Consider the following 285,595-nt stretch of genomic DNA (forward strand, 5'->3'; position numbering starts at 1 on the left):
GTGTGGTTATGTGCTGTGCTAGTATAAAACTGTAAAATAAGAAAAATTCAGTCTCCATTATAGTGTATAAGGCCTCTTTATAATAATATAATATGTAATGCCTATTATCTTTTTTCTATATTTACAGTGTCTCTGCATTAGACTCATAGTGCAAACAGGAAGGAAGCTGTTTTATTATTTTGAGTGGCATTTTACATTGTCCCATAGAACCCCAGTATTAGTATTAATTACTTTTTTTTTTTTTTTGGAGATAGAGTCTTGCTCTGTTGCCCAGGCTGTAGTGCAGTGGTGCGATCTCAGCTCACTGCAACTTCCATCTTCTGGATTCAAGCGATTCTCTTGCCTCAGCCTCCCGAGTAGCTGGGACCACAGGTGCCTGCTGCCACACCTGGCTAATTTTTTGTATTTTAGTAGAGATGGGGTTTCACCATGTTGCCTAGGCTGGTCTTGAACTTCCAAGCTTAGGCAATTTGCCTGCCTCAGACTCCAAGTGCTAGGATTACAGGCGTGAGCCACCGCGCCCGGTCTAATTAAATACTTTCTACTGAACAAAAGTTATTTAGATTCCTACCTCATATCTTGCACCAAAAAAAAATTTTAAAGACAAATGTAGCAAAGTAAATGGAAAAAATAGAAACCATAAAAATACAAGAAGAAAACTGTAAGTAGTTTTCTAATCTTGGAGTTTGGATAACTTCTTGAAGCATAGAACAGGAGGCAGGAATATGTAAGAAAATACTGATTTGAGTACTTTTACAAAAATTTAAAACTGCACATTTGATATTTAATAACATTCAAGATTTGAGTTTTAACCTTTGTTCAATAGTTGTGGCTTTTTGTTTTTCTTTTTCGTTTTGAGACAGAGTCTCATTCTGTTGTCCAGGCTGGAGTGCAGTGGTTCCATTGTGGCTCACTGCAGTAGACTTGAAAACTTTGGTTCAAGTGATCCTCCCACCTCAGCTCCCCACTAGTAGCTTGGATGGGTTCTTGCTATGTTGCCCAGACTGGTCTCGAACTCCTGACCTCAGGTGATCTTCCTGCCTCTGTCTCCCAAAGTACTAGGATTATAGGCCTGAGCCACTGCGCCTGGCCTGCTCAACAGGGTTTTGATGGCAATTAAATGGATTGGAAGGTTAACTAGGTGGCAGGAGAGCAAATTTTATGTTATTGTGCACCTGCTATGATTATGTCATTCGTGTCTAAAAGTTGAAGGACTTACCTCAAAGCAGCTTTTGATAAACTTTCAATTTCTAGCTTACTTCTGGAATTTCTGCTAACATACTAATTGTTACCTTTTTTTCCTTTAACACTTATGCCATTTAGCCCTTATAACAATCTCACAAGGTATTATCTTTATGTTTAAGGAACACCAGGGTTCAGAAAACCTAGGTATTTTGTCTAAGGCCACACAGCTAGTATGTGCCCACAGAGTGCCTGTGTCAAGCACATGGAGATGCTGAGAGCTTGAGAAAGACCCACCAAAGCTTATAATGCCAACCTCACAATCTTCAATCAACACGAGAGTCCCTGAATCCCACATGCACATCTGCACCATCAAAATACTGGGATGCCACCTGTTCACCTTCTTAACTAAGAAAATGAATTAAAGGGCACAGTGAAAATGTATTATACAGTTCTATGTGCCAGGACTGTGCTAAGCACATTACATTAATTATTTTATTCAGTCTTCTCCAGAGCCCTACTTAGTAGGGCTTTTGTTGTTTTTGAGACAGGGTCTCACTCTGTCACCCAGGCTGGAATGCAGTGGGGCAATTTCAGCTTACGGTAGCCTCAACTCCTTGGGCTCAAGTGATCCTCCCACATCAGTCTTCAGAGTAGCAGGGACTACAGGCGCGTGGCACCATGCCCGGCTAACTTTTGCACATTTTGTAGAGCTGGGGTTTCACCACGTTGACCAGGCTGGTCTTGAACACTTGAGCTCAAGGAATCTGCCAGCCTCAGTCTCCCAAAGTGCTGGGATTACAGGCATGCAACACCTCGCCTGGGGCCGGAAGTAGGTATTCTAAGCTGCAATTTACAAGATAGGAAAACTGAGGCTGTCAGAGGTTAAGTAACCTGCCCCAAAGTGCCTTAGTTGAAGGAGCAATACTTCCAGAGTATTTTTTTTTTCCATTAAGTTTGGCAGTTACAGGAGTGTTAGACACTCTTATATTCAGTTAAAAATATTTTAATTAAATATCTACACAATGACTTCGCATAACATTGATTTTTGGTTGCTACCACACATTTTCATAACCAAGCACCCTTTGGTACAAGTTAAGTGGCTAGTCCACCTTAAGTCTTTTTTATAGCAGGGATTGGCAAAATGACAGCCCGTGGGCCCCATCCAGCTCACTGCCTGGTTTTGTGAAGTCCCCAAACTGGGAATGTGGTGTTTTTTTTTCCTTTAATTTTTTTTTAATGACTGAAAAAAATCAAAATAATATTATTTCATGACACGTGAAAAGTACGTTACATCCAAATGTCAAGGCCTATAAATACAAATTTTATTAGAACATAGCCAGACTCATTCATTTACATGTTGTTGTATAGATGCTTTTGGATTATAACAGCATAGAGTGGAGACCTTGTGACAGGGACTGTATGGTGTGCAAAATCTACGATATTTACTATGTGGGCTTTTACAGAAAAAGTTTCCTAACTCCAGTTCTATAGCATGATACAATTTGAGGTTCTGGATTTTTTTCTATGAAATTCCAAAAAATTTTTTTACCTTTTCCCAGAAAGAACACCAGAGCAGTCTTCCTATGAAAAAATGTTGATAGCCTGGGATGATCTGAAATCACACCATTAAGTTATAGTTCCGTGACTAGCTAGCGGATCCAGCTTGAAAGACCCCCTCCCTCATTTTAAATACATTACAGTTAGCTCTAGATGGTAAAGCTGGCTCTTACTACCCACCTGTCCTCCCGTTATTCATCTTGACTGCGTTATGGGTTTAGTTTCACAACATTATATGAGTTCATCCAGGCTTCTTGAATCATTTATAGGAATTTTCATTTTCACTCTCAAACTCTTACACTTTCTCTGCTGTGAATTTTTTTTAACATAAAGCTCAGACTACTAAATGGCCTACACATGTACCATAAAGTCCGTATTTTATTTTTTTTAAATCAGAATTTTTAAAAATTGCTTTTTCTTGAGAAACTAAACTTAATTTTGCAGGTCACAAAAGTAAAAAAATACCTTCATATCCAATGATCTCAAAGCACCTCTGGTGAAAATACATAACAAGGTAAAGAACGCCTGTTTTTAAATACTGTTTCTTGAAGGAAATATTATTTAATGGAAAAGATGTGACTAGTAAAGTCCAAGGCTATTTCTGGTTCTGCGAATGACTCACTTTGACTTTGGGCAAATCATCTCCCCACTGTTGCTCTTTATCTGCAAAAACTGGACTTCATGCCTATGGGAGTTGCATGGCTAATCAATGCCTGGAAAATGCGTAGTGGCAGATGCTACAAAAGTGCTGAGCCTTAAAAACAAAACCACCCCCACCCCCCCATTTGTATTCAGTTGAGGTTGGGGTTTATTGTTATTTAACATGCGAAGGCCAACACTATGTTAAGTCCAGCGTGCTGCACAGAACAGATAATATCACTGTCCAGTAGGGATTTTTTTTTTAATCTACGATTTTTACTTTTAAAAAATTTACTGTGGTTGGGGGTTTAGAATCCGGTAATACATCCATGCAAAAACGTTAAGCTTCAAGTTGAAAACTATCGATTCGAAAATCTAAATAAACCCCCTCCAAAAAAAAAAAAAAAAAGGGGCCCTCCCCCGCCCCACCAAGAAATCTCTCAAAACAAGAATTCTTCTGATGTTTTTCTCCTCCCTGCAGTTCTCCATGTTACAGTCCTTGGAGGTAGAATAGGCATAAAATACTTTCACTAATAAAATATGACAAACCGCCGGATTATACGTGGCCGATTCCCAGTGATTGCCCTGCTACACAAAGCAGAAAAGTAAATGCCATCATCCCCCTTAGAACAAAAGAACTTAGGAATAAAAAACATGGAGAGGGGGGAGAAAGCAGCAATAAATAAAGGTGAGCGAAGGCCCCCGTCCCCCGCCCCTCCCGGGAGCGAGTGCTGGACTAAGTACTGCTAATAAAGTGGTTCAAGGGTAGTTATTTGGAAAGGGGGCGGGGTGGCGAGGGGAGGGAGCGGGCGAGCGGCGGCCGGGGATTGCATGTTGCATTCGACTTGAGGTTGCATCTTTCTCCTGTTGCCTGGACCACGCTCCCCCATTGCAGTGCTTCCCCATCGCTTCTCCTCGCTCCTGCCCCTCACGGCTTCCCCCCACCCCCTTCAAACTGCTGTTGCACTGGAGGGAGTTGGGGCCGCTCCGGAGCCTCTTTGCAGCTCCCGCCGGCGGGAGGGGGGAGTTGGGCTCGGGCCGCGGAGTTGGGGGGGCCGCCGCGGGCTCCGGCCTCGCCTCGGCTGCGGCTGCACGGGAGCCGAGCTGCGGCGCTGCACGGGCCCGGGATTGCGGCGGCCCCGGAGTTTGGCCGCCTTCGCCGCCGCTCGGTGCTCGGCCCCATCACGGCCGCCGCCGCCGCTGCACTGGAGTTTGGCTGCCGCTGCCCTACTTCACTCTAGTTTAGTTTCACTCACTTTACATCCGGGTTTTTTCCCTAGGCAATGGGCGCCGCAGCACACCCCGTTCCTTAGGCAAAGTGAAATAAATTCGCCGCACCGACACGTCAAGTAGTCCGCCCGCCCGAGCGCCGCCGCGGGCCCCCGTCGCCCCCCCTGCCGCCGCCCCACTGCCCCCGGTGGGGGGACCCGAGCGTCCCGGGAGCCGCGGGCCGAGGCGCGGGGGCCCGGGCCGGCCGCCGTACCACTCCGCCCGGCGGCCCCCTCCCTCCCCGCCGCGGCCCGCTCTCCCCCGGCGCCTCCTCTCCCCTCGCCCTCGTCCCCGCTTTCCCAGCCCCAGTCCCTCTCGCCCGGCTCTCGGGAGCGGCGGGGGCGCGCACGGCGGCGGCGGCGGCGGGCCGGCGGGGCCGCGCGGCGGGCTCCCGCGCGGGCGAGTGTGTCTGGGCCTGGGCGGAGGGATCCCCGGGCTGAGGCGGCGGAGGTGCTGCGGCCCGGGGCCGGGTGGTGAATGGGCTGGTGGTGCTCGCTGCTGCTGCTGAGAGGAGGAGGAGGATGAAGAGTTGGGCTTGTTTGTCTCCCACAGTTTCTCTCCTGCTGCTCTGATTCCCCCCTCCCGATTCCGGCCCGGGGCCTGTGTGTGTCCCTCCTGGAGGAGGAGGAGGATCCAGTTCCTCCCCCCAACCCCCTCCTCCCCACCCCCCCTTGCCTGGGGAAGAGGAGGAAAGAAACAGCCCAGAGAGAGAGAGAGAGAGAGTGAGTGAGAGAGAGAGGAGAGGAGAGGAGAGGAGGAGGAGGAGGAGGGAGAAGGGAACAACCTACCATCTTAACACACTAATATCTAAAAAGTGCGAGAGGCCCAGAGCAGCAGCAGAAGCAGCAGCAGCAGCTCCAGCTTCTTCCCTCCCTCCCCATGAAGAAGAGTTCCCTCCTCCTCCTCCTCCTGCTTCTCCTGCTCAGAGTTCCTGCCTCCAGCTGCCAGGGGGGACAGCCAGCCAGCAGCAGGAGGGTGCAGTATCCCAGCTTTTCCATTCTCTCTTCTCCTCACTCTCCTCTCTCTCTTTTTTTCTGGAGTAGCTCTATTTCCCCTCCCTCCCCCTTCCCCCTCTGCCTCTCTCTTCTCTCCCTCTGTCTTGTCGCTGGTGTTTGTCTCTGGGAGGATCAGGGGCTGCCTGCTTGGAGTTTGTTGTGGGGGGAGGTAGGGGGAGGGGAGGGGTGTGTGGGAGGGAGGAAGGAAAGGGGGGTGTTCTCGTCAGGACCCCTCAGTCAACTTGAGATTTGAGCAATAACTTCCCCTTCGGGGCGCCCCCCTGCGTGCCCTTCCCATACCTCCCCCCCCGAAAAAAAAGACAATGGGAAAACCTTGGCTCCCCCCCTCCTCCCCTCTGCCCTCCACCCCTCCCCAGGATAAATTGGAAGTAAGTTTATGAGCAGCCTCGGGAGCCTGGGCGCAGAGTGCAGGGCCGGAGCGGGTGACAGAGGCGGCGTGCCGGGGGCGGCGGGGAGGGGGCGTCACATTGTCCCGGCGGGGGGCCGGCCGGGGGCTGCGGGCGGGGGCGGGGGGCACGGAGCTTCGCCCGCCCCCCTAGGCTGTCCTTCGGCCCGGGGAGGGTAGCTGGGGCTCCTCCATCCCCCCCACCCCACCCCGGGATGCTGTCGGGGGGAAGTTTTTATTATGATTATTTATTTAATTAAAAAAAATTTTTTTTTGGAAAACCATCTTGTTTGGTGACTGAGGGATCTGGTTTAAAAAAAAAAAAGCTGCGGCTGCTGACGCTGCCGGGCCCGAGTGTGTGTGTTTGTGTATGTGTGTGTGAGAGTGTGAGTGTGTTGGTGCATTTGTCTTGGGTGGCCGGAGCAGCGTTGGGGAAATTCCGCTTATTCTTCTTCTTCTGCAACTTGTTATTCCGGAGAGTCTGCCTGCACCCCTCACCCCGGGGCCGGCCCTCTCGCATTCGCCCCCGCCGCCGGCGGCTGCGGGGCGCCCCCGGGACCCCGAGCGGGCCGGGGCGGACAGGCCGCTCCGAGAGGGGCCGCGGCCGCCCCTCCCCCGCCCGCGCCCCCGCCGGGGGGAGGGGCGCGCGGAGTGGGACTCTTTCCGTTTGGTCCAGCCCCGTCGTGCACGCAGTTCCCAACACTTCTCGTCATCCTCTCTTTGGTCTCTTTATTCTGCTGAGCGGTGCTGTTAGGATTTCTTTTTTTTTTCCCCCTGACCACGTTCGCGATGGTGGGTAGCAGCAAGGTGGCCCTGGTAGGGGAGGGGTTGGTATCGAGATTGGGCACCGGGGGAGAACGCCTTCTTTCAACTTTGTCTGTGGCTTGCACCCCCGGAGAAGGCCACAGGCCGGTTGTGGGGTGCAGATGTGCCGAGAGTGATTTCTAAGTAGTTGAGTTGTTGTGATGAGGGTACGACTGCTAATGGTCGGTAGGTTTTGTTTTCATTGGTGAATCTGGTGTCATCATATTCCGGTCATATGTTGAAATATTCTTTGTTTAGGTCTGGAAGTAGAGGATCTCACTCTGCACGTCCACATTGTGTTGTTTTTAGAATGATGTCTCTGGGAGTATGGATTTCTAGAATTTGAAATCTGAGTGAAGGTCCGGGCATGTGTGGGCCTCATCACCTGGCCTTGACAGTGAACTTTGTGGCTGTGTTTCGGATTTCAAAGATTTGCCCCATAGCTGAGGAACGAGTTGTGCATTTTTGCTAATAGTCGGTGTCAGGAATGTAGATGCTTGAGCTGGGGAAGTTAGAGAGGGAAGAACGTTTATATATAAATAATGGATAGTTGAATATTAGAATCAGATTAATTGGGGCTGATGAAAGTTTTGTTTTTTTTTTTTTTTTAAAGCAGTTGTGCACTATGGGAAGGAAGTCTTTTCACAGGTTCACTTGATAGGGATTCTTTAAGGTGAGGGTTTGGAATTATCTCCTTTTTGAGAGGATTCTCACCAACATCTGTAGCTTTATTGACGGCCTGGTAAGGGTACTGAAACTGGGGCTAAACCATGTAAGCATACTTTTCAGTGTTTATGATAGTTGTTTACATCTGGTGTTCACTCTAAGCAATAGAAATAAATAGGTCAGCTTTGCTTTTGGTCTTTGAAGACTGGCCCCCTCCTTCCTTTTTTAAGTTTCACAATTTACTTGGTTTACAGCATTGTTGGAAACTGTTACTACATTTTTACTGGAAATACTATTATTCATTTTAATTTTGGTAAGTTCCTTCTTATTCTCTTCTTCTTCACTTGTTTATGGAGTCTGTGTTGTGGGCTTAAAACTAGTTTATTTTAGGGGGTCATTAAAAATGTCTGAAAAATACGTTTTCAAATCCCAGTACCTATCTTTTCATAGAAAAGAGGAAATTTTGTGTGCAGTTATGCTAATGCTTATAAAAAAATGTCTGTACTTAAAATGTTTGTAGATGTACAACTATCCTTAAGTGAAGAGCATAGTAATAGTGCACAAAGTTCTCAAAACACAAACATCTGGCTAACATGTTACAAATATTCCAGGGGCTTTTTTGTTTTTTTTTGTTAACATCAGACTTTTGCTTTTGGTAACGTAATGGTATTTGCAGTTTGACTGGCATTGCTTGGCTGCCCATAATAAAGTTTTCTGCTTGGGTGCTATTGAAGACTTTTTAACTTAGTTTTTAGACAATTTTGCAGGCTGTATTTAAGCATGTTTTATTTTGGACTCAGGCAAGTCTTTGTGGAACTGGAGTAGTAATAGATGAAAAAGACACCTACCTGGGCTAAATTGTATTTTTAGAAGGTATAAGTGATGGATGGGGCCTATTTCTTTTAGCTTTGAAGGGTCCATCCTTTTTCCTATTCAGTCGTCTGGAAGGAGCTGCCTCTGTAATACTCTTCTTCTGCTTACATGAAGATCTCTAAATGCTATCCAGCAGGAGGTGCTACAGCAAGATAAAGGAAATTTGTGAATTTTGAGGGTCTTGTTACTTACTACAGCTCTACTTAGCTTCAGCTAAGCAGCAGGATTAACACCTTAAAGTTCCAGAAAGATTTTGAGTAAGTCCGTTTAAAAAATTCCATTCATAAATTATGTTTGCTACTTGAAACTGAAGTCTTTGACTATACAAAGTAGATGTGTGATTGTGGATAGCTTAAGGATTCTGGGCCTAGGTACAGAGCACTGTTTAGAATTATTTTATTTGGAAGGGGAATTAGTCTTGTGTTGATGAGTGGGGTGTTGAGCACGTATTTTAAAAAAGTATTTCTAATTGTTATAAACAAAAGTAGTTGGTATGATTTAGGGCTTTAAGTCTTGTTATCCCTATAATAATACAAATAGGATATAGAGTAGTTGAGATTTTGGAAAGGGGGATAGTGTGTGGAAAAAAATTTAGACTTCTTGTAGTTTTTTCCCCTCGGATTTACGGACTATGATTCTAATATAGATCAGTTTTTAGGCACTCAGCTTTATAAATACGTATGGTTGATGTACTTAAGTTAGCCTGCAAAGACTGAGATTCTTGAACTGTAAATCAAGTTCTATCAGTGGTAGGTCATTGCTGATATAACAATAACTGCATAAGGATGAATATAGCTACTTTAACAGTTTCATAGCATTTATAGCGCATGGTCCTTTGAAACTCTGTTAGTGTTAGGTGAATTGATTATTACTGGAAATATCATGCCACTGTGGTTGCTTGTAAAGTTTTGTGTCAAAATTTTAAAAATTTGGGGATGCTAGAAACTTGATAAATCTGCTTTGAATTTTGTCTATTTTGTAGGCAAAATACTGTTTTCTCAGTAAGACCAAATGAGATAATACATATAAAAGTTCTTCGTAAGTGGTAAAAAAGCATGCGGATATTAAGTTGTTGAGATAGGTAACTAATTAATACATGGACAGAAGCTTCTGTCTTAAAATGCTAACTTTTTCCATATCAGTTGAGAAAGTAATACATTTAAAGTGCACTGGGCACTGTAAGTTTTTTTGTTTTTTAAGACAGAGTCTCGGTCTGTTGCTCAGGCTGGAGTGCAATGGCATGATCTCTGCTCATGGCAACCTCTGCCTCCCAGGTTCAAGTGATTCTCCTGCCTCTCAGCCTCCTGAGTAGCTGTGATTACAGGTGTCTGCCACTACGCCCGGCTAAGTTTTGTATTTTGAGTAGAGACGGGGTCTCACCATGTTAGTCACGCTGGTCTTGAGCTCCTGACCTCAGGTGATCCACCTGCCTCAGCCTCCCAAAGTGCTGGGATTATAGGCATGAGCCACTGCGCCCAGCCTAAATTTGTGTTTTTAAATACTGCTGTGGTTACCAAAAATGTCTTTGTTATAGTTTTGAAGCTGCTTTTGAAAAAATGCTGCCTTGTCACTTTCCCATAATATATGTAAAAAAAAAAAAAAAAAAAAAGAAGTCATTTTCCCTTTTGAAGATCCTGTGAATTGTATGTCCCCTGTTACAGTTTTTCTTCATTTCTCCATTGATGTGATGTGATAGTAGTTGATTTTAGTGAGTGTGTAAGTTCCCTGATTCTTCTATAGACTCTTATTAACACAGAGTAACAGATGTCATGGTTAAAGTTTTGAATGTTTTGACTGACTCCGCTAACTTTCTGAAAAATTCTTACTGCCTAAAGCTTTCAAGCTTGTTTCACAGTGAAAAAGATGTATATCTGTATGTGTTAGTATTAGGTATATGTGGCTATATCATTTTTTTTTCTATTTTAGAAGGATGCACGAGGAAATGACTACTCAAATCTAGAGGAGTGCACTGAAATATTTTTGTGTAAAAATAACCCAAAAATTTAAAGCCTGGAGTTTCAGCTCTCTTATAAACTGTGCTCACAAATTTGGAATATAAACATTTTAAAGTAAAATATAGATAATTAAGGACCCTGTGTTTGTGAGCTCATCAAAAGGTATATAGTATCTTAAATTTTAGAAGTGACTGTTCTTTTGAAATTGCCCCCTTTAGAAAGTAAATATAGAAACTTGCTTCTGTGAAGGGTGAGAAAAACACTTAACTGTTTAGATAAAATGAAACCTCTCAGGGTGTTATTAACTTTTTCATCCTACAGACAGTGAATAGTAAAGCTCTTTGTGAAGACATACTGAAGTTAAGGTTATATTAATGTGCTTTTAAATTTTGTATTCTTAGTATTTTATTGCTGAAGGCTTTTGTATTTAATTACTATTCAAAGAGAGAAGGGAAGGAATTAAAGTTTTAGGTCTCTGACCTTTGGTGAAATTCTTCTATATTTATATCTATAACTGATTTCTTGAAACATGTTTGAATTTTCATATTATTTTGTGCTGGGAAATGTTAATGATTTATGTTGACTTCTCAGAAACTTTTGTACATGGGCTTTTTTTGTAGGCCTAATAATTCTTCAGAAGCATAGAAATACGTTTTGATCACATTAATTTTCTCAGGTGTATATTTTTGCTGCTTTGCAATTTTTTAAAAAAGAGATAATATGTTGACACTGCATTAAATTTATTGTAGATAATTATTTCTTAAATAGCGTATGTTTTCTACTTTGGATGTTTGTGTGTATATGTAGCCATACTATTTTGTAGGCTTTCGTGTAATTCTTATATGTGTGTTAAATTTTTGAATAGTTATCTTTTGTGAAAATGTTGAAGTAGACTTTTATGAATAACTTTTCTATTACTTGTCCATCAATTCAGTCTTAATATTACGGTGAACTCTTCCCTTTTAGAAATTATATGTGAGGTTCAGCTATCCTTTGGACTCTTCTAAAGCAACTTTCTCACACTAGACTTGTGTCGCAATTTGAATACTCCTCCACTTCTCCCTTCTAGTACCCTGCAAGTCTCTCCCCTCTCCCTGCCTTAAAATAAATAAATAAATAAAAAAGACTTTGGTGAAAATTTCTCAGTTGAAGGCAACTATTCTTTTCTATACTTTGGAATCAGTTACAGAAATGTTTTCTGCTTTTTTAAGTAGTCAAGAAAGTGAACCAGTATGGAGGAGATAGGAAGGGGATGAGGCCTAACAAGTTGATGATCTAGGTTTTATTTTGACTCTGTTTGTGGGCCTAGGGGGAAAAAATAACTTAAACACAGAAGCCAAAAAGATGGGTTTTGTTTTATTGTTTTGGCTGCATTGAGAATACAAACTGTCAGTACTTGAGGAGAAGGAGCAGCAGAAAGGAATTGATTTTTTTTTTCTGCTGCAGATCCAAGTATTGTTAACCATGTGCATCTCCAAAGCGACATACTTACAAATCAAACAGTAGTTGATTCTTTCACTCAATTAACAGTCAGAACCCTAAATTGTGTGTATGTTTTTTTAAATTTTAAATAAGTACCCCAAACTTTGGGGTAATGACAATAATTTCCTGATAAAAGTGGGTGATAGTAACCATGGCAACTGCTATCTCTGGCCTTATGGACAATATGTTGTATTGATGAAGCTTCAAATCCTTTATAGTAGCCCGTCACTTTTATGGTGAAATGTAGTAGCATGTGTTGCAGATGATTTTTAGCTGGATTGCGTTAAATTTGTGTGCCAGCTTATCTTTCCTTGTTAGGAATTTCTTGGACTATATTCCAAAACATGTTTGTGAAGGTGCTGTTGCCTGAAAATAACCCACCACCTGTGTTAGGCCTCCTGATGCAGATTGCACTTAGTTCTTTCCCAGCCTCCTTCCACAGTCTTGCAGAAAATAGGAGGGTGTGTAGCAACTGTATATATGTAAATTCCAGCTCAAACCTATCAGCTTGTGTTTGGACGTATTACTGATAGCTTAAAAAAATCTTTTGTGTTTTCAGAAGAGGTCAGTGGATGAGAGAAGTGGGCTTGTAGTTGAATACTGTTTTTCTTTCTAGAAGTGTGTGTGTGTGTGTGTGTGTGTGTGTGTGTAGGGAATTAGAGGTGAGGAATGGAGGGCATAAATACTGAGTAAGGACTTGACAAAAGTAGAACTTCAGTATTTTTTGTTTGTTTTTGTGATGGTGTGTGTACATATTACTATAAAAATTATTTCCTGTTGGGCGATATTAGAATATGGGAAATGTTTGCTTCTGAGAATTTTCTTCAAGAAAAATTATTTATAAAATATATCTTGAATAATTGTTAAAAGGCAACCTGTTAAAGCAATTAAGCTTTTTTTTTTTTTGAAATGGAGTCTCACACTGTCACCAGGCTGGAGTGTAGTGGCATGATCTCAGCTCACTGCAACCTCTACCTCCCAGGTTCAAGTGATTCTCCTGCCTCAGCTTCCCGAGTAGCTGGGACTACAGGCGCACGCCACCACACCCAGCTAATTTTTGTATTTTTAGTAGAGAGGGTTTCACCATGTTGGCCAGGATGGTCTCGCTCTCTTGACCTTGTAATCCGCCAGCCTCAGCCTCCTGAAGTGTTGGGATTACAAGCGTGAACCATCGTGACCAGCCAAAACAATTAAACTTTTTTGTGAGGGAGGATTAGAGAGTGTTAAAATGGATCCATTCAAACTTTAAAAAACTGTTTCAAAAATTATATTTTTATTACATCAAGTCTTTTTGCTTTTTAAGCATTTTTTCTTTGCTTCTCCTACGTAAGATTTTTCTAATGTGAAAATGTTGATCTAAATATTGATACTTTTTCCAGTATGTGCTAGAGAAACTGTGTGCCACAGCAGAGAATATACAAATTTGATCTAAATTTGATTAGACCCTGATAATAAGATACAGTCAAATTGTGCTAGATAGTTCAGACTTTCTTGAAACTTGCTGTGATAACGTGGTTTACTTACTACAAGTCCCAGTATGCATTGCAGTTTTTGCTTAACTTCAGATTGGAGCACTGCATTCTGGGACCTGTAGTTGATTTAAACAGTACGGAAAACCCTTCCCTCTTGTCTACTCCATTTTATACACAGCTTCCCAGGCCTCTAAGAACTTTCTGCTAAGTAGTTTGATTACTAATATTACGATTATTATACTGCTCAAATTCTAAAGTGAGTCTTCAGAAACAACCTAGTGTTTTAGTTTACCTTAGATTAGTTGGTTGTATTTTTTATCAGATACTATAAGGTTTACACACAAAATAATATATTGAAAACTTAACTTAGCAGATGTAAATTATTTTTATGCATGTGGTGATACAAGTCTCTTTATAATTATGGCATCATTGATTGCTAGTGTGGGCATGAGAAGCCTCTTATTATCAAGACTGATATATATGCTGTTCCTTTTTTTTTTTTTTTTAATGGGGATAGTTATTCCGTAAGGTTGGATGGAAGGTTTTTTGTGCCAGTATTTAATTTCAGAGTTCTGTGGTTCTTCTGTAATAACTGTCAACATCTTGAATATCAGTACTCTTTAACTGGAATTCCTGAAAATAAATGTGGTTTTAGTGTAAATTTAGTACTTGAAGAGGTAGTCTGAGGCAGAGAAAGAGGTGAGATGTCTTTAATAATTTGTTTATATTTTTATTTGAAAAATTTAAATTTTTTTTGAGGATTCTACTTTAATTTTGTTAACTAATATCAGAGGGTTGTTGCAGGGATTAATTGTTAAAATCTATGACAGTGCCTAGCACAGAGCTTGGCACATAATAAGGGCTCAGTAAATGTTTAGAATTAGCAGCAGCAGCAGCAGCAGCAGCAGTAGTAGTAGTAGTAGTAGTAGTAGTTACTGTTATTTTAAAAAATAGCACGCTTCACATTTTTTTCCTCTCTTTTTACAATATAATTTGATCAGAAGCCCAGGCTGTTCTAAGACCTTGAGATTCTTGGCTTATGGTAATGATGTGGCAAATTCCTGAGAATGTTTTTGCGGTGTGTAAGATGTCCTTGCACCTCAGTTTCTCCCTAAGTGATGTAGGCCTCCAAAAGGACTATCACACCAGCAGCTGAATATTTTGACTGGTATTCAGCTCTGCCGGTCTAGTACTCATTGCATCTATACCACAAGCCTTTGGTTGACTTCAGAAAGTTCAAAAGATAATGAAAATTTATTTGTTTACAATGTTTGCACTGGTAGAATATCCAAACTAGTTGATTAAGGAAAATAAGATGCTGCAAAATGCCCCTTGTGTTACAGTGTATGTAACCTTGGAAAAATTCTGTTGTGTTTAGAAGCATGTACCAATCTATCACTGTAATTCACAATATTACAGGATTGATGTATTGGAGGCCAGTAAGCAGCCCCAGAAAGAAAGTGTAGTTTCAAAAAATCTTAAATCTTTACGTTAATTTTCTCTTTTAGGACACTGACTTCTTTTAGGCTCTTGAACTTGTAGGATAGTTTTATTTGCATGGCTGGTCCCTTCTGGCTGTTTTTTTTTTTGGAATGCCTGAGGATATTGGAAAATGTAAGCAAAGCGTAAGCTGCAATGTATATGTCTTAGTTTGAATGTATGCAGAAGCAGGGCAGTGCTTTTCTTACTTGCTTAGCCAGTATCTTCTTCCAACTTTTTCTCTTGCGAGGAGTTCTTAGAATATTGTTGCTGAGGGCTACCATGTTTATTTAAGAAAACTCTGCCTTTAGTTTTATTTATTTATTTATTTATTTATTTATTTGAGATGGAGTCTTGCTCTGTTGCCCAGGCTGGATATGGAGTGCAGTGGCACGGTATTGGCTCACTGCAACCTCTGCCTCCCAGGTTCAAGCAATTCTCATGCCTCAACCTCTCAAGCAACTGGAATTACAGGCATGCACCACCATGCCTGGCTAATTGTTGTATTTTTAGTAAAGACGGGGTGTCACCATGTTGGCCAGGCTGGTCTCTAACTCTTGGCCTCAAGTTATCTGCCCACCTCGGCCTCCCAAAGTGCTGGGATTACAGGAGTGAGCCACCACGCCCAGCCCAAGTAATATTTTTTAAAGTATTTGTTTATATAGCAGACCAATCCACTGTAATAATACTAGCCTCCACCTGACATAGTTGTGATTTAAAATTTGTTAATATGGCCAGGCATGGTGGCTCAGCGCCTGTAATCCCAGCTCTTTGGTAGGCTGAGGCAGGTGGATTACCTGAGGTCAAGAGTTTGAGACCAGCCTGGCCAACATGGCAAAACCCCATCTCTACTAAAAATAGAAAATTAGCTGGGCATGGAGGCAGGCGCCTGTAATCCCAGCCACTCGGGAGGCTGAGGCAGGAGAATCGCTTGAACCCGTAAGGTGGAGGTTGCGGTGAGCTGAGATTGTGCCATTGCACTCCAGCCTGGGAGACAGAGCAACACTACATCTCAAAAAAAAAAAAAAAAAAAAAAAAAAAAGTTAATATGTAGATTAGACATTAAATAGATTCTTTAGATGTGTCCAAAATGTATGGGATCTGGTCTGATATGCTTCTACTTTGTAAGCTGTTTTATTTATATTACATCAATTTGTCTTTTCAAGACCTAATATTAAAATGAAATAAATTCAGCAGTTACAAAGGAGTTAATACAAAGGGTTAAATATAAGGAGAAAAATAGTCCCTGGTGTTAATGGGCCAATACAGAAAATATTAGGTTTGGAGGAATTCTCATTCCATATTTTTATCATTATGGTACCCATGTGATTACTGAAATGCTAAAGTTGGAAATCAGGAGAGGAAATAAGGAGAGTAAAACTGGGCAACCATGTGGATTCAGTGTAGAGACCTTTGACACACCTAAATTATTGAGCAGTTTTCTTTTTTAATGAAATGTCCCAGTCAGTATAAAGGAATGTGATGTTGCGATGATGTCAGAAGACTTGGCCTTAAGTATACTCCTGTCACTTAGTTGTACACTCTTGGGAAATTCATCCTTGCTGGGCTTTAGTGGTAAAATGGGGATAATAATAAGGGCCTGCTTCACTATGATATTAAAAGGATTAGATAAGATAATACTCGTGAATGTACTTTATATTACTAAAGTATATGTAAATTGAATTTTTAATCAGCAGTAAGGGGCTGGGTTTTAAGATATTTGTCTATATCATGTTAATAATATTAATATTATACAATTTTAAATAATGAGTCAGAACCAAAAAATTAGTGATCCACCCTGCTCCCAATAGACCAGTTCTTTTTTTTTTGACACGGAGTCTTGCCCTGTTGCCCAGGCTGGAGTGCGGGGGGGCCATCTCGGCTCACTGCAACCACTGCCTTCTAAGTTCAAGTGATTCTCCTTCCTCAGCCTTCCCGAGTATCTGGGACTACAGGCATGTGCCACTACACACGGCTCATTTTTGTATTTTCAGTAGAGACAGGGTTTCACCATGTTGGCTAGACTGGTCTCTAACTCCTGATCTCAAGTGATCCACCTGCCTCAGCTTCCCAAAGTGCTGAGATTATAGGCCTGAACCACCGCGCCTGGCCCAATAGACAAGTTCTTGACATGTGTTTACGTGTGTGTTTATGGTGTAGTTCTTAACAACATACACATTGATACATATGTGTGTATATTATAAGTATCATAAATGTGCTGGTATGTTGTCATGGGAATGAAAAATTTTAACTATGAACTTTAGTGTTTTAAAAATTTTATTTTATTAACTATACAAATTTTATGTGTTAATATACAAACTTACAAAAATATATTTATTTGTGTTTGGAGAAGTGACATACACACATTTTGGAGAAATGACATAGATTTTAAATGTTTGACAGGTTGTGAACGGTTTTTGTACGTTAGGTTTATCTGTTGTCATCAATAATATGGAGTGTTTATTATGTATAGTGCTAAGCCTTTTTCCACATAGGATCTCATTTAGTTTTAATCCTCACAGCAATATTCTGAGGATTTACTATTATTATCCTACCTCCATTTTACAAATGAAGGAGTAGAGGTTTCCCTGAGATCACATAGGTAACAAATGATACAACCTGGATTCAAGCCCAGGTTTGATTCCTGAGCCCTTGCTCTTAAATGTCCAAAATGCTGTGCTAAACTATGTAATTCCCATGGAAACCTAGAAATGAATTACTAAAGAAGTTTTCAATTTACTGAAATGGCCACAGCTACGATGTATCATTTTGAGGCTATTTCCTGTTGATTTTGGTTGGGTTAGGTTGAATAGTTTGAAAGTAGTAAACATTGGAATGGGATGGAAATGAAGACATTTGGGACAGTGCCTGCTTTGTTCATCCTTGTATATCCATTGCCAAGCATAGTGTGTAGCATGGGGTGGGGTCTAATACCTGTTTCTTCAAAGTTTGGAAGTTGGGCACTTTATAAAGCACAGTGTAAGTTAGTTTAATACATTTTTAATAGGTGCAAATGGTTTACATTCACTATTTCAGTCAGTCCTTACATAACTATCAACGTTTTAGAGTGTTAGATAAGTGTCCTTTCAAGAAATACAAAAACTGTGCATGTAAGTTAGAAAGTCATTCTAGCAATATAGATATGTATAAAGTAGAAAATTAGTCATTCCGTTCCCATCCTACTTTTAAACTTTTTCTGTGCATTTACATATGTATTTTATATATATACACATACATATACACACACACACACAATTTTTAAAGAAGTTTAATTATACCATAATACTCTTTCAAAGTTTACTTTTTTCCAGGTGACTATTTAAAAAACTTGTTTATTTTTGAAAATAGGGCTCATGTGGGAAGTGGGAGTAAGGTTGGAGGAAGAGAGGTGGGTAAGATTTATACATTAAGATTCCAAACCTAATACCCTAGATTGATTATACCTCAGGCTTTAGGAAATGGTCATTGTTATTTTTAAAACTTAAAAAAAAAATCAATTTGAAATGACAACATTGTTTTCTGTCCTGTATAAGTAATTTAAGAGGCATCATTTCTGAATTAAATTATTCTAGTTTGTTCTGGTAGCTACTTATAAAGAGAGAAATTGTGTTTTCAGATAACATTTTAAAAAAACTGGTAGTCTCTCTTCTTGGTTGTTAGGACACATTTACTTCACGTTTACAAAGTAAAGTAGGTAAGAATTTGGGCAAACCTGTAAACAAGAAAAAAGAAAAAATGTAAAATAGGATTTTAAAACCAAGATAATACATGTAATATTTTAATTAATAGAAACTCAGACTAGTACAACTTAATCAGCATAAAGATACCCTGCATAGGAATTAGTCCTGGTCCTCACAACTTCATGTGAGTAGTGTGGGCTGACCTCATCCCCATCACCTATCCCTACTCACTCAACCACTACCGAATGCTATGCTGATAACTCAGGACTTTTTAAAGCAGTTAAAGAAAAAAAAGTAAGTTATTTGAGTGCTGTTCATTTTTTCTGGCATTATATTTAGAAATACATACTAAAGGCCTTATAATCTACATTAAATAAAACTCTTTTGATTCCAGCTTTGAGAGTTTTAACTTGTTGCTAAGATTATTAGTCATAATTCACCTTCGTAATTTTTAAATTAAAAAATGTTATTACACAGGTAATAAAAAGGTTTTCATTATAGAAGTTTTTTAAAAAGCCTTTCTAATCCTAGAATACACTCCTTGCATCTAAGGTGCTTTATGCTTTTTTAGATCCATGAAGTGCTGAAGCCTTGCCTTAAAATTCTAAGAACTGGACCTTGTAGAATGTAGCAGTTTATTGAAACTATAGAGTAGTCAGCGTTTTTTACAAGCCAAGTTTAGTTTTTCTCATTGGTAGCATTCACAAATGTGCTTTTCCTTTTGAGTGGCACAGACCATGCCCTACAGAGTGTTTTATTCTCGTTCATTATAGTCTAATAGTGTACAGAGGGCTCAATTAATGTTATGGATGGTGAAACTAAGAGACAAGAATTTGACTAAGTTAGTGGTAGAGCCTAGTTTTCCTTTTTTATTCTAGACTCAGTCATCTTGACCAGTAGTCGCTAAACTTTAAAAAATTATGGTTACCAGTTAAATGTGTGATAGTCTAAACTAGTGTTTTATGTATGTTATCAAGCATACAGGAAAGTTGAATTTTTTAAAAGGATGAGATTTTAAAATATAAGTTGTAATAATTTCTTCCCAGTGGCTCCCTTCCTCAGGGTACCCACACCCACTTGGAGACGAGTGCTGAAGATAGGCCATTCTTCTTGCAGAAGAGGCAGCCGTGGGGACAGCTGGAGGACAGTTGGTAAAAGGTGTGGGACTTTTAAGTTGGAGTGATCTTTTGCAGCTTTTTAATTTTAAAGAAACAGCCTTTCTTTCTGTGAAAGGCTGAAAGATTGAAAGTATAGGCCTGGAGAGAGGTGAGCTTTAAAAGACAGAAATATAAACCTTACTTGTTTTCCTCAGAGTTGACCAAAAGGGAAAGGGCTGCCTGCCCTGATAGCTTCTACTCCCATTGAGATGGCAGTGCCTTTTTCTGTTGTTAGGCAGTTTATAGAACGCAGGATAGCTTGGTAAGCGTCTTCTCTGTGCCTGATGTGACGTAACATTGTAGAGTATGCAGCATGCATGTTAAGTACAAGTGGTTGTGTTTGGCTTGTTGCTGCAGCATTTTTGAAGATGTCTTAAAAAGCAATTATCAGTGGATGGAGTTGGATATGTGCAAGTTATTGAAATCATCATTTCTTCAAGACCAAACTTTGTAACTTGAATTATTCTATTTAGTATTTGTTTACTTCCCCCAACCCCCAACACCTCAGAGCAGAATTCTTTTTCTGAAAGGAACAGATGCCGTTAACTTATCAGGACTTGATACTAAAAAGCCTACAAAAATCTTTGTGCTGTTTATTTTCTTTATTTAATCTATATGCAAAACATATTGTAATTATTGCTGTGAGAGAGTTTTAAGCTGATGGTTCCCCCCCACCCTTTTGTGCTCAGGGGAGATAGATTAGGAATGCCAAATTGACAACTTGGTATAAAGAAATAATGACCATTGAAATAAAACAGGAGTTCAAATAAAAAGCAAATCAGATACAAATGTAGAATGAAAATATCTTTTAGTAAAATGTTAGCATGCTGTACTTGGAACAGATGCCACATTAATTCAAAAGAGAGCCCAGAAAATGTGGCAACTTTACGATGTCAATGGAGGGAGCTGCAGTAGTTCCTGTTTTCATTGTGTCAGGTTCTCAGTACCTTTAGGTCCAGTCCTGTTTCTTATATTTATTTTCTGTGTGTTACATGTTAATATACAGATATTAAATCCATGCCTAATACTTTTATTTGTGTAATTAAATACATTGTCATGCTATTAGATATTAGTATAAAAAGCCCAATAACTTATACTGCAACAGTCAAACGTTTTTTGTTTTAAATACGCCTATCAAGATATTCGGAATCTGAAGCAAAAATTCTTTGCATCTTTCAAGGCACATTTATGATAAGAAGGTAGTCTAAGAATTGAGTCAAAGAGGCCTACTGCTTTTTAAATGTAAAATTTGGACAAGTTACAAAATTATGAGAATTTTGCTTTTTTCTCATTTAAATTTGTAGTTATCATTGGACATTTGTTATGATTTTTAAGTAGCTTAGACTCATTCATTCCTTTTATATGTGTGTGTGTGTTTTTTTATGGTGTTTGGGAAGAAGAAGGGGTGATGGAAGTGTACTGTACACACTGGGATATTTTCAGAGTGACATTCATTTTATAGAAGATTGCACAGGGACGTCTCTGAATTGCCCATTTCTTGCAGTTCCTGGTTAGTGTGGGTCTGAGTGTGGAGAAAGGTGGGCTGGGGGCTCTTAACCAGATTTACAGTGTGCTACTTCCTGAGTCGTGCAATGATCTAATCATCAGGGGCATATCCTGTGTGCCTGTAAAGACGTCTGGCTTACATGCTTAGAAAAGCACTACTAGTTTTCTCTCAGTGAAGCTTACAATTTAGTAATTTGGTGAAAAGGTTAAAAGTTTTGTTTTCGTGTAATTCAAGTGAAGGGGAGTTTATAGCGTGTTGGTAGAGCACAGAGGTTAAGATGTTGGTGCAGGAGCCACTTTGCATGGGCCCAAATCCTAGCTTTGCCATGTATTAGCTCAGACTGTGTCCAAATGACTTCCTGCTCTGTGCCTCTGCCTCAGTTTCTTCACCTGTAAAATTTGAATAAAATGAAGTGGTTATGAGGAATAAGTGAATTAATGTATAAACTAGTAGAAGTGCCTGACACATAGTAAATACTAAATACATGGTACTTAAGCTTAGTTTTCTGCTCCTTTCTTCTCTTCTCAAGGATTCAGACAAGTGTTAGGATAAGAGCCTGAGCTTTGGCATCTGACCCCAGTATTTGAATCTCAGTATAACCACTTAAAGTTTAATGTTTGACCTTGGGCTAATTATTTAAGCTCACTCCAATAAAGAGGTATCACATACATACTGCATACCACTGTGCTGGTCACTGGGACTTCAGTTTCTCCATCTGTGATATAGAGACGGTAATACCAACCTCTTAGGGTTCTTGTGATGATAAAATGAGGAAATCTTGAGACACTCGATCGTGATAGCTGCTCTTATCATTATTATTGTTATTATTACAGTCCCACTAAAAGTTTATGGGAAAAGAGTAAATACAGAACAATTTAGCTGGAGAGGTTTTTTCCTCCCTTGAAATGCATGGTGAGAAACAGTGTGGATGATAAAAGTGTTATCTAATGAGTTCTTATTTTTGAATACCTCTGGGAAAAAATAGAAAATACATGGGAATATGTCAGTTTTAACAGAGCCTGCTAAATATTTTAGGGGATTTAATGTTTATTAAAGCCCATAGTGATATAAGCTTTTCTTTTTTTTTCTCAACAGCTGGTGAGACCAGCACCAAGATATTGATGTAGTTTATCGTAGGTCTCTTAGAATCAAGTCTGTAGTAGACTAGGCATTATAACTCTAAAGTCTTAAATAATAGCTGGGCAGTCCACTGGGTCTTGACAAATTGTGTGTATTTAACCCTTGAAAACTCATGCTTGGGTGTAACAACTAATGGAAACAATTGTAGAACTTCAGAGATATAAAAGTGGCATACAAATGCTTTCTAATAATGATGGGCACAGTTTATTTGCTTTTTGATTTTGGGCATTTTGCCTTTGTGAATTTTCCTCTCGTTTGGTGCCTGATGTTTTCTTATGGTAATTGTTATTTTCTTTCTATATTTAATTGTCATAAGCTACCTATATTGAGCCTAGAAACTGAGCCTGAGAACAAGTTGATTATGAGAAAAGGTACAATGATCTCCTCAGATTTGAGGGGTTTTGGGGTAAATAATTGAGTTAATATATCCATTAGAATGTATGTATGTATCTCTCTTATAAGTGAAACCAGTAATTGAGGTAAGGGGAAAGATCATTAAGTGTAAAATATAATTAACTTTATTCATTCACTACTGATTAGGATCTGAACGTTTTTGGTCTTTGATCCTTGATATGTTTTTTTCTGTGATTCAACAAAAGTATTTGTAATAGCTTACCAAAACATTCTGAATATGGTATATGTTACCCTTAGCAAGAATTTAAGTTAAAGTAGCATAATGGCTCCTATTAACTTTTTGTTCTCACTAACCCAGCTGTACCGTTTGATAAAGGTCTAGTAGGTGAATAGGTGTATTTACTATAGGTGAATTGGTGTATATTTTATTTTGTCCCTGTTCCTAAAACATTGTATCTGCTTTTTAAGGAGAAATTACAACCAGTTTTTTAAAAAATAAAGTGTTGTACTTTGACTCAATAAGTATTTTTAAAACTAAGCAATTTTATAGTGGGTTGTATAGTTTTCTTTCAGTTAAATAATTGTAATCTTATTTTGCAATAGAGTGGCCAGTAAGTAAAGCATTATAGTTTTAAAATTAGCATAGCAAATATATAGTATTAAGTTTTCTTTACTTTAGCTCTTTGCAGAATCTGTAAAAGTTGCTTCACTTGGTTGAAGTTGAATGGAATTGTGGAAAGTTTAGAAGTATATTTTATTTTGATAAATATGTGTTAGAAAGAGATTCTACAAGCGTTTTGGGGGTTGAGTTAAAGAATTATACAATTTTGAAGATCAGTTTGTCCCTGCTTAGTTTGTAAAAAGTGGTGCTGTATGTGACGGGGGTGCAGTCCCATTTCAGCTCTGCCGGACCCTGTCCAGCCGGTGGTGCTCCTGTGTAGAGATGTCGCCGATGATTGCCCAGACTCCCTCTGTTGCCTGTCCTCTCCCCCTTCTCTGCTTCCTCTCTCGATGGTCTCTTCTCCGTCCCCTGCCTGTTGTTCATCCTTCCCTTCAAACCACCACTGTTTTATTTCTATTTCTCTTAAAAACAAAACACCATTGTAATTATTAGTTTTTAAACAGGGAGATACTGAGCTATTATCAAAACCTTAAGCTTTAACAGTTTGTGGGGACACCCCCTACTTTGGGCCCTCAGCTGGAATTTGGAGAATAGATAGCTTAAAATCACTTGTACAGTAACTGAATATTTGTAAAATACTTTATATCTGAACTAAGGAAGAGAATAGAAAAATACCTTTTTACCTCAGAAATTGCTGTATTTTCTGGTTGTGGGTGAGATAGAGGCAAAGTTGAGGAAGAGGTAGGCATGTTACTTAACTAAAATAAGCATTAATTTATTAGATTGCTCTCTAGTCTCATGGACCTAATTAGAGAATAAAATGGAAATTTTGGTGTTGTGAATTGCTAAAATATTTTGATTTATTAATTGAGAAGACTGCTTTCTTGATTTGTAAATACAAAATATGATGATGATGCCTTATTGTATATTGATCTTTTACATTTCGTTGGTTGATAGTTGAAAAGGAGCAGACCCTTTCCTTTTTAGATTTCTCCTAGTGAGTTTAAATTGTTAACGTAATTGTTTGGTAAGAAAAGTAAAACTTGGAAATTAATTACGGTTACATGTTGAGTTAATGTCTATGCTGGATTTAAAATCAGTAGCTTCTGGTCGGGTGTGGTGGCTCATGCCTGTAATCCCAGCACTTTAGGAGGCTGAGGCTGCTGTATCACTTGAGCTCAGGAGTTTGAGACCAGCATAGGGATGGGCGTGGTGGCTCGCGCCTGTAATCCCAGCTTTTTGGGAGGCCGAGGCGGGTGGATCATGAGGTCAGGAGTTTGAGAACATCATGGCCAACATGGTGAAACCCTGTCTCTACTAAAAGTACAAAAATTAGCTGGGCATGGTGGCACATGCCTGTAATCCCAGCTACTCAGGAGGCTGAGGCAGGAGAATCGCTTGAACCCAGGAGTCGGAGGTTGTAGTGAGCTGAGATCGCGCCACTGCTTCCAGCCTGGCGACAGAGCGAGACTCCGTCTTAAAAAAAAAAAAAAAAAACAAAGAGAGAGACCAGCACGGGCAACATGGCAAACCCCTGTCTCTACAAAAAATATGAAAATTAGCCTAATGTGGTGACATGTGCCTGTAGTCCCAGCTATTAGGGAATCTGAGCTGGGTGGATTGATTGAGCCTGGTAGGTCGAGGCTGCGATTGTGCCATGCCATTGAACTCCAGCCTGGGCAACAGAGCAAAACACTGTCTCAGTCAGTCAATCAGTTCAGTAGCTTCTAAGATCTATACCAGGCATTTCATCTATTATTTAATTATACATAGACAAAAACATTTGAGACAAGAGCCTTAACTTTATAGGATTTTAAATAACTTCTTATTATGGAAATTTAAAAACTTTTATAAAAATAGAGTGAATAATATAACGAACCCCAGGAACCTATTCCCTAACTTTAACAATTACCAGCATTTTGCCAATCTTTATCTATAATGTGTAAAACATAACAGAAAAGTAACTTTGTATTTTCAAAACATGCACTACAGTTAAGTACATTGGTATACTCAAAGGAAAAATGTGTTTGAGAATGTTCTTTCCATACATTGTTAGTTTAATACTGGTAATCTCTTTTAGGATAATATTTTCATTTTTCTTTTAACTTACTGAAGAGGTCTGAGCCACCGCTAACTTAATGAAGAACCATGCCTGCTGGAAAGATTCTAGCTTCTCTTACCCCTTCTGCTTTTAGAAGTTCTGAGATTATTAGTTTTGAGCTTGTGTTCTTAGGAGCTGCATTTTATTTTATGTACACTTGCCTATCTGTGACGGTTGTACGGACCATCATTTCTTAGCATAAGCAGGACAATATGTAAGTCAGCTTAAAGTTGCAGGTCACAAGTCTTGTTCCACACTTCCTTCTTGTACATATTCTATTTCTATTTAACGCGAATGTATGTATTGGTTAAGGAATGCTTGTTTTACTTATAAAATGGTTTGTTGAGGAGGGACTTTTGATTACCTGCTATCTTTAGACGTGGTAACAGTGGTTAGAAACTTGTTACGTGCTCCCTTGTTTGCTCTTCTTTGCACTGTAAGTTGTACATATGCCTGCAGTTGTGGGGTGTGTTCATTAGGAGTCACTACAAGGTAATGGTAGCCTTATTTCTGAATTTATTTGGTTGCATTAGTTTAAATTAGACCCATAGGTGTAATTATTCCACCCCAATGCATGGGGAAGCATAGTCAGTGGAAGTTGTGCATCTAAACCCCTGTGCATTGAAAATGTGTCTTTAATGTTATGATGTTATTTGACATCTACCATTTAGTGCAAGGAGTATACTTATTTAACAGGACCTTTAATAAGTTCCCTCTACACCAAAGATATATTTTCAAAAAATTATACTTAAGAAGACTTTGTAGTATTCCCCAGAAGAGTTCATCTATAGCAGTAAAATCTTTCTAAAATAAAACTTATTCTTTTAACCGGTATTCATTTAAGTGGGTTTCTCTGTACTTGGTTTCCATGGAAATAGCGAATAGCTAACGTTATTTATAAGGTGGAAGTAAAATAGGGTGCCTAATGGGACCCCATGCTGCTCTGATGAAGAGACTTAGGAAAAAAATCCATGCTCGTGGGATTTTTTTTTTTTTTTTTAAACAAGGTTAATGGAAGCCCTGATTTCAGTCTTCTGTAACAGAACATATTTTTGGTTTTAAAGGCTAGCATTAATATCAAGCAAACAACTTCTTTTTGAGGTCTGTATTGCTTTCACTTTCAAGTTTTAGGACCACTTACTTATCAGCATGATTGAGGCTTTATGTTTCAGACTCCTGTTTCTTTGTGGTTTTTGTTTCAAAAGTTAAAATTCCCAGTGTATTGTAGCTGTTTCCGCTTCTCATTGACATTTCAAAGTACTGATTAAAAAGATAAATGTTCATTAAGGATAGCAGTGGTGAGAGAGGATCAATATGTTGGACTATGAAGATTTTTAAAAAAATGTAAATTGTATGGAACCATTTTTAGTTTTTAGGCCTAAAGTCAGGGTTCTTTTTTATTTGTGTTGTGGAGCTAAACCTGTATAGTCAGAGAGAAGAGATTCTAATTTTCTTTCAGGCTAGAAACAGGGAAAATCTTAATTTCTCTTTCCTTTTTAAAAAATGGATTGTTGCCAAAACCTTTTAACTGAAATAAATGTTAATTCTTTTAGTGCTTGAAATGTGGATTTGGAATAAACCTTGGCTTTTTTCTCACTTCTTCGGTAAGGCCTACTCTGAGTTTTGTAGGCCTGCAGCAAAGCCTTGCGTTTTTTAAGCCCCTTCAAGTGAAAGAGTATCATTCCCTTTGTGTTTGTGTTTGTGTTTAGGGTGTGTGTGTGTGTGTGTGTGTGTGTGTGTGTGTGTGTCTAATTTTTCTATAGCCTGAAAGGCACCTGCTCATTTTCCAGCCTAGTGAGTACAGCAGTGCCATATTGAGAAGTGAGGCAGGATGGAACACAATAAGGTGCTATAATTTTTATTTAGTTAGTTTTGCTCGTCCTCGGTAGCTTGTGATCATTGTCCATTTATCTGGAAGTACTCTTGATTATTCTTGGCTATCAATGCAGCAGGAGTTTTCTTCTGTGTTTAAAGCAAGGACTGTAGTATACTGAGGGCTCCTTCAGGGCAGGACTTGAGTTTTGTTTTGTGTGTATGTGTTTCTCTGGATAAGCTTCTGGCTATAGATGGGTTTACTGTGCTTTAATTTTTTAAAATTTGGTTGTTTTAATCTTGTTGAATTTATTTTTGTGTGAGATATTTTTCTCTAGCAATTCACTAGTTTCTTCTATGTACGTTGATGCTGTTTTATAAAATTTTCTTAATGTGTTAATTGTTCTTTTAGTTTAGCTTTTTCTTGTTTATTTTTAAAATCTGGTATCTAGCACTGACCTTTCTTAGTGACTTTTATTTGAATTATCTTTGTGCTTTAGAGACATAGGAATTTGGGTCTATTATCCCATTTCTGAGTGAACAACTCCCAGTAGTTACAGTTAGTGCAATAGAAAGGGTTCTCACAGATGCAGTGCTGGGCATTGATCCTCCTCCTTGGTGCTTATGGTTTACACCCAGAACTCCCATTAGTGTTAATAGGAGGCACTTCCTTAAATCCCTGTACACCAAAGTAAGCTCGAACTCTTTTATAATGCCTTATAGATACCTGAGTTGTTTTTTTGTTGTTAATGACAAGAAGTTTAGTCCTGAGGTTAACTGATTATTAAGATAGAGTTTGAGTTGTCTTGGGATATGGAGTGATTTAGTAAGTCTGATCTATAATTAAGAAGTTTTCGTTATGATGATTAGGCTCAGTAAACAGCTTTGTGAGAGCTGTGGAGGCTTGTGAATACGAATTTTTATACTTTATAGAGTGAGGAAGCAAGATTTCTTCTTTCCATTTATTTCTGCTATTTCTTCTCAACCATAAAAAATGGGTCTAACAGTTTTTGTATATAAGAGGACTTAGAAAAATTGTTCTGTTTTTTAATTTTACTTAAAAGCCTTCCTGTAATTGCCCTCTGGCCTCAAAGTCTTTTATTAGCTAGTATGGCTCACATTTTTCAAGCATATAGAAGTTAATATGCACTGTTTTAGAACTTAGGCACTATAACCATTGGTCAAGTAATAAATAATCAGTGTTTACTACACCTATCTGTGATTTGTGGATTTTTATTGCTATCATTTATTTATGTACAGTTTAATGGAAAGATTCCTAGATTGAGAGCAATTAATCTGGCTTTTAGGCTGAGCTTTGCCTATCATTATCTTTGTAGATATTAGCTAGTCATCTGGACTTCTTGGACCTCTGTTCCTCCGTGAAATGAAGTTACGGATCTGGCCCTCTGAGGTGTCCATTCTAGTTTGAGGCTGTTTGAGGGCCTACTTTCCTAGGTACTGAAGGAAGTAGAGTACAGTAAGGCAGGCAGTGGTTTCTAATCCTGGCTCCCTATTAGAATCTTTTGGGGAAACTTAAATACAGATCTATGGGTTCTAAATAAGGCATAATATATTCAATATCTTTAAGGGTAGGGCCTGTGGATCTGTATTTTTTGAAGTTTTATGTGTTATCCTGATCTAGTATTGAGAACTACTTGTACAAGGTATTCTATTCTTTTGTGTATGTGTATGTGTGTTCTAGTTAGGGAGATGTCATGTGGGTTAGATTAAAATGTGAGGCAGTATGTGGTTAAATTTAAAAATGAATGAGAAAGATGATAAACACTTCAGGAGTTTAAACAAAGGAAGAATTGGGAAGTAGGATGGTTTGAGCAGATCTCTGTTAATCAGCGAGTCTTTATCTGGACCCTAGTGTGTGGGTACGATTTGGATAGTTAGAGAGAGGGTAAAAAGGTATTATTCTTGATATAAGGAAGAGCATAAGTAAAAGTTGGGGAGCAGAATAATTCTGATTATAGTTTTAGTCTTTATTTTAGTTTTCTTTTGCTCCTGAAACTGCTGTAGATTTCCTCAGTAATTTAAGGGAGTGAGCGAGCCATGAAGGTATTTGGAGAAAAAGAGCGTTCCAGAGCCCCAAGAAGGGAACTTGCCTGGAGGGTCTGAAGTAAGGAAAAGCGGCCAGTGTTGCTGGAATGGATTGAGCAATAGGGAGATGGGACGGCTTAGAATGGCAGAGGCCCAAATCACTTAGTGCCTGTGGGCCATTGAAAGGAACTTCATCTTTTCTCGGTGTATGATGGGAAGCCATTGGAGGGTTTTGAGCAGAGGAGTAACAAGATCTGTCTTGGATTTTGAAAAGCTTACTCTGACTCGCGAGAGAATATACCTTAGTGGGGCTAGGGTAGAACTGGGGAGGCCAGTTAGGAGGCTGTTGTAATTATCTAGGTGAAAGGTGAAGGTGACTTGGACCAGGGAGGTGGTAGGAGAGTTGAGACAAGTGATCATGGTGGATGTATTTTGAAGGTAGAGGCACATAGTTGGCTGTTGGAGTAGATGTGGAGTGTGGAAAACGAAGAGTCTTAAGATGACTTTTAGGATTTTTTCTTCTGAGGGGGTGGAGTTACCATTTATTGAGATGGGAATGACTCTGAGGAGGAAGTTAGGGGAGAGGTAGTCAGGAGTTTAGTTTTGGATGTGTTGAGCTTGAGATACCTATTTGACCAGTGTTGAGTGGGCAGTTGGGTATATGAGTTTGGAATTCAGGGAAGGATGTGTGCTGGAGGTAAACATTGGGAATTGCCAGTGCGTAGATCCTTCTATAGCCATGAGACTGTGTGAGATCACCTAAGGGGAAGAGTTCCAAGAACTGAGTCCTGGGACAGTTCCACATTTTGAGGTATTGGAGGCAAGGAGGAACGAGCAAAAGAAACCAAGGAGAGTAGCCAGATTGATGAGGAAGAAAATCAAGAGAGGATGATCTCCTGGAAGTCAAGAGAAAAAAAATTCCAGGAGGAAGACATGATCAATGGGCCAAAAGATACTGGTCAAGGAAGTGAAGACTGTTTTCTGTTGGATTTAACAACTGTTAAATCATTGGTGATCTTCACAAGAATGGAGGGAGGCAAAGGCCCTAATGGGTTGTGTTCTGTAGAGAATGGGAGGAGAGGAATTAGAGCGAGGGAGTATGGTTAACTCTTTTAGGGAGTTTTGCTATAAATGTGAGCCCAGACAGGGACGATAACTAGAGAAGGATATGGAGTCAAGGGAGGGTTTTTTTTTTTTTTTAAATTATTATTTTCTAAGATAGAAGGAACAAAATGATCCAGTAATGATGAGGGGAAGATCGATGCTCCATGAGAGTAAAGGGAGAAGAACTAGAGGAATGTCCAGGAGAGGGTAAGAGAGGTGGGGACAAGAGGGATGGTTTTTAAGATGTTGGGGCCCCAAGGACTAAACTGATCAAATGGGATTCTGCCTTTTCTTCTAACCACTTATCTGCATTTACATTTATTTCAAACTTACTTGCTTTCTGTTGGAAGTTAGGAAGGGCGGATAAAAAACAGTAAAGCCAGTGGTATATAAAACTCAGTTTGGGGGCCTCTATCAGTTTGGTATAGTAGGGGAAGAGAAGAGATTGAATCTTCTGGGTAAGGTGACATTTTAAAGTATCTTTGAATGACAATTATCTGTGCTATTCTAGTCCCTTATCAAAATTTATGATTGAGCACAGGCTATAAACTTAATTATTTGAAATTTGTAGTAGGGTGAATTAAATTTTAGCCTAATTTAAAACATGAGCTAGTATTAAACTTTTTCTCTGCAAGTTTTGTTTGTTTGATACAGATTCTTCATATGCAAGGGTTTCAGATATTTTACAAAAGGTATTTAAATAATTATTAATCACTTTAGATTTATTTATAATATTTAAAATATTATAACCATATCAGAAATCGGATGATTTGTTTCTTTACCAGCTCTAATTAGAGCAGTTACCTTTGAAGTTCTGGAGAGGTAAACAATCTTCAGTTTTTGTATGACATTATATTAGCAAGATAATATAACACCTCTAAAAGCACAAATACTTTCATTTACTCTAACTTAGGTGTTTTGGATATATTTTTCAAGAACAAATCTATCTTTTAAAAATTTAAGCAAATATGATTAAAATTTTGAAGTACCTTAGTTAGAAGCGTGAAATGTATGTGAAAAACAAACTAAGTGGCTTTTAACCAGCTTAACATGAAGAAATCAAACTTGAATTTCAAACATAAATATGTTTTACATATGGATAGTGTAAAAAGCACAAATGTGTGTATAGATGTTGCTTTTTGCTGCTGAGTCTTCTTAAATTATAGAAATAAAATATTTGCTTTTCTTTTTTTTTGTCAATTTCCAAATGGTAGTCAATTAATATGCAATGTTAAGAAGAAAGACTTTGGGATTTCTCATGTGCACAGTGTTTAAGAATTATTAGTCTAAAAATAATTTCTTCTTTTTGGGTATGTGAACCTCATTGTGAAACCAGTGAAAGCCATGGACCCTCTTCCAAGAAAACTGTACCTCTGCTGATATGTATAGAATTTAGCATATAGTATGAAGGAGTTGACAGACCCCTCTGAAGCCCATTCATGGGGATCCCTTAGGTTTAAAGGATTTCATGGGTTTTTTTTTCTTTTTTTGGGGGGGAGGATGGAGACTCACTCTGTCACCAGGCAGGAGTGTAGTGTGTGTAGTGGTGCGATCTCAGTTCATTACAATCTCTGCCTCCCAGGTTCAAGGGATTCTCCTGCCTCAGCCTCCCAAGTAGCTGGGATTACAGGTGCACGCCACCATACCCAGCTCATTTTTTTTTTTTTTTTTTTTTTTTTGTAGTTTTAGTAGCGACTTCTACTAAATAATTATTATTCACCATGTTGGCCAGGATGGTCTCGATCTCCTGACCTTGTGATCTGCCCGCTTTGGCCTCCCAAAGTGCTGGGATTACAGGCATGAGCCCCTGTGCCCGGCCAGGATTTCATGTTTTAAGACTTGCCCTAGATGGCTTACTTATGTGATTTTCCTTTAAAACTTTATGTGCAGACTTTTCCAAAAATATTTTGCTAGTGTTTATTGTAGTTTGTTTTTTAGAAGAGTAACTGCTGCAGCGGGTTAAGAAAAAGTAAGGTCTAGTGGAAAATGAGCTCAGCCAAGGAATCTCGAGCCCGTAAGCTCTTCTCCAGCTTCACTATCAGCTAGCTGAGTGACCTTTGGGGAAATCACTTAACTTCTCCAGCTTTGATTTTCTATGCGATTTCTGCAGTCCCTACAAGTAGTCTTATGAGCAGTTTGATGACATCATGATTTCAGGATATCATGGCAAAATTCTTTATCAGTTTAGGATTGGCCCTGCTACTCATTTTTGGGGAAAATGCCTTGGAGATAAGGTATATGTACATTGTGCTGTCTTTTGTTGGATATGCCTTTTCAGCAGCATTTATTAATACTTTCTCAAATGCTCTATAAGTTAAAATCCCAGTCCCATCCTCATCACTTTGAATTTCAACATGTTTTATATATTCTGGGTATAAGCCTGTGTTGATTATATATACTATAATTATCACCTCCAGTTCTGTGGTTTACCTTTTCACTTTCTTAATGGTGTTTTTTTGATGAACAGAGGTTCTTAATTTTAATTTTGTCCAATTTATCAGTCTTTTCCTTTTTATTATATTTTAAAGTGGTAATATTTTACTTCCTAATCAACAAGGTGGATGAAAACAATTCCAGAAAGTCATTCATTTAACAAATAATGCTGCTAGAAATCGATGCATAAGAAATTATCGCCAGCCTGAAGGAGCTAACATGAAAGCCCTAATAGGGAAGATAAGCCCTCAACAGACAGCTTAAGTGTCTATTTAGTCAATTCATTGATTTAACAAACATTTATTGAGCATTTACTATGTGCCTGCTACTGTTTCAGGCAACCTTTTGAGTGGCACAGAATCCTATAGATATCAGTAGTGTTAAGAATCCACTTTTTAATAGCTGCATTGTTCTACAGATTGTTGCATGATTTCTCTTTTGGTTGGGAGTCATCCTAACCTTTGTGATTAAAATTGTTATTTGCATGGGCCTGAGAAATTTAAAAAGGACAGCTGCTAAAGAAAAGGCAGAATAGAATAGCACATTACTTTCTTTTGGAAATGAATGCTAACTGTATGAACCGGGGCCCTTTCAAATAATTTTATTGTATGTTTGGTATAACTGTACATGGTTAAACAAAGATTTACAATCTGAGAAACATGAAGCTCTTTTGAAATATTCCCTGAGGAAATGAGACACTATTGGGGTAATACCAGTCAACAAACACCATATTTAAGGCAAAAGGAAGACATGTAGTTTTAGAGCATAGCATAGTGGAGTTTAAATAATTAAATATTAAAATATTAAGGGAAAAGTTTTAATTTTTGTTTTCCTAATATTGGATTGGGATCCCAAAACGTAAATTTTCTTTCTGGCTTTATCACTGATTAGATATGTGGCGTGGAAACAAATAGCTTTTGCGTATGTGGTTTACAATTTAAAGTGGTAAGACGTGGCCAGGCACGGTGGCTCACACCTGTAATCCCAGCACTTTGGGAGGTTGAGGTGGGGAGGATTGCTCGAGCCCAGGGGTTTGATACCAGCTTGGGCAACATAGTGAGGCCTGACTCTACAAAAAAATAAAGTAATAGCCAGGCATGGTGGCACACTTGTAGTCCCAGCTATTCAGGAGGCTGAGGTGGGAGGATTGCTTGAGGCTGGGAGGTTGAGGCTGCAGTGAGCTGTGACTGTGCCACTGCACTCGAGCCTGGACAACAGAGTAAGACTCTGTCTCAAAAAAGAAAAAGGTGAGACACATCTAAGAATGTGAAGAAAAGTTTAGTTAAAATTCTGACTATATATTATAATAAAATGCTGTGATTTTAAAGCCTTACATAAGGCAAGTACATTTCAAGATTAATTGAAGAAAATGCCTTTTATGAGGACCAAACTAAGAACTAGTGATGTTAGCTTAATTTGTTAATGTAAAACAACTGATAGTAGAGGTCACTTGTTGGGGATGAAGGAGTATTTGTATGTTATTTAAGTGAGGTGCATTTCATTTCTATATGTCTCTTACGAAAGGAAAATTATCAACTACTTACTTTTCCTTGTCTTGAAAAAGTATGGAAAAGTAGCGATTTAACTGCCCTTGAGTTCTTTCTTTGCTTTGTAAAAGTTACCTATTGCTTCTCTTTTTTTCTTTTGGGTTTTAAAACTTTGGAAACTTGTATGTGTTTTGTTTTTTTCTTCTTAAAATCAGAAATCTTTGAGTCTTCAACTTTTAATGACATGTCATAAATATGTGTGTGTTGTCTAATTCCATTTTCCCGTTCTTCTGTTATAGGGGGCTAGATTGCTGAAGGAGAGCCAGTTTCCCCAAAATTGGTAAGTACTTTCACTAGGTGGACATAGTATGCCTGATCCTGATGCTAGCTGGATAAGAATTCAAATATTGTGATTTTTTTTTTTTTTGCACAAAAGCTCTCTCCCAGAAATAGGGCTTTGCTGTTTGCACTAAGTGGAAATGAACTGTCTAATTTCATGTAGCTATATTTCAAATGCATTTGTGTTTCTGCTAATACAACTAAGCCTGCATGTTCCACCATTTGATAACCTGTTAAAATGTAAAAGTCCCGTTTTTCCAAAAATGTCCTTAATGCAATGGTTCGGGTTGAGAATTCAAAAGTCAAGAAATTCAAAAGTTCAGATTCCTAGCCAGGCCCAATGGTGTGTGCCTATAGCCCCAGTTACTCAGGAAGCTGAGGCAGGAGGATGGCTTGAGCCAGTTCAAGTTCAGCTTGGGCAACAAAACAAGACCCTCATCTCTTAAAAAAAAAGAAGATTAAGATTCCTGTAGTGTTTTATGTTACTTAATATGCTGTTATATTTGATGGCCTTAGTATATGTGCAAAATGACTTAGGTTAATTTAACTGTGGAAACTTGACTTTGAAATTTGGGACTAGTGTTTATTTACATTCTTAAACTTAATATTGGATTAGTTAGCCTCATATCTGATAGTAAATTTTTAGCGTGTGTTGTTTTATATAATTCTTCAAAAGGAAAAAGAAAAAGAGAGAGAGAAATGTAATCATGTGGGGCATATAGGCGAACACTTTTTCCTAATATCTACTTTGATAGATTTTTTTAATGGCTGTTCATCACTCTTGAACATTTCTTTGAACGCACAGGGCAATCTAGTGACTAATCATCAAACAAATATTAACTTTATTAGGAGAGTATGTATTATGAAAAAAATTAAACTCAAATAAGATAGCTGGAATAGGGTAGTCACCTAATGCAAGACTACTACTTTTTAAAAAAAATTTTAAATCCTCTCTCTCAAATAGTAATTAACTTGGTGGGTAGAGTAGATATAGCAGATATTTGGCCAAGGTTTCCTTTTGATAGTTTATGGTGCTTGTGGTGTCTCTCTTCCTTTTGGGGACTGGGATTTGAACATGTTTCGTGGAGGCACTTGAACTAGTTAATCCTTGCATTTACTACCTTTTTATTCTACTAGCCTTTCTCTCATTAAACCTTTTAAAATAAATAATCAAGATCCTATAGCTCTTTACTTTGACATGGGATAGAATTTTAGAGAAGGGACCTTAACCCATTTATACCGGAGATTGCAGATTTTTTTGTGAAAATCAGACCTTGGCGATGACCTTGAGCAGTAGGATATAAATAACTCCCACAAGCTTAGTGTTCCAATAATGGAACACTAGGTATAAATGAGTTAAGGACCTTCTCCAATATTTTACCTTGTGTGGCAGTTTCTTCTAGATCCCTGACAGGTTGTTATTCAGGTACATATTGAATACCACATTTTTTAAAAATGTAGCTCATCTTCTATAATGTATTCTGAGGAATTCTACTCCCACAGAAAATAAGTATTATTGAGGTGGGGTGGGGGTGGGAAAAGGGTTCTGTGGTCAAATAATTTGGGAAATGCTGCATTAAACAAAGTTAAACAGGTTTCTTTACTGCAGGACTTCTCAGAACCTTTAATATGCTAATGTGCATTGTGAATCTCCAAGAGGGGGATATGATATGCAGCATTCTTGAATACTTCTAATGACAGGGAGCCCACTACCTCATAAGGTAACCCATTCCTTTTTTGTACAACTCTTATCCTTAGTTCTTCCTTTTTCTTATATTGATCTGAAGTCTATCTCCCATAACTTCCACTTCTATTAAGTATTTATTGGTTATGCTGAGACTACCACACCCACTTGTGTTATCCTTTGTGTGGTATGTATTTGTAAGATTCTGGCCAGGCTTGTCTGGACAGTTTTTTAAAAATAGTCATTAAATATTAATAACCTTCTGGTAAATGTGACAACTAGTTCTAAAACCTTGGCCTCATTGTCACTATGCTCTCACACCCTACTCCCCAGCCTCCTCCATTTTCAATATCTGTGTATTTTAAAATTTACTTACTTTTCCTTTTGTTGGATGTGGTTGGGATAATTTAGTAGACATGCTTAATTTTCGTCAAGAAAGTTAGGAAATAGAAGAATGTGTGTATGCAGACAGCCTGGACCCCAGGAAGCAGAGGTAGAAACTGTATATTGGGCTGAGCACTGATGATGGTAGGGAGGGGTCCAGGACACTACATAGACTTGTGCAGGAGGGTGCTATGGGGAACCCCAGCCTGGCCCAAGGCACCGTAATAGCCTGCACATTGCAGTGGAGGTATGACCTGTGTAGAGATTCCTTTTTTAAAAAGTGAGGACCTGCCCCCAACCCCCTCCAAAACAAATAGAGATGAGAAAGATACTTTATACTCACATACATTCAGGTATTTAGGTATCATAAATGTAATGATATGTATGCATATATATTTTTTGATTTAATTTAATAGGAAACAACATTATTAAATATAATTTAATAGTATGGAAATATCCAACAAGCTAAGGAGGTATTTGTCAACAGCTGTCATACTGGGATTTGAACATAGTAACCTTACCAGATTCAGAGGGTTCACCTCTAAAATCAGGGTTGCCAAGCGCTTTGTGCAGTAGTATTTTCTGTTCACTTGTGTAGTGTCATAAAAGAAACACCGTGACGAAAATAAATCAAGATGTGTTGAAAATTTGCTAAATGATAAGAAAATAGACAATATATTGTGTTTTTTAATGTTGTCATTTATATTGATTCATGTTAGTAAATGTTAATGTTTTCATAAATAGTATTAGAATAATTTTATTTATTTATTTATTTTTTGAGACGGAGTCTCACTCTGTTGCCCAGGCTGGAGTACAGTGGCGCGATCTCCGCTCACTGCAAGCTCCGCTGCCTCCCGAGTTCACGCCATTCTCCTGCCTCAGCCTCCTGAGAAGCTGTGACTACAGGCGTCCACCACCACGCCCGGCTAATTTTTTTTGTATTTTTAGTAGAGACGGGGTTTCATCATGTTCGCCAGGAGGGTCTCGATCTCCTGACCTTGTGATCCGCCGGCCTTGGCCTCCCAAAGTGTTGGGATTACAGGCGTGAGCCACCGCGCCCGGCCAAGAATTTTTTTATTTTTAGCATTCATGGTAATTTTAGCACTACTGCTAATAAAGATATTATTTTATCTCCCTACGTGTTAGATACATAGTAAGAAGTAAGTATTTTGTACAAATTGAAACCTGATATTCAGATATTAAGCATGGGACAAGAAGTAAAGATACATAGATCTGTCAAGACCTTCTACTTTTTCCTATGTAAGAAAATGAATTAAACTTAAACATTGTGTCTGAGAATATAGATAAAAAGCAGAGGAGTTTCACATCAAATAAATGCATGGTATAGAGAACATGGAGTTGTCCTTTTTAGGGACAGTTTGGGGGCACACTGGCATGGACTTATTGTTAAAGAAATGTTGGTTGATGAGTCAAGTTTTGATTGGAAAAATGTTTCTGTCAAGTCAGTAACATCCAAATCGGAGTTATAGCTTTCCTACGAGTTATTAGAATCATAATAAAATACCTGCAGGTCACATACCTTCAAGCAGAAGTATACCCAGAGAAATAGTTAGAAGAACCTCCACAGAGAATTTGAGAACATAAAAGGCTACAGTCTTCTAGATATATACTATGTAGAGAAGTTTTATTAAAAGTTCTGTATAGAGAAAAGAATTAAGTGTTTTAAAACCGTCATAAAACTTTACAGTTGGCAAAAGGCTTTTCATATAATTTTGCCTTATTTAAACCACAGCAGTCTTATGAAGTAGGTGATATTGTTTCCATTTTCCTGATTTACAAGCAAACAAACAAACCCCGAGGATGAGAGTAGTCACACAGTGAGTAAGTAGAATTAGCGTTTTTTGGTTTTTGGGGTGGTGAATGTGCTTTCCATATATCATGACTGACCTTTTTAGTGGGATTTGATTATCGTTTTTGTTTGGTTTGTGTGTTTGATTTTATGTCTTTTTTTGTTGTTGTTGTTGTTATTGGAAGGTTAGAGGCCATTAGGTATCAGAATGGTTTGACGTGTACAGTTTGGAAGATTGCATATGCTAGTATTTTGGGCTAGGCAAGTGGCCTTGCTGATAGTGACTTGTAGAACTATTGGATGGTTAGAGTCATTCATTATGCTGGAATACAGTGTGTTACCGTCTTACGAGTCTGATGGTATTCACCTTGCAGCAACTGATTTATTATTTATAACTTGTTAGAATTGGTCAAAATATGTTAAATCATCTTTTACAAATGTAGCAAATAATTCTTTTGATGCTATAAACTGCCTCCCAGTGGTGTTCAGATGATGACTGCATGAGATGTCCAAGACCTCAAAATATTTTTTCAGCTGGGTGTAGTGGCTCACACCTGTAATCCCATACTTTGGGAGGCTGAAGGTGGATGGATCACTTTAGCCCAGGAACTCAAGACCAGCCCGGGCAACATGGCGAAACCCTGTCACTATAAAAAAATACAAAAATCAGCCAGGTGTGGTGGGGCACACCTGTAGTCACAGCTACTCAAGAGGCTGAGAGGCAGGAGGATCACTTGAGCCCAGCAAGTTGAGGCTGCAGTGAGCTGTGATCGCACCACTACACTTCAGCCTGGGTGACACAGTGAGACCCTGTCTCAGGAAAAAAATTTCTTCAAAAGATTCAGCATGTATTCGTAACCAGCCTGGGCAACATATGAGACCTCTTCTCTACAAGAAAAAATAAAATTAAAAAAACAAGATTCAACTTGTACCTGCCTTTTTTTTGTAAACTATAGATACATGTCTATAATTTCTTTCTGCACAGACCAATCTCTTAAAATTACTATCCAGAAAGAGACCTTTCTGAAGAAAAGAAAAAGAATTTCAAATGAATCTTCTAATCCTTCATATGTTTTTCTACAACTAGTCCTAACTTTTTTAACCCTTCAGTTTTATTTTGAAATAAAATGAGTAATTGGCATTCAGAGTCCTTGCTGAATAAAACTTCATGCCTTTGTGTATCTCTAAGAAGCAGACAACAATCTGATGGAGAAAGTAAAAGCCATCAGCTCCTCATTAACTTGAGTTGCAGGCTTATTATTGTGCGAGGCACTCTTTGACATTTACAGTCTTCAGGTTAAACCCTGGTTTTAACTTTTTCTTTTCCTGAGCATTTTGTTTGATAGTATAACATTTTCTGATGCTTTATCTACAAATCCTTGGTTAATGTTTTCTTGTTTAAAAAAATGTGCATATTTTTTATGGAAAATTTTGAAAATATCAATACCCTAAAAAGAAGAAAGTAAATAATTGTCAGTGCTCCTACCTAGAGATAACCATCAGCAAATTATAAAGTGGCACTTTATAAATTCTAGACAGCTCAGAGTATTATTATTTTATAGGTCTTCAGTTTAATAGACAAAACATATAATCTTAATTATATTTCTGTGTCTTAATTGATGATGGAAGTTCTTCATGTTTCTTGGTCATTCTTATTTCTTCTGTAAATTGTTTTTTCATAGATTTTTGTTATCAATTTGTGAGGGCCCTAAATATATAAACTATATTAGCCCTTTGTCATGTATAATGTGAGTTCTTCATGTTTTAACCTGCCGTTCATTTCCAGAGTTTATGTAAATTGAGTTGAACTGTGGTTTTATGTTACTACCAGTAGAATGAAGTATGAATATTTGAAAAATACCCCTTCAACTTCAAAGTGATTCTTGACAGAAATTATAAGGAATCATTTTGGACACATTTTCTGGTAGAGCCTTGTAAAAATTAAAACCAAGTGTTGTTTTCAAGAAGAACTGTAATATATAAGTCAAGAATTTGAGTAGGGAGATTATTTTGGTATTTAAAGTGGCTGTGTAGTTTTAACTTTAGTATTGCAGTTAGAGTAAGCTTACATGATAACAAAAATCTTGGTCTTAGTGACTTAATGATTCTGATACTTACTGACTGATTGGTTATCATTCCAAATATTTTAAAAGATGGTAGCTAAAACTACCCAGATTTGTTCACCACAGTATGTCTCCCTTTCTAAATTATTAATATCTCCCCTAAATATACTGCCTTTTAAAATGTTTTGGTTAACATTATCATTCTACAGTAAACTTTTCCTGTCGTTTGCAAATGTGAATTTAAAGGAATTTTGCATTTTTGGAATTTATTCTTTCTTAGGTTTGAGTATTTTGATGTTGTATAATCTAGTATATAAGCCCTAAGAGAGAGATTTCTGATGTTTTATGCCTAATGAGAATAAGCAAATATAATGAAAACTCATATTCACAGGAATATATTCCCTAATGATTCCATTATAACTCTGTTAAAAGAGTTTTCAAAGGGCTCTTAGAAAACTTAGGTTGAATATAGACTTTACCCATAGGTAAATAATATTTAGAAGTATGAAGATCATGAATCTTATTGTATTGGTTTAAAGAGTAGTGGTTCCTCTCACTTTCTGATTGTTCTCTTCCCCAGTTTATATGAATGCTAAAAAGCAGCTCTAGCTACAAGTTTTATAGGTGCAAAGAAGAAAAGAAATTTGAAGTAAAATTTAAATTTATTCAGGCAAAAACAGACTTTTGCTTTGGCAGAGTACTAAAATAATGTCTAAGGCCACATTCAAGAATGGAAAAAAAATAATAAAGGATAAATTAGCCATTGAAATAATTTAAATTAGAGTAGTGATGATTGGAGGAGGATAGGAAGGTCAAGCTGGGTGTCACATGAACAGATTTAGACTTTTGACATTATCTCCACTTGCTATATGTATAGTCAAAGAGATGACTGGCAAGCTTGAAAGATGATTTTCATTGTAAAGCTGGATGTGTGTTCCATTACTAGACTACCTCATGTTACATACACACGATAGATAGATTTTAAAATATCCACATCATAACTTTGTGATAGCACAGTTATATTGCATTGTATTTGTCTGTGTTGAGTATTAATTTGTTAAATGTAAATGTTTAAGTTATACCAGAATTTCCCCATTTTGAGTTTCTCTATTTTTTATGTAGAGTGAGAACCCATCCAAATGAAACTACCCTGGCATTCTTTAACCTCTGAGAAACCCCGAACTCTCCAGTCCACTCTGTGTGAAGTTTAAAAATGTATGATACTGTTGTTATATGTCTCTTTCTGAGGACAGTGTGTCCTGAATGGTTATAGTCTCATTGAAGGCAGAAGTGGTCTTATTCAGCTCTGTATCCTCAGTATGTAGTGATTAATACAGTGCTGAGCATGTAGTGGGTGCTTAGATGTTTCCATGACCAGATTAAACCCTTTTTTTGTTTTTCATTTCTTAGTTATTTGAAGTGTTCTTTAGAGGAATACTTGAAGAATTGTTTTGGGGAAAAAAAGTCTCTTTGGGAAATTTCTTGCCCTGCGTTAGAGAATCAGATATTTTTTTACTAACATAATTTATTTGACATAAATATTATATTTGTTTCAAATGTAATGATCCAAAACATTTTACGATCTTTACAGCTGCAGTGAGAAGAGGAGTTTGTTACTTTAAACAGAGGCTGAAGAAACTATAGAATTAGCAGAGAAAGTGGAGAAGGTAGAGGATGGAGTTGCAGACTCTACAGGAGGCTCTTAAAGTGGAAATTCAGGTTCACCAGGTACGTTGTATTATTGGCTTCTCCCACATTGTTGTTAAGATTAGTAAACAAGCCCATCTCTGGTGTTTAGTACGGTTTTTAATAATCTTTAAGACAATTTTGTCCAAGAGTCATGTCGTTTGCCTTTTATCACTACTCAGCAAAGTCATAGATACTACTTTTAAGAACTTAAAGTATTCCTGACTTCCTTTCTAGAGAAAAGCACTGAAAAGATTTTTTTCATACACCAAAGGTGTTAACAAAAAAGAAAGAAATCTTTTTTCTGCTTTTTGGTTCATCTGAAGGACTTTATTCATGTGATTTAACTTGCATGTTTTAAATAACAACATGTCTAACTCAACTACCATATGTACTAAAGTTTTTACAGATCATATGACTCAGCTTTATGCGTTGATTCCAATCTTCCTTAAAGAAAATGTGATTATCTTCACAGATGTTTAAATTTCAGATTTTACAATTCTTATATTTTACCTCAGATACCCAGACTAAACAAACATTTAAAGTAACTATAAAAATGTATATATAAATAAAATATATTTTAAATACATTTGTAAAACAATATATTTTATGTATATAATAGTAAAATATTAAAATACTAAATATAATTTATATATGAATATATAAAAGTAAAAATATACATAACTATAATCAAGACAAAAAGCTATCTTTAAATAATTACATTTAAAATTTGTTATGTAAACAGAGTACCATTGTTTTATATCTTTCTAGACTTTAGCTGGACATCAGGCTGAAGACACACATACACATGCATGTATCTAATCCTTGGTACTCAAAAGTGATAAAGGATGATGCATTGACTGCTTTTGAATTTGTAACAATTGGGGATATGGGAGTGCAGAGAATGATAAGTAAAACTACTTTTTAAAGGTGTTTGTTCTTAGGTATAGTTTCCTTTGTTTATCTGAGTAGTCTAAGGTAACATTAACTTTTGAAATCATTGGGAGAATATCTTGGGCCTTTGATAACTACTAGATTTGCACATTGCTCAGAATTAGTGTAGGTGAGAACTTAAAGGAAGCTTCAAAAGCACCTGTTCAGAAATCCCTGCTGCTGCTCCGGATCTCGTTAAACTCTTGTTCCGCTGCGGAGTTGGCCCTGTGCACGTGGGCTTCTTTAAGTAGGCAATAAGCTGTGTACTTTTTTTTTTTTTTTTAACTTTGCTTCTGGTACTGACTGAGGAGAGCAGAAATTTGTTACAAAAACAAGCTTGTCTTTTTCTGAGTGAAACTAGTTTAACATAGAGGTGTGTTGAATACCCAGTTTGGCTGAATGGCAAGTGATAAAAATTAAACTCACATTTGGTGCAAAGCTAACATCATCATAGAATGAATTTTGGGAGTACAGTAGTCAATCTGAAATTTATATGGATCAAGGATAATTTTATGATGTTGTGTGTGATTTTTGGAGTTTTTCCTCCTCTAAAGAAGTATTGAGATGGCAAAGTTAACATTCTGCTTTAGTTCCTCCTCGCAAGATATGAGCAAGTCTCCCAAATAATCCTTTCTTGAAAGGCTCATGACCTAAATTAATTGAAGTTAATTACTAAATATTTTGTTTCATATTCTGAATTCAAGCATACCAATTTTATAAACATCGCAATTATGAAAATACTTAATATTTATTATTCTGTTTTAAATCTAATTAAAATTTTAAATTTACATTTGTTGACTCAAAAGGGATATAGTTCCTAAAGTTATTCTAAACACTCTCTTACTATTCATATTAACTGTCAGCTTTGAGCATAAAATTAATAGCTTTTATATTCATCCTTTATTTATACAACATTTTGTTTGTGTGATAATAAACATTTATTTCTATGCCAATAATATTTTAACAGAGAAAGCATATATTTCACTCCAGTTATATCTGTAATACTTTACTATTTTTGGAAAAATAGTTTATATGGTGTCACCTACACAATCATTGATCATGACAAGTTGAGGCATGCTAGAAATGACATCAAGGTAGGGGCGTTGGTTACTAGGCTGAGACCAAAGCCAGAACATACATTTGACTAAATATTGGGACAAAAGCCACCCTTGGTTGCATTTCTAGCTAGGGAATGAGATTAGGGCTGAAATTGAGCTTACTGGATAGAAAATATGTTCTGAAACTACCTGGTATTGCTGTAGTTAAAGTATATTTTTGTTCTTTGTGCTTTTGTTACGAATGGGAGATAGTTACGAAAGTAGCAATGTACACATAGCTGATGTTCAATAAATATTTAAGTAATAATGTCCTGTGATGGACATCTCATCTTTTTGGGGAAATTGTCTTTTCTCCTCCTCCTTTCTTTGACCTTATTTAGTTTTGATGGAAATCACATTTAAATTTTCAGGGTATTTACTCTATATGAAAAGGAAAATAGTATAAAACAGAGGTTAGCAAATTTTTTTGAAAGGGGACACATAGTAAAATATTTCTGGCTTTGCGGGTAATTTATGGTCTGTCACAACTACTATGCTCTGCAGTTGCACGTACAGAACAGCCACGGACAATATATAAATGAATGAATATGACTTTTTTCCATAAAACTTTATTTGCAAAAACAATGGCGGGCCAGATTTGGCCTATGGGTTTTTCTGCTTACCTTTGGCATAAAGTATATCCTCAAGAAATATTGCCACATTCTTGTGGAAAGTAACTTAACTTTGTTAACATGATGTCGGCTTAAAGTTACTAGGGATTTGGATGGTCCAGTAAGTTGCCCAGCTTGTCCGGTCCTACCCCTGATTGTCTAAAATGCAGTTTAACTGCTTATAGATAGAAAAGTTGGCTTATTTATTTCCTTTAGAGGTGAAGACTTCATGTGGTTATCAGTGAATTTTTAAATTCCAGTGTCTGGAAGAAAACCTTTTTCAGCTCAACCCTCTGGTAACCAAATCAAAAAGGAAAATCAAGAGCTTTTTTCATTGATGAGTGTGGCTAGCATTAATGTAAAAATGTATATGTATAAAACCTTGTGTTTCAATTCCCTTAAACTCTTGGAATATGTATTGTTTCTGTTTTGTAGATCAAGACTAGGATATAGAAGAGCTACTACCATTAAATATGAAGTAGAATATAGTGACACATACCTTATGTATTTGGAGGTCACATGGTTGGCAACCTCAGTTATCTAAAACGTGTCTTAGCACCAGGGAGAAAGACTTGACCAATTAGAATAAATGTCTGAAGTGATACACTAAAGATTATACATTTTACTAAAGGAGGATTTCTTAGATTATTACAACCTATTGCCTCGTCTTAAAATTAGTCCAGTGAGTGTACCACACAGCAGGTCTGAAACAGCAAATTTGAGCTGGATTTCAGGTTGTTAGAATAGTAGCAAGAGCTGGACATGGTGGCTTATGCCTGTAATCTCAGCTACTCAGGAGGCTGAGGTGGGAGGATCGCTTGAGGTCAGGATTTCGAGATCAGCTTGGATAACATAGTGAGACCTCATCTCTTAAAAATATTTGAAAAATAAAAATTAACCAAGCCTGATAGTTCAAACCTATAATCCAAGCTACTTGTGAGACTGAGGCAGAAGGATCGCATGAAGTCAGGATTTCGAGACCAGCCTGCATTACACAGCGAGACCTCATCTCTTAAAAATATTTTAAAAAACCAAAAAACAAAAACCAGACCTGGATATGTTGATGCACATCTGTAGTCCCAACTACTTAGGAAGATAAGGTGGGAAGATTGCTAGAGCCCAGGAGTTGGAGGCTGCATTGATCTGTGATTGTGCCACTGCACTGCAGCCTCGGTGACAGAATGAGATCCCATCTTTAAAAAAAAAAAAAATGTTCTGGCTGACTACTTGACGTTAAGGAGTGGACTGGAAAACTACAGTGTGGATTTAAGAACTTTAAAACATTGTAGTTTGGGACCTTTTTTGTAAGGACCCTATTGTTTATAGTTTAGTATATTAATATAATCATTCCTCTAAGTATCAATAAAAGCTTGATTTAAAAAATTTTTTTTCTTCTTTTTAAGAAGTTAGGGTGGGTGTGGTGGCTCACACCTTAATCTCAGCACTTTGGGAGGCTGAGGAGGGAGGATTCATTGAGACTAGGAGTTTAAGACCAGCCTGGGCAACATAACAAGACCCTGTCTCTACAAAAAATTTAAAAATTAGCCAGGTGTGCTGGTGTGCACCTGGGGTCCTAGCTATTCGGGAGGCTGAGGTGGAAGGATCACTTAAGCCCAGGAGGTTAAGGCTGCAGCGAGCCGTGATCACACCACTGTACTCCAGCCTAGGTGACAGAGGAAGACCCTGTCTCAAAAAAAAAAAAAAAAAAAAAGGTAGTAGTTAGATAAATATATAGTATATTTTTAGAAAGGTTTTATTTTACAACTAAACAATTTAAAAGTGCCTTGTCACCAAAAGAGAGTCACCAAAAGAGAGTGACAAATTTTTCCATTACATGAAAAATTGACTTGGGTAATAGCTTATTCCCAGTTACTTTAGGACTTCTGATGCTCCTTTATCCTTCAGATTCTTCTGTCTATGGTTATTGTTACCTTTGGGCAGCAATGATTTTAAAAGTTGGGTTAGGTCAAAAGACATTCATTTTTCTTTCTTTCTTTGTTATTTGTTTGGGCTTCTGTTTTCCCTAGCAAAGATCTTTTCCATTCAGTATTGGGTAGCACTCTCTTTCCCAGAGGAATCGAGTTAGATAGAATTTTGTATTGTTCCTGCACTTCCTTGTTCTCAAATACTGAGTATCACTGCCCCACTGAACTTGTCCTCCCCTGCACCTAACTCCTTCTTGAGAGAAGACTGTGGCAAAGTCACATGGGACACTACACTCCTTCAGTGGTAAGAACCAAATCAATAGACCTGCCAAATCTGTACTTTGCTCTGTATGTAACAGGCCGGTTTTGTGTGGGGCCAGCTTCTTTCCAGGCCTTGTTTGGGACTCCAGACATTGACAGCATTTGAAAGGGATGTTTGGCTTTTGGAGCATCCAGCTTGTTTAAATTCCTTTCGGAAGCCATTGTCACCCATCTCTGTCCAGATTTAAAAATCAGGCACTTTTTCATTTCAAATATAAAGTGGTGGTTTGATTTTTTTATTGAAGGAAGTGTCTCCTGAGCCTATTACATGCATCACAGAAGGTTTTAGTCTGTTCTGATTGTGGTGTTGCTCATTGTTTTGTGTTAACTTAAAATCCTAGATTTTTTGGTCCAAACCTGATTAGCCATAGGGAGTTAATATGTAAGACTAATGGCTCTTTTTCTCTCTTTATTACCAGAAACTGGTTGCTCAGATGAAGCAGGATCCACAGGTAAACTACTATTTTTATTCATGTAATTGTTAAATTTAAAAATAATTTAAAATAAAATCACCATAAAATACTTAAATATAGATGGTACTTAACTTTTAAGAATTACTTCATTTCTAATAGCAATTATTTTTAATACATTTATCTTCAGGTTTTAAGAGTTTAGAAAAATTCATTCTATTTTAATATAGCTATTATTTCATTTTTGTTACTATTATTTTGGTTTTATATTAATTGGTTTGAGTATTTTGGAGAAAAATATTGAGTTAATACTCATCATATAGCTTAAATTCATTTCCATAAACCCACTTATTCAAAATCAGAGTGTTTGAGGCTTTCTGTCGTAATATTGGTGATCATGTAACAGAATTGTCTTAACCTGAAGAATCTGAGGTGGGCAGGACAGTAACTTGTTGGACAGCATTGTGGGTGATCTCATTGGGGAAGCCTTATGTCAAATACACTAATAAAAAAGTCCACATGGAGTAAACCAAATTCAATAGACGGGGAGGATGTGTTCCCTAACCCTGACAGAAGACCAAGCAGGGTAAATTGAAATAATTGTATGTGAGACAAATCAAGTAAAAGCAGTCTCTCATTAGGGTGGTGTTCAGTCTGCTAGTAGGCTGTCCTGCTACATTAAGCATTTGAAAACTTTAATTTTGGAATTTTTTGCCTACTTTAGTAAAAGGCAATCATGCTCAGTGTATCTCATCTAAAATAGTATTCTTTTTTTGATTCCTAGAATTTTAGAACTGAGAAAATGCCCTGGTAGTCAGTGTGTTAATTTGAATGATGTAGTGTTAAGGCAGTTGCAGTACTGACAGCTTTTCAGATCTAGGCTAAAATAACAAATGTACTTTGCTAAATAAGGGAGAGGGCAAGTGGAGAAAAACCTCTTATCTTTGTTGATAATGCTGTAAAGCATGTAGTGTATGCATACTTATAACCTCCATTTTCCTACTTTTGTGTGATTAGTGGAGCTTTGGGTTTTCTGTTAATGGATACTTTCTATAAAGAATAAGAATATTTTAGTGGCAGGTACTCTTAGAGTATAAGATGCTCAAATATAAAACTTTCTGTAATTTAAAACAGTTGCAGAGGAGCTGCTCCTGTTTCGGTGAGAGGAGCCTATATTTAGGATCTGTGCATTAGGTGATGGTATTATGGCTACAGTGTAATGCATGACAGATTTGATTGGCTGAATGCTTCAGGTTGCTTCATCATTTGTAATACAGTATGCATAGTCTTCCTGCTACTATTCTGTTAACAAATGAACTATCTTTCTCACAGATATTTTTTCTTTCCAATCAGAATGCTGACTTAAAGAAACAGCTTCATGAACTCCAAGCCAAAATCACAGCTTTGAGTGAGAAACAGGTAGGGGAAAAGGGGAGGGGGGCATATTTTTAACATTGTGTTCTAAAGATATGTCTGCTCGAGGCTTCTAAGAGAACTGCTATTTTTCCTCATGTGTGAAAATAAGTGTGGGCAGCCAGACTTGGTTTTAATTTTGTTTGAGCTCTGTTTATCTATTTTTATTTTTGGTTGAAATCAGTCTCTAGAGTATCCCATGGGTATATGTTACTGGCAAATACCTAAAAGCAATGTGGCAGGCTGCCGTTAACTGTGTTAATTAAACTCCATAGTTTACCCATAGGGGATGGGGTAAAGGCAGTTAGTGAGAATAGGTGATAGAGAATCTTGTAGGTGCTGCATGTACCTTGTTACCTGTCTTAAAGCCTTGAGCTGACATTTAACTTACTGTGGAGAGAATTTTCTTGTAAGTAGATTGCTCTAAATGTAGGTCTCCCATTCTAAGTATGGTCATGCCTTTATGTTAATCTCTATTAGATATTGACCTACTATTACGTGAAAAAACTTATTAGACGTATTCTATATAGGGCAGGGCAGGAGAAGAACATCTTGGTTTTTTCCAAGGACACCAGGAAAATATTCTTTGGAATTTTTTGTATGATGACCTCCACTTTACCAGTTCAGGCAGTGCCTGCCACCAGGTGGAGTGTGGCAAATGATAGAGTTATAAGTAGATGTTTATGGTAATCCCATGAAGCATTTGTTTTCTTGTTTCTTCCCCACCGCTCTCCCTCTGGTTAGAAAGAGTGGTTTTCTGTCTTGGAGGAGGTGAATGTGTTAATCAAAAGAATAAGGTGATTTGCAGTTGATATTTCATGCCAGTGACATTTTATTGAAGATTTTTGACTAAATAGTTCTAAATAACTGATTTTTATGTGTTATTTGGTGTTATTTAGTGAAATAATAACAATGAGAATAATTTATTCCTGGAGATTTTTTATTGTGTTTCTATTGTGGTTTCATTTAACTGAGGGGAGAAATAAACTTTGAGAACTATGTGGAAGAGATATGAATCATTAATGTTTCAGAATAGAATCATCTTCCAAGCTGAGTGAACAACTGCTTTATATTCTTCCCTCCTATTCTTATGCGTCCCCATCTTGTCTTCTCCACAGACAGGAGGTATTTTAGATTAGGGAATTGCCAAACTAAAATTGGGAGGAGGTGGGATGGTGGAGAACAATTTGTAAGAAAAAATATAAACAGAGTTGGTTAGTATGTATTTGGCTATGAATGTGATTCAGTTCTCTAAAGTCAACATGATGTGTGTTAGTGAAAGTGTTCTAGCTTTAGAATTCTGTTAGTGCTGAGCCTCCTTATAGTTTCAGGGTTAGTTTGACAAGACGCCAATGAATGAGTCACATTTGCTGAAAAATTCACGTGTTCCAGCAGGGAAAGAAGGTGAGAACTGATTAGTGGAGTAGGGGTTGGGGGATGCTATTGCAAAGTTAAGGTAACTTAAGACTACATTTGGGGAAAGTGGGACAATTTTTAGAAATTTACATCTACTCGAAATTTTTGTTTGTGAGAACTGACATAGATTTGGTTTATTCTGTAACTTTTTATTCTTTAATCTTTTTTCTGTTAGGGACCTTACTGAATAGAAAATTGCAACTATCTATGTTAAGACATTTCATCAAGTGGCAAGCTCTAATTGTTCTCTGAACTAAGTTTGCATTTCAGAAACTGGAATTTTAAAAAATGTCTAACATCAGGAAAACTTTAGGTATACAAAGTAAATAAAACTAGAATTAGAAACTGAAATCCAGTCCTGCAATTTTTATATTTCCTTAACTGTTAAAACAACTTTCTTGATGGAACAGAAAAATACCACTTTTAGGTAGGCTAATACTTAAAGGAAGCACAGCTGTAAAGTTCAAAAGCTCATCCCTCCTCAGACTTACTTTCAACATGTGATATTACTGTTTAGTTTAGAATAGTTTTATTGGCCAGGCATGGTGGCTCATGCCTGTAATCCCAGCACTTCGGGAGGCCAAGGCGGGCGGACTTCCTGAGGTCAGAGGTTCGAGACCAGCCTGGCCAATGTGGTAAAACCCCGTCTCTACTAAAAATACAAAAATTAACTGGGGGTAGTGGTGCACACCAGTAGTCCCAGCTACTTGGGAGGCTGAGACAGGAGAATTGCTTGAACCCGGGAAGCAGAGGTGGCAGTGAGCCAAGACCGTGCCACTGCACTCCAGCCTGGGTGACAGAGCGAGATGCTGTCTCAAAAAAATAAAAGTTTTATTTTAGAACAGTTTCCTAATGCTATGTGCCCTTTTTCTCCCCCCCCCTCAAAAGAGCCACTTATCCTCTGGCAGAACCTAACCAATTTTCCTTCCACTTTAATAACTAAAATCTGAATTACCTTATCCATATGACTAATATTTTAACATTAATTTTTTTGTTAGAAAAATTTTAAATACAGAAAAGTTTGGAGAATAATGGCATATTTCGCACTTAACTCTTTGTCGTATTTGCTTCCATTCTTTTTCTTTGTGCATTTTTCTGTAATAATTTTTTCAATATTTATTAGAAAACTTTGATTATACAAATAATGGACTCATATATTCTCTTCTTTTGTTTTATTAAAAGTTGCATCTGACCTCCAAAGTCATGAGCAAAAAAAAAAGAGAAAGACCATTGCAGATAGTCACTATTTCTTGCAGTAGACACTAGTTCTTATTCACTGTTGCCACTTCAATCTTTGATACTTACTCAGTTTCTTCCTTAAAACTATGTAATTGTATGCTCCATTTGGGAAAATACAGCCTTTAGTGAGCATCCTTCATGGCTAAAACTCAGTGAATTTCACTGAATTCTTGGTTGGAAGGTTCTAGTGCTTTAAAACTGTAACTTGAGATTTCTGAAAGAAACTCTGGCAGATTTCTAAGTCAGCTTCTTGACCTGCAGGGCTTCAATTTGTGGCGGACAGTTTTAACTCAGAAAATCCCTGACTTGATTGGCTAAATAAATTATATGTTATATAGCCATTAAGATCATGGTTTTGGAAAGTATTTTAATGATACAGGAATGTGCTCTGAAATAATAAGTGAGAGAGTATACACAACTTTATGTGCATTACAGTCCCATTTTTATGTTTATTTTGTGTATATATGTATGTGGGTGTGTAAATATACGTAAAAACAGTGTCAGTATAAGATATTGGAAGGTGGTTAAGTTTACAGGTGATTTATTTTTTCTGTATACTCTTATGTATATTTTCTAAATGCTCCACAATAAATATGTTTCACTTTTAGAATCATAAATAGACGAGAAATATGATGTAAAAAATTTTTTAACATCAAGCTCTTGTCTGTTTCAGGCATAGTTCACATTTTAAAATCTAATGACATTCTTCTCATGGTATTAAATACATGAACCACTTTAGTCAGAGAATCCAACTTTTTTTTTTTTTTTTGAGACAGGGTCTTGCTCTGTCACCCAGGCTGGAGGGCAGTGTCGCAATCTTGGCTCACTGTAAGCTCCGCCTCCTGGGTTCATGCCATTCTCCCACCTCAGTCTGCCAAGTAGCTGGGACTACAGGTGCCCGCCACCACACCTGGGCAATTTTTTGTATTTTTAGTAGAGACCGGGTTTCACTGTGTTAGCCATGATGGTCTAGATCTCCTGACCTTGTGATCCGCCCACCTCGGCCTCCCAAAGTGCTGGGATTACAGGTGTGAAGTAATGCTGAAGTATGGAAGCAACTATTAATTTCTTTAACAGGATTCACTGTCATGCTCACTCCCCACACCCTTATTTTTTTATAGGCATATATGGTCTTTTAGGGAGATATTCCAATATGGAGCCAAAGTGCTTAGTTGCTCTAGTTCTTTGCTTTCATTTTAATTCCTTATGGAGGCAATCTTAACATCCCAAAGTTTGTTGCTTGTTACTGTGGTGCTTCAGGGTTAAGCCTTCGTGGTTGCAGCTTTGGTTTCCCCCGCCTGAACAGTTTGCTGTCCTGTCTCCTTTTACCTGGTGGCCTCCTGATGAGGTTTCATGTCATAGCTTAAATGTCACTTCCTCAGAGGAGCTATCCCTGACACTCCTTCCTCTAGTCAAAATCAACTGTTTCTGTTATCTCTCATTGAACCATACTTTCCCTTCATAGTTATTCTAGTTAGGATTATGTTCAGTTGTGAATGACTGAAAACCCAAAATGAAAATGATGTAAACAGAGAAAACTTAATTTCTCTCTCATCTAAAAGTTCTGTAGGTGCCCCTAGGGCTAGGCCTGTGAAGAGTGGTTGCATGGTGTCAGGGAACCCAGGTTCCTCCTATTCTGTTGCTCTGCCATTCTCAGCATGCAGCTTTCACATCATAGTCCAAAATAGCTGCTCCATCTGGTAAGAAGGGGGAGAAGCAACAAAGAGCAAGCCCTTTATTTTTTAAGGATGTTTTCTAGAGGTTGCATGCACCACTTCCAGTTAGATCCCATGGGCCTGAACTTAGTCATATGGCCCCCGCTAGGAGCAAGGAAGTCTGGAAAATGTAGGTAGTTTATTGCCTGTGGTCGTGGCCAGATAAAATTCAAGGACTATTACTGAGTAAGAATTGGGAAATAAATACTGGGAATAATTAGCATTTTCTATTACAGTAGCATATCTGTATCTGTAGCATTACTGTTTTTTAAATATCTATCTTCCTCATTAGATTGTTAGTTTCAGGAAGGCGGGGAACATGTTTGTTTTATTTGCTTTTTTATTCCTAGTATAATATTTAGTATAATATTTAACATAGAATGATATTAACACAGAAGAGGCACTTATATTCTTTAAATGTATTATTTTATCCACCCGATCTTTTGCTCTGCTTATATCGTAATTTTTTTATAGAATGGTGTGTCTTGCTTTTTATGCTTTTTAAACCTAACTTATGAAAATCTTCTCAGATTTTTGAGTGTTCTTTGAGAGTATGATTTTTAACAGCTTTAAATATTAGTATAATTGGCTATATCATGATTTTTAAAACTATTCTTCTCTTGATGATAGGGTATTTCCAGTTTTTTTGCTATTATCAATATTGCTCTGATAGATATACCCTTCTATATGAATGCGTGTTTCTCTCTGATTGTCTTAGGAGAAATTCCTAGATGGGTGATGACTGCGTGTGTTGGTCACCTATTACCCTAACAATTCTGCATCAGAAACTAGTGTTTTGTTGAGTGGCTTTCAGCACTGCCAGTACTTATACCTAACTGGTCAAAGATTTGATTATCTCTTTAAGAAAAATAAGCTTGATGAAGTAGCTTACACTTTAATAATGTGCCATATTGTTATAGGGCATTTTACCTAAGTGTTTATTTTCACACTGGGTCTGTAGGTCATCTGGGGTTCTCCTGATCTAGGCTGTACTTGGCCAGGCACCTCTGCTTCAGTTTGTGGGCTGGCTGAACTTGTCTTCAGGCTGCAAGTTTGGTTAAGTCTACTCTAAATGTGTTCATTCTGAGGCCTTGCATGAAGGGATAGCAGCTACCTGGGGCGTATTCATTTCGTAGTTTACCTAAGAGCACAGGAAGCAGGCCAAACTACTAAAATACATTTTAAGACTCTGCTGGCATCAGGTTTGTTAACATCTCATTAGCCAAAAGAAGCCACATGGCCAAGCCTTGCAAAGTTATATGACAAAGGGTGTTGTGAATGTATAATTTTAAAACAGAGAGGATATGGAAATTGAAAACAATAATTCATCTACTGCACTTGGTCTAAAGGTATAAAAAAAAGCTTTTGCTACATCAAAAAAAAAAAAATTTTAACCAAATATCTCCAAATAACCCCCAGAAAAGGCTGTTTCACATTAATAGCATATATTGAGAATAAGTGATTTTCCCCAGGAGATACTATCTGTCACAGGGGAAAAAAGCACTCTGCTAATTTGGAAGATATACTGATTTGTATTTGATGCTTATCAGGAAGTATATTTTTCAAAGAATTTGCCATTTGTCCATGGCACAAATCTATTACAGTATTCCATAGAATTATCTTTTGGTTTTAAATTTTGTTATTCTTTCACACCTTCTTCTATTTCTTTTTACTCCTTTTTAGACAGATACACCCTTCTGTAGTCTTTGATTTTTTCTGCAAGTTTGCTTCTCTGACTCTGTTTAAAAATTACAGTCACCTGGCTGGGTGCGGTGGCTCACAGCTGTAATCTCAGCACTTTGGGAGGCCGAGGTAAGCGGATCACCTGAGGTCAGGAGTTTGAGACCAGCCTGGCCAACATGGCGAAACCCTGTCTCTACTAAAAATACAAAAATTAGTCGGGTGTGGTGGTGAGCGCCTGTAGTCCCAGCTACTCAGGAGGCTGAGGCAGAAGAATTGCTTGAACCTGGGAGGCAGAGGCTGCAGGGAGCCAAGATGGTGCCACTGCACTCCAGTCTGGGCAACAGAGCGAGACTCATCTCAAAAAATATATATATATATAGTCACCATTTCTTACAGATCTCTTCAACATAATACTGGATGAAATACTTTTCTGGGTTTAGTAAGTTCATCTTGCCATTTATGGAATCATTCTCAATTTTAAGTTTGAATATATTTTAATACGAGATTCTGAAACTTTTGGGAAAGAAGTTTCTGTCCCTCCTATTACTAGTTATGTTTCTGATGCATGGAACAACATAATTTAAGCTAATTAGGTAACTGAAACAAAGGACTGGGTAGGGATGGGGGAACCAGAAGTTTGATTCTATTCCTGACTCTGTAATAGACTTGTTGATAGATTTTCATTGTTGAATAACTTAATATGTCTTTTTCCATATTTGCGGAATGTTTGGATTATGCACTGAGGAGTTAATGCATGTGTATCCATTGAGTGCATGGAATTCTTTTGTAGGTGAGTTCTATTTAAAAGGAAATTATTGGCTGTAGTCATGGTGGTTAACTTCATCTCATATGTAACACTTTCATCTTACATGTAAAGTACTACTTTTCTAAGAAGCTTAGAACATTTCACATTTAACTCAATGACAAGTGTGTCATTGTAATACATAAACTGAGATGTGGACTTTGTGACTTAACCATTATCGTATAATTTATCAGTATCAGATTCAATATTAGAATCCAGATTGCTGTACTCTTCATTCAGTTTTATTTAGTAACTCTGTAAAGCTTTATCTATCAAATATTTTTTTGAAATAGGACGTTAGGCAAAATGATTATTTTGCCTTTAGGCCTCATTACCTTGGAGTCAAATAAGTAAGTTAGATCCTATAGTCCTAGTGTTTGTTACCTGATACATGACTATTTCCAGCCTCTAATACCAGTTACCATAAAATGTTATCCTCCGTGCCTCACAGCCAAACTAGTGTGATTGGCTCATCACATTGGAATTTAAAATTGTTGTCTTAGAAATCTTTTCACTGTGATGGAAACCTGACTTTATCCAGAGCTTAGGAATTTCCTAAGATTTAGTCTAGTTCATCCCTCCTGTGTAATATTTATGTGAAGCCATTGGTCCAATTGTTTGTTGAGTTTATTGCCACTTGTGTACATCAAAGGACATCAGCTCCTCCTTTTCATCAAATACAGGAAATGTAATATTTCAGATTTCTGCTGGTGAAATCCTGTTGGCTTATATTCAGCCAAGATGAGATGAAGGAAAGGCTCAGAAATAACTGGCTACAAGTATGAAAGTTCTGCAGATCGAGAGGTTGTATGTATGTGATGTGACCGTGGTTCCCAGTGCTGTATTATCTCCTCTCCTTTTTACCTGTCTTCTTGGAGTGTGATTGTCTCTGTTGCTGCTAGTTTTACCTAAGTGGTGAAAGATTTGACTATCTCTTTAAGAAAGAGATACTTGATTGAGTAACTTATACTTTAGTAACGTGCCACATTATTATAGGGCATTTTATCTGAGTATGGCAGAGGAAATCAAGTCAGTTGATGACTTATTACAGATACATCAATCTGTTTGCTGAGTTAAGGCAGAGCAATCTTCATGTGAGTTTATCCTAGTAACTTATTTTTGGTGCTGGCAAACTGAATGACTTTTAAAATTCAAATTGAATTTCTTAGCCCTTGTCATCAGGTGTTATATATCTTGACACTGGGCTACTAGAAAATACTGACTGGAATCTACTGTATTTTTTTTTTTCCACTTTGCTCATCTGTTGCTTAGCTGAGAGCAGTTGCTTCAAGCTATGAAAATAAAATCAAAGGCCAAGTTTGTGGAATGTTTTTCAAGCCTGTGGTATCTGCCTTTTTTTTTCTTTTGCATAGAACATATCTGTATTTCAGAATGTTTAGGGACTCTTCCACTCTTTAGAGAACGTTAATTTTTGAATGATAGGCAGTGTGAATAACAAATGCTTTTTAGGAGCCAATACAACTGACACCACCTCTCTACTATATCATGTGCTTTCAAATAATGTGCTTATATGTATATGTGCTTTCAAATAATCCATTCCCCCGTATTTATTCCCTTTTCTCTAGGATGTGTGCTTTCCAGACTTCTTTATCATTCCGAGAGTCTGATTCATCTGTCTTATTCCACATGTGTTTATTGCGAGTTTACTCTGGTGAAAGGCATGATACTAGGCCCTTGGAGGATGCAGAGAATGAAAATCTTGCAGTGTCACTTCCATGTGACTGGTTATGACCTACAAGGCATTCAAGCTCATTAGCATTGGTACCTCTAACAGCTCATTCTCATACATACCCCATAAATTCCCTGCTGTCACCTTTACTTGCTGGGCTCTCTCAAGACTGTGCCTTCTTCACACATCCTCTTCTCTATACCTGGAATTTTCTTACCTCTTTACCTGGTTAATTCCTACATATACTTTGAAGACTCAGCTTAAGCAAGATCCTCTACAAGCTTTTCTTGACTTCTTTCTACCTTCCGAGCAGAGTTAGACACTCCTCTTCTGTGTACTCATGGTACTTGGTACTTGTGCCTACTTTATTTGGCACTCATTGTGGTACTTATTTGCACTCATCGAGTTGTATTGTAATTGCTTGTAAGATCCTCACAGGCAAGGACTGTGTCTTGCTCACGTTTGTACCCCTCAAGTCTAGAATGGTAGATTAGCAGCAAGTGTTTTTGAATGTTATTAATTCATTATGCCCTCAGAAAGCTAGTAAGGTGGCCAAAGATGTCCATACCAAGGGTTCACCATCAAAAGAAAATTCCCATTTAAATGGTCCAATTCAGTTTTGTGGAGGGGGTGGAATATTCTCATTATTATTTCCTACTTCAGTGTTTTGGGAGAATTCAGTGCCATTATTAACTCTATTCCAATTTAGAGCAGCTTTATCTTAGTTTCAGAAAAGGACAGTTTTTATTAAGTGAAGTTGTATAAACTAGTAAACGAATCTGGGGCCACCAGTTTGAAAACTTGATACATCTAGAAACAAGTCTCTTCTGCAGTGTTGCTACATCGCTTACCTCAGAAAACCCTTCATTTTCTCCCCCATGCCTGCCTCCCCATGAATCCATACATACCTTATCCTCTAGACTTTTCAGATACTTGTTATGCTGTGTTGTTTCTTCAACCTGGGATGTTTTTACCTGTCTTTGCATAGTGCAAACCTAGGGTCACTTTATACCTTTCTTCTGGCAGACCCACTTACAGGACCGTATAGTACAGAAATCACCACAAAAGAAAATTTGAAAACAAATGTGATTGAATCAAGGTGCATTAGTAAGTAATACATAAGGTGCATTAGTAAGTAATACATTAGCTATATATGCATATTATAGAATAATATGTAGCTGTTAAAAAAGAATGAGGTGCTTAACTGAATGGAAAGATGAGTAGAAAGTAAAAACAAAGCAAATTGTAAAACAGACATACAGTATAATTCAATATTAGTTTAAAATACAAAATACTAAAAAACTGTGTTTGTATTTATGCATTCATGGTCATTTATACTTGAAAATGCATGGGAAAAGGTCTAGATTATCTAGAATTATTTACACAGAACCATTCACAGTGATTGCTTCTAAGAAGTGAGGTTCAAGAGAGGTGGCCAAGAAAGCTGACACTTTTAACTTTATATATGCTTTTTAAATTTAAATTTATTTATTTTTATTTTGTTTGTTTATTATTTTTAGAGGCAAGGTCTTGCTCTGTCGCCTAAGCTGGAGTGCAGTGATACAATCATAGCTCACTGGGGTCTTGAACTCCTGGGCTCAAGTAATCCTACCACCTGAGCCTCCCGAGTGGCTGGGGCTACAGGCATGCACCGTCATGCCTGGCTAATTTATTTTTATGTTTTTAGAAACAGGTTCTCATTTTGTTGCCCAGCCTGGTCTTGAATTCCTGGCAAGTGATTCTTCTGACTCAGCCTCCCAAGTAACTGGGATTATAGGTTCAAACCACAATGACTGGCTGAATTTATTTTTTATAAGGAACGCATATTAATTTTTTAAAACTGTTGAGTTATAACATAAATAGACATCTAATATATATTTATATGTATGCACATATGGCTCAAATATATTATTACACACTGAAACCACTAGGTAACTAATACCTGTATCAGTAATCAGAATATCACTATCACGACAGAAATCCCTTTGTCCTCCCCCAGTTCACTACCTCCTCTGCCAGAGGAAATACCTTTGTTACTTCTAACATGGACTAATTTTGCCTATGTATCAAATAAAATAGAGCCTACTTCTTTCTGTCTGGCTTATTTTGTTCAGCATGTTTATGAGACTACATCCCTTTCTTTTGAAGTTTAAAAAAACTTTTTACTTTGAAATAATTACAGATTCACAGGAAGTTGTCTTTTAAAATTTTAAATCACTAAAGAAAAAAAGTTTGTCATCTCTTGGATGTGTCCACCCTAACATCTCATGGCATACATAGTCAGGTGCTTTCTCTTTTGTGAGCCAGGAGCTCCTTGCTCTGTGACTTTTGTGTATCTCTTACCACATATCTTTAACTATTTGTTTGTGTGTCATTTCTTCCTCTCTAGATTGTAAGCCTCTGTGAACTGCAATCCCTTCACCCTTATACACCTGCTTTATACCCTAGTGCTTCACACACAGTGGCACCTAAACCATTTTTGTTCAAGAAAAGGAGTAAATTCTAGTCGTGGCTGTGCTAGTCACTGACAGACTTTGTGTCCATTGAATTTCTCTGAGCTGATTTCCTCAACTGTAATATAGACGTTATAATTGTATCTCTACAGATGCTTTTAGCTGTATGTAACAGAAAGCCCAACTAAAAGTGGCTACGGTAGTAAGTGGATTTATTGATTCAAATAAGGAGAATTTGCTAGAATTGCTCAGTTCAGCAGCTCAGCAACACTATCAGGACCCATATTCTGGTCATCTTTCTGCACTGCCACACTCAGCATGTCAGCAAGCACTGCTCCTTGTCACAGGATGGCTGCTGTGGCCCCAGGCTTTACATCTTCACACATGAACATCCTGGGGCAACAAACGACCATTTCTTATTAAATATCTCTTTTTATGATTATGGAAAATAATTAGAAGCCTCTCAACAGAACTTGGCATCTCATTGACCACAGTTCTGTCATTTGCCAATGCCTAGTTCCTGGCAAGAAGGAGTCCAAGATTGATTTATGTCCTGGAGCTGGAGATTTTCTTCTCAAGCATTTGGAAGCTAGATACCTAAAATTGTTTTTTGTTATCAGGGAAGAGAAAGGGTGGAGAATAATGGATATTGAAGAAAGTTAACAATGTCTGTCCCTGTAACACTTTTCTTTACTAATGTAAATTAAGGATAATGTATATCTAAAGATATATGCATGCTGAAATACCATGAAGTTACAATATATCATTAGTGCTTGATACTGGCTCTGTGGATTATTTTAGAAAAGTCTCCCTTTGCCGCCCTAGCCAGCAGCCTGCTTTAGGGCAAGGAGTACAGAAACAATTTTACTCTTTGCCAAAGTAATACATTATTAGAAGGGTAAATCTATTACAGAAAATAATGTAATTTATTTCAAATGTGAATTATAAATTGTTTTTTAATTTTTTGATATTTAAAAATTATCTATAAATTATCATTATTGTCGTTGATATTAATATAGCGTTTTGGATTTTTCCTTTTTAAAATGTCGAATATGTTAAATGACAGACCAAATCATATATTCCTTCACTTCTTTTTTTCCCCCAACAGATTGGGGTGAAGAACCAGACGGGAAAAAGAAGTTTACTCTTTAACTGTTATCTTTTTATGGTAGCTGGTTAGATGAGAGGCTGTCCTGCAAAATTATGTTTTCAGAAGATGTTTCTAAAAGTTGATTTACTCCAAGTTTAGGAAGCAAGTATTTGTGTGAATACTCAGCAGGGTTTAGCTAACCTGTCTCATCCTAACTCTATCTGAAAAGGAGAGAGGGATTCTTAGTTTCTGTCAGTGAAGCACCAAACACCTTCGCTCTGAGAAATGAGGCCCTAGAAATTTTCAACTAATGTGTTCAGTTGTCACTCTTTCTCCTACTCCCACCTCCATTGCCGTTTAAAAAACCTCTCCCACTTTGCCTAAACAAATCATATCATTTTGACCAAGAAGAATGCTAAAGATAGAGATCAGTTCTGAACTTAATTTTCCCTATGAGCAGTAAATGATTATTACTCATCTGGTTTTATCTAGTGCTTCTGTCGTGTAATATAGGAATTGGGGAAAAAATTAACAACTCCTTTCTTGTGGAGTGAAGAAGCACAAATGAACTTACCCTGAAAAGTTCTGTTACCTGAAGGAAAATAATTGAGTGAAATTGGGGGAGTGTGTTAATCAACAGAATTTGAAATTCGTTTTTCTGAGTATGTGATTTTATTTATTAGAGATTCTAGAAGTTTGCCTTGAATTTGAGACAAATTCACATATGATTTTGAGTTAATCCACCAGTGCCTTTTAATTGTAACATTTATAAACATCTGTCATAGAGACTGATTTCTGCTTATCCTATGATGTGGGTTCATCAGATAAAACAGTATTTGCAGGTTATCAAAAGTGCTGCCCCTTAGCTTCATCAGCTCCTGCTAATAGCTGATAAAATTATATATAACTCTTTAAATTTCTAGTATTCCTTTTTACAGCTTCCCTTCCCCTAGCTCTTACTTGCTCAATTATATACTTTATGGGTAAAGTGGTTTTAGCTATTACTTCAGAGTATCCTTCTGAAGAGAAATTGATTAGTTCTCCAAAAATGGAAAGACTAGTATGATTCTCTAGGGCAGGGATTGGTAAAATTATGACTTGAACATGGGCCAAATCTGTCCTGCCACCTGTATAGTTATTAGAACACAATCACACTCTTTCCATTTACATATTCTCCATGACTGACTGCTTTCGTGCCACAATGGCAGAGTTAAATAGTCTTAACAAAGACAGTATGGCCTTACAGTAGTTACTATCTGGTTATTTTTAGAAAGTTTACCAATCTTACTCTAGAGAAATTTAACCAGAAAGGCACTCAACTTAGAGATATTAGGCACCATATAACAGCCTTGGGCAGGAGTGAGTGCTACACTGTATATAGACTATATGTATACTGAAAACAGGATATATGGTGTATATGGAATAGTAAGAGCTCCTTCTCTCATAAACATGCCAGCTCCCCAGAGAATTCAATTAATTTTGAATACCTCATTTTTTTAGCCACTTTTATTTTTTATTCTCTTTGTCTCTATTCCTCTCCCCACCTCTCTCTTATAGGTTTATTGAGGCATAATTAATGTAAAAAATGATACACCTTGAAAGAGTCTAATTTTTGATGGTGCGAAACCATCATCATGATCAAGATGAGCATATGCATCACCTCTGAAGTGTTCTTGGTCGTCTCATTCATCCTTCTCTCAATCCAGTCCCCAGGCAAACACTGGTCTGCTTTTTGTAACCCAGTTTTTAGCTGTTACAAATAACATTAATTTGAGCATTCATGTCCAAGTCTTTGTGTGGAGATCTGCTTTCATTTCTCTTCAATAAATGCCTTAGTATGTCTGGGTTGTATAGTAGGTATGTTTTTAACTTTTTAAGAAACTGCCAATATGTTTTCCAAAGTGGTTGTACTATTTTACATTCCTTCTAGTAGTGTATGAGAGTTCTAGCTGCTCCACATTCTTAGCACTTCAATCTTAAATATGAACATAGCCAAGAATCACTGGATATTTAAGGGAAGCCACTAATGTGCAAGTCAGAGCAGGCCAAGAGAATTGGAAGGGACAGTAAAAGAAGATATTGCATCAGTGAAACAAGGAGAGGATGCTAGAAATAAAGGAACAATTAGAAAACAAGAACAATTCTTGATTAACAAAAAAAAAAAAAGGTTGGAAAACAAAATTGGAGCTGTCTCTCAGTAAATAGATGGAAGAGACAAGGAGGGGGATAGACAGCAGAATAGAGAAAAATTTTAATAGGGTCACCCAGAAAGTCTCATGCCTGGCTAATAAAAGTTCTGAGACAAGGGAACAGAGAAAATGGAGAAAAGAAAACCATCCAATAACTAATACAAGGAAATGTCCCACAACCGAAGGGCATATAATTCCAGATTAATAGAATCCACTGAGTGCCTAAAACAGTGAATGAAAAAAACCTCATACCAAGACACAACATGGTGAAACTTTAGCAAAACAAGAATAAAAGATCCTAAAAGCTTCCTCAGAGGGGGGGAAAAAAAAACAGTTGCGAACAGGAATTGGGAATCAGATGGCATCAGACTTCTCAGCAACAACAAAGAAAGTTAGCAGTCATTGGAATGATGCTTTACAAATTCTGAAAAGTAGTGATTTCCAGTGTAGAATTCTGTACCCAACCCATCTCTTGATCAAGTCTGGGGATAGAATAGACATTTTAAGATATGCAGGGTCACAAAACTTACCTCCCATACATCTTTTTTGAGGGAGCTATTGGAGGAAGTTCTCCATCAAACAAGAAAGTGAACCAATAAAGATGAAGGCATTGATTCCGAAAACAGGGATTTCAGTATCAAAGAAAATCCCATTTGATGAAGGGAAAAACTTAATAATTGTTGTACAACAGGTTTAGAAAACAGCCGGTTTAGTTTGGACAGGAGGATGGAAGACTTAGGAGAAACAAAGCTAAGAAAGTGGACCAATATAACATACAATGTGTTTTGAGCCATTATTGAGAGATATGTTATAGTTTCTTTGGAAAGTATGGGAAAGAATTAATTGTAGAATTATAGAAAACCAAATGAATGACAAAGCAAGTCAATTTTAAGTTCCAGGAATAGCAAAATGTTGTATAAGAAGTATAGGTGTCTCACCAATTAATTAATGTTATTTATATAACAATACAGGCCTTAAATATGGATTTAATCATTAAAATGGCCATGCTATCCAAAGCAATCTACAGATTCAATGCTATTCCTATTAAATGACCATTAAGGTTCTTCACAGAACTAGAGAAAACTGTTTTAAGATTCATATGGGATCAAAACGGAACCTGAATAGCCAAGGCAATTCTTAGCCAAAAGAACAAAGCTGGTGGAGGCATCATGCTAACCGACTTCAAACTATACTACAGGGTCACAGTGACCAAAACAGCATGGTACTGGTACAGAAACAGCATAGACTAATAGAACAGAATACAGAACCCAGAAATAAGACTGCACACCTACAGCTACCTGATCTTCGACAAACCTGACAAAAACAAGCAATGGGGATGGAATTCCCTATTCAGTAAGTGGTGCTGGGATTGCTGGCTAGCCATATGCAGAAAATTAAAACTGTAGCCCTTCCTTATATCATATACAAAAATAAACTCAAGGTAGATTAAAGACTTAAATGTAAAACCCAAAACTATAAAAGCCCTGGTAGGTAACCTCAGCAATACCATTCAGAACATAAGCATTGGCACAGATTTCACGATGAAGATGCCAAAAGCAATTGGGCAAAAATTGACAAATGGGATCCAAATAAACTAAAGAGCTTCTGCACAGCAAAAGAAACTATCAACAGAGTAAACAGCCTACAGAATGGGAGAAAATGTTTGCACACTGTGCATCTGACAAAGGTCTAATATCCAGCATCTATATGTAACTTAAACAAATTTACAAGAAAAAAAACAACCCCATTACAAAGTGGGCAAAGGACATGAACAGACACTTTTGAAAAGGAGACACGCATGTGGCCAACAATCATATGAAAAAAAGCTCAACATCACTGATCTTTAGAGAAGTGCACATCAGAACCACAATGAATGGTTCCATCTGCTTAGAAATAGTCTCTTTTAATATCAATGAATTCTTAAGTAAAAAATATTACTTTATATAGTATAACATAATTTTATATGAGTATGTGCTAAGATTACAACTTGTGGTTTCTTGCCTTTTTTTCTTTCTTAGAGCTGTAGGAGGAGACTAGAATATTGGCAGTAGGAGTTGAAGTCCATCATTTCTTTAAACATTTGTTTTTCAAAAGTTTATAAAAGTAATTCATGGTTGGGGTGTAGTGGCTTACACCTGTAATCTCAGCATTTTGGTAGGCCGAGATGGGAGGATTGCTTGAGGCCAGGAGTTTGAGACCAGCCAGGCCAACGTGGCAAGACCCCATCCATGTTTTTAAAAAGTCATGCATATTTATTTGGCAAATTCAGTAAAGAGAGAAATCTAATTTAACTGTGATCCTACTTCCATGTTTTAGATCCTTTGAGTCTTTTTTTCTGTTCCATAAATTTATATTAAAAAATAAAATGGGCTGGGTGCGGTGGCTCACACCTGTAATCCCAGCACTTTGGGAGGCCGAGGCGAGTGGATCACCTGAGGTCAGGAGTTTGAGACCAGGCTGACCAACGTGGGCAAAACCCTGTCTCTGCTAAAAATACAAAAAAAAAATTAGCTGGGCGTGGTGGTGGGTGCCTGTAATCCCAGCTACTTGGGAGGCTGAGGCAGGAGAATTGCTTGAATCCAGGAGGCAGAAGTTGCAGTGAGCCGAGTTTGAGCCACTGCACTCCAGCCTGGGCGACAGAGCGAGACTCTGTCTCAAATAAATAAATACTACAATGGAGGCTGGGTACAATGGCTTATGCCTGTCATCCCAGCACTTTGGGAGGCGGAGGCAGGAGGATCCTTTTGAGGCCAGTTTGAGACTAGCCTAGGCACCATGGCAACATCCCATCTCTACACAAAATAAAAAATGTTAGCCAGGTGTGGTGGCATGTGTGTAGTCCCAGCTACTTGGGAAGCTGAGTCAGGAGGATTGCTTGAACCCAGGAATTCGAGGTTACAGTGAGCTACGATCATACCACTGCACTCCAGTCTTGGCGACAGTGGAACCCTGTCTTTTAAAAAATAAATAAATAAAATTGAGATTGGTGTTATACTTATTATTTTAGAAATACTTACTTTGTCTATATCTTGAGCATTTCTTTACATTCTTAATTATTCTTCAGGAATAATAGTTTTTAGTGGCTTGATAGTATCCTATCATTTGGGTAGGGTATCATATATACAGAGTTTATTTAATCAGTTCACTATTTTTAGACATTTAAATTATTCACAGTTTTTTACTGTTATATGCCTAGCTTTGCAGTGTACATTCTTGGACACAAATATTTGTACATAATTTTGATTATTTCCTAGAAGTAAAAAAAAAATCAGATACGAAATAAATAAATAGATGCTTCTACACATCTTTGTGAAGACTTCTTCGGTATGTTTAGTAGAATCTAACTCCAACTAGCTTAATTTTGAAGGGGAATTATTGGAACTGTATTAGGGCACCTTGGGTGACCCTGGGGCAGTTTTAGGGGCTGGAACTGGAGTCTCTGTCTCTTGTGTCTCTTCGTCTTTCTTTGCATCTGCTTCATTTCCGCTGTCAAGAGATTGACTTTCTCAGCTTTTCCTGTATTCGTAGCAGGCAAAAGGCTCTGGTCACTGTGAAGTTCCCATGTTTGTATCGTCCCCATTCTAGACACTATCCCAGACCCACTGGCTTGTTCTCATTCCAGATTTTGGAAAGAGAATGTAATAAGCCTGCTTTGAGCCAGGGGACCATGTTACTAGTACAGACATGGCTAGATCAGAGAGCCCATCTCAGAGAAAAGAGTTCTGAGTTAGGCAGATAGCCTAAAAAGTTTCTGAAGCCTTTTATGTTACCTAATTGCTCTCTAGAAAGACTGTGCATGTTTAGGGTCAGTCATTTTATTAAAGGAGAAGTTATTTAACATGCTGGATGGAATTCCTACCTTGAATCTAATGAAAAGTTTTAATCCTCAATTCATTTGGCAAATAATTATCGGGCACTTCCTATGTGCCAGGTACCTTTCTAGATGCTGAGAATATATCAGTCCCACAAGACTAAGTTCGTGCCTGTCCTTTTTAGTCAGCTGTTAGAAGGTGAGTTTCCTTTGAATTGCCCTTCAAAATATCCTTTCAAAGTCTTAATCAGATTTCATTTTACCAACAACATGACACAGTTAAGCCTGGTGTAAAGAGGAAACACCTATAATGTTTCCTCTGTTGGATACCATTCATTTTTTCTAAGTAAATGATTGGAAGTTGTGAGGTTATGATACTTGACATCTAAGAATGTTAACAGTTTAACCTTTCTCCTCCTCTTACCCCCATGATAGGGCAGCAGTAGAGTGTAGGGAGGTGTTCAGGCTATGACTTTCTAGTTTCTGTTTTCTGCAGGTTTAAGTGAGATCCTTCACATTTAACAAGGCTTTGTTAAAGGTGAGATGTTAGGGACTAGAGTTCTCCAGGTTGGAAACTTAACTGACAGAAAAACCTTTGCAAAGTAGGAAAACAGGTATGTTTTGAATTTCTACCAAAAACAAATTAGACTTTTTTTTTAAATTTGTGCCTGTCAGGTTAGTAGTTAAGTCACTCACTGACAAAGTTGAAAATAGTCTGTGTGAGACTGGAGTTTTAGAGGAAAAATTCCCTTAAGCACCATATTTTTACACTTGGCTCCTCTGAGTCGGCTCTCATATAGAAAATTTATGATGCATTTATGCCAAGGTTAGTGTGGAGTGCCTTCTCATGAGACCCGATCTCAGTTTCATAGGTCCTCCTTCAAGTGAGCTAGGGTAAGTTCTAGAACAGCCTGGTGCCTTTTGCACTTGTGAGACCTCTTGCTGCTGGAGTTAGGGTTTTAGGTGATTTTACTTATTTCAGCCTGAGTCATATAGATGACATTTTAAAAGAGATACCAATTCTCTTTTTTCCTCTATTTGAAAAGCAAAACATGGAGAACAGAAAGTACAGTTTTTCCCTTTATAGGTCAAGACATTTCATTCGTTTTGCAGTTTCTAAACCAGCCTGGGTTCATTGGGAAAATAAAGCCCTAATGCGCTTGGCACCTAATACACTCCTGTGCATCTAGATTGATAATTGAGAAAATAGTCACTGAAATATTTGTGTTTTTTGGTTTAAATGAGGAATCCTGGCTGAGGAAGGCTGATGGGAAACCCTCTCCCATAAAACTTATAGACATGCAAAGATTATAGCTGAGTTGAGTGTACATTGATAGGGTAACTGCTTATGTAGTTCTAAGATGGAAAATAAAAAGGTCTTAAGCATTACTGGACATGACCACTGGACATGACCCAGTAAAAACCGTTCTGCTCTTAGTTTCCTTAGGCACAAAATGAGCTTGGGGGAAAAAAAACTCCCAATTGTAGTTTTTATATAAACCAAAACAGATGAATGTCAATAATATTTTTTGTGTGCTAACATTTTAATTTTTTCAGCACTTACTATAGCCATCTTGACTTTTTTTTTTTTTTTTTTTACTGTATTTAAAGCAAAAAAATCAGTTATCTTTAAGCTGAGGTACTTGATTAGTTTTTTGTTTTTTTTTTTATTTTTTTTTATTTTTTGGAGACGGAGTCTCGCTCTGTCGCCCAGGCTGGAGTGCAGTGGCGCAATCTCGCCTCACTGCAAGCTCCACCTTCCGGGTTCACGCCATTCTCCTGCTTCAGCCTCCCAAGTAGCTGGGACTACAGGTGCCCGCCACCACGCCCGGCTAATTTTGTGTATTTTTAGTAAAGACGGGGTTTCATCGTGTTAGCCAGGATGGTCTTGATCTCCTGACCTCGTGATCCGCCCACCTCGGCCTCCCAAAGTGCTGGGATTACAGGCATGAGCCACTGCGCCCGGCCGATTAGTTTTTAAAATAGATAAACAAAAAGCACCTCAGCCCACTGTTTGTGCTTATAAATAATGTAATTGTTTTATGGAACTGAGTCCTGGGGAGGAGGACAGCATAAGGATTGTTGGCTAAAAGTGTCAGAGTTTTCAGGAAGCACAAGGATTCTATAGCTAATCTGAAAGTTTCCCTTTCTAAGGGTCTTTTAAGCAGCAGCAAATGCAAAATAAATCTACATTGTATTTCTGCAACTAAATCCTGATTCATTGATTGGGAGAGCCTTTATTGGTGAAGTAAACATACAGGTAAAACAGAGTTTCATGGGCCATAAAAATGACACTGTCTCTCTTGAACAAGTTCAGATTTCTTGATATTAACAGAAACTGTTAATTTCTCCTGTCTCCATTCTCCCCGTTTTAGAAAGACTTTTACAAGGACCTATTTTTTAAAAGTCCAGTTTCTCTTTTTAAAATCTTGACTGTGATATTAGCTCACGCTAATTTGAGAACTATCAGGGTTTACAGTTCTTAAAGTAAAAGTTTTCCTTTTGTCCATCACCTCCATATTTAACCTAGGACATAATTGGAGTTATCTTTTTCATAGAAACTGACCCACACAGCCCAAGCCAGTGAAAATGCAAAGCCTGTTTTGCTCTCTGAATCCCCTGCCGGGTATCCCATGGAATAAGATTGGAGTTATTGACTGTCTTGAGAAAGACTTAATGAAAACAAAATTGCTAAATTGCTACCTAACTTAAAAAAATGTAAATAGTTCTGTTTTCTCTGTATAAGATGAGATTCAAAACTGGAGGCATTAAATTACATAAAGGGTATTTTGTTACTTTAAGATAGGAAACAGAGAAGCAATAACTTTATTTAAAAAAAAAACAGGTTACATGGAAAACTTCTCATTGAGAAGGTATTGCATGAGCTATAAAGAAGCAAAAATATTTTAAATGTCAAGACTTTCAATAAAAGGTGCATTAAAGAGCCTCCTGGTGGCAGCAGTTCTTTGTTGCCAGTGTCCTCATTTGAGACACCTGCCAAATGGGAACTGATTCTGAATTAGCAAAACAAAACTATTCAATTTGCCATATCCTTTTAACGCCAAGTAAAATAATGTGTTGAGCGTTTAAAAATTCTGATTTTAGGCTTAGATCGTGTTATATTTTCAATGAATCCCCTGCTATGTAACTTAAAAATGCCTTAAAGGTAAATCAGGGAGTCTGCATGTAAATTGTTGGGCGTCTATATTAAGAGATTCCATGACTCCTTCTGCCTCTGTGCCTGACAGTCCTTTGATGATGTAATGTATAGACTTGGTAATTTTGTTGGATCTCAGTTCAGATGACCTACTAGTAAAGGGATGAATTGACTGCTCTAGGGAATTGGAAAGGTCAATGGAAAGAAACCTGTGGCTAGCATTTGTGTAACAGTAAAAGCTCTGTGGAGAGCAAAGTCTCAACTGACTCACTGGTTTAATTGTCACGCCTCATTCTGAATGCCGGTTCTAGTGGGTTACTGTGTACTCTATACTTTTCCCATCAGTTGTAGACCAGTTATCAAGAGTGAGTTGTGTTTGTTTCCAGACTTGATTCTGCCATTTGTTCTTGTTATTGTAATTTAATTAACCATTATTAAACCAATGAGTTTTAAAAAACCAAGTTGTTTCCATGAAATCTATAATTTAATGCTTTGGAAATGATAAAAAAAAATACTAAAAATTTGCTGCTGTTATATTTGGGTAAGAGAACTATAACAGAAAGGGGTAAATTATTAATGTCCAGAAGGATTCTACATTCAGATTGCTTCAGAGTATCTTAAGTTCTCGCCATAATTTAAAAGTCCAAAATGGAAATGGTGGAGGATGCACTATAGTTATGGTTTATGAAAGACAGACATTTTGGCACTCTAACCTGTAGATCCATATAAACAGAAAGTCTGGTCCTATATTACAAGATTACCAAATGAAGGTTCATTTAAACTAAAATAAAATGCTTAGGTATGCTTATCAAATTTTTGTGATTTCCTGCTTTGTATGACTTTTTTTCCTTATCTGATCAACTGCTGGTCCTAATCATTACTGGTTAAGAGAGCTTCTATTGTATTGCTTCAGGGTACTAGACCTGAAAGGTAATCTTTCAGCATTTAATTCATTCATTCACAAATATTTATGGAGTATCTATTATTTGGAGGCATTCCACTCAGCCTCAGTGATGAACAAGGCTGAAAAAGCTTCTCTTCTTAAGGAACTTACCTTCTGGTGGCATATTAGTGAGAGTATAGTGATTTGAATAGTAATGATTTTTCTCAACAGTTGTAGAGTAATAAGATCTAGTCTTTGATTTGAAGGCCAGTGCCACATCTTCTTGTAAACTGCTGGTTCTCAACCCTAGCTTGTACCCTAATAAAATGAAAAGCTTTTGAAAAATCCTGCATACGGGACTGCACCTTAGACCAGTTGAATCAGAATCTTTGAGAATGGCACCCAGGCATACAAAGATGTGTAGGAGTAGGTAAGTGGATTTTAGTTAAAGTTGTTTAATATTGCCCAAACTGAATTGGATAACCCCAAGCCAATTTGACATAGCATTTTTATTCCTGAATCATCTGGGGGCAAATCTGTATGTTGTTAGTTTGTCAGAGTTAATGATTTGTTTGTTTAAATCTTGCTAGAGAAGAAACTTTATGTAATATAATTTTCAAGGGTTACTATCATACTAATACTCTGACTTTCAGCTTTTCCTTTTAGAAAAACATTTTTTAAAATGAGTTGATTGAAATTCTTTTTTGACTATAGTTAGAGGAATACAACTTTTACCAGCGTATTTTAGTTTTCAGAAACATTTTAGTGGGTCAGAAGCCTCAAGAAAAGCATCATATATTTTATTTGCTTAAAATATTAATGTTCAACTTTCTTCCTCCACTGCCATGATGATGCTTGTGAAAAAGCTTGTGGCGAAGGGGGGCAAAATAAGCAAGATCTGAATGGAATCGTGGATGCTGCCAATTTTTAGCAGGTTCTCCAAGAGAAAGTGAATGGAAAAGCTTGGAATCTCGTTGGAGGGGTTGTAACCATCACATGCAGCAAGAGCAAGGCCACTGTAACTTTTGAGGTGCCTTTTTCCAAAAGGTTTTTGAAATATATCACAAAAAAATCCTTGAAGAAGAATAATTTATGTGATTGATTGCACATAGTTGCTAACAGCAAATGGAGTTACAAATTATGTTACTTCCAGATTAACCAGGTAGAAGAACAGGAGGAAGATGAGGATTGAAACTCATTTATCTGGAATATTTTATATGAGTCATTGAATAAGATGGGGAACAAAAAAAATTAATGTTCAGCCTATATGAAACACTGATTAAGGTTAGAACTCCATGCTGAGGCATGGGGTTCTTTTTACCAGTCATAGTATATATGTAATTATATATATAATGAAGAAAGAATAATTGATGTCAAAGATACTGATAACATCTTAAAATAAAATATCCTCTTAAGAATGATTTCATTTATACTTAATCTTTAGGTCCAGCAACTTTGGAGGTTGAAAGTATAGCACATTTATGATTTTTCTTCCTAGCTCTTACAAAATATTAGTTGTACATTTCTTGCTTTTATTTACACACTTATATCAAAAGAGGACTAGAAGTTAGTACCCTTTACTTTTAGGTATTTGTTTCACTAGTAGTTCTTTCATATTGATATTTTGTAAATCAGTTACATATATTATAAAAAGTGTTTTATTCTGCTATCCATGAGAGATGTGATCTAGTGTTCTGTGAAACCAAACATTTATCAGGACACTAAATCAACTTCCAAAATACACATTACATTTGATTATGAATTTTGAATTGAAAATGTAGTCCTAATCATTCAGTTCTGCCTTTAGAATAATAATGCTTTGGGAGCGGGTACATTACTCGAGGCCCTTAGATTTTCACCTTGTTGTGTAGAAGTAGCTTCTTTTCATCCCTGATTTGCCTTCATGTGAGAATTATTCTTCTACTTCATCTTGTAGCACATGTGTATCTGCATGGGCATCATACACACGCACATGCCCCTTAAAGATGGAACTGTTAAATTTCCGTTTCTGTGATCCCTTTGCTTATTCATCATGGTAAGCCTGGTAATGCCGAGACCAGCTCGGTCGGGGAGACCCTAACCCAGCAGCGCTAGAGGAATTAAAGACACACACACAGAAATAGAGAGGTGTAAAGTGGGCAATCGGGGTCTCACAGCCTTCAGAGCTGAGAACCCCAATAGAGATTTACCACCACGTATTTAATAACAGCAAGCCAGTCATTAGCATTGTTTCTGTAGATATTAGATTAACTAAAAGTATCCCTTATGGGAAACGAGATTAACTAAAAGTATCCCTTATGGGAAATGAAGGGATGGGCTGAAATAAAGGGATGGGTTTGGCTAGTTATCTGCAGCAGGAGCATGTCCTTAAGGCACAGATCGCTCATGCTATTGTTTGTGGTTTAAGAACGCCTTTAAGCAGTTTTCTGCCCTAGGTGGGCCAGGTGTTCCTTGCCCTCATCCGGGTAAACCCACAACCTTCCGGCGCGGGTGTTATGGCCATCAATAGTATGTCACAGAGATTTTGTTTATGGCCAGTTTTGGGGCCAGTTTACGGCCAGATTTTGGGGGGACTGTTCCCAACATGGTAAGATGGCTTGGTCAAAGATGTCCAAGAAGGTGGAAAAGCCTTGCTAACTGGAAGTAAAAGGGAAAATATTTAAAGATTTACTAGGCGATTAACTGCTTTGATAAAGATTTCATCAGGGCACATGGTGAAAAACTGATAGAAATAGAATATTTTCTTACCAGCACTAGCAGCTAGGAGCAATTTAGCTCCATGACTATCTTACTTCTTCTATCCCTACCTTTTGTTTTAGTTAAAATATTGTTGGCTCCTGTGTAGTACTTAGCAGTTTTCAATTCTGTAAAGTAAACATGTTTTTGTTTTTTTTTTCTTATCGGAGCTCAGAAAACTGATAGGCAGTGAGGTTGAATGGCTAGTACAAAGGTATTCGGTAGGTGTATGAGTGAAGACTCTTCTGCTTTCCAGTGATAGAAACTCAATTCAATGTTGTTGAAGGAAAAGAGATTTATTGGTATATATAACTAGTAAGTTCAGGGATATAGCTGCTTTCGGGCATGGATGGATTTAGGACCTTTAGGACACTTTCTCCCTCTTTTGGCTTCATTTGCTTACAGGCTGCCCTGTACTGGCAGAGGTTACCTCTGGCAGCTCTAGGTTTACAACCTGCCATTTAATCACTCCAATGAAGAGGTAAGTTTTTTTGTTTGTTTGTTTTTTCCTGGAAGTACCAGCATAGAGCATGGGCATGATTTTTAGGTCCATTTTCAAATCAGTCATCCTTTTGTGGCTGGGGAACTGGAGTCCCCTCATTGTTTGGGCCTGGGTCACGTGCTACTCCTGGATCATCTCAACCTTGACTATTGACTATTCCATTGACTGTTTTCATAGGAGTAAACTTTGGGAGGCTACCTTATATTTGGAATTCTACTAGTAGTTTGAAAAACATATGGGGGAAAGGAAGCTTGATAGAAAAGCTATTTTTGGATATTTTAAATGTTCCGACCGTTGCAAGAAGCTCCTGGTTTCTGTACAGAAGAATTTTTGTCCCAGTTTACCTTTTCTTCTTCTGCGTGTTTCCCCATCCACTATCACCTTTCTTTCTAATCTTAGCTTAAGTCCATTCCTTCATCCAATCCTTTGTCTTCCTCTAATGTCTTCCTCCATGGGAGCAGAGACCAGTTTCCTCACTCCTGTGAGTTGAGACATGATGACCATTCTCTTCCTTCAAGGGAAGTACTACAGAATGGAATTGCACATTGGCATACTTAAAAACAGCTGGTTAAATGAGAATTCCGTTTTCTCTGTGTAGACAAGAAGCTTTGTGTTTCTGAAGACCAAAGTCAGAGTACTCTGTTTCAGGTTTCCTTAGGCAGCTTCAACCCATGTGTCTCTCGAGGCCCCAGAAGGAGTCTAGACACTGGAAATGAAGGCCTAGTAAACTCTTTTGTGCCCAAGATGGTATGAGAATGGAGGCGGGAGGTAACGCTAAATGCTCTGGTTTTCATTCTGGCTGTCACAAGAATAAAAATGACCTAACTGTATTTTGGGCCCCCAGGCAGCACTGAAATGACATGCCACCTGCTGACCTAATCCATTTCATTTCTGGTACTAGGATAGCCAAAGCAATTTGCTCAATTTGCAATTGACTATTTACTCTTTAAAGCAGCGATGATTAGATCTAGCGTAAGAAACCACATACTTTATTTATCAAGAATTAAAACTTGAAAGGTGGAAAGTTATCCTTTTTGGAAGAAGCCATTTAAATGTGGTGTATTTTACCTCAGAGAGACTAACTATGCTTTTAGAAAGCTACTTTTTGCTGCTGTTTCCCAGGAAGGAGTACAATCTGCTGATGAGATTTAAGATAACAGAAGTGTTTCTCAGCAGCAGCTGAATGGGACAGAGAACTCAGAGACTGCTATATTTATCTTTAGGTAAATTTTTGCAATTTACTAGAAAAAAATCCGTGTAGCATGCAAGCAGATTAACTCATGTTAATCCAGCAGCTGCTTCTCTGGCAAATAGTAGAGAGGGGTGTATGTCATAGCTGTAGTCCTGCATACACACTCAGGTGCTGGACATACTTCTTTTGTCTCGATGCCAAGAGCCGCATAGGCTGATGTGTTCCTGTTTCCTCAATTTTAATTTTTAAAAATCTTATTAATTCCAATTCTTTCTCTTCACCATTAAATTGAAGTAATTAAAAATTGTAAATTATAGTTTCAGGAGCTTGGACTATGCTCTTGAACATTGTACTTAATAGTTTCATGTATAGTACTGCAATTGATGAATTAAAATTATGGAAGTACCTACTTCATTCCCCTCCCAGAGATGCTTATGTCAGTAAGTAACATGCTGGCAGAATTAAGGTGTCTGCTTCCAGTTCAGCCCTCTTTTATTTCTTGTTGCTTTTTGTGATTCGGCAGCTATGGCATTTGCCTCCCTGCATGGGCCTCTCAGAAGCCAGCTCTCCTGCTCTCCCCAACATGCTCACAGTCAGCAGAACAGGGAAATCACACTGATCAGCACACCACTCAGTTGATCAAAGTAAGCCGGCCACTTTTCTTCAACAAGACCCAGCGGTATTAGTCCCCACGCCTTCTCCTGCCGTGAGCAAGGCCACTGGAACGCTGCTGGCAACATTAGTCTGTGTGTAAAAAAGCTGCTTATGTTCCCTTTACCATAGCTTTGGCCTAGGCCAAGTTAAGGGGGGAAAATAGGAGGCAAATGTCCCGACAGCTAGTATCTCTTCTTTTTAAAACTTGGCGTGAAGCATTTCCTTTCAGTGGCAATCCCTAGTGGCAATCGCTAACTCTGCTGGGGAAAGACTTGCTAATTTTCTTTTAATTGCATAAGAGCAGAGCATTACAGCAAATTGAACATGTGGTGACTACATGAAATATATGATAGAATATGGTCTTACTTTGAGCTAATCACAGGTCTGACAAATATACAAAATTAAAATAAGCCACATTTTTTAGTACTTAATCTCTTGATTCTGTTGCTTTTTATTGTTTGCTGGAGAGTCTTATGTTGTTTTGTAGGGAACCTATGGTTCTCAGTGCTAATTTGTTGGATATAGACAGCAGTTTGCTATTCGTGACTAATGGGTGCATAATTCCCTTCCTTGTAAACAATTGGCATTTCAGTACAGTTTACAATATGGAATGTGGAGGGGACCCCCTGAGTAGGACAGTGGCTGCTCTTTGTCACTTGCAGCTGTGTTTGCAAGGGAGCATGCTGGCAACCAGCAAGGAGAGTGCTGTGACAGGTGGGAAGAGCAAAACCAGAAATATGCTTCTCCTTTCTCCTATCCTCTTTCTATCCCTCCTTCCCCCCCACACCCTCTTCTACCTGACCTTCTGTTTTTCTTCTCTTCCCCTTTTAGAAGCCATCTGTTTCCCTCTACCAGTTCTATTTGGCTTGCAGATGCCACTGTACAGGAATACACTGTGTTGAAGCTAGCCTATGCTTGACCTACTGAACGTATGTATTTGGGCTGGGTTCAACCTAATGGATCAAAGGGAATGGTGAGGGCATAAAAAATTTCATAACTTTTACACAGCAATTATGGAGACTCAAAAGGACAACATACCTTACTATCAGGATTTCAGAAATGATAGAGGACTTTTTAAAGCCTGGCTCTGACAGTTCTGTGTTACTTTCTCTTAGAGATGGGAACAACATTAGTTTGTGTGTAAAAAGCTGTTTATATTGCCTTGGCCTGGACCAGGCCTAGGTCTGGTCAGTAACACAAGCTGTCATTCTGCAGAGCTAGTTTAGCTATTCCCTAACAGACAGCTAGTTACTGCAGAGCTAGTTTAGCTATTCCCTAACAGACAGCTAGTTACTGCAGAGCTAGTTTAGCTATTCCCTAACAGACAGCTAGTTACTACAGAGCTAGTTTAGCTATTCCCTAACAGACAGCTAGCTAATAGTCTGCCTTCTATGGTCTACCTTCAATTATCTATTCCTCAGACATTACTGGTGGGAATGTAAAATGGTACAGCCAGTTGAAAAACAGTCTGGTAGTTTCTCAAAATATTAAACATAGACTTACCATGTGGCTGAGCAGTTATTCCTAGGTATATATATTTCCAGGTATAGATCCTAAAGAAATGTGAAAACATACATTCAAACAAAAAAACTTTTTTTTTTTTTTTTTTTTTTTTTGAGATGGAGTCTTGCTCTGTCGCCCAGGCTGGAGTGCAGTGGCACCATCTTGGCTCCCTGCAGCCTCTGCCTCCCGGGTTCAAGCAATTCCCCTGCCTCAGCCTCCCAAGTAGCTGGGATTACAGGCGTATGCCACCATGCCCTGCTAATTTTTGTATTTTTAGTAGAGATGGGGTTTTACCATGTTGGCCAGGCTGGTCTCAAACTCCTGACCTCAGGTGACCCACCTGCCTCAACCTCCAAAAGTGCTGGGATTACAAGTGTGAGCCACCATGCCCAGCCCTCAAACAAAAATTTCTACATGGATGTTCATAGTATTATTCATGGCACCCAAAAAGTGGAAACAACCCATCAACTGATGGATAGTTAAATAAAGTGTGGTATATCCATGCAGTGGAATATTATTTGACAGTAAAAAGGAATGAAGTACTACATGTAGAATGATACATGCTACAACATGGATGAATCTTGAAAACATTATGCTAAGTAAAAGAAGCCAATCACAAAAGGCCTCATACTGTATGATTCTGTTTGTAAGAAATGTTTAGAATATGCACCTCCCTAGAGACAGAAAGTCAATTAATGGTTGCCCAGGGCTGGGGGAATTGTGGATATGTGTGAGTGGTTGGGGAATGGGGAGTGACTGCTAATGTCACAGGGTTCCTTTTAGGGCAGTGACGATGTTCTGAAATTAATTCTGGGGTTGTACAACTGTGGATATGTTAAAAGCCATTGAATTCTACACTTCAAGCAGATGAATTGTGTGATACATGAATTGTATCTCAATACATCTGTTTTAAAAAAGTATTACATATTTCATTTGGTCTCAGGGCACTGAAATGTCTTTTAATTCAAAGTTATACTGGCTAGGAGAACCCATATTTTCAATAAAGGATACCAGCCTAATAATGGTAATAACTTATTTGCATAGTGTGCCGTTGTTTACCCAGAGTTTTCACATGCTTTATGTAATTTGATCCCCACTGGACCTCACCATGCAGATGAAATTGACACAAAGAAAAAGTGACTTCTCTTAAGCTTACACAACCAAGAATTGGTAGAACAAGTATTTAATCTCAGGCTTTCTGGTTGTTAGTCACTGCCTTCTTGTCAGAACAATGTCAGAACATTGCAGAGAAATAATAATATCTTCCAGACTCTTAATTATGCTTTAACCCTTTCAGTTCTTGAATGTGACTAGAAAAGTCATTCACCTTCTCTGTCTTGCTTTCCTTACGTGAAAAATGGAGATAATAATGCTTCCTAACTAAAAGTCATTTACCTTCTTGACTTGGTTTCTTTATCCAGAAGAACAAACCAGGAATATTTCCTATCTCTTGGGCACATAATGAAGACTAACTAATAAAAAACAATTATAAAATACCTTACCAGTCTATAAAAATGCTTCATAATAAACCATCAAGGAGTATTGTTTTTCCCTTTCTTTCATGTTTTCAACTCCAGCAATGTATAATAGTAACCACTTATGTCACTTGTCGCTAAGGAGTTCAAAGCATTTTACAGACACTATCAAATTAACCCTCCCTACATCCCTATGAGTTACATAGGGAACTGGTATCAAAAGAGCTAGAGCAAAGTAACCTGCCTGAAGCCTTTATCTCAGGCTGGGTCTATACTGTACCAATTGCTCATTAATTTCTCCGTAGTGACATTTGTTTGGTCAACTACATTTATTTTCTAAAAGTTTGTTACTTGTTAAACATGAGAAAAATGTTTAAATAGCCTTCCTGAATCACTTTAAATTAGCTTAAAGTTTATCAGAGGTAAAGCTGTTTATTTTGACCTGCCCATGTCATCCTCAATCTAGACTAGCAAACAGCTCAAACTTCTGAATATACACTTTTGACTCGAACTTTCATCATGGGGAGCAGTGACAACTGTGTGTCTTGCTGCGTGGATGGGAGAAATCCTTGATAAGGATTTGGAAACTATTCTCGTTTGTCCAGACACTCTTCACAGAGCGAAGGCAGGCTTCTTTCTATGTTGTTGGGTTTTATAGTGTGTTTACATGTAGAAAGCTCATTTGCCATCTGCATTACCACCTAGATCTTCACCACTGCCATCATCATTTAATATTATTTTTGTCTTGTGGCGTAATACCATTACCAACCCTTTTGACAGAGAAGATATATGAGGGAAATATATGCGCAAAATGATTAGAAAGGCCTCTGTGAGATTGCCTTAGAATGGCTTCTAATAACCATTAGAAAAGCAGACTGAAGCCTGACCCAAACAATGGAAAACATTAAATCCTGGTGTTTCTCTTGCCCTGTGTGAAGAGAAGCTCTGGTTTGTTGTTGAGGCTATCCTGGCAAGGTTTTTCGGTTTGGGTTTGGTTTGTTTTGGTTTTTGGTTTCTCTTTTGCCATATTGATCTCTCATTTTGCTTGATGGGGAAATACTTTTTTTGCCTCCAGAAGTGGATTTCCCTTGCATATTAGCCTTGTTGGTGTGCTGCCCCATAGGAGGATGGCCCCAGTGCTATTGGCACTGTCCTGTGTACAGTTAATTAAACCTCCTGCTGTGGACCTGGATTTCTGCTGCTGCTGTTCACTGATGTGTGTGAATTGAGTGAAGCACATGTGCATAAGCTCAGGGACACTCATGAAAACAAACCCTGAAAATAGCAAAAGATGGAGTCAGGGCAAAGCCTTCAGCTTTCAAATAAGCTTGGTAATCTGGCTAGCTGAATGCCAGAGCTCACAAAGCTGAGAATTACATTTCTGAAGATAAGACAGACTCTTTTTGTGTTTTTATCTTTTCTTCCCAAAATGTATTGAGTTTTAATATGGTACTTTATCTCTGTAAGCAAGAAAACAGAGCCCGTTGTGAACTCTTGGGCTATTGAGTCCAACCCAGTGAGGAGTTTATCCTCATTTTTCTGGTGACCACATCTCAAGGTAAACCATGAGCAGAGTCTTACTAGGACACCTGGCTGCCATGGTCTCATAAAGGGGTCTTGGAGCAGAAGGGGGTTAAGAAACTCACAGAAGGCAAGAGTAGGGCTTCCAAAAAGTCTAGTAACCTATGTGTTTTAGAGAACAGATAGTGATTTCCTTTGAAGTTAGACCCCTTCTCTTTTTCATTTAACTAAATATTCCAAGAGAGAATCTTGATTTCTAACCATTCTTTTTTTGACTACGTTGTAGTGCTTTGAGTCCTTGTGATTCTGTTTACTAGGATATAAAATGCTAATTTTAGAAGCTCTAAATAAATTTTTTCCAATTCCTAGCTTGCTTACTTGGGTAAAATATAGCAAGTGATTAGATTGGAGTAATAGTAGTGTCCTAAAAACATATCAGCCACTGAATCAGACAACCTCTCTATTCTTTCTCTACCTTTCCCAACTCCCCTCAGCAAGTTTTGACTATGTATTTTTATATGAAATTCATCAGCCAGGAAGTATATTTTTAGCCTCTCCTTTGTGTTAATACCTGGTGTAATAATGTGTGCTAATGCTTATGATCTTTCATAGGGAAAAAGAAATAAACACACATGGTAGACCAGGACAGTACATAGTGAAGAGTTAGCATGTGGTATAGATAATGAGAAGAGAGAAAGCAGGAACAGCTTGGGAACCCAATTGGGACTTTGCTCCAGAAACAGAAAGAATGGAGGCATTCTGAGTCAGGGGAGTCACACAAGCTAAGGCAGCGATATAGGAATGAACACAAAACACAGATAAGAACTTTGCTATATGTGTAACACTTTTCATAAAAAGTGTTGGGCCACAATCAAAAATAGGATTAAGTAGTTATGACAGGACCTGGTACTAGAAGGCCTTATATGACCATACTGTGCTTGCCTAGAACTACACTTGCTTTGAAAGCTTTGATCAGTTCCTATCTTTTGAATGGAATACTTTAGCATTTGAAGGGTAAAATGAGCTTATATTGGAGGAAATAAGGTTTCATTGGCCTGTCTGCTTTTTGTGTGTGTGTGTTTTGCTAAGGCAGTATATTCAGAGAATTAAATCAGTTCTTTATCTTGTAGAAGGGAGTCAGGTATGTAGTTAAGAAAGCAGATTTTTTTCATTAAAAGGAATTTTATTTCATAATTGTGAAATTTTGGCCTGTTTGCTTAGAAATGAGAATGTTTGTGAGTGAAAGCACAGGTTTAATGTTTAATGTTTAAAAGAGTTTGGATAACTGTTACAGAAGCAAAATGGATTTATAACATTGCTTCATAATCTGGGTTACCTGAAAGAATAAGAGAAGTGCTGCATATCCCTGTGTGAAGGTTACACAGGTTGCTACTTGAAATGCTGCTTGTTTGGAAAATAAGATATGAAATCCAAATGGGGGTGAAAAGGGGAGGGGAAAAAGTAGTACTGGGATCACTGGAAGTGTAAAGATTGGGAGTTTCTGTTGTAAGTTTTCATTCTAGATTTGAGTAGGTCAGCTGACCCTCAAATTTCTAAATACTTCATTTACCTCGCATGAATTTTCTTTTTTTTTTTTCTGCTCATTTAAGGTGCATTTGGTTTAATAATGTATTCTCAATAAAGCCAAAAGGTACCTCTAGCTGTACTATAGAACAGCGTTTGAATAGTAGTTTGATTTATCTTCCAGTTTGTTTTCCTGTATCTTGTGTTAATAGTTGCTATTATTTATCTCATTTAAACAGTAGTGCTTAGGTTGAAACTTGATTCTAGTCAGTTTTATTATGATGAGTTTACCATCTTTTCAAATGTAGTACTCCTGTAATGCGTTGTTACTCTATGATGAAGGTAAAAACAAATTTACAGCTGTTAACCACAATCTTAACCTTTCCTCGGTTTGCTTGATTTACTACAAATTAAATTCTACTATGCTTGATATAAATCATTAAGTATATAATTTGAAGCAGTTGCTGTGATCCATCTTTTACTGTTTTCTGCACTCACATCCAAATGTAGAACTTCAAGTCCGAAAAACAGTGAAATGATTAGAAAACTGCCCTTCTGGAGTCCTAAGTGAGCATTTATTTCAATTTGGGTATATGACATTGGGGTCCTCTCAGCTCTGAGTGGGAGATGCAGACATTGCATTCAGGATGAAATGTTTGCTTCTTGACTTGTCTGCCTGATTTAAATATTCATACTTCACCAGAAGGAAAAAGCTGCTGACTTCTAAAAGTGGGTCAGTTTTGTTTTTTTTTTAATGGTCCTTTTGGCACTTTGTAACATGTTAATACTGCCTTAGAGATGGAGAACAGTTTGGCAGAGAGCATCTTTATCACTTCAGGGGCCAAAGCTTCACTAGGCCAGTGGAAAGAGAGGCATTGCAGATATTAATAACTAATAAGACTGTGATATCGGCTTTATTTGCCACTCTGTTTGCTTTTCTAGATATAGAATGTAGTATGTTAACCAGAAAGGATTAATTTGAGGAAAACTTTGTATTGATAAAGGTGATGATGTAAGTAAACAGCAGTAACCTGTATCTTCAGATGCATGGTGTTTCTGAACAAATTCCACAGTTACATAAATTTGTTTTATTTTTCTATTTGGACATGATAACTTTCAAAAGAAGTCCTTGGATAGAATGGGATCATTGATAGGTTGTCAGTCTTATTCCCACATCATTTATTTCTGCTTAATTATTATTTAAAGTGTACTTTACATTGATTGAATTTCTTACATCTAAGGGACCCAAATGGCATTTAAACATGAATGCCATCTTTTTATCCTCACAAAATTAAAATTTCAAGTACCTTCTATCAAAAGGAGGGGTAGGACAGTAGGATGAGAAAGGAAGGAGAGTTAGAGTAATAATAGGAATTCTGGATGGAGAGAGATCTGGAGATCCTGATTACCACATGTATTAGTTTATTCAGGCTGCTGTAACAAAATACCTTAGACTGGATCATTTATAAATAACAGAAATTTATTGCTTACAACTCTGGAGGCTGTGATGTCCATGTTCAAGGCATCAGCAGATTTTGTGAGGGCCTGCTGTCTGCTTCATAGATAGCACCTTCTTGCTGTGAGGACATAGCAAGAAGGTGCTATCTATGGCAGAAGGGGAAAAACAAGCTTTCGTAGGCCTCTTTTATAAGGACACTAATCCCATTCATTAAGGAGGGCCCTCGTGACCTAATGGCCTCCTAAAGACCTCACCTCTTAATACAGTTGCACTGGGAATTAGATTTCAACATATGCATTTTGAGTGGACGCTAACATTCAGATCCCAGCACCATGTCCTAGTCATAAGACACGGATGAGATTGAGAGAGTTCAGGTTGCTTGTTTAGGAGGCATGTTATACATTTCACCAATCTCTTTCTTTAGTTTTCTAGGACTTATAAAAACCATTCAGTGATTTTAGTCCAGTTTCATAACGTGTACCTGGCCCGTCCTGTACCTCAGCGTGGAACAGCTCAAGTGGTGATGAAGTTTCCGGAGTTACACTATCAGACATACTAATATGGCTGCTTCTAGGATCTTCTGGTTTACTGTGAGATTCTAGCTCCCAGTTTACAATGGCCAAATACCTGTCCAGTAGTCTTAAAGTTTGGTTCAAGTATTCGTAAAAATATGGAATATGCGGCCGGGCACGGTGGCTCACGCCTGTAATCCCAGCACTTTGGGAGGCCGAGGCGGGCGGATCACAAGGTCAGGAGATCGAGACCACGGTGAAACCCTGTCTCTACTAAAAATACAAAAAATTAGCCGGGCGCGGTGGCGGGCACCTGTAGTCCCAGCTACTCAGGAGGCTGAGGCAGGAGAATGGCGTAAACCCAGGAGGCGGAGCTTGCAGTGAGCCGAGATCGCGCCACTGCACTCCAGCCTGGGCGACAGAGCGAGACTCTGTCTCAAAAAACAAAACAAAACAAACAAACAAACAAAAAAAAGGAATATGCCCTATTGAGGAATATATTTTGTCATGTGGCTTTCCCACAGGCCCCAAGATGTGCTTGCTTTTTATAAAAAATATTTATTATATTAAGTTGCCTGGCACCCTAAAAAATAACCGGTATAATATTGAACTGGTGCTTCTGAGGAATTATTTATTCAGCTCCCTATAGACAGTGGTTGTGTTCCAGAAGATGTTTTGTGAATCTCAAATCATGTTAAGTATAGTAGGGAAATTGCCATTTTTAACACTTAAGCAGACATACAGGATTTTAAAAATACAAGAGATGAATCCTGTCCCCAGGATCTCATAGTGTAAAATTTTGAGGAATTCTGGGCTCTGTCTTTACTATAAGACACAAGATCCTTTTGTAATAGAAACGGCTACTAGTGTAGTATTTAAGGGTTAAGTGTAATAATGTCATCTGGCATACTTTCAGATGGTTCATGGGAGAAGAAAGATGTATGACAGTTCAGGGGGCGTGGAAGGATATATAGGTATCTGATTTATCAAAGGGATCACTATACTATTCTTTGAACTTTTACGTATGTTTGAAATTTTACAAAATAAAAAGTCTTAAAAATAAATGTTTTCTTTATTTTAAATGTGGGTTTTCATGTATGGAGTATGCTTATAAAGAAACAAATTGGGTAGGACCTGTACCTTTGGAATCCTGACGTATATACATCACTTAATAAATCACACTGCCCCAGAAAGAAGCAGGTAATTTTGGCCTGGCTGTAATTGAAACCAAGATAAAGAGACTTCTGACTTTCAGATTACCCCTTGGTTTCCCAATATACATTTGACTCAGATGACTAAAAAATAATCCGTTTTCATTGTCTTTAGTAGTGTGCAACAAAAAATGTTATTGCTCGAAAGAAGTACGCACAATGCCCAAATCATGGTTGACATAGTAATTTCCTTGAACATCCTAAATGTTTCTAAGATCTCATTTGTTAATGACTTATCTTTCCCACTCTCCTTACTTTTTATCTTTTCTAGCGACATATTACTGTATATTCTAAAAAGCGTTTGTGTATTGGGAAAATTCAGTTATAAAAAAAGGTGACTATTTCCGCTTCTGTATTTGAAACTGTGGTGGTGGGCTATGGGGAAAGAGAGAATAAGAAGGTGGATTTTTATACATGTTTAAAAAGAGAGAAAGAAGTCCATGCATCTAGTGCTTGCCTTATTATATTCACCATGAAAAGTCAGTGAGGGCGACCTATTTACTGTACAGGCGTGTTCAAATCTAGTGCATTGACAAAGGATGGGGCCAACCTGGGAAACTCTTACTCTGGCTAGAGATCAAGAACCTTAATTGTATGTTCCTCTGTGTGTGTGTGTGTGTGTGTGTGTGTGTGTATGTGTCATCTTCCTGTCATTGTAGTTCTAACTAAGGGTGAAATAGATTTATATTTAACCAAAGAGGAAAGGGGAAGCTATTCCTGGGCTTTTGCTATTTAAATAATCAATTCATGAGAAAAAATCAGTGTTATAAGAAAAAAATTGCAGTGGTATTTCAGTTTGAACATACACAGAATCCTCTGCTCTCCAACATGGTATGCAGTTTCACGTAAGATGCTTCAGGATGGAATTGTGAGCAAGGGTTTGTTACCAGCAGGACCTTTTAATACAGTCCTTCAGCGCACACTGTTATTTTTAGTGCACTAGATTGTATTAGTTGCTAAACCCTAATTTTCTAATGTACCACAATAATGAGTAATCCACTATTTTACTCTCAGAGTCATTTTACATTGTACAAGGGCTACAGTACCCCAAGCCCTCACCCCTCCCCTCTTTTTAAATATCACTATTCAGACATTTTCTCTTCTACTTATAATTAGATTGCTAAGTTATTTTGGAATTAAAGAATACTAAAAAAAACTTTTATTGTCTGTGCCAAATAGTATTTTTCTTTGTTTATAACTACCAGTAGTATCATCACTGTAGTGCAGGTATTTCCTTCCAGCACCTCCCCATTTTGCCTCCATCTTTCCTCTGTTCTCCACTGAGGTGGGATCATTATGTTTAATGAAACTCTGTTTCTTACATGACTTGTATTATGTTCTACCCACTAAAGTATAAGAGTAGAGTGAAAAGTCACTTGGGATTACTGCTAGAGGTTGTTCAGAAGAAACCACATCTAGTAACCCTGTTATATCTGGCATAGTTCATACTCAGAAGCCAGCACAAAAAGACTTGGAAGGTTGCATTCTTCTACTGGAACATTTTCAGTTACATGTGCTTTAGGCTTATAAAAGGCCTAATCTCTTTTTCCCAAAAAGTGCTGTTTGTATCAAATAAGAATAAACTCATTTGAGAGTTTTTAAAAATAGATGTATTACTTGGAAGTCTTGGGAAGATGCAGAAAGCTAAACAGATTGATAAGTACTCAGTATTTTTCATTCATGCAGATATTTTTAATCTTAGGGAAATTTTAAAATTATTTCCTCTGACTTTAGTCAAGGACTCTAGAAAGCTGCAGATTGTGCAGTTTTGACTGAGATCCTGATAGTGATCTGTAATTTTAGTTTGTTCTTTATAATATTGACCTTTTGTCTTTACTACTGAGAAGGGTGGAGTGCAATATCAAACTTAATTCAGTCTTTGTAGATCTAAAATTGAGCCTATGCCTCTCCTGCTTTTTAAGATATTGTTGATTCATAGGAGGAATATGACTGTTAGGGTATAGAATTCTTCATGCTGACACCTGCAAGCTTCCTGAGAATTAATATTATAATAAAGATCGTGGTTAGCTACTTCCTTCAAGGTGGGCCCTGTACTGACTGTTCTCAGGCTTCCCCATATATTCACTATGCCTGGGACAAAGGCTTTTGGACTTTTTGCAGCCACACATATATTGATTTAGCTAAACATTTATTTGTAACTATAAGCAGACAAGAAAAAATTACCAGTTCTATGAAGAGAATCAGCAGATTGAAAGTGGGGAATGAAGCTGAGTAATCGAAACAAATTCTCTACCCTACCTATACTGAAACAGCAAATGCACAAAAACAGGAGATAACTTTTTAAATGTTTCATTAGTATTCTCAGTAAGATCTGAGATCATATTATTTCATCAGTAAAACAAAAATAGGCTATTCTCATTACCTTCAGAATAAAAGTCAAGTCTTCAGAGTTGTCTGTCAGACCCCACAACCCATCCTTTTTCCCTACTGTTATTCAGCCCACTCACTCTGCTCCAGTAATTTTGGGCTCCTTGCTGTTCTCTGTTCATGTCAAGCCTGCTCCCACCTTGGGTCTTTATAACACTGTTTTCTCTGCTTGGAAAGCTCTTTGATAATGCTGTGGTTTGAATGTGTCCTCCAAGTTTCATGCGTTGGAAATTTAATCCCCAATGTGGCAGCATTGAAAGATGGGGCCTTTAGAGGTTATTGGATCATGAGGGCTCTCTCCTCAGGAATGGATTAATCAATCCATGGATTCATGGGTTATCATGGGAGTGGAACTAGTGGCTTTATAAGAAGAGGAAGGGAGACCTGAGCAAGTATGCTAGCATGCTTAGCCACCTCGCCATGTGATGATACCCTGTGCTGCCTTGAGACTTTGCAGAGAGTCCTCATGAGCAAGAAGGCTCTCACCAGATATGGCCCCTCCACCTTGGACTTCTCAGCTTCCGTACCTGTAAGAAATAAATTCCTTTTCTTTATAAATTACCTAGCTTCATGTCTTACGTCATAAACAATAGTAAACTAATAATCACACAACTGACTCCTTTACCTCCTTCAAGAGCCTAGAACGGTATGTAGCACATGAGGTGCTCAATAAATAGTTCTTGAAAGAATGAACTAGGCCAGGCGCGGTGGCACACGCCTCTAATTCCAGCACTTTGGGAGGCCGAGGCGGGCAGATCACCTGAGGTCAGGAGTTCAGAACCAGCCTGGCCAACATGGTGAAACCCCGTATCTACTAAAAATACAAAAATTAGCCGGGTGTGGTGGTGCATGCCTATAATCTCAGCTACTCGGGAGGCCGAGGCAGGAGAATCGCTTGAAACTGGGAGGCAGAGGTTGCAGTGAGCTGAGTTTGTGCCACTGCACTCCAGCCTGAGTGACAAAAAAAAGCAAAACTCCATCTAAAAAAAGAGAGAGAGAGAGAGAGAGAAATAGAAGTATACAAGTGAACTCAAGAGAGGGAGGCAGATAAAATGGACTCTGCAAGAAGGTGAATTAGCAAATTAGAAGAAACTTAAGAAATTCTATAATAAAGCAAGTGTCAAAGAGATGGAAATATCGTAGAGAAAATAAACATGGAGACTAGATTTAAGATATTTAAAATTTTATAATAGGAGCTTCAAAAGAAAAGTGATCCTAAAAGGAATTTCAGAAGAAAAAATTTCTGAGCTGAAAAAGCCTCAGATCTTGAGATAAAGCTCTTACTAAGCATCAAGCAAGATAATTTGGAGAAAAAAAAAAAGATTCATCCTGTTGCTAAAATTTTCAAGTATTGTTCAAGTTCTCAAGCAAAGAGAAGAAAATCCCATAAACTTCTCAATAATAAACAGCAACCACCAAAAAAGTTACTTATAAAAGGATAAGAATCAGATAAGCACTGTTGTTTTTTTTTTTGTTTTTTCTTGTTTTTTTTTTTTTTTTTTTTTTTTTGAGACAGAGTTTCACTCTTGTTGCCCAGGCTGGAGTGCGCTGGCACGATCTCGGCTCACCGCAACAGAGGCGGCTCCCAGGTTCAAGCAATTCTCCTGCCTCAGCCTCCCAAGTAGCTGGGATTACAGGCATGCGCCATCACACCCGGCTAATTTTGTATTTTTAGTAGAGACGAGATTTCTCCATGTTGACCAGGCTGGTGTCTAACTCCCAACCTCAGGTGATCTGCCTGCCTTGGCCTCCCAAAGTGCTGGGATCACAGGCGTGAGCCACCGCTCCTGGCTGAGCTCTCCATTTTTTATCAATAGGTCTGAATGGTAGGAGATAATGGAATTTCATAGAGTTCTGAGGGTACAGGATTGTGACACTAGAATTTTATACTTAGGAAAGGCAAAGAAAGATATATTTGGACTCACAAAATATACTACAAACATAGCCTTTCTGAAAAATTTTTGATAGGGATGTGACTGAATTAGTCAAAATTAAAGAATCAGTAAAATAAACAAAACCAAAAAATGATTATTTGAAAAGATCAACAAAATTAACAAACTATTAGCTATACCAACCAAGGGAAAAAAGATTATTATTCTGGATATTCTAGCTAGTTCAATAACATAGGGCAAGAAAATGCAAAATACTGGCCAGGTGCAGTGGCTTTTGCCTATAATCCCATCACTTTGGGAAGCTGAGGTGAGAGGATTGCCTGAGACCAGGAGTTCAAGACCAGCCTGGACAACATAACAAGACCCTCATCTCTACAAAAACAAATTTTTTAAAACATAAAAAATGCTATTGGAACAACAGATATATATCATCATTATTTGCAGATGATCTGATTGTCTACCTAGAGAAACCAGGAAAATCAATGACTTATTACAAATAGTAACAGTAAGGTGTCCATATACAAGGTAAAATCAAAACCAAGAACTTTCCTTTATGTCACCAGTACCCTGTGAGGAAATAACAGTGGAAAAAAATAGTCTAGTCAAAAAAGCAAGAAACCTTTTAAAAGCTAGAAATAAAACTTCACAAGAAATGTGAAGAAATGTGTATAGCTATACCTTTACTCTTACTTAGGGACATAAAAGAGTTTAAATAAATGAAGATCATTCGTACCTTCTTTCTAAATGGGGAGATTGAACATTTTAAGGAAGTTAATTCTCCCGAAATCTGTAAATTTAATTCTCTTCAAAATTCCAGTGAATGTTTTGGGGAATTTGACAGATTGAGTCTAAAGTTCACCCAGATGTAGCCAAGGAAACTTTGAAAAAGAATTAAGGACAATGTTACATTTCTAGCCCAGCTGCCCACTGAACAACTTCACTTCTGTGTCATACTGGCATCTTAAACTCAGGATGTCCTGAACTGTACTCATTATTTTCTCTCCAGTGTTTTCAGTTATGTTCCTTATGACTGTAAAATTTCTCACAGTCTACTACAATAAAAAAGTCAGAATCTTAAACATCAATGGTGATTCTGAAAGCCTTCCTTGATTCTTCCCTTTCTCTCATCTCTGAAATTCAGTCATCATGTTCCGCCAGTCTTCTTCTTAGATATCTTTTTAAATCTATCTTCTTTCCATAAGCACTACTTTAGCCCATGCCATTATTATCTCTTGCCTGGCTTATTTAAAGAGTTTCTTTTTGAATCTTCTTGCTTCCAGCCTTCTTCCCTTCTCTTTACTGTAGCTAGAGTGAATCTTCAAAAATGCAAATTTAAATGGTTGCTTAAAACCTCTCTTGTGTCTTCTCTTTGCTCTTAGGACCAAGTCCAAAATCTTAACATGGCTCGCAAATTTGTATGATACATACCTACTTTCTCCAACCTCTCTTATCTCTCTCTCTCTTCAAACTCTAGACATTTTTGAACTTCTCTCACAACTAAATGGACCCTAGTTTTTCTGTGTCTTTGAACTTACTGGTCTCCCTTCTGAGACACTGTTCCCCTCCCCACCTTGGTGAGCTCATACACATCCTTCAAGTCTCAGTGTAAAACCACTTCTTCCTAGAGGCCTTCTCTGACCTTTAGATTAGGTTAGGTCCACCTGTTGGATGTTTACCCTGGTGTACCTTATTCCCTTTATCCTAACACTCGTTATATTTTATCATAATGATTTGTCTTTCTTTGCTTCTAGGTTTTAAACTCAGTGAGAGTCAGGACTCCACCTGCTTATTCAAGGGAATATTCTCTGTGGCTAACACAATGTAGTGTACCAAATAAGTACATTAAGTGAATGAAGTAACTGACAGAATCAAAACATACTAGAAGGTGATAGTCAGTGAGCAGTATGATGCTGGCAAGGAACAAACAGATTAGCAGAGCAAAACAACTTAAAAATAAAACATTCATATAAATTGGAATTTAATATAATAGAGATAATAGTTCAGATCAGTACAGAAAGATGGATTTTTTTCAGGAAATGGTATAAGAACAATTGGCTGTCCACTTCAGGAAAAAATATCAAGTGATGCTCCTAGTCAGGACTATTTTGATTGCAAATTACGCATTCAGCTCAAACTAGCTAAAGCCAAAAAGAGAGCAGACGTATTGGGAGGATGTTAAGGTATCGTAGAAAGGAGGGAATGGGGGAAGAGTATTCCCTCAGGAATGCAAGAAGCATCAAACCTCTTCAGTTCTCATAGACTAGTTACTCTTTCATTTATATCTTATGTTCTCCACTTCATTTTTACCTACGGTAGACTAACTCTGTGTGGTAGAGAATGTAGCCTTTAGCAGTTTTCAAGTTTTGTCACCTTTTGAAGAAAAGTGTTCTCTGGCATGTTGAAAATACTTGAAGAAGTACTTTGATTTGTGTGGCCAGAGTCACATGCCCACTATCCCCTTGTAGGGCTCAGACCAATCACTGTATCCCGGGAAACTGGGTCATGTAAGACTTCTTACACATATGACATATTGGTTTCTGCAGGTGCATCTGTCTCAGTGTGTGGTTTGGGGGAAGGATGAACATGAAAAGAAAGCCTCCCCAGGAAAGGAGGCGGGTAGCACAGCCATAGATAGCCACTGGGAGACCTGTCATGAGCTGGATAGTCACCGTAATTTTTGTCTGCTGTTACCTCTGTTTTACATCATACTAAAAAACAAATTTAAAGTGGATTAGAGATTTAATACATAAAATTATAAAAATACTAAAAGAAAACAGGTTTTTTGTTCTTTTTATCTTGGAGTGTGGAAGACCTTCCTTAGCATGATAAGAAGACCAGAAACCATACAGGAAAGGACCTAATAATGTAAGAAGATAAAAGAGAGGAGAAACTTTATTTAAGGCAAAGGCGGTAAAAACAAAATTGCAAAAACAGCAATAAAAAATTCAAGAAAGATATTTTTAACACATATGTGACAAAGGGTTATTAGTATATATATAAAGAGTTCTTATAAATCTAAAGTATGAGCCTTCCAAGGGAAAATATGCAATGGCGGGGGGGGGCACTAATATTAAGGCAACTCGCAGAAGAAGTAAAAAACTGTGTATGTCACAGAGAAGGAAACATCAGAGGACAGTAAATATGTGAAAGATGATTAGTTTTATTAGTAATGAGGAAAATGAGATTTAAAACCACAGTGAGATATCATTTTACTTCTGACAGATTGGCAAAAATTAAAATATCCAACAATTATTGGCAAGGATAGAGCAGCAAGAAACGTTATACACTGCTGAATGGAATATAAAATTGTTCAACAACTTTGGAAAACAATTTTTGATTTTCTAGCAAATTTGAAGATGTGTATACTTTATGACCCACCAGTTCTCCTCCTAGATATATACTCTAGAGCAGCACTGTCCAATAGAAATGTAACAGAAAACACATATGTAATTAAAAGATTTCTAGCAACCACATTACAAAAAAGTAAACAGAGTTCTAATCAATTTTAACTATTTGAAATCTGGTGTTTATATTTTACACTTGCAGCACATCTCAGTTTGGGGTAGCCATATTTCAAGTGCTCAATAGCCATACATGGCTAGTACGTAGATAGCATGTTGGACAATGCAGCTCTGAAGACACTCTTACAGACATACAGAAGGACTTGCATGAGAATATTTGTAACAGCCTTGTTAATAATAACAGAAAATGGGCTGAGCACAGTGGCTCACGCCTGTAGTCCCAGCACTTTGGGAGGCTGAGGCTGGTGGAGTGCTTGAGCCCAGGAATTCAAGACCAGCCTGGGCAACATGGCGAAACCCATCTCTACCACAGATACAAAAATTAGCCAGGTGTGGCAGTGCACACCTGTGGTCCCAGCTGCTTAGGAGGCTGAGGTGGAAGGATCTCTTAAGCCTGGGAGGCAGAGGCTGCAGTGAGCCGTGATTGCACCACTGCACTCCAACCTAGGCAACAGAGTGAGACTGTGCCTCAACAGCAATAATAATACTAACAACAATAATACTAACAACAACAGGAAATGAAATCAGTCCAAATATCCTGTGACTGGATAAATTATGGGACACTCCTACAGTGGAATACCATACTGTAGTTTTTAAAAATGAATGAACTGCAGGTATATGTATAACATGGAGAATTTCATAAGACTTGGGAAAAAATACAAGTCACAGAATATATAAAAACTAATAAAACATTATATATGGACACTTATATAAGTGGTAAAGTTAGAAAGAAAAAATTCAGAATAGTGACTACCTTTTGGGCAGAAGGAGAGGGATGCAATTAGAGGCTCTTAGGGATTCCGAGATACCAAAACTAGCCTGTTTATTAGAGATTATATGTACATGTATGCATACATTCATATATATGTACATGTGTATACATGTATATGTACATATATGTACATGTATGCATACACATTCATATGTACATTCACACATGCACTTACACTCTTGTATGCATCATTAACCATATTAAAATCACTGATGGCCAATAAATATGAAGAGATGTTCAGTTTCATTAATCAGAATTATGTTAGAACAATAATGAAATTTTTTTGCTCATGAAACTGATAAATTTTAAGGGTATCAAGTCTGTACTTGATAGACAAACAGGCAGTCCTTAGTCTACTGATGAAAGTATACAGCCTTTTTGGACAGTAGTTTTGGAGTAGGAATCTACATTTTAAATTAGGCTACCCTTTAACCCAGCAGCATGATTTCTAAGAATTTATTCTCAGGAAGGATTCAGATAAGTGAATAAAGATACATTTATAAGGATGTTCATTACAGTTTTTTTTAAAATAATAGTGGAGAATTGAAAAAACATTTGGTGTATTTATGAGTGTACTTGTTAAGAAAAGGAAGTAGACGATACTGATTTTCACATGGAAATGTATTCATGACACATTATTAAATAAACAAAGGACATGGTAGCACACTATGCAGTATATGATCCCAAATTGTTATATAAAATCAGAAAAACATTAGAAACAAACAACAGAACTTATTTCTGGGTTGGAGAGGAGATTACATGATATTTTAATTTCTTGAAAAAAATTAAATGAAATTGTATTACATATATAAATAGGAAGATATGATATTTTTGCTTTTTTATGAGATTGGCATCATTTTGTGTAGCAGGGTGATCCTAAGGACACTGGACATTGCTCTAGACTATCTAAATCAAACTCTGGTGTGTCTCCTTTTGAGAAATTTGTAGAGATTCAAACAGTTTTCTTTTTAAAGCAGCACTTAAGAGTTGGGCTTTGACTGTGATCTAAGTTATCAGCTAATAAAGCTATGGCTTTCATGTCAGTGTAGAAGAGAACAAAAAGATGTGCATTGGGGAAAATTGGATAACTCTGTGACCCGATCCAATCCAGTTCCTTGTACCTGATAATGCTTCTGCTAACTTTAATCAAGCATTTATGTCTCAGCCCATTTCCATAGCCTCTGAGTGAGTGTCACCCCTGAGTACTTACAGATTCTTCCAGCTTTTGAGTATAGTGTTAGTAAAGTCTCTGGAAAAAAATTATTGAGTTCTTTTCCAGACACTATTAGACCTAACAGACAAAGCCAGAGGAAAAAAGAATCTCAGCCAAACCCTTTTGATTTGACCTGCCTTGGAGCACCTGTTAATCTAAAGAGAAATGAACCCACTAACTAAACAATGTAAAATATGTAACTGCCTTATTATGCATGTTTATTACCAACTTTTAAGAAAAATAATGACTTTGTATGGACTGCATGAACAATTAGGTTAAATCCTGCCAGACCTTCACCTCATGGGTCCTGTGTACTATCTTTGGGTTCCTGTTTCCAGGCTCCAGCTCCCATTACCTTCCCTTCCTACTCTGGGCCCCTCCAACAGTAATAGTCTGTGATTCTTTGTTGTTATTTATCCAAGGAAGTGACATAATCAATCTGAGCTACGTTTTCTTGCTGTTAATCTGGCAGTGCTATATGGAAAGGAAGAAATGGGGTGTGGGAGTATAGTTAGAATTATATTATTGTGGCTTAAGGCTAAGGAAACAATTTCTGACACTGGTAAGGGACGAGGTATGGAGAGGAGAGGTTGGAAGGTACATTATTGCAGAGCAGTCGGCAGGATTAGGCATTATTTGGAACTGGGCCACAAGGTAGAGGAAGAAAGAATGAGAGGTGATTCTGAGGCTTTGAGCTTGGGTGGCTAAAAATGTATGGCACTGGAACACAGCTTTACTATGTGATCCCTTGTCATACATGAATTTCCTGTAAAAGTTCGCTCACTGGTATAGGCTCTAGCTTCTTAACAGCTCCGCATTATTTGCATTTTAGGACATTTATTTATTTGTGAACAAATATTGATGGATGCTACTGTTTTAAAATCAGCAATTTCTCTGGTCAGTCCCCTCCACTTCCCCCAAAAAGTAGAAATTGCTCCTGGAAACACACACACGCACGTGTGCGCGCGCGCACACACACACACATACACACACTATGTGGTTTAGAAGAAATGATCTTCACCTTCTTAAAATTACAAATTAAAAAAAAAACAGAAGTAAATATAGTTGAGTGGGAACATAAAATATTTGAATGCAAATTTGAGATTTAGTGAAAATTGGTTTTATTATGTTTATGATGCACTTGTTTAAAAGACACAAGTATGTGTTTTAGGATTAAAGGTTCTTTTTTAATTTTGTGTTCAAGGTGGTGTAAAAGTTAAATTTTAGTAACATTCAGAGAACAGACTAATGAAAAGTAGCTTATTTATACACTTCAGACTGAAAAAGAATGCTTTCCTTGTCTCTTTTTGGATTTTTTTAAAATACTGGTATTGAAATCTGATTATTAGCCCCCATTGGTTCAAAGAAGAATCTCTTGATCATAATATTAGAAGACAAATGGTAAAAACCTGGGCAAATCATTTGGTAAGAATAAAAGATCATACAGGATCGTCTTGTTATGAAAGAAGCATTCTTGATTGGAGCAAGAGAACTTATGGAGAGAAAAAATAATTTTATATTGTCTTGACACCCTTTTAAAGAAATCAGAATAGAAACTAAAAATGTACCTTGATATTATTCTCTGGATAAGCTCTTTACAGAGGCTAGGATTCTAAACCTGCAGTAGCTTTTAATGTATTAGCAAGATATTCTCCAGATAGAGTCAGCAGTTTGCTCTATTGTTTAGCGTTGATTTTTTGTCCAAAGACTGTAATGAATAACAACCTACTGTATTAGTTGTATATATCAGGGCTCTTTTCTTGTACAGAGCTTAGTACACTTCAGTTTTGAAAATAAATTTAAGTGAGGAGGATATTTATCAAATCAAGTTATAGAGACTATCCAAATAATGTCTTTAATTTTAAAACACTTTCATAAGTACAAAAGTATTTTACCTACCAATTAGGGATTCACATTCTTATCTTCTTCTGTGCCTTTGTTATTATTTTTACTGTATAACTGCAGTATAGGTAAGGTGGAGTAAAGTTGAAATACTTTTAACTAAAAGCACTCTAATGGACATTTGTTATTTTTAAGCTAGGTGCATTATTGGAAATGACATGAAATTTATTGCTAGGTTTTTAGTTTGTACATATCTAAGAAAATATAGTTTATGAAGACAGTGTTTTTTGTTTTTGTTTTTGAGACAGGCTGGAGTGCAGTGGCGTGATCTTGGCTCACCGCAACCTTTGCCTCCTGGGTTCAAGTGATTCTCCTGCCTCAGCCTCCCAAGTAGCTGGGATTACAGGCATGCACTACCATGCCCAGCTAATTTTTGTATTTTTAGTAGAGACAGGGTTTCACCATGTTGCCTAGGCTGGTCTTGAACTCCTGGTCTCAAGTGATCTGCCCATCTTGGCCTCCCCACGTATTAGTATTACAGGCGTGAGCCACTGCGCCTAGCCAGTGAAGAATTTTTTAACCCTTAAACTCAAAAGGGAATATAGAATAAAAACAAGTCTGTTTTCAGAACAGTTATTTAGTTGGGCCTCTAGAATAAAATAAAATATTGTTTTGGGAACCTATTAGGTGAGAAAAAATTCAGTAAGTAATTGTTAGACTTTGTGAAAGTCAGTATCTTGTAGAATTAATCAGTGAAAGAGCATTTCCACATTAAATGCAAAAAATTGACCAAAGATTATGAGACAAGAAGTTATTGTTGACTTCTTGAGTTAACCCCTTAATTCCCCCAAGGTTTAGCTTATCATGACAGATACCACTCTTTTGCAAGCTACATTTTGTTTTGAAAAGGTAATGGTCAGATTAATAAACCATGATTGCATCCATATTAGACTTGTGGTACAGGCCGGGCGCGGTGGCTCAAGCCTGTAATCCCAGCACTTTGGGAGGCCGAGGCGGGCGGATCACAAGGTCAGGAGATCGAGACCACAGTGAAACCCCGTCGCTACTAAAAATACAAAAAAATTAGCCGGGCGCGGTGGCGGGCGCCTGTAGTCCTAGCTACTCAGGAGGCTGAGGCAGGAGAATGGCGTGAACCCAGGAGGCGGAGCTTGCAGTGAGCCGAGATCGTGCCACTGCACTCCAGCCTGGGCAACAGCGTGAGACTCCATCTCAAAAATAAATAAATAAATAAATAAATAGACTTGTGGTACAATTTGTAGATCCAATAGGAATGAAAGTGGATCTAACAGTCTGTAGTCAGCTTGTGTTCATATAGTCCTTTGGGGCATAGTAATACATATTGAAGCAAATAAAAAATTAGAAATGCCTTAAAAGGCAAGCTTTTAAAGTATAAAGTAATATTTTAGCATATAAACTTAAAAGTGAGAATTACAACAGAATCAGGAAGTCTTAGAGTTTCAGGAGGGAAAAACTTTTTTTCCCTTAAAATGCAGTAGATTGTATACTTATTATTTTAATTATGAAAGTAATATGTTTTGATCATAAAACCTTCAGCCAGTTCAGCAAAGTGAGAATTGCCTGTAAACTTAACACTCAACTATTAACATTTTGATGTACAAAATTATTATTTTTATAGAAATTAATGTGAGATTGTTTCAAAAGAACCATGACTTTAAAAGTTCAGGGACAGCCCTGAGTGCATGTACTTGAAAATTGAAATAATTTTGCATCCTGACACCAAACTCTTTGGAATGTTGAAGTTTTTGGGATAGGAATACGAATGTAGTTTTTGCACAACTTTTTCAATTCCTTTTCTGTTGTATCCCCTCAAGCCCATCCTTCAAAAAACAAAAAATTGTCCCCAAAGATTTCCAGCTCAAGCATTTAGAGAATTAGCAGCTGTAGTAAATGTTACCCTGTTTGTATTATTAGGCAGAAGTGAAATGAATTCCTTACTGACAAAGAAAATGGTAGGTGCCGGCTGCTTCCCTTTGGCGTGAGATAGGCTATGTCATGGATAGGGAGTGACAGTTCTGAGATGTTCAAATAAGAATTCTGTATGTACTTACTACAAAATAAAGTAAAATATTGGCTTAAGTATTTTTCCAGTGTGAATTATATGCTGAAAACAGGATAAAAAGAAGATATGAATCATTCTTTAACAGGTATCCCCTGAATACTGATTCCTGGGACAGTAGCTTTTCCATACGGGAACAATAGGTGTCTTCTCATAGCTCCGTGTGTTAGTCCTTATGTGATGGAAAGTGAATAGAGAGAATGTCTTTAGCACTTGGGTATTTTAAAGATCTTAAGCAGTACATTTAGTTGATTGGCTTGCTTCATTCTTGAAAGAGTTGTGTGCATTAAAGACTTAATCAAATTGCATTGTATTTTGTGTGTTTCCTGTGCAGGCATCTGCATTCAGGTGTAGGTAGTACTGTTTTCCCAGCCCAGAAAGGACAGGGTGCTCAGTTGCCTTTATAAAGGCAATTTCTTGGTTGACTGCGATTGAGTGCAGAATTATAATACTGAGTGCTTAATTTATAACAGAAAAATGCAGAAGTGCAAACCTGTTAAACCCCTTATACATGTATAAATAAGGTAAACAATGGCAGATTAGCATGGAATATTGTTTGATGTGAATAATCTTAAAAACAAATTTCCTTGGCCTGTGCATGTTGTACCTGTTAACACGGAGAAAACTTGTAGAAATCAGTGCATCATCTTTGAAATATAATAAAATCAGGGAGAAAAAGCAGAGTGATGTGAGACAGCTGCTGCTTGGATTGGCAGCCTATTTATAATCTGGGAGGCTCGTTGCTAGATTGCTGTGCTGTGTGCTGTGCTCTCACACATCAGATAGGAATGATGATTTGCGTGCGTGTGTGTGTTCCTGCTCTCAGACTTCTAATTTTTCAGAAAGGATTCCTTTTCCTACATAAAAATGGAGCATGCTAGCAAAAGCAGATTTTCTGTGTTCCAAACACTCAACAGTCTCTCCAGTGGACCTCTGGGCATTTTTCAATGCTGGGAGAAGACCTTTGCTGGGCCAGGCATTTAAAGATGTAAGGCCTTCTCAGCATTCTTCGTGATGCTGGCTCTGCTGAGTGAGTGAGTCATGTGGGACAGAATGTCGCATTTCAGTACCTTTTGGCTATCTGTGCACGTTAGACAATAACGATTGCCAAGCCAACGTGTCTCAGGTTTTTTAATTACGGATTTAAATGCCCACAGGAGCTCTGCTCATATGTTAATTCCACTGTTTGACTTTAAAGGACTTTTTTTTTTTTTTTTTGCATTTTCTAATTCAGATTATAAAAGGCAGTCAACCATTCAATGTGGAAACAGTTTACCACATAAACTTGTTTGAGGGGCAAACAGGGTAGAGAAGAGGTAGCTGAAGCTTTTCTACAAGGGAAAAAGCCTCAATGCTCTCCCTTAGGTTTATTTTAAAGGGCCAAAAAGAGGTATATTAATAAAAATAACCTTGACACCTGTTTATGCAAAGGATCATAAAGCATTGGAATGATATTCTAAGTCCTATGCATTGTCAGCTTTCCTGTACCTTGTGCATGATATCTACATCATGGATTTTCTGCAACTCAATATTCCATCTTGGGCAGTTTCCCCCTAAGGCACATTTTACTACAAAACATATCCCATGCCACTGAGCTGGGGTGTTTTCAGAGCACTCTAATGGAATTTTAATTTTAAAACTTAGTCAAAACATAATTTTATAGATATATCTATCCCCAAAGGACTGAAAATTTTAAAGCCAAATATACGAAGTTTTGGATATTTTAGTATTTTGGTTTAACCTTAGCCCAGGTCTCTCACCTAAGTACGAATAATCAGAAAGCCAACTTCCTCTGATGCCAGGATATATTTAGATAACTTGGCAGGATCTGAGACTTTCTTTTACTTAAAGGACATTCTTGGGACATTGTCAAAATCCGCATAAAGTCTGGAGATAATAGTATTGTATCAGTGTTGATTTTCTGATTTTTCCCCTCAACATTTTATTTTGAAATATTTTCACCTACAATAAAAGTGTGAAAGCACTTTACAATGGGCTGTGAGCAGTCACAGTCCATCACCTATGCTTGCTCCATCACATATCTGCCCATGAATCTGTCTTATGTAAAGTCATATTATGCCTATGACTTGCAAATGATTCTGGAGAAAAATTGTGTGTTTGTGGAGAGAGAGTAAGAGAGGAGAATAAAACAAATGTGGTGAAGATAACATTTGTGGGGAATTTGGGTGAAAGGTATATAGGAATTTTCTGTGCCATTACAACTTTTCTGTAACCCTGAAATTGTGTCAAAGTGAGATTTTTTTTTAAAAATGAGATTATAAGAGCATAATCAAATTGGAATTTTCTTAGGATACCAGAGAATCATTTCTTCTCAGGTAAAGGTTTTTTTTTTTTTTGTGTGTGTGTGTGTGTGTGTGTAGTACAGAACTATACATGATTAAGAGAATGATCAGACCAGGAATATGACATCTCTGCTGACCTAATCTATTATCATGGAAAGTCTGGAATTGGTGCTAAAGCAGGAAGAAAGGGGATATCTACTTCATCAGAAAGTATTTGAATTTGACCTGAAAACTAACTGAAATGTTCACTTTCCTATTGGTCATATGGCGTGAAAGGGACATAGTAAGTTTGAGAAAAGAAGAAATTCAATGGGAATAGGACAGAAGAAGACTCCACCTCTTCCTGTCTGTGGTATACAATCATACTGTGTTGGGAAATGGAGAGGAGTTTTTTTGTTTCTTTGATTGTTTTTAATCTGTAGACATATGCCCCAGAGAAAATTCTTTTCCTTCAACATATTCCTGTCACTGTTATCTCTTTCAGAGAAAGCTCCTTGTGGATAGGCAGTGTGTGTTTATTTTCATAAAGTTTATAGAACACCATTACGCAGCTGGCTGATAGTGTTAATGACAAGATTAAGAAGCAAGATGGAACAACATAGCGTAATGCTGATCTTGAGTAGCTTCCTGTGAGAAATTATTTATTGGAAGGGATGTTCAATAATAAGGGATGATGGCTTTATAGACTAGTCTAGAACTAGGAGTCACTATGGTAGAGAAAAGGGAAATGAAGGGATCATCAGGATGGCAGGTTTATTCTTAAAGAAGTCCCTAAGTCTTTTTTTTTTTTTTTTTTGAGATGGAGTCTCACTTGGTTCCCCAGGCTGGAGTGCAGTGGTACAATCTTGGCTCACTACAACCTTTGCCTCCTGGGTTCAAGCTATTCTTCTGCCTCAGCCTCCTGAGAAACTGGGATTACAGGCGTGTGTGACCACGCCCGGCTTATTTTTTGTATTTTTAGTAGAGATGGGGTTTCACCATTTTGGCCAGGTTGGTCTTGAATTCCTGACCTCAAGTGATCCACCCTCCTCGGCCTCCCAAAGTCCTGGAATTACAGGCATGAGCCACCGTGCCAGGCCCAAAAGTCAAGTCTTAAACAAGTAATTAAAGTATAGAAGAAAAAATAAAGAGAATCTAAACTAGATGGCTACATCAGAGAGAAACTTAATATTACGTGAAAAGCAATTAAAAGCGTTGTTTTAATGGAAGAAAAGTGATGTTGCTTAATAAGCAGAAAGCACTTTCATGGGAGAAAGGAGGCTACTAACAAGAAAAAGAGAAGGACGGAAGAAAGAGATGTAGGGAGAGAGGGAGGGAAAGTTTTGATAGCCTAGACATGTAAGTGGGAGAAATAGGAAAGTCAAAGAAGGTAATAATTTAATGGAAGGTAGACTTATGCCTGGATCAGGTCCTGATGGGAAGGAGGAAAAAGAAAGAGGACCAGCAACTCAGCCCAATACATAAAATCATTAAGCTGGGAGATATCCCCAGACACCACCGTGTCCTTTCCTTGCTTTCGTAATCAATTGCAACTAATCCAGTATTTCCCAAACTGTGTTCCTTAGAATATCAGTGTTCCCACATGTTATAGGTTGCTATGTGCTCTATGCCATTCAGTGATTCTTTTTGTTTGTTTGTTTGTTTTTGAGACGATGTCTTGCCCTGTCGCCCAGGATGGAGTGCAGTGATACGATCTTGGCTCAGTGCAACCTCCGCCTCCCGGGTTCAAGCAATTTTCCTGCCTCAGCCTCCTGAGTAGCTGGGATTGTAGACACCCACCATCACACCTGGCTAATTTTTGTGTTTTTAGTAGAAACAGGGTTTCACCATGTTGGCCAGGCTGGTCTTAACTCCTGACCTCAGGTGATCTGCCTACCTTGGCCTCCAAAAGTGCTGGGATTACAGGCGTGAGCCACCGCGCCTGGCCTCCATTCAGTGATTCTTAACACACATTAGCAACTGAGGATAAGAATCCATTAGTAAAAATCTATTTAAGTGTGTTTAACTTGGTATTTGGTAAACTTACTACCCTCTTTTTCAGGAACACACCTTTTCATATCTCAGGGGATACCAGTATTCCATATGACACAGTTTAGGAATACTGACCTAACCGTTTGTAGAAAGAGAGCAGTCTTCTTTCTTAATTTCTTCACCTGATTTTGGAAATGGGTTTTGGCACTTCCCAAATGTTAGTCTGTTTCTGACATGTTACCTAAATCCTTTCTGCTCATGACCTCTTGCTCTGGGCAAAAAAGCCCTGTGCAAGACAGACTCACAAAATGTTCAAAATCGAAGGGACCTGAGTAATTAGCCATCAGCTGTCTCTCTGCCAGACCCGGCCTGCCTTATAGAAGGCTAAGAAACCATTGCTTACACTTAAACTGCATCCTTTCATAAGTCCCTGGCTTCTTTCACAGACCAAATAATACAAAGTCCTTTAACTTTTCCTCTCTCTTTTTTTCTAATTATTTTTGTTCCTTTTCCAGATTGTCCACATATCACTCAAGGTCTGAGACCTTAGCCTAAATATACTGTAATAGAAAATAACAAGGCCGGGCACGGTGGCTCATACCCATAATCTCAGCACTTTGGGAGGCCAAGGCAGGCAGATCACCTGAGATCAGGAGTTCAAGACCAGCCTGGCCAAGATAGTGAAACCTTATCTGTACTAAAAGTCCAAAAATTACCCAAGTGTGGTGGCGCACACTTGTAATCCCAGCTACTCAGGAGGTGGAGGTTGCAGTGAGCCAAGATCACACCACTGCACTCCAGCCTGGGTGACAGACCAAGGCTCCATCTCAAAAAAAAAAAAAGAAACTAATAGTATGTGGGCCGGGCACAGTGGCTCATGCCCGTAATTCCAACTGCTTAACTACTTGGGAGGCTGAGGTAGGAGAATCACTTCAGCCCAGAGGTTAGAGACCAGCCTGGGCAATGTAGTAAGACCTTGTCTCTAAAACAAAATGTTAAAGTACACTGTCATGGTGGCATGTGCCTGTAGTCCCAGCTGCTTGGGAGACTGAGGCCGGAGGATTGCTTGAGCCCAGGAGTTTGAGGCTGCAGTTAGCCATGATCATGCCACTGCACCCTAGCCTAGGTGACTAAGGGAGACCCTGTCTTTTTGTTTCTTTTTCTTTTTTTTTAAGAGACAGGGTCTCACTCTGTTGCCCAGGCTGGAGTGCAGTGATGGGATCACAGCTCACTGCAGCCTCAACCTCCCGGGCTAAAGTGATCCTCCTACCTCAGCCTCTCGAGTAACCGGGACTACAGGTGTGAGCCACCATGCCTGGCTAATTTTTAAATTTTTTGTAGAGATGGAGATCTCGCTATTTTGCCCAGGCTGGTCTTGAACTCATGATCTGAAGTGATCCTCCCACCTTGGCCTCCCAAAGTGCTGGAATTACAGGAATGAGCCACCACAACCAGCTCCTGTCTCTTAAATAAAAAAAGAAAGAAACAGAATGTGGTTTTGTTCTATAACAGAAAAATAACTATATGATTAATTTTTAGTTCTTTTATGTTATTCTCTTGTTCCTTTCTTTACAGCATTTGTGTCTCTTTAAAGAAAATATTGCTAACTTAGTTATCTCTGCTTCACTAGAACACTGCACACACACAGATCTTTTCCTTTCCTACTAGTGTGATGCCTGTATTTTCTGTTCCCATGGTGGTTTTTTCCTTTCCAAAGTGAATTATTCTGCCCTTCCTCAGGAATTCCTGAAATGTGAATTCAAAGAAGATAAGTGACCAGGCATGGTGGCTCATACCTATAATAATCCCAGCACTTTGGGATGCTGAGGTGGAAGGATCACTTAAAGCCAGGAGTTCAAGGCCAGCCTGGGCAACAAAGTGGGACCTTCTCTCTACAAAAAAATAAAATAACATAAAAATTAGCTGGGCATAGTGGCGTGTGCCTATAGTCCCAGCGACTTGAGAGGCTGAGGCAGGAGGATCGCTTGAGCCCGAGAGTTCAAGACAGTGAGCTGTGATCATGCCCCTGTACTCCAGACTGGATGACAGAGCGAGACCATCTCTGAACACACACACACACACACACATACTCTAGACTGGATGACAGAGCGAGACCCTGTCTCTGAACACACACACACACACACACACACACACACACTCCAGACTGGATGACAGAGTGAGACCATCTCTGAACACACACACACACACACACACACACACACACACACACTCTCTAGACTGGATGACAGAGCGAGACCCTGTCTCTGAACACACACACACACACACACACACACACACACACACACACTCCAGACTGGATGACAGAGTGAGACCATCTCTGAACACACACACACACACACACACACACACACTCTCTAGACTGGATGACAGAGCGAGACCCTGTCTCTGAACACACACACACACACACACACACACACACACACACACACACTCTAGACTGGATGACAGAGCGAGACCCTGTCTCTGAACACACCACACACACACACTCACACACTCCAGACTGGATGACAGAGTGAGACCATCTCTGAACACACACACACACACACACACACATACTCTAGACTGGATGACAGAGCGAGACCCTGTCTCTGAACACACACACACACACTCACACACTCCAGACTGGATGACAGAGTGAGACCATCTCTGAACACACACACACACTCACTCCCACACTCCAGACTAGATGACAGAGCGAGACCCTGTCTCTGAACACACACACACACACACACACACGCAGGCACGCACGTGTGCGATAAGGGTCTCTTTAATTGCTTTCTGTGGCATCTTTGGTGGTGCTTGGCCCAGGATGAATACTGTTTCTAGATTGACAATACTAATGGAGGTATGGTGTATACTTGTTAATAGTTTAAAATGTGATGATGTTATTTTAGAAGTCTAACGGCCAGGCACAGTGGCTCATCCCTGTAATCCCAGCACTTTGGAAGGCAGGAGGATCGCTTGAGACCATGAGTTCAGGACCAACCTGGGCAACAGAGTGACACTCCCATCTCTACAAAAAATAAAAAAAAATAGCCAGGCATGGTGGCTTGCACCTGTAGTTCCAGCTGCTTGGGAAGCTGAGGTGCGAAGATCACTTGAGCTTGGAAGGTCAAGGCTGCAGTGAGCTGTGATGCTGCCACTGCACTCCCATCTGAGTGGTAGAGCAAGACTTTCTCTTTCTCTCTCTCGTTTTTGGTTTTTTTTAAGAATCTATCTAATGGTCCCTTCCATATTCAGATACTCCTCAGTGTATGATGGAGTTATGGTCCAAGAAACCCATCATGCATTGAAACTATCGTAAGTGGAAAATGCACTTTTGACTTAGGATATTTTCAGTTTACAATGGATTTTCAGATGGAATTATCGGGACATAATGCCATCATAAGTTAGTTGAGAAGCTTACTGAATAATGCATATTGTTTTGGTACCACTGTAAATCAAACCACTGTAAGTTGGGGACTGTCTGTATTTGAAATGCTTAGTTTAAGAATAATGTTTTTCAACCATAACTATCATGGCTTTATAGGACATCAGCATTCAAAACAGGTTGTTTTTGAATCTGGAGTCAGTACAGTTGTTGCAGGCCCCAAAAGGTAACTTAAAATACAGAGAACTGTGGGTCATGTTCATATTTGAGAAATTTCATAACTTTTAGAGCTAAATAGGACCAAAGAGGATAATATTTTATATTCTAGATCATCAGATGGTGTTAGACACAAGGGAAGCAGAAAAAGTGAAAGTGGGAGCTAGTTGTATCCAGGGCCTGCTTTAAAAGATACAGCAGTAATCCACAAGCCTGGTAAGCACTTCCACCCGCTGCATATGTACACGTGCTTCCCTCCTGCTGCTGCGCAAAGACCCATCGAACAGTGTCAGATCAGGCGCTCCTGGTCCTTGGTGGCAGTTCTAATGAAAAATTGGTTTGCTGCAGGATACTAGCAGCCACTTCAGGGAATTCTAGTGTTGTCCCCAAACATGTCATAGGATCTTACTCTGCAGATGTGTGAATGAAATGCCATGTCTGAGAATGTCAACAGGGAACAAAGGAAGACATTAGGAAATGACACCACTGATGCCACAAAGTAGGGAACAAATCCAAGAAATCCAAGAAAAAGTAATCATATTCCCAGCCTGATTACTTTTGAGTGGCAGAATTGCCCATTTATCCTGGTCATTAACCAGGATAAATAAAATGGAGTGGTGAGAAACCTGCCTTCACAATAGTATCTTTGTTTTTCGTAGTTGGCCTAAGTTCCCATCATTCAGGTCTCTTCATAATGATGGCTAAAAAAAAGAGTCAAAATGTAGAAAATAGCAAAATGCCCTTAAAGGAACACAATTCGAAATGAGATGACATGATGGTTAAGATTATTAGGAACCTGAAAGTTAAGCACATTGACTTTCCTGCTTCTTATGGTTGTGTGGTCCTTTTCTACCTAGGAGGTGTAACTCACAGATATAATATGTCTTACTTGCTTCTGTATTTCAATGTTGTGTTATCATTTTTAGAGCAGAGCTGCTGTTTAACTGTCAAGCAGAAATATAAAAACAAAGGAACCAGTCAAATCTAACCAGAGACTAATGGGACTAAATTTCATTGCTAAGATTGGAATGCTGTCTGATTGCTTAAGTTAATATAAAAGTAAAGCATTTGGATCTTGGAAAAATTGGTTACAGGCAAATAGAGTGCAATTTATAGCATCAGAAAGAACACAGTACTCCATAATATCCACTCCAGAACATGTTCAGGAGTATGGTAGAGTGTGTTTAACTAAATTCCTCTGATCCCTGCTTTTAGCCAGCCTTGCCTGGATTGGCCATATCTTAGGGCTGTGTGGACCTGATTCATTCCCACTTAGTTTATAAAAGGCCATCTTACTTTTTGTCATGGTGTGCATGCTTACCAACAAAAGTTAGCTTTCTGGGTTAGTTCTCAAGTGAAAAAAGTTAAGATGATTCATTTGACATGATACTTAATTTTGATGTGACTTTATTTGGAACTCAGATCCCAAGCTAATCAAAAAGTACCATTAAAAGCGACATTCTTTTCCCCTATCTTCTAGAAAGCATTAAAAAGCAGTTTCTTCTTTTTCTCTTTAGAGAAGATAAAGCAAAAAACCAATAACTGAGAAATTAACAGTCACAAAAGTTTGCAAATGCAGTCTGTGAGTTTCAAAGTCTCCAAATTTAAAAAAAAAAAAAAAAAAAATAGATTAGGCTTCCAGAATGAGAAAGGCTTATTTTCTTCCCCCTTTCTTTTTCTTGCCTTATTTTGACCAAATGAGTTTGTCTTTAAACACAGTTTTAGCATCTTACATGATGTGTGTGCTCTTGCTGCTTACGGTTTGATACATTGATTTTGTCATACAAAGTCTTGCATTGGATTGCATTACTCTGAGATGTTATTTTAGAAATTGGTGATGTGCATCTGTGAGAGCGTGTCATGGTATGCAGTAAGCAGTGCCATTAAGTGAGTTATCACCATCTGCTCCTACCTACAGTTATTCTCGGTACAACATCATCATTTTTTCTACAGCCATCAACTGCTGTCTCCATTTTCTTGACTTAAAAAAAAATGTGCTGTCCATGTCAGGATTTTGTTCATATTTACCAAATTTTCTTTTGCCAAGTCATGTGACATACATACCTGTATGGAATCTCTTCCATATGTAATTGAGTCAAATAGGTCAGTGGGATTTAAAAGGCAATTAAATGGACACATAAATTATGCACAGACAGCTATTTTAGGATAGCTGTTTTCTCTGAATTGATGAGAGATGAAGTCTTTAGACAAATTTCTTTCAGTTTTAAGGAGATTCTTTTGTTTTTCCCCTATAGATTTTTCCCAACTGGCCAAATACACCCGAGGCTAAATGTTAATACTATACTGTACATTCTCCTGAAGATGGTGCTGAGCTTGAGCCCAGACCTTCACGATGAACAGCTAACAGATCATTGGGCATTCTGGGGAGGTACATTTTGATGCTTTTATAAGGAAGCTTTTGAAGCATAGGACACATTTTTTAACCCCTACAGCTAGTTAGAGTAATGAATTTAACCAAAAGAATAAATTTTCATTTTGTGTACATTGAAAAGGCAAAGTAATAAGAGCAATTTGGGTAGCTAATTACACTGTGCTTTGCTATATGATAGCCTTTTCTGTGGAACTTTGGTTTATTTCTAGGGGAAAGATTAGTTTTTCCTATCAGTCTATATATTTATAAAGAATAGTTTTTAGGGACAAAATAATTTACGTTTGATTTACATAATCTTTGTTAATTTTGTAGAAATTTGGAAGAAAATATTATAGTGAGTAAAGATAATGATTTCTTTTCTAGTTTGGTTTTTTTGAGGAGATGGGGGAGGTGGGTTTTTTTGGTTTTTTTTTTGTTTTTTTTTCCCCCCCTTAAGAGTAAATCCTGAAGTGTTACTTATAAATGGGGAGCTCTTCCTTGTCAGGAGTTTCAGCTTACCAAATAACTTCCTGATATACCACCACAGAAAGAATCTTATCAGTCCACATACCCAAAGCAAGAAAACATCCAAGTAGTATTTGCAAAAGTAGTTTACAGTCTTATTAGCTTTCAATATACTTTAATATCTCCTACTTCTTTAGTCATTCTGAGTGCTAAAAAACAAATCTCATTTTTTCCTTTGCTAGAACTATGAGAAAATAGCAAATATGCCCTTTAAAAATTAATAGATGTAGGCCGGGCCAGGTGGCTCATGCTTGTAATCCCAGCACTTTGGGAGGCCAAGGCGAGCGGATCACCTGAGGTCGGGAGTTCGAGACCAGACTGACCAACATGGAGAAACCCCGTCTCTGCTAAAAATACAAAAATTAGCTGGGCATGGTGGCGCATGCCTGTAATCCCAGCAACTCGGGAGACTGAGGCAGGAGAATCACTGGAACCTGGGAGGCGGAGGTTTCAGTGAGCCAAAATCATGCCACTGCACTCCAGCCTGGGCGACAGAGTGAGACTCCATCTCAAAAAAAAAAAAAACAAAACATTCCAGGTTAAACATTTTTAGTAAGAATACTACCTTGTGACTTCATCACATCAGGGCACATCATGTTGATTTGCCCCAGAATTACTGATATAAATTTTGATCATTGGTTGAGGTCGTGTCTGTTTAGTTAATTTTTAAGTGCTGTAGGTCTGCATTCTAGATGATAGAATCATATAATGATTTAGTTCAGTTTAACAAACATTTGTGAGGACTGCCAAGCTCCAGGTGATGGGCTATAAAATCAGCAAGACCTAGTTCTCCCCATGTTCTCAAGGTGCTGGCAGTGTAGTAGAGGAGACTAACATAAACGACAAATTGCAGTGTAAAATAGATTATGTCATGTACCATTTTAAAGTTATACATGGGTGCTCTTTGAAAATAGAGAAGGGAGATATTAATCCTGAGTAGGGGGTTAGGGAAGTGTTTGTGTAAGGAATGGTTTTTGATCTGGGTCTTCTAGAATGGGTAAGGTTTGGACAGGTGGGAAAGGTGTTGCATGAGAGAGGGAATAATTTAAGCAAAAGTACAGAGGCAGGAAAAAGCATTTTGAGTTCTGGAAATAGCAGATAATTCATAGTGGTTAAAGGAATGGATATAATGGGAGGTGAAGTATAGTTGTTAAGGGCCTTAAATGCCTTACCTAGGAGTTTAGGGAGAAGACACTGGGAAATTTTAAGTCAAGAAATGACATGGTGATATCCCTTTCTGAGAAAGATTGTTCTGCTAGCAAAAGGATCTACAGTCACACAAAGACATTTAGGTCAACGATAGACCACATATGTGATGCTGGTCCCATAAGATTATAGTGAAGCTAAAAATTTTCTGTTGCCTAGTAGCCATCGTTATCTACTTGGTAGCATAATACATTACTCATGTTTGTGGTGATGCTGGTGTAAACCTGTGTTGCCAGTCATGTAAAAACTATAGCACATACAATTATGTACAGTACATATTTGATAATAAATGACTATGTTACCAGTTTATGTATTTACTTTTTATCATTACTGTAGAATATACTCCTTCTGCATAGATACATAGATACATAGATAACTGTAAAACAGCAATAGCCTCGGGCAGGTCCTTCAGGAAGTATTTCAGACGAAGGCATTGTTATCATAGAAGATGACAGCTCCATGGATGTTGTTGTCCCTGAAGACCTTCCAATGAGATAAGGTATAGAGGTAAAAGTAATGTTGATGATTGTGACCCTGTATAGGCCTAGGCTAATGTGTGTGTTTGTGTCTTTGTTTTTAATTAAAATGTTAAAAACTTTAAAATATTTAAATATTTAAAAATGGAAAACAATGCATAAGGATAAAAAAAGTATTTTTATACAACTGTACAATGTGTTTTAAGCTGTTATTACAAAGAGTCAAAAAGTTTAAAAATTAAACTTTATAAAGAACAAAAATTACACTAAGCTAAGATTAATTTGTTATTGAAGAAGTAAATTTTTAAAATCTCAACCTGTAAAACCTAGAAGAAAACCTTAGAAATACTTTTCTGGAAATTGGCCTAGGCAAAGAATTTATGGCCAAGTCCTCAAAAGTAATTGTAACAAAAACAAAAATTGACATTTGGGACCTAATTAAAGAGCTTCTGCATAGCAAAAGAAGTATCAACAGGGCAAGCAGATAGCCTACAGAATGGGAGAAAATATTTGCAGACTATGTACCCAACAAAAGTTTAATATCCAGAATCTATAAGGAACTTAAATCAACAACAAAAAATAAATAACCCCGCCGGGCGTGGTGGCTCAAGCCTGTAATCCCAGCATTTTGGGAGGCCGAGATGGGCGGATCACGAGGTCAGGAGATAGAGACCATCCTGGCTAACACGGTGAAACCCCGTCTCTACTAAAAAAAAAAATACAAAAAACTAGCCAGGCGTGGTGGTGGGCGCCTGTAGTCCCAGCTACTCGGGAGGCTGAGGCAGGAGAATGGCGTAAACCCGGGAGGCGGAGCTTGCAGTGAGCTGAGATCGGGCCACTGCACTCCAGCCCAGGCCACAGAGCAAGACTCCGTCTCAAAAAAAATAAAATAAAATAAAATAAATAAATAACCCCATTAAAAAGTGGGCAAACAACATGAACAGACACTTTTGAAAGGAGATATGCAAGCAGCCAACAAACATATGAAAAAATGCTCAACATTACTAATCATCAGAGAAGTGCAAATCAAAAGCACAATGATACCACTTTACACCAGTCAGAATAACTATTATTAAAAAGTCAAAAAGTAACAGATGTCAGAGAGGCTGTGGAGAAAAGGGAACATATATACTGTTGGTGGGAATGTAAATTAGTTCAGCCTCAGCCATTTGGAGATTTCTGAAAGAACTAAAAAATAAAGCTACCATTTGACCCAGCAATCCCATTACTGGATATATACCCAAAGGAAAATACCTCATTCTACCAAAAAGACACTTACACTTGTATGTTCATTGCCACACTATTCACAATAGCAAAGACATGGAATCAACCTAAGTGTCCATCAACAGTGGATTGGATAAAGAAAATGTGGTGCATATACACTGGAATATTACACAGCCATATAAAAGAACAAAATAATATCCTTTGTAGCAACATGGCTGCAGCTGGAGGCCGTTATCCTAGGGGAATTAATGCAGAAACAGAAAATTGAATATTGTATGTTCTCATTTATAAGTGGGAGTTAAACATTGGGTACACTTGGACATAGAGATGGGAACAGTAAACACTAGGGACTCCAAAAGTGAGTAGGGAAGGATGGGAGCAAGGGCTGAAAAACTTCCTATTGGGTACTGTGTTCCCCATGTGGGTGACAGGATCAATAGAAGCCCAAACCTCAGCATTATGAAATATGCTGTTGTAAGAAACCTGCACATGTACCCCCTGAATCTAAAATAAATAATTATAATAATAATGTTTTTCAAAGAAATTAAAATTAGCATAGCCTAACTATACAGTATTATAAAGTCTAGAGTAGTATATAGTAATGTGTTAGGCTTTCACCTTCACTAACCACTCACTCACTGACTCACCCAGTACAACTTCCAGTCCTGCAAGCTGGTTTACCATTTTTCATATTTCATAGCGTATTTTTACTATAGTTTTTCCATTTTTAGATATATTTAGATACACAAATACTTACCATTGTTACCTATGGTATTCCGTACAGTAACATGCTCCTAGGTTTGTAGCTGATGAGCAATAGGCTATTACCATATAGCCTAGGTGTGTAGTAGGCTGTACCATCTAAGTTTGTTTAAGTACATGGTGTGATGTTCACACAGCAATGAAATGACCTAAGGATGCATTTCTCAGGACGTATCCCTGTTGTTAAGCAACACATGACTGTATCTACTTTAGATGGGGAGAGATCAGTTAGGAAGACATTACACAGCACTCCTCCGCTTACCTGCAGTTTCCATTTCTGTGGCTTCAGTTACCCATGGTCAGCTGAGGCCCAAAAAAATTTCATCACTACTCTTTGGCTTTGGGGCCATTTATTAAGTGAAATAAGGGTTACTTGAACACAGCACTGTGATACTGCCACAGTTGATCTGATAATCGAGATAGCTACTGAGTGACCAGCGGCAATGTGGGTGGTAAGGGGTGGGACGGAGAGATTTCATCAGGCTACTCTAAGCATGCAGTTTAAAACTTACGGATTATTTTTCTGGAATTTTCTATTCACAGTGCCTATGCCATTCATCTCACATTATTATAGTATATTCTTATAATCTGTATTATTGTGAGATATTGTTAATCTCTTACCCATCAATCCCATTACTGGGTATATACTAATACCCAGTTTAACTGGGTTTAAATAAGTTTAACTTACAGATTAAACTTTATCATAGGTGTGAATGTATAGGAAAAAACTTAGTATATATGGGGTTTGGTACTATCTGCAGTTTCAGGCATCCACTGCGGGTCTTGGAACATATCCCCCAAGGATAAGGGGGACTGACGGTAAAATTTCCCACTATGAGGACTGAAGTACAGCAGCAGGACAGAAGTACAAGACAGTGCCAAGACTAATTAGATGGAAAGAGTTGGGGGAATGTGATGAAGTAAACATGCTTGGAAATCCCAGCATGAACTCTTAGGGTATCATTAAGATAGGAAACTGCAAGACAGGGAAGACAATGAGTTTGGTCTTAAGCAGGCCAGATTTGAGTTGTTGGTGGGATATTAAGATAGAAATGTTTATCATACAATTAGAAATGTGGGTGTAGGGTTGCAGGAGAGGCCAGCGCTGGAGATACAGAGTTACTGACTTCCACGATCTTCTAGGCATTTTATATTGATATGTTACCTCATTTAATCTTCACAGTCCTTTGAGGTAGTTACTTTTATCTCCATTTAAGAGGTGAGTAAACAGAGACTGCTGGGAGTTAACTTGCATAAGACCAAATAGCTAGTAATGAGGGCCAGAATTCTGTCCAAGGTGTGTGGTCCTTCACTGTTTGTGAAGGAGATAATTGCTTCATTGAGATTGAACTTTGTTATCCAGAAACTTGAAAAGCATCTGAATATAAAAGGGTCTAAGAAGGAGCTTTCAGGGCCAAGAGAAAGAGAATTAAGCAGATGGTGACAGGAAAGCAGAGAGGCTGAAGAAGAGCGTGGTCAGTAATAGTGCAGTTGCACAAAGAGGTCAGGAAAGACAAAGATTTGAATAGTTTCTGAGGGAAATGGATAGATGATCGCACATGGGTGATTAGAAGGTTAGGGTAAAGATGGCATGAACTTCAGGCAGAGCCTTTGGCCTGGTTGAAGGATTCTTTCCAGTAGTAAGGAGCAACTCAGGACTAGGGATTATGAAGGTCAGAAGGAAAAGGGGTCTAGTGTAAGGGAGAACATAGTAGAAGTGGTTTATCATGGGTCCCAGGATGGACAGGAAGTAAAGGTGATAGTCATCTTGAAATCTAGATAGAGTGAAGGACCTAGAGTGTGCAGGTTGTTAATTTTTGTGCATAATATTTTAAAATTCATGTTACACTAAAGAAGTTTTTGCTCTTTTTGTTTTGTTGTGTTGCATAGACAGAATAAAAAGAAGGTAAGAGTTGAGAGTGATTCTTTTATCTTTGCAGTCAAGCAGTAAATAAAAACTGCTCTGAAATTCCCCTCTGCCAAGCTCATGGACATCCAGTGTTTTGCTTTAAGGAATTTTTGTTAGCTAAATACATTGCTTGAAAGAACATCTGTATTTCTGCAGAAGTCAGAAAAGAGAAAGGACCTAAACCCAAACTCTTTTGAATTTAGAAATGAAAAGCAGTGCTTAGTACCACCAAGTGGGACATGTCTTGAAATCCTAGATTTCCAGAGCTAGAAAGTATCTTAGAAATTGCCTATCTTAGAAATTGCCAATCTTACTTCAACAATTGGTTCATTGAACTTTTTTTTTTTTTTTTTCTTTGAGACTGAGTCTTGCACTGTCACTCAGGCTGCAGTGCAGTGGCACCATCACCGCTCACTGCTGCAACCTCTGCCTACTGGGCTCAGACGATTCTCCTGCCTCAGCCTCCTGAGTACCTGGGATTACAGACATGCACTACCACACCTAGCTAAAGTTTATATTTTTAGTAGAGACAGGGTTCCACCATGTTGGGCAGACTGGCCTTGAACTCCTGATCTCAGGTGATCTGCCCTTCTCCGCCTCCCAAAGTGCTGGGGTTACAGGTGTGAGCCACCACGCCCAACCTCATTGAACACTTTCAAACACCCTACCACTAGCCAGGCTAAACAGTGAAGTTACAAATTAAAACAGTTAATTCTTCCCCTCAAGGAGCTCACGATCTAGTGGCAAGATCAAAGAGTCCAGTAACTCCTTTAAGAAGTTTTGTGATAAAGGGAAAAGGGAACTGTAATTGAGCAGATGCCTATTTTCTGTTGGGCACTCTATTTATCACTTTTTTGAGAGGGGTGTGTGTGTGTGTGTGTGTGAGAGAGAGAGAGAGAAAGAGACAGTTTTTTTATACAGAGGAGACTTGATCATGCTTATTTATTATATTATAGTAGGAGAGAAAGGAGCTGGTATGATGCTGTTCACTGCCTGGTTACTTTAATTGCCCCCAACAATTCAGACTTACGAATGAACTAATCATTATTATCCTCAGTCCACTGGGTAGGGGTGTAGAGTTAGTCAGGGAGAGGCACAGTGAATTTCCGAGATAAGGGGAAAAGAGAGGCACAGAAATACATTTATTTTGATTCCTTGTTCTTCTCTAACTTCTGTGGGTCAAGGCTTTGTACCCTGGCTTAGAAAACCTGTTATTTCTTCCGCAGCCAAGATTGTTTTGTTTTGTGATTGTTGACTTGCAGTATTACAAATTACCAAAAGATGAGACCCCAAAAAGCATACTCCAGTGCCAAATATAATTTAATTTTGAGTTATTCATACCACTATTCCCAAACAATATTGTAAAGCAGAAAGAAATTCAAGCATTAGAATCAGGAAACAAAGATTTGGTTCCTGGCTTTGCCAGTTACCTGTATAATTTTAGACAAATTACTAAATCTCCTTGAGTTTCACATTATTCTTCTGTAAACTGTCTTCACAAGATTGTTGTGAGGTATAAATAACATAATGTATTTAAGAGAAAAGCCTTTGTTAACTGTAATGTCAGTTATATTTACAAAATGCTGACATTTTAAAAATAGTTGTGTATCTTGGACTGTTCTGGTCCCAGGTGACTTAATCATGGAATTATTAAATCTCCGTTACTAATTTTCTTTAGAAATGCTCAGGAGACTGCTTCATGAGTGTAAATCAGGAGAGAGCTTTAGTTTTTGTCTTTAAATGATTATTCTCATTCCTGCAGTGACTCAAACTTGGCATATTTTTCTCCCCTTTCTTTTAGTGTGATATTGTTAAGCGACTAAATGAATGTTCCTCAGACTTCCCCAAAATTTTTGATTCTGGGATAGAAGCAGGAATAATCTTTTGTCAGAAGCTGAAAAAATTAGGATACTTGTTTAATGAAAATACTGTAAAGTGACTGACGGCCCCTGTATCTGTTTCAAGGAAATACTAAACACCTAACTGTGTAAGCCAGAAAAATGCAAGGTGGTGAAAGAGTTATACCAGATGAAATGACTGTTATCCTGAGTAACCACACATTCTGGGCCAAAAGACAAAGCAGAACACATAAAACAATGAATGAGCAGAATTATATTAATTGTATTGTACAATGGCTAAGCGGATGGGCTCTGTAGCCCCAAAGTGCCCAAGTTAGAAGGCCGCTCTGGCTCTGCCATTTGCTACTTTTGAAATGTTGGAAAGTTGCTTTTCTGTGCTTTAGTTTCTCCATCTGTAAAATGGCATACTATAGTACCTATCTCCTAGGATTGCTTTGAAGATTAAATTATGTAAAAATAGCTGCTTAGAACTGTGCTTGCCTTGTAGTAAGAACTATAATAAATGTGTGCAGCTGCTATTATCGTTATATGTTTAGGTGTTAAATTGTATGGTTCAGACAATTGGTATAATAGGGTTTCACAGATCATTCTAGGCAGGTAGAGTCAAGAAAAGTTTTATAAAAGAAATGGAATGTATCAGAACCCTCACAGGTAGATGGATAAACAGAATTGGGCAAAAGAAAAAAGGTACTCCGGGACCAGGGAACATCATCAACAGAAGGTTAGAAATGTGAACCAATGGCCGGGTGCGGTGGCTCACCCCTGTAATCCCAGCACTTTGGGAGACTGAGCGGATTACCTGGCTATCACGGTGAAACCCCATCTCTACTATATATACAAAATTAGCTGGGAGTGGTGGTGCATGCCTGTAATCCCAGCTACTCGGGAGGCTGAGGCAGAAGAATCGCTTGAACCCAGGAGGTAGAGGTTGCAGTGAGCTAGGATCGCACCACTGTACTCCAGCATGAGTGACAGTAAGACTCCGTCTCCAAAAAAAAAAAAAGAAATGTGAACCAATTTGTTGAGTTCACTAAGCAGGAAAGAGTCCAGTCTGATTGAAGGATCTGATTAAGATGGAGGGTTAACACTGGTCAAATAAGTAGTGGAATAGGAGTGGATAGGGCTGACAAGATTATTTTGTAGTTGCATTCACATTTTACAGTTGCAAACATAGCATTTTGCAGTTGAATTTACATTTATTTGCTTAAATCTAACAAATTCTGATTTATTTATATGAGATGTGTAAACATATATTATTATTTTCATTTTATTTTACAATTGAATATACTGGAACTCAGATAGTGTGACTTGTCCAGCAGCACCAGGTTTTCATACACAAAACTGAGTCACATTTCCACCATATCTTGCCATTTCTCTTCCTTTGCTAGATATACAGGTAAATTTGACAGCCAATCAAAGCAGACTCTTTTCCCATCTTCTACCTTTGACCCATGGAGTAGCTTTCAAGACATTGGCACTTCTCTACTGAAGCAAATCTGGGTCAAGATGAGATGTATGCTGCCCATTTCCTGAGTCCTTCAGGAAAGCAAGAGAGGAATTTTGATTAAGTTTAGCTCATCTTTTCAGAACTCAGCCATATGTGGTCCATAGTGGCCTGGATATGCTTCACAGTGTGGAACTCTGCTCTGTATTTTCTTTAATAAGGACACACACAGAGGAAAATTTCAATTGAAGACCTCACAAATGTTTTGAGATTTTATTGAGTTATCATCTGAACATTATAGATTAGTCTAGCATTTTACATGATGGAGTATATGAGCGTATGTGAGTAAACAAATACACGTTGTAGGGGAAGGTGCTAAAATGAAGTTAACATTCCCAAATAGAAAATGGGGTAGTTTGCAGGTTACTTTCTGAACTTCACTTTGTGTTAATTTTCATCTACCAGTCAGTGGGTAGAACAACATTAAACACATTTTACTTTAGTTCCCTTCTGTTCTTACCTGGAGCATGGTAATCCCAAGTACAAAGAGAAAAAGTAGAAGCAGGTATGTGATTAGAAATGAAAATAACATAGTAACATGGATTATTGTGATAGATCTGTACCTTTTTAAAGACTCTGACATTCCACTGAGGAGTAAGATGGAAAAGTCCCTTGTCCTAAGATTTGAAAATGATAAAAATAAGTAATGTTAATGGAAATTAAAGGAAGAAATGTCCATTGTTAGATTATGTGAAGGGTACACATCTCACTTCTTTCTCATCGTTTTTTTGATTTAAATTAATGTAACTAAATTTTAAAATGATGGATTTAATATTGATGCTAGCAGTTTATTTTTAATGTGAATAAAATTAATAGTAAAACTATGATAAAAGATGGGGCTGGGCACAGTGGCTCATGGCTGTAATCCCAGCACTTTGGGAGGCCACAGCAGGTGAGTCACCTGAGGTCAGGAGTTCGAGGCCAGCCTAGCCAACAGGGTGAAACCCTATTTTACTAAAAATACAAAATTATCTGGACCTGGTGGTGGGCACCTGTAAACCCAGCTACTCACGAGACTGAGACAGGAGAATCACTTGAACTTGGGAGGTGCAGATTGCAGTGAGCCAAGATCGCACCGTTGCATTCCAGCCTGGACGACAAGAGTGAAACTCCATCTCAAAAAAAAAAAAAAAAAAAGGAAAAAAAGAAGAAAAAAGGTAGATGGAAGTATCTTCTGAAAAGTGCCACAGATTCCTGGCTTCAGTGTTACCTTGATTCCTTGAAAAGCCAGGGCCCTTTTCATCTCTTAGAACCTCACTGTCACTTTGCATGTTTGTGAACACATGGTAGGTATGAGTGAGCTAGTGTTGATAGATGAGACAGTCACGTTATGGTTGGTTGGAGGGAAGAAATATCACTTTTTAAATTAGTCACTCTATATTTAAGTGTTTTTGTAATGGGAAATCACCTGTAAAACAAGCTTGCAGGAAAGCTCTAAAGATTAAAACTGTGAAGTGTGTGGCATATGCTAGGCACTTAATAAGTAAATAATAGCTCTTGTTATTGTTATCTTTAAATTTTACTTACTGTTGTTCTGACTTTGACTTTGCATTTTCTGAGATCTTTGAAAATACCTATTGTTAGTACCTGTTGATTTGTATTTTGTGCCTTTGAAGGAAAGAATAGAAATATTATTCCAAGGAAGGGTTGTTGGTCTTAAAATATTTTTGTGCCATTTTTATTGTAGGCAAGTATATAACATTCTAATAGGCATTTAAGACAGTTCTATAGTTAATACAAGTGTATCTTTTTAAATAAGACATTTGACCAGCTGAATAGATTGTAGTAACCTGTTGTAAACTAGTTTCAGCTGAAATCTCACTGATCCCACTAGATGGCGTTAATTCATTAAGGCATAACTTCATCCTCTAGCTCAGGCAGACAGCTGCCTGTGTAGATGAACTGATTTTAGTATCTTTAGAGAGTGAGTGTGGCAGTAAACTTTTAGTCTCCTTGTTGTTTATATAGCGTGATTTGTGGAGGTTATTCAGAAAGTTCAGGAAGATAGAACACTGAGGGCAGATTTATTCAAACTAAAGAACTATAACAAGTTGCAATATTTCGTTAGGTGCTTGTTAATTCTGGATTTGACTTAGCCTTTGCCCTAATTGTATATACAACCGAAAGATTAAGAATTTACTGATTTCTCTTGGTTTTTTGCCCTGTTAAAATAATTCTTGTGTGGGCTTCTGGAAGCATTGGAAAACAAATGAAAATGGGAAGCAGACATTTTTTAAAGCATGAAGCTTATAACATTTAATTTTAAAATCATTTGGCTCTTATTTATAGGAACTATGTCAACAGTGATCTGCTTGTCAGTTAATCTAGTTCTTTAATCATAAATGTAAAATAACAATGAACATCCCAATTCTTTTAATTCTCTCTTGTCTGAATTTGAATTATTTATTATCTACAAAGACACTTTTATATTAGACCAATCCATTTTCAAAGTTTAAAATTGTGCTTTTCCACGGGCATTTGTAGGCTCCAAATAATTAAACTTTTTTAATTATACGTTTTATTTTTCTTACTGTTCTTAAGAGTTCTGAAGTTGAAGTTTTTTAAAGAAATGAACACGTTTCACATGCAAAAAAAGCATTTCCACATTTCATTAGAACTGTTTCTTTTTTCTTTATGATCAGATTCATACAGCTCCAGTAAATTGTTTCAGAATGATGGGATGATCCATCTTGAGCTATGGAGGCTTAATTGCGCTACAAATATTGTTCGTTTTATTCATTGCTCATGGGGAGTGAGTAGTTGGTGCTGATGGTTCCCCTAATGTTTATTTAACTATTCCCGTATAAGGCAGTTCACATTTCTGAGTAAAAGGATCATTGATAGTTTCATTTACCTAGTATGTAATAAAAAGCTGAGAATAATCAGGGGCGTTTGCCAATGGAGTCAAAATAGCGTGTTTTATAAGTCAGAACAGGAAGGTCTGAACATTTGGTGCCCATTAATTAAATTAATATTGCAAATGAGGATTTTGCTTTTCTTGTTATTTTAGAAACCTTCAACCAGAAAAAGCAACTGCCTAAGATTATTCGGTATATACAAGGCGTAACTATATTGTGCACATATTCCACAATCTGAAAAATCTCAAAATCTGAAACACTTCTGGTCCCAAGCATAAATTTGTATAAATTTTATACAATATTTTACATCATTTTGTACATGAAACAAAGTTTTGACTGCATTTTGACTGTGACCCATCACTTGAGGTCAGGTGTGAAATTTTCCAGTTGTGGCATCACGTCCGTGCTCAAAAAGTTTTGGATTTTGGAGCATTTTGGATTTCAGATTTTTCAGATTAAAAGATGCTCAACCTGAATTTTTGGACTGAGGTTGATCTTGGTAACTGAGCCTGCAGAAAGTGAAATTATTGATGAGGGAGGACTGCTGTATTAGTTGGGTGTATACATGCATGTGTTAAAATTTAACTGCATAATCTCATTTTCCATATTCAGAGACATTTTGCAGTAAGAAACAGATATTATTGTAAAGGGAAAAAGTAAACTTCGTTGTGTAGTGCTTCTCTTTTCCTTGTGTTTTTTCTTGAGGGATGAACAGGGGGAATAAATTTTGAGCACATGTAGGTATGTGTGTAGTGAATGGGGGAGAGGGAGAGATGGTATTTTCAGGAGGCATAAACTGTGTTTTACAAAGACATCTTTTTGATGATGAGTCCTTTAGTCTTGAGGAGACAGTTCAATGGAAAGCAATCTAGGCCTGGCAAATACAGCCCTCATCCACAGTAAAATTTAAGTACTATGAAAAAGTAAATAGTCTGTGCTATGCAAACCAATATGAAGAAAAATGAGTTTTTGTTTGATAAGAGGTCAAGTAAGCACAATTCTTTAAAACTTTTATGTTGAAGAAAAGTATAGAGAATATTCTGTCATAGCTACTGATAAAATATTTCAGTTTATGAAATATTGTCACTTACATATTTTAAGTAGCTTTTAATATAATCTTAGAACAAGGACTTCCTTCTCTCCTCTACCCCTTCCCCACTCACCAGTGTCTCTTATTTCTTATCTATTAAAAGTGAAATCTATTTCCTTTGGTGAAAAGTACAAGTTTTTTACAGTGTCCAAGACATCTCAAATTGATTCACTTTGTTATATAGAAAACACCATCTGTAATGTCAGACCATTTCTTAGAAAATTGACTGTTAAGAGCTCTTTTTCTTTGAGTTATTTGGTTTTTATGAAGATGAATATTGGATGAAATTTCTTACCAGTATGCATAATTCGATGATTTTAAGAATCTATGGAAAATAAATTTAAACATTTTTAAATGAAATGGGATAAGAAAAAGGGGAGACAGGATTTTATTCATTGGTATATCTTTTTAATTTTCTACTTTGTGACTCCATTTAAAAAAACCAACCCTGTAATTTTGAAGCAGAGATTCTGAAATTACCACTTTTCTAAAAATACCACTTACAGCTGAAACTTAATATATTGAAGCATTTTTGTTCTGAGGATGATACATATTTTCATAAAGATGTATTTCCAAATGGAAACAGCACTGAGGCTTCTGAAATAGGGAACCTTTCCAAAATAGGCTGTGGTTGCCTGGGTGAAGAATATTAGGTTGCAACACTCAAAAAGGAAATCCTGGCATAGGAAGCAATTGATGAAGGGCAAATGTCTGCAGAGTGTAATGAAGCTTTTAAAGGCACTTGTGTGGGCCTGCATGCAAGGCCTTGCCAGTACTTTTCAAATTAAAATTCATGTGCTCTGTAGTGTGCTGAGCCATACTCATACTTCCATCTTTACTTCTCTTCTACATAATGTATCATTCTTATTTTTAATCTTCTATAAGTACTAGTCATCATCTTAGTGAGAATTGTAGCGTTTTCTCACTCTGCCCTTCGTGAAAATGTCATCATCATAATGGGCAGCAGGGCAGCTTTATGGTGTTTTAAAAATCAAGTTCATCAGCATTTTTAAGCTGTCAATTTCTTGTTTTAGTGTCATTATTAGTACTATGAATATTGAATATTTTATAACTCTTTAGTTTTAAAAAATATTTTTTTCTTTTTGCAGTTGGGGAGAGGATAGGTATTATCCTCATTTTGTAACAGTATTAACACCGAAGAGAGGCTGAGTGATGACTAGACACATAGATGGTGTGAAAAGAAAACTGAGCTTTTTTTTTTAATGTTAGCCTTTAGCCCAAGCTCTTTCCTCCATACAGTATATGTACAAAGTTTTTAGGACTTTTTTTAGTGAAACTCTTCATATACAGATTTTCTTTTCAAAGCAAGAAGATCTGAGCTTTAAAAAGATTCTATTGAGGAAATTATTCTACTCCTGTTTTTATAGTCTCAGAATGTCTCAAGATAATTTTAAATGGGTTTATGCTATCTGGGGGAGAAGAGAATGTCACAGAAACTTACCTGATTTTTGCAAATCCAAAACAGTTAGAAATCATAGTATTCAATCTTTAGTAAACTTTCTGTAGCAGATATTTATCCAATTAATTCATTTAATTTGAATTCATTTAATTCGAGCTGTGTTTTAAGTAAAAAGGTACCAATGATCTACTTCATGTTTAATACATTGGGTGTTTTTTTGTTTTGCTTTGTTTAGAGACTGACTTTTTTTTCATTACAAATATGGAATATTGGCCTTGGGGAAGAAGGGACTTTTGAATAAAGATAAAACTAGTTCTGTGGAGGGGGTTTGTGGGGAGTGCCTCTAAATTTCCTGAAATGTGTGCAAAATGGTTGTATATGTTTGCACACATAGGGACATTTTACTGGGAGAGAGTCCAAAGTTCTTCATTATATCCCTTAAAGGTATATATGACATCCCCTTTTTCTAATGGTAATATCTGGGACTTAAATAAGTTCCCTTATGAAGTTTGAATATACAACATTTTCTGCCCTTAAATGAAAAGGGCCATGTGTGAATTCCTTTTTTTTCCCCCCCAAATAGTGCTTTCAAAAGCTTAGAAGTATTTGCCGAGGGTTATTCTCAAATAAATCATCATTTATAAATGGAAAGAGATGTGGTAGGTTATTGTTGGAAAGGTAATAAATTTTACAAGTTGTAGTAAAGTACAAGTTACACATTAGTTTATTTCTGAAGCATTAGCCATTCCACAATTATTTTGAGGACTGTGCATTCTAGTTATGAAAGCCAAATATAGGAACAAATCGTGAGGATGGAGCGAAAGAAAAAGTTGCCCAAAGGAGCTCAACCCACCATTAAAACCCAGCCCAGTGTGCCAGATTGTAATGATTTAAATCACTAATGAATGTCATGTTATTTGAAAGGGAGAGTTTAAAAACATTAAGTGAAGTAGTAATTTTTCAGTAGTCTAAATTTTAATGAAAGCATTTACTCATGTAAATTGGAGCTTTATTTTTATATATTAGTTTTACTGTTTTATTTGTTTTCACTAAAAATAGTCACTCTTTTCTTTATATTTTCTCATGAAATCCTTCCGAACCACTTCTAGAAATGGCATCGTCTTGCCATAAGTATTTTGTTTTCTCCCCTATCTAGTTTTTATGAAGTAGTGCTAACTCTGCCTTAATTTGATTTGGCATCCCTGCAATTGAACATTTGTAAGTATCTTGTATTATGGCCCATCTGGGTTGTCATAGAAACCAAAGACCTCCATCCTCTTCCCTCTAGTTAAAAATGGAATGCAAACAGGGCTTCAAAGTGACGTTTTTCTAGTACGAGTGACAGCCCTGTGAAGTGCAGAACAGAAAGATTTCTTATTGGTTTTATTCTCCCATGGCCTATCATACCAGTTAACTCTGATGCACATAGCCTTTCTCTTGAAAATCTGGCAAGATACTAATGGAATTTTAAAAATGTAAGCTTGGGGGGGGGGGGAAAGAATGTAGTTAATCCTTTTCCTGTTCTTTTATTATACAAAAATGCAGTGTTAGCTAGCAGTGTTTTTGTTTTCCTCACTATGTTATTAGGTGGTCTGTTGAAGCTGTGGTGCATGTGCGGAGACACCAATTAGTCAGCACAACTGGAGCTTCCATTGTTAGTCTTGTTATTTAATTTCTAGGTTATGTCAATGTGGGCCTATCTCATTAGAATCTACAGGCCCATTGGCTGAGTACATGGCATTACTTTATCAGAATAGAAATTTGTTGATAGGTGATAGTTCTATGGTGATATCTAGTGTGCTGTCATTGGACCTGGTGACAGAACATCTTAGGGCCCCATTTCCAGCCCCCCTAGTGGTCACAGAACCTTTGACTTAACCTTGATGGTTTTTCAGTTTCCACATTCCCTTCAGATTCTCTACCAGAACCATTCATGGCTTTAAGTTTTTCTTCTCAGACTTTTGTGATGTTTCTGCTTCTGAAGCAGCTATATTAGTAAGTTCCAGTGAATTATTTCAGTTGTGTTAGCAAAATGTCTGATTTTATGGTTAAGATATGTTGAGCTATTGCTGTAGCATTACTTGGAGTTTAGAGTGTCACATTCTTATTTTAACATAGGTTTTGAATATAGAAAATGACACAGTGATCTCTGAACATGAAACAATGAAAAACTGACATAAAATTTATATCCTTTTTTTTTTTTTTTTTTTTTGAGACGGAGTTTTGCTTTTGTTGCCCAGGCTGGAGTGCAATGGCGCGATCTCGGCTCACTGCAACCTCCATCTCCCGGGTTCAAGTGATCCTCCTGCCTCAGTCTCCCAAGTAGCTGGGATTACAGGCACCCCCCACCATGCCTGGCTAATTTTTGTATTTTTAGTAGAGACGGGGTTTCACCCTGTAGACTAGGCTGGTCTCTAACTCCAGACCTCAGGTGATCTGCCTGTCTCAGCCTGCCAAAGTACTGGGATTACAGACATGAGGCCATGCCCAGCCATAAATTTTTATCTTAATAGGAATGTTTCAGAGGGGTTGGATTAAAATCATTAGACAATTGAATTTGACAGATCATAGGTCAATTTTAAGTGTCTTTACAACTTTTCAAAAGAAAAACATCATAAATTCTTTAAAGCTATTTAAAATTATTCACCATTTGACTGTTACCTAGTTTCTGGTAATTGTGTACTTGTCTTTAGTCCCATATCTCAGCTAATGGTCGTTTTCAGCAGTGAATTCAGAAGTGCTTTACTATCATATCTTGATGAGAGAGATCCTGCAACTCTCAGTAGAGTATGAAGAAGAGGTAGTGCTTAACTGCTGTTACAGCTAGAGGTGAGAGAATATATTTTCTAAATAACACTGTATTCCTTGGCATATAGTGTAGAAGTGAATAATTTGTTTGCATAGCATAGTGTGGGAAATAGTGTAGCAGTTTCTTCATGCTAAATACATTGGTTTCTTCTCTATAGTTCGCTGCCTTCACTTACAATTTGACTGGTACTATTGTGTTGTCTTGTTTCGCTTAAAACTATCGAGCAGTTAAAAGGGCTAATGCACTATCGTCAGCTCTCTAGTAAATTGAAAAATTAGAATCTCCTCTAGATAGTTATTTTTATTTATCAATTTTGTTTAAAAAGACTGGAGATGTTGCTGGTTGTTTAGTAAATGTCATGTTGCAGCCTTACAGAAGATTGCAACTTTCTCTTAGCACAGAGGGTAAGACAAGCCTTCCTGTTCACCACTGCTATGCCTCATCCTCAAGAGAAAAGTTACCATGTTTGTATACACTGGAGAGAGTAGGTGCTTGAACAATATGAAACATGATGAATTTCTCACCCACTGAGATACATAAATTCTCATGTAGGTATCAGTCCCTTATCATGTCTGTGCTTTGTCATCACTAAATAAGTAACATAATATTTGGTCCTTTCAAATGTGTGTTTTTAGATTTATTTCTGCATGTTATTGATATTGTTCTTCCTTTTCTAATGCACTGATTCATTAAATATTCAGGAGCTCCTCCTAAATTATACATTTTTTGTCCTCTATAGATATATTTTTAAATTTTAAATTTCCCTTCTCAAAATAAGCTTGCATTTTGAAATACATTTGTTAGAAACAAGGTAGATTAATTCTACATTCTAGTCTCAAGGAACAGTCTTCTTAAATGTAAAGAATAGAACCCGGTGGAAATATATTCTGTATGCCATTTTACTGGGTACATATTAGTTTATCTGTTTGGAGACCTATAATCAACCACTAGCAGGGAAACTTGCCTTACTCCATTGCTGCAAAGTAATACTTTTTAATTATTAATGATAGACCAAATTTTATTTTTTAATCTCAAAAAAGTTTCCTTGAGTTAGTTAGCATTGCTCAAAATATACACTCTCCCAGGTTTGATCTTGACCTCTGTTTGTGGCCCTTTTTTCTCTATTTACTGCTCTCTTCTCTGTTTACATGGTTTTTGAAATTTTCTAATAATTTTCTTTGTTGATATTCTATAAGTAAATGGTAGAGCTCTGGCCGGACACGGTGGCTCACACCTGTAATCCCAGCACTTTGGGATCACTTGAGCTCAGGAGTTTGAGACCAGCCTGGCCAACATGTGAAACCCTGTCTCTACAAAAAATACAAAAATTAGCTGGGCGTGGTGGCACGTGCCTGTAATCCCAGCTACTCGGGAGGCTTAGGCAGGAGAATTGCTTGAACCTAAGAGGCGAAGGCTGCAGTGAGCTGAGATCACATCACTGCACTCCAGTCTGGGCAACAGAGTGAGACTGTCTCAAAAAAAAAAAAAAAAAAGGCCGGGTGTGGTGGCTCACACCTGTAATCCCAGCATCCCAGCACTTTGGAAAGCCAAGGCAGGCGGATTGCCTGAGGTCCGGAGTTCGAGACCAGCCTGACCAACATGGAGAAACCCTGTCTCTACTAAAAATACAAAATTAGCCAGGCGTGGTGGCACATACCTGTAATCCCAGCTACTTGGGAGGCTGAGGTAGGAGAATCACTTGAACCCGGGAGGCGGAGGTTGCACTGAGCCAAGATCACACAATTGCACTCCAGCCTGGGCAACAAGAGCAAAACTCCATTTCAAAAAAAAGAAAAAGAAATGGTAGCGTTATTTTGCATGTACATCTTCTGTTTCCTAAAATAGATGTAGAAACTTCTTAAATAATTTTTTAACTTTTTAATATACTACATCTATTATAATACCATATACACAGTAGGCATATTCATTTAATATTGTCTTCAAACCTTATACTGCCTGCTGCTCTATCCATGGCCCTAACATCCTTTCACATCTAAGAGGAGACAGTGATTAGCACAGTGCTTGGAAAGCAGCAGGCAAATTGATATTTGTGGATGACTGAAAGGATGTTCTGAGAACCTTTTCTAAACTGCTTTAAATTTGTGTGCTAACAACACAGATGGAAACCTAGCTGTGAATAAGTTACCAATCTTTAAAACAAAGAAGACTAGAATGGTTTGTATTTGTAGTTCATATTCTTGTCCTCTGGGATTCAGTAATCTTTTTAGCCTCTCTCCACAGTAGTACATGTGTATTCCTGGGTAGCAGGCTGATTGCTACTGATGGTACTAAAATGTTTTGATAGGAGCAAAACCGTGCTGCCATCTTCCTTACAAGCCCAGTGTTCAGAGATGACCTGTTTGCACATGGGCCTGTGGTGTATCACTTTTTTATACAAGAGCAGTAGAATAAGGTCTGACTCGAGTTGATTGAAGTGGTGGTTTTAGGTGCTGATAAGAGGACCTATTGCTGGTGAGGGAGGTTGAAATTGCAAAATGAGTTTGCAGCATGAGGCAGGTCTGCCCAGCAGCAGGTTGATTTGCACCATGAGACAAGCAGCACACATAAACAGATGGCCCAACAATGAGTCAGAACAACAGATCCTGAACAGGTAGATTGGCTTTTGTCTGATTCTTAACGTGGTTATAGAGAGTGGAATTTTAATTTGTCTGCCACTCTTAAGGCTGCAAAACAAGCATTTAGTGAAAGAAATTCTTTTCATTGGGAAATGAAAAACGTTATTAGGCAGAGGAGAAATCTGATTGTCACTGGATCTAGACATTGAGAAACCAACATTTTCAGGAGCTGTTTTACGTAGGCAGGGGCTGGCTTCATCTTTTAGCATACCGTTACTCAACATCATTTTGCTGAATCCTCTAGCATATAACGTGCAGCAAGAAGATAGTAAAATGATGTCTTTTATATTTGGATTTTAAGAAGTATAGTACTGTTCATTGCAAGTACACATCTGATATTTGGGTTAAGAAAAGCATTTTTAAAAAGGATACGCTAGTGATAAGTGTCATGAAAACATAGAGCAACGTAAGTTTGTAATGGTATTAAGCAAAGGAAAAACATTCATGGAAAAAATCCCTCAGTTTCATACATCAAGCATAGGAAAAGAGAAGAGTGTAGTAGAATTCCTAGATCTAATCATCCATCTTCAAAATGTAAATATAAACAAACATTTCTCTGCCAAACACTTTCAGAAGTACTAAGCATCTTATTAATTTTCAAAACCAAGATTTTGTGATAGTTTTATATCTCTGGAAAAGTATTTTAAATGTGGCATTTGATGAATAAATTGGTGTACCACTTGACTTCCTATACTTTAATTTTGTGATTATCACATTCACTGTACCATAGCCTAACATTTACAATGGATACATTTGTGCCCAAAGAAAGTAAAGTAGTAGTGAGCAGTATTGTTAGGTTAACTATTGATCTTTTTTAGGTTACTGTGGTTAGGGATATACTCAGAAACACAAACTGCTATGATGGAAACTTTATTCTGAGATGCTGTGAAGGCTGTAATGCCATTGGTTAAGGCAGAGTTATAAATACAGCTACCTTTTGTTTCACAAATAATTGGGATCCTATTCAAGATTAATTGTGCCAACACCTACTTTCAAAATTGCCTTTCATTTTATCTGCTCAAGCATGTACACCTAGCCTTTGCTCAGGGTAGAAAAAGCACTAATCTACCTTTGTGCGTATGGAAAGTAGCATTCCTGGCACTGCATTAAAAACTCCAGGAGAATGCATTATTAATGGAATACCTCTCTCTCTCTCTCTCTCTCTCTCAAAAAGGGAAATCATTTATGTGGCCACTGTCAAGGATAGAGACAGACTTAGTGCTAGTTCTTAACCAGTGTATTTTTAAAGTGAGTTAGTGAGCAACACATAAAGAGAAATACTTTAGCAAGTAAATTACCACATGTAGCTTGTAGAGACTAATGTGATCTAATTGTAATACAGATCACTCTATAATGTGTCAACCTGTAAGTTTTAGTACGTTGAGTACTAGATCCTATGTTTTTAATAGGATGCCGCATTATCAAAGGTTAGAAAAATAATAATGGCTAGGCATGGTAGCTCACTTTGGGAGGCTGAGGCAGGAGGGTAACTTGAAGCCAGGAGTTTCTGACCAGCCTGAGCAACTCAGTGAGACCTCGTGTCTACAGAAAACTTAAAAATTGGCTGGATTTGGTGGTGTGTGCCTGTAGCTCTAGCTACTTGAGAGGCTGAGGTGGGAGGATCACTTGAGCCTGGGAGTTTGAGGTTATAGTGAGCTATGATCACACCATTGCACTCCAGCCTGGGTGACAGAGTGGAGATCCTGTCTCTAAATAAATAAATAAAAATTATTTTTTAAAAAAAGACATACACTGAAAATAATAATAAATTTGGGGTTTGAATATTATGAAGATTACCAGAAGGTTTTTGAATCACTTTTGATTTAAATAAGCTCCCATCATTTGTTTGCTGGTTTCCAGCTTTATGTTTTTGGTTTGTTTTTGTCTACACATGTATAATTGAGCTGAATATGTGTGCCAATAAGTAACAGAGCTGCGTTCAGCTTCTGCTTAAGTCTGCAGTATTAAAGTCTTCCTTTTGTTACATGTGCTGGTCTTGCAGACTCTGTAGAGCCTTATCAAATGCAGCCAGTTGGTGCTGCTGGTATGAAAGCACAGGGGAGCTCTCATGTGGAAGGTTAATGGAGTATAATTATAAAGAAAAATGAACTGCTCAACCACTCTATCTCACTCTACCTGCACCAAGAGTGACAAGTGCTCTGATCTTTCATAAACCCTGGAGCAGAGGTTTAACCATCTAAAATTATGACAGTGTAACTGTCACACAAACAAACATGCTGTGAAGTATAGGTATGCACCCCTGTGTAGGAATGATTCCTTCCTGTTAGGGAAGTCTCTGTTAGGACAGGAGCACCTTCAGCCACCAAGAGCACCTGCTTGTTAAGCATTGCACTTTGTGTCACTTCTTTTCCACTCAATTTGTTCCATTTTCTTTTCCTAAAAGTGCTTTCTCCCCTCTGATTAGTGGTAAAGCTGATATCCTGGCGATGAATGGGTTCGTTCCACTGTATCCCATCAGACAACAAATATCCATGCTCTCTCCAAGCAAGTCTATCACACTTGCCTTAGCAGCCAACCTTAAATCAACTGTATTCTTATAAATGGGATGGAAATAATTGTCTCTTCTCATTCTCAACATCTAAGCGGAGTAGACTCTCGGACGCTTAGGTACGGTCTGACAATTAGGTCTTTCTCCCAGGTCTGCATATAGCACAGAGATTATACACATTTCTGTGGGCTCAAGATGGAGTCAGATTCGTATGTCCTTTGGTTGAAAATATTATCAGAAATATTTAGTAAAGAAAATGCAGCACAGAGGGACGAGGACAAATACCAGGGAGACATTCAATGCGTGTGATGACTAGACAAACTGTTACTAGTGTGTCACGTTGCCAGTGAATATTGCAAAGTCGTCCTACTACTGGAACATCTGAAGGGTAAGCTAAGCAGAGCTGGGTTGCAGAGCCGGGTTGATTTAGTGCTTTTGCCAGCTCAGCACAGAGTTGAAATAAGGTGTTGCAGAATGATGCAACAGCAAAACCCCTGACATCTTGTTCTTACAAAGCCTAAAACATAACCACTCTTGGTGAGGCTGTGCTGCCTACTGAGATAAGTAAATTCAGCATCACATACATTAGGCCTGTGGAGACTAAGCAGAAGTGATGGCTGCGTCACTTACACAGCAGTCCTATTGACTGAGCCCTGGTCTTGCCTGATAGGTGGAGGAGGGGCAGCCAGGATTCCTAGTAGCAGCTCTGAAAACAGGGAGGCTGGTTTTAAAACCTCTCTGTGTGGTTTGTAATGGTATTTCCACAGGCCCTTTGCATATGGGTTTTGATTATCTGAGCTCTATTTCAAAAGACAAATAGCTACATAGTTTTTATGGCAGTAAGATAAGCCTGTTAGTGAATCAAATTTTTAAATCCAGCTTTAGTGGATGGTAAGTAAAGTTTGCTATGACTTCTTTAAAAACCCACCAGAGCCCAGCACTTTACCCAGTCTAAATGTTGCCAGTGTCCATTCCATTTTAAAAATTGAAGTCATTATTCCAGAATTGAAGTTTTTGGCTTGAGGCTGGAAGGTTAGCAACAGAATCTTAAAATTGTCCATCATACTCCGTAGACAAGGAAGTATATCGTTGTTGGGTTGGCTCCAGCATTTATCCCTGCTCAGCAGCTCTGCCAAAGAGACTGTCTTGGATGACAGAAGTACAGTCTCCCTGGCACTTAGGAGCAAGTTATCTAGCTCTGTCCAGTCCCTTTAGGAACGTTCCCAGCCCTTCCAAGTACTTAGAGCAGTTTCTAGGAAATTCACCTCAGATAGGCACTGTCGGTGTAGCAGGCTCCAGAGCCATCTCGCTAGCTGCCCGAGCCTCATCCCTGACTGTCCCATTTCCCAGCATCACTGCATCCACTGGCTCCTCTCCTGCTTGGCCCTTTCAGTTTATTGTACAGGTTACTCTGGTTCCTTGGATCTCAACAGCCTGACTCTGTTTCCTGGCAGTTGACTGTATCTAGAGACTATGACCAGAAAGGGACATCTCTCCCTGTTGGCCCAGCTCCCCATACTAGTGTACTCTGCATTCAGTCAGTCTGCTTGGATGCCACCCAACCTCCTGTCAGCCCCAGAAAAGTTGGCTCAGAAAAATGAGCTCCAGCTTTTTGTTAGTGAACAGAGCTTCATTCAAACTAGTTTTCCAGAGGGTAGGGATTCCATATTCTAGTCCCAGTTTTACTGTCACGGAACCGTGTAACTTTTGATTGGTCACCCATCACCATGTGCCTCACTCTCCCCATCTGAATCAATGACAGTTAATGTAATTAGCCCCACACAGTTCTGAGAGTCTTATTTGATAAGAGGGTTTGAAAATTTACAAACGTAAAGTGCTGCGTAAATATGTGATTACTTACACAAGCACACAGAAAAATCACATCATTAGGGAAATATTTGTGGAAAATAGTACCATCATTTTTCATTTAGGATCTACTCAGAAAGTAAGATTCTTGAAAAATTATTAAATAGTCCATATGTTTATAACATGAATTCTTTTTTCTTAATCATGTAAATTAAATAAGTTTGAAAAATCAGAGTACTCAGAAATAAGAACCAGTTAAGTATAAAAGATGTTAGTTTCAGTGTTCTGGTTGGATTCCAAGGGAGATTATTACATTTTGCTTACTGTAATTCCCTAGATAGCTTCAGCAAGGTAGTTTTCAGTTTTCTGACCCCTACTGTACAGCTCTTCAAACAACTGCTTTCTCCACCACTTGAGTTAGCTGCGGTTCAGTGGTAGAGGAACGGATTTCAGTTTATCCTTGTGTCAGTCTTATGTGACAGGGGTTAAATTATTTGTAAGCTACTTTAAGCTGTTTTGATAAAGTAGGCACCATTATGAAACATATTACTACCATTTTCATTTCCACTGTTATATTTTGTTTATAGTTGTGTGTCTCCCTGTGTCTTCAGTTATTTTATTTTACCATATTCTTAGAACTCATTCGTAACTTGCCTTTTGTCTGTGCATTTTCCCACTAAAGTCACATCCCAGCTCTTTCATTATGATAAAATTTTGATTAGTCAGAAGGCCATTTGAATTTTCTGGTTATCTAAAATCATTTTTGGTTCACCTTGTGTTGTCGAAAATTTTTCTTTTTTTTTTTTTTTTGAGATGGAATCTTGCTCTATTGCTGGAGTGCAGTGGTGCGATCACGGCTCACTGCAAGCTCCACCTCCTGGGTTCACGCCATTCTCCTGCCTCAGCCTCCCGAGTAGCTGGGAGTAGTAGGCACCTGCCTCCTCGCCCGGCTAATTTTTTTTTTTTTTTTGTATTTTTAGTAGAGACGGGTTTTCACCGTGTTAGCCAGGATGGTCTTGATCTCCTGACCTCGTGATCTGCCTGTCTCGGCCTCCCACAGTGCTGGTATTACAGGCGTGAGCCACCGCGCCCGGCTGAAAATTTTTCTAAGTAATGTCTAATTCCACTTTCCTAATAGTTACAGTTCAGTGAGTGTAATTACCATGTGAGGGTTGAAAACTGGTAGCCTATGGGCTTTATCTATCAGCAAAGATACTTTGACTTACAATATTAAAAGCAGTTCATTGATTAGTGTTATTAGGGCACTACCTCTCCAGTTGACATTAGTCCATGTCATGCCTAGTATCTTACACCTGGCCTGCTTCATTGTCTTGTATTAATATTACTTGCCTGGCAATAGGTAATCATCCTATTACATGTTCTTGGAAAATGTAATCATCAGTTTACATGTTCATGTGAGTGAGATTTCAACCCCTGAATGAAACTGTTCTTTAATGATTTAGCTTCTTTAGGTGTGTCAGGATCATCTTTGTGAGCATTGTTTTCTCTGTGCAGTGCTATAGAAGTAAAGATAGACATCAGGAAGTTGTATTCTTGCCATTCAGAGATTCATAGAATTTTAATAGAAGATAATTTAGAGATTGAGTGCAGAAGCTGAGACCAAGATTGGGTAAATAACTGACCAAAGGTCACAAACCTTGTTTAGTGACAGAACCTAAGTTTCTCTACCCATTGTATTATTTTTACAGCACAATACTGCCTCTCTACTTATTTTTTCTAGAAGCAGAGTGGAGGAGAAAAAGTGTGTGTGTGTGTGTGTGTGTGTGTGTGTGTAATTTTAAGATTTTAGCTATATATTTTTGTGGCTTACTGCAGCTGTATTACAGGTGTGAGGGCTCCAGATCCTTACCAGCAAGCCAGATACTGGTGTTGGGGGTTTGAGGGGGGAATATGGAATTAGTTATCAGGAGTTAGAACTTTTTAAGTCTGACTCTATCCCTGATTTGTGACCTAGGTTTAGTCACTTACTCAGAGCCTCATTGTTCTTCCTGGCAAGTAATATCCATCTGATATTATTACTTTGTTTTTATGTAACTGTTATAGAATTCACTAGCTACTACATTAGACCATATGGAAAAAATCAAGGTACTACTGTGATACATTCAGACAATGCAATATTATTCAGAGCTAAAAAGAAATAAACTACCAAATCATGAAAAACATAGAAGAACCTTACATGCTTATTACTAAGTGAAAGAAGCCAATTTGGCAAGACTGCATACTGTATGATTCCAACTCTATGACATTCTGGAAAAGGTAGAACTGTGGAGGCAGTAAAAAGAGGAGTGGTTGCCAGGGGGGTGAGGGAAGGTTGTGCTGAGTAGACAGAGCATAGAGGAATTTCAGGGCAGTGAAACTATTCTGTGTGATAGTATAATGGTGGCTGCATGTCATTATATGTTTGTCTAAATCCACGGAATGAACAGCATCAGGAGTGAACACTAGTGTAAACTGTGGACTTCCACAGTATTGAGGTGTCAGTGTAGGTTCAATTGTAACAAATGTTCCACTATGTGTAGCTTGTTGATAGTGGGGAGATGTGGGGTGGGGAGGCCAGGAGTATGTGGGAACTCTACTTTCTGTTCAGTTTTGTTCTGAACCTAAAACTGCTCTAAAAATGAAGTCTTCTTTAAAACAAAAATCAAGGGACTGATTTTATGTTCATTGTACTATACTCTTTTGACCCTGCATGTCAGTACTTTTGCTGTATATAGAAACTGAAGAACAGTATAGTAAAAGCATGAACCACAACTTCAGTACTTGTAAGTATACTGGAAGAAGATGAAAATGGGCTGGGTCCAGTGGTGCACACCTGTAATCCCAGCACTTTGGGAGGCTGAGGCGGGTGGATCGCTTGAGTCCAGGAGTTTGAGACCAGCCTAGGCAACATGGTGAAACCATGTCTCTACTAAAAATACAAAAAATTAGCTGAGCGTGGTGGCACATTCATGTAGTCCCAGCTCCTTGGGGAGCTGAGGTGGGAGGGTCACTTGAGGCTAGGAAGTCAAGGCTGCAGTGAGCCCTGATCATGCCACTGCACGCCAGCCTGGGTGACAGAGTGAGATCCTGTCTGGGGGGGAAAAAAAAAAAGATGAAAACACTATAATTATTTTTACTGTGGCCATTCCATCCTTTCTAAAAGGTGAGAGGGGTGTGTGTATGTTTGTGGTAGTGGGTGCATACATGTGTATGTTCAGGTGTGAAGACTGTAAATATTTGTGTAGAAATTTGTGGATTAGACTTTGTAATTAGATTTTGTAATTTTCATCACCTGTGAAAAATGTTTTTCTTCATGGTTAATATTTAATGAGGTACTTAAATTCTTTTTCTTTTAATTTTATTTATTTATTTATTTTTTGAGTCAGGGTCTCACTCTGTTGCCCAGGCTAAAGTGCAGTGTCACGATCATGGCTTACTGCAGCCTCAACCTCCTGGGCTCAAGCCAGCCTCAGGCTCCTGAGTAGCTGGTACTACCAGTGTATGCTACCACACCTGGCTAATTTTTGTATTTTTTGTAGACACAGGGTCTCACTTTGTTGCCCAGGCTGGTCTCAAACTCCTGGGCCCAAGCAATCCTCCTGCATTGGCCTCCCAAAGTGCTGGAATTATAGGCATGAGCCGCTGTGCCCAGCTAAATTTTTTTTTTTTTTAATTTATTTCGAGATGGAGCCTCGCTCTGTCGCCCAGGCTGGAGTGCAGTGGTGTGATACCAGCTCACTGCAACCTCCACCTCCTGGGTCCAAGATACTCTCCTGCCTCAGCCTTCTGAGTAGCTGGAACTACAGGTGCTCGACGTCATGCCTGGCTAATTTTTTTTTTTTTTTTTTTTTTTTTTTAAGTAGAGATAGGGCTTCAGCATGTTAGCCAGGATGTTCTTGATCTCCTGACCTCGTAATCTGCCTGCTTCGGCCTCCCAGAGTGCTGGGATTACAGGCACCACTGCGCCCATCCCACCCCAGCTAAATTTTTAACCAAATTCGTTTTATTCATTAAGAGACCGTTCATGCTTTTCTTCTACATTGCTGAACCTCTCTCTTAATAAAATTTCTAGTACTAATGATTTAAAGCAAACAAAAGCGCATGTGTTCTGAAATTCTGAAAGATGAGTTCAGGTTTCTTGTGTCTCTGATGAAGTAAACTCAGACTAAATACAGAGAAGTGCAAATTATCCTTTGTCACATGTCTTGGAAGAGCCAATCCCATGAAGTTAATCAGCCATCATTTTGGCAGGCTACACTTGTGACAAACTTGCACCCTCCCTGTTGTTTGATGAGGGGTCTTGTCAGAAAGTAAATTTGTAACATTGTTCTTTTTTTTTGTTTCAGTGATTATAACAAATATTTGGTGGTAAATTTAACTACTGAAATTGGGAATACTTTGTGAAATTAAGAGGGTAGCATTCAGCAGCTTTAGAATTTTTCCTTTCTTTTTTTAAAGACAGAGTCTCGCTCTGTCGCCCAGGCTGAAGTATAGTGGCAGGATCATGGCTCACTGCAACCTGCACCTCCTGAATTCAAGCAATTCTCATGCCTCAGGTTCCTGAGTAGCTGGGACTACAATTGTGCCACCACCACGCCTGGCTAATTTTTGTATTTTCAGTAGAGACAGGATTTTGCCATGTTGGCCAGGCTGGTCTTGAACTCCTGGCCTCAAGTGGTCTTCCAGCCTCAGCCTCCCAAAGTGCTGGGATTACAGGCGTGAGCCACCACGCCTGGCCTAGCAGCTTTAGAATCTTTTAAAATGTATGTGTCTATGCTGTTACTGTAGATGATTTTTTAAATTATGATTTTAAGCATCAAGAGTGTGATGTTCAGAATGTACTTTGGTTAAAATACTTTCCAATTAAAAATGCCAGTGTTTAGTTATTTACAAGCATTACTTTTGTTTAAATGTAAGGCAAATATTACATTTCATCATAGAATATTTTCTACATGATATATACTGCCTGCTACAATATGTTTTTCTAATATTATTGTCTTTTTCTATCTTTTAAGAAAACATACAGAATTGAGGATTCTTAAACGGTATCCTCATCTTTGAAAATAATGGATCTATTTCTTAGTGGATGTATTCTGCATAGAATTTGGTTAAATAATCTGTTATATTTACCTCGTCTAGCATCTGATTCTGTCTTGTGTTTCTGTGAAAATGAGACTTCCTACATTATCTCAAATGGTACCTAGGGCTTGGAGTAGGTAAAACAATTTGTTTTGTCTGAGCAGTGTTCCATAAAATGATAGGGGCTTTGGTTTTGTTCCTCCTTTCCCCTCCTCCCATTTAGCATCATCACTGTACTTAAATTGTATTTTCATATCCAACTTGTCAGGGACAGCTACTGTGCAGCCATCTCCAGTCAGCATTCTTTTGTGAGGAAAACCACAGCAGCTACAGCGCAGAAGAATGGGAGAATTTCGGTAGTGTCCAAGACAATTCTGATATTAACAAGGCAGTGCTGCCTTTTAGGTTGTGGGATACAGCCATGTAATGATGAATGACAAGCTGGTGGTATGTACAGTGATGTTCTGTAAACAGACAGTTATAGAGGGACAGACATTTTGCTCTATTGGAGCTTAATGTACAAATTAATAGCCTCTATGTTATATCTTACTGCGGTACAAACATAATGATTCAGGTGCTTTTTTTTGGGGGGGGGGGGGGAATGGGGTCTCACTCTGTCACCCAGGCTGGAGTACAGTGGTGTGATCTCGGCTCACTGCAACCTCTGCCTCCTGGGTTCAAGCAATTCTCCTGCCTCAGCCTCCCAAGTAGCTGGGATTACAGGTGCCCACGACTACGCCCAGCTAATTTTTTGTATTTTTAGTAGAGACGGAGTTTCACCATGTTTGCCAGGCTGGTCTCGAACTTCTGACCTCGTGATTCGCCCACCTCGGCCTCCCAAAGTGCTGGGATTACAGGCGTGAGCCACCGCGCCCGGCCTCAGGTGCTTTTTTATGGTAACAAACAGCTAAATTGTGCAGATTATAAATGGTTCTTATGTTTTTTTTTCCCATAGTCCTCATTACTGTGTCTAGGATCTTTGATGGGTCAGGTTACATACATACATATATTTATTTATTTATTTATGATAGAGTCTTGCTCTGTTGCCCAGGCTGGAGTGTAGTGGCATGATTATAGCTCACTGAAGCCTCAAACTCCTGGGCTTAAGGGATCCTCCTGCCTCAGCCTCCCAAGTAGCTGGGACTATCAGGCATGAGCCACTGTGCTTGGCCCAGGTTACATTTAAATTGGGCATCTATTTTATGCATTCATAATTATGGCCCTGAACCGCCATAGAGGTACAAGAAATCTGGGATGTACCTACATTACCACAAGGATATATACACTAATATATTTGATTTCTGAGATTAAAAGGCAACAGGTAACATTTGCTTTGATATTGTACTTTCTTTTTGGCCGTTCTCATTAAAAAAAAAAAAAAAATAGCCAAACATAGTTTGAACTAGCATTAAAATGATTAGATGTTAAAAATCAAGTGACTGAAATACAATTGACATTGGAAATAAAAGTCACATTTAATTAGCTGTTGCTCTGAGTTAAAAATTCATACTAGACAAATTGTATAATTCATTGGTTATTATCCCTTTTTTTCACATCACCCCTAACAGTTTCCTAAGCATTCCCCACCATTAATTCATTTGATTCCCAACATTTTTCTGAAGGAGGGAGGACGATATAGTTTAGTACTTCAAAGAAATGTAGAAAACTTGAATGTAAGCCATCTGGACTTTCTGGTCTTTTATCGCATGTAAATATATTACAACTACCATTCCTAGTATGCATTGTTCCATTGTAGTTTATGTCTTTATACTGTTTTGCCCCAGCATCATCATATGTTACATATTAGAATCTGTAATTCTCTAGGAGTCACATCTCTCTCGAGTACAACAGCAACACTCTTTCTTGTTTGACACAAATTAAAGGCAGTCCCAGGTTTTCAGAAGGGTTCCTAAATTTAGGCAAAGTCTGACTATATCAATATTAGTCTTGTATAGTCATAGTTATCAAGTTAGGGGGAAGATGGGGTTGAGTTTACTTATTAGAGCGTGAGTGAATTAATAAGTAAACTGCATTTCAATCAAGCTAGCAAATTAAAGGTCTAAAGTCTAAATTTTTAGAAAGATGGACTGTAAATCCTAATGATATTAGTAAAGGGTCTCATCTCCTGTGGAGATGGGATGTAAAATCCACTGATATAAATACCTCTGTGTGTGTGTGTGTGTATGTGTGTTTTGAAGGAAGAATAAGTCCCAAAGAATATTTTTTAATTAGAAAAGTAAGCCAAAGTCTAATCAATACCATGACATATGCATTCTCTGCCATCTGTTAAACATCCATGCAGAGAATTTTGAACTTTACTGAAAAAAATCTCTGATAATTACAACTGCTGCTGTTCTTAACTTATTTGTACTTTATAAATTCCATGACAACTTGAGAACTGTAAAATAATTATGTCCTCAAATCTCAAAACCAGGAAACAGACCTTCTTTTGTAGACATCGTATCCAGTTCACTGTGAAAGATGAGGTTGTAGATGCTGTTTCTGTCAAACAGGTGGTATTTTAAAAGGATATGGACTTTTTTTTTTTTTTTTGAGACGGAGTCTCGCTCTGTCGCCCAGGCTGGAGTGCAGTGGCCAGATCTCAGCTCACTGCAAGCTCCGCCTCCCGGGTTTACGCCATTCTCCCGCCTCAGCCTCCCGAGTAGCTGGGACTACAGGCGCCCGCCACCTCGCTCGGCTAGTTTTTTGTATTTTTTTAGTAGAGATGGGGTTTCATGGTGTTAGCCAGGATGGTCTCGATCTCCTGACCTCGTGATCCTCCCGTCTCGGCCTCCCAAAGTGCTGGGATTACAGGCTTGAGCCACCGCGCCCGGCCGATATGTACTTTTTTAAAGAGGTTAAAAAGGGAAAGAAACTATTTCTTTTTTTTTTTTTTTTTTTTTTTTTTTTGAGAGGGAGTCTCACGCTGTCGCCCAGGCTGGAGTGCAGTGGCCGGATCTCAGCTCACTGTAAGCTCCGCCTCCCGGGTTTACGCCATTCTCCTGCCTCAGCCTCCCGAGTAGCTGGGACTACAGGCGCCCGCCACCTCGCCCGGCTATTTTTTTGTATTTTTTTAGTAGAGATGGGGTTTCACCGTGTCAGCCAGGATGGTCTCGATCTCCTGACCTCGTGATCCCCCCGTCTCGGCCTCCCAAAGTGCTGGGATTACAGGCTTGAGCCACCGTGCCCGGCCAACTATTTCTTACAAAATGAAAAAAGTGCTATTATTTTAGCTAAGTATATTTTTATAGCTTCTGCCACTAGTATTCCTCCCCGTCCTCCTCTGTTAGAATTCTATCCTGCGTCTCCCCTGGACTATCCCCTCCAATAACTCCAGTGCAGATTCTCTTATTGAATTTTACTTGCATTAAGGAGGGAGTTTATCTTGAGTTTCTCTTCTGTGTTTTTGTTCATAAAATGGTGAAATCTTCACTTAGTTTCTGTTTCCATTAAACAATACATACCTTTTACTCTAGATTGTAATTTTGTCTCTAATGTTACAACAGTAACACATCCCCTCTTCTTTAGAGGATACCTGTGTGGCACATTCTGAAGACTGCCCTGTCTCCTTCCTGCATCCTCATCATTGATGAATGTTGGTGTGACTTATCAACGCGATGACTGAGTTTTAGTTAGACAGTAGAAAGTCTTTTTTTTTTCTTTGTGTAAGTTCTGATCTCATCAACAAATAAATATTTCTCCAGGTTAGTTTTTCTGTACACATAAAATTTAGTATCCTTGGTTTCATTTTGAGCAATTGGTGTGTCTGAAGACCTAGAAAGATTTTGAGTAAGATTTGATAACTTTCTGGATTTGTGAAAAGTTAAAGTCTCTATCAGCCTCTGGTATAAAGAGTGAAGGTTGTATTTTTAGATTGCATGTTGACTTGTGGAAGGAATAAAAGGATGCATCTTTAAGGCAATACTGTGTAAGAAGATGTCTTGAGTGGGTGTGGCCGTCTAATAATTGATATGCAACAGATGCTGCCATGTAGAGCACAAACCAGTTGAGTATGACTGAATGTGTGAAAAAGCAGAGACTTGAAGCACTGACATCCAGTTGTGCGGGGCAGGGTCTTGAAGTTCCTTTTGAGAGAAGCTTTCTAAAATTTGTGGGAGCAATTTTTGATAGAAATAAACTAGTGGGTTGATTGGAGGGGTGGGGGCAGTCTTTCCATCTCTCTGTCTCCCTTCTCTGTTGAAAAAAGCCATGGAACATGGAACGATTGACTTAGATGGTGGAAAAACGAACCTGATTTTCTGTTGTATTAGACCTATAAAATTCCGTATTTTTCTTCAGGACCTGTCTTGCTGTCGTGTGAACACGTTGATAGTATCACTGAATGTCACAATATTGATCACTGTGACTACCTGTCTTGGAAACTGTGACTTGAAGTGTCAGAGGCTCTGTGAACTCTTCTACCTGAACAAACCCTGATGAAACCCAGTGATGTGAATGTCAAGGGAATCTAAGGCTCCGTGTTACACGCTGGGTTTATGGAGTAGTTCTTGACAGATGGATTGAAGGGGGCGGTACTAGCAGTTCTGGAGGCCTGGCACATTGGCTCATTGTTTATAGAAATATATTAAGAAAAGATGATAAGTTATTAATTTTTTTCTCCCCCTCTTGCTTCTGCCTTTGTTCTTTCCAGCTTTCTTTTTTCATTTCCCTGATTTTTTCCCTCTCTTTTAACTCTCATTAACTTATCAGTGAATGATGAATGGCCAGTTTGTGAAATTTAGCCCTTTCTCAAAGCTTCAGGATAATGTTCCAATATAGTTAGCTACATTTAAAGATCTCCATTATATGTGAATACCTTTGAAAATATCAAATCATGTATGCCAGTATAACCTTCGTTGATGACCAGCAGCAGTCATAACTTCTTCGTTTAAAACACATAGTAGTAAAAATATAGGTTCATCTCCTGTGGAGATGAGAGGATATCCTTTGTATAGGGGGCAGTGAGAACCTTGGGTGACACCACACAGCTAGGATTTTTGAGATATTTTCGCTGTATTCTCTTGCTGCCACCCAGAAGTGGTACTGACCTAAATCCGGGGTCCCTCTGAAGTCATTTGAGTGCTGTGTTTGCCAGAGCTGCAAGACTGAGCTAGAACGAGACTGGATTGTGAGACTTAGAAAAGCCAGCTAATATGCACAGCAACTCTCCTTTACTCCCAGTCCTTGGAAGAGCTTGCAGGGTCTCCACACCTAAGGAGCACCTCTGCTGCAGAACTCACCTGGCTTTCAGTTACTGGTTTCTAAGTGCAGTCATCTATATTTAAGTGACAGAGGGCATGTGTGCTTCCTCCAAACCTTGATTTAATTTTTTTTTTTCCCCCACAGATAACGACAGACATGTATAACCACACATGCAGTATTCTAATCTGGTGAACACAGCAAGGAGTAAGGGACAATTCATTTCTGAGTGGCAGTTTGACATACCAAAGCTATCTTTTAAAGAAAAGCTTTACCCAGCTCATATGATCTGACCTGTAATGCAGGGCTCTTTCTCTTTCTTCTTCCTTTTTTTCCCTTTCCTCTCAAGGACTGATGTAAGTTTGCAAGTATTTTGATCATGTCCCCCCACCAGCCCCCACCCCAAGCTTCCACAGCTTTGTTTCAGGTCCTGGGGGAGGAGCAGTTGTGAATGCAGTGTGACTCACTTGACTCCCACGCTCCTGATTCTGGTTCTGATTGGTCGTCACCTTGCTCTAGCCATATGGCTGAAGAGTAGTACTCTAGCCCGCATCCCTTGCTCCTGCTTTCCCTACTCTTCCCTTCTGTTGTACACGACATTGGGAGCGGGTTCTGGGCTTTGTTTCTTGCTTCTAGTTTACTTTAGCTAGGCAGTGAGTAGGAGAGCACACTGTATTTCCTAAGGATGGCTGTAGAGGAGAAAAAAACACCCTTTCCTTTTGTGACTGGTATAGTAATTAGTTTCCTGTGCCGTTTTTGTCCAAAGTTAATTTTTTGGCAGGTGTCATGTTTATGTTGTATTATTTCCTCCTGACTTATCTCCTTCCTCTGATTTGATCTGTTTTGGGTTTTGTTTTTCATTGTTGTTTTTGCTTTGTAAGAGCTCTTGGGGTTCCTTTCTCTGGCTGCTGATGCTGCATGTTAGCTAGTTCGTTAATATGTTTGATGTGTGATGGGGAGGAAGACTGAAAGCAACTCTAAATAATTATTTAATTTTTAAATGTCTAAATATTCTGGCAGTCACCAAGCAATAAAATTTACATGAGATTCTCAACATTATCTGCAGCACCACTGCTATTACTTCGCCTTCTCCTAAACTATAGCAGTTTAATTATTCTGCCTTTTATAATGGAGAAATACAATTTTGAAGACTTGAAAGTTAATTATGATAAGCATTTGATATTGTATTAATTTGCAGGTAGTTTTGCAAAGACTTTAAACTCTGCATCATTTTAAAAAATATTTTCTTAGAGAGGCAGTGCTAGCAGAACGTGATGCATAGCAGAATTTTTTTCCCCCAAAAATTGGCCTTTATATGATATTTTAGTTGTCTGAAAAGAATCAATAATAAAAATACTTTTCTGAAAGCCTCTTGGCCGGGCATGGTGGCTTATGCCTGTAATCCCAGCACTTTGGGAGGCCAAGGTGGGCAGATTGCATGAACTCAGGAGTTTGAGACCAGCCTGGGCAACATGGCAAAACCCCATCTCTACAAAAAATAAAAAAATTAGCTGGGCATGGTAGCACACTCTTGTAGTCCCAGCTACTCGGCTGGTTAAAGTGAGAGGATCGCTTGAGCCTGGGACGCAGAGGTGGCAATGAGCCAAGATCGTGCCACCACACTCCAGCCTGGGTGACAGAGCCAGACCCTGTTTCAAAAAAACCAAAAAAAAAAAAAAGAGAGAGAAAAATACCAAAAAATCAACAAACAAAAACAACTCTCAAGAAAACAAATTTTTTTTACTTAGATGTTTTAGAAATTCATTTTATACATATTTTAATGTTCAAATATGTTAAACGAGTAATGCACAGATTTGCATTTTTTAGAGAATATGGGGGATGAAGTTGGTTATAGCCATAAGCAGGTATTTGAAAATTAACCTGGCTTTTATGGTTTCATCTATTTAAAGCTCTTCGTTCACTTCTTTTTCTTCATTCATGATCTATATTAGAAAATCACAATCTATTTTTATCAGAAATAGCACACCTCCGCTAATGAACTAACTTGAAAGTGTATGAGATATGAGAGGAATGCTGCTTATACCTTCTTCCTCCCATTAGGGCAGGAGAGTCAGAGCCCAAATATGGCCCCCAAATAGTTATTACGTGCTTTATGAGCAGTTTGTTGGTCTTTGGTCCCACCACTTTACACATCATGTAAAGAGAACAAGGACGTTTACTCAGCAGTATAGTTTTTTGTTTTTTTTTGAGACAGAGTTTCACTCTGTCGCCCAGGCTGGAGTGCAGGGTGCAATGGCATGATCTCGGCTCACTGCAACCTCCAACTCCTAGGTTCAAGCAATTCTTCTGCCTCAGCCTCCTGAGTAGCTGGGATTACAGGCATGTGCCACCATACTTGGTTAATCTTTGTATTTTTAGTGGACATGGGGTTTCACCATGTTGGCCAGGCTGGTCACGAACTCCTGACATTAAGTGATCAACCCACCTTGGCCTCCTAAAGTGCTGGGATTACAGGCATGAGCCACCGCGCCCAGCCAGCAATATAGTTCTAAGTGCAGAGTATAGTTGTGAACAAAATAAGCCCCTGCACATATGGGGCTTACATTCTGTTGAAATGTATTATAATAATGAAGGTATCCAGAAACACATTTCTCTTGGATTTGAGCAAGGCCTAGAAAGTTTGAAGAATTTTGACTTTAATTTTTCACTCCGTGCAGTTAAATCCCTACTCTGCCTAAACAAACGTGTATACCTCCACAGAACCTGTCCCAGCGAAGAAGTCCTGCTCATGAGTTACACATTTCAGTAATTTAGAATGTCTGTTGTTTATATGGCATGTTACTGGGATCAAGGTTTCTTTGTTTAACAATCTGTTGAATGTTTTCAACTGGGACAGATACATGATGTTTGCTTAATAAAAATTACTAGGGCTAGTATCTGTGTTATCATATGCAAAAAATAATAACTTGGGCCCAGTAGTGTGTGCTTGTAGTCCCAGCTACTTGGGAGGCTGAAGTGAGAAGATTGCTTGATGCCAGGAGTTCAAGGCTGTAGTGCATGCACTATGACTACACCTATGAATAGCTACTGTACTCCAACCTGGCAATATAGAGAGACCCTATCTCTAATAATAATAATAATGACCAACAACGTGCCAATCACAGTTCTGAGTACTTTCCATATAACAAGTCATTTGGTGCTCATAAAAACCTCAAGGGTACTGTTAACCACCTCATTTTAAAGAGCAAGACAGTGAGGCACAGGTAGGTTCATAAACTTACCCAACATCTTAGAGCTGTGAGTAGCAAAACTGAAATTGGAGTTGAAGTAGGATGGCTCCAGAGTCCTGCTTTTTACTGCTACATTGTATACTGCCCTCAGCATGCTAAGTTAATAACAGGACATCTGAACTCTGCTGTGTTGCCTCAGTTGCCCTTTATATATAAAACATTTCTTACACCATCAGTTTTGTATTAGCAATAATGTATATTAAATGCTTTAAGCTCTTCATATGTAGAACCTGTGTAAATTTAGATGTAATAAGTTTTAGATGAAGCTAGTTACAGGAAAGATGTCAGAGCATATTTCTATGCAGCTGATAGAGCAGTATTATAATATATTTTATTTCTTTTTGTCTTCATTTGGTAGAAAAGAGTAGTTGAACAGCTACGGAAGAACCTGATAGTAAAGCAAGAACAACCGGACAAGTTCCAAATACAGCCATTGCCACAATCTGAAAACAAACTACAAACAGCACAGCAGCAACCACTACAGCAACTACAACAACAGCAGCAGTACCACCACCACCACACCCAGCAGTCAGCTGCAGCCTCTCCCAACCTGACTGCTTCACAGGTAAACGTGTGGATGGAACATTGCAGGCTGCAGATTGTAGACTGATTTGTTATTGGTCATATAGAACTGGGTCCTGTCTCAGACTATACTGAGCTCAGCTAGAACTAAACAAAAGTTATTTTGATTGCTTTTTTATAGTATAACCTAGATAAGTATCATTTGAAATCATTGGCAGAAGGAAATAGCATTACTAAGAAGCAAAAATCAAATGATTTCCCACCTGTCTGAAGAAGGGGAGAAAGGTAGTCAATAACAAAGAAAAATCACTTCTCTGCTTTACAGCAGAATTAAAATCTTATTTTGAATTTTTCGAGGTATTTATTTACACTTGTTCTAAAAGTTTATGACTTGACCTCTTTTGGAATTGCTTTTCTGGAATTCTTAGCAGGTAGGCCTAGAGCTATTCCAGGATCAGTGCTCTTGGGAACAGATAGAAAGAAGCATTTGGAAGGTGCTGTGGCTGGGCTCAGTGGCTCATGCCTGTAATCCCAGCACTTTGGGAGGCTGAGGCAGGCAGATCACTTGAGGTCAGGAGTTTGAGACCAGTCTGGCCAATATGGCAAAACCTCATTTCTACTAAAAATACGAAAAAAATTAGCCAGGCCTGGTAGCAGGCGCCTGTAATCCCAGCTACTCGGCAGGCTGAGGCAGGAGAATCACTTGAACCCAGGAGGCAGAGGCTGCAGTAGGCTGAGATCACACCACTGCACTCCAGCCTGGGCAACAAGCAAAACTCCGTCTCAGAAAAAAAAAAAGAAGAGTGCTATATTTGCACTGTTCATAGAAACACTCATTTTTAAGCCCATATTTATGAGAAAATAAATTTGTTCTAATACACTGATGGGAATCTGAAATGAAAGCTACAGGTCAAAACTAAAGAAGTGGGAGCTTAATAAAATTCTAACTTGGCATAGTTGTGCAGATGTTTTTACCAAAAAGGGCATTTAAACAAGCATACAGTTTAAGAATAGTGAGGCAATCATGATACACAAAAAGGGCGTATTTGGAAATGATATTCCAAATGATACTTGGATCCTCAAAGGTCACAGATCCCTTTATGACTCTGTTGAAAGCTATAGATCCCTCTCCAGAAGAATATACATTCACTTAATACACTCATTTTTGCACACTTCAGGGACTTTGGGATCCTCTGAAATCTAAGCGTGGATACCTCTTACAGCCAACACCAGGTCTTTGTTGTGTCTTTATATGTAGAGAAAAAGAGTATAATTCACTTGGCTGTTCACTGTTTATGGACATTGGACCGGTTCATGTGCAACATTTTGCAAGTAAAGAATGAATTTTTTATAAGAACACTAAAGATGAGTTAACATTTAATAGAGGTTACTGTATACTGGCAGTCTCCTAAGTACTTTATATAATGGACATACTCCTCACCCTAATCCTAAGAGGAAGTTATTATGATTACTATCTCTGTTTTGTTTTTGTTTTTGTTTTGTTGTTGTCGTTTTGAGACGGAGTCTCACTCTGTCGCCCGGCTGGAGTGCAGTGGCGCAATCTTGACTCATTGCAACCTCCACCCTCCCGGGTTCAAGCAATTCTTCTGCCTCAGCCTCCTGAATAGCTGGGACTACAGGCGCGTGCCACCATGCCTGGCTAATTTTTGTATTTTTAGTAGAGACAGGGTTTTACCATATTGGCCAGGCTAGTCTTGAACTCCTGACCCTGTGGTCTGCCCGACTCGGCCTCCCAAAGTGCTGGGATTACAGGCGTGAGCCACCGCAACCGGCCCACCATCTCTGTTTTTTAGAAGAGAAAACTAAGGCACAGAGAGGTCACGTAATTTACCTAAGATCATGGAGGGTGGTATGTGGTGGAGCTAAGATTTGAACCTAGATGTTCTGGCTGAAAAATATGTCCATTCAACTACTCTTCTATACTGCCATTCATTGTTATTGGTCATATAGAACTGCACTCCAGCCTCAAAAAAAAAAAAAAGGAAAAAGAAAAAAGCAGTGCCAATACTGTATAAAACCAAAGAAGGAGAAAGAAAAATCCCTGTTGTAAATCAGATAGCTAGGACAGCCTACATAATTTTTACCCTAATCACCACCCCAAGGCTATTTGGAAATTAGGCATTCAAAACTGACTTTAAAAATCTTCTTACCAGCACTTGTATTGGTTCTGAAAGGTTGCTTAGAGGATACTTTTTGTTTAAATTTTAAACAGAATTGGGTTAGATTGTTCTCTTTCCAAAGTACAGGTTGATCAGAAAATGTTTACCTGGAAGGAGTGTGGTAGAATTCATTGTTTCCTGTTACGTAGGAGTTTTCTGTCTTAACCCATGGAAACATTCTGTGCAAGTAACATTTTATGTTATAAAAATCAAAGAAGGCTGGGCATAGTGGCACACGCCTGTAATCCCAACACTTTGGGAGGTCGAGGTGGGTGGATCACTTGAGGTCAGGAGTTTGAGACCAGCCTGGCCAACATGGCAAAACTCCATCTCTGCTAAAAATACAAAAATTAGCCAGGCGTGGTAACATGTACCTGTAATCCCAGCTCCTCAGGAGGCTGAAGCATGAGAATCACTTGAACCCGGGCAACAGAGGTTCCAGTGAGCCGAGATCGTACCACTGCACTCCACACTGGGCGACAGAGTAAGACTCCATCTCCAAAAAAAAAAAAAACCACACACACACACAACAAAGGAAACATTTCCAAAATACTTATAATAGCTTTTCCTTTCCCTGGTAGTCTGTGTTGCTTTGGGATGGTGGATGGTGAGAGGCCCAGGGCTACCTCCAAAACAGTGTTGTATAGCACCTCTCCATCCAGTAGCCCACCTGATATATTTAATTGATTTTGCTAACCTTTTTTTTGAGATGGAGTCTCGCTCTGTCGCCCAGGGGTGCGATCTCGGCTCACTGCAAACTCCGCCTCCCAGGTTCATGCCATTCTCCTGCCTCAGCCTCCCAAGTAGCTGGGACTACAGGCATCTGCCACCACACCCAGCTATTTTTTGTGTGTGTGTGTTTTTAGTGGAGACGGGATTTCACCCTGTGAGCCAGGATGGTCTCGATCTCCTGACTTCATGATCCACCCGCCTTGGCCTCCCAAAGTGCTGGGATTACAGGCGTGAGCCACCGCACCTGGCCAACCTTTTTTAAGTATTGTTTTATTTAGTGAAAATGTTTAATGATAAAAACCAAAAGCATCCTCTAAGTTTTTGGTTTTTGAGTTTACAGGTAAACTACCAATCTGGTTTTTAGTTTTTGTTTGTTTGTTTTTGAGACAGGATCTGGCTCTTTTGCTGAGGCTGGAGTGCAGTGGCACAATTTCAGCTCACTGAAACCCCTGCCCCAAGCCGTCCTCCCACCTTAGCCTCCCAGGTAGTTGGGACTACAGGCACAGGCCACCATGCCCAACTAATTTTTGTATTTTTTGTAGAAACAGGGTTTCACCATGTTTCCCAGGCTGGTCTCAAACTCCGGAGCTCAAGTGATCCACTCACCTTGGTCTCCCACAGTGTTGGGATTACAGACATGAGCCACTGCGCTTGGCACTACCAATCTATTTATTGGTACTACCAGTCTATGTGGTAGATTCTGGTATCCAAAGAGCAGTGGTCCCTGCCAGAAATCTGGTATATCATTTTTAGTAATTTTTGTTCATTCTGTAAATATTTGTGGCGTTCCTACTGTGTGCAAGCACTGTTCTAGGTAATGTGGAGACTAAATTCACAAATTTAGAGGGTTTCTATTTTCTTCAAGAATTTAAAAAATTTAAGATGTTAGAGGAATTTTGAAGACAGAGTAATTTTGACTGGAGGGATCAGAAAGTACATGTCAAGGAGGGTTGCATCTGAGCAGGACCCTGACAGATGAATGGGATTTTAGCGATAGAGCAAAGGGGAAAGAGCTTCACAGGTATAGAGAGTAGTATGAACAAAAAGATGGAGTCAAAAAAGTAAATGCATGCCCTGGGAATCGTAGGTAGGCTGGTGTGGTTGGAGCGTGGGATCCATGAAACGATGGAGAGGAGATAAGGCCAAGCCCTCCAAAGCATGCCAAAACTTCTGGGTTTTGTAACAGTCATAGGGAAGTCAGAAGGTTTGTGAGGACAAGGACAAATGGGAGGTTATATATGACATATATTAAATACACAACTTCAGAAAGAATTAAACATTAAGTAGCAATCAGTGGGCCAGGAGGAGATGCCAAGAGGAGGAAGTTTTTTTATTCTAAGTCGGGTGATTGGCATATATCAAGGCATAGAGGAAGCAATGAGGAATGCTTTTTGGGAGGGGGAATGGGGACAGTTTGCTTTACTTAGTTAACGCCAACTCATGCTTGTATGTATACTTTGAAAGTTTTCCAATCTACAGAAAAAGTGAAAGAATAGAACAGTTAAATACAGGTATACTCTCCAACCTATATTCACAGCCCTCTAATTTTTAATGGCATAATGCAAATGTAAAGAAGAGAGCAGTTAATAAAACCAAATGGAAAAGAAACTTTTGGAGACAAAAAAGGGAGAAGGGTTCTATTTGTGGTTGTTTGAGTATACAACATGACTGCATTCAAAATTAAACCAGCAAAATAATATAAAATAGATGTGGAGGTTAGTTAGATCCCATAGTAATAATCCCTTAAATTCTGATTTGTACATTGGAGTTCATCCGTTTTATTATATTTTATTTCTTTTCTGAGACAGGGTCTCACTGTATCACCTAGGCTAGAGTGCAGTGGTGCAATTACGGCTCACCTCAGCCTTGGCCTCCCAGGCTTAGGTGATCCTCCCACCTCAGCCTCTTAGATAGTTGGGACTACAGGTGTGCGTCACCATGCCCAACTAATTTTTATATTTTTTTGTAGAGGCAGGGTTTCACTGTGTTGCCAAGGCTGGTCTCAAACTCCTAGGCTTAAGTGATCTGCCCATGTTGGCCTCCCAAAGTGCTGGGATTACAGGCGTGACCCACTGTGTCCAGCCTGAGTCCATCTGTTTTAAATCAATACTTCATATTTGGCAGGCAAACAACAATAACTTAGCAAATAAATAAATAAATAAAAAGGATTTTGCTATTGGCAGTATTTGCCATGCCATGTATTTCTGCATTAATTTCTAGCTCATGCAGTTTGTGTTTTGTCAAAATAAAAAACCCCTTCGTGAAACTGGAGAAATAGCTACCTTCTCTTAAAGGTGATCATACTTAGACACTGTTAACTAGCTAAAAACAAATCACAGCTTTCATATAAATAAATCTCTTGGCTGGGTGTGGTGGCAATTAGCCAGGTGTGGTAGCACCTACCTTTAGTCCAAGGTACTAAGGAGACTGAGGTGGAAGGATTACTTGAGCCCAGGAGGTCAAGACTGCAGTGAGCCGTGATTGCGCCACTGCACTCTAGCCTGGGTGACAGAGTGAGACCCTATCTCAAAAATAAATAAACAACAACAACAATGATAATAATTTGTTGTTGGACACCTTTCTTCTCTATGTCTCTTCTTCCTCCTTCCAGAACAGTTCAGACCTTTTCATTAGACTTGCATTTCAAAGTTCTAAATTCCTTTTGTCATCTAAACTCAGGAGCTTAGTTTGTGTTCCCTAATACTTGGGAAAGAAGAAGCACCAGACTAGGGGTAAAGATCTAAGCACTACCTGGGTCTTGGTGTCAATAAATAGTAAATATATTCTTCAAAAAGTTTTCACTGAAGCATACAGTACTAGGTCTTGTGCCTGGATAGTAGACAAACAGGTATGTAGATGCTAGAAATCATGTAGTGAAATCAGCCATAACCATAGTTGTAAAAGAAAACTGCTAACCTAAGATGTGAACAAACTTGTTAGGTTTCAGTGTTTTTAAAGCATTGGGTTAATGGTAAGTATACAATTCAGGTGAGTTTGAGGCTTTAGTCAGTATTTTGTAGACTCATCAGTTTAGAGTTATTCAAAATATTGGTGATTTACTTGAAACAAAAGTATATTGACTTCTCTTAAAGCAGTAACAACATGCGTGTCTTTAAAATCCATGTCAGTGAGTTCTTCTGACTAGAACTTTACTCCCACAATCCGTGGTGGCACTGGATTGAATGCCATCTGGTGTGACTGGACCACCACTTCAGAAGTTCTTTAAATCAACATATTTTAAATGGAAAACTAGGGCTAATACACTGTGGCAAAAACACTTACTACAAATTGCTGATAATACAGTCAGTCCTTGTTGTTATACTACTATTAATATACCATTTCTAATAATAAATAGCATTTGGCTTTTATTTGGTTTTCGTCACTGATCAAAGATAGATAATCCACTGCACCCCAAAATAAATATCAGTGTTCCCCCTTTACTCTCATTTCACATTTAAAGAGCAATGGCAAAGAGAATAAGCCACTTAGTGAAGAGGAAACAAAGATTTGGGTGATGATCTTAAAAGATTAGATAATACGTGTATATGTGCGTAAGGCAGAAAAATGGAGATAAATAATTCCCTAGAAGCAAACAACTTAATACCCTGAAGTAGAAAAGCATAGACACTGAAATAGAAATTCATAAGGGAAGTTGTCCAGATGTGTTTCTGAGAGAATGGAAGTACTTTTCACTGGTCTTGCACAGTGACAGAACTTTCTATGATGTTGGAAATACCGTCTGTCTCTACTGTTCAGTTTGGTCACCACTAACCACATGTGACTTTTGACATTTGAAATGTGGCTAGTGCAACTGAGGAGCTGGTGTTTTGTTTTTGTTTTAATTAATTAAATTTAATTAATTTATTTTTTATTTTTATTTATTTATTTATTTATTTTGAGACAAAGTCTCACTATTGTTGCCCAGGCTGGAGTGCAATGGTGCGATCTCAGCTCACTGCAGCCTCTGCCTCCCGGGTTCAAGCAGTTCCCCTGTCTCAGCGTCCCGAGTAGCTGGGCTTACAGGTGCCTGCCACCACGCCTGGCTAATTTTTTTTTTTTTTTGAGACGGAGACTCGCTCTCTCGCCAGGCTGAGTGCAGTGGCACGATGTCTGCTCACTGCAACCTCTGCCTCCTGGGTTCAAGCAATTCTTTTGCCTCAGCCTCCCGAGTAGCTGGGATTACAGGTGCCTGCCACCACGCCTGGCTAATTTTTGTATTTTTAGTAGAGACGCGGTTTCGCCATGTTGGCCAGACTGGTCTTGAACTCCTGACCTCAGGTGATCTGCCCGCGTTGGCCTCCCAAAGTGCTGGGATTACAGGCGTGAGCCACTGCATCTGGCCTACTTTTTATATTCTTAGTAGAGACAGGGTTTCACCATGTTGACCAGGCTGGTCTTGAACTCCTGACCTCAGGTGATCCACCTGCCTTGGTCTCCCAAAGTGCTGGGATTACAGGCGTGAGCCACTGCGCTGGGCCAATTAATTTACTTTTAAATAGCAACTTGTGGCTAGTAGCTGCCAAATCAGACAGTGCAAATATACAGTAAAGGTGGAGTAGTATCGAAATCAGAATCAATGAGTTTGACCAGGTAAATTTTCATGTTCCCGAAATGTCTGTCTATCTCCAGATAGATGCTTAGGCCATGTAATGAGTTAGTTTATATTTTTTTTGTTTGTTTTGTAACTGATTCCTTTAATTATTCTAGTAAAAGGTGTAGAGAAGTGCAGCTTCAAAGCTGCAATAGCACTTCCAAGGAGCATCAGTCAAGTCCTCTCACCTCAGTTCATCTTCTGATCTCTCAGGCTTTTAAAACTCAGATGTTTGTTTCCACCTTGTCATGTTTCATTGCATCTTTGATCACCTCTGCAGCAGTTCTCCAGAGAAAAGATTATAGGTAGTAACTCATAATATCCCTTTGGCATCAAGAACTGGTATTTACTATATACTCGTTGGCTAATATGTTTCATTATCTGGAGCTTGGGACTCACTGCCTTCAAGGTAACTGCCTCAGAGGTGACATGCTAATCCTTATGTGAGTTTCCCTTCCGTCTCTCCAGGGTGACACCATAAAAAAGAAAGAAAGAAGGAAAGAAAAAGACACTGTCCTTTTACCCCAGCCTTTGTGTCTCAGGAAGCAGATATCCAAAATTATATGGTGGCTTTCTTCATATTGCTGAGGTTGTAGCAGTTAGGATAGAGATGATACGTAGCTTATTGATTTGCAACTAGTACAAAGTTTAAATTAATTAAGAGCAAGCAAAGAATTAGAAAAACTAAAAGAAATAAGTATACTCACATTCTGTATCTGTACACCTACCCCGTTTGTTGTTGAAAACCCTGTGCCTGAATTAGTCTGCAGTTATTACTATCCACTTACCCATTTACAAGTGACACCAACATGAGAACTCTTGAAAACTAGAGATTGCCTTTCTCTGTAGTAAGGAGTGTGCTGTATGTACACTAAAGAAATGTTGTGTTCTACAGAGAAACTTGATTGATTATGAGAATTATTGTTTTGTTTTCTTCCGAGGTTTAGCAGCATATTGTTTAGTGGGATTTAGTTTATTATTTAGTTTAGATTTAGTGTCTTAATATCTGTTTTCCCTGTCTCCTAGAAGACTGTAACTACAGCTTCTATGATTACCACAAAGACACTACCTCTCGTCTTGAAAGCAGCAACTGCGACCATGCCTGCCTCTGTGGTGGGCCAGAGACCTACCATTGCTATGGTGACCGCCATCAACAGTCAGAAGGCTGTGCTCAGCACTGATGTGCAGAACACACCAGTCAACCTCCAGACGTCTAGTAAGGTCACTGGGCCTGGGGCAGAGGCTGTCCAAATTGTGGCAAAAAACACAGTCACTCTGGTAAGCCAGCAGCTGCTCCTCATGTGTGATCACATGAGAAGGTTAGGATATGCATTTGTGTAGTATATCCCTTCTAGGCTCCTGCTGGATTTCTCAGTTTCCATCATTCTTCTAGCATACCAAATTCCCCTTTGGGGCTGACAAGGGAATATGGCATTTCTGCTATCTGCTCAAATCACTACAGAAGTGTCCTGACACCAAGGACCAAATTCAGTGCATTATCTGACGTCAAAGTATGACTTGATTTTAGGGAGAAGGTCTCCTTCACAGAGGCATACACACTGTTTCATTTATCTTTCCCTCTCCCTTCACTCTGTCTACAGTGTTTTCCTGTGAAACTTGAGTGCTTAAACTCTCTTATGCTGTATTACTGCCTTGGTGAAAACTCACTGATGATTCTTTTAGTTTAATATCCCTTTAAATTGATTGTACCCAGAAAGTACTGGAGTTAGTTGAGGCACTTTAAAAATATTCAAGAAACTCACAAATTAACCGCGTCAGTGCCCAAGTTTTGTTCAGGAAAAAAAAAAAAAAAAAAAAAAAAAAATCCCTTTAAGGAGGAAGTACTTGAACAAGAATTTTCATGAGAGTTCTAGGATCGAGCCATTTAGAAAACTGATATTCTCTGAAGCTTGGGAGAAATGTATCTAAGTTTTGATGTAAAATTCCTTTAAAATGGCACCTAAGTGGCTTTTGAATGATACCAGTGGTGAGTGAAACTAGAGAGCAATAAAGTGAAGCTTCACCACTTACCCAGGAATTTTTAGAGAAGCAACCAGGTCACTCAACCAGATACTGAGAGTTAGAAAATTTTCTGTAGGAATAAAGCCATTCACTGTTAGCTTATATCAGGAAAAAGCCTATTTGGCTAAACAGCAAGGTTGATTTTACTTTGGATCCAGTCTTGACTTTTAAAATATATTAGTGCAAAAGTTCTTGAGTGTCAAAGAAAATTGTCTAAGATTTACTGAGCTTGCTCTGTTCTCCATTAGGTGTAGGAGGAAACAGAAGTGTGGTTGGTTCGTTTTATAGGGTAAAGCACGCAGGTGGGAGAGTTAAAAAGTTTCCTAATGCAATGTTAATTCAGATGATGAACTTATGATGAAATGTTGTAGAAAATATTGTCTGATCCAAAGAGTAGTGATGCTAAAAATACTAGCTTTGATACTGAAGCGTGATTGTTCTCTCTGGTTTATTGATCTTCCTCATTTTTTTTAGCAGGTTCAGGCAACACCTCCTCAGCCCATCAAAGTACCACAGTTTATCCCCCCTCCTAGACTCACTCCACGTCCAAACTTTCTTCCACAGGTGAGTAAACCAATGGCAAGCCCAATGATAGGTTAGATGGGACAAAAACCCTCATGGGCTCTTTCTAAGTAGCTGTAATGGGGCTTGTCAGCCCAGCTGTCTATCCCACTTAGCTAAAAATTCTGACTGTTGATTTATGTACCATGAAGAAGCTTATTTTGTCATCATGGTTTATTAGCAATGACCAAAGGTAGTAGCAGGGGGAAGTAAAGGAAAGGGAACATTTTCTAAATTTAAAATAATTAAAATCATTATAAACCTTAAACTTACTAGAAGAATTTAGCCAAAGTCTGCCTGGCAGTGGGGAAAGAATGCAATTAACACTTCTTATTTCTTTCCTACATGCCAAAAAGAGTAGGGAAGGAAACAACAGCTAAACCAACTAGTAGAAACCATTCTTCAGTTCTACCCTGGAAAGGATGGTTAAGGATTAAGCATCATGCATAAAGGCAAAGCCTTGCTTCTAAAGGCTCGGGCTAGGGGTCTGTACAGAGGACTTTCTCCCTAGGCCCGAGCAGCCCTGCATTACCATATTCTCCTGAGAGTGTTCTTCCAGCAATTAGGCTAACTTTCACCATTCCCAGTGCAAAATGTCAAGATTTCCCCATTCTGGGCCTTGAGGAGTGTTGACTTCCTTGGTAGAAAGGCTGTGAGAGTTCCCATCTGAGGCCCTAGTTTTCAGACAAAGAGAGAAGAAGAAGGAGTTTTGTGGTTCAGTGGTGTAAATGATTTCCAAGTAGCCTCTGGAGAGAGATTGGGCAATGCTAATACTAGATAAGATGATTTCACTTGTTTATCAGATAAATTCTTAATAAATACCTTAATAAATACCTCGCAGGGTAGTCTGAGAGAGCCCGTGGGAGGGATACCTGCCTTTTTTTTTTTTTTTTTTTTTTTTTTTTTTGCAATGGAGTCTTGCTTCCATCACACGGGCTGGAGTGCAGTGGCGTGATCTCAGCTCACTGCAATCTCCACCTCCCAGATTCAAGCGATTCTCCTTCCTCAGCCTTCCAAGTAGCTGGGGATTACATGCATGCGCCACCATGCCTGGCTAATTTTTGTATTTTTAGTAGAGACGGGGTTTTGCCATGTTGGCCAGGCTGGTCTCAAACTCCTGACCTCAGGGTGGTCCACCTGCCTCGGCCTCCCAAAGTGCTGGGATTACAGGCCTGAGCCACTGTGCCCGGCCTACCTGCCTATTAGAGTATTAGAGAAGGTTCCTTCAAGCTTTCTTTGATGAGTTGACATTCATTCTGACCTAAAATCCTAGCTGAGTTAGCCTAATAAAACTTTGGAAGAAGGATAAAAATGTCCCAGGCAGAGGACAGAACATGTATATAGTTCCACGGTGGAGAAATGCGTTAAGTTTAAAGAACCAAAGGAGGTTTGCTGTGGCTGAGCACAGAGGGCCATGTGGCTCATGCAAGCTAGAGTTAGAGTTGAGGTTGGAGAAGTCCACTGGGGCCAGAGCTGGTGGAATATTGTAGGCTATGCAGGAACCTGGGCCTTACCCTAAGAGCAGCAGGCATTCATTAAAGCTTTTCAGGCAAGCACTTGATGTGGTCAGATTTATGTTTTAGAAAATTCTTCTTGCCTCTGTGCAGAGAATAAATTGGGAATGGTCAAGACTGTGGGCAGGAAGAAGAGTTAAGACATTGTCAATAATGGTATTAACCAATGTTTAGAGAATCTTGCTACATACTAGGTACTATGCTAGGCACTTACATGGGGTATCTATTTTAATTGTTAAAACAACCCTATGCAAATAGGTATTACTCTTTTTAGGGTAAGGAATCTAAGATTTAGTCCATGTTTTTCAAACAGTGGATCATGTCCCACTTGTTGTGAAAGCAGTTTAGTGGATTGTAACCAGATTGTTTAAATAAAATGAATAGAATAGAATAGAATAGGAACTGTTAAGAGTACATAGCACATACTGTGTTCTCTATTTCAGAAAGTTTTTGTTTTTAGAGATACATGTCTATAGGTGCATGCTGATTACAGAGTAAAATACATTTCTTACTGTTAGTTAGTAGCACCCACCACAGGGTCGTTTTAAGTTCAGCCAAACATTCATAGCAACAAGACTTTCATGGGCCACACTTGGCACCAGTCTACTTGGAATGATACAGGACAGAAACCACAGCTTGTGAGCAAGATAGCATCAGACATTTGTCTTCGATAAGTCCATACAGCAGTCCCTACAGCAGTCCAAGGATAGCTCAGGTGTAAGGAAATAAGCTGCTTACCTAAGACAATGGGAAAGCCACCTTGGCATAGAAGCCTTATGCCCACAGGAGCCAATGTATCTTATAAAAACTACATAGGCATGGCTTTCAAGGTCCCCACAATGGATGTGCCCAAGTTATAAGAGTCACCCCACTTAGGGAAGCCCAAATCATGGGGTCCTCTCAAGCCCATCCAGATTTGATTTAGCAATAAGGGAATTTTTTTTTTTTTTTTTTTTTTTTTAAGATGGGGTCTCACTCTATGACCCAGGCTGGAGTGCAGTGGCGCTCTCTCAGCTCACTGCAACCTCCACGTCCCGGGTTCAAGCAATCCTCCTGTCTCAGCCTCTCAAATAGCTGGGATTACAAGTGTGTGCCACCATGCCTGGCTAATTTTTGTATTTTTAGTAGAGACGGTGTTTCACCATTTTGGCCAGGCTGGTCTCAAACTCCTGGCCTCAAGTGATCCACCAGCCTCAGCCTCCCAAAGTGTTGGGATTACAGGTGTGAGCCACTGTGCCCGGCCAGTAAGGGGTCATTTTTATCATAAGCAATTTTGCCTAGTAATATAGTTGACATTCTTACCCTTACCAGGTTTCCGGGAGAGCAGAGCTAAAGAGTTAATTGAAGGTCAAACCTCATGCATAAGGGGAAAGGGTTTTGCCCACAGGGTCACAGTTTTAAAAGTTTGAAAAATACTGGCTTATGGCTGGCCGCAGTGGCTCACACCTGTAATCCCAGCACTCTGGGAGGCCAAGGCGGGTGGATCCTGAGGTCAGAAGATCGATACCATCCTGGCCAACATGGTGAAACCCTGTCTCTACTAAAAATACAAAATTAGCTGGGTGTGGTGGCGTGTGCCTGTAGCCCCAGCTACTCAGGAGGCTGGGGCAGGAGAATCACTTGAACCTGGGAGCCGGAGGCTGCCATGAGCCAAGATCGCGCCACTGCACTCCAGCCTGGCAACAGAGCGAGACTCCATCTCAACAACAACAACAACAAAACTGGCTTATAAAAATCAAGTATGTTACCTGAGGTTACACAGCCAGTGAGTGGTAGAACCAGGATTTGAACCCAAGCAAGGCTGACCTCATGTTTTTAACTGTAACTTTTTTTCACTGTTTTCAGTGAGCCACACATAAACTAGGCTAGTGGATAGTGGAGTGAGGATGGAAGTAGACAGATTTGAGAAGTATTTAGAGAGTAGAGGGTGGAGTAAAAAATCATTAAGAGTGATTCCAAAGTTTGTCAAGAAAAGGTATCTTACTGAGGCAATTATAGGAGGAAGAGAGGATTGGAAGAAGAAATTAATGAGTCTTAGATATGTTGAGTTTGAACTTATGAGATACTCAAGTTGAATATAATTCTAAAGCTCAGGAAATGTCTCAGGTTCTGAGGTAAAAATGTGAAAGTCTTCAGTACACAGATGGTAATTGAAGCCATGACATGGGCGAAAGGTCCTAGGAATAATGGGAACATTGGGAAGAAAAGGGGTACCATGGAAAAAAATCCTAAGAAATAGTCACATTTAGGATGAGGCAGAGGAAGAGTAAGCCCACAAAGGAGACCGAGAGGAGGAGTGGCCAAGAACAGGGAGTTAGAGGGCCAGAAATGGGGGTGAGCTGAAGCTGTGGATATGAAGAAATTTCAAATGTGAGTTAAGGCTATTGGCAACATTATGACTATACTATGCACAAGTTCTGGGTGGAACCAGTCTCTGGATTAGGCCTTTGAGCTCAACCAGAAGAGGTGGCATGGTGTAGAAGAGGGAGCTTAGGGTTTAGAATCAAAAGCTGTGTTCTAGGGTGAGGCATGAACCTCAAGAGCTGATGAGTCTTATATAAGATTATATGCCCTGAGGTCTATAGAATTAATATACCAAAATGAACATTAGTAAGTATATTAAATACTATTTCATACATAGAGTGTGGAAGATTTGCTTTTATAGGACTTGAGCAGCTTAAGTAATACAATAATTATTCTCTCTTTCCCCTATAGGTTCGACCCAAGCCTGTGGCCCAGAATAACATTCCTATTGCCCCAGCACCACCTCCCATGCTCGCAGCTCCTCAGCTTATCCAGAGGCCCGTCATGCTGACCAAGTTCACCCCCACAACCCTTCCCACATCCCAGAATTCCATCCACCCCGTCCGTGTCGTCAATGGGCAGACTGCAACCATAGCCAAAACGTTCCCCATGGCCCAGCTCACCAGCATTGTGATAGCTACTCCAGGGACCAGACTCGCTGGACCTCAAACTGTACAGCTTAGCAAGCCAAGTCTTGAAAAACAGGTATAGGCAGAGTATGTACCTGCTCTGGGCAGTAGCCTTGCCTTTGAGGCATTTGGCTGCTGGGCTTTCTCTAAATACATTTTCTCAAGGGCTCTTCATCTCACCACTATTGTCAGTAAGATGTCGCTTATGTGCGATAATTCATCCACGTGCAGAAGGGTCATTCTTACTGAAGAAAGTTGGGTTGCTTTTCCCACCATCCCCTCGTAGATGGGCTGGGATTCCTGTGTGAGTGAGCTCCCCCTGGTGGTTCTGATGTGGAAATTCATAGGCTCTGCTACCCTCCGTCAGGAAACAGATGAGGTAGTAAACAGAAAACGCCATGTTAGTTTCGGCCCAATAAGAATCCAGATGAAGACAGGACTGTGAAAGTCAGAAAGAATAAACAAAACAGGGAAAGGGATTTCATTTCAAAGACTTTTCTTTGATTGTTACAGATAACGGGGAGCCAAACAAAAAAAAATTAAAATTTCCAAAAAGCATTCTGTTAACTTTAGAGGATGCAGACATTTTAGCTCAAATATTGAAACATTTCATTTATATTTCTTGAAGTCAGATTTTATCTTAAAAAACGAGGCTAGAGACATACAAGTAACCTGCAAAAATACTTGAAGGTTCTGTAGCAGAAAGACCTCTGAAAACAACAAAAAGGATTTATAGGCAGTCGCCGTATCCTATTTGAAAAACGACTAGTGATGAGAAAGAAGAATTTGGCAAAGAAAAGCATTCTCTCTCAAGAAAGTTGCTTTAAAAAGTCATCGACCTATTTCTAATTGTTCAGTCTTGACTTCTCATTTATCTGAAAATAGTCTGTGGTGATCCTGAATCTTCTGCTTCTGGATGGACCATGATTCAGAGAGGCTGTTCAGATGCTGCCAGCTGCCTTTGTCGTCTTGAGCAGAGGCACCTATGCATAGAGTACTAGGCCTTATACCCAGGCAGCTCACAAATGCAGTAGACCTTGCACTCAAGAAGCTCTAGGTATCAAAATCTGTGCTTAGGAAATACAAGAACACGTCTCAATTCCTGGGGAACCTATTCAAACCCCAGGAAGTGCTTTGAGAAACATTCAGAAATAAATTACTTGTTATTATTTTTTGAGACAGAGTTTTGCTCTTGTTGCCCAGGCTGGAGTGCAATGGCACAATCTCAGCTCACCACAACCTCCACCTCCCAGGTTCAAGCGATTCTCCTTGCCTCAGCCTCCTGAGTAGCTGGGATTATAGGTGTGAGCCACCACATCTGGCTAATTTTAATATTTTTAGTAGAGACGGGGTTTCTCCGTGTTGGTCAGGCTGGTATCAGACTCCCAACCTCAGGTGACCTGCCTGCCTCGGCCTCCCAAAGTGCTGGATTACAGGCATGAGCCACCACGCCCAGCCCAGAAATGAATTATTTACACATATTTTAAAACAGAAAATTTCAAACTTATTGACAGCAGAACTTTGGTATTAAGCTACTGAGAGTCAGATGCTCAAGCTCATGAGTTTGGGTGGGGACATGTTGTCTTGCGCTGGCTCTCAAAGAACTTCTGAGGAGCCTCAGTGTTTCTCAGAACCTGGTTTCACAACACTATTTTAGGTTATTAAATATTATTTCTCTTTACCTCTTTTTTTGATAAAAGTATTTTAGGAGACATTATTTTGGTTTCATTTTTACATTTCTGATTACAAAGATAATACAAGTTCATTTTTAAAACAAATTCAGACATTACAAAAATATAAATTGTAGAAAGTGCTTTTCCGCATAATCTAAAGAGAGAATAAACTTTTACCATAATTTTACCCCCAAGACTTAATTACTATTAACAGTTTAGATTATATTCTTACAGATTTTTTTTTTCTTTTCTTTTTCTTTTTTTTTTTTTTTTTTTTTTTTTTGAGACAGAGTTTTACTCTTGTCATCCAGGCTGGAGTGCAGTGGTGGGATCTCGGCTCACTGCAACCTCCACCTCCCAGATTCAAACAATTCTCCTGCCTCAGCTTACCGAGTAGCTGAGATTACAGGTGCCTACCACCTCACCTGGCTAATTTTTGTATTTTTAGTAGATACAGGGTTTCACCGTGTTAGCCAGGCTGGTCTCAAACTCCTGACCTCAGGTGACCCACTTGCCTAGGCCTCCCAAAGTGGTGGGATTACTGGCGTGAGCCACCACGCACGTCCCCCAGATATTTTCTATGTACATGTAAAACATTTTTTAAGCAAAAACCAAAATCAAACTATATATTTTGTAATTTGTTTTTTTTCCTACTTTAATAGATCTTAAACATCTTTTCATGTCCTGGCCTTCATGTTGATAGAGCTTTTTATTTTAATTATAATATTACAAAAAGATATCCTTGAATTCTTAAGAATTAAAATAATTTCTTTTGTAGCAGTAAATTTCATGTTCTCTCCCTCTCGGAGTCTTGCTCTGTTGCCCAGGCTGGAGTGCAGTGGCACCAGCTTGGCTCACTGCAAGCTCCGCCTCCTGGGTTCACACCATTCTCCTGCCTCAGCCTCCCAAGTAGCTGGGACTAAAGGCGCCTGCCACCACACCCGGCCAATGTTCTCTCTTCTTTTTGGTCTAATAAAGGAATTCAGTCATTGTTATTTTAGTTTGCTGGGCAGCCTGGTGTAATAGTCTTAGAGGTTACCAAGCCCAATCAGTAGAGTCTCTCTTTACACTAGATTGCATTCTCTGGATTCTCTTACTTTATTTCTTTCAACTAGCCTTCTTTTCTATTTATATTTCATTTCCAATATCACATTTATAGCCAGTAAGAGATCTCATAGATCTTAGAGCTAAAGGTAAAACAACGTAATGTTTGTAGCCATGGAAGAACCTGTTCACAGAGTTACCAAACCTGTATCCAACGTTCTCTCTATGACCAGGCTAAATGGGTTCCCTTTTGCTTTCTGCTATTCCCTTTAGATAATAACATCATTCATTTAATAAAAATGTGTTAAGTGCTGGTTGCTATGCTGCATGTGGTGCCCATATGTAAGGTGGATAAACTAAAGCCTGTACCCTCACGGAACTCAGTTTCTAGTGTGTTTGGAGCAGGCACTGAGGCTGTGTCTCCAGGCGAAGGAAGCATGGCCTCCCACATTGGCATAGGAATGGGAGAAGGCAATGCCAGTTCTAACAGCAGTGGTCTCATGTGTCCTTCCCCTGTCAGACATAACCAACTTCCTTATCCACCCCAGATAAGAGATCTTATCCCTTATTAGAAACCACATTACATTGTGGCTCTGAGAAAACAAGTGGTAAGGTTTAAAAATCTCTGAAGCTGAATACTTGTTTTAGACAGAAAAGTAGATGAAGCCAGAAGACTTATGATAGAGCCTCCACATCACCTCCCTTTGTGTCCTTATCCTCTCCAGCGCTCTAAAATGGGGCTAACACCTGTTGGTGATGAAATGAGATAAGGTATTTAATGTTTATTAGACTGTGCCTGATGGAGTTCTCAGGAATTATGTTTCTTTCTTCTCCACCCCACTGCACACCCTGCAACAAAGACTTCTATGTATGTCGTCAAGGTGGAGCTACTGAAAAATATCTAAGGTTCTATGGGGAAAAAAATTGCCACATTACCATAAATTTCATAGGAATCTACACAGTATCTTCTAAAGAGGAGTACTTACAAGATAATAATATTATCCGATGTATTATCTTCAAATTTCTGTTTTCCCTGTTTAGTAAACCCGTGCTAATGCCTCCCGTTACCCCAGTTTAATACTGGTGCTATAGTAGGGAAAATAGATCCAAGTGACCAAACCATGAGTTTTGCTTTGCCTTCAATCCCAATCTGGATGAACAAAATTATTTGGACATTTATTTGCATCTGCCTAACTTTGATTTTTCATGCAGACAGGTATATAAAGTGTACTTGATTAACTTCATTCTAGGTTTGTGCAGAGTTTTTGGATTCTTTTATGATACCAAAAAGAATAGGAGTTGCAAATTCTGATAACCGTGGGTTCGAAGAGGAGATGTAAGTGAGTGAAACAGGCTAGGAGTAAACAACTGGATTTTTTATTTATTTTTCCACTTTCAGTGGGAACATGAGTATAAGAGATATCCCACGTTTATTCTTAATTCCCCTTTAAAATAATAAGTAAGACAAGCGTGATAATAATTGACAATAGAAAATGGAAGAAACTGTGGCAAACTGCACAGTAATATGCTTCAGCTCAAGGAAGCAGCTGCTTCTTGGCAATAACAAAGTTTTATCACATGGAGACTTTTTCAAGAAAAGCCTGAAATCCAGATGTTTTTAAAAGTTGCCTAGTTGTTAAAATACTGGTAACTGTTTAAACACCATATAGGCAGAAAATAACATCTACAAGACAACTTCGAGTCTGCGTAATGGTTTATAATCTCAGATAGAGACCAAATTTCAGGTGCATCAAAGAGATATCTATGAATTCTTTTTTGTTTTCTAATCCAATGTTTTTTTTAAAATTGAGGTGAAATCACATAAAATTAATCATTTTAGAGTAACAGTTCAGTAGCATTTAGTATATTCACAGTATTGTGCAACCACCACTTCTATTAAGTTCTACAACATTTTCATTACCCCAAAATAAAACCCAGTATCCATTAAGCAGTTACTTAACTTTTGCCCTCCACCCTGCCACTGGCAATCACCAATCTGCTTTCTGTCTCCATAGATTTACCTGTTCTGGGTATTTCATATACATAGAATCATACAATATGTGATTCTTATGTCTGGCTGCTTTCACTTAGCATGTTTTTGAGAGTCATCCATATGGTAATACGTATCAGTGCCCTCTTCTGTTTTAAATGGCTGAATAATATTCCATGACATGTATATACCACAATTTGTTTATTCATTCATCTCTTGATAGACCTAGGAAATCATAAGACATTGGTTGGTTCCACTTTTTGGCTATTGTGAATAGTACTGCTGTGAACATTCATGTGCAAGCATTTGAATGACTACTTGTTTTCAGTTCTTTGGGGTATATACTTAGGAGTAGAAATTGCTAGGTCATACAGTAATTCTGCTCAGCTATTTGAAGAACTGCCAAACTGTTTTCCACGGCAACTGAATCATTTTTCATTCCCAACAGCGGTATATGAGCGTTCCATTTTCTCCACATCCTTACCACACCTATTACTTTCCTTTTTGTTTCATTTATAGCCATTTCAGTGGGTGCGAAGTAGTGTTGATGTGCATTTCCCTAATGACTAATGATGGTGAGCATCTTTTCATGTGCTTCTTGGCCATTTGTACATCAATGAAAAAAGGTCTATTCAAATCCTTGGCAAATTTCTAAATTGGGTTGTTTTTCTGTTGTTGAGTTGTAAGAGTTCTTTATATAATCTGGATACTAGACCCTTACCAGATACATGATTTGCAAATATTTTCTCCCGTTCCGTAGTTTGCCTTTTTGCTTTCTTGATACAGTCCTTTGATACACAGCTGATTTTTGTCTTGATCTTGTACCCTACAACTTTGCTGAATTTATTTATTAGCTCTAGTATTTGTTTTATGGATTCTTTGAGTTTTTTTCTGTGTAGGATCATGTCATCTGCAAATAGAGATTTACATCTTCCTTTCCAATTTGGGTGTCTTTTATTTCTTTTTCTTGCCTAATTGCTCTGACCTAAACTTCCAGTACAATATCAAATAGCAATGGTGAAAGCAAACATTCTTGTCTTGTCGCTGATCTGAAGTGGAAGGTTTCACCATTGAGTATGATGTTAGCTGTGTTTTCATAAATGTTTTTTCTAAAGTCAAGGAAATTCCCTTTTATTCCAAGCTTTCTGAAAAGTGTTTTTATGAACAGATACTGGAATTTTTTAAATAAAAAATGTACACGTATAAGGTATACAATAAGATGGTTTGATATACATAGTAATATGATTAATGTAATCAAGCTAATTAATATATCTCCTCACATAGTTAACCCTTTTTGTGTGTGTAGTGGGGTGCTACATTTTGACAAATGCTTTTTCTACACCAATTGAGATGTCATTTTTTTTTTTTTCCCCTTTGGTTCTGTTAACATGGTATATTATATTGATTTTCTTACGTTGAACCACCCTTCCATTCTTGGGATAAATCTGGCTTTATCATGGTGTATCATCATTTTAATATGCTCTTGAATTCAGTTTACTGGTGTTTTGTTGAGGAACTTTTGTTGTTGTTGAGAGTTTTTGCATCTATATTCATAAGGGATATTGGTCTGTAATTTTCTATTCTTTTTGTTTTTGCTTTTTTGGAGGCAGGGTCTCGCTCTGTTACCCAGACTGGAGTGTAGTGGTGCAATTGCTGCTCACTGCAGCCTCAACTTCCCAGACTCAAGTGATCCTCCCATTTCAGCCTCCCAAGTAGCTAGGACTACAGGCATGCACCACCATCCCTGGCTAATTTTTTTACATTTTTTTGTAGAGATGGGGTCTTACTTTCTTGCCCAGGCAGGTCTTGAACTCCCAGGCTCAAGTGATCCCCCGACCTTGGCTTCCCAAAGTGTTAGAATTATAGGCATGAGCCACCAAGCCTGGCCTATAATTTAATTTAATTTTTTTCTTTTGAGACACGGCAGGATCTTGCTCTGTCACCCAGGCTGGAGTACAGTGGCACGATTTCGGCTCAAGTGATCCTCCCGCCTCAGCCTCCCAAGTAGCTGGGACTACAGTTGTGCACCACCATGCCTGGCTAATTTATATATATATATTATATATATATTAAATATATGTATTATATATAATATATATAATATATATATTTTTTTATATATTTTTTTTTATTTTTTTTTTTTGAGACCAGGTTTTGTCATGTTGCTCAGGCTGGTCTTGAACCACCCTGAGCTCAAGCTAGCCTCCTGCCTTGGCCTCCCAAAGTGCTGGGATTACAGGCGTGAGCCACTGCACCCAGCCCATTTTCTGTTCTTTGGTGTCTTTGGCTTTGGTATCAGAGTAGTGCTGGCCTCGTAGAATGATTTAAGAGTGTATTTTCTGGAATTTGAGACAGATCGGTGCTAATTCTTCAAATGTTTGGTAGAATTCACTAATAAAACCATCTGATCTTGTACTTTTTCTTTTTGGGGGAGAATTTTGATTACTGTTTCAATCTCTAGTTGTTACAGGTCTGTTGAGATTTTCTGTATCTTGAGTCAATTTTGGTAATGTGTGTGTTTTTAGGAATTTTCCATTGCACCTATGTTGTCTAGTTTGTTGGTGTACAGTTTCTCAGTGTATTCTCCTATAATCCTTTTGAATTCTGTGAGATGTAATGTCCTCAGTTTCATTTTTGGTTTTAGTTATTTGTATCTTCTTTTTTTCTTAGTCTAAACCAGAGGTTTGTCAATTTTGTTATTCTTTTTGAAGAATCACCTTTTGGTTTTGTTGATTTTGTTGTTGTTCTCTATTTCATTTATCCTCATCCTAGTCTTTTAATTTCTTTTTTTTTTTTTGGCTTTGAATTTAGTTCTTTTTCTGTTTCTTAAGTTGTAAAGTTAGGTTATTGATTTGAGCTCTTTCTTCTTTTTTAATATAGACTCTTAGCAGCTATAAGTTTCCCTCTGAGTACCGCTTTCACAGCATCGCATAAGTTTTGGTATGTTGTGGCCTTGTTTTCATTTCTCTCAAAGTATTTTCTAATTTCCCTAGTGATTTCTTCTTTTACCCATTGCTTGTTTAAGAATGTATTGTTTAATTTCCATACACTTGTGAGTTTTCCAGTTTTCTGTTGTCATTAATTTCTAGCTTCTTTCCATTGTGGTTGGTGAAGATACACTTATGTGATTCTAGTCTTTCTAAATTTATTAATATTTGTTTTGTGGCCTAACATATAATCTGTCCTGGAGAATGTTTCATGTACACTTGATAAAAATATGCATGCTGCTCTTGTGTAGTGGAGTATTCTTCATATGCCTGACAAGTCTAATTGGTGTATGGTGTTGTTCAAGTTCCCTATGTCCTTTTTAATCTCTGCACAAGTTTTATCCATTACTTCAAGTGGGATATTGAAGTCTCCATTTATTATTGTAGAACTGTTTATTTCTGTCCTCAATTCTTTCGAAATTTTTTTCATATATTTTGGGGCTCTGTTGTTTGGTACATATATGATTATAACTGTTATATCATCTTTTTGAATCAACCCTTTTGTCAGTATATTATATAATGAGCTTCTTTGTCTCTTGTAACAGTTGTTGACTTTAAGTCACTTTTGTCCGATAGTCCTATAGCCATTCATTATAAACATCCTTTCACTTTCAACCTTTTTGTGTCTTTTTCTCTAAAATGAGTCTCTCTTACAGCATATAGTTAGATCATGTGTTTTGTTCATTCTGCCAGTCTGTCTTTTAATTGGTGAGTTTAATTCAGTTACATTTAAGTGATTACTGATAAGGAAGGACTTAATGCCATTTTGCTATTTGTTTTCTGTATATCTTATGTTTTTTATTCTTCATTTCCTCTAATACTGCCTTTTGGTTTGATTTTTTTTCCTAGTGTGTCATTTTCATGCTTTCCTCATTTCTGTTTCTGTATATAATTATTTTCTTAGTGGTTACCATGGGGATTACAGTTAACATTCATACATTTTTAACAGTCTAGTTTGAATTAACCCCAGCTTAGATTTTTAAAACCCTGCTTGTATGGTTTCAGTCAAAGCCCCAATCTCAGCATCATGTAATATATCCATGTAACAAACCTGCGTTGTACCCTCAAATCTAAAATAAAAATAAATAAATAAATAAATAATAAAAGCTTTGCCAATGACAATAAAGGAAAAAGAAACTCTGCTCCTATACAGTTCTGCCCCCACTTTATGTTGTTACTGTCACAAATTATATCTTATACATTGTGTACCCACTAATACAGATTTATAATTACTTTGTGCATTTGTCTTTTAAGTCATATAGGAAACAAAAAGAGAAGTTAAAAATAAAATAAATAATAACACTGGCTTTTATATTTATTCATCTAGTTAGCTTTATTGGAGTTCTTATTTCTTTATATGGCTTCCAGTTACTGTCTAGTGTCCTTTCATTTCAGCCTGAAGGGACTCGCTTTAACATCTCTTTTAGAACTAGTATACTAGTAGTGAATGTCCTCTGGTTTTGTTTATCTGGGAGTGTCTTAATTTCTCCATTTTTGAAGAATGGTTTTGCAGGATATAGAATTCTTGGTTGATAGGGGTTTTTTTTGCTCAGCACTTTAAATATATTAACCCATTTCCTTCTGGTCTGTAACTTAGTTGGATGGTTCTGGCTGATAGTCCCTCACAAGTTTGCAGTCAAACTAGTTGGCTAGAGCTGCAGTAATTTTAAGACTGTGCTACAGCTTAATAATCCACGTCTGAGCTCATCACATGGTTGTTGGCAGACCTCACTTCTTCTTCACTGGCTGTTGGCTGGAGGTTCCGTTCGTCACACCTGGGCCTCTCCGTAGTGCTGCTCACAACGTGGCAGCTGGCTTCCCCCAGAGCAAGAGATCCATGAATGAAAGACACCCTCCACTACCACCAATGTCTTGATTGTTTTATTTGTATTTTTGTTTTTGGATACTTTTGGTATTATTTATATAGCACTGAGATAATCATACTTTTTCTTGCATGAGAGAGAGAAATTTAAACCTTGGGTAATTTTTTAGTGGAGAGGAATTGATTTGCCCTTCCTTAAAAGCATTGCCGCTAATTGCTTTACTCAGCCTTAGAAATGTAAGTAAGAGACTCCAAGAGACTTCACACAGCCTTGGAATGGAACAGCACACCCTTATAGTTGACCTTCTTTTCTCCCTCCTCCATCATACTTCTGTCCTTCCTATTCAAAGAGACATGAAAATAAGCTTTCTGGGCATCCAGGACTTTTAAAATGTCACTGTAAACTACTTTCCCATTGGTGGTTTGTTTTATGGAGGAAATGTGTCCTTTTTGATTAAAAATTGTGTGTGTGTGTGTGTGTGTGTGTGTGTGTGATGGAGAGAGAAAGACCTGAGTGATTGTCCCTTAGATCATACTCTTCACTCAAAAGACCAATCAGCTCTTTACTGTACACCTGCTCTGCATGAAGTACCATAATAGGCGCAAAGGGGTGCAAAAACAAGAGGTGCATAAAACAATTCCCATTCTTACATAGCTTTTAGTATAAAGGGGGAAATATGAGAGAACACCAGTGGGGAAAAAATGCAAAGCAGCCTTTGTGCCCCAGAGCACTGGTTGCCACAGTATTGATAAGGCAGATGCTTACGCTTTCCTTACATAATCATATAAAAGCAGAAGGAAGATATGGAAGTGACCAGGAAAGAAAATGAAAGATCTTTCTGCTTGTGTTAGTTTTTCAGATCTAGTAAAATATTTCCAGCATAATGATTTTTGAGAGCTTTAGATGTCTTGTTTGTAGGACCAAAGTCTCATGTAGCCCCTGCCCATCAATAACCAGTTTTATTCTCACTTATTTAATTATTGTTGCCATATGAAAGGAGCATTACTTCCACATTTTTTCTAATTTTGAAAAAGTAAATTAGGTTTGTGTTTACAGTTTTATATTTCCTGTTTTAAAATTATTTGAGTATTTACAGAGAACTTCATAAAATGAGTTAGCCATTGGTCATGGTAAGAATAGTAATGGGGCCGGGCACAGTGGCTCATGCCTGTAATCCCAGCACTTTGGGAGGCCGAGGTGGGTGGATCTTGAGGTCAGGAGTTCAAGACCAGCCTGGCCAACATGGTGAAACCAGTCTCTACTAAAAATACAAGAAAATGATTAGCCAGGTGTGGTGGCACGTGCCTGTAATCCCAGCTACTCCAGAGGCTGAGGCAGAGTATTGCTTAAACCTGGAGGGGTGGAAGTTGCAGTGAGCCGAGATCGCACCACTGCACTCCAGCCTCCGTCTCAAAAAAAAGAGAATAGTAGTGCAAGCCCAGTCTACCAGTATGCTAACTACCTTTAGTATTTGAAGATGGTAATCAACTGGTGTTTCTTCTGCTTGAGTAGACGCTTCTGGAAGAAGAGGCTTGGAAAAATTAGGAAGTCAGCCTCTTGCAAGATGGCCCACTCTTAGCAATTGCATCTCTCCTCTGATGGATTATATAGACAGATTTTTAATATTCCATGTAAGGGTAGTTCTGCAGTCTCTCTGAGATTATGACTGGAAGTGTTCTGAAATAGAAGGCTGTGTATGTAGTTGTTTTCAATATCATTCTGATCTTAAGCAGGTTGTGGGCTGGAGCTTGACCTATAATATAAAAACAGTGGGTGGCTCATGTCTGTAATCCCAGCACTTTGGGCGGCTGAGGTGGGCAGATCACCTGAGGTCGGGAGTTCAAGACCAGCCTGACCAACATGGTGAAACCCCGTCTCTACTAAAAATACAAAAATTAGCCGGGTGTGGTGGTGGGTGCCTGTAATCCCAGGTACTAGGGAGGTTGAGGCAGGAGAATTGCTTGAACTTAGGAGGCGGAGGTTGCAGTGAACTGAGTGCCATTGCACTCCAGCCTGGGCAACGAGAGCAAAACTCCTTCTCAAAACAACAACAGCAGCAGCAAAAAAAATCAGCAGGCTTGCTTCTGGGAAACTACCCCCACATCCTAAAATACATGGAAATCAGAAAGGACAACCTGTACCATATTTTTATACTTAGGAATTAAATTGTATTTTTCTTTCCATATACCTTATTTAGGGTTGTATTTATAGATCCATATGTAGCCATGCAATATAATAACTTCAACAGGGGCTTTACATTTTAGTTGCCCCTCCCCCCATGAAATCTATAGTATTAACTTTTGTATTAATATGTTCCACATTTGAATATGTTGTCTTCTTTCTTGCTACTATTAAACTTCTGATTGCTTCACCCTTTTAATAAAAAACAAATTCTGAATTTTTATTTAATTTTTCTTTCCTAGACAGTTAAATCTCACACAGAAACAGATGAGAAACAAACAGAGAACCGCACCGTCACCCCACCTGCTGCACCCAAACCAAAACGGGAGGAGAACCCTCAGGTAGGCCTGTGTTTCCAAAGGCAGGTTGCAGTCTATGGTGTATGGTTTATTCTCATGTACCAGAAGGGGCACCTACTCTCTGAATGATGAAACGAACTTGATGCTCATCTTCTAATGCACTTTTATTATTCAGCAATGTTATTGCCAAGTCAAATTGGTCTAGAGTGGAATTCTTAGACTGTAGTCTTGAGGGTCCATGCACTTGTACATAGGCATTTTGATTGTATCAAAGGAAAAGTTTTTTAAAACATTATTCTTCATATGCATGTTACAAATTCGAAATGTTAAGATGAACGATGATTTTCCCAGCTGTCCCATTGCGTTCCTAATCATTACTGTGTTGTGTTTGTCTCAGCCAACATTTATAAGATATCCAGTTCACTCAGCTAATGTGTATTTATATTATCAATTGCAGTTATTAAATGTGCATTTTGTTATAACCATTGTATTACATTAGAACACCAAACCCAAAATGAATTAGCTCAAAAGTAATCCATTGAAGCACAAAAGTAGGGATGAAAATAGTAACATCTATACCACAATTTAGGATACAATTATAAACATAAATAGCAAAGAAGACCCTGATAAAAATATAGAATGTGAATCTCTATGTCCTTAGACAAGGAGATTTTTTCAGTTTGATGCTTTTGCATAAGCAGCTATAAACAGAAAATGTAGACAGGTAATATGATGATGAATATCTGACAGTTAGATTTCATTTGACCAGTAATTCACTTGCCTCTATCCTTAGTGCATTCTTCATAATGAAACCATGTGAAATAGTGGCATAAAGTCATCAAAGCTTCATGCCATTTTTTTAAAGTAGTGATTTATTGGGCCAGTTCAGGTTTCCTAAAACAAGTACAAAATATAATTCTTTCTGATATGAAATGAATGAATTTTTAATTTTATCTTTAAAAAGAGGGCCAAAACTTGAGCCAAAAAGAAATACTAGCCACAGAAATTGCTGAGGAACTTGTGAAATCATCCACAGAATTAATAACAAGTATTATGCTCTGAGGAGGAAAAATTGAGCAAAATTTCCCTATCAAAGGAAACTGAAGGATCCAACCTAGGCAAACATAGTGAAACCTTGTCTCTGCAAAAAATAAACAAAAGTAACCAGGTGTGGTAGCGCGTGTCTATAGTCCCAGCTACTCAGGAGGCTGAGGTGGGAGGATCACTTGAGCCCGGGAGGTCTAGGCTGCAGCGAGCTGAGATGGTGCCACTGCGCTCCAGCCTAGGTGATGGAGCGAGACCCAGTGTGGGCAAGCAAGTACCATCATGTGTAGTAGCAGATAGTTCACCTTCTAGTTGGACAGAATCACTGCCATAAACAAAGTAAATTAGCTCTTGGCATATGTGGGGTACATATATGAGGTAAAAGTTCTTGGCAGCTTTTTATTCTATCATCAAAAATTTAGGCTGGGCATGGTGGCTCATGCCTGTAATCCCAGCACTTTGTGAGGCTGAGATGGGCGGATCACCTGAGGTCAGGAGTTCAAAACCAGCCTGACCAACATGACGAAACCCTGTCTCTACTAAAAATACAAAAATTAGCTGGACGCAGTGGCGCGTGCCTATAGTCCCAGGTACTCGGGAGGCTGAGGCTGGAGAATTGCTTGAACCCAGGAGGCAGAGGTTGCAGTGAGCCAAGATCGTGCCACTGCACTCCAGCCTGGGTGACAGAGTGAGACTCCATCTCAAAAAAAAAAAAAAAAAAAAAAAAAAAAAAAAAAATTTATTCCACAAGAGAGGAATTTTTTTCTCACTTAATTATTTTGTGAACTTGATCTAAACTGGCAAAGATGATTTGGGTGTGAGTGGCCAAGAAGGGTGCTGTTACTTGCTTAAAAAAGGGTGCATCTGAATATCAGTCCACACACTGCTTCATCAAAAGAGCAACAGTTAGGGGAGAGCCTCTTGATCTTGATTATATTTCTAAGGAATAGTGAAAATTAGGAATGTAGTCAGTTGGCAACCGCAAAGTGTATGTCACTTCAACATACAGTTTAGAAAACTGGAAAGGCCAAGACTGCTTTTTCTTACCGGACTAATCTGGCTGTCAAGGGGATAGGTACCCATCTAAGTTTTTGAAATAAGAAATAATATAAAAACATTTCTTCAGGACTCTGAAGTTACCAGTAAAGGACATTTCTGTGTTCTCAAGTGGCTTGGTGAAGAAGTTTATTTTCAAATAGACTGACCCTATCACTTCAGGCCAAAGTAGCATATCGAGGATAAGATGTCAGGACTTTTAAAGATCAAATTGTGGTATAAATAACTCTACAGGAGTATGTCTTTTACAATTGAAGATGTTCTTTATTCATCAGAGAAAGAAATTGATAATGTATTATTTGGCATATTTAGAAACTGCATGCAGTAGTACAACAGAAAATGAAGACACACTTTTCAGACCACATGCAAGCAAAGAAAAGAATAGAAATCAATTTGTTTCCCTCTCCGGCTTGAAAAGTCTTAACATTCCATCTTCGGGGCCCAGTATTTTCACCAGCTTAGTTTCTGATGGAGTCCTAAGAGTGGTCTTCAAAGAGAAATTGCTCCATAATTTTTAGGTTCACGTGTGATTGAAAAATCATAGTATTCAGCAGAAACACCTGCTGTCGTTCCTGAAAATCATTTAGCTGTGAGTTAGCATTGTCCTAAAAATCATTTAGCTGTGAGTTAGCATTGTGGCAGTATAAATGTGAGAAACTGGGACCCAGTCGTGACAAGTGAAACACTCAGAATTTGGAGCTTGTTAAATGGGAGGCTCTTTAAAACCCTCTGCATGTTTTGTGAGTATGAAATCCTCTTCTTTTTAAGAGGATTTTTCTGTGGGGCGGGGAACTCGGATCGCACAAGATACTGATTTCTGTCATTGAGAAAGAAGATGAGGCCCCAGTCCTTCTCTTTTGGCCCTGTTAGACCAGAGAGCCTCTAGAGCAAACTTTCTAACCTGTGGCCCATGGGCCACATGTGACCCAGGATGGCTTTGAATGTGGCCCCATAAAAATTTGTAAACTTCCTTAAAACATCGTGAGGTTTTTTTGTGATTTTTTGTTTAAATTTCATCAACTATCATTGGTGTTAGTGTATTTTATGTGTGGCTTGAGACAATTCTTCTTCTTCCAATGTGGCCCACATTGAAGGAAGCCAAGATTTTGGACACCCCTGCTGTAGAGGATCTCCATGGCTCCTTAGAGAACGTCTGCTCTTGTGCATTCATATGTGACCTGCCCACTGGGCTGGCTTTCCCTAATGTCCTACTAGGAACTGGCGATTGGCTTTGTGAGAACCCAGACTGAAGTATATTCTTCTTTTGTTTCTCTGGCACAGAAACTTGCCTTCATGGTGTCTCTAGGGTTGGTAACACATGACCATCTAGAAGGTAAGAGAAGATATTCTTGGCACTGCCTTTTTTTCTGGCCCACAGCTTTGTTCCTGAAAATGGTGTTTGATTGAATTCCTAGAATAGAAAATTGGAACACAAATAGAGTATGATTCAGCCAGTGTGGACTTTATTTCCTTTAGTGGGAAAATTGCCTTCCCTCTGTCTAATGTTCCTATCATTATCCAAACTACTGTCCTGGGAAAACCTCGCCAGTTGCCTAAATTAAGGTGACTTCTGTTCATTTAGGGGAACTCTTCTTTTTCCGAACAGCACAAAGTAGCAAGCGCTCTTCCAACAAGTCTATAATTTCTGGTCACTCCAGGTTATCAGAATGTTGAGAACAGTTACAAAGCTGTACCTGTCCTGCTTATTTAATTCAAGAATGGTGAACTTTGGTTATTCAGTTTAAGTCTTATGGATAAAGCTCATCCAGACCTGAATATACAGCAGTCTAAAAATCAGAACAGCTTGTTTACAAGGGCTGTCTATTGTTAAACTCTCCACAGAGAGCCACGTGTGGGACATCGTGGTCTTGCAGGTGAGAGTAGCTGGTCCTACACATTTGCTGCCAGTAGTGTGCTTGCCTCTGTTGAGGCTTCAGTGAGACAGAGACGTCCCTAATTCTGATTTCTTATGGGAAAGCCAATAGATAAAACAATGAAGTTAAGTTTTTTAGGTTCTCCATGTCTCTCTTTTAATCAAAACTTTTTCTTCTCTCAAGAAATCCAAAGCAAGAGGCAAGAGCGAAAAAGAAGAACAACAGCAAATCCGGTCTACAGCGGAGCAGTCTTTGAGCCAGAGGTATTACTGGCCAGCGCCTGGCCCTTCCCTCACGTTGCAGTTTTATTTATGAGCTGTTCGGTGCCTCCCCTCTGAAAACCTGCTGAAGAACAGCACCCTGATTGTACTTGGCCAGTTCTGTGAAGTGGTAGATTTTTTTTGACTTATCATTTTTATTAGTCACTGCTTACCCCTTAGGTTTTTTTCCCTAAGTTTCAGCAGATACACGCCCACCTTAAAATTTTAATTCATCCTGACTTCAATACAACTGTCATCGGCAAGAGAGGCAGACTTCTCTGAGATAGTCTCTGAGAGCCAAGTACATACAATAAAACCCTTGAGCATTGAGACCTTAGGATGATTAGCACTAACTAGTTGGCATGTTGACAGTCATGCTGTGCTTGATCTTTAGCTTGTGCCAGTATTAGTAATAACCACACTATTCAACAGTCACCTTTCCTTCTTCAATCCTCAAAGCGTAAGAAGAGTGCAGTCACATACCTAAACAGCACAATGCACCCTGGGACCCGGAAGAGAGGTGAGGACCTTTTTATATCTCTCCCTTGCTGCTGTTGCTTTTGCTTTCTGTGTGTGTTTCTTCTCCTTCCCTCCTCCCATCATTATAGGACCTAACTCCTCTATCCTTTGAAAATAGTTTTGTTGTTCTCTGAGAATGGGAGAGAAAAGAGAATGAGATTTCTTATTAGAGTTCTGTATGTTGAATCAAAAGCTGACTTTACTAGGATTCTGGCAAAGCTGACTCAGGGGAATGGCTTAATGTAGCATTTCTGCCCCAAGCCTGCCAGGCCATCCATGAGTAGCACAGTGAACAGAACCCCATGTAAAAGGAAGCATTTGAGTGTCATTAAGCAGAACAGAGCACTGCCGTTGCCAAGGTATTCCTAATAGTGTCTTGGTTGTCCTATTGCTGGCAAGGCCAGAGTGTGACGCTGAGTTTCTTGGAGCTGCAGACTTTCCAGGAAAGAAAGAGGTAGCCACACTTGAGAACTTAGAATCTTTGAAAAGAGGACATCTCCAACTAAGGAAGTAAAGGTCACTCTCAAAACAGGCTTCCTAAAGAACAGATTCCTAAAGAGCTCCAATCCCATATTTCAGACCTTCCCATGGACATTCCAGAATCTTACTTTTAGGCAGAGCAGAAAAAACAGCAGCAGGAGCAGCATCTCTCACCATGCAGGTCTAAATAGGTCTTAACAGCTCAGGATTTGAGCTCATAAACAAGGTACTGAAATGTTCTTTGATGTCAGTAATACATCCCAAGGTCCTTTTCTCCACATGGTAATATGTCCCTGAATTATAGTTCCAGGCTAGAAAGGTTGCAGAGTGAGTAGAGTAGCATACTAATTTTTGCATGTGCACACACAGTCTCAGAGCTATTGGAAGCTCAGGAGGTCATCCTGACCCTTTGTCTGCCTTAGGCAGGACTACACTATTACCATTCCCTCCCCACAAAAAAGATATCATAGCCACCCTTAGTAACCCATTCTAATGTTTCATCAGTCCTGTCCTTCAAGTACTCAAAAATATTTAGATGGGAAACTGTAAGTCATGACTTTATATTGATTCCTGGGCCACAGTAACCAGTACTCTAAGTTATTTTTGTTTTGTTTTGTGTTTGGTGGTTTTTTTAGTGACCCCGATGCAGTTCTCAAAAAGGAGCCCCCCAGCCAGAGGCCACAATAATTGGCCTGATAGTGGGCAGCATCTGCTAAGAGGACAGGGGTTAAATGAGCCAGAAAGACCTTGGCATCTCTTGCCAAGGTCAGAGGATAAAAGCCTGCATCCACAGTGCCTAGGATATGCCTTTTGTGGGTAAACAAGAGAGCATTCATCTTGTTCTTCCCCTTCCAGCAGCACTGAACTCCCTAATAAAGACAAACCAGTAAGAACTGTCTTTGTACTGTAGGCATCACCAATTTAACACAGAGAGGTAATATTTTTGTAACATCTGACAGAATCATGACTCTTGTGCATAATCCTAATATAAATCATAACTGTTGGCAAAGTCATGATCCTACATACCATTTACCAGTGCTTATAGGCAATTTCGTACCTCTCTGTACCTTTTTTTCCCCTTGGTATATTGGGCATATACATTTGATCACTCATAGCTTAGAAGCAATGACCTTGGCCCTTAGAAGACAAGGGCCCTGACTTAGATATGTGGTGAGGCAAGAGTGGCTGCCCTAGACTTTCTGTACCCATGGGGCTCATTTAAGTTGCTTTGTAGCCTTGAGGTTTGAGTCAAAACGCTCTTATACAAATCAGATGTCTCAGGAGTGCTGATGCCAGGGCCTTTCCTGAGACTTTTAAACAGCTCCAATTTTTAGAGATGTAGTTCATCAGGATGTTTGTCATGTAAAATGGAGAGACAGCTGCCAGTCAACTGGGGAGGGTATCCAGGGACAGAAATACTTTAAAATTCATACTTAAAAATTCATTGCTAAGCCCAAGCATCTTTTAAGCTCTTAGGTTTCAAGCTCCTCCCAGAACATACCTCTCAATAGCTCTACCAGCAAAGGGTAAGAATAGTTAACTTGAATTTTGCCTGTCTCCACCCTCATAAAATGCAGACAGAAGAGAGAAGGAAAAGCAGAAATCCTAAATAAATCAGTCTGTGGGAACTGAGAATCATTAATAGTATTGTGAGAATGCTGATTGCAGAGAAACTTCGAGAACAGTATGCAAAAGATATGAAAAAATAAAGTAAACTCGGCCGGGTAGGGTGGCTCACATCCCAGCACTTTGGGAAGCCAAGATGGGCAGATCATGAGGTCAGGAGATCGAGACCATCCTAGCTAACACGATGAAAGCCCATCCCTACTAAAAATACAAAACATTAGCTGGGCATGTGCCTGTAGTCCCAGCTACTCGGGAGGCAGAGGCAGAAGAGTCACTTGAAGCCAGGAGGCGGAGGTTGCAGTGAGCCGAGATCGCGCCACAGCACTCCAGCCTGGGTGACAGAGCGAGACTCCGTCTCAAAAAAATAAAAAATAAAAATAAAAATAAACTCATTCCTGGCCCTGGCTCCCACTGAGCTCTGTTATCTTGGTTCTTGCACTAGAAATCTCAAATTGCAATAGTCCAGGAACTTCACCACAATCTGCCCAAGGTGAGGTCTTTCTATATAAGCCAGCACCTTCTGTCATTCTCCAGAGCTCTCTTATCCTCCCTTCTCTTGAGAGTCATGTAGTTGTTTCTAATGACATTTAAATCTTTGCTTCTCTTCCTTCCTTTGGGACTGTTGAATTAACCTTCTGTCTGCTACCTCACTTCCTTTTCCATGCTAGCCAATGAGGAACACTGGCCAAAGGTATGTAAGATCATTTTCCCCCTCTCTTTCCCTCCCCCTTTTTCCCTTTTGTTCCCTTCTCTTGGTATATAGGTCGTCCTCCAAAATACAATGCAGTGCTGGGGTTTGGAGCCCTTACCCCAACATCCCCCCAATCCAGTCATCCTGACTCCCCTGAAAATGAAAAGACAGAGACCACATTCACTTTCCCTGCACCTGTTCAGCCTGTGTCCCTGCCCAGCCCCACCTCCACAGACGTAAGTAACTTGGGAAAAGCACACTGTCTTTCTGAGAGCTTAAATTGGGAAAAGCGTTATCATATGTTGTCTCCTTACCGACTTGCACCTTCTTGACTAACCCTGGAACAGCAATTAAACCCTATAGAATGCTTGTTATACCATGTAAGGCAGCTTTCTTTTGAGTTTCCAGGCCTTCCATGTCCTTGAGAAACATGTTAAATATAACCTCATGGAACTCAGCCAGCTTTCAGAGTCTGAATTTGATCTACTGTGAATGAGTTCTCAGAAAACAGATGGGGCGGGGAGATCAGCTCATATAATTGAGAGGTGTGCAGGTTTCTGTCATCAGTGTTTTGGGAGTGGGGAAAAGTGAACAAGGCATACGGTTCCCCAGCAGCCCTTGTTTGCTGCTTCAAATACAATTCCAGAAGTGGAAAGTTTTCTTTAGAGCAAATGTATTCAGCAGAGTTGATCAGAAACAGCTTCTTGAAAATCTGTCAAATACTTAGTAGCCCTTCACCCACAAACTGCAGGAATGTGAACTAGTGCTCTGAATGTTTAAATGAACCTCAACAAAGCTCAGAATTCACTCAGCAGATACTTACTGAGCGCTACTCTGCTGACCAAGTGCTGTTCTTGGGACTGGGGACACAGCAGGGAACAAAACCAACTCCCTGTCCTCAAGGAGCTCATCTGAAGAGGCAGATAATAAGAAAGTGAATATATAATATGTCAGGTAATGATAAGTGCTATGAAGAAAAATGGGGCTGGGCGTGGTGGCTCACGCCTGTAATCCCAACACTTTCGGAGGCCGAGGCAGGCGGATCATCTGAAGTCGGGAGTTCAAGACCAGCCTGGCCAACATGGTGAAACCCCGTCTCTACAAAAACACAAAAATTAGCCGAGCATGGCACGCTCCTGTAATCCCAGCTACTCAGGAGGCTGAGGCAGGAGAATCTCCGGAACCCAGGAGGCGGAGGTTGCAGTGAGCCGAGATTGCGCCACTGCACTCCAGCCTGGGTGATAAGAGTGAGACTCCATCTCTTAAAAAGAAAACAAAATTGGAGTGGATTAAGGGCATACAGCATACTGGCTGGAGGCTGATGTTTATGAAGAGTGGTGAAGCCTCTCTGACAGGAAGTGAAGGAGTGAACCATGGATCTGGGGAAAGAGCCTGCCAGGCAGAGGGAACAGCAGTTCAAAGCCCTGAAGTGGGAGTGTGTGTGGCATCTTGAAAGAAAAGCAAGAGGGCCAGGATAGTGGGGCAGAGCAAGCTGGCCAGGGTGGTGGGAAATGAGGCCTCAGAGGTGTCCGGGCCAGTTGCGCAGGACTTTGTGGCTTTCGTTCTCAGTAAAATGGGAGACCATTAGAGAGTTTTGGGCAGAGGAGTGACATAATTTTTCAATATTTATTTGGAAAATTTTCAAACCTACAGAAAAGTTACAATAATGGTACAAAGAACCAATGTATATCTTTCACATTGATTCACCAGTTGTTAACATTTTGCCACATATGCCTCTCACCTACCATACACACTTATTTTGGGGGAACCAGTTAACAAGAAGTTGCAGACTTCATGAATCTTCACCCTAAAATATTCCACTATATATCCCCTAAGAGCAAAAATACTGTCTTATGTAGCTACAATGCTTTTATCAAATTGAGGAAATTTAACACTAGTAAAATATTACTATATAAAATATACAGTCCATATTCAGATTGCTCCATTTGTCCCTTACTTGCTTTTGTGACACTTTGTTTTTTCTGCTCCAGGGTCCAATTCAAGATTACTCTTGACATTTATTGTCATGATATTGTCTGTTTGGTAATCCTTTATTCTGGAAGAGTTTCTCATTCCTTGTCTTTCATAACATTGATGTTTTTAAAAAGATACCCAGTTCCTCTGTAGAATGCGTTTCCGTTTGGATTGTGTGATTTTTTTTTCTCAGCAGTAGATTCAGGGTATGCATTTTTGCAGGAGCGCTAATAAGTGACGATGGGTTGTTATCAGGGCATCACAGCAGGAGGCACATGTTGTCAGTCTCTCCTGTTGATGATGTTAACTTGCGTCTCCTCAGATAGTTTTCTGTCAGATTTTTCTACCTGTAAATATGCCTTTTTCCTGTGGTGGAGATAGCTTTGAGTCTGTATAAAAACTGTTCCCAACAAACTGTTACCTAATGTTTTTAGCATCCTTTAATGATTCTTGCTTGCATCTATTATTTTTAAGGTGTACGCAAAATCAACTTGGATTTTAAAAAGGATCACTGTGTCTAAAATATGCAGAAGAAAAGGGCCTATAGGGAAAATAGGATGGAAGCAGGAAGACCAGTTAGGAGGCTATTGCAATTGTCCGGGCAAGAGATGATGGGCAGGCACGGTGGCTCACACCTGTAAATCCTAACACTTTGGGAGGCCAAGGTGGGCAACTGCTTGAACCCAGGAGTTCAAGACCAGCCTGGGCAACATGGCAAGACCCCTGTCTCTACAAAACACTAAAAAATTAGCGAGGTGTGATGGCAACGTAGTGAAACCCTGTCTCTACTAAATATACAAAAATTAACCGGGCATATTGGTGTGCCCCTTTAGTCACAGCTGCTTGCAAGGCTGTGGTGGGAGGATCACTTGAGCATGGGAGGTTGAGGCTGCAGTGAGCCATGATTGCACCACTGCACTCTGGCCTGGGTGACAGAACAAGACCCTGTCTCAAAAAAAAAAGGAAAGAAATATGATGATGATAGCTTGGCCTAATTTGATGGAAGAAGCAGAGATGGAGAAAAGTGATCACGTCTGCATATATTTTGAAGAGCCATCAGGATTGAATATGGGTTATGAGAAAAAGAATGGTCAAGGAGAAATCCAAAGTTTTTGGCCTAAATGACTAGAAAGATGAAGCTTCCATTTACTAAAGATTAAGAGGAGGCCGGGCGCGGTGGCTCAAGCCTGTAATCCCAGCACTTTGGGAGGCCGAGACGGGCGAATCACGAGTTCAGGAGATCGAGACCATCCTGGCTAACACGGTGAAACCCCGTCTCTACTAAAAATACAAAAAAAAAAATTAGCCGGGCGAGGTGGCGGGCGCCTGTACTCCCAGCTACTCAGGAGGCTGAGGCAGGAGAATGGCGTGAACCCGGGAGGCGGGGCTTGCAGTGAGCTGAGATCCGGCCACTGCACTCCAGCCTGGGCAACAGAGCCAGACTCCGTCTCAAAAAAAAAAAAAAAAAAAAAAAAAAAGATTAAGAGGAGCAGATCTGGGGAGGGAAATAAAGAGTTTCACTTCACACATGTCTCAGTTATTTGGTGAATTACAGAGCTTGTCATTGACCATCCTAAGATGAAATGTCCTTTGAACTTGAAGGTTCTCAGAACCTCCTAATGGCACACCCCTCTCCAAGGAGCAGCAGAATGCCATATGAATATTCCGAGTTAAAATTCCAGAGGCAACAAAGAAAATGTTATCTTTGGAGGACTAGGGTCATAGAAGAATTCTGTTCTCTGACGGGTTTCCTTGTTTCCTTCCTTAGACGTCATTGGTGGTTACAGATTCATCATTCTGTAAAGATTCAGCATTTTGTCCAGCTTTCCCAACTTTTGGCATTAATAATTGACAGGTTTTCTAACTGTCCTGTTAATAAGCAGCAGGGTCTGTCTCAGAAATCTTGTTTGCTAGCGCCAAAGATTGTCCCAACTTCTTCTCAGTTGAAGTATTGCCAAAGGATCGCCAGCTCATTGGCCTCTTGGTAGAGCTCTCCCTCTAGGGTGGTACACAAATGCTCCGGGACAGATGATTTTGTGGTTCTGCATGTGAGTCTCTCTCCTAAACAGTGTTGTTTTTGTTGTATTTTTTGGGCCAAATGGGATTATGGTTTTCTTAGAAAGATTGAACCCAAAGGATCCACTCATCAACTCACAAACTAAGAGCTTCTGCCAGGTTTTGTCTTAAAATTGAAACATATTTCTTTTCAGAAATCTAAAGGTAAAAGAAAGCTTTTTTAACAAACTCCCTAAGTTAAACTCAGCAGAACACATTTTTAAAATAATTGACTTCTCCTTTTACTGTATCCCAGTAGTGGCAGTGATTAAAATCAACACACAGGGCTCTGTATGTTTGCTGCTGGGTAGCATAAGTTCCAACAACATTAATTAAATAATAACACTTGAGAGGCAGGCATTTCTAGGGATCAATAACCATTTTGAGGGACTTGGTGTAATACAGGACCTACCAGGCACTAATCCTCTAGATGTACCTTGTTGCCACTATCATCATTTTTATGAGAAGGGAAGATACGTTAATATAATTATAAAAATTTTTTTGGCCGGGCACGGTGGCTCAACCCTGTAATCCCAGCACTTTGGGAGGCCGAGATGGGCGGATCACGAGGTCAGGAGATCGAGACCATCCTGGCTAACATGGTGAAACCCCGTCTCTACTAAAAAAAATACAAAAACCTAGCCGGGCGAGGTGGCGGGCGCCTGTAGTCCCAGCGTCTTGGGAGGCTGAGGCAGGAGAATGGCGTGAACCCGGGAGGCGGAGCTTGCAGTGAGCTGAGATCTGGCCACTGCACTCCAGTCTGGGCGACAAAGCGAGACTCTGTCTCAACAAAAAAAAAAAAAAAAAAAAAAAAAAATTTTTATCACTTAATGAAATTACAGTTGATATTGCCATGGTGCTTCCTAAAAACACACCTCCTCAGCGCCTAGCCAAGCATCATGGGCCAGCTGTCTTTCAACTTCCCTACTCTCTGGTTTATAGTAATAATTTGGTCAGTCATCAAAGCCTAAGCCTTTTGACCTGGCATGGTGCCTCCGTAGCACTTCCTCTGCTCTTTTTAGGCAAAGAACCGGTTCTGTATGGATAAAATGTTTTGGCATCTTATATTCATTTCTCTGGGCAGCAGTTCTCAAAGTGTAGTTTGGGAGTTCCCGAGACTCTTTCAGGGAGTCATAAAATCAAAACTATTTTCACAATGATACTAAACTGTCATTTGCCATTTTCATTCTCATTCTCTCAAGACGGAACAGTGGAGTTTACCTGATATTGCATGATGTGTGATGATGATGTCACTCTGGCAGCTAATGGAATGTGTACCTCTGTGTTTTGAAGTTTAAAAATGTTTTGATATACTATGTTTGTAATTTTTCATGGTTCTGTAATTCAGAATTAAAAGTTTTTACCAGCCTGGGTAATAAAGTGAGACCCCCATCGCTACAAAAAATTAAAAAATTAGCCAGGCATGGTGGTATGCGCTTGTAGTCCCAGCTACTTGGGAGGCTGAGTTGGGAGGATTACCTGAGCCTGGAAGGTCGAGGCTGCAGTGAGCCGAGATCACAGCACTGCACTCTAGCCTGGGTGACAAAGCCAGACCGTGTCTCAAAAAAAATTGTTTTTTAACTGTTACTACAGTAAATATTAATAGATATAACTCATATAAAAGCTCTCTGGAATCCTCAGTAACTTTAAGAGTGAAAAGGAATCTTAACATCAAAAATTACAGGATCTATAAACAAGATAGGAAGTTTCCTTTGGGAACTTAAATAAATAATTTAGTTTTTATTTTCTGTCTTTCTGCCTTCTATTTCTTGATGTTCTCCTTGCTCAGAAGCAAAGGAAAGTGAACACCTCTTCGTTTATCCCAAGTGCCGCCGAATAAGATGCCCAGTTTGTCTCATTCACTCCATCACTGATAATTTTTTCTATGGTTCACGTAAAACAGTCTCTAAAATCACACATTTTAAATAAACTTTCTAAAGACGCAGACTCACCACTTAGGGATAAGTTTCAAGAAAGGCTGACCCTCTAGAGGAGAATAGCCCTCAGCCTGATTTTAATAATGAAGGAAGAAAATCGTAGTTGATCTAGGGATGAAACCTTACCTCTTTTGGTGCCTAGAAGTTAAACTATTAGGCTACATTCACATGTAATATTTTAGAACATATGTTAAGTATTTTTTTTACTGTCCAGGGGTCACATTTTCCTACTAAGGAAGATTAAAAGCTGCCAGGCGCAGTGGCTCACGCCTGTAATCCCAGCACTGTGGGAGGCCGAGGTGGGCGCATCATGAGGTCAGGAGTTCGAGACCAGCGTGACCAACATGATGAAACCCTGTCTCTACTAAAAATATATAAGCCAGGCGTGGTGGTGGGCGCCTGTAATCCCAGCTATTCAGGAGACTGAGGCAGGAGAATCGCTTGAACCCAGGAGGCGGAGGTTGCAGTGAGCCGAGATCGCGCCACTGCACTCCAGCCTGGTCAACACAGCAAGAGACTCTGTCTTAAAAAAAAAAAAAAGAAAAAAGAAAAGAAAAAGATTAAAATCCATCCACACTATGATGTATCTTAAAACTTTTGTAGCCTCTTTTCTGGGCTGCCAGATACCCTAGTGGATTACAGAGCAAGTTTCCCTTGGAGTGAAATTGTAGGTCCATGACGATGTGTTCCTTCAGTGGTGATGGTGGAGGGATTACATCATAGAAAGGAGGGATTCATCCTGTGCATAATTTCTGTATTAGACCTTCTGGCAGAATAGCCAGGAAAACCACAGCGGCACATTGGCTTGACTTGCTGGGTCACCTCTGGCACTTCCCTTCAGTCTTCCCTTCCCTGGTGTCCTTCTCAGTGGATTTAATCCCATCCAGAGAATGAGCTAGGGGTTGACTCACTGGAAAAGACCTCTTCAATAGCTCTTTTTTTTGGCTATGTTCTCCTCTTCCAGTTTTGAGTAGATCTGCTTTATTCTGATGGTGCCTTCTGTTCAGAGACTCCAGCAGACTTACCTGGGTCCTATAACTATCACTGTGATGGGGGTGGTAGAGAGACAGGACTGGCACAACAGACTGGGGCTGCTCATCTTTTTCCAGCTGGTGAAGTTTTTATAGGGATAAAGCCTCCCAGAATAGAATGGCCCATTGAACAGCAAACACAAAATACTGGTTTTAGGAGAATATTGTCAGCTGTTGCTTTGGCTTTTTAAATTCTTCATTTTAGAAAGAACTCGCATATGAATTTAATGTGTTCTGACTTAATATTTTCCCCTTTGAACTTTCACTGTATTTTTTTCTTCTTGAGCAAGCAAGAAAACTCCAATTTTTGTCTGTCTTCTTTCCCAGTCCTTCTAAACTCCCCCCAAAATTGATAGGTGATGAGAATTGTTTGTATCATATTGTGAAACACTTTGATGAATGGACTTCCATGCCTATACGTAGGTTGTCCTCTACTAAAACATAATAAACTCTTAGGTATCGCCTATAATGTTAATTTTGGCCTAGGCGACTATAGACCTCTCCTGTAAACTCTTTAATTTTAAGAATACAGTAGTCCCTGCCGGGCGCAGTGGCTCACGCCTGTAATCCCAACACTTTGGGAGGCCAAGGTGGGCGGATCACAAGGTCAGGAGATCGAGACCATCCTGGCTACCACGTGAAACCCCGTCTCTACTAAAAATACAAAAAATTAGCTGGGTGTGGTGGCAGGCACCTGTAGTCCCAGTTAATCGAGAGGCTGAGCCAGGAGAATGGCAGGAACCCAGGAGGCGGAGCTTGCAGTGAGCCGAGATCATCCCACTGCACTCCAGCCTGGGCGACAGAGCGAGACTCCATCTCAAAAAAAAAAAGTATACAGTAGTCCTCCCTTATCTGAGGTTTCACTTCCTACTCTTTCAGTTACCCATAGTCAACTGCAGTCTGAAAATATTAAGATGTTTTGAGAGAGAAAAAAGAAGACAGACCTCATTCACATCTTTTATTACAGTATATCATTATAGTTGTTCCGTTTTCTTAGTCACTGTTGTTAATCTCTTATTGTGCCTAATTTATAGATTAAACTTTATCGTGGGTTTGCATGTGTAGAAAAACATATATATGGGGTTCAGTACGGAGGTTTCAGGCATCCGCCGGGGGTCTTGGAACATAGCCCCCATGGATGAGGGGGGACTATTGTACTGTCCCCACTCGGGGAGCCTTAGCTATATGGAGTGAGTAGGGGCCTGTGCTAATGGTGATTCCTACTTCTCTTGAGTACTCCTGGACCGAGGCAGCTGATTGTCCGCAAACATTTATATGCATCTAGAATGTGCATGTTAACATTAAAATTTTACCTTTTTTGTCCTTTTTCTTACCTTTCCTCTCAACTTTATAGGGTGATATTCATGAGGATTTTTGCAGCGTTTGCAGAAAAAGTGGCCAGTTACTGATGTGCGACACGTGTTCCCGTGTATATCATTTGGACTGCTTAGACCCCCCTCTGAAAACAATTCCCAAGGGCATGTGGATCTGTCCCAGATGTCAGGACCAGGTACTGTGGGTGGGTCTGACGGGGGAAGGGCCAAGGAGGACAAAGACACGGCCATCAGGAGGAATTCCTTTCCCGGGGAATGGCAGTCTCTTCCCTCTCCCAGTCGGTCTCCAGGCTGCATCTTCCCTGTTCATGACACAGCATGCAGGCGCATGGCCTTCATTCCCTCAGAAACTCTCTGCCTTATTACTGAGCTGGATAGACGCTTCCTTGTATTTGAAATGATTTATCTTCTCTTTAAAAGTCAAGACCCTTAAAAGTCCAGAGTGCCTCATTCTCTAGGAATGGTCTAGACCAAGTATATGGTTTTAAAACTCTTCTTTGGGAATAAAATTAGAGAAAGTGCCCAGTTGATTAATTAAAATAACACCTTGGGCTGGACGCAGTGACTCACGCCTGTAATCTCAGCACTTTGTGAGGCCAAGGCAGGCGGGTCACCTAAGGTCAGGAGTTCAAGACAAGCCTGGCCAATGTGGCGAAACCCCATCTCTACTAAAAATATAAAAATTAGCTGGGCGTGGTGGCGGGCGCCTGTCATCCTAGCTACTTGGGAGGCTGAGGCAGGAGAATCGCTTGAACCCGGGAGGCAGAGGTTGCAGTGAGCAGAGGTCACACCACTGTACTCCAGCCTGGGTGACAAGAGCGAGACTCTGTCTCAAAATAATAATAATAAAATAACACCCATTTCACTTTTAACCTATTTCAGGCTCAGAGAACTAACTGTAAAGTGCTGTCAATATTTTACAGACTTAAAAGGCAAACATATTCCTAACTGTCCTTGCCTCCCTCCTTCTCTGTTTGGTTTCTGGTTGCCTTTTTTTCAACTATCCGTGTATATTTATGTCTTTATGATTTTATTATAAGCTATCTCAAGTCTTTTTTAGAGGTATGCAAAGTATAAATAATAAATAAGCAAGCTCAATAGCTCAGCATGCCCTGGGATCCTGCTCAGTTCTTTGGAATCTTGCTTTGAATGAATTCTGGTTTTCCCTGGTAATCTTGTCCTCATCCTGCAGCCTGTGGTGCAGCGGAACACTTCTCTCACCGTCCTCCTCCTGATGCTGCTTTGTGACCTTCTGATGATTTTTGACATAGGGTCTAGATTATACTTTAGTATTTGGAACTAATATTTAATTTCCTTGGTCAGGCTATCTTTGAGGGACATAGAAATCTAAAATTGAGACAGGCAGCCCATGTCAGGTCAAGGACAAAACTGCCAGTGGCTGCTACCATCATGCTGATGTGTGGCTTTTGTGTGCGTGGTTCTAGCTGTCGGGAGTGGTTGGGTGTCATATGGCGTGAAAAGATAGGAATGCCCAGCCAAGTCCCAGCTCCTTCTAAGCCTGGGCTCAAGTGTCCTGGCTCTTCCTGCCTTGAACTTCATTCTCCTAAGCTGATATTTGGAACTTTTTAGTCCAGAAACTGTAGACCAGGGTTTTGCAACACTGCTACCATAAATCCTTCCTGGATTTTATCTGCCAGTAGCCATCAATACCATTGCTAGCTGTTACACAGAGGATGTGTGTTTAAACCTCCTTCTCAAGGTAAAATTCTAAAAATCTTTTCAGATGCTGAAGAAGGAAGAAGCAATTCCATGGCCTGGAACTTTAGCAATTGTTCATTCCTATATTGCCTACAAAGCAGGTAAGGAGTTATCCATACCTACTTTTTTGTAAGCTTCCCCTTGTTTAAAAAAAAAAAAATACTGGCAGTATTTGTTTTATTCTCAAAAGGAAATTTAAATTTAAAAATGAAAACCTTTTGCTCTTAACTATTGGAGGAAACAAAAAAATGAAAACCTTTTATTAGATAAAGTGGAAAACTTCTGTAGCATTTTTTTTATTCATTTATTTTTTGAGACAAGGTCTCACTGTATCGCCCAGGCTAGGGTGTTGTGGCGTGATCACAGCCCACTGCAGCTTCCTCCTCCTGGGCCCAGTCGATCCTCCTACCTCAGCCTCCCGAGTGGCTGAGACTCTACGGGTGTACTGCCATGCCCAGCTAACTTTAGTATTTTTTGGTAGAAACGGGTTTCGCCATGTTACCCAGGCTGGTCTTGAACTCCTGGGCTCAAGTGATTCACCTGCCTTGGCCTCCCAAAGTTCTAGGATTACAGGCATGAGCTACCATGCCTGGCCTGTTAGCACTTCTTGGGGGAAAGAAATGAGATGTGGTATCTCATTTATGTAAAGCCAGACCCAATGCACTGACAGTTTTCTTAGCATACTGTTCACAGAAAAAGGAAAAGTCCAGGTGGGCAGACTCTCTGCACTGGTTGTGGGACTCATGGGAGCTCTGGGGAAAATATCTTCTTTGGCAGGCATCCGGAGCACAGTGGCCTTTTCAAAGAATTAATTGTCAAAAACTGTTTGTTTGTTTGTTTGTTTGTTTTTAGCAAAAGAAGAAGAGAAACAAAAGTTACTTAAATGGAGTTCAGATTTAAAACAAGAACGAGAACAACTAGAGCAAAAGGTGAAACAGCTCAGCAATTCCATAAGTGTAAGTAAACCTCATGCCTTCAGCAGTCGATACATAGGTGCAGAGACCTAGGCCTTTCCATATACGTAACAGTACGTGTGGGCCCCAGGCTGCTTCAGGTCCTTCTGTTTATTAACGTGATTAACTTGGGCAAATGCAGTTTGCCATCCAGTTAGAGTGCAGCCCTCAGGTACAGGCGGCCAGTTGGTAGGTGGTGCCTTACCCAAGCTCTGGAACATTCTCTTGGCTTTAATCTGAAAGAGGATCTTCAGTCTTCAGGCTGAATAAGTAACAGCTACAACAGTGTAGCCACAGCCCTGCGTATTCCTGACAGTGTGTGGGGGGAGTGTAGCGCCTCACCTGACACTGAGCAGACACAGACCAGGTCCCCTCATGTGATTCTTCCTAGTCACCTGAGTGAGTGGGCCCATCCATACGGCCCTCCCTCGCTCTTTCTTCCACACCATGCTGATTGCATTTCCCGGTTTTCCTGACCAGTGTGAGGAAGCGGGCTTTCTAGAGACAAGTATTGGAAGTAAGTACTGCCCAGCCCGGCCTGTCCAAGTGGGAAAGAGGGTTGTATTTGCAGCAGGGGACAGAGGCTCCTCCCAGGCAAGGAGCCAGTCTTCTTTTCCATTGAGTAGGTCACCCTTGTTGGAGTGAAGTGACCTCAGCCCTCATGGATACCAGGTGGTGCCTTGTACTTGGTGGCAGTTGAACTGTCCTGCTTACCTGCTTTCTCCTCCTCACCATACCTACCCGTGGCATGCAGATTTAACACCTCCTTCATCTCTTTCCCTGCCTAAAATAGAAGCCAGCAGGTGTGGGAGGCTGAGGGCAAAAGGGCAGAAGACTCCCAAGTCCCTGGCTGAGCAGAAGGTGTGCTGGCTGCAGGCCTTTGTTCTTGGGGCTTCGATCCTCCTAAATGCTACTGGCCTGTCCTCTCACTTCCTGCTGCTCTCAGATGGAATCCAGATAGCACTGCGTGTTTTCCACCCTGGAGAGCTCAGTCCAGTCCTGAAGGCTCCCCAGTTAGCATGACAGAAGCGTATCAAAACCTGCCCAAACAGGCTGCAGGGCAGCTGTGGGAACTTTTTTTTTTTTAACAACCTTTGTTTGGAAGTCTGATGGCGGCTCTGCCGGTTTGTTTTTAAGCGTTAGTACTCCCGCGTGTTGGTGCCCGCATGCTCTCTTTCTCTCTGTTGCCTCTTGGACCCCTCCAGCCTACCCACTCCACCCGCCCTGTTCCTTAGGTGGTAGCCGCCCACTCCACTGAGGAGCACAGCAAGGCCCAGGGGCTGCACAGCAGTCAGGAGGGCTGCTTTTCCCTGGGCAGAGAGAAGGCGCTCTGCTCTCAGGGGCTGCCAGGCCTGTTAGAAACGAGGCGGCTCAGTGCCACTGCCCTTGTCATTTGCTGCAGAAATGCATGGAAATGAAGAACACCATTCTGGCCCGGCAGAAGGAGATGCACAGCTCCCTGGAGAAGGTAAAACAGCTGATTCGCCTCATCCACGGCATCGACCTCTCCAAACCTGTAGACTCTGAGGCCACTGTGGGGGCCATCTCCAACGGCCCGGACTGCACCCCCCCTGCCAACGCCGCCACCTCCACGCCGGCCCCTTCCCCCTCCTCCCAGAGCTGCACAGCGAACTGTAACCAGGGGGAAGAGACTAAATAACAGAGCCCCTCTAGGAGAAGCCACGGGATCCCGGCGGCGAGGAGAGCAGAACACTGAAGACTCTAGAAAAGCAAAGCCGGATTTCTGGAAAGTGCAGAATTCTTTTGGTTCTTTGGTTCCAGAGAGAGAGAAGATGCTTGTGCCAGGTGGCACCAGAGTTTGCCAATTGATCCTTCTTATTCTGTGTGTACATGCAAAGATTGGACCATGTTACATGAAATAGTGCCAGCTGGAGGTTCTTTGCCAGCACCATGCCAAGTGAAATAATATATTTACTCTCTCTATTATACACCAGTGTGTGCCTGCAGCAGCCTCCACAGCCACGATGGGTTTGTTTCTGTTTTCTTGGGTGGGGAGCAGGGACGGGCGGAGGGAGGAGAGCAGGTTTCAGATCCTTACTTGCCGAGCCGTTTGTTTAGGTAGAGAAGACAAGTCCAAAGAGTGTGTGGGCTTTCCTGTTTCTAAACTTTCGCTACTATAAAACCAAAAAAAGTAATTGAGATTTAACCAACCCCAGTGCCCAGAAGAGGGAAGGGGAGTGGCTGGAGGGAGCGCGGGGGTGGGACAGTGTATCAAATAAGCAGTATTTAATCACGTCTGGCGGGGGACTCATGCAAGGGGAGACCCACACCGAGAACAGCCAGTAGGTTCTTCTCCCCTGCGCTCTGCTCCCTGCGCAGTAACCCCACCACTCCTGAAGCCTGGCCAGTCTCCTTCCTTCCCTGCTTGGTGAATCGCGCATCCCCGTGGTTATCCCGCTGTCTCCTCTCCAAGAACAAGCAGAGCCCGGGCCACTGGCCCTTGCCCAAGGCAGGGAAGAAGGATGTGTGTGTCCAGGAAGGAAAAAAAGGTGAATCAGTGATTTTACTTGAAAACAAGCTCCATCCCTTTTCTATATTTATAAGAAGAGAAGATCTTGAGTGAAGCAGCACGCGACCCAGGTGTGTGTGAATTGAATGGAGACGTTTCTCTTTTTTTAATTTTTGTTTTTGTTCTTTTTTTCTTTAAGGAAAGTTTTATTTTACTGTTCATTTTACTTTCTTGGTAACAAAAACTAAAATAAGGAATAGAAAAGCTGTTTTTCAGGCTGACAGTCCATTTAAGGGTAGCCGAGACCTTGCATGGTAGAGTAGGAATCATAGTGTCAGTGAGGTCCCGTGAGTCTTTGTGAGTCCTTGTGTCATCGTTCGGGCACTGTTTTTTTATGCAAGGGCAAAAATCTTTGTATCTGGGGAAAAAAAACAACTTTTTTTTAAATTAAAAGGAAAATAAAAGATACTGAGGTCTTCCTAGTGTTACTTAAATTAAGATGAAGGTAAGAAACATTGTAAAAAAAAAAATTACAAAAGTGCTATTTGTTTCCTAAAAACAGTGATTTCTATTAAAAAGGTGTCAGAACTGGAGAAAATGCCGTGTAGTTATAATTTTTTAGCACAGACCCTGCTGATCACAATGACATTTTGCCGTGTGTGTGTCTCTAGACTGGTGGGCCAGTCTCCTTGAAGGACAGAGGCGGAGCTCCCCACCCTTCTCTCTCCTCAGAAAAGACCGTGCTCTCTTCTTGGTGCAGGGATCTTGTCTCCTGTTGTGAAGCCCAAATGGAAGTGTGGATGGTATCAGGGCCCTACCCGTGGTCTTCTCAGATTCTGCTAGAGCAAAAGGCTGGTGCCTAAATAAGATCCCTTCCTTTGGTGCTGCTTTTGGTCTTTCAGCCACCAGCATTATGAGTGCCTGGGGGACACCTCCGAGGGAACTGGCCAGCGGAGCTCAGTGGTGCGCACGCACCCTGGCCGTGACAGGAGGGTGCGGGAGTGCAGGCTGGCTGCATCAGTCCTTGGTGCTTAGAAAGAACAGAGGAGGAGTGACATGTTTTGAGGTTATGTCTCTGAGACAGAGCCCCAGCGTGGACTTCGCTCTGTCTTGCCTTTGGGGAGAGGTCTGAGACTCCTGCTCCTTTCTCTGCCTGTTGGCTCCAGGCACCAGAAATTTACTCCACTCCACCCACCCACAAACCTCCTGGGTGATCCTTGGCTAGAATTACTGCGCTCGCCTTGGCTTGGCTGGTTGTGGCCTCTCCTTGGGAAAACCAGGGTTGTGAAAGGCTCAGACCATTGTCTCATCTTGGCTCGTCAGAAGTAAATTGTGTCAGATGCATGCTCTCGCTGGAGACCTTTGCCCCTTGCGTGCCCCTGGCTGATGGGAGGGCGGTGGAGGCTCTGTACCCTGGCCCTGCTGGAGCATCTCCCCCAAGCCCACTCCAGGCCCTGGGAATGGCCAGAGCCTAGGAGAGGTAGAAACGGTCCCATCGGCTTCTCTCCCACCCAGTTAGGCCCAGAGAGACAAAGACAGATCTGAAAGCAAATAGAACAGAGAAGAGACACTTCTTAGAGGAAAATGTGTCTCATCCCTATCAGCCGTCGCCATTCATCTTCCCAAGGGCCTCAGAAGGAATTAAGTTTGACTGAACAGGCCTCAGAGTTAGGCCCTGGCTGCTTGATTGGCTGAGGGGGAGAGTTCGCTTTTCTCATTCAGAAACCGAGGTGCTGTGTCTAGTCAGGGAGCCTTGGAGATGCCTGGACTAGTTGGAGGAATCGTTGGCAGAGGATCAGAGACCAGCAGCAGGCTGTCTGCCCTGTCTAGAGCTCTTCCCCTCAACTTGTCCGGGCCCATCTGAGGGTTGCCACACAACACCTAACTTACCTTTTTCTGAAAGAAGTTGGGAAGCCATCATCACTAGAGGCCTTTGCTCGGAGAGGAGCTGCCTGAGGAGTCTCAGGGGTTGGGGGGACAGGGCTAGGAATTGACCAGGGCTTTGCCTGCCGCCCTCAGCAGTGTCGAGTACATTCCGACCTCACCTGCAGCTGGGCTGTGGATTCTTCCTGACATTCAGATGTGAGCTGTTTTGGGAGTCAGCTAGTATGGAGTATGAGATGCAACCCAGCCCCCAAACCTACATTCTGGACTTAAATTCCAAAACACCGCTTTACTGTAAAGAAGAGGCCCTGGCACTCAATCTCCCTGCCCTTCACTGTTCCCTCAGACCTGGGGGGCCTGTGACCACCTGAGACATACGCTCGTGACACTGCCCCACCCTAGCCACCTCCAGTTGCTTCCTCCTCCTTCCCTCCGCTGCTCTTTCCCCATGGCCCAGAATTTAGCTGCTCTGACAGCACTTTTGAGACCAGCTGGCTTTGCAGTCACTTCAGAGAGCTGGAGCGGCTGCCCACTGGGCCCTGACTGGGAGTCCCCTGCCAGCTCCTGATCAGGCACTGCGCCCTGGTGGCAGTGATGACTGGGAGTCCTCTGCCAGCTCCTGACCAGGCGCTGCACCCTGGTGACAGTGAGGCCATGTTGCTGTCATCTCCACCTCTGCGTTCTTGCTGCCTGTGGGTCCTTCTTCTTTCATGGAGCCTGCTGGGTCTTGTCTCACTTGTGCTGAGCTCATCTGGGGTTTTGATTTATTCTTTCCTTATCAGGCCTTTTGGGGTAAGCCTGCTGGTTGCACCTGACATAGGGAGGCAGTTAGGGGCAGTCCCTGGTGGGGCCGCCCTGGCAGCCTCCTGCTGGCACCATCGTGTGCCTGGTTTCCCTGCAATGTCTGCCTCTCTGTCCCTGCTGCTGCTTGGCTCAGGCCCAATAGGCAGTGTGCATGGGGGCGGTTGCACACAGCTGTTTCCCTGAGGGTGACCGTGTCTGCAGCGCACTTCCATCTCCGCATGCACGGCTGCCTCTCCAGCCACCTCTGATACTTCTCTCGGGGCCATCAGAGCCTCCCTTGGGCTCTCACCTCTCGGCTCACACACTCTTCGTGGTTTCCTCTCTTCATTCCCTTACAGGGCATGGTCCTTCTTACTTATCTAAAGGGCTGAATTTAGGAGACTTTTTACCCAGGGGCAAAAGGTTCCTAGGGTAATGGGATGGATGGTGGCCCAGGTGCATTTTCCAGGGCCTGGGTTCTCCAGATCCCGTGGCTTCTGTTGAGTGGAGGCAACTTTGCTCTGTGTGAACCTCGCCCCTGTCCCTCGGCTGGGTGCTCCTGTCCCTCGGCCGGGCACCCTTGGCAGGAAGCAGGACTCCCATTCTCACCCTAACTTAGACTGTCCTCTGAGTCAGCTCCTCTCCAAGACGGGAGTGGGCGGCCCTGGGCAGTCTTCTGGCCCCCTTGCTAAAGTGAGAGGCAGGAAGCTGGGGCTGCCCTCCAGACAGCCAGGGTAGGAACTCTGAAAAACAGCTCCTCTAAACGGAAGCAGGGCTCCCCAGTTCCACTTGGCACCCCCTCCCACAAGGCCCTTTCTTCCTGAGGACCCCAGATCCCTACCCCTTCCCCAGCAGCCTTTGGGCCCTCACCTCTCTCTGATGTCCGTGGGTCCTCAGCCCAGGGTGAGCTGCAGTCAGGCGGGGTGGGACGGGCAGGCCAGAGGTCAGCCAGCTCCTAGCAGAGAAGAGCCAGCCAGACCCCAACCCTGTCTCTTGTCCATGCCCTTTGTGATTTCAGTCTTGGTAGACTTGTATTTGGAGTTTTGTGCTTCAAAGTTTTTGTTTTTGTTTGTTTGGTTTTTGTTTTGAGGGGGTGGGGGGGATACAGAGCAGCTGATCAATTTGTATTTATTTATTTTAACATTTTACTAAATAAAGCCAAATAAAGCCTCTCAGCCTCTTGGTGTTGGGTTTGGGGCAGGGGAGGGTGGGCAGGACACATTCCAGTCCCAGCCTCTGCCCTCCCTGACTGGCTGTCTGAGGGTTGGGGGAGTGCTTGCCCTTAAGGGCCCAGGCCCTCCTGTGACCCCAGCTGGATGTAGCACCTCCCTTATGCACTGACACCCTAGCCCCAGAGTGCCCCTGCTCCCCCAAACCAGGAGGAACACAAAAAGGATTTTTTAAAACTTTAATTATGAAAAAGGGATGAACGATTGAAGATGGGGGAACCAGCCCCAAACTGGCTGGCGCAGAGGGAGACCAGACCCCAGCCAAACAATAGCAGCAAGGGGAAGACCCCACCCCACAGATGCTCCGCCCCAGCCCTTCCCAGAGACCTTAAATAATTTAAATAGCAGGGATGGTGGAGGGCAGGCCGGGTTGCCCTGGTGTCTGCCCAATGCTAAGACAAGGGGCAGTGCCCGCCCAGCCTCAGCCTCAGTCTCGGGCGGGGCTCTGGGGCTGCTGCAGGGCCGGGAGGTATTTGAGGGCAGCAGCCCCATGGTGGCGGGACAAGTCCTGGTGGAATTCGTCCTTGAGGGCCTGGAGGCAGTCACGATAGGTGGGGCTGGAGCGGAAGCGGGAGATGTCCAGGCTTGGAGCATGGGGCAGATGGATGGTGAAGGCCTCGGGCAGCACCAGGAGCTCATATTCCTGCAGGGTGGGGCAGAGGAGCAGTGGCTGCCTGGCTTGCCTGGCCTGCGGGGAAGGTGCAGCTCCCGAAAACAGGCTTACCCTGTAGCCCCTGAGAGCTAAAGCAAGGGCCAAACGGCAGATGATTTTAGTTCTACAGAAGGAGGATATTTCTAACAGTGCCGCCTAGCAGTGTGGTCCCCCATGCAGGTGTCATGAGTTCCCTGGACCTGGAGGTGCTCGAATCAAAGGTGGTGGCAGCAAGCTGCCCTCCTCACCTGGGCATCCAGCTCCACAATGTGAGCCACCTTGTTCCAGCCGAAGCCCACAAAGCGAGGGTCATAGCGGGGACAGTCACGTGGCACCACCACGTAGGGTTCATAGTCGGCCGCCCATTGTACACGGTACGGGGCCTGAGCTTCCCGCCAGCGGGCATAGTCTGTGGGTGCGTGGCCCCGGGGCCACTCGTGGTACCTGTGCAGCAGGGTCAGGTGGGAGCCAGGCTGAGGCTAGGAGCTTGTGGGTAGTGGGGGCCAGTGTGGGCAAGTGAGTGGGGTGGGCAGAGACGTAGCCTCTCCTACCTGAAGGTGTAGAGAGCGCCCACATCCAGCAAGGCCAGCAGCTCCACCTTGGAATGGGGGAAGCTGAAGCGGTAGTGCAGGGTCTCGAATGCCGGCACCACCAGCGCTGCCTTTCGCTGGCTGCCCAGCCCCAGCTGCTCAATGGAGGCCCTGAGGAGGAGCACCCATGAGCAGGGGAGAAGAGTGGAGCCTCCAGGACTGGGCCAGTGACCCTCATCAGGGCATTAGCCACAGGACCCGTCCACCATGGGCCATCTTGTCCAATGCGACGGGTGGATACAACCACAGGTGGAGCTGCTGTTGAAGCTGGCCCTGGCTTCCCTGTTGACAGCCTAGAGAAACAGCCTAATACAAACCCCACTTGACAGAGGCCACTGAGGCCCAGAAAGGAGCAGGGACATGGAAGCCTGGGGTCCCACGTGTGCCCTGTCCACATCTACCCCATACACTGTTCCCCTCCCTGCCTGCTGGCCCACCTGAGGTAGTCGTAGAGAGAATAGGCAGGCAGGAAGTCAATGTCACTGAGGAAGACGTAAGGTGTGAGGGCCTGGGCCAAGGCCACGTTGCGGAGCTGGTTGACAGGGTACAGGGGCCCCTCACGGTACACCACGTGGTAGGCCACGTCCTGCCGGGCAGCAAGCACTGGTGAGGCCTCGATGAAACGCAGGAACTGCTGAGCTTCTGCATCTGTCAGGTACAAGGCCAGGCTCATGGGGCCAGGCCAGTGCCTGCACAGGGCTTCCAACATCTGCAGCCTATGGGGAGGGGGAGGTCAGCACAGCTCTGCCCTTCTTGCACAGCTCAGGGAGGCCTGGAAAACCGCCCCAGTTAGCTGCTGCTGCCACCTCCTCAAGTGACTTACTGAGCACCCTTCAAATACTTACAGAGCCAATCTGATTGAATCTTTACAACTACCCCCACCAGGTGGGTACTTTCTCATTTGAGAGAGAAAACAAAGGGCCAGAGATACGAAGACTTGCCCATGGTCCCACAGCGACCGAGGGACAGCTCCGGGCATCTGAATGACTCCAGAGCCCAAGCTCTTTCCACCATATCCAGTGTCTCCAACTTCTGGAACTCCCTGAGGGCCAGGCAGCTCACTACCACAGCATCAGGCTGCCAGATGGAACCCCCTCTCAGAAATGTCCAACCCAGCCCATGCCATACTCCCTGGGCTGCCCTCTGCACCCTCACCGGTCCATGGACAGCTGGGCCACAAGGGTGACATCGTGAGGCCGGGGGGGTGGCGGCTCATGGGGCAGGAAAGTGACGTGCACACGGTGCACAGTGAGCTGCTGCTGCCGGAATTCAAAGCAGGGGTCTTCCTCGTTGAGTTGTGACAGGGCCTGCTGCAACTGAGGGGATAAGGGGTGACAAGGACCAGGGGTAGGGCAGAATGACACATCCCCCCGACAAGGCTGGGCCCCACCAAAGCAGAGAGGAGCAGGGGAAGGTAGCTCCTTCGCACCTGCTCAGCACCAGGCGGGGGCTGGCTGGGGCACCCAAAGAGCTCTCTCCGCAGCAGGTTCCCATCGTACTCCAGGAAGGTCAGGTAGAAATTGCGGAAGAATTCCACGTGCTTGTTCTTCACCTGAAGCTTCTTTGGTGAGTTCCAGTGGATCACCTGGGACCCGGGAGGGTGTTGGGGCCATGGGAGCAGGAAGCAGGAGTCCCCATCCATGGCCCCCCACCACCATGCAGCCTCCTGTCCCACTCACCTTGAGGTCAGACGCCGCAGAGTAGCAGCGCTCGGCCAGTGTGTGATCTGACAGCTGCACGTTCCAGACGCAAGGCAGAGGCTGCACTAGCCCCGGATGCTCCTTGATCACAGCGTTGAAGATGTCCTGAGCAGAGACACCCATCACACCCCAGCCCCCAGCCTGCCACACCCCACCCGGCAAGGCTTCCCCAGACCTGGTCAGCCAGTGAGGTGGCAGGCAGGGTAAGGAGCTCCCGCCTGGCCGTCAGCCTCCACATCTGCTCCCAGCCAGCCTGCCGGAGCCGGTCCAGCCGCAGTAGGATCACACCTGCCAATGAAGAGATGCTGTCATGCCCACCTGGGACGACCAGCTCCTGGGGGACATGGGGGTCATGAAGGTGTCCTTTGTTTTTTGACTTATTGGTATTTTCTGACTGTTCAGACATGATCATGGACTACCACTTGTTTTTTGTTGTTGTTGTTTTGTTTTGTTTTTTAGAGACAGGGTCTTGCTTTGTCACCCAGGCTAGAGTGGTGCAGTGGCACAATCATGGCTCACCGCAGCCTTGAGTTCCCAGGCTCAAGCAAACCTCCCACGTCAGCAACCCACCACAATCCCCACCAACTAGCTGGGACTGCAGGTATGCCACCACACCTATTCTTTTTATTTATTTACTTATTTATTTATGAGATAGATAAATATTGCCAAGGCTGGAGTGCAGTGGTGTGAACTCGGCTCACTGCAACCTCCGCCTCCTGGGTTCAAGTGATTCTCCCTCCTCAGCCTCCCAAGTAGCTGGGATTACAGGTATGTGACACCACCCCCGGCTAATTTTTGTATTTTTAGTGTAGATGGGGTTTCACCATCTACACATCACCATGTTGGCCAGGTTGGTCTCGAACTCCTGACCTCAAGTAATCCGCCCACCTTGGCCTACCAAAGTGCTGGGATTACAGGCATGAAACACCATGCCTGGCCAATTTTTTAATGTTTGTAGAGACAAGGGTCTCACTACGTTGCCAAGGCTGTTCTCAAACTCATGGGCTCAAGCGATTCTCCCACCTTAGCCTCCCAAAGTGCTGGGATTACAGGCATGAACCATTGCACCCAGCTTGCTCATAGACTACTTTTGTCAACAGTCAATCCTCTTGGGGGTGAAGAGGAGGCGCTGTCCAGCTTACAGAGCACATCCATGGCCTTCTTCTCACACTTGGTGAGCCCAGGGCTGTTAAAATTATCCTCCATTTAATGGACGAGAAAACTGAGGCTCAGAGGGAGCAGGAGAGCTGGCCAAAGTCATCCAGCACACACAGGACTGTTGGAACTGCTGTCTGTTTCTTCATCCAGGGTTCTTTTCACAGCAATGTTCTTCCTGGGGGGCTTCCTAGCATTCTTTGCCCCACCCAACCCGAGGGGCCCAAGGACCAGCAGACCACCCCCCCTGCCTCCCCTCACCACTGTCCCCACCTGTGTTAAATCCCCGGCCCAAGGCAGGCCAGGGCCTGTGGTTCTTCCAGAGGTTGCCCAGGTACCAGTCACTCTGGTTCTCCACGAGACCGATCGCCTGAGTGTCTGGGAGGGGAGGGCGTAAGGGAGCTGAGGCTGCCACAGGACCTGGGCTCAGGGCTAGATGCAGGGGTCGTGGGCAGGCCAGGCAGGCTCCCAGGCCTCTCACCAGAAAAGTGAGCAAAGAGTGCCCAGAGCTCCGAGATGTCAGAGGCGAAGGTGACATCCGTGTCCAGGACAATGACGTGGGCCAGCTCAGTGGGCAAGGCGCTGGGCAGCACCAGCTTCATTAGCCCATAGAGGCCGGAGTAGTGCTTGTTGGGGATCCAGGAGACCTGGGACTGTGTGGGGGAAAGGCAGGGGATGAGATGGCAGAGGGGCCTATGAGCACCAGAACACATGCTTGGAGTGACACAGAGGAGAGGGGGTAAACCCCAAAAAGAGAGGGGTTTGCGCTTCAGTAGGTGGATGGGACTGAGGATTCTCTTCTCCAACCCCACCACGCCCTGGAGAGAGGAAAGCGGTGGACACAGCTAGGGGGAGCGGGGAAGGGCTGGGCCCCTGCCTTGAGCTCATCGGCGTTGTAAAAGCTGACACGGACAGCAGGCACCATCCACGTGTGGAAGAGCATCTCCAGGATGTTTCTGGCCACGGCATCAGTTACCAAGTGGAGGTGCAGTGGATTTTTCCTTTTGGGTGGGCAGAGAGGAAGCCTAAGAGGCCCCAGCAGGAGCAACATGGGACAGCCCCACCCTGAGGGGCGTACAGATGGAAGCGCCATCTGCAAAGAGCTTTTGCATGCCCAGCTCAGGATGTTCTTACAACTGCCCTTCAAGGGAGGAAGAGGACACTGTCCCCACGTCACAGATGAGGAAGCTGAAGCTCTGAGACCAGCAGCGTGTCCCAGACTTTGTCCCTTCCCCACTCCTGACCCTCCTCCACGGACACCTGGCTGTACCTGTAGAAGAGCATGGACTTCACCAGGGTGATGACGTCTCGGCTGGAGTTATGCCCCGCACACACGATGGCCACATGCAAGAGCTGGGGAGGGACGCCCAGGTCGGCAGCAGGCCCCCCTTCGCGAGGCGGTGAGGACCCATGGTTGAGCTGCCCCACCCCGCAGCAGAGACGGGAAGAGTGTGCTGACGGGGCAGCAGGAGCCAACCCTTCATTTCAAATGGGGAAACTGAGGTCGGGAGCAGAGAAGTTGCACGTCCGAGGCGCGCCCCAGCCGGATGGCCAGTGCTGGACAGACGCCAGGTGTTGTGATTCTCGTAGCTGTCCAAGAGGCTGGGCTGGGGGTCGGCGCCCCGGGACTCCCGCCGCCGGGGCCGCGCGCACCTACCTCGCACTTGGACGGCCGCGGCGGCGGCGGGCCGCAGTCGGAGCGGTTGTGGTCCCCGGGGTCAGCCCCCGGGTCTCCGTCGAGGGCGGCGGCTCTCCGCAGCCTCCCGTCTGGGGGGACACGTGGCATGAGCGGGCCGGGGAAGCATCCCGGGGCCCCGGCTCGCCCGCCCCGCTTGCGGCGCTCACACCCCAGATCCCCACCGAACAGGAGGAATCCGAGCAGCAGCAGCAGCAGCAACAGCGCGGCGGCCCCCAGCGCCCGGGGGCGCCCTCGGGGCAGCATGGCCGCCGACGGGGGCGCTCAGGGAGGGGCGCGACCCGGGGCTGCAGGCTCCATCGCGGGCCCTGCGGACCGAGGGGAGAGATAGGAGACTCAGCCCTGGGCGGTGGGGCCCGACGGCCGGGTTGTACGGCTCGCGCCAAGCCCTCCCTCACCTGCGTCAGCGGCTCCCCGGCCGGGCCCTGCGCTCGCCGCCTTCGGCCAGGGTGCGGGGACCGGGAGAGAGGCGCCGGTCGGTCCCTCCCCCGACCTGGGCTCAGGTTTCACCTCGGCAGGGCTGAGCGCGAAGGGGCGGGGTGACCCCCCCGGGGTCCTTGCCCCGCCCCCTGCGCCAGCGTCCGACGGTTCCCCAACCCGCGAGGAGCCCCCGAAGACTCCTTCTGGGCTGAGTTTCCCACCAGGACGCGGGGAGGGCTGGGGAAGCTGGAGCAGCCACCCGCGAAGGCCCAGGCCCCGCTACCTGCCCTGCCCCCGCTCTGGGGCCCCGTCTCCTCCCCTCACTCCCCAAGGGGAGGGGCCAGTGTCCCCGGGCCGGGGATCAAAGACACGGCCGGAGCTCGACACGAGGGAGGGGGAGGGGGCTGGAATGCAGGCCGCAGGGGTCCGGGACACCTGCTCTGGGGACAGGGGCGGAGCCGGCCGACACCTGCCCCAGAGCCGCCAGGCACCTGAGGCCTTCGCCTAACTCCCCCACTCTCAGTCCAGGTGGCCTAGCCAGGCCCTGCCGGCGCCTCCAGGACAAAGCGCCCTTGTGAAGGCCGCCTCCCGCCCGGGAGCTGGCGAGGGGCCCCAGACGCGCGCGGCCTAAACTGCCTGGGCTGGTCCGGGGATCCCCACTCTTGTCCAAATCGTCGTGATTGTGCCGGGGCGCCCCGGCCTGGAGCTCGTCTTTCCTCCCTCTCCCCCGCGCACCCCATAGCAGGCCAGGGAAGGGGTGGAGGGCGCTTTGGACCCTAAACCAGAACAGCGTGCCAGGCCCTGTGCTAAGGGTTTAACTACCCTCGATTAATCCTATGATGCGGGCTGATTCTCCCCCAGAGAGTTTAAGTGACCTGTTAGACAGGAACACCCTTCGGCCCCTCCCGTCTCAAGCGGCCCCACTCATCCCCCTTCCCCAGGCTCAGCGCTGCAGAAGCAGCTTTCTTGCTCCTCCTCCGGAAGGGTCTCCCGCCCCAGGACGTGCCCTTGACGTTCCTTCTGGCAGTGGAGCCTCCCAGGGCTGGCTAGCACTCATGGAAAGTTGAAGTTGTTTGCTTGTTTATTGCTGGTCTGCCTCCCAGAATGTAAGCTGCTCACCGGACTGGAACCTTGTCTGTCCAGTCCCCAGTGCCCAACCAGGGCCTGCACATACCAAGTGCTCAATACGTGTGGAAAGTGGATTGGAATGAGAATCTCCCTCCCATGACCCTGGAAAGGGGGTTCAGGCTGTGTCCTTTGCCCAACTTCTGGCTGCAAACAGTGAGGCAAACTCAAAAGCAGCTGTGGAAAGCAGCCCAGCCTGAGACCCCAGTCTCCTCCTCTGTGAGGCCAGGAGCCTTCCTCTGGGAGATGGGGAAGGTCAGGCTTTGGGTCTCTGGAGAGCAGGGATAATGGTTGCTATGGAGACTGATGGCGGCTCCTTGTACACCCGGGAATTGAGAAGGGCCATGCAAGGGCCACTCAGGCATCTGGAGCTTGAGCCTCCAGCCTCCCTGACCTTCATCTCTAGCCTAAAGTTGGGGTGGGGGAACGTGATTCCCTCTCCAGGACCCTCAACAGAGACTGTTTGTGGCGGTTGAACATGTGGGACCAGGCCAGGGATCCCAGCACTTTGGAAGGCCAAGGCGGGTGAATTGCTTGAGACCAGGAATTCGAGACTAGCCTGGTCAATGTGGCCAAACTCTATGTCTACAAAAAAATACAAAAATTAGCTGGGTGTGGTGGCATGCGCCTACTACTTGGGAGGCTGAGGTAGGAGAATTACCTGAACCCAGGAGGTCATGGCTGCTGTGAGCCATAATCATACTGCTGCACTCCAGCCTGGGTGACAGAGACCTTGTCTCTAAATACAAACAAACAAACACCATGTGGGACCAGGTAGAGCACACACACAGTTGGGGGCTGGCCCAGGATTCGTCTTCAGTAAAGGGGCCGGGGGAGTCAGTGCAGGAAGCTGGGTCTGCAGATCTCACTGTGGTCACTCACAACGCTGGCCCTTCTTCTGGCTCAGCCTCACCACTCAGGGAAACTGAAGTGCTGAGATGCCTTCTAGGCCCCCAAGGGGTTGTTCTAGGGGCGTGGAGGGAGAAAGAGACAAGTATGGGCATATAAACGGTGCTGTTCCTCTTGGCCTAAGACCCATTTTGACCCAGCTCTGCCCAGGACTTTGCTGTATGACCTTAGACCAGTGAGGCTCCCTCTCTGGGCCTCTGGTACTCTCATCTGTACATGTTGGACTGGTCTACCTCTCTTCCCCTGTGACTTGGGGCAAATTGAAGGAGATATGATACAGCTCAACCTGCCCAAAAATCCTTCCAGCCCAACAAGACGGCCAAGTCCAGGCAGGGGGCCAGGGAGCAGGGGAGGGCCACCCTAGGAGCCTCCTGCACACACGGCAACTCTTTGTCTCTGGGGCCTAATCAGGCCTGGGATCTAGAGAGGAAATTCAGGCAGACCTGCTGCTGCCAACCTGGCTGGGCCCATGCTCCCCCTCCCAGTTCTGGAGGGAGGGAGGAGAAACTGGTTCCAGCCCAAGCCCCTACCTATTCTGTCCTGGGGAGTCGGCCCCTCTCCCCTCCACACCTTGCTCTCCTCAGAAACAGGACCTCCAGCCCAAGGAGTGCTGAAGAACCTCAAATTCTCCCTCCACACCCTCTCCACAGCTGCAGAGGGAGGGCTGGAAGAGTGGCCAACCTGGAGGTTTGAGGAACAAGTTCATTAAGATGTTGGAGCATGGTGGCTCATACCTAGCACTTTGGGAGGCTGAGGCAGGCAGATCACCTGAGGTCAGAAGTTCGAGACCAGCCTGGCCAACATGGTGTAACTTCCTCTCTACTAAAAATACAAAAATTAGTTGGGCGTGGTGGCGGGCGCCTGTAGGCCCAGCTAATTGGGAGGCTGAGGCAGGAGAATCGCTCGAACCTGGGAGGCAGAGGTTGCAGTGAGCTGAGATTGCACCATTGCACTCCAGCTGGGCGACAGAGTGAGACTCCGTCTCAAAAACAACCAAACAAACAAAAAACAAGGTGGGGCAGAGGAAAGGAGAAGGAGCCTCACCTTGAGGGCCCCAAGCCTAGGTCCTAATCCCAGTTGCTAACTGGCCTCATGACCAAGGAGCCTCAACATGTCACAGTTCTTGTGGGCTGTGGGCAGTAGGAGAGAGGTCACTGCCACTGGAGACCTGCGTTGTGGCCCGTTTGGCCAGTGCCTTGCTGTGCCATGTGGGACAAATTCTTTCCCCTCCTTATTGACCTCTAATTTCCCATCTGTGAACAGTTCATGGCAACTTGGGGTTGCTGGGAGGAGGGTAAGCAAGCCTGGCACCCAGAGGGTGGCCAGAAATGATGTCGACAATGCCCATGACCACCTCCTCCCTGGTCACCTTTCCCTGCGTCGTCGTTCTTTGATGTGAGTAGAGGGCAGCTCTAATCCCCCCCCGATAGAGAAGAAAACTAAGCTATGGAGTAGGGTGGGGTGAGGCAGTGGAAGGAAGGCTGTGGTTTCCTGGTGAGGTGTAATGCTTAGACCTGGTCTCTAAAAAGAAAATTAAAGTTAAAAAAAAAAAAAAGAATAAAAAGAAACCGCCTAGTCTCTGAGGTCAGAAAAGACCAGCACTCAGATTTTGGCTGGGCGTTCTTAAACGGATGCTTTCTTCATCTGGTGATATCTGGTGGAGAGGATTAGATAAAATAATGCATTACTGCCGGGCGCGGTGGCTCAAGCCTATAATCCCAGCACTTTGGGAGGCCGAGACGGGCGGATCACGAGGTCAGCAGATCGAGACCATCCTGGCTAACACGGTGAAATCCCGTCTCTACTAAAAATACAAAAAAAAACTAGCCGGGCGAGGTGGCGGGCCCCTGTAGTCCAGCTACACGGGAGGCTGAGGCAGGAGAATGGCGTAAACCCGGGAGGCGGAGCTTGCAGTGAGCTGAGATCCGGCCACTGCACTCCAGCCTGGGCGACAGAGCGAGACTCCGTCTCAAAAAAAAAAACAAAACAAACAAAAAAAAAGCATTACTATTACTATTCCCAGGGTACCATAAATCCGCTGGCCCACTGCTTCACCCTTGCCACGCCCCTTTTCCCGCAGCCAATCAGCGGCTGCCCCCCCAGAGCGCCCGTCCCCTCCACCACTCGCCGCAGCTCTCCCGATGCCACCCGTTCCAGGGAGGCTGCTTGGTTTGGGAAGGTATTCCGCAGGAGTCGCCCCCTCCCTTGGGGCGCAGCTGAGGACTGCGAGGTGCGTCCGAGGGCCGAAAAGCTGAGATCGATTCTGAGTTCAAGGATCAAGTCTGCCCTCAAACCATTTTACAGATCGGGAAATCCGAGACCCAGAGAAGGGACACTCCCGCCCAAGGGCCCCCTAGCCGAGAGAAGCCCGGGCCAGGGCTTTCTTCGCGTATGTGGGAATGCAGGCGCGCGCCCTTGGGGGGCACAGTGCATACGGGAGCTGGGGCCGAAACCCAGCACTAACTGTGCTGTCTAGGGGATCCAGACGGCACTAGGGGGCTGGACTCCTTACTGCCTCAGTTTCCCCAGCACTACCTTTGTTGAGGAAACGGAGATGGGGATACTGGCCGAACGCGCGCCTTCTGAGACACAGTCCGACTGCATTTAGACGCCCGCATCTCTCCGAATCTGATCGAGGCTCCTTTTTTCAAGAACCCGCTATCTCCCAGCCCTTTAAAGTCCGGCCCTGCCGTTCGAGTCTCTCGGCGTTCCATTGGAAAGACTCGGCGCTCCAGCTCCCTTCTCTAGAATGAACTGCTCTGACTGCCGCCCAGCTTTCCCGGAGTGTTAACTGCGCAGGCGCAAAGGCAGCCAACCCAGTAAACGGAAGAGCTGGGTGCCGATCACACTGGGCGGGTCAGGGGCGGTGAGCGTGTTAACCAATGACTTGAGGGAGTAGGGGGCCGGGTTTGGGCCCTCAGTTGCTAAGCGCTACCCGAGTGGGAAGTGGTTCAAGAGATGGGGTGAAGGGTGGTTCACCGGCTCTTCAAGTCACCAGCCTTCTGGCCCGCGGAAGTTAAGCAACCGAGAGGTGGGCCTAAGACCGGAAGCAGGAAGGAGGGCGCAGGAAGCAGGGCGCCGCAGCCTGGCGTACGGTCCTTCCGTGGATCTGTTGGTGCCGAGGGCAGGATGGAGAAGCTGCGGCTCCTGGGCCTCCGCTACCAGGAGTACGTGACTCGTCACCCGGCCGCCACGGCCCAGCTGGAGACGGCAGTGCGGGGCCTCAGTTACCTGCTGGCAGGTGCCACCTTGACCTTTGATCCGTTCCTTCTGGGCCCTGACCTATGACCCCAGTGGCCCCCTTCCCTGCGGAGTCAGGGTAGTGATCGCTGTGCTTGAGAAGACCCATCCAGGTTCCCAAAGGGCGTAGGGAGGGGACGTCCGGGACCTGAAGACTAAATGTAAGGCAGATGCTCACTCACACCTCCCTCTGTACCCTCTCCCCAGGTCGATTCGCCGATTCGCACGAGCTGTCAGAGCTGGGTGAGCCGGGCTCTGGGGGTGGGGGATGGGGGATCGGCTGCCTGGCCCCAGGTGAGTTCCCCAGAGCGGGTGAACACCCCAACCCGAGGTCCTGGACTGCCCGTTAGACTCCTTGTGCTATGACTGAATCGGAACAAGGTCTGTTGTTCACTGTCCTGGGCCTTCCATGTCCCTAAGTCAAGAGACAGCCTGGGGACCTTATCTGAGTATTCACTACTGGCCAGGAGCTGGGCTAAGTACCTTTCTTACCTTTACTTGTTAATCCTCCCTACAGTCATATTAAGTGGAACTGTTATTGTCCTCACTGTCCATTTAAGGAAGAAGTTCAGTGAGGTTAGAGAACACTTACTGATGGTCCCAGAACAAAGATTCGAGTCTAGATCTCCCAGATTCCAGGATTTGCAGATGGTAACTACCTCAAGAGTGTTTGTCCAGTGACTGCTGTCACAGTCCTGAAAGAATGAAGTGGGTTTTGAAAAGCAGAGGTGAGGCCAGGTGCAGTGGCTCACGCCTGTAATCCCAGCCACTTTGGGAGGCAGAGGCGGGTGGATCGCCTGAGGTCAGGAGTTTGAGACCAGCCTGGCCAACATGGTGAAACACCGTCTCTACTAAAAATACAAAAATTAGCTGGGCATGGTGGCAGGTGCCTGTAGTCCCAGCTACTTGAGAGGCTGAGGCAGGAGAATCGCTTGAACCCAGGAGGCAGAGGTTGCAGTGAGCCGAGATCGTGCCATTGCACTCCAGCCTGAGCAACAAGAGCAAAACTCTGACTCAAAAAAAAAAAAAAAAAAGAAAGAAAAAGGAAAAGTGGGCCGGGCGCGGTGGCTCAAGCCTGTAATCCCAGCACTTTGGGAGGCCGAGACGGGTGGATCACGAGGTCAGGAGATCGAGACCATCCTGGCTAACACTGAAACCCCGTCTCCACTAAAAAATACAAAAAACTAGCCGGGCGAGGTGGCAGGCGCCTGTAGTCCCAGCTACTCGGGAGGCTGAGGCAGGAGAATGGCGTAAACCCGGGAGGTGGAGCTTGCAGTGAGCTGAGATCTGGCCACTGCACTCCAGCCTGGGCGACAGAGCGAGACTCCGTCTAAAAAAAAAAAAAAAAAAAAAGAAAAAGGAAAAGTGGAGGTGGAATAGACCCTCAGGGACAGGCTGCCGAGAGAGAAAAGGCCAGGAGGAAGGACCGCATATCTGTGGCAGTTCAGAGAGCAATGGGCAGTTGTGGGCAGCTGGATGACCAGTGCCATCTGACAGGGCAGTAGCTGGCTTGTCACTGAGATTGACCCATCCTTTCTTGGTCCAACCACCCTTGTGAGATCATGTTGGGGAGAGGGGAGTGCTGAGGAAGTGGGTAGAGAGGCAGGCTGGTTTCCACATAGTCTGTGGGTGTCTGAGCAGAGCAGGTGACATGTGATCCCTGCAGCTCTGGGCAGAAGGTGAGAGGGATGGAGGTTGCAGAGCCAGCCTCTCAAGGCCACACTCTACCCCTCAGTGTACTCCGCCTCTAACCTGCTTGTGCTGCTCAATGACGGGATCCTACGGAAGGAGCTTCGGAAAAAGTTGCCTGTGGTGAGAATTCTGCCAGGAACAGGGTGGGAAGCATGGGGACTCAGGAATGAAATAGTAGCAGCTAGCCCATGCATGCAGCACGTGTCTCATGGAGTATGAGACAGGCCTATGTCCATCTGAGCCTCAACCATCTCATTAGGTGAGCTGTAAAGTGTGAGTATTCCATCTTAGATGAAGAGACTGTCTCAGATGAAGAGAGGTAGAGTCAGCTGTTTCAGGTCCCCCAGCCTGTTAGTGGTGGAGTTGGTGTTTGAACTCACACCTGCACAGTTAGTCTTGGAAAGGGGCAAGTCCACATCTCTTGTCAGAGAAGCTCCCTCCTAGGAGAAGGGCCTGGGACAACAGGCAGCCCCCTGACTTCTTGGCCTGGGGTTCTTGCAGTCGCTGTCCCAGCAGAAGCTGCTGACATGGCTGAGCGTGCTGGAGTGCGTGGAGGTGTTCATGGAGATGGGAGCTGCCAAGGTGTGGGGCGAAGTGGGCCGCTGGCTTGTCATCGCCCTCATCCAACTGGCCAAGTAGGTTGGGATTGTGGAGGGGGTCCTGGGTCGGGGTGACGCAGGCCAACTACACAGATGGTGCTCAGCAGAGCATCCCTGACCTCCCGCCGGCTAGCCACCTCCCCACAGCCCTGACATACTCCCCGACCCAGGGCTGTACTGCGGATGCTCCTGCTGCTCTGGTTCAAGGCTGGCCTCCAGACCTCACCCCCCATCGTTCCACTGGACAGAGAGACCCAGGCACAGCCCCCGGGTGAGCTACTTCCCCAAGCCCTAGAGTGGAATGGGCTGTGGGACTAACTTGAGGATTTAGATCCAACCAGCATGAATACAGTAGTATCTGTTTTTGGAGCACACCTGACCCCACCACCTCTGTTCTCATTGCCCTGTATTCGATGAAGAAGACAGTGATGCGGCTAGGGACAAAATCAGAACACAAACCCAGTACTTGTCATGGCCAGAGTCATTCATTTTTGTGGCCTGCAGGAAGAGGGAACAGATGGGATGCTGCCAACCTTGCCTCTGGGCCTGGTTCTGTGTCCAGAGCCACAGCCTGTAGAGGCAGAAGGCAGGGAACCTGCCACATCTGTCCCTTCAGGGCTTTGAGCCCATCCTGTCAGCTGCTGGGCCTCACTCTCTGGACATTGAGTGGGGGCAGTTCATTGCCTCTCATCATGATTGTTTTGAAGGCAAAGGATTGAGAGGAGACAGCCCCTCTGGTGCTGTGGTCCCCATAGATGTGGTCAGGCTGGGCCCTCCCTGCCTTGCTTGTCCATGGGTTCCAGGAGGCTGGTTCTGGCCACAGCTATGCTGAGCTTTCCCCAGGCCAGGGAGGGCTGCAGAGTGCTTTCCTCTGTGGACAGGTCTCGTGCTGAGCCACCACCCCAGTTGTAGTTCCCTTGACTCAGCTGTTGCCATAGTAGAAGCTCATCCGTTCTCCCCTTAGCCCCTGAGCATTCACTACATGCATGTTCTTTGCAGGCTCCGCTGGAAGCATGTCACTCTGACTGTATGGCCTTCTGTCTATCCCTGCTAGATGGTGACCACAGCCATGGCAGCCATGAGCAGTCCTACGTGGGGAAGCGGTCAAACCGGGTGGTGCGAACCCTCCAGAATAGTAAGTGGAGGATGTGGCTGGCCTGGGCACCTAGGTGCTGTGTCTGCCTGGGCCTGAGGGACTGGCTTTGGTCAGCAGCCACCTTCCCCTGCCCCAGCCCGGGCCTGGCTCGCTCATCTGCTGCCCTTGTGTTCTAGCGCCGTCCCTGCACTCCAGGCACTGGGGAGCTCCCCAGCAGCGGGAGGGATGGCAGCAGCAGCACCACGAGGAGCTGAGTGCGACCCCCACCCCCCTGGGGCTGCAGGAGACCATCGCAGAGTTTTTGTACATTGCCCGGCCGCTGCTGCACTGTATCCTTAGCGCGGGGCAGGATAGGGCTGGCACTGTGGGCTGGGGATTGAGTGGGGGGTGCGCCGAGCAAGGTCCCTGTGCTGGAGACATCCTTGACGCCTTGGCCGTCAGTGCTCAGCCTGGGGCTGTGGGGTCAGAGGTCGTGGAAACCCTGGCTCTTGGCTGGTGTTGTGGATGTGACCAGGTGAGCCTGGGCCCGCCCGGGGCTCCACTCTCCTCTGGGCTTTCTGCTACAATCCCGGCCTCACGTAGGCGGGGCAGTAGCAGCCCCTGCTCCTCCTGTTGCTGCCCCTCTGGACACCCAGCCCATGGCTCCTCCCCTTCCGTGGGCCTAGATCATGCCCCTGGCCCTGACCATGTCCTACCTGCCTCCCAGCCTGAGCCTCCTGAGTGACAGAAAGGGCCTGACCCGGAGGGAACGGCGGGAGCTGCGGCGCCGGACCATCCTGCTGCTGTACTACCTGCTCCGCTCTCCGTTCTACGACCGCTTCTCCGAGTGAGCACCCAGGCCACCCTCAGCCAGGGAGAGGGCCGGCATGCGGGCACTGGTGCTCCGGTCCCTGCTGGTGCCTTCCCTCCCCCATGCCTCATCCTGGCTTCACCGAGCACCCACTGTGTGTTGTCTGGGTAGCAGTCAACCAATGCCAGCCATTCCGCCCGCAGAGCTCTCCGGGCCATCAGGCCACTTGAGCAGGAACTTAAACATTGGTTGGCAGGAGAGGCACTGAGGGCAGGGCTGAGGGCATTGCCAGGTGGCCCACAGGGATGGCAACAGGGTGAGCGCCCATGGCCTCTAGCTCATTTCCACTTCTTCCTGCCAAATAGTTTGGCTTATCCTCACTTCTCAGAGGAGGACCTGGAGGTTCAAGGAGGTTGGGCAACTTAAAGACACCCAGCTGGCCAGTGGTAGAGCTAGATCCCAAACCCATGGTCTCCCCTGGCCTTCCCTGCCTGGCCCTCCCTGCCTGGCCCAGCCCCCACTCAAGTCACCTGTGAGGTTCCAGAGCTCCCAGCCTCAGAGAGGCCTGCTGGGTTGAGCAGGGGGCAGCTTGGGACCAGTGCCACTGTGACTGCGTGAGGTTAGGCCACAGTCTGATGGGGGAACCCTGTGCAGTGGCTGGGACTGTGAGACAGACAAGGCTCCCGGGACCCCCTTTGTCTGGGACCTAATAACTACATAAAAACTGGCATAGGCTGGGCAGCAGTGGCTCACACCTATAATCCTAGCACTTTGGGAGGCCAAGGCAGGAGGTTTGCTTGAGGCCAGGAGTTTGAGACTAGCCTGGGCAACCCATCTCTACAAAAAAAAAAATTAAATTAGCCAGACATGGTGGTGTGTGCCTGTAAGTCCCAGCTATTCAGGAAGCTGAGGCATGAGGATCAGGCCAGGAGGTTGAGGCTGCAGTGAGTTATGATCACGCCATCGCACTCTAGCCTGGGTGACAGAGTAAGTCCCTGTCTCAAAAAAAACAAAACAGAAAACAACAACAACAAAACTGGCATAGTTTAGCCAGGCATGATGCCTCACACCTGTAATCCCAACACTTTGGGAGGCCGAGGCAGGCGGATCATGAGGTCGGGAGATAGAGACCATCCTGGCTAATATGGTGAAACCCCATCTTTACTAAAAATACAAAAATTAGCCAGGCGTGGTGGCAGGTGCCTGTAGTCCCAGTTACTCAGGAGGCTGAGGCAGGAGAATCGCTCGAACCCAGGAGGCGGAGGTTGCAGTGAGCCGAGATCGTGTGAGTGCACTCCAGTCTGGGTGACAGAGCAAGACACCGTCTCTTTTTTTAAAACAAAAAAAAAAAACTTAAGGCTGCTCCTTCCGGACTGTACCCTGGCATCTCTCTGGACCCTGCTCCCTGTCCTTTGGGGAAACAAAGGCCTGCCTTGGCCTCCTAAAGTGCTGGGATTACAGCCACTGCGCCCAGCCGGCCTTCCTCTTTTCTTTTGTTTTTTGGGATGGAGTTTCACTCTTGTTGCCCAGGCTGGCAGCGTGATCTCGGCTCACCGCAACCTCCGCCTCCCGGGTTCAAGCAATTCTCCTGCCTCAGCTTCCCGAGTAGCTGGGATTACAGGCACGCGCCACCATGCCTGGCTAATTTTGTATTTTTTAGTAGAGATGGGGTTTCTCCATGTTGGTCAGGCTGATCTCAAACTCCCGACCACAGGTGGTCCGCCCGCCTTGGCCTCCCAAAGTGCTGGGATTACAGGCGTGAGCCACTGCACCCGGCCAACCTTCCTCTTTTCTTGCTGCTCAGACAGACACATAAGGAGCCAGGCTGCCTTCCAGATGTGTGGCCTTGGGCAAGTTATTTGATGCCCTGTGCCGCATTTCCTCACCTGTAAGGTGGGCATAATGACAGCACCCACTTTCGGAGGTTCAGTGACTAACGCATACGGCAGTGCGTGGGGCGTAGTAAGCACCTAGCACTATGTATTGTCATCAGCATCCTCTTCTCACCCGAGTTCCCCTGTGGAAAACCCTCATCTCTTAAAAATCAGGGCCTTGGCCCTTGCCCTTCCCCTGAACCAAAATGTGCCCTCCTCAGTACTGTGTCTCCTCCCAGGGTCCTGACTGCTCTTGGTGGTGGCTTATGAGGTTTCCATGCAGGCCAGCGCTTCTGCCAGATTGGGGGCTTCCCGAGGGCAGGGTGGGGTTGTCTTCCCTGAACCTGCCTCCATACTGCCCGGGCGCTGCTCCACACATGACCCTCCAGAGGCCTTTGGTGTTGGATGTCGGTGGAAGTTAAAGGAGGAATGGGAGGAGGTGTTGTGGGCCAGCGGCCACCCCGAAGCTGAGCTGGTGGAAGGCGTGGAGGCCAGAGCCAACCCCAGAGGTCTCGCCCGTGTGTACCGGGCTCTCTCCTAGCTCCCAAAAAAGTCACCTTTGTTTTTGGGAATGCGCTGCGTTCGAAAGCGAAGGCCTCTGGGCCTCCTGGTTTGCAGGGACCCCCCCAACTCAACTTGCTCCCCATTTATTGCTTCCGCCAGGGCCAGGATCCTCTTCCTGCTCCAGTTGCTGGCCGACCACATCCCTGGCGTTGGCCTGGTCACAAGTAAGCTGGGGCGGGGACGTGATGACTGTAGTGCTGGGAGGCGCATGCGTGCCCCATCTTCCTGACTCCTGTGTCTCCTTGCAATTCGATTCTTGGCACAGTCAGGAGAGGAAGTCGGGAAGTCAGGATTGGGTGGGACTACCCTGGCCAAAGCCAGGGTGGCCTGAGGAGCCAGGGGTGGCTGGAAGGAGGGTGTCCAGTGGTGGGGCGACTGTTAGACCACATCAGCTGCCAGCCTTTTTCTGGTCACAGTATCCTGGAGCAATACGGGACCATGTCATCGTGGGGGGATTCAGTGGTGGAGAAGCAGTCCACCGGGCTGCTGAGATCCTCCCTCAGCAGAGGCCCACTGGGCTTGCACTGGGTGACTGGACCGGACTCAGGCCCCTCAGTGCCTACCCTGGCTGAGCTTCCCTCGGCCTGAGGGTCCTCGTCTGTAAATGGTGCCAGAGTCCCCTGCAATGCTGCCTCCCTAGGGGCAGGGCAAGAGAGCCAGCCGGGCTCCTGGGCCGCAGGGGTGAGGTGCTGTATGTGGCGCCACAGCGCAGATTGGGGTCTGGCCCGCCCTGACGTGTCCCTCTCCCACTGCAGGGCCGCTCATGGATTACTTGCCCACCTGGCAGAAAATCTACTTCTACAGTTGGGGCTGACAGACCTCCCGGAAGGAGGGTGTGGGGAGGGGCGGGGCAGGGGGCCCCCTTCCCTAATAAAACTGACTCCAGCAGCGTCCCAGCGTGCGGCCTTTCCGTGCCTACCGGCCAGGCCCTGCACACAGCCCTGGTCGCCACCAGCGTTCTTCCCGGGACCCTCTTGACTGCGCCCTCCTGTGACGATGCCACTGCAACCCGCACCTTGTCACTGCTGGGCCAAGAAGCCTTCACCAGGAGTGGAATCCAGCCTCCTCTCCCACAGAAAGCGGTAACTTCACCTCATGGAGCCTGGGAAGCCGCTTGCCTCGGCAGCCACAGGAGCGAACACTGCTGCTCTCTCGCTGGCCCCTGGTGAGGGCAGGAAGGCTGAACCTGGGTGATGCCTGAACGCTGCCCAGCGTGTCTTATGGCCGGGGCCCTCTGCCTGCCCCTGCTCTGCAGGGCCGTGTGGCTCTGGCAGCCCAAGGCCATGGTGTTGTCAGCCTCCCTATGACAGAGCCTGGTGAACAGTGAGCCTGGCTCCCACGCAAGTGGCACTTCAAGCCCTGCATCCTTGGTTGAGAGTAAAAGGCTTTTCTTCCTTAGAAAAAGGACGTCCGGCACCGGCCAGTACTGGGGAGGAAGTGGGAGCTGGACGGGCTTGGGGAGGAAGCCAGGGCCAGTTCAGGGGGTATGAGCGGGGGTTCCCCACACTCGCCCTACAGGCTCCAGAGGTCGGGTCCACTTGGAGCCATGTAAGCTGCTATGGGGGAGGGCCTGGACGGGGTGGGCTGCAGGCTGCTCTTCTCCCTGACCTTAGCCTGTCCTCAGCCACTGGCCCTGTGAAGAGCCAGCCTCTCCTGCTAGAGTTTCAAACCCACAGAGAGGGCTCCATCTGCACCTGGGTCCTCCATGCCTCAGCTCCTCCCAGACACGCTGCTTTCCTCAGGGCCCTCTGAGGAGCGCCCCCCAGGCCCTCACCCACAGGGGCTGCCTGGGCTCCCATGGTCTCCAGCTTAGTGGAACAGGCGTTTCTGGGCACATGCCCAGCCATCAGAAACCAGCAGTGAAGCACGGACCCCTGTCCTCCGCCTCTCACCAACAGAGGAGACAGGCACGTGGATGCAGGTGCCACACTGGGGGCTTGGGAGGAGGTGGCATGTCTAGAGTGGGGTCTAGCTTGGGGGTGGCCCGGTAGTGGCGACTGCCTGCCTGCAGTGGTGACAGAGGTGAAGGGTTTCATCAGGCTCCATTGGCGAAGCCTTGACTCAGGCAGGCTTGAAGCCGGTAGAACTGTCCAGTTTTTCGATAGGCAGCCTGCAAGGGGCGGCTGTGTGCCCGGGGTCACGGCTGTGTGTAGCCTTGGGAGGTGGGAGCTGAAGGCTGGAGGGGAAGGTCAGGGCCAAACTGAACACAGCATCACATGCCCAGGGAAGAAACTTGGACCTGGTCTGTGGTAGGCAGGGAGGGGCCTGTGTTGTAAAAATTCCAGCAGCCTGGTGGAGGATGCTTTGGCGGGCAGAGGTGGAAGAATGGGGGCCGTGACATTGGAGGCAGTGGTCTGTAGCAGTGGGAGGGGCAATGGCAGTGGCAGCAGAGAGAGGGAGATTGGGGTAACCCCAGCTAGTGTTGGGGGCTGGCGTGGAGGAGGAAGATGGTGTCTAGGAGACGAGGAGCAGAAAGGACGAGGGACTTTGGGGTTAGGCAGAGTGGACAGAATTCCAGGTTCCTGGCAGAGCGAGCCTTGGTGTGCACAGGATGCTGAGGCAGGCTCGTGGAGACGTGTTGTCTCCAGGACTTACAAAGGGAGGTGGCCACTGGGAAGTGAGTGCAGGGACAACATGCAGGGGGTGACTGGGCTGAAGGAACCCCAAGAACTTGTCAGCCTTGGGTTCTCAGGACCAGGAGCATGAATGAGGCCACTGGAGGAGCCAGGGTTGGAAGCAAGGGACTTCTCTCCCTGGGGCCCTCGGCCGTCAGAGGAGAGCGGCTAGGCCAGCCAGCAGGTTGGCCGTCTCAAGCAACTGGATTACCAAAGCTCCAGAGCCCTGGGCTCACCCCTCAGGTTCTGATACTACAGATCTGGGGTGGGGCCAGGAACTTTGTTTTGAAGGCTTGCTGTGGTTCTGGTGAGCCAGGTTCGCACTGCAGGTATAAGTGGACTGAGCCTGGCTGCTGAGTGGAGAACCAGGAGCCAGCCAGAGGCCTTCTGGTGGCACCTGCAGCTGAGCCCAGGCCTGCGAGGGGAGGATGTCCAGTGCAGGGCCGAGCTGCACGTGCTCACTGGGCGCCTACCAGGGGTCCAGGGCTGCAGATTCCAGTGAACAAAGCTGTCCCTGCCCTCCTGAAGCCTGCATTTGAGGGGCAGGTCCAGAGCTCTGCCACCACGTCTGGAAGCCATCCATCTAGCCTCAGGCCGCTCTAAGCTGCAGGCAGCCGAGAGAGAGAGAGGTCCTGAGCCGGGGACATGGGGAGCCTGGACACTCCCTGTCACGTAGACCCTGAGATGGGCAGAGCTGAAAGACCCACTCTGGGCTCCTCAGCTGGCAGGACCTGCCCGTACCTCCTGCTATGCTAGCGGGAGTTGGGGAGGCTGTTTGAATGGCTGGGGCTCTGGGTGGTGAGGAGCCCCTGCCCTCTTCGGAGGGCCTGTGTCTGTAGGGTGTGTTATGGACTACATCACAGATGACGAAACTCCGGCACACAGAGATGAAGTGACTTGTCTGGCTACCAAGAGGCAAGGTCAGGACCTCAGCTGAGATCTGACTGTACAGTGTGTGCCCTGATTCCCTGGGCAGCGACACTAGAACAAGATCAGGTTTGGCACCTATTAGCCAACAGCATCAATAAGAACAAAAGCCTCAGGGTGGAGGTTGCTGGCCCTGCAGGTGCTGACGCAAGCCTGGAATGAAGGCCCTTTGTGAGGTGGCCCTGGGAACTGGCAACAGGTTCCGTCCTGCCAGGAGAGGGACGACAGGAGCTGGGACCTGTGTAGGAGATGGTTCTCGCCATGCTGGGGGCTCTGCACCCCCGGGCTGGGCTCAGCCTCTTCCTCCACCTTATCCTGGCAGTGGCACTGCTTCACTCCCAGCCTCTGAGGTGACTCCTGGGGCACGGAGGGGCAGGGCACTCGGGCTGGATGGCAGAGGTGCTGCCCCTCCCCTCTCTGGAGTGGGGCTGGCTGGCCCTGGTACCCTGGGTGTTGGAGGGCTTGCCAAGTGCCCCCACACTGGGCCATCCCCCCATTCACAAGGAGGTGGCGGTGGCTTTCTGGGCCAGGGCCGAGCACCCCAACCTCTCCCACAGGTCTCAGCAGTCTGTTCCTGAGGCATTTTCCGCACCCCTGGAACTCTCACAGCCACTCTCCGGCCTGGTGGATGGTAGTATCTCTCTCGTCCCCTTCCCCTTCCCCTTCCCCTGCCCCTCCCTGACAGTGGAGACTCCCCTAAGGGGTGCCCCAAGTCCAGCCTTCAGGGGCTTGTCATCCCAAACCACATATGTTCAAGGGTGCCAGCTGCCCCTCCCACCCATGCCCTCCTTTCTCTCTCTAGACTATGGCATCCTCCCCAAGCACCCGTGGCCGCGAGGGCCTCGACCCCGCCTGTCCCGGGCCCAGCAGCGCAAGCGGGATGGGCCCGACCTTGCTGAGTATTACTACGACGCACACCTATGACCCAAGGCCCCCATAAAGATACTACACATGACAAAGGCTTGGCTTTCCTGGGCTGGGAGTGAGATGGGGACAGGAGGAGTCCATACAGATACATCCACTGCAGTCCAGACAGGAAATGGCACTTTAATAGTTGGGGCCAGGGTGACAGGACCAAGATGGGGCTGGCCTGTGTCAGTCAGGAAGCCTCCCTCCTGCTGGGACAGGGCCTTGCGGCAGCTCCTCCTCCCCACTGAGGTCCTAGGCCTGCCACAGGCCAGCATGCCGGTGAGGTCAGTGGCAGGAGCCACCCAAAGTCCCGCAAATGACGGAGCTGAGAACGGGGTCTTCACCTCCACGTGTTGCCATTTCCTCACTGGAAAGTCCTTGGGAGGTGGCTGGGCTCAGCCTGAGCTCACGGCTTTTCGGTGGGGGTTGGGGCAGGGGCAGGGTGGGCACTTGCAGGTGGCACAGGCTTCATCAAGGCAGGACACGGGCTTCATCAAGGCAGGAGCCAGAGCGCCCGAGCCCTGGCAGGGGAGGTAAGGCCCAGGATGGGGCAGGGCCATGTGCTCCTGGAATGGACATCCTTCTCTGCCAGAGGCCTGCCCCCCAAGCCCTGCCCCTCCCAATCCCCAGGCAGCCCACTCTGCCCTCCATAGATGAATCTAATCCCATATATTACAATAAACCGCATTTGCTTCTCCCCATTGCCCCACCCTCCCCTACCCTGGGCCAGCAGCCCCCACTTCCTCATCCCCTGGTGGTAGCAGGTGCCCCTCCTCAAGCAGTGCCACATCCTGTCAGCAGCCAGCTGTCCTGGCACTGGCCTGAGGGCCGGGGGATGCAGAGGGCGGGGCTGCACGGCTACTCCAGGTAGATATCTTCTGTGGGGCAGGTGTACTCCACAAACTGCTTGTAGAACTGCTGGAATGCTCTCCTAGAAGCCAGGGGACACACAGATGGCTCAGACCGCCACTGGCAAGGGAGGAATGGGATCACGACCCAGGGTTTTCCCACCGGAGCCTTGGGGCCTGAATGCAGCTCTGGTTCCTCTGGCCGGGGCCACTTGGCTCTGTTCTCTACAGAATTGCCATTGCATTTCCCAGTAAGATGTCAGCTGAAGACGTGGCTCAGCAGCTACCAAGCCTGGAAGCCACTCCTCAGGCTCGCCCTGCCCTGCCACCCTCCCTCCAGGCCACTGCACTGGGGTCTGGAGATGGTTCTCCAGAGCTGCGGGGGAAACCAAGGGGCAAAGCTGAGCACCAGGAAGCAGCCCTAGGGCCTGGGATGAGGTGTGCTCCCTCGGGCTGGGTGCTCAGCAGGATGCACACGTACCCCACGGACTCTGCCAGGGCTTTGGTGGAGTCTTCAGACACAAAGACATGGCAGGCAAACCGGTGGTCGGCGGGGTGCTTGGTGATGAACCCAAAGTACCTGCAGGGACAGGTCTGTCTGTGCTGGGACAGGGGCTCGGCCCACACCCAACCACCTGAAGGCTGCAGACCAGCCGTGCCTCCTCCACTGCCATCCCACCCCCACTTACTTGTTGTTCTTTGGATGATATCCACAGAAAGAGATGTTTTTTAACTGGAAAAAGTGGCTACATTTATTCCCCTACAGGAGGGAGAAAAGAAGCAAGAGGGCGGTCACCTGGCCTGCAATGAGGGTGAGAGGAGACGGCCTCTTCACTCCAAGTCTTGGGGGAAAGCTGGGGGCCATGGAAGGAAGGGGCTGGGTTGGGAGGAGTCACCTTGGCCTCCTGGGAGTCATCGGCCTTGACGCCTATCTTCACGCCCCGCACGCTGATCTCCAGGACGCAGCTGGAGGGTGGGTTAAAGTGCACGGTGAGCCGGCGGGTGGTGGCAATCTATAGGTGACACACGGAGCCACGTCAGCTGCTGTCTGTTCCTCTGCTGATCCCTCCTGTCCCAGGGCCTGAGCCCTGAGGCCTTTACTGCCTCTAGACACCTGTATTCCTCTGCCCCAGGGAGCATCCAAGGGAGGAGAAGGGAGAGGGCTCAGGTACCTTTTGCATAGCGGCACAGAGGACGTCATTGCCCTTGTGATAGGGAACCTGGACTGAGCCCAGGAACTTCACCCGGAACTGGTCCACCCAGTCACTGTTTTTGGCCAGGGCTGGAAAGCAAGTGTGAATTGAGGAGGGGCAGAAACAGCAGGAGGGAGCTGAGCAGCCAAGCGAAGGAGGGCGGGTAAGGCACAGGGAATGGCAGAGCCCACACAGGCTGCCACAATCCCTGGCTGCCCAACTTGGCCGGGCCTCACTTTGCTCGATCGTGAAAAGGACCTAAAATCACCTCCACTCAGCCCCCCACCTGTCTGGCTAAGATCTGGAGTACACGTTCACCCAGCAGCAAGTCAGGGCAGACAGATGTGGTGGCTGGGGGCACAGGCCAGGCAGGGAACGCTACCTGCCATGTGCTCGGGCTCCTTGGTGACCTCGATGGCGTAATAGGCAGGAAAGACGCCCCGGGCACCGGTGCGCATGTTGTAGGCCTCGTACCAGTAGTCTTCAGCCTGGAGCTCCACTAGCAGAGGGTCATCCACTTCCAGCTCAAGTTCGTCTTCGTGTCGAGGCACAAACCTGTCCCCAGCAAGGACAGGTGAGAAATTCGGCACCAGGGCCTGTCCGGCCAGGCCTACTCTGCAGTCTGGGAGCCACAGCAGCATCGTCATTTCAGTAAACATTTGCAAAAGCATCCTGTGTGCCTGTGGCAGTGCTAACCCCAGGGGAGAGCAAGGTCAAGCAAACATGCGTCTGCCGTTGAGGAAACACAGGCCAAGGGAGGGTGCGGGCAGGGACCCTCTAAAATGGAGAGGCTGTGGGAAGCGCAGGCTTTTGTCTAGAGAAGGGTCAGGTGGGGTGTGGGCAGGCATCCTCTTGGTCACCCTCCTGGGTGCCCTGCCCCCGACCAGACTAGGTGCGCAGTCCTGGGATCCCTCACCGTAGCCATCCTCTTTGTCACCATACTCTGAGTCCCTAGAGAGTGGACACTGTCCTCCCAGGGCTGAGTGGATCAACGAATGCTGATGGCAGGGGTTAGGCTGAGGCCATGTAGGGGTGACAAATGGAGGGTGGTGTGTGGCCCAAACTGCTGCGTGGCCAGGCCCAGCCAGCCCATGGCTCTCACCTGAATATGGCCCGGTGGGTCTGCTCCTGCTCCTCCCCATTGATGATGCAGGAGAACAGCCCGAAGGACTCGGCACCTGCAGGTGAGGGGGTATGGCTGGATGGGAGGTCGCAGCTCTGATCCAGGTTTAGCGGGGCAGGTAGAAGCCTCAGTCCTAACCAGATGGGGCCTGGGGTCGCCTCCCAGAACACTTCGCATTTTGGCTCTGTCCCGCTAGGGAACCCCCACCCCCCAACTGCTTCCCCTTGCTGACTCACTGGAGGAGCGGGAGCGGCCACTCATGAAGACGTTCAGGAACTTCTTGGAGAAATGGACGTCGGGTTCGTCAGGCGTGGAATCCTCGGAGAGGCAGGCAGGGGGCTGGGGCCGGGGGGCCTCCTCATATTCCTCTCCGATGGCCGACTCATAGGGCGAGGAGACAGAGGCACAGTTGTCATAGACGGTGGCCGAGTCACTCTCGTCACTGTAGTCTCCGAAGCACGGCCGCAGGCTCACCAGCTCCAGCTGTGCGTGCTCATCCACCACCAGCGTGTACTTGACCGAGTCGTAGGACAGGGCGCTGGTGTCCGAGCTCAGAGACGCCCGTGGAGGTGGCGGCGGCTCCCCCAGGCTCCCCCGCCACCCTCCGCCTGGGGGCTCAGCCCGCTCTGGGGACGACAGGCAGTCGAAGCCCTCCTCCTCTTCACTGATGGAGGGGTGTGGCCGCCCTGCCGTGGAGGGGTAGGCAGCAGGGTCTGGATCGGAGCTGACCGACATCCGGCTCTCAGTGGGAGGCAGGAAGGCGGAGGTGGGCTCTGCAGGGTCTGGGGGCCTCTGCACTGGGGTCAGGTAGATCTCCTCAGTGGCCTCTAGTCGCACATCGGCCTGGTAGTGGATTCGGTCTCGATGCGAGTGGCCCCGACCCCCAGGCGGGGCAGCAGGGGGACCCCCCGGAGGTGCCATCTGGGTGGCTGTGCTGCGGCGGCAAGGGCTGTCGGTGGAGGTGCCCCGGTCTGTGGTGGGGGCGGGGCTGCTCTGGGGGGGCAGCTCATCGCTCAGGCAGATGTGTTCATGTGGCGGCGTCTGCTCCCCTGGAGAGCAGGCAGGTCATGAAGGCAGGGGCTCTCTCCCAACTCCCAGCTGCCTGCACCCGCCACTCTCAGCTTGGTGACACAGAAACCAAGACAAAGCCTCTCTGGGGCCAGTCAACTCCCTCACGCTACCACTGATCTCACCCCCTGGATGGGCTTGTGCAGGGATGTGGGTGGACAGTTTACCTCTACTCAGCCCTTTGGAGACTGCAGGGTTTGCTCTCTGCAGTGGGGACTGAGTCAGGGCAGGCGGAGGTCCAGGTAAGGAAAAGGGCCCTGACTTACCTGTCTTCAGGGGTGAGGATGATCGAGACACCCGATCCTGCCAACTGTGCTTTTTGCCCAGAGAATTATTATTCAGTGTGTCCTGTGCGGGGAACAAAAGGCTCTTGTGATGGAAGTGGTCAACAGTGCCCGGCACAGGGAGGCCCCGGCCCTGCCCCCTCAGGCCATCCCTAGGGCCGTTTGCTGTGTTCACCCCGCCTCCACTGTCAAAGGCCTCACTCCCAACTCTCCTCTGGAGCAGGCAGGAAGGGTGGCAAGTCACAGCCAGGCTTGCTGGCTCCGGATGGCCTTCCGCCTTGCTCAGGGAAGCTGGTCAACCCTCAGGGAGATGCTCTTATCACCCTTAACAAAGGTGGTGATGGTCAATGTGTGTGGTGGCAAGAGGGGTAGGAGGTGGGGGAGAAGAGAAGCAGGAGCTCTCTGGAGACACAGTCAGATACCCAGTCCCAGACACTGAGGGTTACTTGGAAAATGCTCAAATCCAGCCCAAGTCAGAGACAGGTGATTCTCTGCTCTGGAGCTTGGGAAGTTATGGCCTAGAAGGGGTGGGAACCTTCTGGTAGAGCCTGGAAAAAGCACAAGGAAGGGTCTCCCCAGCAGCTGGCCTGGGGGACAGGGATGAATCATCCCAGTGACAAATCCATAACAGAGTTTTCCTGCACCCCGCACCACAGTGGCACGTGACTGAGGACTGACAGATGCAGTTGTCAGCAGCCCTCCTTCCTGGGTATCCCGGGCTGCCCATTCTACATTCTCAGCCCCGGGACCCCTCCCCACAATGCCCACACAGGGCTCCCTCCACTCCACGGAGGCTCCCTCCCCTGGGAGCTCTCTCCCAAGCCCTCACGTTCCTGAGCCAGGCTGCCAAAAGCCATTCACAGGATCCTGGGAAAGGGACCAAGCCTTTCCCTGCAGCCCCAGCAGCCCCACCTCCCAGGAGCTCCTTCCCTGCACTTCTCCTGATGAGCCTGGAAGACAAAGGGCCACAGCCGGCTCCCCCAACCCTATTCAACTCTCCTTGGCATCCAGCCACCCTCCCAGGGGCCCTAGGCCCCCAACTTAGCCAAGCAGCTCCATACCCCATTCCTCTCCCCTGCCTTCCGGGAATCCCCAGCTGCCCAGATCTCAAACGGCCTGTGGCCCCTGAGCTCCCCATCCCCACCTCGCCACAATCTCCCATGGCCTCCCCGACGATGACCACTTCGGATGCCCTTTTCTCCAGGCCCTGCTTCTACCCCGCTTTCATCAGGAACCCCATACCCTAAAGGAGAAACCCTGCCACAGCCTGCGGTCCCACGCTCCAAACCCTTCGAACCCCTCAGAGCGTCATTCTCTTAATTCCCTACTCCTCTACAAACCCCAGTCCTTTCCTCCTTCAATCCCGCCTCAAGGCTCCAAGCCCGGCCAGCTGGACTTAGCCCTCTTCCTAAGGATGGTTCTGCCCGCTGCTCGGATCCCACCCCCGGGAGCAAGCCACTGCGGCCTCTATGCAGGCGCTGTCCCCAGACACTGGACCCGTGGGTGTCCCCTTCCGCTGCAGCCCCTCTGCGCTCCCCCTCACATCTCCGCGGCGGCCCAGGGCGCCGCCCCCCGCGTTGGCACCTCACCTGAGACCGCGGCACCTGCGGGAAGAGGTTGAGCGTGGTGGGCCGCTTGGGCCGGTACGTGTCCCCGCTGCCCGGGCCCTGGCCCTGGCCTTGGCTCTGGCCCTGGCTGCGGGACGCCGGCTCCTGGCCGGACTCGGCCTTGGGCGGCCCCGCTCCCGACGTCGTCCTCCTCGCGCGCTCCTCGTCGTCGTCCTCCTCGTCGTCCTCGGCCCCGGGAGTGTCCCCCGCCGCGTCGATCAGGTCCATCTGCAGCATCTCGGCCTGCAACCGGCTCCCCGCGCCGCCGCCGCCCGCAGAGAGCAGCCCGGCGCACGGGGGCTGCGTGGCGCACGGAGGGGCGTCAGGGGGCGGGGCCGGGGCGGGGCCGAGGCCGCTTGCACCGCCCCCCTCCCGGGCGAGTCCATTCTGCTGCGCGAAGGGGGCACGAGGCGAGCGGAGCAGGGGCCGCTGGAGACTGGGGCGCTCTCGCCCGCCGGCCGCTAGGAAGCGCGAGGCCGCCGCCTCCCGGCTCCAGCCGTGCCTCTGACTGCCTGCACCTCCCCACAGTCCCCACCCCGGACTCCTTGCGCCCTCCCGTTCCCCTGGCAACGGCCGGTGACCTCACTGGGGTTGTAAGCCGAGCCCAGAGTGAAGTCACCGCTGTTGCTATGGGGACTCAGTGGTCGCCAAGGAGTTCGGGGGGGGGGGGGGGGCGGCAAGGGATGGGGGCGGGGGAAATAGTATTTGAAGGCGACTTGAGGAAAACGGGAAAAACTGAGGCTCAGCCAGGCAAGGAACGGCGGAGACCTGAAAGGGATGGGAAGGGGACGCCGAGGGGGAGGGGCGAGCGGGGCCCCCGAACCAAGGCGGTGGAAGCCCCGTCCTAAGCCAGCCGGCCCAGGCCCCTCCAGCCCGAGATCGGCCCTCCACGAGTCTGCCTTGAAGATGCAGAGCCCCATCCTAGCTCCAGTTCTGCCGCCAACTCCCTGGCACCTTGGACAGATCCCCTGACCCTTCAGGCCCCTCATCAGTTGAGTGGGGACAACACTACTGCCTCCCAACCTCCAAGAGAGCTGAGTACTCACTGGAACGTGTGTGAAGCCCGCTGGAGCTTGTCTGAGGCCCCTCAGGGGCACACCTCTGGCCAGTAGTGCCTGGGGGCCCTGCCTAGCTGGGGGGCAACCCTCTCCAAGGCTCTGCTAGTGCAGCTGGGGGAGAGGGCAGGGTGAGAGTCCAGAACAGGTGCCTGACCTTTGAGAAGCTAAGTCAGGGCCCTGAGACCATTCCCCAAATCTAGAGGCCTCTGCCTCTTCCTGGCCTGGCCGGAGAGTGGAAGGTTGGGGTACTGGGGACTAGGGGGTTATCCACACCCCTTGGTTTCCTCTTGCCTGGCAGAGCTTACTGAGTCTCTGGGGGTAGCAGGAGGTCAACACAGAGACAGGCACCCCCTCCCCAAGGCATAATGCATGCTCCTATGGTAACCACTCTCCTGACACCATATCTGGCTACCTGCCCTCTTGGGGGCTCAGAGGAGCTCTGGGCTCTAAAACCAACCCCTGTGCTCTGTCCTCCATTTCCTGGCTAGCCAGCCCCTTCTTCCTGTTCTGAAAAGACATAGTTGGGATCCCCATCTGACCGCAGCTCCCCAGGTGCTGGGGACTTCCTGGCAGCATTCAGATCTTTAGGGACAGGAGACAGTCATCTTCCCTAGGACAAAGCCAAGGGCCCAAACCAGCAGCAATGCTGGGCAAACTCCTCAGTGGGGGCCTTTAGGACTAGGGGCCAGAGATGGTCTGGGAGGCCATGCAGTGCCATCTGTCTGGTGTATAGCAGCCAGCAGCCACAGGAGTTATTCCAGGAGTGCCTTGGCTGTTTCTTCCTGCCTCAAAGCACTGCAGATTCTACCAGACTCCACCCTGTCTGCCTCAGGCCCTTTCCAGGGCTGCTCCCAAAAGGATTTAGGGTAGCCCTGAGTCTCCCTTAAGTCTGGTCCTAATTGTTAATGCCCTAGGTCTCAAGACTTCCTACCTCTCTCATCTTGTGGGCAGCTGAAGGAGCTACTTCCTGCCTTAGTCCCCGACAGCGGTAATAATAATAATAATAATAAATAAAATTCTGATTGTACACCCAAGACATGCCAAGCAGTATACCTATGTTTCTTGCACATCATTTCATTTCATGAGGGTGCCAGCACAGACCTGAAACCCCTTTATCGATATGGGGATGCCCTTACCCCGTCCCTAGTCTTCCTGCCACCCCACTCAGGAGCTCCTGGGAGCTCACCCTTACCCGTAAGGACAGGGTGTCTCTGCACTGCAAGCTGATGCCACACTCATCAGTGATCTCCGAGAGGTCCTCATCCTCAAACTCCTCCAGGCTGATGTCGTGGGTGAGCCTGGTGGGGACAGGAAGCCAAAGTTACAACTCAGGGGCACTGCTATGCCCGCTCACATCTCCCTGTTACCTCTTTCAGGGGGCAGCCTCTTGAAGGCCGAACACAGCCCCCAGAGGACAGGATTTGGGGTCCATCTGTGTCAATGCAGGGGGTAGTCAGCAGGCAGGGAAAGAGCATGGGGCTCGGGCCAAAAGGCAATCCTCCTAGGGTGGCAGCGGAAGAGGCGGCTCTGGGTTACTCCAGCTCCTCCCTGGGAGTTGTCATTCTGTTGCCAACCAGCAGGCAGTGCTTAGAAGGCCTAACTGGTCAGAGCCTCCTCCCAGGGTCAAGGCAGGTGCCAAGGCCAGTTCACCATGGAGAATCCATGGAGTTGAGAAGAGCAGCAAGCCTGGAGTAGGAGAGCTCCCAGTGCAACCTCTGCAGTAGCAAGACCCGAGGTGCTGGCAGCAGCCTCAAAGGAGGGCCCCACGCCCCAGCTCAGGAAGACTCATGCCCCTTGAGCCCAGGGAACAAGCGAAGGAAAATCTGGTGTGGGTAGTTTCAGCCTATTCCAGAAAGGACTATAGCCTCATGCTGTGCACTTGGTGGTCTCATCTCTTCAACCACAAAATCTTCTCCTTTTCCATCGTAAGGACCCTGAACAGGAGGCTGCACACATGGGGTCAGGAAAAGCCCCAGGTGGAATCAGAGGTGTTATAAGCTCAGGAGACAGCTCAGAGCACCGGGGCACTACAACACTAACCAGCTTCACCAGAACCCCCCTCTCCCTAGGCCAGCCCTGAGTCCCCACCTCAGAATGCAGAGCTGGGCTAGCCACTGCAAGGCAGCCTGTCTCTTGCTCACCTCTAGTCCTGGGCACTCTGCCTGGCTTGCTGGAGGGTAGAACATTTGGGAAGTTGGGAAGAATGTATGAGGCTTTTCCCAGATAAGTCCAAGAAATTGAGGCACAGAGCAAGGGAAACCCACGAGTCCAAGGTCACCCAGGAGAGATGGTGGCTTAGCCCCCAGGGGAACCTAGGAGGCCTAGACTCCCTGCCGCTCGCCTCAATCAGACCAAATAGAGACCCTGAGCTCGATGGAGCTCACCCCAGCTTGGTCTCCACCCCTGCCAGCCCCGGTAGCCCCTACCAGCGCTCCCATTGATCCTCCAACCAGCTGTCATTGTCTGGGCTCGAATCCATCTTCAGCACCAGCTGCATGGAGAGCCCTGCCCGGCAGGGGGGCTGCGGGGCCCCAGGGCTGCCCTCTCATGCCCAGAAGGGTGCGGGGGCCAGGGCTCAGGGCAGGGCTGGGGGCCTCTGGCCTCCACCGCCTGGGCCTGTCTTTCTGCGTCCTGCCCGCTGCAGAAGCCTGGGGAGCTCATTAAAAATAGATAGGCCAGGAGAGGAGGCTGCAGCTGCCGACCCGGGTCCCAGCCCCAGCTCTTCCCAACGCAGCCCTCAGCTGCAGGCAGCTTCCTCCCAGCTGGCCGTTGCGCTGCTGTCACTGTGGCCGCCTCCCTCACGGGATCAGGTTACTTCAATCAATGCCACTGGCTCCACCTGCCCTTCCAATGCCCCTGTCGGGGACTGAGGTGGCCCCCCTCCCTGGCCCAGGCTTGTAAGTAGATGGCAGAAATCTAGGATGTTTCCCCCCAAAAGCCAGCCCTTGATTGGCTTTAAAGGGCCAGTGCCCCAGTCAGGGTGCCAGGTGGGAGATGAGGGGGCACTTCCCAAACACCTCAAGAATGAACACTCCGTTCGCACTGCCATAGGCTCAGCCCTCCGACCTCATCTGGGAGGCTTCTGTGGGCCCAGGATGCATCCAGACTGGATTTGATCTGGGCTGCCTCCTCCTGCAGCCAGGGCTCAAAGCCTTCAGGACCCAGGAAGGCAGGGCCTATGGATGCAGGAGGCGCCAGAGCCACAGCTAAGGGCGGGCCAGTGTTTGGGCCCTTAGAGCAGAGCTGGAAGGGCTGCTGGGTGGTAACGAGCTTCCTGTCCCTTTGGAGTGACATAAACAGAACCTGGAGGCCCCTGGAGGGCACTGCACAGAGGGGTGGGGGATGGGGGCTGGATGGACAAGGTGCCCTGTAGGGTCACTTCTGACTTGCAGCCCAAGGGTGGTGGTTCCCCGGGCCATGGGGAGGGTGTGGCCGGCCAGCTGGGGTGGAACTGGGGAGGAGGGCCTGGCCCAGAAGCCAGAGCAGCCCTCCTGCATCCGTCCAGGACAGGGTGGCATCTCTAGCTCAGGGACAGTAACCCAGTGGCCGACACCAAGTAAGTGTTCAATTCACACTGGCTGCCCAGATGGTCACCGAGAAGGCCAGTGGTGCAAAGGGGGACTCAGATGGCATGGGAGAGCTGCAGGACTGCTGACCCAGAGGTGCCCTCAAATGCCCCTGCTCTGTCAGTGACCTCTGCACTTTTTTTTTTTTTTTTTGAGACAGAGTTTCACTCTGTCACCCAGGCTGGAGAGCAATGGCATGATCTTGGCTCACCACAACCTCTGCCACCTGGGTTCAAGTGATTCTCCTGCCTCAGCCTCCTGAGTAGCTGATATTACAGGTGTGCACCACCACGCTCAGCTAATTTTTATATTTTTAGTAGAGACGGGGTTTCACCATGTTGGCCAGGCTGGTCTTGAACTCCTGACCTCAGGTGATCTGCCTGCCTCAGCTTCCTAAAGTGCTGGGATTGCAGGCATGAGCCAAGGCGCCCGGCCCCCCTGCACATATCTGTGTCTCCTCACACGTGGTTCCTCTTCCTCATTGCCAAGCCCTAGTCCAGCCTCTGCCCTCCCAGATGTCCCCACTGGCCTGTCTGCCTCAGTCTCCCCATGCCTGCACCATCCCACTTCACCTGCCACTATCAGACAATCAGACAAAACTGCCAGAAATGCCATCATCCCTCCCGCCCCACTTGGAACCCTCAAGGCTCTCCGCTAGCAGCAGGCTCCTGTGCCTGCAGACAAGGCCTCCGGTTCCATGCGTAGTCCGCGTGGGCCCTGTGTCAAAACCAGTGCTCAGATGGAGCACATGGCAGACTCTCAAAGCATGCTTGCTGGAAGAGTGCTCAGTTAAGCCCATTCCTCCAGGAAGCCCTCCCAGCCCTTGCATGCGGCTGATGTCACCATCTGCCTGGATGTATAGTAGTGTGTGCAGCAGACAGGGCCAGCCCTCCCTCAGAAACACCCACTTCCCCAACCCTGGTTGCTCCAAAGGTGGATGGGGCCTGTACACAGCACCCTGACTGATGACCCTATACTGTACCCAGCAGGTGATCAAGACCCCTTCCTCCCCTTGCTCCTGGAGGGCAGAGCTGGCGAGTTCATCCTGCACACACTGGGTGCTCAGCATGAGCCTGCTAGATGTCTGTCAAAGGACAGCCTCCGCCTCCACCTGCTCCTCTCGAACTGCAGGCTGGAGCAGGGCCTGCGGGGTCTGGCTTAGACCTGGGTTAGAGGCTTCTCAGTTCGTTTCCACACCTTCAACATCACCTGATATTCCCACTTCCTTGGACAATAGGTCTGGGTGAGGCAAGGACAGCAGCATCTTCTGGTACAGCTGAGGGCAGTGGGCTTTAACTGGACAATGCTGGAAAGAATACTGGGCTGGGGGTCAGAGAACCCATGGCTGATCCCTGGCCCTACTGGGGTGGGTTAAGGGGGATGATTTGTCTAACTTTTTGGGTGCCTCTCATAAGTAAGGCAGGATGGAAGAATGATCACCGTATCAGGCTTGGAAGCGGGAGGCCTGAAATAAATCCTGACTCTTTCACGTTGAAGCTGCCCCATCCCGGCCCCAACATTTATGCCATGCATCTCTCTTAATCCTCATTGCAACAACCTTGGGAGAGGGTTTGTTCCATTTTTCCCATTTTACAGATGAGGAACACTAAGGCTTAGACATAAGGTGCCTTATGCCTCAGTTTCCCACATACAGGATGAAGCCACCAATCCCTGCCCACCCACCTCAGAGGGCTGGTGAGGGTTAGCAGAATGGAGTTTGTGTGAGTAGGAGGTCACTACCCAGGATCCAGGGGGGCTGATTGGTCAAAGAGTCCCCTCTGCAAGTCACCCCCCATCCAAGACTCTGCCCTTTCCTCTTTTCCAGGCACCAGATATTCTGGCCTCCCAGCCAAAACCCTGGGGGTTCCTTTATGGAGAGAAGGCTAAACAGATGCTTGGTCCCTGAAGGCTCATGGAAGGTCAATGTGGGGAAGGAAGGAGGGAAAGGAGGAGGGAGGAAAGGATGGAGGGGAGAAGGAAGGGGAAAAGAGGACGGTTTCCTCCTGTCCTGCTTGATCCACCCTGCTCATGGCAGCCTTAGCACCAGTAGGCCTCCAAACTGAATCCTACAGCCCTCCACAGGCCGGCCTCCCTCACCTCTGGGTCTGGAAGTTTCAGCAGCCTCCTGTAGAAGCAGCCCCTGCCCACCCTTCAGACCTGCTTGTCTATCCTGGGTGCTGTGATCCTTCAGACGTCATCCATATTAACGTTTGGTGGCTCTGAGCCATGAGTTTGGTCTCTGGAGACCACCCTGACCTTTCTACGTGAGGCCCCTGTTCCTGCATTCACCTGATTCCTCCTACCCTGCTGCCTCAGTCCTTGCTTTTGGCCCTGCCGGCTCCTCACAGTTCTGGCCATGCCAGCCCCTGCTCCCACCCCACCCTGAGCTGTGCTTTCCTAAATGGCCCTGAACAAACATGCCTTTTGTGTTCTGATGTTGGTTTCCGGCCTTTTTCCCCTGCCTTGCTGGGTCGCATTTCTACCAACCGCAGTCCTGCCCTTTCTGATGGACTATTTCAGCTCAGTAGTAGGCTGAGTTAGAAGTGTATGTAAAGTAAGGGTTAAGTGGTAAAGTGCTGAGGCTTTAGCTGAGCAAGGCCGAATCTGAGCCAGGCATTGGCTGTTTGGATGCCATTCTTTGGCCTTTGCATTCCTGGCTGCGCTGTGGTGAAGTAAGGATGCCAACTGATTGACCTTGGGTCCTGGCCACAATGCCCCACAGGCCTCTCTTGTGACAGAGGGCCCGTGTGGTCCAGGGGTCCAGCCTGCCTCTCTGCAGCCCTCTAAGTGCTGAGAACGAAGCTGGCTCCCAATGAGTTATCAAGACACCTGTTGACTGGCTGCTCAACCCTATGTGGGTTCCCCATTTCCCTCTGGTTCCTCTACCAGCCACTCTCCACCAGGCAATGACAGCAAAGCTGACCCTGAAATACAAATCTGGTCTGGTCCCTCTTCCCCAGCTCAGAGCCCTTTAATAGCTTCTTCAGGTCCTTAGGGGAAGGGCCCCAAATTCTCATCTGTGGCCTGAAGGCTCTGTAAAGCCTCCTTTCCCTCTAACCAGCATCTTTTCCCCTCAATCCTCCCACCTCCCGCCTTTATCTCTTCCCCCAGTAACGCAGCTCCTAAAGCAGTAGCATGGTCTCCTCTGCAAGCCTTCTCTGACCTCTGGGACCAAGCCAAACCGCCCTGCTATGGGCTCTCGGAGTCCCTCCTGGCTGTGGTTCCGAATCACTGTAATTTTACCTTTGGGTTATGTGGCCCGTGGTGGCCTCCCCTTGGAGTCAGTTAATCCATATGGGTGGGATCATATCTGTTTCGATCAACATGTGTGGTGCCTAATAGGTACTTAACAAATGCTGAATGAATTAACCACAGGTGTCCCGGGGCTCTCTGGATTTTTGCCTTGGAAATCTCTGTCAGTCCACTTTTCAAATCAACTTCCTGTGTTCCCACCTACACCGGAGTCTGGACTAGGACGTCAGGTCCTCCGGGAAGATGGCACTGGCTGAAATGGTGGGGTGGGGATGAGCCAGGTCCAGCATCCCTCTCAGGCCCTGTCTCTACCCGCACCACCCTGCTCTGGGTGAACATGGGGTTGGGCTGGGTTTGTTCTTTGGGTCGGAACTCCCTTCCTGACCACCTCCATACGGGGACGGCGGTCATCTCCAACGAAAACTGAATCCAACCAAAGAAATGAGCCCCGAGGGACAGCCCCACTTGGGGTATAACGTGTTTGATCTGTTTAAACATCTTCGTGACGATACGTTGCGAGAACTCTGGGATCCAGTGATTCGACTTTTGGGAAACGGCTTCGAGGAAACAATCCCACACTGTTTGGAGAAGAACCGGGACACACAGGATGTTCCTTCCTCATCATAGCAAACAACTGAAAACACCTGCGTCGCCAGCACCGGGGGCTGGTTCCACCGTCACCATCAGTGGACGGAATGTGATGCAGTCTTTTGGAATGAACATTATAAAGTCTGCGTATTAAGGTGCAAAACGGCAACAAATAGAATGAGCAAAAAGACAGAATATATGATCCAGTGGTCTCCCCAGGATGAATCGCACACAGGAAGAAACACTCACATGGACACTGAGTTGTGAGATGGGGTAGAATCTGGGGCGCTGTTTTCTCCTTTGCTCTCCTTCACAGACTTTCATCCTGGGCCATGCCAGCCTAGCGTGGGCTCCCTGTCTGCTGCTGGGCTGCCTGCCCTCCCCAGAGCTGTGAGTTTCCTGAGGGCGGGGCCATCATACTCACCTGGGCACTGACTCCCTATCTTCGCTCCTATCTATGCACAAAGCCCAAGACCCTGCATACCCTAGGTGCTAAATCAGTGCCTATTAAAGAGGCACTGCAAGCACCATGACAGCAGGAGCCACAAGCTCTCCACTGGCATCTGCAGTGGTGGAACAAGGCAAGGCACTCAGAGATGTGCCTGCTATTTTGGAATGAATACAAGAGTGGGGCCAGGGAACAAAGATGGCATCGTAGAATGGTTAAGAACTACGTGTAGATGGTGGCTGTGACCCAATTTGTGGGAACCATGGGGGCCCCGGGTTAGAAGTGGGTTGTGGCTCATTTCCAGCAATCCAGAGACGAACTTTGAAGCTCTGCCATCAGCGACCTGGGGTTGAAATTCTGCCCTGGCCACTGCCAGGCTGTGTGAGGCAAGTCAACATTCTCTGCCCCCACATCCAAGGTCCATCAGGGCCAGGCCAGGGCAGTCCTAGGCATGAGGCAGCTCCGGCAGCACCTCCTCATCTCCAGCAAAACATGGTTGGCTGAATAGGCCACTGATCGGCCATCTTCCTGCCCTCTGCTCAGTCTCCCTGGAAAGTGATGTCTTCTTTGAGGCTTCAGTGGCCATCCCTCCACACTCAGACTCCCAGGGTCTTTGGCCCCAGCCCTATCCTCTCCCCTGAGCTCCAGACCCAAAACCAACTGACTGTATGAATCCTCCAATTGGGTCCTCCAATGATCCCCAGTCTCAAATTCAGCAGGTCCCCACATGATTTTCGCACGCTGCCCACCACCCCTCTGGTCTCCCACTGGACACCCCACCCACCAAGGAGCCCCAGCCTCATCCTAGACTCCTGCCTCTCCACTCCCTATTCCTCACCAAGTGGGCTAATCTGCCCCCTAACTCTTCCTCACACCCTGAACCTGTCCCTCCTTTTTACCAGCAGGATGGCTAGGCCCCCGGCCACACTCTACCCAGCAGCCAGGTGATCCTCCTAGAGCAAGCTTGTCTAACCCCTGGCCCATGGGTGCACGAGCCCCGGGATGGCTCTGAATGCGGCCCAACACAAATTCGTAAACTTTCTTGATACATTATGAGATGTTTTTGTGATTTTTTGTTTTTGTTTCTTAGCTCATCAGATATCGTTAGTGTTAGTGTATTTTACATGTGGCCCAAGACAATTCTTCTTCTTCCAATGTGGCCCAGGGAAGCCAAAAGATTGGACGCCCCTGTCCTAGAGGATCCGTCCGACCCTGTCATTCCCTGCCTAACCCCCTGCCGGCTCCTCTGTCAGTGAAGAGGTCAGCGTCCTCACATGGCCTACAAGTTCCTGCACATCCTGCTCTCCACCCTCCCGCCAGACTGCGCACCAGGCACCCTGCCCACGGCTCTGGTCTCAGCCCTTCACTCCAGTGACACCCTTGGGTGATATTTATGCGTCTACCAGGCCTAAGCTGAAATGTCCCTGCCTCTGGGGGGCCTGTCCTGACCCGCTGAGCCTGGGTCCCTTGACCTGAGCCATCATCACACCCACCAGCCCATCTGTAAAGCCGTCTGTCCATTTGTCTGTCGTCCTTCTACACCACCACCAGCATGATGACCAGGCCCACGTCTGGGCCTTTGCAGTGTTTCCCTGGTGACCTAGGCAAAGTGCAAACGTTTGTTGAGTGATGAAGGAAGAAGCCTCTCGGTGGCCTCATCTCTCATCCCTGAGGCAGGGTGGTGGGGCAGACGGAAACCATCCAGGCAGCCATGGCCCCGCTCTGTCCCAGCTTCACCACTAATTTGCTGTGTGCTCTTGGGGGAGCACTCGCTCTGTCTTGTTTCTTCATAAGGGGAGGGAGCTGGTTGGATGACCTGGTCTCTAAGGTCTCTCTCTGATCCAAGATTCCCCGTCTACACACCACAGACAGGCCGCTCGCTCCATTCCTGCCCATGGAACCCCCTTTGTCTCTACTGTTCCTCCCATGTGAACTGTCCCTCCGTCCCTCCGTCCCTCCTCTTTGTCCCACCTACCCAGCGCCAGTGTCTCCACTGTGTAAATTTCTAAATTCTCTTTTCTAGACTTTTCTTTATAATGAACATGTATCACTTCAATTTTGAATTTTCTTTTATTATTTTGTAAGACACAGAAGTAACCTATGCTCATGATAAAATAAGAAGTCAAATACAGGTGAACAGCCCTAATCCAAAAGCCTGAAATCTGAAATGCTCTAAAATCCTAAATGCTCGCGACCAACACAACAGCACAGGCGGTAAATTCACACCTGACTCCACGTGACAGGTGCAATCCAAACTTTGTTTCATGCACAAAATTATTTAAACTATTATATAAAATTACCTTTAGGCTATATGTGTAAGATATATAAGAAAAAAACAATTTCATGTTTAGACTTGGGTTCCCACCCCCAAGCTATTTCATTATGCATATGCAAATATTCCAAAATCCAAAAGAAATTAGAAATCTGAAATGTTTCTGGTCCAAAGCATGTCAGATAAGGCATACTCAACCTGTAAAAGTATGACACTGGGCGCGGTGGCTCATGCCTGTAATCCCAGCACTTTGGGAGGCTGAGACAGGTGGATAACCTGAGGTCAGGAGTTTGAGACCAGCCTGGCCAACATGGTGAAACTCCATCTCTACTAAAAATACAAAAATTAGCCGAGTGTGGTGGCGGGCACCTGTAATCCCAGCTACTTGGGAGGCTAAGGCAGGAGAATCGCTTGAACTCGGAATACAGAGGTTGCAGTGAGCCAAGATCATGCCACTGCACTCCAGCCTGGGCGACAGAGCGAGACTCCATCCCAAAAAAAAAAAAAAAAAGGATGTAAAATACGAAGTGAAAATCCCTCGCCCCATACCACACCCAAAGGTGACCAACCACTATAACCAGCTGGCGCATTTCTATAATCAGAACAAAAATCAACACGTATTTATTTCAGCCAACACCAACAAACGAATGCTCCCACTCTTTCAGGTCAGGCCCACATGCTCACCCCTCCACACACGCTCCTCCAGTACTCCAGGGCTCTTTCTTTTTGAGGTGGCTCTGACATCAGACTGCCTACCACTTACAAGCTCTGCCACTTACCTAACCTCCCTCTGCCTCAGTTTCTTCATGCAAGTGTGGATAATAACAACGCTCTGTTGATACAGTTATTTCGAGGAGTAAATAGTCTTGCACATAGGAAGCTCTTAGAATGGTGCCTGGGTGAACTGAGTGCCTTCCAAATGTCAGCGCTTACCACTGTTATTGAGTAACTATCCTGTGCTGAGCAACAGGGATACCAAAGTTTGGGTACAGAACCCCTGTGTCTTCTGGGAGCTGACAGTGGCACCGGGGGTCAAGGCACCTGCGTGCGTGTGCACACACACAGCCCTGCCTACAGGCGGCTCTCCTCAGCCCTTAAAACACTCAACACATGTTATCTCATCTGATTCTTAGGATCATCGTGAGCAGGGGCCAGTGCTGGCATCTCAGAGGCTCAGAGGGCTTAAATGCCCAGTGTCAGGGCACACAGCTAAGAAGGGCCAGCCAGGATCCAAACCCAGGCCAGCTGGATCCATGACTCCACCAAAGAGCCACAAGAAAGCACTACCCACCCACCCAGGGTTAAGTGGAGCCCAGCCAAGCACAGTGAGAGGCGGGCCAGGAGAAAGGGCAGCGGGGGCTTCAGGAGCAGTGGGGCAGGCCAGCAGGGCCTGAGACACTGATGTTTATTATTCCCACGCGCTGGCCTTGTCTCCGCAGCCAGGCCACCATGTCCCAGAGGGCTGGCCCACGCCTCAACCTCGTGGCCTACTGCCACCCTCGTCCCATGTGCCGCAGAGCTGGCCACACATTCACTGGCTGGTGTCTGCTTCCTCAGCTCCTCTCACTAAAGCATCCATGACACCTGGGGAAGCAGGTTGAGGAGGAAAAGCTACCCGCTGGGCCAGAGGCAGGGCCGGGAGGTAGAGAGGATTGAACACGCACAGACCTGGGTCCCGGTGTGGCCTTAGCCTCTGACTATTTTGGAGTCCCCAGATGAGCCACCCTGCCTTTGTTAATCTCAATCACCTCATCTATAAAATGGGCAGACCGTTACCCTCTCTTGGGGCAGTTATGAGGGTTAAGGGAGGGGCCTTGGGAAGATGCTCTGGACAGCAGCGAGCCGTAGTGTTGTCTGCGAGTGTGGGGGCTGACACACTTGTTGAACACTGACCTGATGTGCTTTTTCTCTTTTCCAGGCAAGAATCAATATTAATGAGCCCACTTAACAGATGGCACCCAGAGAGGACAAAAACCTGCCTGAGTAATGCAGTTAGAAAGTAGTGGAGCTAGGATTTGAACCCAGGTTCCTCTAAGCCCCATGTGCTTCCACTGTAGAGGCCTCCAGGTGAGGAGGCAGTATTTGCATGGAGGCCTCATGTGCCATGCCAGGTGGAGTCTCAGACCTCAGCCTCTGAGTCTAAGGCATTATCAGAGAGCTGCAGCCCTGGAGCCTTCAGGCCTGGCCTCCTCCATCTGGCTCCCTCTGATCCTCCCGGCTCAGCTCACGGCCTCGGGGAAGGTTTCTGGGTTTGATGATGCCATTAGAGATCCCCAGGGGTCTCTGCCCACCTGAGGACCTGGGAGCCAGTGACCCCTTGCTCCCAGGAGGGGCTGGCACCAATAGCCCAGCTGGAGCCTGGCTGGGTGGTGCCCCAGGAGAGGCGAAGGCGCCAGTTCTTGAGATGGGGAAACAATGAGGTATGTCTAAGCCTCCCTCTCTAGGCCCGGAGCAGTGACTTCGGCCTCTTCCTCCCCACCAACTAGGGGTCAGAATTATGGGGGAGGTACATCTGTTCCTCCTCCACACAACACTCACCCTTCACTTCTCTGAAATGCAACGGGCCTAACACCAGATTGGGGGGTAGGGGTGGTGGAATGGGAGCTCAGGTCAGGGTTCTGGGTATTTACCCCAGCAGGGATCTCCCTCCACACCCTCGCTGGCCTTGGCTACTCCCGAGCCGACTTCCCTTCCCACAGCCAGGCCTAGGATTCCCCAGGTTGAGGCTGAGCCTTCAGCGCCTGCCCTGAGAGACACACCTGCCCAGGTCGGTGCTGCCCAATCCAGAGGGGCCTGGCGGCCAGGCCTGGCAGGTAGGCCCATCTGGGCAGGCAGGGCTCGGGGAGGGGCCCAAGACATCCTCCTCCCAGCACCAACAACGTCGTTGCCCCAGGAAACTGCGACCCCCGCCCCTACAGGCTGTTCCCAGCTCTATTCAGAAACCTTCGAACTGGGCACAGGCTAAGATGCAGCTTGCCTGCCCGCTCCGGGATCGCCCCGACCCCAGACCCTGCCGCAGCCCGGAGGTCGGGGAGAAGGCGGCCTCCGAGCCCCCTCCTCCAATTCCAGCGCAGACCTCCCAGCCTAGGACAAGGAATGGCGGAGGGAATAGCCTCATGAACATGCAGCGGCTACCAGTCCGGACTTGAGGCTGGCGGGGCTTCTTGGGGGGCGGGGTGGGGCTCTGTCCCGGGAAGAGACCCCATTCCCACTCTGCCCTCTCGTTCCCGGGTTCCCGAGGTTCTGGGGTGGGGGGCGGGCAGGGCAGCCCAGGCGAATCAGTCCCGGCTGAAGGGCGAGGCGCGCGGCGGCTGGGGACTCTCACCTGAAATTGGGAGGTGACGCGATGTGCAGCCCCAGGAACGGGGAGGCGGCGGGCGGGGACGCGGCCCCCCCGCCCAGGCCGCCGCTTTCTCGCTCCGCCATTCTCGGGCACAGCCCTGGCCATCCGGGCGGAGCGCGGCGCGGAGGAGGCGGCGGCTGCGAAGGAGGCGGAGGCGCGGCGAGGGGGCAGCCTCCGCCGCAGGGCTCGGGCTAGGCGGGCGCGGCGGGCGCACCTGTGTCTGGCAGGGCGCGGCACCGCACCGCGCACGGCTCGCGGGACTGGCGAGAGCGCCCCGCGCGCGCCCCCGGGCCCCGGCCGGGGTCTCGCGCGCCCCGCCCCGGCCCCGCCCCCACCCTCCAGCCCCGCCCCCGGAGATGGCGCTCTCCGCGGTGCTGAAGCCACGGCCCCTGCGGCCCTGGGCTTGGCTCAGCCCCGCCCTAAATCCGACACCGACTCTCCTCCACCCCGTGGCCGGTGTGGGCCTTATCCCTCCGGGTGGGCTTAGTGCCTGGGTATCAGATGACTAATGGCAGGACACTGGACCCCAAGATCCAGGTTGGCTCCCCGCAGCAGAGACCAAGAAGGCAGACGGAAAAGGAGGGTCGTGGAGGAAGGCAGAGAAAGGAGAGGATGTCAGTGGGCTCTTATAGCGTACAGGTTTGGAGTCAGGTGGTGTGAATTCACTGGCTCCACAAGTGACTGGACAGTGGGACCTTGCATTAGTGACTTCAGAGCACTAAGGTTTGGTCTTCTCATCTGCGAAATGGAACAATAACGGTCCCTCTCATGGTTGTTGTGAGAATGTAACGTAACACAAATGTGTTGCCACTGAGACCCGGAAACACTCCACCTCCTGCGCTGGGATCCAGGCCTCACCCCGGTCCTGTCCCTTTACCTTGAGGGGACCCTCCCAAAGACTCTCCCTAGAGGCTGTCCTCTCTAAAGATTGACCCAAACCTCTCTTCAGCCCCAAGCAGCTACTCGTGGTGAATTGAGCCATCCGGGCTTCTCAGTCTCTCGCCAGGACCTTCCCAGCATTCTTCTTAGCGCCTCAACTTCATTTCCTGCAAAGCACCCCTCTTCTGCACCCACACACACACATTCTAAGACTTGGGGCCTTTCCCTCTGCTCCCACTGTTGACTTCTTGGGGTCATTTTGGTTGTTTCTGTTCCCTCTGGCACCTCCATCCCTGCTAGTCTTTGGCCATGGTTTCTTCCTCATTGTCTTTCCCCTAAGAGGGTGTTAAGCCTGGACTTTCCAGCCTTCAAGGCCCTGTGTTTCCCGATTGAGTTATTTCAAAGAGTATGGACTGCCAAGGCTAGGGCCCTAGCTTTGGTGGATCATAGAGCCTCTGGCCAAACCTCATTGGCTTCTCTGGTCCCTCAAGAGAACGCTGGAGACCCTGTCCCCAGGGCAGGATGGGGCAGAAAACGTGCAAACTGTGCCACAACTCGTGGAGTCCTATTTGCAAATCTGGACCGCCGACCAGTCATGCTGGCCCCTTTCCTTCAGTGCAGCACCTAGTAAGGAGTTGGAGGCACCTGCCCTGCAGAAGGCAACCCCCAACCTCCAGCCTTGAGAATATCCCAGGACCTAGAGCCAAAGGTCATGGCTGCTTCTCTTTTCCCTACCCCTGGGGCCCAGAGGGGTGGCCACTACTTTCTCAGCTTTCGGCTCAGGCCCCTTTCACTGGGCCTTCACGGTAACCATCTGCTGCCATGGCACCTGGCTTTTCCTCTCAGGAAAGTAGTCCTGCCATCATGGCTACTAATCGTTCCTTAGAATGCGGACTTGCCTCAGCTATGGAACATTCTCAGCAGGTCAGGGGTGTATGTAAAGGACAACTCCCTCTTCCAGAACTTTTTGCTCAAGACAAAGATACCTTAGATCCAAAGGTCAACCCAAAGCCATTATTAGAGAGAAGCCAGGAGAAGGGCAAGAGGGAAAGGTAGGCCCAGGTCTTGGTAGGAAGGAGGCCAGCAGGAGCTTCAGAGCAGAGAGAATGAGACAAGTCCCCAAGGCAGGTTCCTCCCCTTTCCTCCTTTCTCACTCTGTGCAGGCCAGACTGTGATATTCTTGGCCTTTGCCTGGACCTCTTCCCACAAAGTTGGGGTGTGAGCTAATAAAGCCTTCAGTCCAAGGCTAGCATCCCCTAGCATGGAAGCAGAGCACACTGCACAGAAAGGTGCCATTCTCTGGCCGGGGGGCAGGAGACAAAGCCAGGATCCAGGCATTCTAGGCTTGGCTGTGGGCAGATCTCAACCACCTAGTCACAGCCAGAGAGTCTGCATCCCCTACTCACAGCTCACCCCTGGGCTGCAGCTTAAGTGGCTGCACTGAATTAAAGGATGGATTGAGGGCCTGGAGAAGGCCCTGCACTGACTGACCCCCAGCCTGGGGGTGTTTAAGTGGGCTGCGAGGCTGGGTGGCACTGCAGGATGGCACTCAGGACCCTCACTCTGGGCCCAGAGTGCTCTGTACTATTCTGGCCAGTTGACCCCCAACTCTTGACCAAGCTCTGGACCAACTCTTGACCAAGCTGCCCCAGTCTGCTCTGGCTGCTTCCCTTCCTAAGGAGGAATAGGAGGCTCCTGACTCCCACAGAACCAAGATGGGGTGACCGATAGCTTCATTCAGGCTCAGCCTTACCAAAACCCTGGTTTCCAGACCTCCCACAAGATTGACGACAGCACAACCTTACTCAGACAGGTCAGACATTTATAAAACAAGTGAATATTCACAAACTATGGGAGAAACACACTTTCCCAGCAATAGAAAATCTCTATAAAGTGCATTTTGCCCGCAACCATCTCTTCCCCATGCTGACCCTTAGGTCAGGATTTGGGGCATTGTTCTGAGGGAGCCCTCAGGGCCACCTGAGCTGGGAGAAGGGAGGCATGAAGCCACTGTAGAGCTCCAGGCTACTGGACATACCCTCTCCACCCTGCCCCTCCCTCCTGGCTCCAGGAGTGCACTGCCTCCAGGAGTGCACTGACAGGTTGATCTGGGAACGGGCTGGCCTGCCAGGGATGGTGGAGAAGTAGGGGGAGGTGGTTCTGCCAACCTGTACCTTAGGAGACAGCCAGCATCAGACAGGCAGGAAAAGAAATCATCCTGCTACCTGAAGGCACTGCTAGTGAATACTGAATCTGGGCCTCAGCCTTTGGCCTTCCCATGGTCTCAGATTTGTCCTTCCAGGTTTGCTTTACTCTCTTTCTGGCAATGGCCCCTGATACTCTTTCCTCTCGGCTGGGGCTGAGGGAACAGGGAAGCCCCCAACCCAACGCTCTGAATGCACACCATCCCCTGTGCCCTGCTCCCCTCCAATGATGATGGGACATTTCTTTTTTTTTTTTTTTTTTTCTGAGACAGAGTCTCGATCTGTCACCCAGGCTGGAGTGCAGTGGCCGGATCTCAGCTCACTGCAAGCTCCGCCTCCCGGGTTTACACCATTCTCCTGCCTCAGCCTCCCGAGTAGCTGGGACTACAGGCGCCCGCCACCCCGCCCGGCTAATTTTTTGTATTTTTTAGTAGAGACGGGGTTTCACCAGGTTAGCCAGGATGGTCTCGATCTCCTGACCTTGTGATCCACCCGTCTCGGCCTCCCAAAGTGCTGGGATTACAGGCTTGAGCCACCGCGCCCAGCCTATGATGGGACATTTCTAGTGAGGGTGACATACATACAACAGTTGGACTCTAAAGGCAGCTCTCTGGCTGAGAGAACCTGAGGATATCTCAGGAAGAAGCCTGTCAGTGTGGTGGACAGCTACAGGAGATGGGTCTGGCCCCAGGGTTCTGGTCCAAGGACAGAGGACAGTGAGGGATCGGGCTGGGGCCAAAAGAATTAACAGATCTGAGGCTAGGAAAGGTCACAGGGGAGGTAGAAAGGAAATGGCCCAAAGGCCAGCTTAATGATACATGTGAGGACAAAAATCCAAACAGGAATCAGCCTCATAGCCACACACACACACACACACATACCACATACACACACACACTCTTCGTGGCTCAAGTGCAGGCCACAGGGTGGAAGGAAGACTTGCTCTCGTTGGCCACTATTGTCCTTTCCATGACATCTTTCTCAACGCAGGCCTTTGGCAGTGGGAAGGAAGAGGTGGGAGGCACAGGCCACTCCTGGAATGCGAGGGTTGGCTTCTCTGGGTCAAACCTCCCACCTACTGCTCCTGGAAGGGATGGTGTGCTGGGTGTAATCTCTGCTCGGACTTTTGCCAACTGTCCCTGGCAGTCCCCATCCCTGAGTCCCTCCACCTGAGTCCTTGGAGCTCAGCTACTGGGAGAGCTGACACGGCAGTCTGGATGCTGACAAGTCCAGGGTAGGCCCTGGAAGCCAACAGAACAAAGACTAGAATGGTTTCCCTGGCTGGGTGTCAGCTGTCCTCACTGGCAGCACTGTGGTGGTGCCTTGGAGTGTGGCCAGAGAAACCAGGGGACCTTATGCCACTGGAACCTGGGCTCCTCCTGGTAGAGTGACTGAGTTTGACCCTGGCCCCTCCACAGCTCCTGGGTAAGCTCTGAGGCTGGCTCTCAGCTTCTGGGAAAGGAACCGTGACAGCTGGGATTCTAACTTAGGTTCTAAATCCTGAAAAGGTAGGTGTGCTGTCTTAGGCTCCTATTACAGTACCAGGCATATCCCACACCAGCCAGGTATCTGCACGTACTTCTGTAGGGTGGTGGAAACTTTTTAGATCTGTCTATGGCCTCATATGCTCAGTCCCAGATGCCCAAGGAAGGGCCTGGGACTGAGCCCAGTAGCAGAGAATTTTAAAATAAGAAAGAGAGGCCAGGTGGCTACACCTGGACAGCATCCATCCACTCTGGCCTGCTCAGCCTCCAGGTCAGAAAGCAGGAACTCAGCAGGGCTCTGGCTGCCTCCAGAATCCCATGCTTTGGACAACAGCCAGAACTGCTGCCCTCCTGCTCCACAGTCTGACGTGAGGAGGGAGGGAAGGAGGTGTAGGGAGGCAGATGCCAGAATCCCTGCTAGGGTCCTACCACTAGGTTCTGTTCAGACAAGGCAGCTGGCTTGCAGGGACAGGTCTCGGCTGAAAGTCACTGCCATAACCTCGAGTCTTGTGTCTGGAGGCCGGGAAACAGCACTGGTGTGCTACAGGTACTCTCCTAGCCCAGGCAACATTCAGAATCACGAGTGTCAACAGATGCATGCACACGCAAACAGGCACACCACTCCCTCCTCTGCACACGCGCATACACACACACACATGCTCGCTCTCTCTCTGCCCGGTGATCAGCTTCTCTGCAGGTTGTACTCTGCTGCCGCGGTGGCTGCTTGGGCACCCAGGCTTTGCTCACGGAGCAAGGGCTCTGCAGCTGGAAGAGAAAAACAAGTGCAAAAGGAGCATTCAGGAGGCTGCTCAGTTGCCCAGGGACACAAGCTCCTCTGGCTGCTTCTTTGGGGACACTCAGAGTGGGAACTGGGAAGAGCTGAAAGAGTGAGCTGAAAGGGCCATGGTACCTGGGCACAGGTTGTTGCTGGGATGCCACTGGGATGAGAGAATACTGCCCCTCCGAAGTGCTGATGCAGGACAAGCTCCCCACTGCAGGCCCTCCACCCAGGGCTGCGGGCAGCAGAGGAGGAGGAGGAGGAGAAGGCTATGTGAGAGTCACGTGAAGCCTTGGGGGATACTTGCTCAGATATGACAAGGGCAGCTTCTGAATCAAGGCACAGCAGCTGCTGCCTGAGATGGAGAATCAGGAAAAAATGGCTGGAAGAGAAGCCCGCTGGGACCAGTAATTTTGAAGAGTAAGGCAATGACTGAGTTTAGAATCAGCAGGTGAGCACATTTCCACATATAGATGAAAGCACCCTGGCACAGTGCTGGAAGATTGTGGGGGCAGGAGGGAGAGAGGAGACACAAGGATGACTCATTTTAAAGATTTGTGACATCCGGAATCTGGGGCAAAGAGAAGAAACAGCTTCATCCCTGATAACAAAGGAAGGACAGGGTGTGCCTGTCACAATGCTGGGTTATCTGTTTAAATAGGTTTAGTGTGTCTGAGAGTCTACAGAGACACACAGCGTCCCATTAAAAGTTTGTGCAGTTTAAATGTGGGTGAGGTAGGTAATAAGTAGGCTTGCTAAGCCTGCCGTGGGTCAGGTACTATACACTTGTGCTACGGCTGAATTCTGCCCCCACAAAATTTTTATATTGAAGTCCTAACTCCCAGTACCCCAGAAGGTGACTGTATTTGGAGACAGGGTCTTTACAGAGGTAATTAAGTTAAATGAGGTCATTAGTGCAGGCCCTAATCCAATATGACTGGTGTCCTTAAAGGAAGAGGAAATTTAGACCCAAACAGTACAGAAGGAAGACCATGTGAAGATATACGGAGAAGATGGCTGCTTATAAACCACAGAGAGGAGCCTCAGAAGAAAAGAAGCCAACCCTGGCAACATTTTGATCTCAGACTTCTAGCCTCCAGAACAGTGAGAGGACAGATTTCTGTTGATTAAGCCACGCAGTCTGTGGTACTTTGTCATGGCAGCCTGAGCAGACTAACAAACTTGAGATCCCAGTAACCTTGAAGCTTGCCCTCCATTTTTGTTGAGAAAACAGAAACCAGAGAGGAGAAGGAACTTGCCCAGGACAACAGCAATCATAAGTGGCAGAGCCAAGAAGGAAATCCACATCTGTCTGATTCTCAAATCTGTATTTTTACCAGCAAATAATCTCTATATGATAGTATTGCTCATTAAGACTTTTGGGGAAGACTTTTAGAAGAAATTCAACATGGCAGCATGAAGACTAATATCCAACAGACATACATGTGAGTTAAGCTGTTATTCAAAAAGGGAACATGCTCTTAAAGTCAAAGACATTGGAGGCAAGGATTCAGTATTAGTCTTCTGACACATGCGATGCTTTTAAGGCCACATACTAAATCTGAAGCAGATTTTATCTGATGATAATTTATCTGGAAGCTGGGCAAAATAAAGAGCAGACATAAGAGTGGGTACCTGTATAGGTCAGTACTGTGTCTTATTCTTTTTTTTTTTTTTTTGAGACAGAGTTTCACTCTCGTCACCCAGGCTGGAGTGCAATGGCGCGATCTTGGCTCACTGCAACTTCCGCCTCCCGGGTTCAAGCGATTCTCCTGCCTCAGCCTCCTGAGTAGCTAGGATTACAGGCATGCACCACCACACCCAGTTAATTTTGTATTCTTAGTAGAGATGGGGTTTCTCCATGTCAGTCAGGCTGGTCTCGAACTCCCGACCTCAGGTGATCCACCCACTTTGGCCTCCCAAAGTGCTGGGATTACAGGCGTGAGCCATCGAGCCTGGCCTTTTTTTTTTTTTTTTTAAATAGACAGAGTCTTGCTCTATTGTCCAGGCTAGAGTGCAGTGGTGTGATCTTGGCTCACTGCAACCTCTGCCTCCCAGATTGAAGCAATTCTCCTGCCTCGCCTCCCGAGTAGCTGGGACTACAGACACCCACCACCACACCTGACTAATTTTTGTATTTTAGTAGAGATGGGGTTTCACTATGTTGCCCAGGCTGGTCTTGAACTCCTGATCTCAGGTGATCTGCCCACCTTGGCCTGCCAAAGTGCTGGGATTACAGGCATGAGCCACCGCACCTGGTTCTGTGTTTTATTCTTTAACATGTGTGTTATTTTCAATAATTTTTCCCTTTAAGCTTGTACTATAATAAGCTAGCCATTTTTTTTGCAAATAAATGTATGTATTATTAAGGTGTACATGTGTTTATTGAAATATGCTGATTTTGAGTGTATACTCCACACACAGGGCTCTCTCTGGCCCCTGTTGTTAAACTAAAGAGATGGCTATTCTTCTGAAATAGAAAACTCAGGATTACAGGATATACCAAAAAAGGTCCTCGTTACCCAACACTTCCATTTTTTTGTGTGTGTTTTATCCATTTTCAGGGATGGGGGAAGATAAAGAGTGCATGAAGACTCCTTAGAATAACTGCTATTAATCTGGGGTTCCTGGGCCTTAAGGAGTCCAAGGATAGGCTTTGGGGCAGTCCATGGAGCCTCTGGAGTGATGTGCACATTCCTCTCTGTGTGTGAACATATGCAGTTTTCTGGGTATGGGTTCCATCCTCCATCAGACTTTCCAAAGTGGGGAGTAACCCAAACAGGGTTTAAGAATCAATGTCTAAGCTTAGAAGATAAGGGGGTGAGGTATAGTCAGGTGGATATAATAACAATTCAGACATATGTTGACTTCAGCACCAGTTAGTTTTGGGCACGCTAATGAAGGGAGGTGGCAGTGTCCTGGCCTCAGATAAGCCCTAGTCACCCAAGTCCCTCTATGATGGTTTCAAATCTACCAACGCAGAAAACCAATGTTTAGAAGAACCAGCTTGGCCTTGCCTGCAAAGCTAGTCAAAGGCCTATTCAACTAGTTACTCAAGCTGCTTGATCAGCAGATAACTAGTTGGTGCTGTGCTCTTGTCCTCAAGGTAGGGCATGTGTCTGTAGAAAAAGGGGTCTGGGGAAATCAAATGAAGTCTTGCAGAAAAATGATGACAGCAGGACTAAAGGGAAGGGAAGAACAGCCAAGGGGAGGCACCAAGGGAGAAACTAACTCATAAAACATTCACTGAAAAATCAATATCTTAGTTGTTCAACTCTTCCAACCTGTCATTAATACAAGAAACACAGACGTAACTAGAACAAAAAGTAGCGGAATGACTGTCTCCCTCTGCACCCCAATGTTAGTTAGCATGGCCTCCTGGGTACCTTTGCCCTCACACCCCTTCCCATCCACTAGATGCTCTCAAGAACCCAAGTGTATAAGTCCGCCCATCCCTATGCTCCTCACCCTGGTGGGGTGGATGCACGTGTGCAGGCATGAGTTTATGCTGGCAGAGGGTCCACAACAGCTGATGGTTTGGAGGAAACTTTGTTTGCAGACTGTCACTGAGTCTCAATGTTTCCCTCTCCCCATCATATTGGGCAAGGCACAGTGCCCAAGAGCTTGGGAAAGGCAGAGGGTTTGCTACCTGCTTCCAAGTGAGGGCCAGGGAAGTACAGCTGGGCCTGGATGGGAAAGAGAGCTGAAGCTCTTAGCTCAGTCTCATTCCTCAGGTCAACCACACCTTTATCCCTCCCACAGCATGCAGATCATGCAAGAAAGTGGAAGGGACAGCCATCAGTCAACGTCTACTTATGAAGTACCAGGGAAAGCGCTAGGGGACATGAGTCTAAACTTCTTATTTTCAAGGCAGGAACTGAGAATCAGAGAGGTGAGACTATTTGGGTGGAGTCTCACAACAGGCAAGTGGCAGATCTGGGACACAGACACTGGCCTGAGTGTAATGCGGGCAGGTCTGGGACGCAGACACTGGCTTGAGTGTAATGCGGGCAGGTCTGGGACGCAGACGCTGGTCTGAGTGTAATGTGGGCAGGTCTGGGACGCAGACGTTGGCCTGATTGTAATGTGGTCAGGTCTGGGACGCAGACGCTGGCCTGAGTGTAATGCGGGCAGGTCTGGGACGCAGACGCTGGCCTGCATGTAATGCTGGCAGGTCTGGGACGCAGACGCTGGCCTGTGTGTAATGCTGGCAGGTCTGGGACGCAGACGCTGGTCTGAGTGTAATGCGGGCAGGTCTGCGCGGGCAGGTCTGGGACGCAGACACTGGCCTGAGTGTAATGAGGGCAGGTTTGGGACGCAGACGCTGGCCTGAGTGTAATGCGGGCAGGTCTGGGACGCAGACGCTGGCCTGAGTGTAATGCAGGCAGGTCTGGGATGCAGACGCTGGCCTGCGTGTAATGCTCGCAGGTCTGGGACGCAGACACTGGTCTGAGTGTAATGTTGGCAGGTCTGGGACGCAGACACTGGCCTGAGTGTAATGCGGGCAGGTCTGGGACGCAGACACTGGCTTGAGTGTAATGCGGGCAGGTCTGGGACGCAGACACTGGTCTGAGTGTAATGTGGGAAGGTCTGGGGCGCAGACACTGGCTTGAGTGTAATGCGGGCAGGTCTGGGACGCAGACACTGGCTTGAGTGTAACGCTGGCAGGTCTGGGATGCAGACACTGGTCTGAGTGTAACGCAGGGCTCTTTGGCCAATGCCACACTGCCTCTACTTCCACTATTCAGCATTTTACCAATTGCTAGTGCCTTTTACCTTACAAGGACAGAGTATACAACTAAACTAGTGTCAAAAAGACATCAAGGAGAATCCAGAAGTCAGGTTTTACTTGATGATTTACCCGGTCAGGCTTACTGCAGGGCTAACAAAAGCTGGCGGGGGAGGGGAAGAGGTGATCCTTGGCCAGGAACCTTTTGTATTCAATGGGGCTTCTCTCCACAGATCAGTCTGTACCAGCAGAAGGGCAAATGGAACACGTGAGCTGTTCTCCCCACGGTAAAATAATTGGACCAATGAGAGAAATCTGTACACAATTCAAGGCTAATGGAATCCGAAGCAGTCAGCAGCTTTGGGGATTATGGGGAACCATTTGAAACAATAGCTATTTGGGGGCTGGCTTGTTTTTCAGTTTAGCGAATGCTGTAAAATAAAACTTAAAGCAGAACAGACAGCTGGTGTGGATTTGAGGTAAGTGTGGAACCTACTGATTGGAGGCCATGTTTTCCTACCAGATCAGTTTAAATTTTAAGTGACTGTCCACCCTGTACACTGCCACAGGTCTGAGGCATTAGAAAAACAGAATCCAGAACTATAGGGCTCAGAGCTAAAGGAGACCTCAAAAGGCCCAGGATGTAGCCTTCAGGCTGGGGAAGAACGACTATTCACATCTTGCACCTAAAGCATGGCAGAAGAGCTATGGATCCAGGCCAAAGTCACACAATTTAAAATGACAGAGGAAATGGGGGACAAAGGGACAAGTCTCCCCAACCCCCACCCCACCCAATATAATATGATACTAATTTGGGCTACGTAGCCACAGCTCTGTAGTCCATTCAGCTCAGGGTGCTGGCTCTGACTGAAGTAACCCCAACATAATCAAAGACACCCAGAGAAGAAAGTGCAAGATGATAATGTGATTCCATTTGTATAGTGCATTTTACATATTCAAAGACTTTTCACATGTGGTTTTTCATTTTCTTTCCCTAACATGTAAGCTTGATGGGTAGGGCAGGTGACAAGATGCTATTATCACCGTTTTACAGATGAGGATGCTAAGCATCTTTAGGCCCAGGTGCCTCTGCCAGCACATGGTGAGACATGGAATACTCTCCTTTCAGCTGTTCCTCCCTAGTCTGTCTTGGAGGGAAGTCTGCACCTCCCCAAGTCCTCTGACCTCTGGACCCCCAACCTTCACAGTCTAGCTGGTCTAACTCCCCACTGAGCCACCACTGGAGGGCAGAGTAAACCTCAAGAATCAGTCCTTAAAATCCCAGTAGGCCGACAATCTTCTGGACTCCAGGACAAGAGATGGGTGCTTACCTCTGCACCCGTCATGTCTTCCCTTGGAATCACTGCCAAGCCTCTCAACTGGCTTTCTCGCTCCCACCTGTTCCTCTGCAGGTCCTAGCCCAATGCCTAATTCATCCTCCCAAAATGCCAATTGGATCATTCCTGTTCCAAAATGTTTCTTCACTCCCAGAGAGTACACCAGCAGACTCACATGCCTGCCATTTACAACCGTCCATCATCGGACCCAACTGTAACCTTGTGTTCCTCTACAATAATAATCATAACAATTCCTATAATAATTGCTGCTTACCAAGGACTTACGAGCCACACACTTGAGAAGTGTCTTGCCTATTACGCAGTCACCGTTAGCCGTCTACCAGTATCCACACTTCCTGGTTAACAGAACCTAAAATGTGTTGAGGAGGCAATGGGCCTGGCCCAGAAAATGGATTTTGATTGGTCTAAGTCAGTGATTCTCCAAGTATGGTCCCGGGACCAGCAACCCTTATAACACAGAACTGCAACCTCTTCTGTGCCCTGACCTTACTTTCTTACCCAGCTTTATTTTATTGTTTTCATAGCACTTACGGCCTCTTGACATTTTCTTTTTTTTTTTTTTTTTGGTGAGACTGAGTCTCGCTCTGTCACCCAGGCTGGAGTGCAATGGCGTGATCTCAGCTCACTGCAACGTCCGCCTCCTGGGTTCAAGTGATTCCCCTGCCTCAGCCTCCCAAGTAGCTGGGACTACAGGCACCTGCCACCACGCCTGGCTAATTTTTGTATTTTTAGTAGAGACGGGATTTCACCATCTTGGCCAGGCTGGTCTCAAACTCCTGACCTCGTGATCCACCCGCCTCAGCCTCCCAAAGTGCTGGGATTACAAGCATGAGCCACCATGCCCGGCTGGCCTGTTGAAATTTTAAATATTTATTTGTTTACTGTCTGTCTCCTTCCACTAATACGCACCCAAGGGGGAAGGGACAATGCCAGGCTTGTACACAACCACATCCCCCAATGCCTGGAACGATGTCTGGCAAAGTATGAGCTCTTGATATGTGTACGGAAGGAGTGCAGCTGCCCTTGCTGTCCCTTCTCTTTCCTCTTTGATCAAGAATTGATGGCTGAAGCGGGGGCTGCCATCCAAGCCCAGACCACCAACACTATTTCTGGGTCCCTTGTTAGGTAAGAAAAATAAGCCCCTATTTGTTTTAGCCACAGTAATTGAGCTTTCTATTATTAGCAGACCCCTACATTTCTAGCTGACACATACAGATTTAATTTTTTTTTTTTTTTTTTTTTTTTGAGACGGAGTTTTGCTCATCACCCAGGCTAGAGTGCAATGGCACAATCTCAGCTCACTGCAACCTCTGCCTCCCAGGTTCAGGCGATTCTCTTGCCTCAGCCTCCCGAGTAGCTGGAATTACAGGCATGTGCTACCATTCCAGCTAATTTTCTATTTTTAGTAGACATTGGGTTTCTCCAAGTTGGTGAGGCTGGTCTTGAACTCCCAACCTCAGGTGATCCACCCACCTCAGCCTCCCAAACTGCTGGGATTATAGGCATGAGCCACTGCGCCCGGCCCAGATTTAATCATTTAATTGATGCAACAGCAACCTAATTTATAGGTGAGGAAACTGAGTCTCATAGCAGTTAAGTCATTTGTACAAGATCACATAAACCTTCAGCTGTTTTTCTTGTTCTAAGTGCCCTGCTCACTGCCTGAATCCAATTCACTTTTCAGGCCCCCTGGTGCAAACTTCTGTGATGTGTTTCCTGATTGTTCCAGACCACAACAGCTCCCTTCTGCTAAGCTTGTATAGTCTGTATCATTTATCCAGGAATTCTAGGTTATTGCTCCTTTTTATCTAAGCAGACTGTTCAATTCTTGTGGATGGACAGCACATCACATTTTATATGTTTAATGCTCCCCCTTCTTCACCCACCTGCTGGCAACAATTTCATGTTGAATTGGACACCATTAACTTACTAAGCAACCTTGACCCAGACATTTAATCTCTCTGTTCTTTGGTCCTCTCATCCGAAAATCAGAGTGTCAGCCTGGCAAGTTCCAAATTTGTAATACAGGATGAACTTTGCTTAGTATCACAGAGCTAAGAGATAACCGAGAGAGTAGCAGGTTGCTGGTACTCCCAGGAACAAGACAGCACACATCTGTCCATCAGCAATGACTATGTCAAAGAGCCCGGAAAAGGTGAAGGGTGTAGGCATCAAATGCCCATCTCAGTGAGCACACAAATCCAGACACTCAAACCAGATGGCTGCAGCCTGGCCCCTGAAGAAAGAGGGATCTGATAAAAAGAACCTATCAGCTCCATGGAGAAAAGTCACCCTCCATGACGAAGACACGGTGCATAAGGAACAGCCTGAGACGATGACTCAGAGGGGACAGGAAATTACATTTCCCCAAGAGGGGCATAAAAGGCCCTTCCTGCTCTGGGAAAGGAGAAGCCAGTGTTTTGACGACATTCGGGAGGCTTCCAAGATAAGCGCTGCCAGGGAGGTGCAGAGCTGAGGCCACAGGACGGGTGAGAAGGGAGGAGAGGCCGTAAAAGCAAAGATGATGACAGATTGCGTCTACTGGTCCTCAGGCAGGGCTGGACCGAGTGAGACACAGCACAGCCCTCTGTCCAGGCTTCTCAAGGTCAGTGCTGCCCTCCACTGGCTGGCCTACAGAACACAGCCTGTCGGAGAGCAGGGGGCCTGGAGCAGCCTCAGACCCTGCAATGGGCCTTTTCCCCACTGCTTCACACACAGGTCTCAGCTTTCTTTTTGTTGAGCATGACTCACTTTAATAGGTAGAAAGTGCCACCCCTCACCCCCATGCCTCCCTTTTTCCCTTAGCTAGCAAAAAAAAAAAAAACAAAAAAAAAAAAACAGAAAAGGGCTTGACTTTTAAATCTCTGATAAAAGTCAGAATGGTGGGATTTTTGAGCTGAAATCCTAAAAGTCATGCAGTCCCACCAGATTGTTATTATTATTGTTTTTAGAGATGGAGTCTCACTATGTTGGTTTGGCCAGGTTGGTCTTGAACTCCTGGCCTCAAGCGATCCTCCCACTTTGGCCTCCCAAGGTGCTAGTAATCCTAGCACGAGCCACCACAGCAGGCCCAATGGTAAGGGTCACACGGATATGATCCAGAAAGTACTTATTCCCTAAGCCAGGATTGAACCCGGCTGCCACTGTAAAATGGTAAAGCTTTAGTGGCTGAGCATTGGGTGTTCCCACCAGATTTTCATCTAGTTTGTTATGTTTTAACCTTCAGCTGGCAGGGCAGTAGGCACCCCCGCTCCCACCTTCCTTCCTGAGGTTGAATCTAGACTGCTGTCACTCACTCTCAGGCATCCTTGCTTGGCAGCTCTGGGGTTGGCAACTCTGCCACCTTGGCCCGTTTGCTGAGTTCTTCACCAGGTGGTTCCTCAGCTGCTTCCAGCTTGCGTTTGGGGGATGCTGGGCCACTGGGTAGTGGTCTTGGGCCTGTAGGGAAGCGTGTCAAAGGGTCACACAGACTGTGCATGCAGCCAAACTGACCCCACACTATGCAGCAGCGGTCTTTAGGGGACAGGTAGCACACTCATCAATGGAATGCCAGCATGCTGCTCCTCAGACTTGCCCCTCGGCCTTGCTTTCAGCAGTGACTTTGCCTGGAAATGTGCAAGGAGAACATGACCGAGCAGGCCTGCTGGTAGCAGGGCCAGCTTTTGGGCCCCAAATGGCATGGGCTATGGGCCAGAGACTGACTTGGCCTGCCTGCTGTCCTTGCTTTGAAGGTGAGGCATTCCCTCTGCAACTCTGAATCAGCCTCCCTGAGCAGCAAAGAGCAGGGCCCCTGAGAAGGAGGCATGCTGCCCATGGAGGCAGCCTAGCTGGCCCAACTAGAAAAACCCGTGTTCGTGCCATCTCATGTTACTCATCTTCATCCCCAAGAAGGGAGGCGGCTCCAAATGCAGCAAATCTGTCCAGTCTTTCTCTGTGTGGCCACCACCCTGTCTGTGCTGCCTCCTCTTTGGCCTCCCTATGCCCGCTCTGGCCTACACTGTCCAATCTCTACCCAGCAGGCCAGGGAGTTTTTTCAGACCTAAGTCCAATGATGCCCTGCCCTACTGACCATCCTTCAGTGCACTGAAGGCTGAATCCTAGTCCTCGTCTTGGACATCGGGCCTGCCACATGCTGCTCATGCTGTATCTTGTCCTCATTTCCCCAGCTCCTCACTGGGACATGCCGCCACACTGACCTCCCTTCGGTTCCTTGAATGGGCTAAGCTTGGTACTGCTTATGAGCTTTTTCTTGCTACTCCTTCTGTCTGGAATGGTATTTTCTCAGTGTGTGGCAGGCCTGGCTACTGCTCATGACGTGGGTCTCTGCTTACAGAGGTGTTCCCCGACTACTCCAATCTCAAGTGACACAGAAGAAACTTTTCTTTCCCAGTCCCTCTGTCAAGGCGCTTGACTTTCTTTTCCTCCAAAGCACTGGTTATCTGAAATGATCCGACTTGGTTCCTTTACTATCTGACTGCCCTGGGTGGAATATAAGCTCCATTGGGCAAGGCCTCCTTCTGGCCTCAGTCCTGAATGACTGAAGTGCTGGCACAGGCCACAGGAGGCCATTGGAGGTGGGCTGCTGCTGCTCACCTGCACTGTTCACGCTCCCAGCCTGGCTCGAGCTGGGCTCTGCCACAGGGTGACTGAGGTCTTCCACACAGGAAGGGACCGATGCCAGTAGACCTGGGAGAGAGGCGGGGAGTAATCAGAGTGCCATCCCGCAGGATTGCAGGGGGTTACAGGGAAGGATGAAGCAAGCTGGGGTGGGGAGGATAGGAGCAAGACACTGAGGTTCCATTTCTTCTCACTGCCCCACAACTACTCAGGGAGGCCCAGTCCATCCCAGCCTGCAGTGTCCCATACCCAGAGAAGGTGTCAACCTGAAAGACAGCACTCAGCCTCCCTTTGCAAGTATCTGGCCATCCCCATCTGGCACCCCCGAGCCTGCAGGTGCTGTCCTTCCCTTCAGTGAGCTAGGTGTTTGTGTCCTTACAGAGTCCCCGGTAACGCGAGAGCTGCTGGTAAATCTGCTTCATTCGTTCAATGTTCAGCCGGCTGGTCTCGGCATGGTTGACGATGGGCCGTGGGTAGTCCACACCAATGATGCACTTGGCTGCCTTCTGAATTGACTCTGGGGCATTCCAGGGTTCATAGATGTATCGAGAGGGGAACCCTTTCAATTTTGGCAGGTATCGCCTGAAATAAGACACACCAGATGACCCATCAGCATACCTAGACCCTCCTTCAAAGGGCCCTGGGTATCCCATCCTAGTAGGAGACCACAGTGGTCAGAAGCCAGAGAGCGTGGTCTGCATCCTCACCTGATGTAGTCTCCACTGGGGTCCGTACGACGGCCGAAGCCCACAGGGCAGTAGCAGTGGAAGAACTGCTGGAAGAAAGCACTGCAGGACAGCCACATCCAGCTGCCTGCGTTCACGCTGAAATCTGCATCCAGGAGCAGCTCATCAAATACCTAGATAGGGGAGAGGATGATCAGCCTCCTTGGGGATCTGCTGCCATGTTTTTTCCCAAGTCACCACAGTGCCCCCAGGAGCCAGAGCCCTTCTGCTGAAGGCAAGCCACAGAGGATCTGGAGGGGATCTCCTGGACCCAGAAATCCCACCCCATCCCTCAGCCCAGAAGGGGGCTGCCCTTTGCTGGTCCTGACCAGAGGGTATAGGCCAGCTTTTCGCTGAGAGAGCACTCACCCGGACCCCGCTCTCCCAGCTGACCCAGAGGTCCCCGCGGGTCAGGAAGCAGGCCACGGCGTGCCGGGCCAGGTGGTGGATCCAGCCCTCCTGCCTCAGTTGAGTCATGATGGCATCGATCCAAGGGAAGCCTGTCTTGCCCTCGGCCCACTTGGCCAGGGCCTCAGGATTGCGGTCCCAGGGAATCTGGATGCAGATGGGGTTCCCCTCCATGCGGTCAAACCTGGGGTTGTTGGTAGCTGCCGTGTAGAAGAACTCTCGCCACAGGAGTTGCCCAAATAGGGAGAGGGGAGGTGTGCTGTTCCGCTTCACCTGAGGGGTAGGGGTTGCACATGGATACGAACACTCACCCAGCTCTTAGCATGATGCCTCTCAGGTCTCTTCTACAAAGGAATCTGGGCCCTCCACAGACCTGGCGCTCAACTCCCAGATGTGGAGGGACTATCCCCTAGAAGTGGCACAGTGTGCCTGCAGGTGCAACACCCAGGCCCTGCCTGCATTGTGCCACTGCTCTGAGCAAGAGGAAAGCTACAGAGGGCCGGGCAGCAGGAAGGGGCCTCACCACACGAATCTACACTAGGACTCAAACTTCCCAAGGCTGGTCATGTTCCTTGTCCTCAGAGTTCCTTGTTTGGGTCCACCTTCTAGAAAGTCAAAAGGAGTTTTCCTATCAGCACACATGAAAAATACTCAGTCTGGGCCGGACGTGGTGGCTCACACCTGTAATTCCAGCACTTTGAGAGGCCGAGGCGGGTGGATCACAAGGTCAGGAGATCGAGATCATCCTGGCTAACATGGGGAAACCCCATCTCTACTAAAAAATACAAAAAATTAGCCAGGTGTGGTGACGGGCGCCTGTAGTCCCAGCTACTGGGGAGGCTGAAGCAGAATGGCATGAACCTGGGAGGCGGAGCTTGCAGTGAGCCGAGATTGCGCCACTGCACCTCCAGCCTGGGCAGCAGAGCGAGACTCCATCTCAAAAAAAAGAAAGAAAAATGCTCAGTCTGGATTTTGGTTGAATAAGTTATACACACAGCCTGGATCTGGGGCCATAAGGTAATTAAGAAATCAGACCTCCAAGCAAATAATGACTTCCCTAAAGTCACAAGATTACTCACCAAACTGGCAAAGCTATTCCATGCCACAAAATCTCAATAATGGCAAGGATAAGGAGATAACATTAAAAAATGTAGATAGAGCCAGGTGTGGTGGCTCACATCTGTAATCCCAGCACTTTGAGAGGCTGAGGTGGGTGGATGGCTTGAGCCCAGGAGTTTGAGACCAGCCTGGGCAACATGGTGAAACCCAGTTTCCACAAAAAAATACAAAAAATTAGCCAGGTGTGGTGGCATGCACCTATAGTCCCAGCTACCGGGGAGGCTGAGGTAGGAGGATCACCTGAGCCCGAAAGGTTGTGGCTGCAGTGGGCGGTGTTCACACCACTGCACTCCAGCCTGGGCAACAGAATGAGATCCTGTCTCAAAAGCAAACAAACAAACAAACAAATGTAGACACAAGGGCTAGGCATGGTGGCTCACGGCTGTAATCCCAGCACTGTGGGAGGCCAAGGGAGGATAATTGCTTGTGCCCAGGAGTTTGAGACCAGCCTGGGCAACACAGCAATATCCTATCTCTACAAAGAATTTAACAAATTAGCTCTACTTGAGAGGCTGAGGCAGGGGGATTGCTTGAGCCTAGGAGTCTGAGGTTGCAGTGAGCTGTGATCAGGTCACACTACATTAGCCTGGGTAACAGAGCTAGACTTTGTCTCTTAAACAACAGAAACAAAAAACAGGCACAAGATGAGGTGATCACTCTGAATGTTGACTGTGTTGCCCTCTCTCCTGGGGACAGTTAACACAGGCTTATTTGCTTCTTGTCTATATAGCACAGCTCTGTGTGCAGCCCCTCCAGACCACTCCCTCCATCGCTGATGGGCAACTGCTGTTTCTGGACTCTGCTTTTGAATGCTGTGGACACAGCCCCAGAGTGGGCAGCTATGCTCTTCCACTTCAGACTGGCTCCAGCCTCACCCTCTCCATGCCTGTCACCCTGGGGACCTTGCCCCCGTCTACCAGCTGCCAGAGGATATGCCACCTCTAGGGTCACATCTGATGCCTGCTTTACTGCCTGTCCTTATTCTCTACATGATGGTCTGGGCTTCATTCTGGTGGGCAGTTCACTCTGTGCTTGGCTCTGCCCTCTTGGATACTGACTCTTCTCTCCTCCTCTGGACTATCCACACACACTTAGGCCTTTCCAGGGGCCACAGCCCAACCCCCTCCCACCAGTGCCTTTTTTAGGGTGACTGACAAGCCCAAAAGGCCTGGCTGCAGGCCTTAGCTGCAATGTGGGCACGTATGTCCCCCTTACCTTTTTATACAGGTCCCACAGGCGGTAGTAAAAGAGGCGGCAGGAGAGACAACCAAAGCGCAAGTAGGGACTGAGGCCTGTGGGGCTGGCCAGGAGGGAGTTGGCATTCATTCGGGGTCTCTCATAGTTGGCAACCCAGGCCTACAGCAGAAAGAGAAGGTGGTAAAAGGAAAGGCCTGGATGTTACAGAGGAAAAAATGGAGGCATTGGGTGGTTAAGGAACTTGCCTACAGTCACAGAACAGCCAGCCATGGAGCCAGCACTTGAACACTGTGCTTGTCCAGCTGATTTTGAAATGAAACCACCATCAGACCAAACAACGAGGCCATGTCCTTCCCTGACTTGCTCTTTAATTTGCAGGGTGATTGTGAACACGTTATTACGTCCCTCAGCTACGTATCTATTAAATAAGAACAAAATTTCCAGTCTCCTGCGGATTAAAATGAGTTATGAAAGAATTCTGAAAGCACTGAATGAACTCTCTAATTATACAGCAGGAAACACGGTTTCTACTTTACAGAAAAGAATCTCTCTCTCAGTCCGTCCTCCAGTCACTAGTGGCCCTGAGGTTATATTATAGACACCAGGGACTTCGCACTATTGTTCAACAGCAGCTGGGGAAGGAGGAAACTTCCAATCCATTCCTGGGGAGCAATGGAGTCATTCATTTCTGGGGCCATGTGTCATATAACATTATCGGTCATGTTTTTATCATCACTGGTTGCTGGCATAGGACTTTACTTTCCTGACTCGCTGTTCCATGCAGTCTCTCACGACTTTTTTTTTTTTTTTTTTCCTGAGACAGAGTTTTGCTCTTGTCGCCCAGGCAAGATCGTGCGGTGGCACGATCTCAGCTAACTGACACCTCCGCCTCCCAGGTACAAGTGATTCTCCTGCCTCAGCCTCCCAAGTAGCTGGAATTACAGGTGTGCACCACCGCGTCCGGCTAATTTTTGTATTTTTAGTAGAGACGGGGTTTCACCATGTTGGCCAGGCTGATCTTGAACTCCTGACCTCAGGTGATCCACCCACCTCGGCCTCCCAAAGTGCTGGGTTTACAGGCATGAGCCACTGCGCCCGGCCTATTTTCACTTTCTTAACTTCCAACATCCTTTACTCCTCTCCATGATACTGTTTCACAACCTTGACTCTCTTCAGGCCTCCTGCTCCAACACTCTGCTGGATACAGAAGCCATCAGGTGGGAAACACCTCTGCTTTCAGCCACTAAATCTACAAAGTCACCTGCACCCACACCTACCCCTCTTCTTCCTCCCCTCCTGTGACTCCGCCCAAGACCAAGACCTCCAGCTGCTCTGGAAGCCCCCTTTCTTCCTTCTCTTGCATGTTCAACCTCTCTAACTCTTCACTCCCAAAACATTGAGGAAATAATCTCGTTTCTCCTTTTTGCAAAGACAACAAAATAAAAACAAAGGGCTTCTGGCAACCCTGTAGACTTGGGTCCTTTTTCCTCCTTCACAGCCCACCTCTCTGCATTTCCCCTCCCCTACCTCCCCTACCTCCCAATTTCTGGCCGACCCCATCCTGGCTTCTGCCTTGACCACCTGACAAGGCTGGCTCCCACAAGTCTCCTGTGACTTCTGTGCCAGAGTCCTGTAGGCACTTTCTGTCCTTGTATTTTGGGATCTCTCAGCAGCACTGCATCTGCTGACTGTGCTGTCTTACCCTCTGGATTCCTTGGCCTCTGTGACTCCACATCACCTGGTATCTCCCAGCCGCCTGGCGCTCTTGGTCTTTCACCAGCTCCATCTCCTCTACCTCTCCCTTAAATGTGGGCACCCAGGGCTCAGTCCTAGGTTCTCTACTCAACTGTGTGCCTCGGCAAGCTTATCCAGGCCCATGGCTCCCGGTTCCACCCCTTTGCACACAATCACCACATCCATACCTCTAGCCCAGGTTGCTCCACCCAGCTGCCTGCTAGAAACCTCTACTTGGCTGCCTCTCAGGCACCTCAAGGTGGATGTGCCCTTTTCTTTCTTTAAAACCACACTCCAGCCAGGCGCGGTGGCTTACGCCTGTAATCCCAGCACTTTGGGAGGCCGAGGCGGGCGGATCACAAGGTCAGGAGATCGAGACCACGGTGAAACCCCGTCTCTACTAAAAATACAAAAAATTAGCCGGGCGCGGTTGTGGGCGCCTGTAGTCCCAGCTACTCGGGAGGCTGAGGCAGGAGAATGGCGTGAACCCGGGAGGCGGAGCTTGCAGTGAGCCGAGATCGCGCCACTGCACTCCAGCCTGGGCGACAGAGCGAGACTCCGTCTCAAAAAAAAAAAACAAAAAAAAAAACCACACTCCCACTGGCCTCCCTACCTCAAATAATACACTGCTGGCTACTTAGCTGCCCAAGGCACAATCCTTTATCCCCTCACCAAGTCCTGTCAATTCTACTGCCCAAATATTTCCAAATCTGTCCTTTTCTTTCCATTCCCTGCTGCCACCAACCTGGTTCAGGCTAGGTCATATCTAGACTGGACAATTATGACAGCCTCCTGACTGGCCTCCCTGCATCCACTCCCATCCCCTGCTAACTCGTTCTCCACACTGCGACCAGAGTGATGTAATGCCTGTTCCTCGGGATAATGTGCACAGTGGGCTTCCTGTTGCTCTGAGGACAGAGCCCAAATCTTCACAAAGGCTTTTGTGGCTCCCCAGCACCCAGGCCTTTCCAGCTCTGTCTCTTGTCCCTACTCTTTTTTTTCGAGACAGGGTCAGGGTGGAGTGCAGTGATGCGATCTCAATGCATTTGAACCCTCCGCCTCCCGCTGCCCCTCCTCTTTACGCATCTGCTCTCACTGGCCTTTGCCTGTGCACAAGCAGCTGCTTCTGGACCGCTGCCTTCCTTTCCCTCAACTTCACCTGGTTAACTGAAACTCTTCCTTCAAGTCGCAACCTCAAGGCCACCTCCTCTGCAGGTAACCCCTGTGGTATCAGGTTAAGTACCTCTAACAGACACTAGGGATTTTTGCCTGCGCATACCTTTGCTAGCCCCCCGCTTTTAAAACATTTTTATTTTGAATGAAACATGGATACAGAAAATCACACAAATGTGTGACTTAATGAATTATTCTAAGGCAAACCACCAAGGTTTGGGAAATAGCTTTGACAGCCACCCCAAGAGTCTATGTGCTCATCCCAGGAATAGTCCCCTCCTGTCCCCCAACATATATAACCCCTACCTCAGCTTTTATTTTTTATTTTTTATTTTTTTTGAGACAGAGTCTTGCTCTGTCGCCCAGGCTGGAGCGCAGTGGCCGGATCTCGGCTCACTGCAAGCTCCGCCTCCCGGGTTTACGCCATTCTCCTGCCTCAGCCTCCCGAGTAGCTGGGACTACAGGCGCCCGCCACCTCGCCCGGCTAGTTTTTTGTATTTTTTAGTAGAGACGGGGTTTCCCTGTGTTAGCCAGGATGGTCTCGATCTCCTGACCTCGTGATCCTCCCGTCTCGGCCTCCCAAAGTGCTGGGATTACAGGCTTGAGCCACCGCGCCCGGCCTACCTCAGCTTTTATAATACACACTTTCTGAATTTCTGAAATGTTTACATTTTTCTATTTTGGCAAAACATGTTTGAAAGGAAGGACTTTATTTTTTCACAGTTATTCCCCATGTTAAGTAGCTTCTTTTTTTCACCCAAATGTGTATTCCTACGTGTTATAATTTAGTATTGGCCATTTAAAAAACTTTATTTCTGCCTGAGTGCGGTGGCTCACACCTGTAATTCCAGCACTGTGGGAGGCCGAGGCAGGAGAATCACTTGAGGTCAGCAGTTGGAGACCAGCCAGGCCAACATAGTGAAACTCCGTCTCTACTAAAAAGACAATTAGCCAGGCATGGTGGCATATACCTGTAATCCCAGCTACTCAGTTTTCTTTTCTTTTTTGTTTTTTGAGATGGAGTCTCACTCTGTCACCCAGGCTGGAGCGCAGTAGTGTGATCTCATCTCACTGCAACCTCCACCTCCCAGGTTCAAGCGATTCTCATGCCTCAGCCCCGAGTAGCTGGGATTACAGGCACACGCCACCACGCCCAGCTACGTTTTGTATTTTTAGTAGAGATGGGGTTTCACCCTATTGGCCAGCCTGGTCTCGAACTCCTGACTTCAAGTGCTCCACCCGCCTCGGCCTCCCAAATTGCTGGGATTCTTTTTCCTTTTTTTTTTTTTTTTGAGACCCCACTCTCTGTCACCCAGGCATGAGTGCAGTGGCACGACCTCCTGGGCTTAAGCGATTCTCCCACCTCAGCCTCCCAAGTAGTTGGGACTACAGGCACATACTGCCACACCTGGCTAATTTGTTTTTATTTAGAGACGAGGGCTTGCCATGTTGCCCAGGCTGGTTTTGAACTCCTGGGTTCAAGAGATCCTCCTGTCTTGGCCTCCCAAAGAGCTGAGATTACAGGTGTGAGCCATCATGACTGGCCTTAAAAAAAAACGTTAATAGGTTATTTAAATTTCTTTTAATCTGCACATTTCTGCCATTTCTTTCTTTTCCTTTCCATTGTTCTGGGAAAGAACCCAGGCCATCTGACTTGCTGAGATTCCCACAGTCTGGATTTTGCTGACTGTATACTCATGGTGCAGTTCAACAAGTGTTCTGTCCTGTGTATCACCTGCACATTGGTGGCAGGACTGGACTCAGGTTTGATCCCTTTGACAAGACTACAGGGGGCACATAATGCTTGCCTCCTTCTATGGTGTCAGCAGTCACCAAAACATAATGCGTCTTCATTGAGGGTTACAAAATGGTGGTATTCAAATTCTATCATTCCTTTTAAATTTAATAATCAGAATACTCTTATAGAGAGATGCTTGCCCTCCTCTACCATTGGGTAACCCAGTGGTAAAGACCATGTAGCTTCCTCCGCTCTTCAGTAACAGCATTTCATATTCCTGTGGAGATCCAGCCTTCCCTAATCTTAGTCCGAGTGGGTAAAGCAGAACTAAACCTACCTTCCAGTTCTGGGAGTGGACTCATGATGCAAGTCTGGCCAGGTCCTATACCTGGCCGCAGTCATTGAGTCAGGGACAGTCCCATGACCCAAACCAGGCCAATGAAAACACGCCTTGGGAATTTTCCTGATGCTTTTGGAAAAGAGGCACATACCTTCTTCTATCTAGTATTGCTAAACAGACTGAAAATAAGCTGCTGGTGACCAGCTTTGCCACTGATCAAGGAAAGCCTCTCTGAGGATGAAATAATAGAGAGGAAAGCAGAGCTGAAAGATGGAGAATGCATTCCTCATAGCATTCTTTGGAACCTGGATCCAGCTGTGCCTGAAGGCTACTCTTAGTTATGGAACCGAACCTAAAAAAACTTTCCCCTTTTCAAAAGCCAGCTTGCAAGCAAAACTGATTGATATAATCCTCATGCTCTTTGCTCCCATAACACTCTGAACCTTCCTTTCTAACCCTTAGAACTTCTGTAATTCCTTGTTTAATGTCCATCATTTCCAGAAGACTGTTTCTGGAGACAGACTTCATGCCTATCTTGTTTTGCAGTCTTTCTAGAAGCTAGAACATCCTGGCACAAGTAGATGCTCCCTTCAGATTTGGAGAACTGAAGGAAGCTAAAATAAACATCCTGAAATCAGGTTCAACTCCTGTATCTCTAGCACCATCTGTTCTCCCAGATGTGCAGGACACAGTATTTCCTCTGGCCACCACAGAGTCTGAATGCATCCATGGCGTAAGGGCCCTTGAGAGAAGGGGCCCGCTGGGGGTATGTGGAAAAGGAGCTCCTGTCAGTGACCTAAGGGGCATCCCTCTACAAAATGTTTTCCAGCTAATAAAAACGATAGCTCTTTATAGGTTTAAGCCTTATTCTACTCCTGCAATCCCATTTGTCATCTCCACCCTTCTGCCCCTTGGCCCAACCTTTATCTTCAAACTGGGCCCAAGAATCTCTAGATGAAGCTTTTAATGTGGACAGAGATAGCTGGTCTCATCCTTTAAGTCTGTGGGGCTTGCTTTGGGCCCAGGCTGAGGGTAACACCCAGGTAGAAACATCAAGGCTGTGGGCCTTCGCTGTTGACTGGATACCTCCAGGGCTGGAGAACATTCTTCCCAAGTAGACTTGCCTTGGCTTCTTTGTTCTATTATCATCATCATCTGGCTGCTGGGCAGAATACCTATATACCTAGCCATCTTAGCAGGCATAGAAAAAGCTGAGATTTTAAAAACCAGTTGCAGGGGGCAGGAAACCAGGAGCTCACTGTTCTCAGACATGAGAACTTTCTCTGCTCCTCTAGCTGCGGGGCGGGGAGAGGGGGAAGTGAGGACCTTGTGACACTGTGCCTCTGAGGCCTGGGCTTCTTTCCTCCCCAGTTCTCACTGCACAGGGAGGTGGGCCATTTGCTCTGTGTCCAAGCAAATGGAAATCAACACGCTGAAAGAGTTCCAGCAAAAAGGTGCGGAGACACATCAACACAAAATAATCTTACAGATTTTACTGACCAGATATCCTCTTAGTAGGGTGAATCTGCCCACAGATCAAAGAAAAGCAATCCGACATAGCTTTAGAATAACATAGAACATGGTCTTACTGTATTATAAAGTGAGCATTCCTAATTCAAGACTCTAAAATCTGAAACACTTTTGGTCCCAAGCACTTTGGATAAGGGATACTCAACCTGTAATTACTAACTTTGTGACCTCAGGCACGTTACTTAACCTCTCTAAGCCTCAATTTTGTAATCTGTAGAATGAACAGCTTAATACCTACCTTGTAGGGCTGCTGGAAATATGAAAAGAAATGCCAGCAGGTACTTAACTCAGAAATGCCAAGCCTAGTGACCAGCACATGGTAAGTACTCTCTAAATGATAGCTGCTGTTAGCGTTGCTGTTGCTATGGCCATCAGGAGGATAGGAGGATTTTTCATTTTCCAACCAGTGTGAGCTAAGAGGGACTAAAGGACATGGACATCCCCTGCTGTCTGGACGTCAGTCTCTGCAGTTCTGTGTCTCAGAAACAGCCCATACCTTCCGTTCCAAGTGCTTATCCAGGCGGGCCAGAGCTTCTGTCTCTCCTCCCTGCCAGACAGCTGGACCAAGTCCTTCAGTGGGGAACCCTGAAGAGAAGGAAGGGTCACAAGACAGGAGGTTTGACCATTTCAGTGATAGCCTGGCACAGCTGTTCTGTTACTTGAACTTTATGAGAACTGAACCATAGTGTCTCGGTGCTACTGGGGGTGAGGTAATCCTTAAAGTTTTAGTGTTTTCTAGGTCAACTTGGTTCTCTTCCCACAGTCACTATTTTCTCTGCTTTCCCCTGCACCCTCATTACTCCAGGCAGGTGAGAACAATCCTGGACCTCCTGCCTTTTCAGATTAGCTGGCAACTGTGGTTTTCAGGTGAAAAAGGCTAATAGCTTTGTTCAGATCAAAAGATTGGAGGGGTGGCTCACATCTGTAATCCTAGCATTTTGGGGGGCCAATGCGGGCGGATCACTCGAGGTCACGAGTTTGAGACCAGCCTGGCCAACATGGTGAAACCCTGTCTCAGCCGGGCGTGATGGCTCACGTCCGTAATCCCACCACTTTAGGAGGCCGAGGCGGGCAGATCTCGAGGTCAGGAGATCGAGACTATCCTGGCTAACACGGTGAAACCCCCATATCTACTAAAAATACAAAAAATTAGCCGGGTGTGGTGGCGGGCGCCTGTAGTCCTAGCTAATGGGGAGGCTGAGGCAGGAGAATCGCATGAACCCGGGAGGTGCAGCTTGCAGTGAGCCGAGATTGTGCCACTGCACTCCAGCCTGGGTGACAGAGACTCTGTCTCAAAAAAAAAAAAAAAAAGAAACTCCGTCTCTACTAAAAATACAAATATTAGCCAGGCATGGTGGCACGTGCCTGTAGTCCCAGCTACTCAGGAGGCTAAGGCAAGAGAATTGCTTGAACCCGGGAGGTGGAGGTTGCAGTGAGCCAAGACTGCGCTACTGCACTCCAGACAGGGCAGACTCCATCTCAGAAAGAAAAAAAAAATAATAATAAGAAAGAGGGGGGGTGAGGTAGTGTAGTTAGTAACCTGAGAGGCTGACAGACTCCCTGCTTTCAATAGAAGCAGTACTAGCTATACTGTTACTGAGAAGCCCACAGACACCAGCACCAGGCAATGCCTGTATTGTCTGTGAGAGGGAAGTACAAAAATAGAGGCACAATCTAGAACCAGAAACAGAAGATTACATGTATGAGTATGAACAGAACAAATACTAGAAGGACATAGTTTAAAATTAATTGTGGTTACCTCTGGGTGGTGGAGTAATAGTGACTGCCATTTCCATCTTTGTTTTCCTGTGCTTTCTAACCTTTCTATAATAACATGCATTACTTTGACAAAGAATTTCTTTACACAAAAGGAGGCACCAGCACAAGCGGCTCTGGGCAGGAAGTACGCACCCAGCTCCTCCAGGGAGGGCACACCGTAGGTCTCGTCATGGTTCTCCTGGATCTCGGCCCTGCAGCTCTCCATCTGCTGACTGGTCACCGAGCCCACCGGCTTCTTGGGCAGCTCCATGCGGCTGATGATGGCCTGAAAGCGCTTGTATGTAAGGGGTGGCTTCTGCCCATTCAGCTCAATGATCCTGGGAAGCCCAAAACACAACTGGTGTTACCCACAAGGCCCTGTGATTTGGGTCCCTGCCCACCCAAAAAAGAACCCAGACTCTGAAGGTTTGAGGGTGGCTTTCCTCATCCACTCACAGGTCCCACACCTGAATGGAAAGGAGGGGGCAAGGGAGGCCGCATCTCCATTTTACCGAGAGGGAAAATAAAGCCCAGAGAGCTGGAGCAGGTGCCTCAGTAATGGAGCAAGGCAGGGCCAGAGCTGCGACTCAATTCCAGGTTCCCTGGTGTTGACGCAGAGCTGCCTAAAGACAGAGACTGAACATATCTCTAATCACAGAAAAATCCCTACTAACCAGCTTGGCACTTGGCCTATCTGTCAAGCTACGGGAATCCCCATAGGCCTCTACCACCATGTAAGCCCTGGAGAAAGTTCTTTGACAAGAGCTGAAGACATGTTTTTTTCTTTTTTTTTCCTACTCTAACATCATAAGGAATAGCAGACATGTTCCTTTCTTGGAAAATCATGCCATTCTTAGCCTCCATTTATTAGAACATAGAACAGAGAGATGGAGGACAGCTTATCTTCTCAAATACAGAGACTGGGGCTAGAGTTCATAGCCACAACTGATAGTTAAAGAGTGTCTTGTAGTTTACAAAGTATTTTTCATGACCAAGGGAAACATAACTGCACTCATGCAAGAAGGAAAGAGTATCAGAGGGCGAAGAACAGAACGGAGGTTGTTTATATAAGGATGAATTAGGATGGTATGGAGTCACATTCCCGGGGCTGTTCCTGGCTAAGAAGTAGCTTACGCAAGGCCCATCTGGCTGAGTGAGTTCATTTCTCAGTTTGCTCTACCTCGCTCTCCCTGTGTTAGTGGAGATATATGGTCGGCTGCTGCCTCTGCTGTGCCTCCCCCTCCTCTGGCACGCAGCAGGAGGAGGATCTCCACACCCAGCCTTTCCTCCCGAGGGCCTGGCTCACGTGCACAGCTGTGTGACCTGGCTTCTTGGCAGCCAGCACTGGGTTGGGGAGTGGGGGTGGGGAGCGGTGGCGGCTGCTGGCTTGGCAGCAGCAGCAACAGCAACAGCAGCAGCAGCAGGAGGGTGACAGCTCTGGCATGGCAGGGAAGGGGAGGAGAGGATTTCCTCCTAGAATCTCTGAAAGCACAGAGGCTGTCACCAGGGGAGGAGGCTCCTCTGTAGTTAGCAGCTCCCTGCAGGGATCTCTAGAGCCCTCCCCACCACCAAGCAACATGGCCTGGAAACCCAGATAGTCATAGAGCCCGGGGAGCTCTTTTTTTTTGACACAGGATCTCGCTCTGTCACCCAGGCTGGAGTGATGTGGCATGATCACAGCTCATGGCAGACGCAAGCCCCTGGGCTCAAGTGATCCTCCCACCTCAGACTCCTCAGTAACTGGCACTACAGGCATGTGCCACCATGCGTGGCTAATATATTTCTTTATTTTTAGTAGAGACGGGGGGTCTCACTAGGTTGCCCAGGCTGATCTTGAATTCCTGAACTCATGTGATCCTCTCACTTGGGCCTCTCAAAGTGCTAGGATTACAGGCATGCACCAGCATGCCCAGCCTAGGAATTCATCTTAGGTACAAAAGCTGGACCTGTGTGAACAGAGGTCTGTTGGAGGGGTAATAGGCAGGGTCCACTAAGGTCAGAGGGCAGCTGTTGTGCAGGATGGAAGTGGGAGTAGGAGGCACAGGTGGGACTCGGGCATACTAGGAGCAGATCTGTAGAGACCCTGAGTGTGGGTCCTCACTGCTTCCATGCCTTGGGCCTAACAAGCCTCTCTGCCACCCCAATCGGGTAAAGCTCTTCGTGACCTGTTCTACAGGCCCTGACTCTGGCCTATTCTCTTCCAGCTTCTAGAAGATGCCATGCCTCCTGGGTCAGGTGGCCCTAATGATGAACCTCTCTGAGTTCCACTCAGCAAGGGCCCAAATTACTAACTCTCACAATTGGTAACCTGACCCCTGGGCCCCATCTCTTACCTTTCCAGGTCATAGAGTGTATGAGAGTTCTCGGTCACTACTTCCACACCAGCCTCCTTGGCCATCTTCATGATGGCTGCATCTCGTTCTTTCCCAAAGGGTTCAGAGTCATATTCAAAGGTCAAGCGGGTCACTCCCCATTCCTGTGGGGAGAGGATCTGTTATGCTCGACACTGTGTTTGGGGAGGAGGGGGAAGCTGGACTCTTACTTCCTTCCTGGGAGAGAACAGAGCTAGTCTAGAGACCTGTCTGATGGGCAGCAAACAAACTAGGAACAGGGATTTGATCTGGAAAGCAAACAAGTTGAGGTTCAGAAAGTTTGAGGAGGGCAGGCAGTGTGGTGAAGCCAACAGCACAGCAACAGTGGAGTCGGAAGAGAGGTAGGCAGCCTTGTGCACTTGCTGTGTCCTTGAGGTAGGAGAATGCGGCAGGAGGCTATAAATACAATGCTCCTGGGAGACCCCCAGTCCCAGAGAGTGGCACTGACTCACGAGTGGGACAGGACCACAGCCTTCCACCTGCTCAGCAAGCTTTTCCCAGAGCTCCTCACAGCCCTGCAGACTTGTGGCCTAGTTTTCTTGGCAGAGTTGTGCTATGTGAAGTGTCTTAATTGTTTCCACAGCAACACTCCTGAGGCCAATAGCAAACAGAGCTAATAGGTTCCAGCCCTGAGAGAGTTAGGAAAGCAGAAGCGATCCTTAGTCTGGAGGTCAGAGGAAACTGACCAGAGGGGCTGCATGTTGGAAAGAAGGAAGTTCTTTCCTAAGCCTTTAGTCATTTCTGGTAGGAATTTCTAGATCTCATGGCAAGCTGGCCCAGTGAATGGTTGTACAGACAACCCACAGAAAACCCTAGAGCATTCAACTTGCAAGAAGAAAAACACATTCTCCAAAGTCTCTGGTCATGGTCTCTGAAAGCTCTGAACCACAGGGGCAAATGTCCTGGCCATGCACAGACTGGTCTGGTCCTGACTCAGCCCTGCCTGGGGAGTGGGTCCTTAGCAGGGCCAGTTATCCCTCATTCGAGGATACGAGCATTAAACATTGATTGAGCCCTTGCTATAAGTCAGGTACCATGCTTACAGTTCATATAGATTACATCACTGAATACTCATTGTAACCTGTGAACAATAACAATATTATTAAATGACATTTTCTCCAAGAAGCCTTCTTGACCTCCTCCTTCACTATAATTCTTCTGCACCTTGTCTTTTTTCCACTGCAGCATGTATTATATGACAGTGATACACTTGCCTGTTTCCCCCATTAGTGTGAACTCTCAGAGCAGAAACCATGTTGTCTTGCTCATCATCATTATCCTTATACCTAGTATGGGGCCTAGTACCTAGCAGAAGCTCAATAAAAATACATTAAATGACTGAATGGATGACCTAGCTATAGCTCTGGGCTAGAAGTGGGTTGGCCTCTGAGTTGCTGGGGAAGAGAAGGGCAATGTTGAGGGGAGAAGGGAGGCAAATGTATTTATATGGTATGGTGGGAGAGGACACAGCTCTAGAGTCAGAATCCAAGATCATCACTTGTTAACTTCACAACCAATTATTGTTTCCTCACCTATAAATCGGGATAGCAGTAGCCACCTCTTAGACCTGCTGTGAGGAAGAAGTGAGTTGATGTAAACAAACACTGGGAACAGCGCTTGACTCATAGGCAGCCCTCAATGAATGTGGGCAATTACTAGCACTGTGTGATTTGTACATGTATGCGCAATTATGTGTGGGGGTGCGGGGAGGGGAACTGAAGGATGATGTATTCACTAAGCTGTTTGCCTCGACATGACTTTTCCTTTTGTCTCATAGTTAGGGTGGAGAGGGGCAAGACAATCATTGTGTGCTGCTGAGGATGATGGCAGTCTGTCCCAGAGCCCTCTGTCCATCAGTTCCTGTGCTTCTGTGTGGGCCTTAGAATATACTTTTAAAGGGATTGAGGGAAAAGTAGACTGGCCCCCTGATACTGCAAACAGAAACCTATGTGGCACCAAAATGAAGATTTCTATCAATCATTTATCCCATGGGAAACAAGAAAGCTTCTTCAGAAAGGCTGACTTTTCCCAATAAGCAGAGCAAAGCAAGATGGGAAACACACCTTGCTAGAAATGAAACCCCACCCTCAAAGTCTTGGCCTAGAAGGAACCCTAATAAATCTTGCTGGCTTGAGCCAAGAAAACATCGACAGAAGCCAGTGGCATCTGGGGTGGAATGACTTACCACATCCTATGTCTGGACTGAGCTGAGAGCTTTCCAACAAGACACTGGTTTCCCAGAATTTTTTTCCTTAACACAGTTTCCATTCCAAGAGAAAGCTAACTGGCTGCCTTTGCTCCCAACTTCTCTAGCAGCAATAGCCAGACCAGCCCTGATGTTTCCATTCCCTCAGTCGGAATATCATCTCACTCAGCTTGTGGGGAAACCCTCAGGGACAGAATCTCACTGTCTTCTCTGGGGCTCTGCACGCTTACCTTGAACAGCCTTGGGAACACGTCGGCTGGCTGTCCCCGGACTACAAACAGGCGGGAGTTCAGTTTCCTTAAACTTGTGTCCAAATCTTCCAGAGACTGAAGTAGGAACCTGCAGAGTTCACACAGGCCTTGTTAGTGATAACATCATGAAGAGTGGCTCTCTTTCCTAACAAAGCAGGGAGAAACTGGTTCACTGTTTATGCCCAACAGGCAGCCTCATGATCACTAGGGCTGGAGAGGCCAGGGTTCCAGCCCAGGAGGGATGTGGTGGTGGATCAGCACTGCTCTGCTTCAAACCCTGGCCTTGCCACTTACTAGCTGTGTGACTTTAGGCAATCACCTAACCTCTTTGCCTGTTTTCTCACCAGTAATGTGAAGCTGATGTTAGTACTTCATCAAATTGCTAAGAAAAGAAAATCGAATAATGTGTGAAAAACATTTAGCACCGTGCTTGGCACACAGACATCACGAGATAAATGTGAGTTGTTCCTAGTGTGGTGTTTCTGTGTGATCAGAGGCAAGTCACTTATTCCCTCGCAGTCTCGGGGGCTAGATATAAGTATCTGCCCAGCACGAGGTTGTTGTGAGACTCACATGGGAGCCATCTGAAAAGCCAGTGCAATACCGTGGTATGAAGCTTTAAGGTCCTCTTAGCAGAGGAGCAGACTGCCATAGCTGGGAAAATCCTCCTTACTCTGGTGGAAAAGACTCCTTGACTTTCTGCACGCATGCTGTGGGCCATGTGTATTTCTGCTGCCACAGCCTCACAGCCCGCAATGGGTCCCTAGTTCCCACAGCTTTGTTTGGCAGGTGGCTTACTCTCCAGGCTTCTCCAAGGTTCTGGTGATCAGGTTCTCATCCCAAGAAGGAGAAGGCTTTAAAAGGTACTTCTCAATAGCTATCTTCACATTTTTGTGGGGGTGGGGATGGGGAAGACTACAGATAGGCAAGAACTTCAGCAGCAGACCTGGATCACCAGGGGAAAGGGAAAGGAAATTAACACTTGCTGAGTGCCTTCAGTGTTTTATTTTTAAGTTAAATTAACATTATAACCAGATAAACTATTCATGTGGCTCAAAATTCCAGAGACAAAGCAGTACACAGTAAAAAGGGCTTTCCCCTCCCTCCCTCCCCAGAGGCAACCAAGGTTATCAATGGGATTTTGGTTCTGTCATGCTTTTTAAGTGCATTTCTGCATTTAATTCTCTCAACTGTTTTGAAGGAAATAGTACCATCCTTATTATATAGATGAGGAAACTGAGACACTCAGATGTAAATTAATTTGCCTAAGACCATAGCTGTTAAGTGACAAAGCTGGGGATTCAGGAACCTAGGGTGGTCACTCTGAAACCCACATTTTCCTCTCTGTGCCTTTTTTTTTTTTTTTTTTTTTTTTTTGAGACAGAGTCTTGCTCTGTCGTCCAGGCTGGAGTGCAGTGGCGCAATCTTGGCTCACTGCAACCTCTCCATCCCAAGTTCAAACAATTCTCCTGTCTCAGCTTTCCGAGTATTTGGGGTTACAGGTATGTGCACCATACCCAATTAATTTTTTAAAAAATATTTTTGGTAGAGATGGGGTTTCGCCATGTCGGCCAGGCTGGTTTTGAACTCCTGACCTCAAGTGATCCACCCGCCTCAGCCATCCAAAGTGCTGGGATTACAGGTGTGAGCCACCGTGCAGGGCTTTGTGCCCCATTTCTAAAGATTTCTAGTTGTATGCCAACTCTGCTCCAGGGCTGAGATTCTGCAGGCCCTCAGGAGTTTGAAACCCTTTTCTCTAATAGCAATCTGACTACAGGTAGTCCACTGGCATTCTCATCTTCCTCAGGAACCCACAGGCCAATCTGCATATGTCACAGACACCTCCGAGGCACCTGCCCTCTACTCCTTGGGTCTCCGCCCATCCCCAGCATTCTTCTCTGTCAACAATAGGAATGGCACATCACAGTCACATTCTCTCACTACTGGAGGCTTACAGAAGCAGTGACTATTCCCAGGCTGTCAACTAGAACCAGCTCCCACTGCTGCCTCTGACGTACACAACTTGACACACTCCTACGGCCAGTGCCACCGACCCACATTCTAGCACGGGCTGAGCCCTGGGCTCGGCTCAAAGCATCATGTCTGCAAAAGAGCATGTGGAAGACTCTCTGAGGGGTTGGGATGGAAGACTAACAGGCTGAATGCTGCTTTATGCAAACCAAAAGCTCCACCTCTGTGAATTTCTGTTTTTGAAAAATTGACACCTCCAGAAAAGGAAAAGGGAGCTGCAAGTGCGTCACTTGTGTTGGCCTCCCCCAAGCCTCACCACTCTTCTAGAAGGAAAAGAAGAGAAATCCATGCAAATGGTCTCATGCCATCTGAAAGCTGGACTCTGCCAGGTAGAATGCCTAGGGTTAGGAGCGGTGATTCAAATTCCATAACCCCAGGACACAGGGTCCTCCATCTGCAGCTCCCAGGAGTGTCCTTACTGTGCGCTTCAGGGGCCTTTTCCTTCACAGTCCACGAGGCTGCATAGGACTTTGATTTGAAGCTATAAATAAGGTTGGAATGCACATGAAATCTAGGTTCCAGAACATGTAGCAATCTGCCTTCTATAGAACTTTATTTTTAGATCTCATTTACTAAAAGGAGAAATTCCTCGTAGCATCTCTAAAGTATAGCTAATCCTATGAGAGCCTTTTCTTCTTTCACAAGAGATGTTTACAGCAGAAAGCAGAGATGTGAGGCTGGTAGAAGGCCCAACTCTGAACCCAGCAACTCAATAAAAATAATGATAATAATGGCAATGACTAACATTTAATGAGCGTTTACACTGACAGGCACTATTCTACTTGTTTCACATACATTATCTCATTTAATTCTCAAACCGCCCAATCAAGTAGGTACTATTATCATTCCCATTTTACAGATGAGGGAATTGAGGCATAGGGAGATTATGGAACTTGCCCAACATTATATATCTAATAAGTGGCCAGAATTCAAACCCAGGCAATCTGTCAGGCTTGACATGTTTGTTTTTAGCCAGCCACTGCCTCTCAACAAACAGAGCACTGAAGTTGTGCTGCCCAGGGCTCAGCCGTTAGGGAGCACCAGAGGCCAACTCAAAGGCCAACAACACCTCTGCTGCCAGATCTTTCCTCCTGAGTGTGGTCTGACAATCAGCAGCATTGGCTATGAAACACCCAGGAGTCTGTTGAAATGCAGAATCTCAGACTCTAACCCAGACCTCCAAAATTAGAATCTGTATTTTAGCAAGATCCCCTGGTGATTCATTTGCATATTAAAGTTTCACAAGCAGTACTCTAGAACACTGAATTTTACTTCTAGCCTCTGTTACAAGTTGCCTTTCTTTGCTTCTAGTTTGTTTCTACTAAACTTTCTCTCTTGGGCATCCATATTTCTGCCTCCCCTTTGGCCTGCTAGAAATGCTCTGCTTCTTCCAACTTCCCTCCCGAGTCAACCCAGGAAGGGAGGGCTCAGGACAGCCACCACACGGAGGCAACAGGCGGAGATGTGAGGAAGGTCCCCAGTATCTCCAGACTCCAGGCAGCGAGAGAATGCATAGAATGAGAAGCCACCACTAGGGTACCACCTTTGAGGCCTGCCAGGTGACAGCTGTCCATCACATTTGGAGCAGTGCCGTGACTGGGCAAAGGCTCACTGGGCAGGTATATGCATTCTTTCACCAGAGAGAACCCTGGGCCTTCTGTGGTGCCTTAGAACCCTCCTCTTTACTCCAATTTCTCTTTACTCCAGTGAGGGGACTCTGAAGGAAACTGGCCTGGCATTGGAGGTGGTGGTGTTGGGGGCTGGCACTTCACCCTTGGCAGCTCTTAGCTGAACTCACATGGCCAAAATTCAGAGCACATGGTCCTGGGAGAGCAAAGCTTACCCTTTGGATTAGACAACATGTGCAACTGAATTACATTATTACGTAAGTGCTCTGGAGCCAGAGGCAGGCAGAACTAGAGAAAACCAGACTGGGATTTCCAAAAATACAGAGAGGACACTATAACTCAGGGACTCTACAAGGCTAGCCTTTAGAATAAAACAAGCAGATCCTTTGATTAAGTACTCACATTTTGGGAAGGCCTTCTCTACGGATGGCTGTCTCTACTGACCCTGTGTTGAGGAATATTTTATTTATTTGTTGTTAATAGGGGGAGGGAAGATAACAGTGAATTCTTTTGGGTCCAGGCTGTCCTTGACCAAGTTCTTCTGCTTCAAGCCAAGGTTATCTAACAATAATGATGATACCATTGGCTGGCACAGATTGGCTACATAGGATATTAATAGAAATTAACTTTTCCTAAGTAATTAAGAGCGCTTAAGCCCCATGGAAAAGGATAACCTAAACTCACAATCTCTGGCAGGGATTTATTTCTAAGTATCTGAGTAATACTTAGAAATACTTAAGTATTAAATACTTATTATTTTAAAAATATATTTATTCTTTCCTAATTTCAAAGAGAAGGATGAAGGTTTTTATCCCCTTTGGGCAAACAGAAACATTTCCTTGGCAGTAGAACGGTAAAGTGCCTCTCTCAGATATCAACGTGAATAGCTCAGAGAAGCTCCTGTTTCCCTGCCAGTAGACGAGTTCTCAACCCACTTCCCAACAGTCCAACAGTGTTCAGCTCTCAGCATCTGGGAAGAGAGGCACACTTGTTCTCATGGCGCATCCTGGGAAGTTCTCAGTTTACCCTATTTACCAATTCTGAGAGAAAGGGGCTGAGAGGGAACATATTTTATTTTCACAAATTCCCTCTGTCCTGGAAGCTCCTGAAAGAGGTGCAGCACAGAGCCAGGGACAAAATGATTTCAATAAAGTGGAAGAGGAATTGTGGCTAACACCTACCTAAGTCGCAGTGGGGAGAGAAAGGTAATGAAAAACCACAGAGCCCATTTTAAAATCTAGGAACTGCTCACATCTTCCTTTTGTTTATCTTCTTGCTGCAGTACCTCCTTCTAGATGTAGCAAATTTGGGGGAGGTGAGGCTGGAGAAAATGTGAAAGGGTTTAGCCAAGCAGCACTTGGGAGGAAAAAAAAAAGAAAAAAAGTCCTGAGGCTCATATAGCTATAATTAGCCCATAAACTTCCCACCATCACCAAGGCAGGGAGTATACTAGCCTTTTTCTTGCTAATCAATGTGTGTATTTCTTGGTTGCATTTCTCTGTCCTTTTTTACTCCTAGTGCCATTCATAGTTATTTTAATCTGATTTCATCTGCAGAAAAACACTGTGTGGGAGTCAGTGTAGGAGGAGCAGGAGGGAAATAGAGTCACAGATTTTGGGTCCTCCCCTCCTTGCAGATGTTCCCTTGCCTTCCTAGGGAGGCTTCTCAGAGGCAACTTAAGCAGCTACAGAGCTAGGACCTTATGGTGCAGCACAATTCTCTCAGACCACTCTCGGAATCCAGAAACAGCCACGGGACGATTACACATACTACAGTCATGTCAAGATATGGCTGGCTCCAGTCCTCCCCTCCATCCCCAACTTTGTACACAAGAGAATGCAGCTCTGCCTTCAACTGATCCAGGAAGCAAGCAGAATGGTGGAGGTGGTAGGAGTGTGTCTGTTACCAGGCCCAGGAGCAGTTATTATATTCAATCTGTTTGTGTTACTTCACCTCTTTCTTCTGAACGCCAAGACTAATTAGACTTCCTGTCAATGCACTGCAACACACTTCCTAGGTTGCCCAGCTCAGGACTGAGGTTCTCTAGTCCAGTGCTTCTCAAGCTTTGCTGCAATAAGAGTTTTAAAAACCTTAATGCCCAAGGCCGGGCACAGTGGCTCACGCTTGCAATCACAGCACTTTGGGAGGTTCAGGCAGGCGATTGCTTAGGACCAGGAATTCAAGACCAGCCTGGAGAACATGGTGAAACCTCATTTCTACAAAAAATACAAAAATTAGCCAGGCATGGTGGTGCAAGCCTGCAGTCCCAGCTACTTGGGAGGCAGAGGCAGGAGGATCGCTGGAGCCCAGGAGGTCAAGGTTGCAGTGAGCTATGATCATGCCACTGCATTTCAGCTTGGGTTGTCACCTGAGCAGGACCCTGTCTCAAAAAACCCCACAAAAAACCAAAAACCAAAAACCAAAAACCAAAACCAAAACCAAACAAAAAACCCCAAAACCTTAATGCCCAGGCCATAACCAAGAACAATTCTAACAGAACTGGGGGAAAGGGGTTGGGCACAGTGGTTCATGCCCTGTAATCCCAGCAGCTTGGGAGACCAAGGTGGGTAGATCACCTGAGGTCAGGAGTTTGAGACTAGCCTAGCCAACATGGTGAAACCCTGTCTCTACTAAAAATACAAAAAAATTAGCCAGGTGTGGCAGTGGCCACCTGTAATCCTGGCTACTTGGGAGGCTAAGGCAAGAGAATTGCTTGAACCTGGGAGGCGGAGGTTGCAGTGAGCCCAGACTGTGCCATTGTACTCTATCCTGGGCAACAAGAACAAAACTCCATCTCAAAAAAAAAAAAAAAAAGAATTGGGGGAAAGGGGCCCAGGCATCTTTTAAAGATCCTTATGGGATTCCAATACATAGCAGCCAAGATTGAGAACCACTGCTCTAGTCTGTCCCCTTATCTTATGTTTCTCATGGCACTTCGTTTCACTAAATTATGGTTGTTTGCTGGTCTTCTTTCAATAAAATGTAGGCTCCAGGAGTTCTGGAGCACAGACACATCTGTTTATTCACTGCTGTATCCCTAGCAACATCTAGAGCACTACCTGGCAGATATTAGGCATTCATTAAGTAATCAATTAATATCTGCATTCCTACACAGCCTCTGACTTCAGGATTTGACTCAGGCATCTAAGCCACATTCCTTTTCTCCTTCACTAGATTGACAGCACAATCACAAAACGATAACCCACAAAAATCCATAAACACCTGGTTCCTAGCAAACTGGAGTTTAATCAACGGGAATTTTATTGTTGATTTTTAATCTCCCCTATCAAAAAAGAGTAGGTAGTACTAGGCAGTGTCCCCCAAAACCCAATAAAAGAAGAAACTCTGTGACAATGTAACAAGAAGGTAGTCGGATTCCATTTGGCTGGCTCTGACTGGTGCAGGGCAGTCTGAGGCTTGGCTTAATGTCCACACTAGGGATGGTCATTTGATGATGCTTGTCAAACACAACCTCCTATCTGTAGAAAACTGGAGCAGAGACAGAGCAATAAGGCAGCCTGAAAACTGTGGGCAGGCTCTCCACAGGACTCTTTAATTGTTCCTTCTATATAAACTGGGCAAGAGGGGACACTGAACAGACCTACTGCTAGGAGCACTCACTCTCTTAGCAGGGTACACACCTTGGAGAGAAAAGAATGGTGTGCCGAGAGCCACGGTATCCTGGAAATAACCCTGTCCATCAGTGCAACAAGGCCACAAGCAAACATTCCCCAGAACAATGTAAACAAACCCAGCGACTGCCACTAGGTGTTCTGAAGAGCGATGGGTACATGATGTCTCAAAACTCTTTAATTTGAATACTGCTTACAAAGAAAATACATTAACGACCTGTTCATCTTTTTCCATGATCATGTCGACTCCATCTCCTGGGGGGTCATCAGAGGGGCCCTTGATATCATGGCTTTCCTGCTCCCTAACCTTAGCACAACAGTTCATAGAAGTCTCATCTCTAATGGCTCAACTGTCCTCTAAAATCATGACAAGAGGATGACGGGGTGACACTTTGGATCCTTTTAAATTTTTTTTTATCGAGGTCAAAGCTCCAGAGCAGGGCTTAAACCATTTTGGAGAATCCCCTGGATTCTCTGGAGCTTTGAACACAACGCGATTCCACCTGAAGACACCTTTGGCTTCTTTATTTATAACATAGGGGAGAAGACTTTATTTAATGCTAAGCCAGGGTCACCTGACACCCCTAGAGGCAGGACGGTCTGGGCGCAGGGAAGCCAGGATGGGTGGTAGGGCGGATTCAAACAAGCCAGAGGCTTAGGAATGATCTCCCCGAGCCCAGCAATGGGCTCTTTACTTGAAGAATGCGAGCAAAAACCCGTCCCGCCCTCACACCACAGTATCTCCCTTCTGCCCCTCCCTGAGTAGACCATAAGAGCCCTAGACCAGGAGCCCCTGTTCCGCCACTCACTGGCTGCAAGTCCTTGGACAGGTCGACTTTGGGTCTCCAGGACCCAAGGGTCTCATCTGTACAACGGGGATCATGATCTCCGTTCCACAGGCAGTTGTGAGGCTCAGAGGGGTAACAGTGCGAACGCGCTTTGTCAGAGGCTGAGCCCTGGCCCACCGGCGCGTTAGGACCATGACGAATTACTTCCCCGGTCTCGGCTTCTCCACGGCCTCCCAGCCGTGGAGAGGTTGAGAGAATCGTGCTGTTCGCCGGTCACCCCAGGGTCAGGGTCCTGGCTGCGTCCCCGCCACCCCGCCCCGGGTCCCCTCACCTCCATCGGTTGATCCCGACTGAGGAGGAGGCCGCGAACCACGGGTCGAGAATGTAAACGCAGCGCACGCAGCGCGCCCCGCGCACGGCCGCCAGCAGCGCCGGGTTGTCGTGGAGCCGCAGCCCTTTGCGGAACCAGTGCACTGAAGAGGCGCCGTCCGTGCCGGGCGCTGGCGCCGGGGCCACAGCTGCCGCCGTCGCCACAGTCGCCGCCATGACTGTCCAGACTGCTCCGGCCACCCCCGCTCCGCCCCGGTAGGCGACGCGGACCCCGCCCACAGACCGCCCAGTGACCTATGACGCCGCAGCTCCTCCCTTCGTCCCCGCCCCCAGGGCCTTAGAGCTCCTGTGCCATTGGCTGAGTGCCTCCCGCCCGGCGATTGGCCCAGAGACGCCAGAACAGGCCCCGCCCCCTCACGTTCCTACCATGTGTGGGTCCGCCTGGGTGGAGCTGGCAGGCGGACAAGTGACGCAGGCTGGCACAGTCCGCGGAGGGCCGGGAGTGGGCCGAGTCTCGAGGTACAGCGGATCTCTTACACATGTCCTGTTCAGGGCCTGCTTCTAGAAGAAGCTGCCTGGGCTGGTAGGGGTTGCTGTGACTACAGTCAGAGACTTGCAAAACTGACAACTGACCTTCCTATTATCACCAACATCGTCACCAGCATCATCTACATCATTCTACTACAACTGCCATTTATTAAGTGCACTTTATATGGCAAGAGACATGATCATCTCCTTACATAGTCGGTCTCATTTACTATTCTGAACTCAGCCCAGTTACATTCATTTAACGAACACCAGTGGAAGAGCTGCTGTTATTTTTGTTTTACAGATGAAGAAAATGGAGGGTGCCGCAGGTTGAGCGACTTGCTCAGTATCATAAAGCTACTAAGAGGGATTTCACCCAGATTATTCTGATTTTGAAACTTCTGCTTTTATCCACGAAGCTATACTTCTCTTTGTGCGAAGATCCTTGGTAATTCCAAGTGGCAGAGTCCAAGGATGGAGAAGGAGTGCCCTGATACGCAGCATTAGAGGATTTGGGAGTAGGGACTGGGAATGTGGAGGACTTGAGCTCGTAATTATGCCATCAGATGAATTTATTTTCTTTTAGTCTGTTTAGTAGATCCAGTGGTACTATTGTGTGCAAAGCACTGTACTGGATTCCGGGTGGGGTTCAGAGATGTGGGGGACACTGTCCCCATTCTTCTGGGACGCCAGGTGGAACCCTCTTATTCCTCTGGCGTCTAGCATAGAGCTTGCTGATTGACTGACTAAATGGCAAGAGAAGCTATAAACACCAGCAACAAGGTGTTGGGGAAGGCTAAGATGGCTTAGTCAAGCTGCAGCTTTGGGGTTATCAGGTGGAGAACAGTCTGTTTCAACTTGGCCCTAGGTTGAGCCCATGCTTGGAACCCTTCCTGGACCTGGGACAGTGTGATGAAAGCATTTAGCAATTTAGTCTGCAATTTAGTGGCATTAATTGGCACCACTCTCTAAACCAGTGTCACTGCAATCCTAGGCATTCTCTGCCATTTCCAGGGCTTTTCACAAGCTGTTCCCGCAGTCTAGATCACACTCCCTCTTCCTTCTTTGTTTCTAACTCCAGTTTGCTCTGTATCATTGTTCAGTGTAGATGTCACCTTCTTGCTGTCTGATCCCAACCTGAATAGTGCCCCGTCTCATTCTGTGCTTCTTTGTGGTCACTTGTCTTGGCACACAATACTGGAATTTCTTGCTTAAATGTCTTAATGCCCCATTAAAGTATAAACTCCTGGAGAGCAGGGGCTGTGGCTTATTTACAGTTGTATGTCCAAAGTCTAGCTCAGTGCTTGGCACCTAACGCTCAAGGATTATTTGAGTAAAAATTGCACTAGAGTCTCATATTGGCAGGCTCTTAGAGGCTTATCCTAGTCCCCTTACCTGGCCCTGTCCTTATTTTTGAATTTCCTTTCCAAATGCTTGCTGAATAAATCGATGCCACCTTTCATTAC

At 43.8% G+C, this 285,595-nt stretch overlaps 6 protein-coding genes and 5 long non-coding RNA genes across 88 annotated transcripts; 6 read left to right on the forward strand and 5 right to left on the reverse strand.

Annotated features, from left to right (window-relative positions):
- Window positions 1–4,977: 4,977 nt before the first annotated feature.
- On the forward strand, window positions 4,978–196,442 carry PHF21A (PHD finger protein 21A). Of its 50 annotated transcripts, none has more exons than XR_013403261.1 (20): window positions 4,978–5,625; window positions 34,525–34,565; window positions 36,174–36,285; window positions 42,097–42,233; window positions 47,498–47,530; window positions 48,842–48,907; window positions 147,777–147,983; window positions 156,470–156,721; window positions 157,940–158,029; window positions 162,256–162,549; window positions 174,414–174,512; window positions 177,852–177,903; window positions 178,628–178,707; window positions 179,164–179,224; window positions 182,093–182,256; window positions 190,372–190,527; window positions 192,096–192,171; window positions 192,923–193,026; window positions 193,415–193,540; window positions 194,426–196,091. XR_013403261.1 is itself a non-coding variant. In XM_077960970.1 (20 exons), exons 5-20 carry the CDS (start codon window positions 42,180–42,182, stop codon window positions 194,681–194,683), a joined length of 1,905 nt encoding a protein of 634 aa, XP_077817096.1. In that variant the 5' UTR covers window positions 6,741–6,843; window positions 7,776–7,834; window positions 34,525–34,565; window positions 36,174–36,285; window positions 42,097–42,179; the 3' UTR covers window positions 194,684–196,091.
- On the forward strand, window positions 84,567–96,129 carry LOC144334248 (uncharacterized). The gene is made up of 3 exons (XR_013403926.1): window positions 84,567–86,874; window positions 89,464–89,930; window positions 93,384–96,129. It is a non-coding gene; the product is annotated as an uncharacterized LOC144334248 (long non-coding RNA).
- On the forward strand, window positions 101,388–107,895 carry LOC144334249 (uncharacterized). The gene is made up of 2 exons (XR_013403927.1): window positions 101,388–103,177; window positions 106,277–107,895. It is a non-coding gene; the product is annotated as an uncharacterized LOC144334249 (long non-coding RNA).
- On the forward strand, window positions 137,720–141,496 carry LOC144334261 (uncharacterized). Its single transcript, XR_013403940.1, has 2 exons — window positions 137,720–138,453; window positions 140,103–141,496. It is a non-coding gene; the product is annotated as an uncharacterized LOC144334261 (long non-coding RNA).
- On the reverse strand, window positions 164,402–185,473 carry LOC144334255 (uncharacterized). Its single transcript, XR_013403933.1, has 3 exons — window positions 184,909–185,473; window positions 165,083–167,083; window positions 164,402–164,566 (listed from the first exon to the last, which is right to left on the reverse strand). It is a non-coding gene; the product is annotated as an uncharacterized LOC144334255 (long non-coding RNA).
- On the reverse strand, window positions 195,595–199,115 carry LOC144334254 (uncharacterized). Its single transcript, XR_013403932.1, has 2 exons — window positions 199,031–199,115; window positions 195,595–197,034 (listed from the first exon to the last, which is right to left on the reverse strand). It is a non-coding gene; the product is annotated as an uncharacterized LOC144334254 (long non-coding RNA).
- Window positions 199,116–199,554: 439 nt separating this feature from the next.
- On the reverse strand, window positions 199,555–210,421 carry LARGE2 (LARGE xylosyl- and glucuronyltransferase 2). 10 transcript variants are annotated; one of them, XM_077963015.1, is made up of 16 exons: window positions 210,172–210,421; window positions 207,389–207,693; window positions 205,347–205,490; window positions 205,144–205,253; window positions 204,757–204,839; window positions 204,364–204,487; window positions 203,968–204,139; window positions 203,760–203,864; window positions 202,507–202,619; window positions 202,311–202,436; window positions 202,061–202,216; window positions 201,787–201,947; window positions 201,069–201,217; window positions 200,593–200,742; window positions 200,290–200,485; window positions 199,555–200,032 (listed from the first exon to the last, which is right to left on the reverse strand). In XM_077963015.1, exons 3-16 carry the CDS (start codon window positions 205,426–205,428, stop codon window positions 199,573–199,575), a joined length of 2,187 nt encoding a protein of 728 aa, XP_077819141.1. In that variant the 5' UTR covers window positions 205,429–205,490; window positions 207,389–207,693; window positions 210,172–210,421; the 3' UTR covers window positions 199,555–199,572. The 10 variants fall into 10 exon arrangements, with proteins under 10 accessions (XP_077819141.1, XP_077819140.1, XP_014969883.3 ...); XM_077963014.1 differs by lacking the exon at window positions 204,757–204,839 and adding an exon at window positions 208,167–208,317 and having other exon boundaries at window positions 201,069–201,347; window positions 204,364–204,756; window positions 210,172–210,338; XM_015114397.3 differs by having other exon boundaries at window positions 205,581–207,693; window positions 210,172–210,285.
- Window positions 210,422–210,454: 33 nt separating this feature from the next.
- PEX16 (peroxisomal biogenesis factor 16) lies at window positions 210,455–218,895 on the forward strand. Of its 8 annotated transcripts, none has more exons than XR_013403906.1 (11): window positions 210,455–210,877; window positions 211,084–211,170; window positions 212,612–212,688; window positions 213,070–213,203; window positions 213,338–213,438; window positions 214,222–214,302; window positions 214,440–214,592; window positions 214,705–214,777; window positions 214,970–215,369; window positions 217,591–217,655; window positions 218,247–218,895. XR_013403906.1 is itself a non-coding variant. In XM_077963060.1 (11 exons), the coding sequence occupies exons 1-11, from the start codon at window positions 210,766–210,768 to the stop codon at window positions 218,303–218,305; spliced, it is 1,062 nt and encodes a 353-aa protein (XP_077819186.1). In that variant the 5' UTR covers window positions 210,455–210,765; the 3' UTR covers window positions 218,306–218,895. The 8 variants fall into 8 exon arrangements, 6 of the variants coding, with proteins under 6 accessions (XP_077819186.1, XP_077819184.1, XP_077819185.1 ...); XR_013403907.1 differs by having other exon boundaries at window positions 211,084–211,119; XM_077963060.1 differs by having other exon boundaries at window positions 214,970–215,089.
- Window positions 218,503–223,532, forward strand: FREY1 (Frey regulator of sperm-oocyte fusion 1). 3 transcript variants are annotated; one of them, XM_077963068.1, is made up of 4 exons: window positions 219,275–219,412; window positions 220,946–221,026; window positions 221,591–221,664; window positions 221,836–223,532. In XM_077963068.1, exons 2-4 carry the CDS (start codon window positions 220,954–220,956, stop codon window positions 221,971–221,973), a joined length of 285 nt encoding a protein of 94 aa, XP_077819194.1. In that variant the 5' UTR covers window positions 219,275–219,412; window positions 220,946–220,953; the 3' UTR covers window positions 221,974–223,532. The 3 variants fall into 3 exon arrangements, with proteins under 3 accessions (XP_002799615.2, XP_077819194.1, XP_077819193.1); XM_002799569.4 differs by having other exon boundaries at window positions 218,503–221,383; XM_077963067.1 differs by lacking the exons at window positions 219,275–219,412; window positions 220,946–221,026 and having other exon boundaries at window positions 221,284–221,664; window positions 221,836–221,992.
- Window positions 222,065–242,854, reverse strand: MAPK8IP1 (mitogen-activated protein kinase 8 interacting protein 1). 7 transcript variants are annotated; one of them, XR_013403881.1, is made up of 12 exons: window positions 242,575–242,854; window positions 230,316–230,421; window positions 228,048–228,365; window positions 226,441–226,522; window positions 225,343–226,155; window positions 225,086–225,161; window positions 224,324–224,538; window positions 223,963–224,179; window positions 223,687–223,803; window positions 223,480–223,550; window positions 223,272–223,370; window positions 222,065–222,873 (listed from the first exon to the last, which is right to left on the reverse strand). XR_013403881.1 is itself a non-coding variant. In XM_028833483.2 (12 exons), exons 1-12 carry the CDS (start codon window positions 242,673–242,675, stop codon window positions 222,801–222,803), a joined length of 2,139 nt encoding a protein of 712 aa, XP_028689316.2. In that variant the 5' UTR covers window positions 242,676–242,854; the 3' UTR covers window positions 222,065–222,800. The 7 variants fall into 7 exon arrangements, 4 of the variants coding, with proteins under 4 accessions (XP_028689316.2, XP_077819144.1, XP_001113132.2 ...); XR_013403883.1 differs by having other exon boundaries at window positions 224,302–224,538; XR_013403882.1 differs by lacking the exon at window positions 242,575–242,854 and adding an exon at window positions 231,550–232,010.
- Window positions 242,855–245,275: 2,421 nt separating this feature from the next.
- CRY2 (cryptochrome circadian regulator 2) lies at window positions 245,276–284,178 on the reverse strand. 5 transcript variants are annotated; one of them, XM_077963023.1, is made up of 12 exons: window positions 284,028–284,178; window positions 275,172–275,280; window positions 272,697–272,839; window positions 270,517–270,701; window positions 269,102–269,190; window positions 262,109–262,249; window positions 259,736–260,047; window positions 259,349–259,500; window positions 259,021–259,223; window positions 258,618–258,710; window positions 257,321–257,462; window positions 245,276–247,924 (listed from the first exon to the last, which is right to left on the reverse strand). In XM_077963023.1, exons 3-11 carry the CDS (start codon window positions 272,765–272,767, stop codon window positions 257,323–257,325), a joined length of 1,386 nt encoding a protein of 461 aa, XP_077819149.1. In that variant the 5' UTR covers window positions 272,768–272,839; window positions 275,172–275,280; window positions 284,028–284,178; the 3' UTR covers window positions 245,276–247,924; window positions 257,321–257,322. The 5 variants fall into 5 exon arrangements, with proteins under 5 accessions (XP_077819149.1, XP_014969885.1, XP_077819148.1 ...); XM_015114399.3 differs by lacking the exon at window positions 284,028–284,178 and adding an exon at window positions 283,603–283,830; XM_077963022.1 differs by lacking the exon at window positions 284,028–284,178 and adding an exon at window positions 283,603–283,830 and having other exon boundaries at window positions 257,321–257,494; window positions 258,584–258,710.
- Window positions 284,179–285,595: the final 1,417 nt, after the last annotated feature.

The sequence above is a fragment of the Macaca mulatta genome, chromosome 14 (assembly GCF_049350105.2).
Source record: "Macaca mulatta isolate MMU2019108-1 chromosome 14, T2T-MMU8v2.0, whole genome shotgun sequence".
In the NCBI taxonomy this organism is placed as follows: Eukaryota; Metazoa; Chordata; class Mammalia; order Primates; family Cercopithecidae; genus Macaca; species Macaca mulatta.

Bases quoted from the DNA above. Each gene is read 5' to 3' on its own strand.
- PHF21A (XM_015114221.3), top strand. From the start codon at position 42,180: ATGGAGTTGCAGACTCTACAGGAGGCTCTTAAAGTGGAAATTCAGGTT. The intron at 42,234-47,497 runs GTACGTTGTATT...CTTTATTACCAG, and splicing joins TGGAAATTCAGGTTCACCAG to AAACTGGTTGCTCAGATGAA. The intron at 156,722-157,939 runs GTAAGCCAGCAG...CATTTTTTTTAG, and splicing joins CAAAAAACACAGTCACTCTG to CAGGTTCAGGCAACACCTCC.
- LARGE2 (XM_077963012.1), bottom strand. From the start codon at position 205,428: ATGCTGCCCCGAGGGCGCCCCCGGGCGCTGGGGGCCGCCGCGCTGTTG. The intron at 204,757-205,143 runs GTAGGTGCGCGC...GCTCTTCTACAG, and splicing joins CGCGGCCGTCCAAGTGCGAG to GTACAGCCAGGTGTCCGTGG. The intron at 202,217-202,310 runs GTGAGTGGGACA...CCCGGGTCCCAG, and splicing joins CTGCGGCGTCTGACCTCAAG to GTGATCCACTGGAACTCACC.
- PEX16 (XM_077963058.1), top strand. From the start codon at position 210,766: ATGGAGAAGCTGCGGCTCCTGGGCCTCCGCTACCAGGAGTACGTGACT. The intron at 210,878-211,083 runs GTGCCACCTTGA...CCCTCTCCCCAG, and splicing joins CCTCAGTTACCTGCTGGCAG to GTCGATTCGCCGATTCGCAC. The intron at 213,204-213,337 runs GTAGGTTGGGAT...TCCCCGACCCAG, and splicing joins GCCCTCATCCAACTGGCCAA to GGCTGTACTGCGGATGCTCC.
- FREY1 (XM_077963067.1), top strand. From the start codon at position 221,424: ATGGCAGAGGTGCTGCCCCTCCCCTCTCTGGAGTGGGGCTGGCTGGCC. The intron at 221,665-221,835 runs GTAGTATCTCTC...TTCTCTCTCTAG, and splicing joins ACTCTCCGGCCTGGTGGATG to ACTATGGCATCCTCCCCAAG.
- MAPK8IP1 (XM_077963018.1), bottom strand. From the start codon at position 242,675: ATGGCGGAGCGAGAAAGCGGCGGCCTGGGCGGGGGGGCCGCGTCCCCG. The intron at 230,422-242,574 runs GTGAGAGTCCCC...TGTCCCCACCAG, and splicing joins GCGTCACCTCCCAATTTCAG to GCTCACCCACGACATCAGCC. The intron at 223,371-223,479 runs GTAAGTGGGGGT...CTGTCCCTGCAG, and splicing joins TATCATCCAAAGAACAACAA to GTACTTTGGGTTCATCACCA.
- CRY2 (XM_077963022.1), bottom strand. From the start codon at position 283,817: ATGGCGGCGACTGTGGCGACGGCGGCAGCTGTGGCCCCGGCGCCAGCG. The intron at 260,048-262,108 runs GTAAGGGGGACA...CCTACCCCTCAG, and splicing joins TGTGGGACCTGTATAAAAAG to GTGAAGCGGAACAGCACACC. The intron at 259,224-259,348 runs GTGAGGATGCAG...GTCTTATTTCAG, and splicing joins CCCAGTGGAGACTACATCAG to GCGATACCTGCCAAAATTGA.